Source organism: Phycodurus eques, chromosome 22 (genome assembly GCF_024500275.1).
Source record: "Phycodurus eques isolate BA_2022a chromosome 22, UOR_Pequ_1.1, whole genome shotgun sequence".
Lineage (NCBI taxonomy): Eukaryota > Metazoa > Chordata > Actinopteri > Syngnathiformes > Syngnathidae > Phycodurus > Phycodurus eques.
The window spans coordinates 512501-787500 of NC_084546.1; the positions used below are offsets into that span (position 1 = coordinate 512501).

General features: G+C 47.4%; 8 protein-coding genes across 32 annotated transcripts in view; 2 read left to right on the plus strand and 6 right to left on the minus strand.

The window, feature by feature from the left end:
* LOC133397436 (thyrotropin-releasing hormone-degrading ectoenzyme-like) overlaps window positions 1-19655 on the minus strand; it is a 24453-nt gene extending 4798 nt beyond the window's left edge. The window contains exons 1-13 of one of the 4 annotated variants that reach the window (XM_061668322.1): window positions 19016-19655; window positions 18413-18924; window positions 17388-17605; window positions 15673-15979; window positions 13888-14014; window positions 9010-9164; window positions 5286-5399; window positions 3398-3535; window positions 3007-3072; window positions 2130-2195; window positions 1632-1810; window positions 404-495; window positions 1-36 (exon numbers count right to left, since the gene is read on the minus strand). The exon at window positions 1-36 is cut by the window's left edge and continues 98 nt beyond it. In XM_061668322.1, coding sequence (XP_061524306.1) covers window positions 1-36; window positions 404-495; window positions 1632-1810; window positions 2130-2195; window positions 3007-3072; window positions 3398-3535; window positions 5286-5399; window positions 9010-9164; window positions 13888-14014; window positions 15673-15979; window positions 17388-17605; window positions 18413-18924; window positions 19016-19250 — 2245 coding nt within the window. In that variant the 5' untranslated portion in view covers window positions 19251-19655. The remainder of the gene's footprint in view (window positions 37-403; window positions 496-1631; window positions 1811-2129; window positions 2196-3006; window positions 3073-3397; window positions 3536-5285; window positions 5400-9009; window positions 9165-13887; window positions 14015-15672; window positions 15980-17387; window positions 17606-18412; window positions 18925-19015) is intronic. The other 3 variants (XM_061668321.1, XM_061668319.1, XM_061668323.1) reach the window with 3 other exon arrangements.
* A 7093-nt stretch (window positions 19656-26748) lies between these two features.
* Window positions 26749-35385, minus strand: LOC133397384 (23 kDa integral membrane protein-like). Of its 5 annotated transcripts, none has more exons than XM_061668204.1 (10): window positions 32956-33007; window positions 31605-31795; window positions 30158-30214; window positions 28851-28970; window positions 28700-28774; window positions 27975-28070; window positions 27750-27884; window positions 27640-27672; window positions 27208-27291; window positions 26749-27122 (listed from the first exon to the last, which is right to left on the minus strand). In XM_061668204.1, exons 2-10 carry the CDS (start codon window positions 31662-31664, stop codon window positions 27030-27032), a joined length of 753 nt encoding a protein of 250 aa, XP_061524188.1. In that variant the 5' UTR covers window positions 31665-31795; window positions 32956-33007; the 3' UTR covers window positions 26749-27029. The 5 variants fall into 5 exon arrangements, with proteins under 5 accessions (XP_061524188.1, XP_061524187.1, XP_061524186.1 ...); XM_061668203.1 differs by lacking the exon at window positions 32956-33007 and adding an exon at window positions 31978-32069; XM_061668202.1 differs by lacking the exon at window positions 32956-33007 and adding an exon at window positions 31880-31971.
* Window positions 35386-35429: 44 nt separating this feature from the next.
* Window positions 35430-41931, minus strand: LOC133397382 (tetraspanin-8-like). Of its 2 annotated transcripts, XM_061668201.1 has the most exons (10): window positions 40375-41931; window positions 40122-40198; window positions 39890-40060; window positions 37791-37853; window positions 37583-37702; window positions 36607-36681; window positions 36442-36537; window positions 36255-36365; window positions 35967-36050; window positions 35674-35833 (listed from the first exon to the last, which is right to left on the minus strand). In XM_061668201.1, the coding sequence occupies exons 3-10, from the start codon at window positions 39992-39994 to the stop codon at window positions 35762-35764; spliced, it is 726 nt and encodes a 241-aa protein (XP_061524185.1). In that variant the 5' UTR covers window positions 39995-40060; window positions 40122-40198; window positions 40375-41931; the 3' UTR covers window positions 35674-35761. The 2 variants fall into 2 exon arrangements, with proteins under 2 accessions (XP_061524184.1, XP_061524185.1); XM_061668200.1 differs by lacking the exons at window positions 40122-40198; window positions 40375-41931 and having other exon boundaries at window positions 35430-35833; window positions 39890-40020.
* On the plus strand, window positions 40489-65543 carry ptpro (protein tyrosine phosphatase receptor type O). 4 transcript variants are annotated; one of them, XM_061668196.1, is made up of 26 exons: window positions 40489-40752; window positions 44542-44803; window positions 44888-45043; window positions 45399-45551; window positions 45627-46064; window positions 46390-46551; window positions 46758-46954; window positions 47028-47148; window positions 48090-48283; window positions 48366-48477; window positions 49123-49286; window positions 49985-50105; window positions 50178-50311; window positions 50381-50519; window positions 50973-51093; window positions 51184-51252; window positions 53494-53577; window positions 55274-55309; window positions 55802-55883; window positions 55943-56033; window positions 57609-57685; window positions 59114-59248; window positions 59322-59444; window positions 60405-60559; window positions 61083-61360; window positions 62595-65543. In XM_061668196.1, exons 1-25 carry the CDS (start codon window positions 40702-40704, stop codon window positions 61327-61329), a joined length of 3624 nt encoding a protein of 1207 aa, XP_061524180.1. In that variant the 5' UTR covers window positions 40489-40701; the 3' UTR covers window positions 61330-61360; window positions 62595-65543. The 4 variants fall into 4 exon arrangements, with proteins under 4 accessions (XP_061524180.1, XP_061524178.1, XP_061524181.1 ...); XM_061668194.1 differs by lacking the exon at window positions 40489-40752 and adding an exon at window positions 43641-43871; XM_061668195.1 differs by lacking the exon at window positions 40489-40752 and adding an exon at window positions 43808-44378.
* LOC133397381 (F-box only protein 15-like) lies at window positions 58910-72100 on the minus strand. 3 transcript variants are annotated; one of them, XR_009767599.1, is made up of 11 exons: window positions 71946-72100; window positions 71743-71829; window positions 70352-70456; window positions 70042-70272; window positions 68937-69261; window positions 67967-68049; window positions 67574-67704; window positions 67380-67501; window positions 65981-66234; window positions 61107-61304; window positions 58910-60553 (listed from the first exon to the last, which is right to left on the minus strand). XR_009767599.1 is itself a non-coding variant. In XM_061668199.1 (10 exons), the coding sequence occupies exons 1-10, from the start codon at window positions 72059-72061 to the stop codon at window positions 61301-61303; spliced, it is 1458 nt and encodes a 485-aa protein (XP_061524183.1). In that variant the 5' UTR covers window positions 72062-72100; the 3' UTR covers window positions 58910-61300. The 3 variants fall into 3 exon arrangements, 2 of the variants coding, with proteins under 2 accessions (XP_061524183.1, XP_061524182.1); XM_061668199.1 differs by having other exon boundaries at window positions 58910-61304; XM_061668198.1 differs by lacking the exons at window positions 58910-60553; window positions 61107-61304 and having other exon boundaries at window positions 64657-66234.
* Window positions 72101-74157: 2057 nt separating this feature from the next.
* Window positions 74158-85209, plus strand: dyrk2 (dual-specificity tyrosine-(Y)-phosphorylation regulated kinase 2). Its single transcript, XM_061667795.1, has 7 exons — window positions 74158-74295; window positions 77240-77343; window positions 79245-79584; window positions 79656-79819; window positions 80142-80531; window positions 80849-80939; window positions 81006-85209. Exons 1-7 carry the CDS (start codon window positions 74256-74258, stop codon window positions 81626-81628), a joined length of 1752 nt encoding a protein of 583 aa, XP_061523779.1. The 5' UTR covers window positions 74158-74255; the 3' UTR covers window positions 81629-85209.
* Window positions 85210-89999: 4790 nt separating this feature from the next.
* usp6nl (USP6 N-terminal like) lies at window positions 90000-111140 on the minus strand. 3 transcript variants are annotated; one of them, XM_061667833.1, is made up of 16 exons: window positions 110991-111140; window positions 108875-108966; window positions 97418-97491; window positions 96316-96395; window positions 96188-96227; window positions 96028-96108; window positions 95841-95948; window positions 95639-95748; window positions 94750-94798; window positions 94560-94680; window positions 94391-94485; window positions 94224-94284; window positions 94042-94141; window positions 93771-93923; window positions 93050-93072; window positions 90000-92349 (listed from the first exon to the last, which is right to left on the minus strand). In XM_061667833.1, the coding sequence occupies exons 2-16, from the start codon at window positions 108876-108878 to the stop codon at window positions 91094-91096; spliced, it is 2355 nt and encodes a 784-aa protein (XP_061523817.1). In that variant the 5' UTR covers window positions 108879-108966; window positions 110991-111140; the 3' UTR covers window positions 90000-91093. The 3 variants fall into 3 exon arrangements, with proteins under 3 accessions (XP_061523817.1, XP_061523819.1, XP_061523818.1); XM_061667835.1 differs by lacking the exon at window positions 93050-93072 and having other exon boundaries at window positions 93877-93923; XM_061667834.1 differs by lacking the exon at window positions 93050-93072 and having other exon boundaries at window positions 94224-94289.
* A 1543-nt stretch (window positions 111141-112683) lies between these two features.
* Window positions 112684-206758, minus strand: celf2 (cugbp, Elav-like family member 2). Of its 10 annotated transcripts, none has more exons than XM_061668168.1 (15): window positions 206546-206758; window positions 190776-190811; window positions 156743-156939; window positions 150100-150182; window positions 140344-140392; window positions 135667-135801; window positions 132446-132525; window positions 128641-128802; window positions 125878-125941; window positions 124118-124252; window positions 122792-122905; window positions 119986-120195; window positions 118883-119026; window positions 118238-118410; window positions 112684-116014 (listed from the first exon to the last, which is right to left on the minus strand). In XM_061668168.1, exons 1-14 carry the CDS (start codon window positions 206596-206598, stop codon window positions 118283-118285), a joined length of 1590 nt encoding a protein of 529 aa, XP_061524152.1. In that variant the 5' UTR covers window positions 206599-206758; the 3' UTR covers window positions 112684-116014; window positions 118238-118282. The 10 variants fall into 10 exon arrangements, with proteins under 10 accessions (XP_061524152.1, XP_061524150.1, XP_061524149.1 ...); XM_061668166.1 differs by having other exon boundaries at window positions 112684-115201; window positions 122780-122905; XM_061668165.1 differs by having other exon boundaries at window positions 122780-122905.
* Between the last annotated feature and the right edge of the window lie 68242 nt (window positions 206759-275000).

The following is a 275000-nucleotide window of genomic DNA, read 5'->3' on the forward strand; positions in this document are numbered from 1 at the left end:
AGGTCTCGTCGTCCATCTCGCTCACCCTGTGAGTTTCTGGGACGCAACCCGGGATCCAATCGAACATTCAAAGACATTCTGCCACATCTCAGAGCATCTGTGGACATTTGCCTTCTGGGGGGAAACGTCCAATCCGCTCCGCGCGGAATGTCACGTGACCAAACCCAGAAAGCAGCTTTTTGGACTTCCTGCGTTCTGCTACGCTAACAAGCACGGCTACAGGTCGACGACATCATGGTTGGAAGCCCGACTTCTATTTAAAATATTCTCTCTGGCTGGTGGTGTCTTTGGACAAAATTAAATACTTGTTTGTATCTTATTTCTTGACAGTGTACAAATATGATATGATGCCACGTGCTAGCTAACGCTAACAGAAGACAATCACGTGTTTGTAGGCAAATACCGGTCTTGTTGTGGATCCAGATGAGCCTCTCGGAACACACCCAGGACCCGTTTCCCATGGCAACCGTCAACGGCACCTGCCACTGTAAACTGCTGACACACACACACAAACATATTGGCATCATCAGAATCAGAATCATCTTTATTCGCCAAGTATGTCCAAAAAAGACACAAGGAATTTGTGTCCGGTAGTCGGAGCCGCTCGAGTACGACAACAGAGAACACTTTGGAGACAGAAAGACGTTGACAAAAAAAAAAAAAACAGTCACTGAGGAATCAAGGGTTCATAGTTATCTGGCAATGCCGGTACATTTTGTGGGTTTTTGTTTTGACAATTGTGCAAATGGAGCAGATGCGACTCTGGCACGAGTGGCCAGTATTGGTCAACAACAGATATGCAAATAGTGCAGCGTGGCGAGACGACTACAGTGAGCGCACGAGTAAAATATCATTGGCCCCACAGAAACGGGACAACGAACTCAAGTCAAAAAATTGCCAGCATGTTGTCATGGAATCGTAGGTTAGGTGTTGAAGAGGTTGATGGCAAGCGGCTGGAATGTCACCTCATTCTTCCAGTCCAAATGAAATCAAACATGTTCACACAAAGGAAACATTCCACTGTGTGTGTGCGTGTGTCAGTCACGATGGGAATATCAGATGAATTATTGAGTTGCCAGGCGGCCATATCGATCCGCCGCCGCCTGCAGTGCTTGCGAAGATCATCTTTCTCCAGCCTAAATGCGCAATTGGGGTGCAACGGCCTCCGTCGAGTGCGTGCGCGTGCGTACGTCATGACAAGCATCCTCTGCAGCGCATGAAGGTGCGCAAGGTCATTGTGGAGCTCAGGTTCAAGCTCAATCCAGCACTTTTCTTGGTTGTGCAATATCACATCATATCTCAAATCACATGGCGGCAATCCTTGCACATGCAAAATGCCTTTTTCACGAAATCAAAATAAAAGCCATCTTGCTGGAGTTAGCAAACGCCGCATTGTTCACGATACCTTTGCGCACCAACATCCACCAAATGATGTCCGGGCGCTAATTTGACACGCTAAAAAGACAAGCTAACAATTATGAGCTTACCTTTGCGGCTGACCGGTTCCTTCCGTACTGAACCGTAGGGTTAGATGTCATAAAACGACAACTTGTCACGCCACGGCGAGACACGTCACACCGGAATGCGGGACATGTGACCTCGCGGTGCGTTCGTTCGATCGGTCGACGAACCTGCTGTTGCCCCTCCCGTCCTGCCCGTACAGGAAATGCTCCTGGCTGACGGTGATGTAACGCGTGGCGAAACGCTCCGATTGGTTCTTGCTGATGGTGACGACGGGGTATCCCATTTGCAGAGTCCACCTGTCCATCACGGCGCCGACGTCGATGCCCTGCCCCTCCGACCGCATGGCCTGCGCACAAGACGAAAGTCAAAGTGAAAATGAAATCGATCGCACTGTCGTGCGATTAAATGTCTTCACGGCGATTCGGAGATGAACGAGCTCGTCGCCTGACGTCTAATTGGCAGAACTAACGAAGGTAAAAAGTCCTCTGGGAGCGTTTTGGTCTTCTGTGAGGAAAACGACGGTGGTCCGGCGATCACGTTGCGATGGCGACACGCTTTCTCGTCTCGTCCGCACTGAGAAGCTTCGTTGGGGCTGCTTCGTTAAATAAAGGAGAGCGCTCTCGCTGCTCGCCTCCTGCCGCCGCCACAGACGCTCGGCGTCGTACCTCAGACAGTTTCCTCCACAGGTCGTCGCGCGCCGCGTTGCCGTACATGTGACTCAGCAGATAATCCTGCAGACAAGAGAAATGCCAATGTGGGTATTCTCACAAACAACAACAACAACAACAACATCCATCCATTTTCTGAGCCGCTTCCCCTCACGAGGGTCACGAGGGTCGCAGGGGCGTGCCGGAGCCTATCCCGGCTGTCGGCGGGCAGGAGGCGGGGTACGCCCCGAACCGGTCGCCGGCCAATCGCAGGGCACATGGACACAAACGACCATTCGCACTCACATTCACACCTACGGGCAATTTAGAGTTGTCAATTAACCTCGCACGCAATTCTGCAATCCACAAACGATCCGTCGAAACATTCTGTATCTCATCAAATAATCCTAATCAACTAATAATGACTCAAAACAATACTTGACTCCTGGAAACAGACTCATGAAGTACAGTGTTCCCTCGCCACTTCGCGCTTCACGTTTTGCGGCTTCAGTGCCTCGCGGGTTTTTCCAAAATATTGAGAAAACAAAAATGAACTCCAAAAGTACAGCCGTTATCGGGGACAAATCTGGTCCCCGTTGACCGCCAAAAACGAGGGAACACCGTCATCCCGTCATCTGCTTGTGACTCCTCAGATACAAACAAACGCATTCAAAAGTCAATTCTATCCGCTTGAAAAGCGGATTTGGCCATGTTGCGGAAGTACTCTTGGTCCGCGGCCGCGGGGGAGACGTTGGCGCTCGGCCGCCGTGAATAATGCGACAAAGTCAGGCTCGCTTTCGCGCGGTCGACATCCGAAGTCAACCGAGGTCCGCGATTCGCGATTCGCTTCTTTCTTCCCGCGCGGGTCGTCGACGCGCGTGACGAGGAGACTTACGTTCAGTCCTTTCCGGAAGAGTCTCTGTCCCATCACGTTGGCCAGCATCCGGATCAGCGCTGCCCCCTGCGGGACACGCAGACCTTTCAAAACACAACTATTGAAATCATCCATCCACCCGTTCTCTATACAGCGCGTCGAGTCCTCATTCGTCGCAGGCGTGCCGAGGAAAAAGCGAGGTACACCCGGGACAGGTCGCCAGCCGACAGCGCGGTACATCAAGACAAACCGTCGACTGGTCGCCACTCAGCGTCAGGGCACATATCACCTCGTCGCCTCAGAAAAGGGAGTCCCCGCAGGGTTCAATTTGAGGACCGCTTTTCTTTTCATCCGTAACTAATCATCAATCAAATGACAGGACGACAACAACAACAACGTTTTTTGGGTGTACTTTTTTGTATGCGATCCAGTCGAAAACGCGGTGGATGTCGGCGGCGTCCTTCACCTCCTGCGAGATGGCATGAGAGGAGCTCAGGCCATCCAGCAACATGACCTCGTGGAGGACGTCCGTCAGGAATCGTTGCTTCTCCTGCAAAGCACAAAATCAACGTCAGAAATAAGGGTTCACGACAAGCGCGCTCCCCCCCTCCCCCCCATCCCCTCCCAAACGAAGCCACCGATCTTTCATGAGCGAGCGCCGTCCGTCACAGACAAATCGGGCTAAATCCTGGCGCGCGCGGCCCCGGCTAATTAGCGGTTACAGTAGCGATTTCCTTCTCATGAATGTCCCACTTAATCAGCCACGCACAGTTTTTTACCATTTGGCTTTTGGTGTGTTTTTTTGCTGCTCATCAACTTAATGAAGAGCAACTTTTCTCGTTAAAAGCATCAGCTGGGATCAGACTAATTCAGGCCTTGCTGAGATTTACTGGATTTACTTCCATCAACCTACTGTGGTTATGTAAAACATAAAAGTTTCAATCTGTGTGCAACAAGCTGCTTGATTATTAATGCAACAATTCCAAAATAAAATCTGTGACAAGAAGTATCTGAACATGAAATGTATATTTCTTTTTGTTCCCGTCGACGGGCCGAGACGAACAGCTGGATGCGGCCTGCCAGCGCGCGCTCCACAATGAATTGGAATTAGCTGTTGTTAGTTGTACGCCGTGTTTGGATGAGAACGCTTGACGGAAAAAGAACACTCATGAGTCCGGACGCTAATTGAGCGGCAGAGCGTGGCAGATGGGTCCTCACGTGCGCGTGCGCGCGAACGCGTGCGGTCGCAGACGGACGGAGCAGCTGCGAAATAGCTGTCGGTCGCCCTCTTTGACCTTCACAAACACAAAGTGACAATAATTTGTTGATTGCTATGACTGATTTGGCTGTTTATTGATTTCAAAGGGACAATCCACATGAACGAACACCAGTACAATACCTGTGTCAATGCGCCGAAGTTAGCATCCAGATAATTTACATTCACGGTCGCTTGACAACCGAAATTGGAAGACAGTGCCGCCTTGAGATACAAGTGCCTTGACTTGCGGGTTTTGGAGATACGAGCCATCCCTCGGTGATTTTTTTTGTCTTGAGATAAGAGCCCCCCCCCCCCACTCCCACTGCTCGATGGCGTGAGGAAAACAAACAAACAAACAAACAAACACAAAAAACAACATCCGGCCACCATTCATTCACATTCGTTTCTTTGCATTGGAAGGACAATACATTAGGTACAGTGGGGTTTTCCATCTTTGCAGGTTATGCGCACAGCAAATATTCAATGCAGTACAATACTACCGTTGAATGCGAAATACATTTTCAAATGTGGGTGTTCTTTTGGGGGCCGGCACAGATGAATTGCATTTGCATTCATTTCAATACTGTTCCATTTTGCCGTCCTCCGATTGGTCGGTCAGCGCAAAACCGTTCGACTGGAGAAAAACGTGCGGCAAGTAAATGTCACGTAAGCGGTCCACTTCATCGCCATCCGTTCGTCATTGGACAAACACTTTGTCTCAATCTTGAGTGAAGCAGCCGCGCGGACAACGAACACACTCAAAGTCACTTTCGGAAAGGCGACCTTGCTTTCTGCGTGAGCGTGTGTGTGTGTGTGTGTTCTTAACGGCACTGGATGGAAGAAAGCTCAATATTGCGCTCGAATGTAAACTTGCGGCGCGTGAGTTTTGTTCCTATGAGGCCTGCGAACGCAGGAGGGGACGAAAGGAGGACGTTCTTGAGAAAAAGCTACGTGTGCATGTGCAAATCCACGGGCGATGTATGCCCCCGATACAGATGGTATGCGGATGAGATTGAACAGTCGCTTTCGAGAGGAGACTCACCATGTTCCACTTCGGGAAGAGGAAGTCGGTGCCGACGTACTCGAAGTAGTGAGCGAAGCCTTCCTTCAACCACACGTCTTCCCACCACACCGGCGTCACCAGGTCGCCGAACCACTAACGCACGCACAAATGACATCACGGGACACTTGTTACACATCAGCGACGTGCGGCGAGGTCGATGATTGCTGAGGCGCCGACGTCGTCACGTGACCGTCTGGCGCTCGATGAAGCTCGACTCAGCACACGTCCAGAAGGAAGACTAAATGTCACACACACGTTCACGAAATATATGAGACAGTCTGTTCGACGTCAGCGACTGCAGCACACGTGTGATAAAATGTATATTATCGGCGATGTCGTGAGGAAACACCAACGTCTCTCGTGTGAAGCCACGGATCGATCGCAGCCTGCCTGAACGGATGCGCGCGCGGTCTCTTGAAGCATCGACGTGACTCGTGGCTGGGCTTCCGATGCATTGGAACGGGAAATATGAAAACTCAGCTATTTTAATGAGGAAATCATCGAAATGGTTGGATTGAAAAAGAAAATCAATGTAAAGCACGGACCATCGAACGAAAACGGACGGAGGGAGGATAGTCATCGTAAGGGTTTTTTTTTCTTCCGTTTTTTTCACGCACGTCGCCGTTACACATCACGAGCTGCTTGTTCCGCTCGATGTGACGTGCGTTACAAAACAGGTAACGCTCGTTCAACGCGGAACCAATCATGTTAAACGTCCCGTGATGTCACACGTCAGTGTTGCACACCATGTAACTCTCACCGACGGCCAGTAACACTTTGAATGGAACAATGGTTGCATTTGCATGATGCACGATGTTACGCATCAGGTGATACTTATTTCGCATCCTGTTGCATGATATGTAACGAGGGTTACCCATGTCACAAAAGTTGCACGTAACAATAATTAAACATCACGTTACGGCTGATGCATTGTGTTATACGTGACAAGAAATGATTTGACATGCCATGTAACAGCGGTTTCCCATCCTGTGACGTTCATAATTGAGGTCTGGTGTGAATACGACAACACGTGGATTTGACTTCACTGAATTCATTATGCAGGCAAATGCAGGGAGATGAAAGGAGGAAGGCGGAGGTGGCGCCACCTTCCTCCTCCTCCTCCTCCTGCGCTTTCATTTCTTCCTCCTTCTCCAGCGACAAAAGAAATGTTGACGAAGGCCCTGGCGGCCGGCTGACCTCGTTCATATTCATGAGCGGCGCGTGCAGCCGGCAAACACTGGACGAACTTCAGCTGCCCCTCACACACAAAAACATCCTCCTCAGCAGCACTCCACACCGACAGGGGGCAGCACAGCACGAGAGTAGAAAACCGCCAAACGAACTTAGGATTCCATCTTTGAAATGCGTCCTTCAATCCGCTATATGGCAACCGACAACACGGGAAAAAGCGCTTCCTCCCGGTCGTTGTGAATGGCGAAGGGGAACGTGGGAACCGTTAACGTCGACAATGTCGTCTTTCAACACTCGATGTCACCGCAGAGACGGCGTTTAGGCTTCCTTCGTGTTTACACGCATCATATCATATCGAATTTGCTTCACCAAATCATGGTCATGTATTTCACTTTTGTCCAAAGAAAACAACCTTTTTGCAAGTTTGGCTTCAACGAATCATGTCATCAAACCGTAGTCACGATCGTTCGCGTAGCGTACGCAGGAAGTCGGCTCGCCCCGTTTTCCGCGTCGGTCGCGTGATGTTCCGCGTAAATGGCACGAGCGGAGCGCTTTTCTCCTTTGGAGACAAACTCAAGCGTCTGGAAGCAAGACAAGACAAAAAGGCGAAGAAGAAGGAGAAGAAGAAATCCAAAAATCAAGTCGGGTGGAAAGAACAATGAGGTGACTCGAGGCTGCTTGCTTCTCATCAACCTCTGGACACGTGTTTGTCACTTAAGAGTGTGAGTGTGTGTCTGCTTACGTGCGTGTGTACCTGTGAAAAGTGTGTGTCTGCTAAGCGGTGTCAATGTTAAGTGTGTATGTCTCTGCGCATGTACGTGTGCGCGCGCGCGCACAGCGAAGCCGGCGAATCCTAATGAGACTCGCATGAGCGACTCTCTCATATCGACACAACGGACAAGTTGTCTCTGTGCGCTCGTTGCTATGACAACCGGTCCAAAACAGATGCGAGACTTCCTCGGAGGTCGGCCGACGACACCTACGAGCAGACGCGTCTGTGCGCGCGTGAGTTTCAATGGAACCGACAGCCGCTGGAGCGAGAATCGGGAAGACAGATTGGCTGCCTTTACACGAAAACACACGCGCTTAGCAGAAAAAAATTATCACCCCGATGCCAGTGACATGATCAACCGGACCAGGTTCCAGAACACTTGTAAGAACCACTTTCAAAGCCAAAAGGTAAGGAGAGCTGCAGCGCTGACGCAGATTAGCATGAGCACTGGCTTCGGAGAAGAATGTTCTTACAGTGTTGGGCTGACATCCCAAAACATGTTGGCTTCAATCCAGAAGCCCTAAATTGTCCTGAGGTGTGACGTCGTCCGCACGTGCCGTGCGATTGGCCGGATGTCTCTTCAGATGCGCCGAGGCGAACGTGCGCACGGCAACAGAACCCAACTCAATTCTTTCGATGTCGCGGTCGCGCGCGCTCTCCCTCGGTCGTGTCTGCTCGACTTCCTGTAGCCACGCCCCCCGCCCCCGTCCTCCTCTGCCGCCATCTCGTTGTCGAATGTTCGCGTCGTTCGCCCGCACGCTTACGTCTCGCGCCGACATGCCGGCGTTTATCGTCTTTGGTATCAAAAAATGTCAAGAGATCTCATTGTTTTACTGATGGCAGTGACTCAAATTCAAGATTTGCGTACCAAACAAAACCAAAACCGCTCGACGTGGACAGTTCCTTTTCTGGAGCCGACACGTGTCCATCTGAAGCCTTTTATCCGTTGTGTCGAGCAGACGGCGAGGCAAATTCCATCGTGCGAGTTCTGTGTAACACATCCTGTCAACAGTCAGACCTTCCAAATAAAAGCACGCAGTACAATTCCATGACACAGGCTAATTTACCAGTTGCACTCACACGAGCACAAAATAGCTCCAGCGCAAGCCTGGGTCTAAATCACGTGCGGCCAAACACCATACTGGCGTGCTTTTATTTTGAAGGCCTGACTTCAAAATGACAGGATGCGTGCGCTCCACCGACGCGGCCCCGACTTGTCCAATTGTCGGCGAGCCCAGCGGGAGGCTCGTTATTGCCTCCGGTCCATACAACAAAAGCTCGCATTGCGGAATACGTCTCGCCGCCTGTTTTTAGGATGCGGCGCGGCACAACGATACGCCGTCAAGAGTCTTCGAAACACGTACAAGTGACGTGACACTTGTATTTATCAGCGATTTCTATCGATTTTATATTGTTTCCGTATTGTCAAGGTATCGCGATTCTCTGTCAAATGGGTTTCGTTTCCATATTTTGGGAATATTGCTTTGAATGTCACTGTCTGGAACAAGGTTCCACCGTGTTTGCAGATTTATGGACTTTTTCGAATCTATCCTCAGCTATTGACTGAAACGTCGGCGATTTGCTCTTTTTGCGTTCCTTTGGCACCGTCTCCGAAGGTGAACCGACGAGCTTCGTCTCGACGGAAAGCGATGCCTTTGCCGCCGTCTCGGCGCCACCCGAGAACAACGTCGAAGCGAGTCGAGGAGTTTCATTTCCGGTACCTGAATTGCGTGAGCTCACCTGGTGGCAGATCTCGTGGACGACCACCATGGTCAGCTCCATCCGGTAGGACGCCGACGACACTCGGGCGTCCAGCAGGATCTTCTGCTCCGCGAAAACGCTCAGGCCCCAGTTCTCCATGGCGGCGTACGGGTGCTTGGGCACCGCCAGCAAGTCTGAAGGCCGCAACAGACACAACAACGGGGTCACGCCGCCGGAGCCGCTTTTTTCGCGCGGGCCCGCCCGTCGACGGAGAAATGTCAAAAAGGGCAACTTGAACAAGGGGCGAGAAAAAGGCATTTTGAAAAGTGGTTTGAAAAAAGCCAAATAGTTCGACATGTTATGATATATTACAAGCGTTCGGCAAATGTTCAAGTGTTCAAAATGGTGACAAAAGTGTTCCGTGGACAAAAAATGATTCAGGGTTCCGTAAGTGTTCGAAAGTATTCAAAATGTTTCCAAAGGATTTCCTGCTCCAATCTTTGGCATTCGAAGCCACAATGCAAAAACAAATCCTTTTCTATTCTTTCGGGGGACCAATCATCAGGCACGGTGACGACGGCCACGAAGGGGAGGAAGAGGACATTGGCCCCCCCTCGCTTCCTCCTCGTCTTCATTCGACAGCCGTCGACCACGCGTCACGCGTCGCCGTCGAGCGACAAACGATTTGCCAACAAGTCGCTCGCTCGCATGGCAACAGACGTCCAAAAGTTCCCACGCGCGCGCCGAAGACGAGCAGCCAATCACGAGACGGCTAAACGGCGTCGGTTCGTTTTGCGCACGACTGAGCGCTCGCCGGCGGCTCATTGGCCGGCGCCCGCGATCACTGAAAGCGAAGATGCAAATGAGCTTTAAGGTGGAATATGCAAATGAGACATTAAAGGAATTACACGTTGAAATTGAAGCGAAACCAATTGCTTCATTTCAGCGCAGTGCCGCCTGCCCGCAAATGAGATTGAGCGCGGCTGCTTCGTCTCGTGCGATTCACCTGAATTGCGCCTGAGGCGCGCACACACACACGCACACACCGAAGATGTCCTGATGCTGAAAATAGCGTCCATGTTTATTTTTGCACAAGTGAGTTGTTTCTCTTTCTTTCTTTCTTCTCTTTTCTCATCTGTTGGTTTTCTCCTTCACATTTTCATCTTCCTCACACGTGACTTGCTTTCATCACGCTTTGCCTTTTTCCTCCTCGTCTTCCTCGTCCTCGTCACGGCCGGAGCGTTCGGGAGGCTGTCGCCGCGGCGACTGTCTGGCGTGACGACAACAATCGAGGACGGCGATCCTCTTATTGTCACCTCCATCTCGCACACATGCACGCACACATCCAGTCGCACGCTCTCCGTTCGTCAAGAAGTTTTCTTGTGGTGCACAAAAGGATTAAAGTTGACGAGCGTGCAACGAGTCGATTACGGCGTTAATGTGGGCGGGTGGCGCGGCGTCCTCAGGAGCTCGTCACGCGTAAGGCGGCTCGTTATACGAACGCGCGGTCCGCCGCCGGAGGCTCCGAAGCGGACTCGGGAAAGTCCGTTAAGAGGACCGCAATTAGTCCTCATCTCGTCAAGTGGCGACACCGAGCTCCCGGCGTGCATTGCATCGCATCGCTCTTTAGCGTGTCGCGTGCGGACCACGCGGAACGTGTGGTCGGTGGATGCGCACGTCCATCGGTTTGTTTGTTTGGCAGAAAGTCTTCTTCCAGCTTTTATCTGTGGCGCGTGTGCGCGTCGTGCTTGTTGTCTCGCGCACATCTCGCCCACCTGTGCCTCGTTGAGCCTCATCACCTCGTGTCTCATTCTTTGCGGTCGTCGGTTCGTTTTGGAGTCGCGCATTTCGGGTCCCGTCCTTTGTGCCGTTCACGACATCGTCAAAGAAGCTCAGTGTGACAACAAAACGGCTCGTTGGCTGGTCAGGAAGCTGACCAACACGCAAACGCGCAACGGCGATCGTAAAGCAGCGGCACTAAACAAATCAGATCCAATCGAGTGCGAACAGAAAAGCTCTTTGAGAGCTTTTCTGGACTGGCAAAGCCGTCCTAAATCCACCGGCGCACACGCACACGCACACGCTCTCATCTGGCCGACGAACGATCGGATCCATCGGAGCCGACGCGTCCCCGTCACGTCCGCCTTCGAGGAGAAAAGTTGCGGAACTTCGCCGGGTCGTCGCAAATGGCGAGGGAGACGTTTCCGTGGTAACAGACGGCGGGGCAACGACCGCCCCCGGATCCTAAGTGGACTTCTGTTGCTACATCCGTGTAGGTTGCCGTGGTAACTGCTCGATTCACTCACGAGTCACCATCGTAGCCACGGCGACGATTTCTACAACAACTTACAGCCGTTGCTATGGTCATCACCATAAGCGCCATATCCACTGATACGCGTCAGTATGGTCTCTATGGTAACTGCTACCCACTAACAGGTGTCGGCAAAGTAGCACACGCACAATCTTCGCATCATCACCACGGTTTCTACGGAAACCGTTCATCGGCCTTCTGACGGCAGAATTCGACTCCGAACTCGCATCACGCCAGGATGACGTCGTCACTTTCCCATAATGCGCCGCGTCTCTCGGTGCTTCCCGCTGCAGAACTGCAACAAAAACTTTTGCCGGACGTCCGTGAGGACGATGTCGTCCTCTTTCCGGAAGCTTCGTGAGAGTCAAAATATTAGGAACGGCAGAGCGGCAGGGAGCTCGTGTAACGTCTCCCGAAGTCAAGCGGACTCGTTGCGATGGGAGAGCAGCACGAAGACAGCTGCCTGGCCCGAAGCTCGTTTCGCTAAAGTCCATCTGCTGTCGACGCGCGAGGCCAACAGACAAAGACGGAAAAGCACACATGGTGTCGGCGCGCGCGTGCGTGCGTGAGCCCAGAGGCGGCGCCGCGTGTGCGCGGATCCCAGATGGAGGCAGAACTCCCCGGAACGCATCAGTCCGCACACGTCGCGTCCAATTGCGCGGGAGGGACGATCACCTGAGCCTCGACATTGCCGCTCGGGCGCAAAAACTCCCGCTGCTGCCGCTTCTTCCTTCTCACGCTAGAAACTTTGAAAGCGGGCCTCAGAACATTCCCGACATCCGAGCACCGTGAACATTATCGCCATCGACCGCGAGTGACGACCGGCGACACATGACAAAACGGACGGACGGCCGGCACGATCGACTCCCGCTGCGGGCGGGAGGGCCGGCCGACCGTACCAGACAGAGCCACCCGCGGGGCCCGCACCCGATCGGACTGCGACCAGATGACAGTTGGCGACTCCCCCCCGCGCATTGAGCGACCGCACGTGCGGTACATTTCTCTCGAGAGGACTTGAAGAGAAGCGTGGCAATAAAACGAAAGGCTCACTCGCTCCTACGATCCGTGACGTGGAAGCTCGTTTTGAACGGCCGCAAAACCGGGAAGCCGACGGATCGCTCGGTGTGCGAAAAACCAGCCGATTTCACCACGCCGAGAAATATGCCGGAGAATTCCACTTGTTGAACCCCCTGGGAACCCCTTGAAATTGGCCCCCCAAAAAATCTAACCAAAAACGCTGAATACATCTCCTTCGACATAACCGAGATAAAAACCGCCGCGTTTATTTTTAGGATTCGGCGGGACTCGGGGGACCCGCGCGGCCCGAACGACAACAGATGGCGCCCGGCGGCCCGGGGACCTCCAGGACGCTCGCTCGCTCGCACGCACCAATAAAGACGCGATTCCGACGTGTCGGCACGACCGGACGCCGCGGAGATGAGCGACGCCGGCGAAATGCAGCAGATGTTGGCCAGGCTCAGCTCACGAGAGACTTTATAGACGTCACTGAAATGTCTTTTGAAAAGAAAACAAAAGGAGCAGCTCAGTCATCGTAGCGAGGTTCGATATCGGGCGTGTCGTCGTGTTCGATTTCCACCGACACTTTGGACTTCAAAGGCATTCCGATATTTTGAGAAAGATGAAAGGCCTTTGCGAAGTGGATAAAAAAAACAAAAACAAAAAAAGTCGGGGCGACGATGATGGCGCTCAACCGTTTCGCCCGGTTGGCCGCCTGCCCGCGCGCCATCGAATCGAATTGGCAAACCGACCAAGTGAAAAGCGCATCGGAATACTCAACAAACAAAACAGAAAACTGAAAATCGCCATTGCGAGGCCACGACGGAACCTTTCCGGAAGAAGACCAAAAACCGAAAATGCCTTTTCCCCGCTTCTCGGCTGAATTTATCTTCCGAATATGAATCGTATGAAAACGAATTTGGAGATCATTTTGTCAACGTCGTCGCTCGCTCGCACGAGAGGTCACCTTCCTTCGTCTGCATTCATTGAATTGATCTGACATCGAATGATCATTCAGATGTATCGTCAGCGTGCAAATGCAAACTAATGACTTTGTGCCTGCGACGGTTCGCATCGTTGAGTATTTTGACGCTTTTTCCAAACACTCACGCAGTCGTGCTCGAAATTGGGATACCGAGGAACGCTTGGAAAAACACTCGCCACCGTCATCAGCGACATGAAGACACAGTAATGCAGTAGGCCTGTGTGTTCATCCCAAAAAAACAAGACATTTCATTTTGTCAAGAGTACATTCAATAATATCGTGCTCACGCTACACGTGAATACCGAGCTTAAACACGGCACATAGAAAATGACAATGAAACGAAACGGATTCAAGAAAAACGTTTCGGAAAATGACCGCGCACACGCACTTTTCCGAGCCGAGCCGTTCACCGCCCCTGCTTCCGTTTTGGCTTTGACGGTTGCTTGAAAGTGGCTTTGGACCTTCGGACCCAAATCAGGGGCGGAGAAAAGCAACCGGGGCTGGGGGTGGGATTATGTAAATGAGCCGAATTGCGAGCTCCAAAAGGTCGCCGCAGCTGCCGCTCGAGGGCAAAGTGACAAAAAAGGAAGTGAAGTGCGCTTACCCAGTTTGGGCAGCGAGTACTGGACCTGGAAGAAGTCCTGGTAGAAGCCCAGAAGCCTCTTGGCGATGTGAAGCGAGTAGTCGCCGGCGCCGTCGGCGACGGCGTCCGGTCGCGCGAACAAACGGATCTGCGGGCGGAAGAAAAAAAAAAAAAGACGGAATGAAAAACAAACAGCAACGCCGCCATCCGCACGTCCTCAAAGATGGCGCCCGTCCCGGGCGAGCGACGGGTTACGCCTTGGACTGGTCGCCGGTCAGACAAACGACAGAGCGGTGGACAAAACAAAACGATTCCACCCAACATCCGTACTTTCTGCTCACGATTGACACGTGGCCGATGTGAAACGCGCGTCGCTCGTCGACGGCATCAAACCTTGCCGGCGGCAGACTTCCGTCGCAGAACCGTCGTGTGCGCGCGCGCGTCCCTTCCTCTTTGTCAGTGACGTTCCGCTTGATTCAAACATTCCTTCTGTGTGTGCGTGTGAACGATGCACACGAACACACAATCTTTGTCAGCAAAAACGATCCAATGAGCCTTTTCATCTGCCGTCAAATTCGAATGTCTGAAAGAGGCCCGCTGGACAAAATCTGGAATTCGGTCACAAAATTGGCGGTTTCGAGGGACGGTTCTGTCTTTCGTCACCATGACAACCACGGGGCGGAGCTCGGCTGGCCGCTCGGTGCTGCCAAATCACTATGGCGAGTCACGTTTCTTTCGAGGCGATCATCTGATCAAAACGCGTCGTCGTTTGCACGATTCTCCGACGATCGATTTCCGCTCATTTGCAAAAACCGAAGCTGAAGCCGAGCTGCAGCACGCGCGTAGCGTTTGGCTTTGACAGGATAGCGTTTCACACAGCGGGGTCCGGCTGTCGCTTGAAAATGACGGATCTTCACTCAGCGTAGCTGCCGAATCAGACGAAGAAAAAGGGCGGCATGATGTGAATCAGGCCCGGTGCAACGTCACAATTGATCAAAATTGTCTCGAAAGACAAAGGAGAAAAGAGAAGCACAAAGTGGAGGCGGAGGAGATGAATCACACGCACGCCAACAAGTTAGCAAGCAGCTAATTTTAGCCTCCAGACCACACGCACGCACGCACACGTGCGTGCGTGCGTGTCAAATAAAAAGAGGTTTGCGGCAGCCTCGTTAGTTTCCGAAAGAGCGGACGCGCAAAGCCTGCTCCCTCCGCCGAGGACAACCTCCCACTCGCTTAGCATCGTGTTAACGCTAGCAATAGCGTCAATGTCCCCACACACACACACACACACACACACACATTGGGAGCTTGATGCAAGCGAATTTGTTACCTTCGCGACAACACGCGGAGCACCGAAGCTTGAACAAGTATGAGAACGTGCAAGTACGATTTGTGGCGTTTTCTTCCAGCTCCACTCAGAGTGCGAGCGTGCGTGCGTGTTGGAAAAGAAGCCAAAGTGGCACAAAAGCGTCCCTTCGGAGCGCCGCCGACGCGGCGCAGCTGGCGTCGCGCGGCGTGCGCTAACGCGGCGCAGCTGGCCAGAGCAGGAAGTGACCCGTTTCCACTTCCTGGAGTAGGAATTTGATGACATCATCCCTCCAGATAGTCAAAGTGCAGCTCACGGTCGAGACCTTTCGGTCTCGACCAAATCGGGGACATCGTGAGATACGGTCAGACGTGATGGGACGGAATATGGCTCCTTATGGGACAACGTTGGACAAGACGGCATCGTGGGACATAATCGGGGACACGACGGGCGCAACGCAAAAGGCAAGACTCCGGGACACGACGGGCGGCGTCACTCACCGCCACTCCGCCGTCGCCGCGCGTCTCTCTGGACGTGAAGTTGCACACGGCCCAGGCCAGGTAGTACGTGGACATGCGAGGCGTGCGTGCGAAGCGTCGGGTCGTCCAGCCGCCGCCGCCGCCGTCGTCGTCGTGGTCGTCGTCGCGGTCGCCGCCGCCGCCGCGCTCCACCGGCATGTTGGCCAGAGACGTGTACTGCGGGTCGTGACGCAGGCTCAGCGAGAAGGTGGCCTTGTACGCCGGCTCGTCGAAGCACGGGAACGCTTTGCGGGCGTGCGTCGGGCTGAACTGGGTCACCGCCAGGAAGCTGACCAACACAACGCAAGTTGCGCGTCACACACGCGAGACCCGTTGCGCAATTTCGGAGGAGTTGCATGTTCTTATTTGATCAATGACATCAGACTGAATCATTTGACGAGTCAAGAGATGATCCGATGAGTTATATATTTGCGGGATTATTTGAAAAATCGCACTCATGTTTTCTGATGACTGATTTTATTTATATTGGATTATGATGAGTCACATGTTTTTGTTTTGTTTTTTATATATAGTTTGTAGGATTACGTGCTGAGTCACATACTGATTGGAGGATTATTGGATGAGACTTTTTTTTTTTTTTTTAAACAGGGTTATATGACGAGTCAAATTGTTTGCAGGATAATCTGATGATCTATTTCCTTTAATTGGCAACGATCTTGCCTGGGGGTAGCGCACAGGAAGTACTCGCTAACCGCACGCAGGCGCGCTCGCCCGCACACAGAAGATCATGACTCAACGGTTTTGCTCCATCTTTGAATTCTATAGCGCGTATAATTTTACAGAGCAAGCGGATGAAGGCGGCGAGTCGTGACGTTTGGTGCAAAAATACGCAGCGAACGGGTCGGCTTTTGCAAAAAAGAAGACAAACGACAGGCGAGGTTTAACGACCGGTCGTTCGCACATTTGTCATCCATTTACACACACTCGCAAAGCCGACTGATTTTGTTTTTAAACCCCGACGTCGTCGTCTGCTTTCATGTGACTGTCAGGTCATGTGACACTTGTCTGACCGCGTGCGGCCATGAATTCGAGGACCTCCAAGCACTGACGCGTTTCAACTGTCCTGAGGTTCACAATCACGTTAGCTTGTGATTTTACTCGCATCGCTGCATCCTGCTAACCCTTACAACTAACACACACGCACATGCGTGTGTAACATGTACTTTATTTTTCTATATATATATATATACACACACGTATACACACACACACACACTAACGCTAAATCAGCGATTCCCGACCAGTGTGCCGTGAGCGTTCCAGAAAATGTTTCTTTTCCAAGAAATAATGTTTCTTTATTTGTGGCAGTGAGGCAAAGCGACAGACGGAACAAAGAAATGCGTTCCTATGAGATGCCAGGAAGAACGTGCCGTCGTGAACGGATCCACTTTTGTGACATTTTTCAATTGTAAAACATGTGCCTCGTCGCCGTCAAGGTTGGGAATCACTGCGCTAAATGAACCAATGACATCGCAGTAAACAAAGTGTGCGCGAGTGTATGAGAGGTATTATTCTGAATGACCTCTCACACACACACACACACACACACACGCGCGCGACTGAAACCATCTCAGGCGCCACTGCAACACGTGCATGAGAATAGAAGAGGGTTTCCGCAAATATGAAAAGGACTGTTTGACTTTGTGTGAGAACATTGCAGTTGCGTGCGTGCGTACCGCCTCTCCCCGTCGAGCGTGTAAGAGCTCCTGAAGAATCCGAGCAGCTCGTCCTCGATGGCGGCGTCGAAGGTGACGTTGACTCGATACGTCCGGGGAGCTTTGAGCTCTCGATGGAGGACCAACACCAGCATCTGATTGGGCGGGAACAGGAAGTGGCGCTGGACGCGGACGGCTCCGCCCCCCGGCCCGTCGGCCGTCACCGACACGCTCGACACCTGCGAACGCAAAGGACCGGACTCATTCTCTAGATCGGCGATTTCCAACCTCGATGGCGCCGAGGCACATGTTTTACAATTGAAAAATCTCAAAAATGTCACAAAAAGCGGATCCGTTCACGACGGCACGTACTTCCTGGCATCTCAGAGGAGCGCATCGATTTGTTCCGTCTGTCGCTATGCCCCACTGGCATCAACAAAGATCCATTATTTCTTGGAAATAATTCCTCTCTTCAGCAGTCCAGTCAAATGTGACACACCTGAGGAGCTCTCACGGCACACCGGTCGACAATCACCGGACGAGAACCTTCAGACACGAACGAAAACCTTCTCTTGGGGCTCGTACCTTCTTTCACATCTCAAGTCTTCTGTCGGGACTAAAACGCTTTCTGGGGACCAGAACCTTCTCCGGGGGCTAAAATCTTCCTTCAAGACGAGAATCTTCTTGACGACCGCCGCCGCCACCTCGGTGTCTGCGGGGCGCAACAGGAAGCCGCCGTCACGTTAGCCTGCCCGCGGGCACGCAAACGTCGACAGCAAAACCTAATGAAGCTGAAAGACTAAATTAGCCCCAACAAGGAAATGACCAGAATAAACCTGCGCACGCACGCACGCGCGCGCGCGCAAGGAAGTGGGCGGGCCTGTGCTGACAGACCGACCGCTGCTCATCAAGAGTCAACCTCGCGACCGACCAGGAAGCCGCGGACGTCTCTCGCGGCCAAAACGACGCGTGAAGCAAATATGGCGTCAAACGGGAAAGTGTGGCGTTCGAGGAAGGTCACGTCAACAGGCGGGGCGTGTGCGTACCTGGAGCGCGTGCGCGTGCAGCACGACGAATCTGGTGGCGTTGACGCACTCCACGTCGATGCTGACGTCGCCGGCGAAGGTGAAGTTGTCCATGCGGACGGCCACGCGGAGGTCGTAGTGGCGCGGCCTGAGCGAGCCCGGCAGCCGGCTCGCCCGCCACGGCGCCTCCTCCGCCGCCGCCCGCTCGCCGCCGCGACGGCGGGGCCGGGCCGTCGCGGCGGCGGCGGCGCCCTCCTCGGGGCCCCCGCACTCCTCGAAGCGGACCCCCAGCGCCACGGCCGCGGCGGTCACCGCGATGAGCGTCAGGACGGCCAGCGCGAAGGCCGGGACCAGACGCCCGCGGACGCTCGCCGCCCGCGGGCGCCCCCCGGGCGCGGCCGCCGCCCACTGCTCGGACGTCCCGCGCCCGCTGCGCATGGCGCCCGCCCGCCGGCTTCGACTTCGAACTTCGCTGGGATTGGAGGGGGGGGGGGTCACGGAAGGCCTCAAAGGAGGGAGAGGAGGAAGAGGAGCTTTGAGGCGAGAGTTTCAATATCAGCACATGTGAATATGCAAATGAGCCTCCGATACGCAAACGACCGCCTGCACGTGAACCAATGATACCTTGACACGTGATCCTCATTACAGTGCAACCGTTGACGACCTTCTTATGATTAGTTCGATGAGGAAATGTCGCTGTCGCTCGACTGAAACCAAAGAAGAAAATCCCCCAAAATGTTGTTGTTGCGCCTCGACGTGCATCGTCCGCTAATTGAGGATCGGAAGTCCAGCGAGAAGCAGCTGACGTTCTTCGCTTTTCAAATCGCTTCCTTCCACTCTCAAGTCCTGCGAGCGTCATCAAAAAGAAGAATTATTATTATTATTATTATTATTATTCCCCCCCCCAAAAAAAACAGGGAAAAAAAAGCGTCACGCAGGAAGCCTCGGTCGGAACCGACGAGTCATCCCGAACACGGCGGCGGCGGCGGCGGTTCCGCTGCTTCGTGTCCGCGCGGAACAAAGCCGAAGCATCCCGCGTGCGCCGTGGCGTGGCCGCGCCGTCCGAAGCGAGGAGGAGGAGGAGGAGGAAGAGGAAGAGGAGGCGGCGCGTGCACGCGGAGCCCGCCTGCTCGCCCACGCACGAGCACATCAGACTTTTCGCACGATTTATGGCAACTTGCTCGATTGCATTTTGATTTGAAACGAAAGCGGTTGTGACGTCACGTCACCGCCAAGCGCACCGGTCGGCCACGTGACAGGGGCCACCCGGTGTCCCATCGGGGAGGGACGAGGTCACGTGACAATTCGATAACAACGCACCGACTCACGTAGCCCTTAAACTCATTGACTCACGGCATAAGTCATCAACCGATGAACATAAAACAACTCATTAACTCACCAAGTGACTCATTTGCATATCAATGAAACGTTTACGACGAACAGATGAACCGACTCACTCGCAGAAGGCGACGACGGGCGGACGCCGAGCGCGCACAAACGTGAAGTTTGAAGGTCAGGTGACAAAGATGTGACGAATATACGCATTGTATATTCATCCGTGTTTCAGTGACGCGGGATGCGGCATTCCTTTGCATGGTGCGCCCCTCGCGCACAAAGTCTGTTGGCTTGGCATAGAGGCACAAGTACAGACGACAGCACTGAAAACTTCTGCGTTTCCTCCTCGCCCGTGCGGAGTAACCAGAACGGAATCGTAGGTTTGCACAAGGGAACGCTCTCGCCGGCGGTCGAGGCCCCGACGGCCGTAGGAAAAATAGTCGGCACCGCGGCCGGTTTCGCCCTCCGCCTCCGCGTCCGACGCTTTCCGCTGAGTCTTACTCGAAATCGGCACAGTTCGGAACGCTCGCTAGGCACCCGTAGCCGAGCGCGTTTCTTGCCCCGTCTGAACGCGTCGACGTGATCGGAAGTCATCGATGACGAAAAAAACTGAGAAGCGAGGTCAACGAGCGTGCGTGTGAATTTCAGTTTGTGTGCGCGCAATGGCGCCAGTGCGCCAGGCCAGGCGAAACGCATTGAGACAAAACGGCCGCTCGAGTGTGCGCGGTTGCCCGATAACGACTCAACACGACACCGAAACAATCTCTCTCCCGCACGACCAATCAATAGAAAACAAAGTCAGCGTGACTCGGGTTGCCGGATCATAAATAGCGAGGCCGGCGGCGGGCGCCAGGTCCTCAGTGAAGCTCTCGCTCTGCAAATTGCGCCGTAACTCAGCACAGCGCGCGTCCGCGTGCGCCGCGTGAAGTCAACTGGCCCCACGGTGCCCGCAATGCATCTTAGCCGTCCGTTGGAGCTAAACACGCACGCCTGCTTCATTGAGGACCCCCCCAAAACCCCACCGCTGCCGTTACTATGGCAACCGGCGTGATCGGACGGACGGGTGTGTCACCATGACGACGACGACGACGACAACAGCACAAAGCAAACCCGTCTGTTGAAAGTGGATTTGTATCGCGTGCTCGTGTGGGAGGTGACGCTATAATTTACGGACCGCCAACGCAGCACACGCGCACACAATTACACGCTTGTACACACGCGCTCGTTTGTTCCTCCACGTCACACGTCGGCAAAAGCGACGGATGCGGCAAATAACGTCAACTTCGACAGGACGCACACAAACTCACAGACGCTCGCGCACACACAGTCACAAACACACACACTTTCAAGCACTCTGTCAAGGTTTTCATTGTTTAGCCAGCATGCTGTTGTGGCCAGCGGGAGGATACCGGACGAGCGGGCGCAACGAGGCCGGCGTCCCCTGGGACGCGCACGGGCACGGGCACGGGCACGACTCCCTCCAGGGAAACCAAATCCAATGTTTTTATTCCAGCAGCCAGACAACAATCTCACTTTTAACTGCTTTATGTACACACCACTGTGTGTGTGTGTGTGTGTGTGTGTGTGTGTGTGTGTGTGTGTGTGTGTGTGTGCGTGCGTGCGTGCGTGTAGGTGTAGGCAGGGTATCGAGGGAGCGGCAGGCCGACTTTAGCGAAGTCAGCTAAATGCTAATCGCGCGTCTGAAGCTAAGCTAAAATCATTCATCCTTCTCTTGTTTTTTCACTTCCCGTGTGTGATGTCATCAGTCATTGTGCGACACTAACACAAAGTTGTTCAGATGCAAAAGAAACACTTTTTGTGTGTTTATGTTTTCTTTTTTGGGGCTCTGGCCACTTAACAAAATGGCTACCTCATTTGAACTACTTCATGTGCGTGTGCGTGTGCATCGTCCTTGATCAAAGTGACAAAGACTTTTGACTGCATGGCCTTATGCGACCCCTCTTAACCCTTTTGATGCCTGGTTGCGTGCGTGCGTGCGTGCGTGTCAATGGCTCGTGCTTGTGTTTTTCAATGTGTTTAAGTGTGCGTGTGCGGTTTCTGCACTAATTACTTGTCAACCACCACCACAAATGTGATAAACACACACACACACACGTTGAATTCACACATACACACAAACGTACATCGGTTTTGTTGACACACTTGCATTCCCATATATGCACACAAACGCACTTTTCTTCCACATTGACAGACACACACACACACACAAGCAACCAGCCACTGATTAAATATGTGTTAAAGAGTTCATCACACAATTTGTCGTGTAAAACTCGACGACATGCGCACGCTCATTTTTGGACGTGTTGAAATCGAGTTTGATGGGAGGAATCTGCCGCCTGCTTCAGCAGCGATCGATCCACAGCTGCGAGATCAATTCCGACCGCGTGCGCTGATTGTTGTGATTTTCTTCACAAATGGAGTTTTGAGTGCAAATGTTGAAGTGTTCTTTTCTTGTCTTTCTGGAACTTTCTTTGTTGAATTTGTCATATTTTGTTTGCCACGTCGCGTATGTATTCCTTGTGTATTTGTCCCGTTGTGCATGTGATATGTTGTGTTTTGGTCACGTGCGCGTTTGCCATGTTGCGTATTGTTCGTTTGTCAATCATGTATTTGCCATGTTTGTGTTAATTGTTTTGCGTGTTTGTCCTGTCGTGTGTGAGACGGGCTGGACACGTATGAGTCGTTTCCATGACAACCGACACAAAAGTGGATGATCATACTTCCAGGTTACACAACATGACGTTCGGTGACAACACGTCATACATGCATGCATGACTTTGATTGACAGCCGAGCTGTTGAATACTAAATGCAATCAAACATGTATGTATCAATCTGTGCGTGTGTGTGCGCGTGCAGGGATTAAGGATACATATGATGGGCCGTTCGGGACATTATTCAGGATTAGCTCTCACACTTCTTATTCAAATGCTTTTACACACACACACACAAACTACTGAAAGGCTCTCGTGAACACAACTCAAACCCTCTCGCACGCACAAGACTCGCTCTCATAAAGACTCCTCAAACGCGTTCATGCGAGCACGTCAATCACATTCTCGCACACGTCACTGGCATTCACGGGTTCATGTCAATCATGCTCACACGTCAATATTGTAAATCTTTTATTTGGTAGTGGTGTTTATGAGAGTGTTTGAGGAGTCTTTATGAGAGCCTTTCAGTAGTTTGTGTGTGTGTGTGTGTGTGAAAGCATTTGAATAATAAGTGTGAGAGCTAATCCTGAATAATGTCCCGAACGGCCCCTCATAGGTACACACACAAACACACAATTGTGCAAGGGCCATATCAAATTCAATATTTATAAATTGACTTTCACTTACTACACTTAGCATGAATGTACCTAAATTAATTCACAACACGTTTGATCGGTTATTATCAATCACCGTCATCCCTATTTTCATCTCGGTTCAAATTCGATCGATATTTAATAGCATACGTGACCCGCCACGCTCACGAGGAGTCGAGATATTTGAAAAAATACATCCAGAAAAATCAGTCTTTTGCAAGCTTCCCCATAGCCATGGAAACACACAGCTCACCACGTTTGACAGAAACCTGATTATTATGGGATGCTCCACTGAAAGAACAACATCAGCGATGTGCGCGAGTGTGTTTGGAAAGACCAGCCAGCAGTAAATCTCATTAGGAAGCGACGATGAGAGGAACCTGCCTCACACACACACAGCATGCTGCAAACTCTCCTTTTCATTGACTTCTCTTGAACAGTTCCATTTTCTTGTCTTTTTTCAGTTTTTTGGTATCTTAGCAGAAACTAAGCCAAGGTCAAGAGCTCCACAGCAAGACACACACACACACACAGCGGCGCTAAATCCTATGAGCCGTCACACAAAAACAAGTTGCCGTCGCAGCACATAATGACACACAAACAGTCTTTTACGCCTGACGAGCGCGTGTGAGACAGCTTGACGCGCGTGTGTGGCTCCCCACTCACGCACACAATGAATAATGGAGGATTTGTGAATGTTGAACATACGCGAGAGTAAAAAGTGAGACGAGCCTGCAGGGGAATGTCGTCTGATCCCAATCGCGCGCGCGTACCGTAATAAGTGCGTGTGTGTCTCAAAGGAGCCGTGCGCTGCTGTCCTTGCGCAATGTCATGCACGTAGTGCGCTCGCTTTATTGGGTTAGGAGACGGAAAGGGACGCGCACACGCACATCACGACAAGTGCGTCGCTTCTTTTGTCTCGCACACTCACACGGGTCGTGTTTAAACGGTGTGTGTTTGCACAGTGCTCAATTTACAAAATGTCACCACAAGGTCCTCATGAGACTCGATGCACACACGCGCGCAATTCTGGTGTCTGTGTGCCTTTCTGCCTGTTGGATCAGTTGGCCATCAACTTGGAAAAGGGGATGACGTTGTGTGTGTGTGTGTGTCATTGCCAACTTGCAAAGTCAGATGAGAAAAGCAGCGGAGGAGAACTAGTTTGTTGGTGATTGATATTTGAATTAAAGATCAGTGTCAAGTGGGATTAACGGGATTATAAAAGAGCGACTCGCACACCACAGAGGACACAAAACAGGCTCAGTCCAAAGGAGCTAACGTGATGCTAATACAGCCGCTAACGTTAACGTTCTGCCTCATTTGAGCGATGAAACATGGTCAGTAAACAAACAATTTGATTGATAGCTGCTATTTTCGGACAAAAACCTTGGCCTCTGTGTGTTTGTGGGCCTGCAGTCATCAAACAGCGTCAGGCCTCATTAAACACACACACACACACACACACACACACACACTGCTACTCCACCGTTCTCCTTTTTTCCACTTCCTGATCATTTTCTTCTTCTTTGGAGCAGAACATCAGCACACACACAACCACTACAGTGGACCGTTTGGTGTGCGTGCGTGCGTGTGTGTTGCACTGACTTCATGCAGGTCCTGCAGGATCCGCACGAGGCTTGTGGCTGCGCGGTCCTCAGATCACAAGCAGGTTGTTGTGGGCGGAAGGTTCTGCAGTTACACATGACAACAATATTCAACACACACGAAAACACAAATGGACAAATACACGGGCAGTCGCTCGCTCGCTCGCTTCAATATTGTTTTTCAAAGTGAAGGTGGCGCACGACGCGTGCCCAGAAGGACCCGAGGTCGCCTCGAGCAGCGAAACGGGATCGTCCGGAACCGGGTCACCGCCCGTCTTCTTCAATTTCTTTGTCACGTGCTGACCGGCTCCACTGGTTTGGGGTTTTGTTTTGTTTTTCTCTCCTTTTCAACCTGTCCTGCTCGGCTGTTCGCTTCTGCAGAACGGAGCATCCGTGAAGCGCTTGATGCCGCAGCAGGTTTTGGGTGTCACGGAGGACTTTTGTCTCCTGCCTCTGTGCTTATTTTGCGAAAGATTGCAGTCGTGCAGAACGAGGTTTAAGAGTGCGAGAGAGCAGACAGAAAGAAAAACAAACCGGGACACGAACTGCGAGAAGCAAACAAGACAAAACGTTATTTGACACCTCGTGAGTTCGGAAGAGGGCCGCAACACCACGACCAGAGCAGCAGCTGCAAAAACTGCATTTTGGCACCTGGTCTCTTGTTGCTCGTGGAGGATTTTTCCTCGATCACCCAACAAACGTTCGACGTGAATGAAGTGTTTCATTATCGTCATCGCGGTCATAATAATTGATAGCTGCCGGTTGGCGGTTGAGGTCCGTTTCGAGACGAAGAGATTGTGCTGTGCTGCCACCTGGTGGCTGACAGGGACAGCTGCAGCGCCACGCCCCAAAAAAAACCGCCTCATCTTTACCGAGTGAATGAATTCATCTTTTATCAAATGAAAACATCTGACCGTATTTGTTTAACGAGAGTTTTGACTTTGTTCAAAACAAAAGACTTGTTTCAAGAAACATTGTAAGAATCTTATCAAGTCAATTCATACGACTTCCATTGGCAGATTTTTCACTGAAGACAGTCTGTTCCTAAAATAGGTGAAAAAATCTGCTAATATAACTCGTTCCCACTGCCTGTATAAGATTCTTCAAATAAGATCTTGTTGTCTTGCTGAAAATGCAAAAAAAATGTGTGGAAGTACAGCAAGTTGTTTTCACTAGAAGCACAAATCAAAGCGACTGATATTTCCCTGCCACATTTTCAGCTCTCTGGAGCATTGTTCTGGATTCCACCTGATTTCGCGGCAGGACACGCTCCGCCGCACGATGATTGGCTGCCGCATCCCGGCGGGAAAAGCAGAAACCCGACTTCCGCTTTTTATTTCGTCCAAATGCGAGATGCATCCCGGGAAGGGTCATTTCTTCCTCCCAATCATCTCGCAGCGGGGCGTGTCCTGTCCGGAACGCGAGCGGGATTGATCATTGTGCTTTTGCTGTCATTTCCAAAGTACGTGAATTGTACGGAAGTGACGTCAGGAACGATCAGTAACGTTAACGTTCCACTGCCTTCCCCGAGGGACCAAAATCGACAAAGTAACCAGCACATATTGGGTTCATCATTTCGCGATATATATATATATATATATATATATATATAGATATATCTATATATATATCTATATATATATATATATAGATATATCTATATATATATCTATATATATATATATATCTATATATATATATATATATATATAAGATAGTCATACAAAAACATGCACGTGAGGTGCAGGTATTGTTTTTGTCCACTTGGGGTCGCCGGAACCGTGGCGCACTTTTGCCTTTTGACCCAACCTGCCCCCCCGCTGGAGGGATTACAACTCGCGGTGGTAGGCTAACGATGTTCTGCTTTACAGTCGACACGTTGCACTTGACCTTTTTTTCCTCACGCTAACGCTTTTACAAACTCTTCCTGGCTCACGCTTATTGCAACGCGAGTCTGCAAATTCCTGCGATGAGGCCAAAAATCAGTGATATCAAATTCCAACTTTACGATTTGCGCAACGAGCCTGCAAAAAGTGAACCGCGTCGTGGTGAGCGGCGAGCATATTGTCAAAAAGGCAAATATGACGTCAACTGATCAGACACACACAAAAAGACAATTTAATGTTGTCCATCTGACATCACAGACAAATAAATGGGCACGAAATAACAGTTCTATTTTTCAAAAATGTCATAATAGCAGTTTGTCTCCTTCACACTTCTATCGATATCTTTTGTTAAATGGTATAAAAAGGTATAAAAACTTTCAGCAAAAGCGGACTGTCAACGTCGAATCGTTCTAGTGCAGGTGGCTGAAGAGATTCTCGAATTTTTCGAGCATAAAAAATAGAATCCTCAAGCGCAGATCTCGCCGTCTCAGTAGCCCTTCATGGCCATGGACGAAGCGGCGCCGCGGTCATGATGTCGGACCTGGTGGATCATCAGGAGGGACACCAGCAGGCCCAGAAGCTACACGCACGCACGCACGCACGCACAAAGGTTACAACCTCGGCCGGACCGGCGCGACCGCACTCGCGACTTCGGCTCGACTCACGGCGGTGACGGCGAAGCCGAAGAGAAAGCCGATGGCGATGTTGAAGAAGAAGTCGGCGTAGGTGACGAGGACCTCGCCGCAGGGCTGCGAGGACGACAAGTGACCCCCGATGGTTAATTTTCCCTGGAAAGTGACTGCTTCAAAGCAAAATGGCTGACTTCCTGTTTGTTTTCAGACATGGGTCCTTGAGACCGATTTATGCGTGCAGTTATGTTACTGTAGATATCGCCACCAAATTTGGCGTAGATCGCTGAAACGGGTGACGAGGGACTCACTCCGCTTCAAAGCGAAACGACCGATTTACGGGCACGGCTCCTACGATGATAGACACGCCCCCCAGATTTGGTGTCGATCGGTGAAACGGGTGTCAGGGCCTGAATTTTTGTAACTTTTCCACGGACACTACGTGAGGGAGTTGAGTGACAATCTTACTTGTTGGTAGATCTGATCGGGGCCCGCGGTTCCCTGCGAACAAAACGGCGTCGGTCGGTCAGTCGCGCGTTAGCGAGCGAGGCGCTAAAAGCGGTCAGCGCGGCCGCTACCTGAGGTCGGGCTTTGCATCCGGGATGTCCGAAGAGTCCGTAACCTCCGAAGCCGTCCAATCCGGGTCGGCACCCGCACGAGGCGGGGATGTCGTCGCCCCAGTCGCCGGCGCTCACCAAGCCGCAGCAGTGAGCCTGAGAGAGAGAGAGACACGCGAGTCGGCTTTCAAAGCGGAGCGTCGACGTGTTGTCGTAATATCAAAAATGCAAACGATAACGTCTCACGCTCTCCTGCAGCTGCCGAAGCACGGCCCGGAAGCCTTCCTCCGCCATGAAGGGCTCGGCCACCTCGGCCGAGGTGCTGCGGAAGCCGTCTCTCACCTTCGCCGCCGACGCGGACGGCAAAAAGCCACACGACGGGTCACTCGACAAGCGCAAACGCCGGCTCCCCTCGAAAGGGATACGGTGTCCGAACATGCACGCCGACACGAAGCCCTTCCAAAAAGTCCCACGAAAACCAAATCGTGGCAATCGTGGAGATGCGCACCCGCACGGAAAAAGGGGGAGAAAAAGAGACCGCTTTCCATCATCATACATGCCATGAATATAACGCCATGATAGGTAGTCGTTGGGTTCCTGAGTAAAAACCGGCATTCGCCGGCGGTGCTCTTTGAACAGCGATTTTCCGCGCGGCCAATACACGACACGCTTCCGCTCGTGCACTCATCTAATGTGCCCGCCCACCTTTTTACCCAATGTGAGTGATGTGCCTGCCCCTTTTCGGGAATGGAAATTTCCATCAGCTCCCCGACGTCGACAACCCCAAAAGTTGTTCCGCCGCCGTTGAATTTGTGCACGTACGTTTTGACGTCGAAAAACATCACAATGAGTTTTATGAAACTTGCGGGGTTCACAACCTCCGACGACGTTGAGAACCACTGCGCTAAAAGAAACACAGAAATCATCACAAGCACTCAAGGTGCATTTCTGTCCAAACGCGACCGCCTGACCTTGTTCCTCATGACGACCACCACGATGCCGAAGATGAGCATGATGACCATCCCCGCCACCATGAAGCCGGCAAACTGGCAAGCAAACAAACAAACAAGTTGGCACCCCACGCACACGGCGCCGTCACCTGACTTCCGTGCGGCGACGTACGATCTTGAGGGCGAGCTCCTTCTCGGATATTCCCGCGTAGATTCCCAAACAGGAAATGCCGAGCACGCCGATGGCGAACACCCACGCCCATCCCAGGCCCGGGACGCCCACCGCCGACAGCTGATCAGCACGCGCGCCACAACACAATTAAAACGGCTCAAATCAAATGTGTTGATGATTTATACAACACAAAGAACAACAAACACAATTGTAATCATAAAATAATTCATTGTCATTGTTGATACAGTCATTCATTTATTTATTTGTTGTTAATGACCAATTATTCCATTTTTAAAAAGTTCATCGTAAAATGCTAAAATGGTTGATTGGAGCATTTTATATGCTTTTTGATTGGAATCTTTTTCAACATTTCATTTTTGATCTGTGGTTAGTTTTGGGGGTGTGACTTTTGGCGTCCTCCGCCGCCTCCTTGCCGTTTTCCTCCAAATGGAAGTCGTTGACTCTGGTGCCATCGGACCGCGATTTCAGTTGGAATGAATCCGCTTGTGTGGCGAGGGGCAATCGGGGGGGGGGGGGGGGGGGTCATTGAAGCAATCCAAACACATGCGGATTGTTTCCCATTTGGCACAGAGGCAGCGCAAATTGCCCCCCCCCCCCCACCCCCCCGCAAATGACGTTGTTTCCCGGCACGGCCTTCACGAGCATTCCAGGAAATACTACACCTTCACAACATTTGTGCGAGCGCAACGCTTCCCATGTCGCTTCAAGTTGTCCGAAACATTGTTGAGCGTTTCCTCAAATGAAGTGAAAAGACATCGGCAACACGTGTGCAGAACTTCACTCTTCTTCCACTTTTTCTTCTCGTAGTCGTTCGTGTCATTTGAAAGTACTCGTCATCGTAATTGTTGTTACAGTTTGCGTTGTAGTCGCAACAACTTGTACGACGACGAGTTGTTGTCGTCGTTGAATTTACAGTGGTTATTGTTTCAGTACTATAAGAGTTGTTTTTTTCCACCATTCATTTGGCGATCTTGTGGATTTTAATTTTAATTTGATTGATTTATTTGACAGAGGTCATATACGTTGTTGTTTTTGTAGTTTGTTTGATAGTAGTAGTTGTAGCTGTCGTCATTTTTACGGTTGAATTTTTTGCTCGCTGGTCGTCGTTACAGTTCCTTTGAAATAGTTTCATTTTATAACTTGTACTGTCTTACAAGAGTTGTTTTACAGCAGTAGTTGTTACACAGTAGTTTTCCAAGTTTGCTCGATAATAGTTGTATTCGAAGTAGTAGGTTTTTTTTTATAGCTTCAAAAGCCCTTTTCTTTTTATTGTTTGTGTCGTTTACCTGCGCACTGTAGACGCTGGCCTTCACCACCCCGAAGATCAGCAGACATCCCACGATCTGAAAAACAAACAAACACATAGCCTAACATGTGCTCCCTTTGTCACAAATGGCAACGTAATAGAACATCATCAACTGGAAGGTATGTGGAACAACGTAAGGAACAGTATTGGGATTGTAACATAATGCCACAACATCGCAATGTAACATGAGGTCATGGAACATAACATTACATAGCGTAGTCCAACGTAACATGACACAAAATGTCACGTAACACGAGGTAGTGTCATATAACGCGTCGTAACATAATGTAACACAGTCGTGTAACGTAACTTCAAAGCGTAAGCTAACAGAGGCGACAGTAACTTGGCGTAAGATAACGTCGTCGAAATGTGGCGTAACGACATCATGAGAGTTCTGGCGGCAGACTCCGAGAGGACGACGTCGTTCATCTCAAAAGTCCAACGACCTAACATCTCCTCCTGCTCGGTTCGGGATTTTTTTGCCCCCGAAAAAACTAAAGGACAACTGTCAAATGTGATGGAGAACCGGAAACATAGAAAGTGTGGTGTTGCCCCCCCCGCTGCAGTAAAGAAGAAAAGAAAGCAGAAGTGTTGCAGCTGTAAACGGAGAATGTGTTTGCCCCACTGTCATAAAAAGAAAAAAGAAAAAAGAAGAGTGCTGGCTGACTTGAAAGTGGGCGTGGGGGCGGTGGGCTTTGTGTTTCGGGAAAACAAAACGAGGCCAGATGGGGTTTTTGGAGGAGGAGTGGAAATGTACTTGGATGTTTTTTTTTTTGCATGTGTTGTTTGTTACACAATGACATCCATTCTTCTGGAAACTTGATTCCTTCAAAACATACAACTTCCAAAAAACAAATAACTGCTTACTTTTGTCCTTTTAAAAACATTCTTTCACAAATGACTTGCATTGTTATGTAATCACGTACATTTTGGATGACACTCTAAACTTTAGCACCTCATGATTAAATGTGCTTCCAAATCACAAATTGTTACTTTATCTTCCCCCCAGTTTCAATTTTTTTCTTTAAAAACAAGTTGTGTTCCTGCGCCGTGGGGTGTAAATGTTACCGCCGAAAAATAAATTCAATAAAATGAATACAAATGACTGTTTGTAACAGTCAAAACTTTTTTGTAATGATTCAAAATGGATTTTTACACCCCCATTTTCAAAACATTCCTTTACAATTTGTATTCCTATGTGCACTACACAGTCCTGATTTAAGTTGGAAACTTTAACACCACAAAATATCTTCAATGAAATAGCTTCAAACAACTTTTGCTTCCAATATAAAACAAAATACTTTGAAAAATGGAATGGATTATTTTTCATGTAAAAAGGTGACTTCAGAAACAAGTGTTCGTTTTTCTCGCCATGATACACACACGCGCTCTCGCGGGCGATCGCAAGAGCAAGCAGTCGTACTTACAGCAAAGACGACGTTGAAGAAGACAAAAAGACATTTGAGGCAGCCGTTAATTTTTCCCATTTTGAAGGTGAAGTCGGAGCTCGTGAGTGCGTGTGCGTCGCTTTGATGAGCGGAAGCTGGTCAGGGTGGTAGAAACGCGCGTCCGTGCCGGCGCGGCGCTACAATGGCGAGAGAGACCGCCCCCCTCCGCGCTGAAACAAAAACACACGCACAACTTAGGATCATTTAGCAACACGCTCACACATGCTTTGACGTCATTTTCAATAAAAGCTCACGAAGAAAAGTTGAGTTGAAAAGCCTCAAAAGTGTTTTTTGGCAGCACTTGGATGGAATTCTCAAAGTTCTAGCTGATGTACATCGACAATGTGTTTACCTCCTGGCTAACGAGGACGCGCCCACTCCGTGCGTGTGCTCCTGTGACTGTTTGTGTGCCTGTATGCATGTGTGTCAGTGAATGTTTGCACGAGTGTGTCAGCATCCGATCGTGTGTGCGTGCGTGCGTGCGTGGGCATGCCTACGCGTGTTTCATTGTATGTTTTTGTGTGTGTGTGTGTGTGTGTGTGTGTGTGTGTGCGTGCGTTTGACTGTGCGTGTGTACTGTGGCCAACACGGCCTACGGAAATGTCGCAACCGGGAAAATTGTTCCCGCCGCCTGATTGGCCGGCAGGGATCGCGTGACTGGCGTGTCTCGTTCGGTTCCCTCAGGAGGGAAATTCAGGAAAAGCAACCTTTTCCTGAATTTCAAAAGCAACCTTTTCCTGAATTTCCTGAAGGACGTTCTGGCTGTCGTCATGGCGATGTGCCAAGGACAATCATAGAGGATTGGAGGAATGAGAATTTTATCGTGAAAGCGCTTCGGACAGGAAATGATGTGTTGCGCTTTCGACGGCCGGCAGGATGCGGCACGGCCCAGGTGGAGTTGTGAGGTTGCGGGTTCAAATCCCGCCCCCGCCTGTGTGGAGTTTGCATGTTTTCCCCGTGCCTGCGTGGCTTTTCTCTGGGTACTCCGGTTTCCTCCCACATCCCAAAAACATGCACGCTAGGTTGGCGGATGAACAATTTTCCCGTAGGTGCGAATGTGAGTACAACGGTTGCTTGTTTCTATGTGCCCTGCGATTGGCTGGCGACCAGTTCAGGGTGCAACCCGCCTCTCGCTCAGAGTCAGCTGGGATGGGCGCCTGCACGCCCGCGACCCACGTGTGGAGAAGCGCTACGGAAGATGATTCCAGGTGGTGAAATTAATATTGAATTGAAATGAATAAAAAGTCATATGTCTGCCTTAAAGTGTTTTTCATGTTGGACAAAGTTTCGTGCGAAATGAGTGACTCGTTTGTTTAACGAGTAAACTTACCACGTGTAGGAGAAACGGGGAGCGAGCCGCGGCGACGTCGCCCCCTACGGGCCTGGAGGCAGAAGTCAGGCGTCCCTGCGGTGGAGAGGATCGTGTTAGCACGCGCGCGCAATCGGAAAAAGAAAAGGTCGGACTCGCGTCCGGCCTCGAGCGACATCGAGTGTTCATTCCTTACCCGTTCTAACTGGTCTTGGGTTTCCCGGATGAAAGCTCGCTTGCACAATATCGTCACAAGCAGTCACAAGTACACCATCGTACACCGACCGCAACTGGGGAGACAGAGACAAAAAGACAGCGAGAGAGACGAGTCAGTCGTGATTTTGGGCAACTTCAAAAATCTTTCACTCATTTTGTTGTGTTCATCGGTTGACAAATCGCTTGAAATAAAAACGCAAACAATTACAGCGTGGGTGTTTTACACGTTCAAAACATTGGCGACATTTAAACGAGCGACGTTTGCATTTCGGGATCACAAAAGTTGAAAATTGCTTTCATGTTTCAAGAGGCTTTCAAACATTTTTCAACAACAGTGTCAGAAAACAAAAACAGACAAGACAGGATGTGGACAAGGCAGTAACACACAGCAGGAAATCAACACAAACACACACACGCGTCCATAAAAACGCCGATTGGGACTCTCCGTCTCCCCCGTGTGGACCAAAGAAGGAGGAAAACTTTGGAACGGATTCGTGACATCAAAAAACAATTGCTGTCTCTCCTTCACAAATATGAAATGTATGAAAATTACGCTGCGATTGGCTGGCGACCGGTTCGGGGCGTACCCCGCCTCTCGCCCGAAGATAGCTGGGATAGGCTCCGGCACGCCCGCGACCCACGTGAGGAGAAGCGCTACGGAAACTGGATGGATGAAAATTAGGACACCTCACCCTGTGAAAGTTTGAGCAAGCGGGGTCGGTCGGGGTCGCGTTGCGATTTGGGCGGGTCGGGTCGCCGAGCGCCAACGCCACCTGCGATACACACACACACACACACACAGAGAAAATGAACACAATGTTCACACACATGAACAATGAAGACAAACCACATGCACACACCTAAACACACACACAAATAAAGAAAACGTACACAAAAACACCGAACATGGCACACACACACACACACCACACAAATACACAACCCAGACATAAATGAACACAAAAACACTGTCAGACACAGCCATAAGGCCAAACGCGGTACTTGATTGTGTTGCGGTTGGGTTGGGTTGCGTTGCGTTGAGTTACTTTGTGTTTATCTCGTGTTGCGTTCCGCTGCGGTTGTGTTGTGTTGATTGCGTGTCGGACACCTCGGAATGGAAAGCGTGTCCGGAGCGGTCGCCGGCGGGGCTGTGAGACAAACGTGACAAATGCTTGTCCTTCCCAAATTCACATTTGAAGTGGGCGGTCCCCAAGCAGCGGCCCACTCGGTCGAGCGCTGCGCTGCGTTGCGCTGAAAGAAAAACACACCAAAAAAGAAACATTTAATAACATTCAATGCTCAACAATTTCACATCAGAAAATCATCTGTTCGTGCGCAAATCACCACCGGCTCCCTCGCTCGCTTTTCTCATGCACGTACCTCGGGTCAAAAGTTTCGGACGGGTCCATAAACCACAACGGAAAAATGGACATCAAAGGATTACATTCAATCAAATTCAAAAGCAAAGTCATTCAGTCAAATGGCCAGTGAACATCCACCACATCAACAAACTGCACGCACACGCTCGCACTCAAAAGGTGCGCGCGCACCCACCTGTGTGGCGTGCACAGACAGGAAACGGGAAGCGGCGTCGCCCCAGTCTCGCGCGCCTTCCGAGTCGCGGCGAGCGTCCCCCTTTGGCCGTTAGAGGGCGCGGGGTCGTCGCCGTTACCCACCTGGGCCCGCAGCTCGTCCATCCGGTCCCGGACGTAAACGTCGGCGCCGGCGTCCATCTGGCGACACGGGGAAGGAAGAGAGGCGCTGTGGCGGCTCCCGGCCCGAGGGGGCGCCGGCGCGTTCCACCGACCTGCAACTCCGCCCGCATCACGCCGCTAAACTGCGACAACGCAAACAGACGCACGACACACACGTGCGCCTCACCGGCAGCGCAGACGCCGACGAGCGCCAAAAGAACGGCGACCGCTCCGACCGGACGCCTCGTCTGCGAAGGCGCCGCGAGTCAACAACAACTTTCCAATATTTGCAACTTGATGTCGTTGAAAAGATCCAGCAGCAAAAAAGAATTCAGTGACGACGTCACGGACCTCAAACGCTTTTGACGTCAGGCTCAAAATAACTCGAGTGCCGAGTGCCACCTCGGAACGAGCGGAACAAAGATGGTACCGACTTCAATGAAGCGGAACAGGGCAGCTTGTAGGTGGGGGCCGCTTGCGACCGACAGAACAAAAGTCTGAAGAAACAGAAGGTGAAATGGCGTCGTCGCAGCTGCAACGAGTGGAAAACAAGCAGAATAAGGAAACGAGATGCTGACACAGGAAGACGTGTTTGTAAATAAGTCTTTACTTGATTTGAGTCGTCGTGAAGTGGAATAAAAGTGTTCACAATCACGTGGAATGGACAATCACAAACATTTCACTCAAATTGAACAAAAAACAAAACAAAACTGAATTAAACGTTCGTCAACTGATGATTTAGAACGCGAACAATCTTTTTATTCCTCCAGCTGGATTATGATGCTGATTTTGTCCTTGGAATGTCACTCAATAAAAAACAAAAACCATAAAATCATCGGGAACCCTGTCCAGTCCAAAGAGTTCCTCCAATCTAAAAGTGTGCTCGGACGCCGGCGGCGTCCGTGTAGTTTCGGAGTTTAGGCTGCGGTGGCGCCGTCTCGCTTTCCGATCTGACAGTACAGGATCATCGAGAAAACCATCCCGGCGATCTGCGGACCGACACGCAAAACTCTTCAAGGCTGAGTCTGTGTGTGTGTGTGTGTGTGTGTGTGTGCGCGGGCACGTTTGAGACGCGTGTGTGCGCGTGTGTGTGTGTGTGTGTGTGTGCGTGTGTGTTCTGACCAGCAGGATGGCGATGGTGAATGCGATGCCGATGACCACTTCCATGTGTTTCTCCAGCAGACCGACGATCCGAACGGAGCACGGCTGCACAACACATATCGCTTGAACGCTCACTGACACGCATGCGCGCGCGCACACACTTTAACACATGCTAAAACAAACACACTAACACAGAAACTAAAACACACAATGGCACACACAAAACCACACAAACTAAAAACCTCCAAATACATACACACTAAAAAGCGCAGACAGACAGACACACGTGGCCAGATCGCGTGCAGTTACCGTGCTGTACAGGCCGGCGGCGCCGCATTCGGGCTCGCCGTGGGCACATCGGCACGAGTCGGGGACCGCGTCCCAGTCGGACGTGCCGTTCGCCAGGCCGCAACACTTCAGCTGGACGCCGGCAAACGGGCGGTTAGCACGTGCGCGCGCGTAGATGAGCAACGACGTGGAGTGAGCGAGGCGTCACCTCCTCCTGCAGCTTGTCCAGGTCCTTCCTGACGTTCTCGGGCTGACTCGACAGCGGCGTGAACTTCTGCAGACGCTCCTTCACCCACTCCTTCACCTACACGCGCGCCCGCACACGCACCTCACGTCTTCCGCTACGTCACAAACACTCGACGAGCGGCCGTACCTTCTTCTCGCCCACGGCGCCCAGAATTCCCGCTGCCAGGAGGAGGATGAAGATGAGGAGGAGGCTGGCGAAGAACTGGAGGAGAAGAAAGAAGAAAAACAAAGGAAAAAGTACAAAAAGGGCAAAAGAAAGAGAAAAAGAAGAATTAGTGGACTTTAGTGCAGTGTGGCAGTGAGCAGGTGACTCGTCCTGCCCCACTTGGATTTCAGATCTTTTATTGTCCAACTTTTGGCACATTTTTCTGTCGGACAAAAAGGAGCTGAACATCAAAATTGACCGCTGTGACAGCTGTTTTTCTTTTTTCTTTCCACTTTTGTGCCTTTCAGTGACTCTTCCAGACTCTCTGTTGCTACGCTTAGCGGCCGCTTCCTGCCGGGTGGCGAGGAGGAACTGTTGTGCAATCGTTACGCCGTCGCACACCGAGCGACGCGGCCTAACCCGACCGAGTTCTCGCACCGGTGCGCCGGTTTCAAAATGGCCTCTGTCGCCGACGTCCACGCTTTGTGTCAAGCCGCTTCCGTGACAATCGCGCCGTGTTTTATGGTTCGACAGTTCAACATAGTGAACACGGAGTCTCAAATCCCGATAAAGGACTGCAGTTACCGTCGCTCAATCACATCGCCCAATATACGGGTTTGAGTGGCCAACTGTCTTCTTTTTTTTTTTTTTTTTTTTTTGACGGCGGTCGGGTCGGCCGCGCGGCGCAGACTTCGCTGCCGTCTTGGTCTCGTGATGTCAAAACCGCAACACAAAACCACATTCAAACTCAAACACGACATTCTTGGCCCATTTGTGGATTTTGCCTTGTTTGAGAAGAGCAAGTGGTGCAAAAACTATGAAAATATTCAACAGTTAAACAGTCAAACGTTTCCACAGGCTCTAATGAAGTTGCTATAGCAACTATTATAACTGCTCCAATTCTCGTTATTAACAAGCAATTGTCAATGTTACAATTGTGCGTGCGTGCGCTTCTGACCAGGATGAGCAGGCATCGGTTCTCCTTGATGGCGCCGCAGCACCCCAGGAAGCCCAACACCATGATGATGACGCCCACGGCGATCAGGAGGTCGATGCCCGGGAGAGACTCGTCGGTGATCTGATCATTCGCGTCCGCAAAGCAAAGCAAAGCAACGGTCCGTAATCGATCGCGATCGGGAGGAAATTGCCGTCGAACGGTTTCTCACCAAGTTGCCGTCCTTGTTGACTTTCAGGTAGATGGACACGCCCAGGATGATGCAGCCGCTCAGCTGCGCACGCACACGCACGCAAGTCAGGTGTTTCCTCGCCAAAGTGGGCCGACCGCTCGGCTTTCGGGTTTGCCGCGCTGCCCCTCGTGCGATCGGCTGATCAATTTTTCATTAGCCGATCGGCCGCCGCTAATCAGCCCTCCTCAATATTTCATCGTTCCCATGGACACAGACTGCTTCCTGACAATGATGTCATGGAACGGGAATCGAACGACGGTCTTTGTTTTTTTTCCCTCTCTCGACGTTCTTTAAGTTGACCCGACGAGAATTCCCATCAAAGGAAGCCAGGAATATTTGTGGCATCATTTTTTTTGTTATTATTAAAATTGGTTGATGAATTTTCTTTTTTATTTCATATCATGAACAAACGTGCAGATTTTTTTGTAAATTAAAATAATAGATTTTTGTTATTATTATGACTTGTCATTAAAATTGCAATAAAAATGACAATGAATTTGTGTATTGAATTGACCTATTTTACACACAGTACACATTTTATTTGATTAAATCATTATAAAATTACAATTTCAGAAATAAATGAGTTTACAAAAATAAAAAAATACATGTACATACATAAATTAATTCTAATATATGAAGAGTTCAAATGCAAAAGCAGAAATCTGCCTATTTTTGTCAAAAGATGAAAATTATTATTTTTGAAATTCCTGGTACCAGTTTAAGGCTCATCATTTTTATTTGTCTTTTTGTCGAAATAATGCTTGACATTTTTTTTTTTTTTCCATTTTAGAAAAGGGCATCTTACTGAAATAAATTGGCTGGCCCTGCTGCCCGTTTAGAAAATCAACCTGGACCCTTTACTGCAAAAGTCTGCACACCCCTGCTACAAAATCAAAGGACTGACTGTATTAACTCATTCACTGCCATCGAAGGCTACTGAATTCAAAGATCCACGTTAACACGGAGGATCGGTGGTGATTAATCGGTGCGTTCATGTTTTGCCGTGACTCATGTGGCCTGTCGGTGGCGTCACGGAGAAACAAAGTTGCAGTGAGTATTGGTAGCATGGCTAACGCAGCTAATGCAGCACATTCCATACACTGCCACGCTGCAATTCAAATCGCTTGACTCTGTGTGTGTGTGTGTGTGTGTGAGAAACATACATTGTCTTACAATTATTATGATCATTTTTTTCAAAACATGTTCCACTTGCGTTGACACGTTTGTGCTGTGTGACAAAACCGGAGAACGCGCGCAATGACCACCGAAATGGAAGTCGGGGCGCATAGCAGGCCCACGCCCTGAAACCACGTGTGTGTGTGTGTGTGTGTGTGTGCGCGCGCGCGTTTACGCGTGTGTGTCTATATGAGGGAGGGCAAGGCAGCCGACAAACCCGTTTTGAACATAAAAGACCTTCGGGTCACATCACACTGCGCTACCAAACATTTGGAACACGCTAGCTAACACTTTCCATGATAGTCGACTAATAAATACTGAAAATTGAAAATAAACGTGAAAGTGAAGTACACTGGTCCAGGAAGTAGTCTCGTAAACATGTTATCAATAAAAAGTAGGCTGGTAAACGGTCAAAATAAAAAAGTAAGACGAGTGAACAATGTAAATGAAAAATAAGACCAAATTTAAAAAGTTGACTCGTAAACACTCAATACAAAAATAGAGTAGTAAACACGAAAAATAAAAACGTAGGCAAGTTAACAGTCTCTCTAAATAAAAATAGTAGACTGTAAGCATTAAAATAAAATAAAAGGAGACTTGTAAAGTGTCAAAATAAAAGGGTGCTCCATTTCCTGTGCAGTTTACTCGGTTCAGGGTCACGGAGATTTGAGGTGCACTGTCGCGACACGCTTGACTTGTCCCAATTGTAAACGCTCAAAATAAAAAACAGACGAGTAAACCCTCAAAATGGAATCGACACAAATGAAAAATGTTAAACACGAACACGAGAAGGGAAAGTTGACTAGCACACGTTGTGAATCGAAAACACACAAATGAATGTGTAAACTGTGACGGAACTTCTTTGCTTAACTTGCAATCGCTGTAGTTATGAGTTGTCTCACCCAGAAGAGAAGGTTGAAGAAGAAGAGCAAATATTTGATGCATTTGTTGACGGCCATGGCGTTGCGCTGCTCGTCCAGATCAAACTTCTTCGCTCGTTGGCTCATTCGCCGAGCCTGCTCGACCTGTTCCCACGGGCCACGCCCCTCCTCGCCCTCCTCCAATCGAACCACCTGAAAAAGGCACCTGACAGGTGATTGACTGTTCTCACAATGCCCGGTGCTGCCTACTCACGTCACGTGACAGCCATTGTCACTTCACCATCGCCGATTGATTTGTGAGGACCAACTTTATCCAGCAGATGGCGCCACCTGCACACAAAAACAACAATACATCAACTTCACCAACACAAGCCTTTTTGTTCATGTCCCCACTTGATTTATTTGCATTTGGCATAAATGACTTATTTCCAAAACATATATACTTTTTTTTTTGCAGTGGCCCATGAAAAATGCCCAAACTTTTTCTTGTGTGTACATCAACTCACTTTCGTCTTTTTTTTTTTTTTAAATCCCCTTCAGCATCAGCACACACGATGACGATGATGAAGATGGAGGCTGAAGATGAAGATGTAGGGGGGCGGGGGGTGCTTCCTGGGCGGGGCTTGGCGTCCGTCGCAGCATCTTCGGGTTCGGGTCCTCGTCGGCACCGAGAGACCCGCTTCCGGTCCGCTGCGTTCCGAACTCAGCCGTGCGTGAGTGAACGTGACGATGAAGATGAAGACTCGACGAGACTAAGAGCAGACAAAGACGCACAAACGCGAGCACGCGCACGGAGCACACGCCATTGTCTCGGATCACGCACGCGCACAACGATGCTCGCGTCTCGGCTCGTACTCGCGGCCCAGCTGCTCGGTTCGGTCCGGGTAAGTAAGGCGACCTTTGAACTTCGGACGTCTGCCTGCGTGCGCACGTAGAAGAAAGATGCGTGTGCGTGCGTGTCGTCAAAGTGGGTCAGTCGGCTGCAGCCCGGCCGTGCACGCGCGCGGCGCGATCAGCAGCTGGGCGCGCGCGTGCACGTGCGCACGTTCGCGTTGTTGATGAAACGGGCCACTTAGCTCGTGCTCGTGTGTTAGCTGTGGCTAGCTGGAGCTGGCTAACAAAATGCTTGTAAGGAAGACGGCATAGTGGCGAACATGGCTGCCTCGCAGTTCCGAGGTTCTGGGTTAGAGAGAAACGCACTCAAAGTGTCCATGACTTCTTTGCCAATATATGAGCTGACACCGACTAGCGACTGGTTTGTTTCTTTGTTTGTGCCCCGACATTGTCTCCTGCTTAATAAACGCATTACACCCAACAGATGCCGGGTACTTTCTACAGTTGAGTAGAGAAATGGCGTTTTTGAAAATAAACGCCTCCCCCCGAATAGACGAGGGCGTCAAGTAGGTATGAGCTGAGATTAGCATTAGCAACATTAGCATTCAAGCGGCCCCCCCGAGAGGGGGGAGGGGCGGTGTCGGTGTCGGTGTCCATGGTGATGCTGGAATCTGACACACTTACTGAGCATCTCCGTTCTCTCTGTTGCCATGGAGACAGCGCCGCACAGCAGCCCCGCTTGAAGACGTTCGTTTTTTTGGGAAGGAGGTCATCGCAACCCCAATGAGCTTTCAAACACGCGTCGTGTGCGAAAGCGGGGGTTCTCAAATCGCGGGTCGCAGGCAGAACCGTCGTGGTTCGGGAGGTGGCCCTGACTTTCCAAAATATTACACGGGAAATACATAAATATGAGGGGGAAAAAAGTGTATCAGTAGGAAATAGAAAAATGTCAGATGAAACATGCACAAAAATTATTTTGAAAAACAATAATCAACAAATAGAAAACAAATATTAGATGGAAAAAATACAAATACTCAAGTATTTGTATTTTTTTTGAAAAAACTCGTCAAAAAAACAACAACTGAAAAATAGATGAAACAAATATTGGAAAAAGTAGAAAACCATGAGAAAAAAATACACAAACACAGGGAAGTCCTCAGTTAATGATGGTCTAACATAATAGCGGCTGAAATAAGTATTGAACACGTCACCATTTTTCTCACTAAATAGATTTCCAAAGGTGCGATTGACCTGAAAATTTCACCAGATGTTGGGAACAACCCAAGTAATCCATCCATACAAAGACAGCAGCACAAATAAGATCAGAAATTAAGTTGTGTGTAAAAACGTGAAATCACACAGGGAAAAGGTATTGAACACATAAGGCATGGAATGCCAAGACAACATCGAAAATCTATCAATCAAACAGCAATCCAGGCCCCTGGTTCGGTCCTAATTGATGGCCTACAAAAAGGTCTCATTGCCAAGGTGTGAGGCAAGACACAATGAATGATGGGGAAGAGCAGAGAGCTGTCTCGAGACCATCGCAAACTCATTGTTGCAAAACATAACGGTGGCACTGGTTACAGCTTCTGAACGCTCCCGTGAGCGCGGCTGGGGCCATAAATCGTAAGTGGAAAGCCAATCGTACCACCATAAATTGGCCCCGATCAGGTCGCAAGATTTCTGACAGAGCAGTGCAAAGAATAATCAGAAGAGTTGTCCAAGAGCCAAGGACCACCTGTGGAGAGCTTCAAAAAGACCTGGAATTAGCAACGGTTATCACTCGACAAACAGTGAGTAATGCACTCCGCCGCCATGGCCTGTAGGCGCGCTCACCACGCAAGACCCCATTGCTGAAAAAAAATAAAAAAGCCATGTCAACGCTCGTTTAAAGTTTGCTGAACAACATTTGGACAAGCCAGTTAAATACTGGAAGAATATAGTCTGGTCGGATGAGAGCAAAACTGAACTGTTTGGATGCCATAATGCACACCACGTTTGGAGGAGAAATGGCACTGCTCATCACCCTAAAAACACCATACCGACAGTGAAGTTGGGAGGTGGGAACATGATGCTGTGGGGCTGCTTTTCAGCAAATGGGACTGGTAAACTTGACAAGGAAACTCTCAATTGGTTTCAAAGAAAAAAAAAATACAGCTGCGAGAATGGCCCAGCCAATCACCTGACTCGAATCCAATGGAAAATCTCTGGAAAGAACTGAAACTCAAGGTCCATAAAAGACGCCCACAGAACTTTCAAGATTTGAAGACTGCTTGTGTGGAGCAATGGGCCAAAATCACACCAGAGCAATGCACGCGACTAGTTTCTCTATGCAGGAGCCGTCTTGAAGCTGTCATTGCAAAAAAAAAAAGGCTTTTGTGCAAAGTATTAAATACCAGTTGGTGTGTTCAATACTTTGCCCCTGTGTCATTTCACATTATTACACACAACTTCATTTCTGATCTTATTTGTTCTACTTTATGGATTACTTGGGTTGTTCCCAACATCTGGTGAAAGTTTCATGTCAATAGCACCTTTGGAAATATATTTAGTGAGAAAAATGGTGCTGTTAAATACTTATTTCAGCTGCTGTATGTTTCGTAATCACATATTTGTCTTTCAGTGAAAACGAGAAGAGATGAAAAATACAATAGCATTAAACAAAATCCTCAATTCGGGGAAAAACTAATGATTTAGATGAACAATTAAAATATAGGAAATATTGAAAAAAATAAGCCCCCCCCCCCCCCCAAAGGAAAAGATTAGCACAGGTTTTCATGTCTCTACAAAGATTCCCATGTGATGTCTTGGAAATACGATATAGTGTAAGCACTGGATACTTTACATTTTCATGATTGTATTGAACTCGACTTGACGACAATCAGAAAAAGCGAGTCAACACTTGAGCAGCGCTGTGCTCAACTAAAGAACCGACCTCGTTTGACGCTGACGACGGACAGGAAGAGGCGGTCGGGGTCGATACGCTGTGGCTGTCGTCATGTGACGGCCGAGCTGCAGACACAAAACAAAGAAGAAATTGAGCGCCGCAGCGTGAATGAGCGCTTATGTGCTGGCCTTCCGTCGCGGTGGCCCCGACAACATCTGCGCTCAACTCGTGACTTTCTCCCGCTGCGTCGTCGTTTCCGTCTCTTGCTCGAGGCTGAAGGTCCACGCACGCTGACACATTTCATGATAGCGTCGCATCTCAAGGCTTTTGATAGGAAACCGGAGAAACGGCAGAACAAGCACATGAATGCTGAGGAGCTGAAGTGAAATGCTGTAAAATTACACAAGATGAAGGAAATGTAGTCAGTGTTCTTCCGCTTATCAGGAGTCGGGTCACGAAGCTAGCGGTTTTAAAAGGGAAGCCCAGACTTCCCTCTCCACAGACAGCTACTTTGTCCAGCTCTTGCTGGGGGATCCAGAGTCATTCCGAGGCCAGCCGGGTGTCTCTCCAGCTTGTGCTGGGTGGTCCCTGTGGCCACACCCGGTGGGATGTACCTGGAACACTTCACCAGGAAAGAGTCCAGAATGCATCCTAACCAGGTGCCGGAACCACGGGCTTCTCTCGATGCAGAGGAGCAGAAGCCCAAGGGAAGAAGTAGGACACGCTGCAGAGGCACCATATCTACAATATCTCCCGGTTGGACACTTCAGAATGCCCCTGGAAGAGGTGCAAGAAGTAGCTGGGGAGAGGGAAGTCTGGGACGATGGCTACATTGAGTAATCTCATTTGTTTGAGTTCACATTCCTCGTGAATATGAACGCGGGTCCCCCATCGGGCTTATGAAACAACTGCATTCTGCGAATGTGACGCCCCATCTTTTGTGTTGCAGGTGATCCCCGCTTTCCAGGTGAGTCTGAGTGATGCCGGCCAGATCGTGGCGACCCTGGAGACTTCCGACCTTCGGGAGAACATCTCCGCGTACGCGGCGCAGATCTCCGGGGAGCCTCGGCCCGTCGTGATCCGGTTCGGGGGGGCTGGCGAGCCCCTGCTGTTCAACGCCACCTTCCACGGCCTGTGCTACAGCGTGGGCCTGCTGCTTCAACGAGGAACGCTGTGGTCCGGACCCGTCAAGACCGTGTCCATCCTCACCAGTAAGCAGACCGCACGCATCTACCGAGTCCTGTAACAGTCTTGATCTTTAGACCTTGAAACCCCAGCTCTCCTGCCGCCCTCAGGGCCGCTTCCTGTGAGCAGAGTGCAGATTTCCGACTACAAAGATTCTCCAGAGACCGGCGTGGTGTTTGACATTGACACACCGACCGGAAACATTTTCAGCAGAGTCAACATCAGCTACAGCGAAGGAAGCGAGAGGCGCTCCATGCTCTACAAAGGTGGTCGCATTCGGACCAAAAATCAATCAATCCATCAACGACTTGCAGGCACTCAGCAACCAATGAAAATTAGTTGCGGAGTGTCGGCAAATAATGACAACTAGTCGCAGACTGTCTGCAACTAATGCAAACTAGTTGCACGCAGTTGGCAACGAATGAAAACTACTAGCAGGCGGTAGGCAAGTAGTCAAATCGAGTTACTGGTGGTCAGTAACTGATGAACTCATGAAAACTAGTTGCAAGTCATGAAAATCCCGCACACCGCACCGTGCAACTCAACTGTTCAGAGCTGTCCGGTCACCTCACTCAGTTTGCGGCTGGTTTTTAACCAAGCGTGTTTTGTTATATTCTTCAGATTTCTACAAGGGGAAGACAGTGTTTAAGCACTGGCTACCGGGGATGTGCTACCGCAACATCACCTTCCAGCCAATCTCGGAGGCCAGCGCCTACCAGATGGCCATGAGGACGCAGAGTGACATCACCCACATGCCTGTGCATCACAGGATGGGTATGACGACTACCTAATCCCCAGCTAGGGACTTTAAAACAGTAGAGCCAAGACCTCAAAGTTTCTTCTCTGCAGTGCCGTATCCCCCCCTTAACATCTCATGGAAGATCGTGGATTTGAGCCAAAGCCCGACACAGGAAAGCCAACGAGCCCACCGACATTCCCGCGATGCCCCACGGATGGAAGAGGAGGCGGCGAAGCCCTCTGAGGAGCCACCGGCGGCCTCCAATGAGGAACCGTCGCACAACCTGAGCTCCACCACCGAGACCACGGACGCCCAGAACCACCGGTTGGACTCCACCAACGAGACCTCCGCTGACAGGGAGGATGAGTTTGTCAACGGCGAGTTGCACGAGTATGAGGACTCCAACGACGCGGGGTCGGCGATGGGTCTCCCCGCAGAGTCTTCGGTGCTGCCAACTAAGATGCCACCCGTCCTGCTCGAGGTGCGCTGGCTGCCCCCCAGAGCGCCCACCAGCTACGACGGCTTCAACGTCTACGTTCGCAGAGATGGTACGAAAACACTCTCGATGGGATTTGTCCTTGATATGTGTCCGTGGCATTGGTCTCCAAAGGTGGGGGACTCAAGTTTTAGGACTTGGGATTTGCTTGGCTAAAAATGATAAACGGAGTGTGCAAACATATTTTGTGACTGAGCAAGAGTATAACTTGCTGAACCCAATGATAATGGCTTGATTCAATTTGCTTGAAATTTAGTAGGAACTTGACCCGCTTGATTCATGGAACAGTAACTTGGGACATGCTCGATACTTGAAGGTAAACCCTTGAGACTTGCTTATGAGTTGTATTTATGTGACTTCCTCCCACCCCGGTCCAGGTAACGCCACGCAAACAGCCAGCGTAGATGAAAGCACTCACGAGTTCTTCACCGAGCTGACCGAGGCGGGAACGTACGACGTAAGAGTCACCGCGCTCAGCACGGCGGGAGACTGCGAGGCCAGAGAGAGCGCCGCAGACGCCGGGTTCACCTTCTACCTCAGTATGTCACCGTGGACATTTTCTCTCTCAAGTCAAACGTGTCAAACTCGAGGCCTGCGAGCCTGAGCTGGCCCTTCGTGTAATTTTGTAAATTCCTTCTTGCCCCCCGGAGCTAACATAACCTGTGTTCCATAATCAAAACAAGTTTGAGACACCCGCTTTAAACATCAGCCACCATCTTCCCCTGACTTGCGTTTTGTCTCCCAGGTCCTGACGGTGAGCTTCTGGGTGAGCTGCGGCAGCGTCCGCGGGCCGTCACTGTGCGATTGCTGGACTCCAGCACGGCCGCCGTGTCCTGGGCGCCGTCCTCGGAGCCCCACAACGGCAGCGTGGTGTCGGTGGTGTCCACCACCTGCCTGAAGCCCAGCCTGAGCCAGAGGATGGAGAGCAACTACTGTGGCGAGGTAACACTGCACTGCCGCATCACTCACTTATTAGCGCACTCAGGAAGGCTCACGTGACTTCGTTTTTGCACAGGAAAACTCAACCAGCGACATCATCGGTAACCTGACGCCAGGGGCTCAGTACCGGGTGGTGATCTATCACACTAATGGACCCCTGATCAGTCCTCCCTCAGAACCGGTCATCATGGATATTGGTCAGTAGCATCGTGTTAATAATCCGCAAAAGTTGAATGGAGGCAGCTGGACTATTCTTGATTTTTGAAGACCTTGCACCTATCATACAAAAGGCTTCTTTAGTTCATGTCTCCAGTGGAGATGGTTACGAGGACGGCTGCTGAATTAGCATTTTTTTGGAAGACAACCGGCTAACCAACTAATCCAACCAACCGCAGCCACCAACGATAACTAACAGACAACTGATCCACAGCAAGACAGTAACAAACTGCAACGACCACCAATATTAACCAACTAACCAACAACAGCCAACCAACGGCAAAAACTGACACCCACAACGACAACAAACACAGACAACAACCAATCAACGACGACAGCCCCTCAGAGACACGCATAGGGTGACGACTACTACTTTACCTTCGGGCTTGTCCCGTACGGGGTGGCCACAGCGCGTCATCCTTTTCCATGTAAGCCTATCTCCTGCATCCTCCTCTCTATCACCAACTGCCCTCACGACATCTATCAACCTTCTCTTTGGTCTTCCTTGAGCAAGTCTCTTGCTTGGCAGCTCCATCCTCATCATCCTTCTACCAATATACCCACTCTCTCTCTCTCTCTCGTCTGAACGTGTCCAAACCATCTCACCTTGGCTGTCCATCCGATGAGCTCATTTCTAATCCTCTCCAACCTGCTCACTCCTTGAGAGAACCTCAACATCTTCATTTGCTCTGCTTCCTGTCGTCTCTTCAGTGCCACTGTCTCTAATCCGTACATCATAGCTGGCCCTTTGTCCTTCATCCTAGTTACTCATAACTGAAAAGCGTTCTGGATTCAAGGTGAAACGTTTTCAACAAACAGTACTCCAGTTGTCGCCATTCAAATCTTACAGACTACAAAGCTCCACAGACGTATGGTGTTTATAATGTAGTGTGATTATAACGAACCATCGTGGTTGCACCAGAGCCCACGGGCGTCCGAGAGCTAGCCGTGTACCCGCTGAGCCCCACGGCGGTCATCTTGAGCTGGCAACGTCCGTACCACGTGGCCTTCCGCAAGTACGTTCTCCAGACCTTCTTCTTCAACCCGGTCACCTTGGGCTCCGAGTGGACCACCTACTACGAGATCGCTGCCACCGCCTCTGTCATCGCATCAGTGGTAAAAAACACAAAAGAGCCACACATTACCATGACGTGAGGTTTTGGTGGTCTTTATCTCGCGGTGTTGGGCTCTTTTTCAGAGGGTAACCGATCTGCTGCCGGCTTGGTACTATAACTTCCGCGTTACCATGGTGACATGGGGTGACCCGCCGCTCAGTTGCTGCGATAGCTCCACCATCAGCTTTGTGACAGGTACCTAGACTTCCAGTGAACCAAAACCAAAAGAACTGGAAGAAAACCCTAATGCAGCGATGCCCAATCTTTTTTGCACCGCGGACCAAAATCTGGACTCCAGCCTTCCTGTGCATAGTTAGCATGTTCGCCGGAGTCCCTGGAGAAAACCTGTGCTATGGCTTTTTCCAAAAACCCTGCTCGTCATCTTATTGGAAGACTCTAAAATTGTCCATCGGTGATTGTGAACGGTTGTTTCTCCATACGTGCCTTGACATCGGCTTGCAAGCAGTCCAGGGTATAGCTCGCAACCAACAAGCCAGTGAAGGGAAAATGTACTGGAGATCCCGAGGGAACAGGTACAGTAGGTATATGTCCATCCATGTCTGACAGCCTGATGCGGTTTTCCATTTAATGCGAGCTCCCGCTTCAATCGACATCTGACGCCCGGACAGTAAGATAGAAATAGGAATAAGGCTATAGAACATCCCTGACCATCCACGTTATTGAAGAGGAATGATTTAAGTCTGCTCTGAAACAGTCAGAGAGAGAGAGCGAGTCGGCCTTCTGGACCAAATCAGGGCGAGGGTTTAGAACGGAATGGTCAATAAACTCTTTTTTGATTCAGTGTCTCCGCCCTAACGAGCGTCGGCTTGTGTCGTGCAGCTCCGGAGGCGCCTCACATCTCCTCAGTGGATTACTCGCACGGCGTCCTCTACGTTCGCTGGACATACGGCGAACTCTTCGTGGACCTGTCGCACTCCAGGATCACGCACTGGCAGGTGGTGGCGGTCGGCAAGAAAGGTCCCGAGAGGAGCTACTCTGTGGATGTGAGTCTTCTGTTGTTGCTATGGCGTCGCCGCGTAGTTGCCAAGCTGTTTTTGGCCGTGACTTTGGTGTTACTGATTATTAAAGGCTCTCTGTTTGGTTGCTTAGTGAGAAAATCCAAGTTGATCCAAACGGTTCTCATGCTGAGCCGTGGACTCTTGATAGGCATGTCCAAATTGATTGCGTTCTTGTGCTTGCTGTGGTGTTTGTATTTTTTTGTTTATTTGGTAGGGACCGTGGGCAAATGACAATCAGGAAAAACAATACATTATAGTTTGCACCAGAGTGGAACTCTGAACTCATTTCCCTTTACAAATGTTTTTCCCTCACTAGTTTGTCCTCTATTCTTCCCCCCAATAGCTTAGTTTATCGTATAGTATATATAGAATAGTTTTGCCTTCTAAAAAGATTGAAGTCCTCTATTTTTTATCCTATACTAAATATGTTTAGATTCAATTTTTTTTCCCTCTTCTAGTTTTTTGTCCTCTCCAAATGTTTCAGTAACACACACGAACTCCGTCTTGCTGCGACTGCCCTTCATTCATCGTCTCGACAGTGAGAACCTTCCCCTCTCAGCACCCTGCGCTCATTTATTTATCAATACATTTCCATCTGTCTTTAATCCCCCTACCTAAGTCCTTGTCGCCTTGGTTTGTGTCAAACGTTTTGTGCGCTTTGTCGTTTGTCACCAATTTGCCAGGTAACTCGAAATGTGATGCGGGCCAGCCTGCCTCTGCCGCCCGGCGACATCTACAACCTGACGGTGACTGCGTGCACTGAGCGCAACCGGAACACGTCCCTTCCCAGCATCATCAAACTGGGTCAGTTCATTTGATACGTAATGATCATCAAGGAGATTCTGACAAGCCACGTTCGCCGTGTTTTTGCTCCAGAACCGGCTCCCCCCAGGTCCGTGTACGCCGTCAACGCCACGCACTCGTCGGTGACTCTGCTATGGAGCGAGGACGGCGTAGTGGACCACTACCAGGTGCTCTGCAAACCCAGCTCGGGCGGGAAAGAGGGGAAGGTGAGCCACCGGGAGGCGTCTGAAGCTCCTCGAGGAACATTTGCTCAGCTTCTTCTCGGTCCTCTTAAGGTCCGAGAGCCTCAGCTGTCCAGCTCGCACGTGCTCACCGTTTCCGGCCTGGTGCCCTCGTCCAGCTACAACTGCAGCGTGGTCAGCTTCAGCTACAGCACGCCCAGCAAGCCCGCCCACGTCACCGTCACCACTGCTGGTAGGTGTTGCACAGAAGCCATTTTGAGATCACTTTGCAAGTTGTTAGCGCACGGCTGAGCAAACGTTTGTCCTCAAGTGCCACATTTTTTAAAACAGACAGATTGGGCCAGCTTCTTTATAGATGAAGTAAAAAATAAATAAGTAAATAAATAAATATTTTTTTTTTTTTTTAAACAGAAGTCATAAGTCATTTTTAAACTGCATTTCAAATGAATTCACCAGTTATTTAATCAAATGAAAATGTTAAATGCAAAAATGAAAGAAAGATATGTATATGTGAAAAATAATGAACAAATACAGTTTACTGAAGACATTTATGGAAAACAAATGACGGGACTCTTGACAATGTAAACGCTTGGTGTGCCGGATTCGAGAACGAAGTGGGCCATACTTTGCTCAGCCCGCAGTTCGCATGATGTTCACGTGTGCGTGCGTGCGTGCGTGCGCACAGCCAAAGAGATGAACCCCAGCGTGGCCGCCATCTCGGCCTTGGCCGTCCTGAGCGTCCTGCTGCTGGGCCTGCTGCTTCTCTTCCTGCTGCTTCTCCGCAAGAAGCACCTGCAGATGAGCAGGTAGCAAAACCACCGGCGAGTTTCACTTGCGATTTTGCGGGCGGAACTTCACAATCCTCTCATCTGGTGTCCTGCCATCTTGCATTTCAGGGAGTGCGGCGCCGAGACCTTTGTCAATTTTGCCTCGTTCGAAAGAGACGGGAAGCTGCCTTACAATTGGTACCGTGTTGCTCCTCTTCTTTTTCTTCTTCTTGATGTTTGTGGCTAACATCAGACATGCTGGAGGCTGAGCGGGTGTTCCATTGCAACCAATCTCATCTCAGGCGCTAACACATTTGAGTTTATCCGCGAAGCGAAAAGGCCGGTTCCGCCCAATTCCGCCCGGAAATGCCGTTCATCCGTTCCAGCCTCCCCCAAAAAACAATTGTTGTGTTTGTTTTTCAATAAGGGAAAATAATATTGCACTTTATGAGAATAGGGTCATAACATAATTACCTGAAAAGTAAAGATTTGCTGCAATCCAGTTGGTGGTGCTGCTCTTTCTGGTGTGCCAGCCTTAGCCACTGGGGGCAGTACAATACTGTACAGCCACGCAGACGAAGAAGAGTAGTACTTCTACTACTACTACTACTACTACTGAAAGAGACTCCGCAAGATTCTGTAATATTCATCATTTTTACAGATGATAAATATGTGCCCGTGAGTAGCTATTGTTATATTACGGGTCTAAATGTGTTAGTCCACCATTTGTGTTCAAATATTCGTTGCTCCTAAAACTGCAACTCCGGATGCTAAGCATTAGCATTTCAACGGGATGTTCCGTTGTATGTTCGCATTAAGCTCGCTGCGGCCATTCTTAGAGGTCCCGTATTTTTGTCATTTAGACCTCCGTTGAGTGACTCTCTACCATGGACTTAGTGTAAAAGTGTCAATTTCATTTTCAAAAACACCTTGGTTTTGTCATACGAGTGAAAAGGCCCCCCCTGACAGCTACTTCTGTTTGAGCCACTTTGTCCATATTTGGCTAAGCCCCCTCTGATTGGTTGCCTCCCACTTGTGAGAGTCCACGTGTTTGATGGCGCTGGCTCGGGAGGGGAGAACTTCGCTGGGGACCTGGATAAGCTCGAGAAATTCCAATGAGCTGATTTCAGGCCTCTCGGCAGAAAAACGTCTGGGATTCACGAATGCGTGGACGATTTTAATGAATATTTCACGTTTACTGAGGCACCATAGCGACAATATTACATCCCAAATACGATAAAACGTTGGGTTTTGCAAAATATGTCCCCTTTTAGGCAACGTAGTTTGGTTGTCTTACAAACTACTGATCATTCTCTTTGTGGTTGGTTTAGTTTCAGTAAACTTCAGCTGGCACAGCTTGCTTGAAGTTTCTTTTTGGAACAACTGTTCACTGTTTGCCAAAGTGCTGCTTATTACAAAGCGAGTTGAACTGACTTCAGTGCCACCATACAGTGCTCGTATCTCAATCTCGCTCAAACTCCTGTGTCGGCTCACTCGTATCTCAAAGGACTGCCAAGCGTAACAGAGCTCAATGAAACCGAGTGAAAGTTAGCTCTTCTTCTTCACAAAAACGCTCATGCAAAAGTCCAAAGTATTTGCATTCAATCTGCTCTCTGATAAAATGATTTGGATTTTGAACGGAGTCAGTGTAGCGCGTTACGACGCGCTACACTGACTAATATTTACATTTTGTAATATATATTATACAATATCAGTATTTGATGGGCACATTATACTTGATTTGTGGCCATAAATTATTATTATTATTATTATTATTATTATTATTTTTTTTTAAACAAATTGATGTTTTCTACGCATGCGATACCTAATTCATGACCACAAATTAGCATTTTGTTGGCACGTTATATTTACATCGTGGCCACAATGGAGTATTTCACGGCCACAAATTTGCGTTTTGTGCACACGTTATACCGAATTTGTGGCCAGAAAATCTGCATTTAATGCACACATTATATCTACATTGTGGCCCTGATTTCCTATTTCCTGGCCACAAATTATACAGTACTTTATGTGCATGCTATATGGAAATCGTGTCCTCGGTTGAATTTCTTGGTCTCTGTCGTTAATGGTTACTAAAAATTGAGATTTGTGATTAATATATAAGAGCTGAAAGACGGTCAGTCAGTCATCGCTAAACGCTTCCAGTGCGTGCATCTGAGAGCTTTCGCAGTTTGTGGCTTTTTGTGTTCATTGATTAATGCGCGCGGGAGCAAATGAAGACGGACGGCGTGGGCCAATTGTCGGCTACGTCATAGTCGGGACGGAGGCAGAGCGCCGTCGACAGACCGGCCGTTGTGCATGAGTCATCAAGTGTGTGTTCAGCACTAAATGTTCCTCTTTGATTTACTAATGCAGCAGCGTGTTGGCGTGTCTGTGTGTGTTTATTATTATTTTTGTGTTCTATTTGAACCCCCCCAGGCGAAGAAGCCTCTTTGCCTTCCTTACCCTACTGCCATCCTGCCTTTGGACTGACTATCTTTTGGCTTTTTATATTAATCCCTGGTAAGTAAGCAAGCGAGCGAGCGAGGGAGGGAGGGAGCGCCCGTGTTGCCCGGGAGGAAAGGTCTGGTGAGCGCTCGGTCCACTTCACCCAAACATCGGCAAACGGAAGTACTCACATTGGATTTTTATAGGGGACGACGGATGGGCTAGATATACGTTGGAGATAATGTTTTAACATTTTTTGAAAGTTACATGTTGATGTCAAAAAAATCTGCCATCTTAGCCTGCAAATGAGAACATCGTCTCCGTTGCCTTACCTGAATGACTAAAGGTTGAGCAAATTACATAAATACATTTGAATGAAAGAATTCACGCTCATTTTAAATTGTATTATAATTAAATGATAAACCAGTTATTAATAAACTACAATAAAAGTTCTTATTTTACAAATATTTTTTGTATTTTATGGAAATGTTTTATTTTAAATCATCCTCATTGAAAGTGATTTTTTTTTTTTTTATTATGTCTAATTAATTTCACTGTTATAAAGATAGCACTCCCGCGACCCTTGTGAGGATAAGCGGCTCAGAAAACGGATGGATCATTGAGGCAATTATTTCATCAAATAAAAAAAGCGCTTTTTAATAAGAAAATCATGCTCATTTTTTATTTTATTTACAACAGACAAAACTTTAGCTAAATATTGACATTGAAAATAATACCAAATTAACTTTTATATCTATTATTTCATTAGAAATATGAAATAAACAATCATCCATAAAATAGAAAACAGTCACTTTATAAATATTTCATTCATTGTCATGACAATTAATTTGCTTTAGTATCTATGAAACAAGGTCAAATGACTTATTTCACTAACATTTTTTGTATTTTATGAGAAATAGTTCATTTTATTGAAATATTTCCTGCTCATTTTTAAAAATTATTCACGATAATTCTAATCGCCAATGAATTAAAAAATGTCAACTTTACATCCAGTAAACACAACCAGTTAAAAGTTCATCAGAGAGTTTGTAGAAACATTTGACTGGGTGTGTACATGTTACTAGTATTTTTTACCATCTACAATAAATCACTGAACTAATTGTTTTATGAGATGAATATTAAGATGGAAACAAAAACATTTGAAAAAAAAAAAAAAAAAAAAAAAAAGGTTAAATGAAAGTCATAAATATTAAAGAATGTAAACGCCTGCGGGCCACACTTTGCCCATCCGAACCCAAAGGTTATTTTTGGGGGGGGCAACCACATGAAGCTCATCACCAGACTTTTCCGGAACAACTTTGAAGAATGTCAAACAAACATTTGTGAACGTCAAGTCTGTTTTAACTCAGCGGATGTAGCATGATGCTAACTGTAGCGTGTGCTGGTCTGCATGCCGCCCGCGTGCGTGCCCGCTGCTGCTTCCACACACGTCACACTTGCATGAGGCCGCTTCAACCATCTACAAATATTTGCAAGCAAAAATATCAACCAGATTTGACTGAAAATGAAACCACAAGTCAATAAAAAGAATGCATGTTGGAATTCAACGGCTTTCTTTCCATTTTTGATCTTTGTGGGCTTCGACCGATGGGCTGAATAATCAATTAGTCATAGCCAAACGAGTGCTTTTTTTTTGTCACATTAGCTGACGACCAGTTCAGAAAATGGCCACTTTTGATGGAAGATCGGTCGAGCCCGGACGTCGTCGAGTGCGTGAGGGTCGAGTTAACTAGTTGTGTTTGTCTCCCAGGGGCAAGACCGCCTTAAAGAAGCGCAAGCTGACAAGGTAACGCAACTACAACACAAGCGCGAGTGTGCGTTTATCGATGAGAAAACATCAGATGCACGCCGTCTGGAAACAATCTGACGTCCTTTGAACGACTGTCTCATCTGTTGGTTCTCAACTGCCGTTGCATTTTTCTGTCGTCAAGTTCGGAACAACAATAAAAACGTTCAAAAATAGGCTTTGGAAACAAATGAATAGCATGCTTAACGACTCAATCTTACATGTTCCAAGTGACTGAGAGCACCTCATTAGGAAATTGAGGATGAACATAAATGCATGCACAAAAGATATATCTTGGCACTGAGCTCTTCTTTTTAGGATTGTGCAGCATCAATAGTTGATGATCTTTTTAGGAAATGACCAAAGCAATTGTAACAGTTTTAACAGTCTGATCTATCCTGCTCTAAAGTTTGGACTACCTGTCCGCGACAAACCAGTTGAGAATCACTGTCGTAATCCATATTTGTGAACGATGACGGTTTGTGGTTGAAGCCCCGTGCAGCTGGACGACTTTGACGCCTACTTCAAGGAGATGAGCAAAGACTCGGCCTACAAGTTCTCTCTGCAGTTTGAGGTGGGACGAACGTGAGCAAGTGTCATCAAAACGACGATAATCAATGAAAATGCTTCCAGGAGCTGAAGAGCGTGGGACTGGACCTTTCCCACGATGCGGCCGACATGCCAATCAACAGGCCCAAGAACCGATACACCAACATCCTGCCCTGTGAGTAACTGCCAGCAAAAGGCCACACTCCCCAACATTTGACCAGTTGAACATTTGCCAGGATGACTTTTTTTCAATGCCAACAAAGAGGAGCTAGTTTTAAAAAAGCACAATGTGTATTGCCAACTTAGCCATTTGGTAGTATTTTTCACAAAAAAAGCTAAAAGAAACTCTCTCACCAGGTTGGTTCCCGCTAAGAAACAGACACAATAGCGGTATCATTTTCACAGTTTTATGTAGGACATTTCCCTTTTTTTTTTAAAAAAAAACAAATGGTATCGCTGATTAGGGTTGGTGAAAAATATCAATTATTCGGCATTAATACCATCCCCAATTCAATATCGATTCTTTTCCTGGCCAGTGAGCGGGGCTCTCGGTGTTACTTTTTTCCCCCCACTCTTTTTTTTAGTCTCTACTTTTTCCAGTGTTTATATAGAACTGTCTTGTATTTTTACATTTGCACTCCACATGCACAAATACGTTACTGTGCTATTTGTTATTTTCAGATGTTTTATTGCTTAAAAATATGAAATGACATACCACACACATATTTTCACATGGGCATAAAAATAAATTGCCCGATCCCTATCCCCTGCCACGCTGTTGTAACACGTGCCGAATGTGGTTTGGCATTGTCTTGCTGAAATAAGCAGGGGCGTCCATGAAAAAGACGTTGCTTGGATGGCAGCATATATTTCTCCGAAACCTGGATGTACCTTTCAGCATGAATGGTGCCTTCACAGATGTGTAAGTTACCCATCCCATTGGCACTAAGACAGCCCCATACCATCACAGATGCTGGCTTTTGAACTTTGCGCCCATAACAGTCCGGATGGTTCTTTTCCTCTTTGGCCCGGAGGACACGACGTCCACCATTTCCAAAAACTATTTAAAATGTGGACTCGTGAACCTCGCCCCATCTTTGCTTGTGAATGACGGAGCAATTCAGGGAAGCTCCTTTTCTACCCAATCGTGGCACCCACCCGTTCCCAATGAGCCTGTTCACCTGTGGGATGTTCCAAACAGGTGTTTGATGAGCATTCCTCAACTTTTTTGCTTTTTGGGAACATGTTGCAGCCATAAAATTCTAAGTTCATGATTATTTGCTAAAAACAATCAAGTTGATCAGTTGGAACATTAAATATCTTGTCTTTGTAATGTATTCAATTAAATATAGGGTGACCATGATTTGCAAATCATTGTATTGTGTTTTTATTCATGTTTAACACAACGTCGCAACTTCATTGTAATTGGGGTTGTCGAAGGGGAAAAATTTGTATTTAAAATATCTCAATTTAGTTTCAATTCGATTCACAACACAACACAGGTTTTACTCAACATTTGCCTTTTTAACCAAGAAAAGAATCCAAACTTACCAGGTAGCGTAAATAGCAGCAAGGATCCTAACATGGCTCCTTGTTGCACTCCACAAATCAGCAACAGGACGTCCCATCTGGGAGCTGAGTGTTTTGAAGGCAAATGAGTTGATTCCAAATAAAACCACGTCCAGGAAGAGATGTCAAGAAGTTGTGATTACCTGAAGCCAAGCTGATGAAATCCGATGTTTGTTGGCAGACGACTTCAGCCGCGTGCGGCTGATCTCCATGCACGACGACGAAGGCGCCGACTACATCAACGCCAACTACATTCCTGTAAGTACGTCTCGCTCGCTCGCGGAGGGCGGACAAGGGACACATTTGAGCTTTAATACAGACGGATGGGCCAGCGCCAATATGTATATAAAACGTCAAAAGAATCATTTTAAAAATACTGAAATTCAGTCTCGTTTTTACACTTTATTATTCATAATTCAATTATAACCAATTTTATGATTAGAAAAATCAATACATGTAAAATCTCATTTTGAGGTTTTCATTAATTTACAACTTTATTAACTAAAATGTTAAAGCTGTGATTTTTTTTCAACTATTTTTGGTAATCATAATTGAAATATAAACAAACGTTAAGTTTCATTTACTCATATATGTAGTGTACTGACTAAAATGTGTTGAACTGTATTTGTTTGAATTGCTGTTGTGAAAACTAGTTAAAAGTTTGTTTGGTTCTTTGTGTGGATGGATACTGGGGTGTCCTGCGTTCCGAGGGGTCTGTGAACATTTCAGGTTTTTTTTTTTTTTTTTTTTTTAATGGTTGATTGAAGGGGCGGTGCGTCCAATGGGATTCGAAGAAGGAGGTGGGTCGTGGAGAGAGAGAGCGAGAGATGCGACGGGAAGAGAGTTGTTGTTGTTTTTGGGGGGGGGGGGGTGGACCTGGGTTTTGAACGCGAAACGGATTGACTGTTTCCACGCGAACGGATTGACTGTTTCGACGCCACCGGGCTGCCGCTTCGACGCTACGGGATCCAGTCGCTGTGCCTACCGAAGCGTTTTGAAAATGGGTTTGGGTTTCTTTTCCCCAGTGAACTGAGGGTTCACCGGTTTTGGGAGTACTGCCAGTGAGGGCTACATCTAGTTAATTATAATTTAAAATTGGATTCATATTTTATATTACGTTTTACAAAATGAAAACAATTGTGTAAAATATTTTTCATAAAAATCATGCCCATTTTTTAAAATTGTATTTCTAGTACAACTGTAATTCGTGTTTCCATAAAACATAGACACACTATTTTTCACCAAGTTTTGTTCATTTAAATTACATTTCAACAAATAAACTCAATGAACCAAATCAGCCAACCTAATTCAAATAATAAAATAATTTTCATTTTAAGTTATAAATTTGTTGTAATTAAACAATTTATTTATCAAAAATGGTTTAATGTAGAAATAATTGACTTTGTTCATTAATTATAATACATTACAATAGTAACAAATCAAATAAATGTACATGAAATTTTTTTAAACTAAATTGTTCACATTATTGTGTGCCATTAATCAATTAACCAACTGCTTCAGAAGATAAATGAAATCAAAGTAAATCAAAGAAATAAATACATTGTAATGAACCAGTTTGTAGGACGGGGGAGGCGACGGACACACTTTGGACCTGGTGGACTCAAATGCACTTTTAGGTCAAAATAAATAAATCGAATCCAACTTTGTGGTGGTTTTGTTGTCCAGGGCTACAAACATCCCAAAGAGTACATCGCCACTCAAGGTCCGCTGCCGGAGACCCGCAACGACTTCTGGAAGATGGTCCTCCAGCAGAAGTCTCCCATCGTGGTCATGCTGACGCAGTGCAACGAGCGGCGAAGGGCGAGTGTCATTTCGTGCTCGGGAGCCGCTCGCTTCCTGTGCGCCTAAACGTGTTCGTTTGCTGCGTTTTCAGGTCAAGTGCGATCACTACTGGCCGTTCAGCGACGAGCCCGTCACGTACGGCGAAATCAGCGTGGAGATGCTCTCGGAAAACGAGTCGCCCGAGTGGACCATCAGGAAGTTCAGGCTGGGATACGTGAGTAATATTAAAAGGTTTTTTGATTGTTTGTTTTACTGCAAAAGGTATAAAGTAAAAAAAATTCCCGAGAACAAAAGGTGTGCTTTGGTGTGGAATATAGGCCTTTTTTTTTTTTAGAGCAGAGGATGGTGTCGTGACCAACATTAAAATATACTATTTCATATTAATGTAAGCCACTGTAACATTATGCACAATTTGAACATTAGAACTGCACATTAATATAGGAAACCTGTACTTGAATGATTCAATTACAAACAGTCAAATAAAAATTGTGCCTAAATAAATGTTTCAAAAGAAAGTTCTTAAAGATTAAGTGAAAACGTATGATACTTAAAAATTCAAAACAACTGTGCGGAGCCAGTGATTTATTCGCTTACCACACTTTGTTTTAGTTTTCCTCTGGAAATTCACTTTTTAAAACATCCCTCATTAAATTTTTGACTTGAATGTCGTTCTGATTTTTCTTGGAAAAATACAACTCATACTTGTGCTATAGCAGACCACACATTTATTCACGGTTTGCCATTCACGAATGTACTTTTTTTTTTTTTAACAATCCCTCATTATTGGCGGAACTCTCTGCTTCTTTGAGTTTTTTGTTTTTCCAAAAACTAAAATTTCATGCCAATTATGAGCATATTGAACATTCATTTTCACGACTTGCTGGTTGGTTAAGCCCGGTCCCCATCCCCTGCTGTTCCACTGTATTGCTACTTCTTACACTGACAAAAATACATCTTTGTTCTTGGAAAGATTAAAAAATAAAAATAAAAATGTTCATACGGAACAATTTTATCGCAACGGTTTTTCTCAAAAACAGCCAGGTTTTTCATCCCCAGGGCCTTTTGGGGTACAAACGGTAGTTATGTTTAATTGGCATTCGGATTACGAGGCGGCCCTTGGAAAAATGTTTGCGAACCCCTGGCGAACAGGTGCACTCCCCCCTTTCGCCTGCAGGCGGACGAGACCCGGGACATCCTCCACCTGAACTACACGTCGTGGCCAGACCACGGCGTTCCCACGGTAAACGCCATCGAGAGCATCCTGCAGTTCGTCCATATCGTGCGGCAGCAAGCCAACAGGACCAAGGACCCCATCGTGGTCCACTGCAGGTACAACACAATACCAGGTTTTTGTTTCAAAAGTAAAAAAGTTGTATAATTCTAAAAAAAGTTTGGTTTGGGAAAAAAAATTAATAAAATGCATTTCCCAGTCGTGCATTAAAAAAAAAAGTCATTTCTGAAATTAGTGACGTGTTTAATTATTATTATTATTATTTTTTTTTAAAGTGTGCATTTCTGAATAGTGTATAGCCCAGAAAATAGTCACTAAAATCACTGGGAATATAATTTTACGTAAACTTGTCAAATACAGTAGGACATCAAGTATTATGGAATCAGCTGCATTTTGTCATGTTCATTGTATTCTTCAGGTATTTTACTTTTCGTCGTAGAAATTGAACAAACAAGTGTGGTCTTACCATTTTTTCCATGACTTGTGTGTATTAAAATATCCATTTTAGTAAGATTTCATTTTATAATGAATGTAATGATGTAAATGCTATGCTGTAACCTGAGCACGTTTTGACTGTTGCAATGAGAATTTGTATGTGTGTGTGTGTGTGTGTGTGTGTAGCGCGGGCGTAGGCCGAACAGGCACCTTCATGGCTCTGGACCGTCTGATGCAGCACATCCGGGAGCACGGGTTCGCCGACATCTTGGGAATGGTGTCGGAGATGCGCTCGCACCGCCTGTCCATGGTCCAGACGGAGGAGCAGTACATCTTCATCCACCAGTGCGTCCTGCTCATGTGGCAGAAGAAGAAGCAGCAGCAGCAGTCGCTCGCCTCAGACGTCATCTACGAGAACGCCGGCAAGACATAATGACCCACCGCGTGCTTCCGCACGTGACTGAGTGAGTCACCGCACCCGATGCCACCGCCTCATCCTGGCGGCCCGCTCGGGTTTATGCCACACCCGTAGCCTGTCCCAGTTTGTGAACCACTGCTTTCAATCCTATTTTTCTGGCCGCACTCCAACTTCAATCATTAACCTCCCTGCCATTCCAAGGTCACCACGGGTGTGCCCCAAGGCTCTATCCCAGGGCCCCGCCTCTTCATCACAAAGCTCTATCTTTCACAAATACAACATCCACTTTCACTGCAAGGTGGATGACGCTCATCACTCCTTCTCCAGCAAACCCAACCCGACTAAACTCCAATGCTGGTTTCGTTCAAACATTCTCAAACTTAACAGCTTAACAGTTGAATTCTTTCTACTTGTAAATCTACACATGCCAAAACAAATAGTTTCTCTGTTACCGTAGACAGTTTACCCCAAATACCCTAACCCCGACCCCCAGTGTTCTTTTCAAGAAACATTTTGAGGTACAGCATTCTGTACTCTTATTTTTTATTGAACCGCACACAACAGCGCAATTGTCAAGGAAGAAGCAGCTTGCCACATGGCTATATTATAATACAAAGAGAGGAATTGGGCGAGAAATAAAAGTAGTGTGGATATTCCAGAGGCTGTTGGTGCACTTGTGAAAATAATGCTTATCATTGTAAAACAATCTATATACTGTATGTCAACATCATTTTGGTTATGAAAGCTCACGTGCATTTTGGCAACAGAGACTCTCCACACTGTTCTTTCATCCACAGGTCCATATGAAATATTGATATAAAATATGATGATGATAAATATTAATATTGTTGTAAAACTATATCTATAAATATATATATATATATATATATATATATATATTTACATGACATAGACTATATATTACACTATTAGTACGGCTTGGCAATGGAATCTCGCTTATACCCGGAAACATTTGTTTTTGTTGCAGAAGCTTACGTTGTACGACATGGCATTCGTGCATCTGCAACATTGTTCACTTGTGCACAGCAAAACTAACAGCAGGCGGTCGAACACTTATGAAAACTAGTTGCCGATTCTGCAAACTATGTGACACCTCAGTTTGATGTTTCCGGTTTTATTTTTTTCCCCCCTTGATTTTCTGTTTCTGTCATTTGTATGCTGTCCTCATTTGCTCTGAAAGGCGCCTTTAAATATAAGGCATTTCTATAATTACTGCGCATGAAGCCGAATTGACTGAATCCCTGCCCTTTTTCTTGCAGGCTTTGAACGTGCCTCCCATGCTTCATCGTCATCTTCAAACACAGAGAGAGCTTCACGGAGGATGGAGTTCTGCTATAAGGAGCCGTCACAAGCGCGCTGATTGGTGGATTACACGGCAGGGGCGGCGTCCTTGGGGGCGGACATGCCAATGGAGGACATTTTGTTTTGTTGTTTTGTTCCATTCCGGAGAAGCTTCACCAAGAACCCAGGCAAAAGAGGAGGCATGCCAACTCAAAGTAGCCAGCAAGCAGTGTGAAAGAAACAAGATGTGCAACTTCTCGCTGCTTCATGGTCAAAGGGAACTGAAGGAAGAAATGTTGAAAAAGAATCTTCTTCACCTTTGTGAGCCTCCAACACAACCCGACTTCTTTTTCCAGGTCTCTTTTTTTTTTCTCCTGTATTTCGCTTTTTGGATCACCCTTCTCCAATTTGAAGGCTCATTCCCTTTGAAGTTTTGGCAAAGGTTTTCCGGACTGATGCCCGTTTGTGACACCAAGCCTCCCAATTTGTCCGGGCTTGGAACAAATTCAGAGTTTGAGCTGGTTTGCTCCCCGGCACAGAGGTTAGGGTCTCCAACACAACCTGAGTGCTTATTTTATTTCCACACTCAAGTATCTTTGAAAATATCAAATCAAATTTGTTTTGCTCATTTTCCCATCTTTTTTTCCTCAACAAATGACTTGTAGAAGACCAAGAGGACTTTTGAAAGACCGCGGCCCGCCTTAGTCGACAGAATTCAGGATGTACGAGCCCATCGGAATAAGAACTTCAGCTAGAAAAACAGTATTGATGAGCAAGCATCTGTCAATGTGCATTAATGACGTTGTTCCATTGCGCTTATTTGAATACGTAAAGACGTACAGGAGTCTTTACGAGAACGTTTGAAGTCATTGTGCACTCAGTCGGGGTCGCTTGAGGTTCTGCCGCCATGAGTTGTATATTGTGTAACTACTGTTTTTACTTGTCATTACCGTAAGAGACACTTTTTTTTTTTTTTTTTTTTTTTTTTTTAAATGTTTTTATGTGGACCAGGGGTGGGCAAAGTATGGGCTGCAGGCCATGTAGGGTGCATAACCTTTTTCAATCTCACCCACTGAACAGGTAGATTAGCAAGCATCCTGGAATATTTGTTGCGTTGCAATTTAGCCATTCTTTTCAATTAAATTTTTTTTTTTGCTTATTCGTCTTTTTAAATGGGTTAATTATAAATAAATATATTCGTAAAAGTACAAAAATATACACATTTAACGATTTGATTGGATGATGAATTAATTGTAATGAAATATAAACTGGGGAACAGAAAAAAAAATTATGTTGTTAGATTTTTATGATGATTAAAACTAAAATTGGCTTGCTGATTCTAAAATTTCAGTTTTTTCCCCGAGCACGTCAAGTTTTTTCCTCCAGATAAGCAAAATTCCACTGCGTGCGCAGCTCCCGATCGGTCAGTCCGATCAGTATCAGCAAACAGAAAGCTAGCACAGTAGGAATTAAGAGGATTTGTGCTGGCTTTACTCTTAACCTTGTAACCATACCGTCGTAAATTCTACTTCGCTTTATGCTGGGTTTTTTTTTGTTTTCAAAGCTTGGAACTATCCCATCTTTTATTTACATAGATATATATTTCCTTTGTTCCACTTTGTTCAAAAACTTGACATGGAGAAAAACTGAGATCAGTTTTGGATTCTGCACCCAAAAATTAGTTAAAAACGGTTGTCAGACCTAATTCAACAAAAATTGTGTTCCCAAATGATCAATAACACAAAGTAGTTTACTAAAATCCACTTTAAATTATTTTTTACAAATAAAATGTGCTGCATAGGTACATTAAACAATTCTACATACACTTAAAAAACGTTTCTTACATAAAGTCATTGGTTAACCAACTATAAATCAAAATGAGACTGAATTATTTTATTGATATAAAATTCTAAGGGCGGCACGGTGGAAGACTGGTTAGCACATCTGCCTCACATTTCTGAGGTTGCGGGTTTAAACCCGGTCTCACCTGTGTGGAGTTTGCATGTTCTCCCCGTGCCTGTGTGGCTTTTTTCCGGGTACTCCGGTTTCCTCACACATCCCAAAAACAGGCATGCTAGGTTCATTGAAGACTCTAAATTCCCCATAGGTGTGAATGTGAGTTCGAATGGTTGTTTGCTTCGATGTGCCCTGCGTTTGGCTGGCGAGCAGTTCAGGGTGTACCCCGCCTCCTGCCCGATGATAGCGGGGATAGGCTCCAGCATACCTGCGACCCACGCGAGGATAAGCAGTGTCGTAAATGGATAGATGGATATAATATAATTTTTTTTCCCCCCATAACCTACATATTATATGTAAGATATTTGTTTTTTTATTATGGTTATATATCAAAATATATTTTACTCTACATAAAAGGTTGAATGTGTGTGTGTGTGTGTGTGTGTGTGTATATACACACACACACACACACACACACACACACACACACACACACACACACACACAAAAGTTACATTTAACATTTGACCAAATTTTTAAATGTTACATGCATATGTTTTGCGTTTATTACCATTTTCTGTTAATCATAATAAATTCGAAATACAATTTCAAAATGAGAATAAATAGGATTTGATGAAAAAAATTTTACTTTTCAGTTTTAATTTGACCAGTTTGAAAAATCAAACACCGCCCTTGAGCCAAAATGTTTGCCCACCCCTGACGTAGACGTTTATTTTGTGAGCCGTGTCGCTCAAAACGCACTTTGCTACGACTGAAGCTCAGCACGCTCCACTAGTGTTGTCATTGGTGCCATTCTTGTGATTGCGTCACTTTCAAGGACCATTCAAACTGTGTGTGTGTGTGTGTGTGTGTGTGTGTACACGAGGGAGTGAAAATAAAATCAAATGTTCTTCATCTGATTATGTATCATGTAGATTGTTATCCGGCCATGGTAAGCCACAAAAATTGAGTGGAGGCAACTGGGGTCTTCTTGGTTGTTGAACACGTTTTAATTTTAATCCAAAGTGCATTGGGACGTCACATCCGATGACGGCATTTGCTTCTGAGGTTTAAAACAATTCTAATCTCTTCGTTCATGGCCACTTAAGTCACGGCGTGAGATGAACTTTGGGAGAAAAGATGTCAGGACATTGTGATGGCACAAATCCAGTTGCCTCCCTTCAACTTTTACAGATTCATCTGATTGAGTTCACGCGGGTCAACTGTAGCTTCTTGCTCGGGTCCACACAAGTTCAAAGTGATCTTTTCAGAAACGGCACCGCTGATAAGCAAGCGGGACTTTTATTCCAAAACAGAAGTGTCAGAACACAACAAATGCTTGCTTCTTGCCAAAAAGAAATCACACCTCACCAAAGAAAACAGACAGACACGGGAGGGTATTTAGTACCTGGCGCCTTCGTTTTTGAACACACTGACCGCCAGGTCGACGACGAACACCTGCCTCTGCTCCTTCAGCCACACCAGCGTCATCTTCACCAGGCCGCGGGCGTCTTTGTGGACCAACAGGAAGTGCTCGCCGTCCGAGTAGTTGTCGGAGAAGCTTTTCTGAGGCTTGCCGGCTGTCCTGACGCACACGGGTACGCTGACGCACCACAGCGGCGTGTAGACCTCCAGCACCGTCAGCGTCATCACGCAGCAATTCTGCACACACATGCACGCTAGTCCGTGGGGATGGTGGATACATTTGTGTGCGCAATTGATGTGATCTTTAAAATGACAGATGCGCCAGCTTACTCAAAGATGAGGCCCAAAAAAAAAAAGAAAAAGAGCTACAAATAGCATGATAGTTTATTCTAATAAACTAATTCATCCTCATTTTGAACTTGTAGTGTTTAACCAATTTAATTATGAAGATCTTACAGCTGTAAGGGCAACTCTTGCTCAAAAAGTTCAAAAACATCAGCGTAGCTTTGAGGAGGAGGTTCACCAGCACTTCCATCCATCCATTTTCTGTATCGCTTATCCTCACGCGGGTCGCAGGCGTGCTGGAGCCTATCCCAGCTATCTTCGGGCGGGAGGCGGGGCACACCCTGAACCGGTCGCCAGCCAATCGCAGGGCACATACAAACAAACAACCACTCGCACCTGCGTGCAATTTAGAGTCCTCAATCAACCTGGGTGTTAACCGAGTCTTTAGTGGGTCCACACTCAGCTATTGAGGGCCTGACTGCTCGAACAGCAAATAAAAGCAAAATAAGTTTATCTACAATCATTGTAGATCCTACGTTGCCGTACAATTGAAATGATCATGAGCTTAATATTGGACAATTATGCAAAAATGAATACATAGAAACATTAGGCTCCAAAAATAGCTTTGTATTACCTTTTTGTTTTAAGATTTACAATAAGTCAATTATTGAATGAGGTAAATGAAAAAGTGCTAAATTAATGCAACAAATAAAGGATTCCGGATCATGTAATTGTAGTGGGCCCCGCTTTGGACAAAAAGCACAATACAAAATTAAAATCACAAATTAAAGCAAGACGGTAAGAAAAAAAAAACCAACAGTAAACAAAACAATGTCTTCAAGCCACATATTAATGTGGAAACAGAACGCTGCTTCACTTTGTTTGGATTCTGCTTCTGGAAACGTTCAAGAAGGCCGAGGCCTCTGGACGTCTCACGGGAATTCAAAGATTTTGAATACCAAGACCATTCCGAGCAGGAGAATTTGAAAATCGAATCTTTTAACTAACAGGTAGCCAGTGGAAAGCTCCTTGGGCCAGCGTGATGTGGTCCGGTTTGCGTTGCAAGAGTGGAAAAATGAACGGCTCCGGCGCCTTACCTCCAAGGAACCTTCCAGCGAGTCGCTCTTCCAAAGAAGCCGGATGTTCCCGGACAGCAGGCGGTGCTGGGAAACGTCGCCTCTGTCGATGGGCCGCAGCTCCGCCAGGCAGCGCCCCCCAACTGGACGTCACCATGACAACCCGTCAGCCGGTCACACGCAGCCGGCCGCACGTGAAAGCGCAAATCGACAACCTGGTCTGCAGTAGAGAGGATTGAAGTACGCCGACATGATGTCAGAGGTCGTGTCGTGCAGGCCGAAGTGCAGCGTGTACGTGCGCGTCCCCAAATCGGCACACCGGCGCTCCTCGGGCTGCCAGTAACAACTGTCGAGGGACACCACAGCCACATATTTTCAATTTATAGTTTGAGTTCGGTAACCACTTTTGGAACGCAAAACAGAAATGCCATTAATCAGTTCCAGCCCCCCAAAACAAAAGAAAAAGGAAAAACTATTCGGCCAAGGGACGGCTCATATCTCGACAAACTCTAAGGTGGAGGAAGCACTGTTTACTTTTTGACACATTTGTGTTTGGCTAAATGAAGGTTCGGAAGAGAGGAGTAGTTTTGGATTGAGTGACGGCGTACCAGACTGGAGATCCCAGCAGAGTCCTCTCCAGCAGTTTGTCCAAGTGCAGGCTGACCGTGACGAAGGCCACGCTTTTCTGACCCTGCACACCCACACGCACACGCACACGCATTTATTGCCGGGAAACCCAGACGAAGGCGAGCGGGCAAAATTTTGTGCTCGAGGGCTATTTTTCATTTTTGAAAGCCCACGGACTGGGCAACTTATTTAGAGATGAGGATAAAAAAAGAGAAAAAAAAAGAAAGAACATTTTTCATTAAAATGTCAAAAACTGTTTATTTTAATATGACAACACTCATTTTCTATGTTTTTATTTACAATTTAATTACAAGTAATTCACAAACTTAATAAATAAAATGTAGATTTAAAATGTTTAATAAAATAATTCATTATAATTTCTAATAATTATATAATTATATTACCATGTAATTCAATTGAAAATTTTACATTACATCTAAAATTGCTTTTTTTAAACAAAACAAAAATTTTATGACCTACAATTCAATTAACTTTTTTAAAAAAAGTTTTTTTTTAATAAAATGACTTGTCTTTGGTTTATTTACATTGAATTCAATTATTTTAACATTTATTTTGAAGATTAAATGTAGATGTAAAATTGTTTATTTTAACAAAATGCTCATGTTTTTATTTTACTTTTTTGAATTTATAATTAAATCACCAATTACTTAAAATTAAAAAACGTGTTTATGTACAAAATATTTTAACAATTTTGATTTTACAAATTTACTCGATAATGTGTATCATTTAATGAAATAAATAGATGTTAATTGTGCATGTAATTTTGCTAATTTACCATTTTTTTTAAATCGTATTACTATAATAAATCTATTGACCAAAGTTTGAATTACACTAATGTAGAAAAACAATTTTAGAAGGAAGGAGAATAACCCATCTCTCTCAATGATGTAAACGTTGAGTGGGCGGGATTCCAGAAGGATCCTCACTCACCCTCCAGAAGCCAACGATGAAACCCGGCGGGAAGAACATGATCTGGACCAGCCTGTCTTTGCCCAGGAAGTGGCCGCGCGGGCGTCCGTCGGCCTCCGCGTCCGTCCGGCAAATGAGCGAGCGCCAAGCCGTTTTGGGCTCGCCGTGCGCGTCCTTCCGCACGGCGCTCAGCCGGATGGCGCAGACGTGCGGGTGGCGCACGAGGAGACTTCCGCCCCAGGAGAAGGTGACAGACGTCTTGAAGATGGACACCGCGCTCAGCGGCGGAGTCGCCTCTCGGCCCAGGCCGTCCCGCAGCGTCACCTCCCACACCACATTGATGTTCCTGGCGAGACCGACATTTCAGAACCCTCCGACGCAAAAATATACGCCTTTTTGGAAATGTGTGTCTCCCCCCCCGCCCCGCCCACAAAAAAACCTTCGACAATATATACTACTTTTTGAAATGTACTATATTCCAAAACAAGAAAACAAAAAATACATGGTATAAACTCCTTTTTTGGAAATAAAACATTTCTGAAAACGGAAACATTTTTTTGCACTTTTTTTTCCAAAACTGTGACTTTTTGGAAATCCTACTTTATTTATTACAGAATTTGATTTTCAAAAATATGCTGTACATACTTTGTTTTTGGCAAATGTACTTTTCAGAAAAATAGTTTTGTTTGCCTTGGGAATTCTGAGAATTGCATATGATACTTGTTCTCTGTATGCTATTTTAAAGGGTAATTTTGTGAATTGCTATTAAAAAAAAGTTTGGGCTATTAATATAGTGTTAGCATAATTGCTCAAGTCATGTTTGACTTGCTGTCACAATATCAATCCAATTAAAAACCCACAGCGCTTGCTAAAATGTTTGTCTTTATGTCAGGTGATGGCAATCCGCAAATGGACTCGTTTGTGGAATTTGCTGAGATTTTTTTCTTGTATTCTGAAAACAAAAATGACAGGCATTCATGCTATTGGGCCAACGACCGTCAATTTTTAGGGCGGTGGTGTCCACTACGACTTGTAGCTTTTTGATGGCGCGTCTTGGTCCCGAACCCCTGCCAATAACGAGGTCCCACCGTGTATCAAACGGAATAATAATTTTGATTGCGTGCACCTGAGGATGCGGCCAAGGTGCTGAGGCAGCCCGGTTAAGGGGTCAAAGTTTCTGGTTTCCCTCTGCCACTTGCTGAGCTCCTGACCGCCCATCTTCCACAGGTACCTCTCCTTCCAGCCGCCCGGCGGGCGCTCCTGCGGTTCCGTCGCCCTGTCCGCGCCGTCCTCCGTGGCCTTGGGCCGCCACAATTCCCACGCGAAGTGGGCCATGTAAATCTTGTACCACGTGGCGCTGCGAGGACAAAAGGCTGACACGTAACGGACACGGGAGGATCGAAGCGCTCTCGCGACCGCGACAAGATGCGGCCTACTCGTCGTTGGCGAGGCGGCAGAAGAGCTTGTTGACCTGACAGAGGCTCAGCAACGAGGCGGCGTCCAGGTGGGACAGGATCTTCATCAGGATCTCAGGCGGCAGCCTCAACAAAATAAAAAAAACAGAATGATGATTTATTGGCTACAAATAATGTGTGCTTGTTCATCTATCCATGGCAGCGACCAACGGTGCCAGGCAGAACAATTAAATGATCTTCCAGTAGATGGCAGAAGATGCCTATTTAACCAGCCATTGCCATTCATACAAAACAATAATAGCCAATTGTTCAGTCACTCGGGGCCACATTTGTGAGTAAATTGATACAAGATCAACATTATTTTAGCATATTCACTTTTTAGGACATTTTCGCTCAGTCGTGTGTGAGATTTTGTAAAATACACTACGTGCCATGGCTCAATAAAGGTTGGGAAATTGCCAACCCAATTTATAAAATGTTAAAAAGGTACAATTTAAATGGTAAACTTAACACTCTCTGCAACTTTCGTGAAGAGTGCGTGTGCTTATGAGTGGCCCCTTGACTTTCGAATTTCACAATACGGTGCTATTTTTCTTCATTAAAACATTAAACAAAGCATAATGGTGGATAATTGTAATTTCAATTAGTTTCAATGGGAAAAATATTTTATACTCGAATCAATTATGTGCCAAGCAGACCAGGAGAAGCTCATCCATGCTTTTATCTCAAGTAGACTTGACTATTGTAATGGTCTTCTGACTGGCGTTATCAAGCTCTTGACACTGGACTCCCCAGAAAGAGCATTAAACATCTGCAGCTCGGGCTCGGACCAGAGCAAACAAGTCAGAGCATATGACTCCAATTCTAAAGTCTTTACACTGGCTCCCAGTCAGCTTCAGAATTGATTTAAAAGTTCTGCTACTGGTCAACGAATCACTAAATGCTTTAGGTTCTGGATACATGAAAGAAATGCTCATGGAAAATCAACCCCGTAGGGCTCTGAGATCAGACGCCAAAGCAAACATGGTGAAGCAGCATTTAGCCATGATGCTGCACACAAATGGAAGAAGTTGCCAACAGAAGTGACGTCAGCCCCAAGTGGGAATGTTTTGAAGTCCAGGTTAAACATCTTTTTGTCATGCTTTTTAGAGCATTTCCACATTTAAATGATATTTCTTCTTCTTGAGTTACCTTGTGTATGAAATGCGCTATATCAATACAATTGCCTTGCTAAATTGACTCGAACAAGCTTGGTCATGGAATGAATTGAACTTGGAAGTCATTTTATGCTTTGATATAAACTGAAAATTTGCTTTGACCAAGGTCCAAAAAATAGCCGAGAAGCTGGAAGAATGCAGCCCAGCCGATTGTGAATAGGGGACAATTAGCTAGTTAGCATTGAGCTAACGTACCTTTCCAGAGCAAGTTTCAACAATGTCTTGAAAGAATCGACTTGGGTTAAACATTCCCTGGCTTCATTTCTTCTTGTTTCTTGGTGTCTGCGACCCCCCACCCAAAAAAAAATCAAATAGAATTAAGGGCGAGCTTAAAATAAGATAAACTCCAGAAAACTAAGCCAAGGTATGCTCAGCTAAGGTAGAGGGAAAAGGTGAACCTGTCGTTAGCCCGGCCAATTGGCTGACTTATTGGACCCCCGGGGAGCCACCAGTCCGGTTCCGGCTGCTGACCCTCCAGCAATCTCGGCAAAAACTTCTCACGTCCGCTCGCCATTGACGCCTCGCGAAGACGCCGCAGCCGCCATTGTTCAAACGCTCCCGCCGCCGCCGCCGCTAAACTTTGCGGCCGCTAGATGGCAGCAGAGGGCCGCCTGACGTCAATGACTTTCCGAGGCATGTCCACTCGACTGGACTTTGGTTACATTATGTGACAGTCGTTCTGCAACACTTGGTTTTCCACATAATCTCACTCGGAAAATAGCTTTTGGATTCCATTCTTTTATCATTCCGCAGTTGTTTTTAAATGTCATAGCCTGATCAAACATATACTGATCCCGCATGGATGTGCACATCATTACATTATTTGAGCATTCACTCAACACACTCATTATCAACATTTTTTAACTTAACTCAAATATTAATGTTTTCAGAAACATACAACGTTTTATTCAAAAAATGCAACTCCCCCCTACGCCCCAGAAATATAAAACGTTTTTGAAACATACTTTTTAGGGGAAGTAAATGACAGATTTACCACTTTTTGGAGATATGCAACTTTCCCAAATATAACGATTTTCCCCTCAAAAATATACCACTTTTTTGGACATACAAAATTTTGGGGGATGAAAATATCCATCCATCCATTTTCTACCGCTGATCCAAGGTCGGGTTGCGCGGGCAGCAGCTTCAGCAGGGATGCCCAGACTTCCTCTCCCCAGCCACTTCATCCAGCTCTTCCGAGGCGCTCCCGGGCCAGCCGAAGAACATAGTCTCTCCGGCGTGTCCCGGGTCGCCCCCGGGGTCTCCTTCCGGTGGGACGTGCTCCTCACCGGGGAGGCATCCGCATCAGATGCCCGAGCCACCTCATCTGGCTCCTCTCGATGCGGAGGAGCAGCGGCTCTACTCTGAGCTCTTTCCGGATGCCCGAGCTTCTCGCCCTCTCTCTAAGGGAGAGCCCGGACACCCTGCGGAGGAAACTCATTTCGGCCGCTCGTATCCGGGATCTCGTTCTTTGGGTCACGACCCGCGGCTCGTGACCGTAGGTGAGGGGAGGAACGTCGATCGCCCGGTAAATCGAGAGCTTCGCCTTTCGGCTTAGCTCCTTCTTTACCACAACGGACCGATGCAAAGTCCGCATCACTGCAGACGCCGCACCGATCCGTTCCATTCTTCCCTCACTCGTGAACAAGACCCTGAGATACTTGAGCTCCTCCACTTGGGGCAGGATCTTATCCCTGACCCGGAGAGGAATAAAACAGAAAATGTCCTTTTATTTTTTAATTTAACTGAACTTTTTTTAATACTGTATATACAACTCTATACATATTTCCCAAAAAGGTTGTGTATTTCCAAAATTTGTAGTATATTTTATATTCAAGAGTTGTATTGTAAGTAAAGAGCTTTTCCCAGAAACATACATATTGTAATGTTCAACTTTTTTTCCTTGCCCGTAGCTGCCAGTAAAAAAATCAAAGAAAATTTACCAAGTCAGGACACAGAAAAATAATCGATTTATAATGAACTTATTCTGACCTAGTCAAATGTCACGTCATCCCAATTGGTTGTCATCTGGAGCAGCTCTGACTGTCTGTCTGTGAACACGACAAAAGAGGAAGAAAAAGAGGATTAGGATCATATGCGTGAAAATCAATTCACACACTTATTTGCAGTGACAAGATCACATGGTGGCAAGAAGTCTTTATCAGGGACAGAGCCTAAACCCTCAGCCGAAAATCAACAAAAATCAACACTGACTGTGCTTTTCTGCTCAACTCACGAGCTGCACGCAAAAATTGCCAGCCATGTTGTTAGTGTAAGCAGCTCACACCAGCACTTTGGACTACGGAATCCCTCCCCAAATGTTCAGAGATATGAACTGAAATTCATCACTCAAATGTTTGCTCTTCTTGCTCACAGGGATAGCAAATGTGCTATACAAGACTGCTGCGAAAGCCACCTGAAACCACACACACAGTAATATGTGAACGGGGTCATTTCGGGCTATTGGTCTTGTTGGGAATGAGTTTTACAATCATCATGACTCATCATCATCCTTCACAGCTTTTGTGCGACAAAGCACAACAAGTGTGTGGACTGACGACGACTACAGTAATTCATGAGATTCGATCAGGAGGAGAAGGAGGAGGAAGAGGAGGAGGAAGAGGAGGAGGCGTCGAGCGTGTGTGTGTGTGTGTGTGTGTTCCCGCGCACGCGCGCGGGCGGGCGTGCACAGGAGAGCAGCGGCCGCCATGTTAACCAAGAAGCCCGGAGCCTCGGTCCTCCCGACGGGTGAGCACAGCCCGCTGTAGCAAAGAGAAGCGCACCCGAGCGCGGCCGTGGCAGGCGGCTCGGTCCGGGGAGGGGGGCTTCACTCCGGTGCAGATCAAAAAAAAAAAAGAAAAAAAGAAAAAATCGAGCGAAACGAGAGAGAGAGAAAGAGAGATACGTGAAGGGGAGGGCTGCAAGATGCTAGCAGTTAGCTAGTTAGCATGCTAAGTGATCAAAATAGTCGCTTCTTAGCATTAGCGGCTAACGTTAGCAGTCGCCGGGCTGCTGCTGCTGCTGCTTTCCCCCCTTGTTTTGGGGCTGACAGGCGATGAAATGCAAATGATTTCCATTTCACGCGCAGCTCGACTCTTGTGTGACATCATGTGTACTTTATGTTGAGTTTTCTGGGGGGAGGAAATAAAGCCGTTCACTGCGGCTAGCTGCTTGCTAATGCTAATTCACGTTCATTTTGTTACGTGTAATAATCATAAAAATGAAGCTATAATAAGCTTGTGACGCTGTTTAACGACAAGAAAAAGCCACTGAGGCTGAGAATGCTTACTATCCTGTAAGCAGTGGTCAAAATAATCTCTTGTTAGGATGAGAAGCCATCTGAAACTCTTATTAGCACTTCAATACTTTCCATGTACTTTTTAGTGTCATCATTCTTCCTTTATGTTCAGGTTTTTGGGAAATCATGCAGTAGTTCATTCCTGCTCGCTAATGCAAATGTTATTTGGCCGCTGTGTATTTACTGTGTTATAGTTGTCAAGTGTCCCTAATAAACTCGTAATAGTCAACTGAATAACTTATTTCCTTTCAATTGCTGCTCTAATAATCTCGTTACCATTAGAAGCCATCTGAAAATCTATTAGCACTTCAATACTTTCCATGTACATTTTAGTGTCACCATTCGTACTTTATGTTGAGCTTTTGGGAGGAAATTAATCACCTGTAAACCCTTTTTGATTGACAAGTGACTGAAATCAAGTGAGATGTTTTAATGACATATGGATTGAAATACGTTAATTTGCTGGTGAAATGCAGTCCGCCATTGACAGCGATGTTCTTTTTTAAAAAAGTGTGTCTAATAAGCTTGTGACGCTCATTTCATGGCAGGAAGTCACTCAGGCTAAGAACGCTACTTGTTAGCACTCCTCACCCTCAGGCCTTTATTTTGGTTGTCATGTGACAGCTGCTGAGGCAAACGCTTGTTCTTTGCGAGCGTTGTTGTCGCGCATTTTAGAGTTGGACAGTTGTGCACGTCCTGTGTGCAGTTGCTCATATTGTGCACTCCAAGGACGACGCTGCGGGGCCCGGTGACGAGGAAAGTGGAGATTTTCTGCCCGTCTACGCGCGTAGGTTCATTTTCCCACTCGTCCTGTCCGGCAGCATGCCGAGCGTGCTCGCCGCCACTCTGGAATTTCCAGCACGGCGGTGTCGGGTTCACCAATGCGAACTTCGCGCTGCTCTTGCACTTGCGTGTAACGCAAGCACATACTGGGGCTGGGCGATTCATCAATTTTAGTCGATACATTTATTGCTCAGGTGTTGGGGTGAATTTATTTTTATTTTTTGTGGCTTCCGTGGGTCAAAGGGTCACATCCTTACTGGTGCTCTTTATAGAGGTGCAACAATTGCACCTCTAGAATTGACCACTCATCAATTAGCAAATTAATCCACAACTGTCCATCCATCCATTTTCTGAGTCGCTTCTCCTCACGAGGGTGAAGAAGGGCGTGCTGGATCCTATCCCAGCTATCATCGGGCAGGAGGCGGGGTACACCCTGAACTGGTTGCCAGCCAATCGCAGGGCACATACAAACAAATAACCATTGGCACTCAAATTCGCACCTACTGGCAATTTAGAGTCTCCAATTAATGCATGTTTTTGGGATGTGGGAGGAAACCGGAGTGCCCGGAGAAAAGCCACGCAGGCACGGGGAGAACCTGCAAACTCCACACAGGCGCAGTTGGGGATTGAACCCCGGTCCTCAGAACTGTGAGGCTGACGCTCTAACCAGTTGGCCACCGTGCTGCCTCATCCACAACTGATAATTGATAAATCATTTAGATACCTTCTTCAATTTAAAATTAGAATTTCACCCTGTCACCAGTAAATATTGTCCGATTTCTGTTGTCTTCCAAGAAAGACGACGGATTATCTTTGTGTTGGATCAAAATAAGACATTTGCAAACATCTGATTTGTGGAAAAGAATGATCAACATTTTCTGATGGATGTTACGGACGAAACCAGCAACTCAATCATCATCAATTTATGTTTATGTTTGAAATAATGTCCTGATTTTAAACAAAAGGGATGGAAAAGACAAACTTTTAAAAAATCTGACTAAAAAAAAAAAAAAGATGAATGGATTATTAAAATAATCGTTAGTTGTAGCCCTCGTGCACTTCGGACACTAACGACATGGCTGCGAACACAAGAGGAGCTAGTTGACAAAAAGCACGGTCAGTGTTTTGTGGGGGGGGGGGGTGGAAAAAAATGCACACACCATTATCGTTGATTGATGGCGTGATTCGCGGGAAGGTAACTTGTTGTCCTCATTAGCAGGATTATGTGCAGCCTTCAGATTAAAGCGGCACACACCATCTGGCGGGTTCAGTCGCGCACACAGTCAAGTGCATTGTGGTAAATACAGGAACGTGCAGACGATGGCGGATCAGGTTAAAGTAGTAATGTGAAAAAGCGTGGGATCGTGAAACACAAGGTGCAGGGTCCGCGATGAATAGGGGATCGGTCCCAGAACAAAAATCCAACTGAATCCGCAAATATGTGGGGGTCCACTGTAGAAGTTTTTTTGGGGGGCCAATCTGTCCGTTTTAAAAATCAAGTGACGTTTGCACTCCCCTGATGTCAAGTGCAGCTGTCTGCACTGGTGCCAAGCAAAGTTTTGTTAATTAATACGTGGCGGGGGGTTGTTTTGTTTCCTTTTTTCCTGGCAGGCAAACCGGGCGAGCCGGTCTTCTCTCCCGGTCACGTCGGCTCTCTGACGACGTCGCCCGTCACGCTGCCGCCTCTGCGTAACAACAACCTCAACCCGCTGACGGTGCGTACACAAAAAAGCGCCAGTTAGCATGTTAGCCTGACGTCAGCGCCGAGGAGCGACTGCCAGCTTTAGCCGCACTGCTAATAATAGCCCCAAACGCACAGAGAGGTGTTTGAAGTGCACACTGTTATCTAAGAGGAACCAGGTGTGCTGTCACCATGGCGACGAGGAGTGAAGCACAGACGCTCGATGAACACGGCGGTCGTGCGTTTGTGTACACGTGAGGCAGCTTTCCTGATCCAATTGAACCGCCGTTCTCAACTGTTAACCCACGTTTCCCCATTTTTGGCCAAGTCGTGACTCTGGCTGCACGATATTGGGGGAAAAAAATGACGAACATTTTTTGTCACCCTGCGATATATTGCTTTGTGGAGAAAATACAGGATAACATACTCGTGAAAACCAGCACATATTTTCCTTTTTCTCGCGACTTATTTTCTTAGGGACAGTTTATAATAGCGTCTGAAGAAAATAAAGGGCACAGCGCACAGGAGTATACGGAGTTATTTGTGAAGTCTACCTCTATTTAAATCCACAAAGGACGGAATTGTCCGGCCAGACATGAAGTTAAAATCATTTCTTTTCATGCCCAGTTATACTATTGTACTTCCATGAACACATTCCTAACAATATTCATTTAAACAATCTGTAATTTGACACAGCTGTTTAACATGATATGCATTCGGGTTTCTGTATTTGAGTGGAATAGATAACACACATTGCTGTGTACACCTCCTGCTTGGATCAGACTACAAGATTTTAGCTTCGTTATTGGCCCGATTTGTTTTTGTGGGTGATTTTCCAGATCAGGCCTGACATATTTTGTCAGAAAGGACAAAACTCTTTGTAGTGTGACGTAATCCACGAACATCGATTTGGCCCTACGATGGCAAAAATGAAAAGTCGAGCCATTTTGGATTTTTTTTCACCATGTAGTGTGACATGAACGGCAACCCCCCAACGTTGCACCCTTGAGGGCAACCAATCAGATTGCGTCTTGCAACCCGCGCCTCGCTTCCCTTACTGCACAATTTGATGACAGTAGTCTGACATCGTAAGAGACCACATTTGTCTTGTAGTCTGAGCCAGGCATTAGAAATGTAGAACATTTTAAAAAACCTGATCTTTTTCAGCTGAGATACGATGAGCTGAAAGTCACGTGGGCAAGGAGAGCCACAGTCAGATCACTTTCAGTCATTTCATAAACGAGATAAAAACAAATACATGGTAAATGGACTGCACTTCTATTGCGCTTTATCTACACCATCGCAGTGCCCAAAAGCGCTTTACGAAGCCTCACATTCAACCACATTCATACGCCAATGGGCGACTGCCGCCACGCAAAAGTGCTGCCAGGCCCACTGAGAGTAAATTAGGGTTCAGTGTCTTGCCCAAGGACAAGCGACGAGCGACACGCGGGCAGCCGGAGCCGGGATTCGAACCGGCTACCCTTCGGTCACCGGACGACCTGCTCCAACAACTGATCCACAGCCGCCAATTCCCACAAAATGAGAATACGCGCAAGGAGCTTCCATAGGCCACAACTCTCAGACTCAGACTAACGGCCAACTGGACTCCAGATCCTCACTCACTAGGCCACGCCCCTGAAATACACACATGCAACACACGAGTACTACAAGTTCATTTCGTAATTAATTGATAAAACAAGTGTATTTCTTGACACAGTTTTATTGTGTTCTATTTTTCTTTCCAAAAAAGACGGGACAACAAAAATTGTGGTCGTTTCTTGGGGGTTGGCTCGAACGGATGAATGGGATTGGAATTCATTTCATTGGGGAAAATTGATTTGATCCGAGTAAAGTGTGTTACAAGCTTAGTCGCGGAACAAATTGAACTTCAAGTCAAGGTACAGCTTTACTTTTCAAATTGTTTTCTGTCAGAGTGGCGCTAAAGCGGCCATGTCGGAGGGCGTGCAGCTGGCGTCTCAGTCTCAGGTGCACTTTACGCAGCTGTTCGACGACAACGGCGTCAAGCGTCCCCATCTGAGCGGGCAGCCCAACGGCCTGGCGCCGCTCGCCCCCGTCCGGCCGGGTCCGCCCTTGCCAGAGCGCCACGCCGCCGACGCCGCCTCCGCCCACCACGGCCGCCCGGGCGCCGCGGCGCACAAGTCGTCCGACGGCAAAGCCAAGACCGCCGCCTCCACGCCGGAGCAGGCCATGAAGCAGTTCATGTCCAAGATGTCCTCCTTTGAACACCACGAGGTTTTCAGCTTCCCTGAGGGTGAGCCGTCGCCGTCGCCCGAACGGTCAGCTCGCCGCGTCTCTCACGCTCGATGTCGTCTCCGTCTATAGTTTATTTTGTGGGGCCCAATGCGAAGAAGAGGTCGGGGGTCCTAGGGGGTGCCAACAACTGTGGCTACGACGACGACCAGGGTTCCTACATCCAAGTACCGCATGACCAAATCGCGTACCGGTACGAAGTCCTCAAGGTGATCGGCAAGGGCAGCTTCGGACAGGTACGAGCACATTTGGCACTTTTTTTTGTCTGTCGTGCCGCAACGCTATATCACACTGGCGCTATCGCTATGACGTCGCTACATCACGTTTTAGGAGGACACAATGCTGCGAAGTCAAGCTCATCACATCACATACAACGTCCAGCTACAGCGCCACGCAATGACATCACACTTTGACGTCACACTCTGTGACGATGCCACACTACGACATGACGCTATCGCGCCCCAAATAAGACATCAGGATCTCAACATCCAAACCTTCGGGGAGACTCGTTTGCTATCCTCGCACGATTAACCCCAACTGGACGCGCGCCCCCCGTAGGTGGTGAAGGCGTTCGACCACAAGACCCAGACGCACGTGGCGCTCAAGATGGTGCGTAACGAGAAGCGCTTCCACCGGCAGGCGGCCGAGGAGATCCGCATCCTGGAGCACCTGAGGAAGCAAGACAAGGACTCGAGCATGAATGTCATCCACATGCTGGAGAACTTCACCTTCCGCAACCACATCTGCATGACCTTCGAGCTCCTCAGCATGAACCTGTACGAGCTGATCAAGAAGAACAAGTTCCAAGGCTTCAGTCTGCCCCTGGTGCGCAAGTTCGCGCACTCCATCCTGCAGTGTCTGGACTCACTGCACAAGAACCGCATCATCCACTGCGACCTCAAGCCGGAGAACATTCTGCTCAAGCAGCAGGGACGCAGCGGGATCAAGGTGACCGGCGTGACCGACACTTGACATTACACCTGATTCGACTTTGTCATTTGACATGTATGGTGCCAGTGAACTCGACTCACTTGGCAATAAGTAGCAGTTTGGCAAATTCAGTCCCCTCCAAAAGTATTAGAACACGGCAAGGTCAATTCCTTTGTTTTTGTTGATGTTCTGAAGACATTTGGGTTTCAGATCAAGAGATCAATATGAGACAAAAGAGAACGATAACAGGCGCTCAGGCATACTCCGCGTCGTAAGGGCTTATCATCCGCCGTCCACTAGTGGGCGCTCATAACAAGTGTTTGTCTGTTTGTCAGGTGATCGACTTTGGCTCCAGCTGTTACGAACATCAGAGAGTCTACACGTACATCCAGTCCAGGTTCTACCGAGCACCGGAAGTCATCCTTGGTAAGATATCAAAACTGGCAAAGAATTCCCATCAGTGGCTGACACGCCACGGTCTGGCCGTTCCAGGTTCCAGGTACGGGATGCCCATCGACATGTGGTCCCTGGGCTGCATCCTGGCCGAGCTCCTGACGGGATGCCCGCTGCTTCCGGGTGAGGATGAAGGCGACCAGCTGGCGTGCATCATAGAGCTTCTGGGCATGCCCAGCCAGAAGCTCCTGGACGCCTCCAAGCGGGCTAAGAACTTCGTGTCGTCCAAAGGCTACCCGCGCTACTGCACCGTCGCCACGCTGGCTGACGGCACCGCGGCGCTCAACGGCGGGCGCTCGCGGCGCGGTAAGCTGCGAGGGCCGCCGTGCAGCAAGGACTGGAGCGCTGCTCTGAAGGGCTGCGACGACCCACTCTTCTTGGACTTCCTCAAACAGTGTCTGGAATGGGACCCCACCATCAGGATGACGCCCAGCCAGGCGCTGCGTCATCCCTGGCTGCGGAGGCGACTCCCCAAACCGCCCACCGGGACCGCCGCGGACAAGACGGCCTCGTCGAAACGGGCGCCCCCCGCCGAGGGCGCCGTCACCTCCATCTCCAAGCTCTCGGCGCCCTCGGCCAAAACCAGGACTAACCTGGCGCCCATCACGGACGCCAACGGGAACCTCCAACCGCGGACGGTCCTGCCCAAACTGGTAAGCTGAAAGTGAGCGCACCCCCGTCCGAACCAATGAGGAAGTCTTCACGAGCTCGCAGATGCAACGTCGCTTGACTCGAGACTGGCTGGGGTGCGTTCAGGACCGATGGGAAAGTGCAGCGCTATGAAGTGGTGTGTTCAGGCTCCTCCGGTAGAGTGACACAGACAATCATCACAACGGTGCTGACTGAGGGAACAAGGCTGTTTTCATCTTTTAGCACATTATTTATCGACCTGTAGACTCTCAAAAATGTTTTTTAACCATCAGGTCAACTTGTTTTTATCTGGGAGATGAAGCTCACAAACTGGCGCTCGCTAATTAGCCGTGCGCCTACAGTATGTAGCTATTGGCACACTAGTGCGCATTGGGAAGCGTTAGCCATAAGATAAAAATGGCATCAAGCTATTAGCGAGCTAACCTAGAAGAGAAGTCTTACATCGTGTTCAATTGCTTAGTTTTCAGTTAGCGCCTCGGTTAGCATTATGCTAAAAGACGCTTCTTTGTGTGCGCTTAGCATCATGAGGCCCCACGATGCCAACTCTGATCTGAGGTTAATTCGGTTCAGACGCTCTCGCACAAAAAGCGCACAATCGCTTCACTTTGCTAATCCTGCCAATGGACTATGCACGCAGCACTTGCGCATTTGGAGTAAGGTGGCGTACTAACTTTCGCGTTTGGGTTACGGCGGTGTGCTAACACGCGGTTGCCAGAAAAATGCATACCGAGAACAACAACAGCGTCAAACTCGCCGTCTATTGGAATTACATCAAGTTACCGTGAATGATGTATGAACTTCATAATTGCGACACTTTTCCAAGTGTCTGCGAAGTGATCAAAGGAAAGTGATTGGATTTAATGAGCCATTCGCAGTTTCACGGTCCGTACATGCGACGTACGCACGCGTGTGCTTAGGCATGCGCGGCTTCGTCTTTGAAACTCAACTTCCTTTCTCGAGCACGTGTAACAAAGTGCTGTCCATCAAGATTGAACATAGATCGAATAGAAAGCCTTTATTGCCCTTGTATGGTGCAGACACAGCAAAATTGGGGTTATGAAAACAAGTTAAAATAAAATGATTATGACGATGATTTTCTACTGGCAGGCATGCATTACTTCAAACACTTTCACAAATTTATACAAATTCGTCCTTACCTCTGAAATAACAGCATTTATTTTGCTGTCTGCTATTGTATGAATGCAAAATGGCTGCCTGACGACAGACCCCTCTGGTGCCTTGCGACAACATCATGAGGCAGCCTCCAGCGGCATTCGCAGAAAAGAACGACAAGAAAAAAGAGCTCTTTCCACACTAGGATGTTTGTTTTCGTTTTCATGGACGATGAAGCAAAAGGAGAAAAAGGCACAAATGTCTTGAGCAGCGTCACAGAACATTGTAAAACATCAAACTTCATTTCGGTCACCTCAAACTGAAGACATTTTCTCATCAAGTTTTTTTTTTTTTCTAGGAAACAATGATGACCTTTTGATGGATAACAACTGCCAATATTACAAATACGTACTCATTTCAGTCAAACGAATTGATTTTTCCTCAAGAAATTCAGTGGGCCACGTCTTGACCGTTATTGATCAAATGATAGTAATATCACACATTGACATAACGAGGTTGTTTTTCTGTCGGATGGCGTCGACACCGGAAACTCGTACGCCACCTGACCTTCTGCCCAGAAACGCTTTACGTGTTGCCGTGCGTACCGTCCATCCGAGTGCAAAAATGTTTTTCCTTCAGTTGGTGTTCGACTTCTTTTCTGCGGTTAGCATCATGCTAACTCTTAGCGGAGTCTAATTCAGGAATCCTCACATAAACAGCAGACAACGGCTTCATATTTTGCCAATACTGCCAACTCCACTCCAGCCGTTTACAGTACAAAAAAAAAGAAAAAGACAATTATGATGATGACGAAGAGTCCGTGTCAACACAGCGTTTTACACTCTGAGGGAGTCATCCATTTTAAGCCATTTTCTTTTTCTAACCTTGTGTGTGTGCGTGTGTCCACATGAAAAATCCCACCGCAAGCGAACGCCCGATGAAGACGCGCCCGGGATGTTATTTATGAATATTTATTAGCGACCTTTTTTTTTTTTTTGACCAGGATGTACAGCAAATACTTGAATGTGTGTGTGTGTGTGTGTGAGTGAGAGAGAGAGAGAGAGAGAGACAGCGACGTGGAACACACTATTTGCTTTGCAATAACCCCGAGTGAGACAGCGAAACTTTTTGTGCCTTCAAAGATCTCGACACCAAACAGAGACGACGATGCATTCAAGTACCATTGGAACTTTTCACAACAGGAAGTTAAACATGCGGACGCATCGGCCGGCTGACGTCACTTGTTGCCGATGACAATGCGGCAGGGCTAAGCTAACCCCAGCGACTCCGCTACTAGCGTCCAAATGCTAGTCGCTATACTGCAATGACGTTTGTTTTCTATTTACGCTAGCCCTGATGCTAACAGCGCTAGTTGCGTGGTTTGATGGGCACTCAAGCTAGCTGTTAGCATTAGCATTATTGTTTTGGTAGGGCTAATCTAACACTAGCCAATCAACTGCTAGCGTCCAAAATTGTAGCCACTGCACTGATGTTTTTTTATTAGTGACACTCAATGCTAACTGCTAACAGAGTAGTAGCAGCAGGTTTTAACCAGTGATAAAGCTAGCCGTTAGCACGAACATTACTGTTATGGTATGTCAAACTCAGCTTGGTTGTGATGAACATCCAGGACACTTGGTTGAATCTACCAAAGTGTATTCCTCTACAAGACTAGCGGTGAGCTAAGCTAACATTTGCCAATTGACCGCTAGTATCAAAATGCTAGCGGCAGCGCTGATGTTTATTAATGAAGCTAGCCCACTGCAGATAGAGCACTAGTAGCACGCAGCAGCATTGTGACCTAGCTGTGAGCGTTATTCATTATTCAATAGGGCTGAGCTAATACTAGCCCATTGACCATGAGCATCCAAATGCTAGCCTCCGCACTGACGTTTGTTTTCTATTCGTGACGTCGCTAGCACACACTGCCGAGGGAGTGCTAGTAACAGCTTTTGATGAGCACTTGAGCTAGTTGTTAGCATTACCATTAAGGTTCTTTGGTACCTCAAACTAAGCTCAGCTGTGACAATGAACACAACGTGACAAACACCAAGGGCAATTTGTCCACTTTACCAAAGTGCATTCCTTTACAACCAGGCAGGTAAGCTAGCAGCGAGCTAGCTGCCGAAAGGGATGACAGAACAAGTGGAGAAATAAATCCAACCTAACTTGCGAAAGGCGGCGGTTACACAGTACTGACCTCTTGCTAGCATGACAAACGCTACATGTTGAGCGCAGCTAGCGTGCTAGCCAATGACGATAGCTTGTTACGGACGGATGCTACTGTTAGCTGCGCTGTATTTTTGTAGCGTTTGTAATTTTCGACGTGTATGTATGATGTCGTGCGGACAAATTAATGCTGCGGCCAGTTTTACTATGTACTGTACACACACACACACACACACCTTTTTAGTGAGCTTTTGTTACTTTATATTGTGGTGGAATATGAATATTATTAATAAAAGTCTATTATTGGCCACATTAGACCATGTGTGCAATGAATAAATGAGTGACTTTTAGTCACAACAGGTGGCTGACTGTGGCGTTTTCGGAGCCTCCTGTTGCCTTGACGACGACGACGACTCACAGCCAATGACAACTGAGTTGCCGGGCAGGAAATCTGCAAGCCATTGAGTTTGTTGTCATGGTGACAACAGACCTGTCATTTGTTAAATTCACTGAGACGGGCGGGTTCCCCCTCACCCCCCTCAAAATGGTTAATTAAAATAAATTTATCGCAATCAACAATTAAAAATAATAATAATAATAATCAAGATCAACTAGTTTAACTTTAATTCCAACGATTAAAAAAAACCTCAAACTGTATGTAAAACCACTTATTTTAATGTAAATAAATGTTTAAAAGTATCTTATATTTAGATGAGCTTAAAAAATTATGGAGTATGTAAATTAATTTGGGTAAAATAAAATATATAATTCAATATTGTACAAATATAATTAACCAATTAAAATACAAAACAATGGTAAAATGATTCGTTACAGTAATATTTTGCTCAAACTAAATATACCAATCATTTCAGTTATTTAATTATATTATCACTAAGAATAAAATGATTCGACTGTTCAATAAAACATTTTACCTTTTTAAATTGGTAGTTACGTGAATATTGAACGAATTATTTCAGAAAACGTGTTAAATAATTTTTACATTAATAATATATTTTGTTATATGAAATCAATTAACAGAATTTGATAACATAAATGAATCAAAAATAAATACAAAATGAATAAATAGATGATGAAGAACCAGTTTTTGAAAAAACGGGCCAGATGAAAAAAAATGTAAAACTTCAATAATTATGAGTTTAGCGTTGAAGCTATTTCACATCGAGAGAAAAAAGACATTCCCACATTTTATTTGATTAAATAACTGTTGAAAGAGTTCAAACGACGTAAGTCAGTCAAGTACGACGCTCGAACACACAAGACAGTGAGCAACAATTGCAAACACAATCACGTCTTATTGACACCAACGACAACGAAGAAGTGGACAAAAAGACAATCGGAGGCTTTCGTGTTGGCACTCGGAAGTGCGAAAAAGACACACAACAACAGCCTGAGGCTGAGAATCAATTCTTTGCAATTCTTTCCTCCGAAAAAGAGCAATCATGAAATAATGTTGACTTGACTTGGACGAGCTGGATTGGCTTGATTTCCAGCAAGCGTCTTGTTCGGTCATGTTCAAACTGTGCGTTCACTCAACATGTGAATTCGTCTTGAAATAGATTTGCCGTCACTAATATCACTTTTGCACACAGGAACGCTAAGTGGCAATCTAGTCAGTGTTTGCTTCGTTTCTTGTGTGTTTTCTGAAAAAGTGAAGCATTTACTCACGCTATTATTTCTGGAAGGTGACGACATACCTTGCTGTATAGCCCCACAGTAAAATGGTGATTAATAGCATGACAGTTATATCGTTCAAATATTGGACACGAGGTCAAGGACTTGAGCGTATTTGCACTCACCGCCAAAAGTTGAGCTTGGAGGCACAGGAAGTGACGTGGGCGTCGAGTCTTCGAGCACATGCAGTCGATCAGGTGCTGCCACCTAGCGTACGAATGTGGCCCGGCAGCACCCCGCGAGGAAAACCTTTGCATTCACGTGACTGTGACACATTATTTGGGTCAACAGTCGAATTTATAGGAGGGCCTGACTGCTTTTGAACTTGCGTTCGAGTCCCAAGATACCGGCTTCTTCTTCTTCTTTGTTTGTTTGGCGGGGTTGTGGCTCAGTGCGGTCCGGTGCGTGTCCGCCATCACCTGTGCGACCAAAATTCATTTGAAACACTCAAGAAATATCAAAGTGAACACAATCCAAATCCACGGAGAATCATGTGTCAAATGCAAGTTGACTGCGGGGTACACAGTCACGCGGTCATGCTGAAGAGATTCCAAACGCTTGTGCTGGGAGGGTGGAGACGGTGCCTCGCTCAAAGGCTAACCTCCACTCCAGCCAGGAAGCGGACGAGCAAGCAAAAGTTGCTATTTTTACATTTGTCCGCAGCAGAAACCGTACCGTTATTTTCTCAAGAAATGGGCTCAAATCACCCGAGTTGCCGTCCCTACATTGCTATAGATACCTAGATATATCTTTTCCTTTGGGCTCGTCCCGTTAGGGGTGGCCACAGCGCGCCCTCCTTTTCCGTGTCAGCCTGTAATTCTCCTGCGTCCTCCTCTCCAACACCGACGGCCCTCCTGTCTTCCCTCACGACATCCATCCACCTTCTCTTTGGTCTTCCTCTCGCTCTCTTGCCTGGCAGCTCCATCATCATCATCATCGTCCTTCTACCAATATGTGTCCAAGCCATCCGAGGCTGCTCTCTCTAACTTTGTCTCCAAAACATCGAACCTCGGCCGTCCCTCTGATGAGCTCGTTTCTGATTTGATCCGACCTGAGCGAACCTCAACATCTTCATTTCATTTCCGCCACCTCCGGCTCTGCTTCCCGTCGTCTCTTCAGTGCCACTGTCTCGAATCTACTGTCACGCAACACACCTGACACCTTCCTCCACCCGTTCCGACCCGTTTCTTCACGTCCTGACCACACCCGCCGTTGCGGTGGACGGTTGACCCCGAGTATTTCAAGTCCTCCACCCTTGCTATCTCTTCCCCCACCAGCCCTCTCATTCATGCACATATATTCTGCCTTACTTCGGCTCAAGTAACCTTCAATTCGTCCGTCACACCTCCCCGCTGTTCCGCTGCCCTCGTACACGTCCTGTATTATTCCGACATCCTTCTCTGCCGCTCCTGACTCCCGCATGAAGTGCCGCAGTTCCTCTCCGGGTACTCTGTCATCGGCTTTCTCTCGATCCACAAAGACGCAACGTAGCTCCTTCTGACCTTCTCTGTACTCTTCCGTCCACATCCTCAAAGCAAATAATGCATCTGTGGTCCTCTTTCTAGGCCATGAAAGCACACCGTTGCTCTGACGTCGCCTGTCTCACCTCTTCCCGAAAAGCCACTCAACCCTCGTGCTGTCTCAGCTTCGACCACACGGTCCTCTGCTCTGCCTTTGTCTTCCTCATCTTCCTAACCCACCACCAGAGTCATCTTACACACCGGCATCCTGTGCTGTCTAGCCACACTCTCCGCTACCACAACCTTCCAGTCGGTAACCTCCTTCAGATAAGAAGTAATCCACCTGCGTGCTTCTACCTCCGCTCTTGTAGGTCAGCCTATGTTTGTGCCTCTTCTGGATAAGAGTGTTCACGACAGCCGTTTGCATCCTTTTTGCAAAGTCTCCCACCATCTGTCCCTCCAAGTTCCTTTCCTGGATGGCAATGTATCCATCACTTCTTCATCACCAACATGTCCGTGACAATCTGCACCAATCACGACTCTCTCTCTGTCCGGGATGCTCAGAACGACTTCGTCGAGCTCCTTCCACAATTCCCGGTCACACCCTACCTGTTTCGGCCTCATCACTCGATCTGATACTCTTTTCACCTCCGAGACATTCTGAGCCAACTCTTCTTTGAAAATAACCCCGACTCCATTTCTCTTCCCATCTCCACCGTGGTCAAATCATTTCAACCCTGCCCCTAAACTTCGAGCCTGGCTGCCTTTCCACCTGCTCTCCTGCACACACAATCTATCAACCTTTCTCCTCATCATCATGTCAACCAACTCCCGAGATTTTCCTGTCATAGTCCCCACATTCAGTTCTCGGCTCTCTGCTTTCCTCTTTCCACCTTCTTCTTCGACTTCGACCCACAGTAGCACATATTTGTTTGGCCAAGTTTTAAGCCGGATGCCCTTCCTGACGTGACCCTCTGCATTTATCCGGGCTTGTGCCCCCCCATAGGGCTGTATTATATATATATATATATATATATATATATAGAGATACATATAAAGTTCGATGTGGTCAGTGCTTCTCAACGTTTTTTGTGACTTTACCTTTGTCTATTCCCATAGGTGTCAAGTAACCAAGTACAAATACTTTGCTACCCTATTTAAGTCTACAGTTTGGGTAGCTCCACTTCACTGGAGTGTATTGGATGGTTTTTTTCAAGCAACTTGATTTGTCCTGCTTCCTTTTTTTACACTCAGCAGTCCACGCGTGCTACTGAATGTGATGACGTCATCAATGCAACCGCAACGCTCACTTTTGCTCGAGTTGATTCTTCAACTTCGACACAATTCGTCTTGTTATCCCTAATATGGATACTTCTTCTCGAGTAATGAACGAGAATACTTTCGACACCTCTGTGTATTTCAGGCTGTTGATGAACTAGGTTTGTTTTCACACCGATTGCTGAAAAAGACATTTTATGGGCTTCATTGATTTCCCCTTGTCAAAACGCCACTTCATAGTTTGACTTTTTTTTTTTTTTTTTTTTTTTTCCCCCACCTTAAGTCAAGCTTGTCGAGTGTGAAACTATCTTAGTGCCGTCGAAATGTGAATATAAGTTTCTCTCACAGATTCTTTTTTCCAATGGTAAAATTGAAATGATACAAATCTTCAGTGTTCCATCTTTTTCTATGGTAGAAAACTCCTCACGCGGCTCGCTGGCGTCCTGGAGCCTATCCCAGCTAGCTATCCTCGGGCGAGCACAAAGACTTGAAAAGGTTTCACAAAAACAAAAAACACAACAAAGAAACGTGTCAATTGACAAAGTGTCACTACTTCCAGCAACCCGCAGAGGGCGCAACTGTTTTATGCTCAACTTGGAACACGGAAAATACAAATTCAATCGCCAGCCGGTGAAATTCAAGCACAGGCAAAAAGACTCCAATGTTCATTTTCCACTTCAACTTTGTTTATTCATCCAAAATATCCAAATGCAATTGTGCAGTTAGTCGTCCAACAAATTAAGCTTTGTGAATGTAAAATGGGAGAGTGTAAAAGAAGACAAAAACAGTTCAACGCGCAAATGTGTCATACACATTTAGTGTTCAGGAACAGTAGTCCACTTGACAGTGTTGACAAAAAGAAAACGGAATTAGTTAACGCAAAGCTTCACTGCAACTCGGCCGAGCTCAAGATCAGTTATCTTTCAGACACACACAAACAAAAACAACAAAACATGGCGTCTAAAGTTACATTATACATGTATCGAAGCCATCAGACATACATAAAAAATTACAAATTACATTCGTGTTTGTAATACACCACAAAACAAAACAAACAAAACACTGGCCTCATGATACAGTACTCACTGTGTACATTTACACACATACATACATATATATATATATACATACATATATATATATATATATATAAATAAAAGAAAAAAGATTGCACTTCAGTTGATCAGAGATGAATACATCCCAGAAACCGAGTCATGATAATAATTAACACACACACACACACAAAGAGCACAATGGAGGTGCTTGAAAATGTAAATGATAAAAGTCCAGTGAGTCATTGCTTACTTTTGTTATTGCAAAAAACCAACAATAAAAAACAACATTCACAAGCATGAACTGAAATGGAGTGTCAACATCTACGAGTAACAAAAATAAAGATGGACAATCACTTTTTCTCTCTCTCTCCTCCAAATTATTAACAAAAACGCTGTACATATCCGACTCTAAGAGTTATATAGTTATACTCGTTTCCAATTTACATCCAAAAATAAAATAAAATCTTCGGCCTTTGTTTTGTAAATGTTAAATCCTTGTTTAAAGTGTTGAGTAGAAAGTTGAGCGGCCGGCGTGTCTCTGACTTCACCTCCGGACGGAAAGCGTTTCTTCTATCTCCTTGACAACCAAACTCGGTAGTGAAAAAGGTCCCTAGTAGGATACACTCCTTCTACTAGTGCACTGAAATGCACCAAGAGCGATCTAGTCCATGGACCTGAAGCTTCGTTTTTCGCATTGCTGCCGGTGGAGTCAGAGCAGCATGGACTCCTGCATGGCGAAGGCCTCCTGCGCGTGCCTGTAGTACGCGCCTCCGAACAGCTGTTGGCGCACGACGAGCCGCCGCGTCCTGTCGTCGTCGTCGTCCGGAAACTCAAACACCTCCACGGGAGACATCTGGGCTCTCTGGAAGCTGGTCGAGCGAGGCACCCGGCCCGGGGACTGCGGCGGCTCCTCCGGGCCCCGCCGGCATCCCGGGGGGCGCCCTTCCGGGAGGTGCCGGACGCGCCCCTGGAGCCTGTAGTCCGAAGGGGCGTGGACCTGTGCGGTGGAGGTGAGCTTTTGCAGGGAGATGGGGGTGGCGTGCCCCTGCAGCTCCAGCTGCAAGGGGGGCGGTCGGGGGCTGCTGAGGTTGCGCGGCGGATCCCCGCGGTGAGTTACATAGTAGTTCAGGAGAGCCCGCTCGGGGGAGACCTCGTCGGGCTGTCGCCCGGCGGTGGCGAAGGCTCGATCCCCGACCCCCGTGTCGTACTGCCTGTGCCCCGGGTGTAAAACGGGGACCTCGGTAGGGACCCGATGGTGGTTTTGGTTTGCGGAAAAGCGGGTCTGGTCTCCCACTGGCCGATGAGGAGGGTGCGAGGGCATCCTGGACCCGGACTGAGCCGAAAAGACATTCCCGCCGGGCGCCACGCCGTAGGAGGGCGTCTCGCCGCGAGGAGCCTGCATCCTGGTCGGGGGTCTCTCCAGCTCCAGGATCTCGAACTCCGGCTCTAGTCCCGGTACGTTGTCGTACTGGGAGGCGTCAGAACCGCGGTCGGCGCCCGGAACCAAACCTTTGGAGCGCGGGCGGGGCTCGGTCCGCCGGGCGTCATCCGGGCCGGAGGCCGCCGCCCCCGCCCGGCTCCGCCAGTCCTCCCGCGCCGCCGTGGCCTTGGCCGCTTCCAGTTTGGTCTCGGAGGGTTTGAACCAACGAGGCCCGACGTCCCGCTGGGGGCCGGGGGCGGCGTCGGAGACGCGGTCGGCGGGGCCCTGTGCGGCCGGCCCCGCCCCTTTTTCAGGCTGGCGTCGCCCGTCGGAGGCCGCCTGAACTTGACCGTCTCTGATGTCGGTTTTGCGCCGGCGTGCGGACTTGTCCAGAGAGTCCCGGCGTAACCGACTCGGGGGACGACCGTCCGGCACCGGAGCGGGCGGGTCGGCCGGCTCCGCGTGGCTCTGACCGTTGCCCACGTGGTTGGCAGCCAGCTCGGGAAGCTGCCCCAGCGGCTTCTTGGGGAACTCCTCATCTTTACCTGCGAGACAAACAAAGAGGGCAACTGAATGCGAAGTCCAAAGGGGAGTCTGAAGGGAAACGGGGGCGGTGCGGAGTCACATCACAACGGGGACACGCGGAGTCATGCAATACCGCTGCCAAAGGAGGACAGGCGCATTCAGGACGACACAACCAAACTCAAAGACACTTCGATAGGAATTCTTCAAAAGGTCGCCGGGGGGCTCGGAACCGCCGGATTCCGATCGGGAGTGGTCGCCGGCGGAAGACGTATCGATCACGACGACGACGTTTGTGTCAAACAATTTTCTAAACAATTCCGCTGCTTCAAACCAAATTGGCAGACTTTTCGGGCGGGGCTCCTTGACACTCTCGTCACGATTCGCACGGCTACCAAATGTCACGTTGCCAAGTCAAACTGAATTTTCAAAAACTGCGAACGTCGCGGCATCGATAGACCAAGATACGTTATGAGTAAATCAATCAATCTTTTTCAGACAAAAGCAAAACGAGATAATTGAAGTTTCTCAGCAGCTTTTCCGAAACGGGCGGCGTCGGCCGACGGAGGGTCGCCACACACAAGCGAGACAACTCAACGGGACGGTCCGAGCGCTGCCGGACAGACAAGCCACAGACGGGACGGACACGGAGAGAGGAAGAGAGAGACCAGTCAGGATATCCCACCGGTTACCGTCGGAGGAGCGAATGCGGCGCTCACTCACCGCCGGCGTTTTGTAGTGGTTGGCTAACGTTTGTTCGGAGGAAGAGGAAGAGGAGACAGGAAGGTTAGCCACAAGACCCAAATCACAAGCGCGACAGTGAACCCCCGCCCGCCGCGTCGCGCTTCGTTTGTCGCGGGCTTCGAAGCCGCCTGCCGCAGGACTTGGGAGTCGGACGTCTTCGCCGCAGTTGCGGGTTTTGCCGTAACGTGCCGGGCTGCGCCGAGCCCCGCTGGAAGACGTGCAGCGTAATTAACAGCAACAAGAAGAAGAAGAAGAAGAAGTTCAGAAGCTAACCGACGAAGCAGACACATTTTCTTGTTGCAATCAGGCTGCAATTGTTCAAAGCTTTCGTCTTACCCAAACATTTCTGCCAATTTCCATGAGCCCATCTCTGGCGTTTTTCATGGTTACTTTGGTCATGAGAGGATCCGGTTGAACATTTTGGTGTTTAAATATCCAAAGTTTGATTTTCTGAAGTTGTGCGTGTCCGTTTAACAGCAAAGGTCTTTTCCCTTTTTCTCAGCAAGCTAATTAGTACGCTCGTCTCCCGTTTCTTCGGACTCGGAGATGAAAGCGGGCATGACGGAATCGCTCGACAATGCCGAGTTGAAATGCGTTTCAAGCGTGCGGCTTATTTCCAGTTGGGGCGGGCGAGCCCGGAAGGGATTCCGCGCGGGGGTTCACTGCGCCGCGAGGGCTCAGCGGCGGCCAAAAGCCGTACCTGGAGCGGGCAGCTCCAGCTTGGCCCTTCGGAGCTCCGCCACGGAGGCTCGGAGCTGCTCCACCACAAAGTCGTCCTCGAAAAAGAAATTTGCGGACAACGTCACCTGCAGGAAGTCCGCCAGCTCCTCCATGGACAACTTCATCAGGTGCTCTGCCGACGAGGACACGCACGGATCATTAGCGTAGCTAGCCCACAACACCGCTTGGAAGTGATCCCAGCAAATGAGGATTTCTTTCCATTTCCAAACACGCGCGTTTCGTGGACTCACTCTTGTGCAGTTTGAGGACAGTGTAGGACATGGCCGGAAGAATCCTCTCGCCCTCCAGGATGTAGATGTCCCAGATCCTGAGCGTGAGGGTGAAGGGAGTCTGGGAGGACAAAACAAACGTGCAGATCTTGACACATCTCCACACCGCGCCTCTCTCGGTCGGCTCAGCTTGAAGCGCTCACTCTGTCCAGGAAGCACTGGAAGAACCACTTCATGGTGTACAGGCTGGTCAGCACCTCTTGGCTGTCCTACAGGAGACACGACCGCTGAGCAAGGCACGCGCGACGCAATTTTCTACCCCGGGAAACGGAGCCGCGAAGGCCCGCTTGTCAGCGTCTCGACGTCTCACCAGGTGTCGCTTGAGCTTGGGCATCATCTTCTTCAGGATGCGGTCGTGGTGCTCCTGGAAGCGCATCAGCTTGGGGAAGCCCGGGACGAAAAACCCTACGGAAAAGGCCCCGACGGAGATTAGGACCCTCGAACGGCCGGCCGACGCAGGCGAGGTTCGGGCTCCCCACCGTGCATGGCGTGCTCGTGACCCGACAGCAGCCTGACCAAAGCCCAGAAGGCGTCTTCTTCATTCATGTAGATGAGCAGCAGCGCCGTGATCTGACTCATGCCCTGGCAGTAGCCCACCTCCTGCACGCACGCACGCACGTCGCATGAGGAGCGCCCCGAGTTTCAGCGCCCGCCCCCCGCGAGACTCACCAGGTTGTACACGGAGTAGGCCGTGAGTACGTGGAAGAGAGCCTGCTGCCTGCGAAGCAAAACAAAAACAACCATTACCATTCGCGGCCGCCGCTCTCGGCGGACATGCCGGATTTCCCGGACTGAAAAAAAAATACAGATCCGATCGAAAAGCTGAAAACACGGCCGTCCCGTAATGCACCGGCGGGGGTTCGGGCATGCGCAGATGCGCGCGGAAGACGACGACGCTCGCTTTTGCCGCAAAACGCAGCACGACGCGCGCGCATTTTTCACACCCTCGTCACGGAAAGCACAAGAAGAAAAGCGTACGATGCGGCTTTTGAGTCGCAATTTCCAAAGGCTGGACGGACTGCTGCGTGAGGGGACCAGCGCAACTTCAGCGGCAGAGAGACCGAGAGGCTGCGTGACGGACACGTTGTGAGGTTGTTTCAGTGAGCGGGGTTACGATGAATACAAACAAGCTTTTTACTGCCAGGCGCTGTTTGAAACAATTTAGGTAAGGAAATAAACATGCGGCCAACATATGGAAAAGAACATTTTTCTGCAAATGTAGCGGGCGCGGCTCGTATTCCGACGCGCTCTTCTATAGTCCGGGAAATACGGTCATGGAAATTTGGTCGCAATGAGACGGACACTGGAAATGGCCAAAACGAGCCAAGAACGGCCGCTTCGGAGCAAATCGTTTTCCCCCAGGCACGGCTTCTTGAAACTTCTTTGTGGGTCTACTGACCAAATGTCACGTCGGGGGGCCGAATTATTTGTTCATTCCGACGGGCGCGACGAGCGAGCCGGTTTTTCGTGTCTCGCGCTCGTCGTCGAGATGCCCATTTCTCTTTTTTGGCAGCACGTGGAACGAAGAAGATGCATTTGCGTTGGGCGAGGAACCCACTTGACGTCGTAGCGATGCATGAACATGATGTGATCCCTGTAGGTGCGGTTGACGTCCAGGTCGATTTGGCGGACGTCTGGAGACGAGCGCTTGGCTCTGGCCTTCAGCTTCTGGAGGGCACGCAAGCAAGCGCCGCACAAGAGTCAGCCCGCGCCCGGAAAAACAAAAACCCCACGCGGGAATGAGGCAGCGGGCTTCCCACCTCATAGAAGTCCTTCTTCTCCTCCTTGATTTTGGGAACGTCCAGCAGCAGCGACCACACTTCCCCCCGGAGCTGCAGCGGGATTCCCTTGTAGATCCTCCGCACGAGCTGCGAGCGACAAAAAGCAAACGTTAGCCCGTCGGCTTTTGGAGGAGCGCGCGTAATCCTAATGTGAATAAGAAATCACCTTTTCGCTGTTCTTGTATTTGTCCCAACTCTTCAGCATCTTCAGCCACTTGGTTGTCCTCTCCAACTCCGTGTGCTTGTGCTGCGTATTTCAAAATGCCAAAAGAAATACAGAATGGCGATCTAACGAGCGCAAACGCCAGGCTAAAGAGATCGACTACCTTTTCCTCCACCGAGTCGTAGGACGGAAGCTCATTCTCGCTGAACAACAACAAGGATGAAAGACAGGAAAATGAGAAAGAAATACATCTCTCTTATCCGTCTGGAGACGCGTTGTGTGCATCCTTACTGCACGAAGCCGAAACGGTCGATGACCTTGTACAGGTGGAAGTCGGTGTCCTCCCAGGGCTCCACGGTGGCGTCTTTTCCCTGGAACGGGAGGAGAGCGATAGAAAGAAAGAAAGAAAGGTCAAAGTGGATGTAAAATACTTGATTTCATCCATCGTTATTATTCTAATTAATGATGGAATAAAACCAACAAAACCTTGGTTCACTGAAAAAAAAAAGTATGGAAAATAAGAGCAGTTTCAACATTTTTTGTACTTTTATTTACAAATATGCAATAAAAAAAACATTGCTCAATGCAAAAGGTAAAATGAGGTTATTTTCATCATAATTCATGATCATTTTGTATTATGTTTCATTAACAATAGAAAACGGTACAACGAAAGATTTGTGGATTTGTTAAGTTGATTATCTTACTATTTTCTTTACACCACTGACAATAAATCCATTATTTCATAAGATAAATGAATTAAAAACATTCATCCAGAATTAACCAATTAGAGGTTAAAATAAGTATGATATAAAAAGTTAAATGTGGATGTAAAATAGTACTTTGAATACTAATTCATTCAAATGTTTCATTACAATTACAAAATGTCAAATTGAAATCGTAAAATAATCGATTTTTTCAATAATTATTGATAATCAATAATAAAAGAAACACTTCATTTACTAATAACAACAAACCCGTTCCAGTATTCAATGAGATAAATCAATATAAAAATGAATAACTACATTAGAATGAAGCAATTTAGTGATGAAAAAAATATTTCAGGACTCTTGAAAATGTAAATTGTTGCGATAAATTGTCATTTTGGGAGCTGAAGTTGTTTTTGTGACGGACATATTGAATAATTGTCAAGCTTCCGAGCGGGAAGCGGAATAAAGTCTCCGCAGTCGGCCGCCGACGGCGTCTCGCTCGGCTCCCGCGTCCGCGTCCGCGCCCTCGAGTAAGCGTGTGCGCGCGCGCGCTGCGTGCGTGGCCATCCGCGGGTGTCGGATGAACATCCACGCTCCCGCCTGCGTCGCCTGACGAAGTCACGCCGCCCGTATCACAAATGTTTGGGAGTGCAGCTCATAAAGTGTCACAATTCAAGGATGCCCACCTTTTCATATTTGGCCACGATCTGCGCCCGTTCCTGCTCCAGTTTCACGGCGGCATCCCGATCGCTGTCAGAAGCTGCGGGAACGACACGCAGAACAAACATCGGAATTAACGCGACGTACAAACAAAAACGAGCTGAAATGATGCTCGAGCGCAGCATCAACAAAAGGGGCACTTTCAGAGAAACGATCACTTTATGAAGGTCAACAACCCAAATTAGGTTTGGAACCCTAACTAACATTTTCATACCTTAGTAACGCTTTCAAGCATTTCTTTGTTCTTTTTACAACGTCCCGTTTTGTGTTCGCGTCACTACGCAACAAGCAGACTTGGCAAACTTGGGGCGTTCCCATAGCGACCGCCACAAGAATTCCGCCTGACCTTTTGGACCACTTGAGTTCCGTTCGTACTGCGCACACTCCAGTCTTCATGTCACAAAAACTTTCTTCCAGGGTTCCACTCGCCGTCAACGGCACATTCAAATTGACGCTTACGAATAGCCCCCCCCCCCCCCCCCAAAACAATACCACTTTCAAATTAAGTAATTAAAAATCAAGCTTCAAAATAACACGATACAAATATGGCTTTTAAGAACATAACCCGAATACATAAAGCCATAAAAATGTAAAATAAATAAATAAATGCTTTAAAAAAATCAATATAAATCAATAATGTGTTGAAAAATATCACTTTCAAATAATGCCTTGAAAAATGACGCAAAAAAAGCAGCAAGTGTCCCACAAGCAAGTCCTTTGCATTATCGTCACGCCGATGAGCATCATTAGCATCGTAACAAGCTTTTGTGCCTTTAAGAGCGCTCACGTGTCTTCCGGCTGCACTCGGTAACGACTCGAGCAAAAAAAAGAGTCACGCCAGTGCGGCCGACGCACAAGATCTCATTTCCCGGCCGGCTCAGCTGTTGCGTTTCATCGAGTGGAGACGAAGTCCAACTGAAGTGTGACCCAAAACACACACACGCTTTCAACAACACAACTCCTTAGTAGTAAATGCGACAATTTCAAAAATATACATCACGGTACACAAACCAAGTGGATGTGCATTGGAAGAAAAAGAATACAAACTAAAAAAGAAATCCAGACATTTTCTCCATCGTACGGCTGCGAGAGCAACAGGTGCCGCCGAACCACCACGATGAAGCCGCTTGAACCAATCACAAGCCTGAACGAAAGTCGCTTCCGGAAAAGACACCAAGCGAATTTGGGAAAAAGGGCAATGACCAACTTTGAAATCTCACAATATTGACGCGGATATATTTCAGACACATCCGTGCTTTGGAGAGACCAGATTAAACATTTTTTTAAAATAAAATATGTTGATGAACAACCAATTCGAGACAGATTTGGGAAGTGAGGCAACATTCAAACCTTGCTCGGGTTTTCAAAACAGGAAATTCCGCCTTTGAACGCCACAACGTTCAACCAAACCAGATCATTCCGTCGTGAACGCCAATCGAGCTTAATGCTCACACAAAATACCAAACAGCATAGGCGCGCAGGAGAAATTAGCGTTGCCGTTACGGTAATTCTTAAACTTCAAACAACTGCTACTTGAACACACAGAGCAAACAACAATACTCACAGGCGTATATTGTCTCTGCGGCGGGGGAACAACAAATGTTCAAAGGGCAAGACCAGCGCACAACTCTCAATTTGGACTGGAAACAAACAATGGCTTCAAAATACAACCACGACACGCATGCCGGTGTTCGTTTGTTGTGCACGATGACGCCATCAGAACTGAACAACAATCTTTTGCCCTTTGTCGAACACAAGCGCGTGCTAGTAGCATGCTAACACGGCACGTCGTCTTCGCTTGAAAAGCTAACGGCGCCCGCTAACGTGAGGGGACGTGGCGCTTCGGCGGCTCTGAGGCTGACCAACCGGCAAAAATACCAGCAGTTAGCAACAACAATGGAATATTTCTTTCATTCTTTGGAGTTTTTCCTGAAATATCAATTGACTTATCTTTACATAATTGGTTCATTTATTTATTGCAGGATTTTCATGACTTATACCCAAAACACACGAGTAAAACAAACACTTGTATCGACAACAATCACGTAGACATGCCGTCATAAATAAATGGTAAAATCATTCATTATAAATCCTAGAATTAGAATCAATCATTTTAAAAATAAAATGATTCATGAATATATTTATTTTCTAAACACACGATCCTTTCAATAATTGATTGGTTGATTTACAGGAGATAAAATACAAAATCTTTGTCATATGAACAATTTTACACAAATGTATTTCAAGACCGGTTAAGTTATTTATTATAAATAATGCAATTTGACAATGAGAATGAATTCTTTTCCAAATCAAACGTGGCCAAGGAAGACGAACGCTTGGCCCTCGCTGCCTTCAGACGTGTCCTGGTTTTACCTTTTGCGCAGCCTTCCCGGGGACGACGCATTCCTGAAGCTCGCCCGCCCGCAGCGCCCGATGCGACCGCTCCCGTCAGCGCGCGGGTCGACCCTAGCGGGAACGGGATCGGCGACGCCGCCAACAGGCGCTCACAATGCGAGCGCTTGTTGGCGTCTGTCGTCATGCCCACTCGCGACATTCCCCCGCCCGAACAGTCACAACCACTGTCGGACGACGGGCCTTCGCAAACAACATTTCATTTCTTCTCGCTTCCCGCCCCGAGATGAAAAATGTCAAGACGGCGAGGTGATGGAGGGCGGCCATTAAAAACCCGTTACAACGTGGCGGCTTAAGAGCGCAGCGCTGCGGGATACGAGCTGCAAGACTAAAGGCAACTAAAATGTGACATTTCCGACACACTTAAAAACACAACGTACACGTCTTGCTGCAGAACAGCCTTACTGGCCTTATTTCGAGGTATCGGGTACATGTGGAGGCTGCCAATTGCAGCCACCGATACTTGAGGTGAAAAAAAATCTCACCTGGAGTAAGTCCTCCTCGCCAGCAGTTGGCGCTACACCGCCGCAGTTCGACACATCGGCGAATCGTCGTGTGTCACAAAGAAAGAAAGGTCTTGTTCAAAATGATCTGTCATTGTGTTCATTGAAATTGTATGTATTAAAAGTACACGTGGGATCGGTAAATCGGTGTCAGTGAGTACTGAGAGTGAATACTCGTACCGGTCCGAACAAAAAAAAAATGGTAGCCAACATCCGTACTAACAAAACATGCTAATATGACAAAAGACACGAAAGCAACACTCTAGTTAACAAAACATGCTCAGGTGATGCTTGAGCAAACAAAACACGCTGTCAAGTCAAGCTGCAGAATGGTGCTAACATAACAGGCTAAAGGAACCCTTGAGAACAGCCCGAATAAAATGAGCTAACCCTACCCTTTCTGCTCTTTTCTTCTTTGTGCTTATTTTCTCATCCCTTCCAAGACTCCATCTTACTGCACGAAGACACCCATGTAATGTTCTTTGAACCCCAGTTGGGGTTGAAGTTCAACACTGTGTTAATCAGTTCGAACTTGGAGGACAACAGCGGGGAAAAAAAACATGCATCTTCTTCCTGTCGGCAACCCTGGACACACAAGTGGCCGGTCAATGGGACGGTGCGCTCTGTTACCGCGGGCGACGTGTTTTATTCTTCATTGGTCAACACGCACATGAGCACATTTTTGAAGCCTGACTTTTTTTCAGCATTCTTTTTTGACAGCCTGATTTATTAAATGTTATTTATATTTTAAAGGCCATGCTCTTCCAAAAAATGCTCTTTCAATTCAATTTCGAAAAGATTTTTAGAGCATTTTTTTCAAAAAGTGCTATTTCTTAAAACGTCTTTTTTTTTTTAAAGCCAATTAATTTACTTATTTGTATGCATTACTTATTGTTTGGCAGCCCTAATTTTTTTACTTTTAAGCTTTAATTTAAAACAATTCTATTTGACAAACCTTTTTTAGTGCTACAAAGTTATTTTGAAAGATTTTTGAAAGTATATTTTTTAAATGGTAATTATTTTAAAGTCTATTGTTGAAAAAAACCTAAGCCTTGATAAAAAAAAAGTGCTATTTTTAAAAGCCTTATTTTTTGAAAGTGTTATCTTGTCTCCAAAAATGCCAGATTTTTAAAGCCTTCCTCAAAAAAAGTATTTTCTTCAGTGTTAGTGTATTGAAAGCATATTTTTTTTGGTTATACTTAATAAATTGAAATGAACAAATGAAAGCGTCCTGACCTGGCGGCAAATAACATTCAAAGGTCGCCGCTGCTCGTGTAGCAAACTTCCTCATGTCGGCGCGTGCAACTTTGGGAACATGCACAGGCTCACACACCTCCAAAGGCGGCGGCGGCGGCGGCGGCGGCCCTGCGCCTGGCCGGCGACACCAGCTCCTGAACCATGTGCAGCACGTGCATGCTCACAGCAGGGGACCCCGGCCTCTCGTCCTCGTCCTTTCCTCGCTCCTTCTCGCCGCGTCGGGCATCTCGCCGGCACCGGCGCGGTCCGCTCTGTCGCCGCCGCGTCCGGCGGCCACCGGCGTCCCGTTTCTTCTTCTGGTCACATGTTCCGCGCACGTCCTCGGATGCTCTCGGTCACGAATAAAAGAAAAGCGGCGGTCGGTCGGTCCTCAGCGAGAGCGCTGGGAAAGTGCCCTCCTCTTTCTTCCTCTCTTGGCTCACGTCTTTTAAATTCAAATTCACGTGCGCCTCCCTCCCTCCCTCCCTCCCTCTCTCTTCCCTCCCTCCCCAGGAACGCTGGAAGAAGAGATGGTCGCAGGAAGCACGCCCTCGCACTCGTTAACGAGCTCATTAGAATCAAAAGCGAAAAATTCAACTCGTCGGACACTTCATTTGGTACAGGCAACACAAATGTTTGCACTATGAAAGGTTGCAAAAAAAACTTGCTCAGCATAGAATCATATTTAGCCATTTTCTTAAACCATTTCCTTAAAATAAAAAATGAAATGATTTAAAGCGTCATTTTAAAGCATTATTTTTTAAGCATAATTTTATTTGAAGCATTATGTTACAATGTATATTTTAACATTACTTCTTAAATTGTTATTTGTAAGGCATAATTGTTTAGGTCATTTAAAAAAAATGTTAAATTTAAATTGTATTATGCATGTGTTATTAATTCTTTAAGGTATTTTTTAAAGAGTCATTTTTTTAAGTGTTCTTTTCAAGAATACATTTTGATAAGGCTTCCTTATTTCTTAAGTGTTATTTTCCAAGCAGTATTTTTTTTCAGTCCATGACTTTTTATGCATCATTATTTAAAGCAGCACTTTCTTTTTAAAAAGGGTTTGTATTTCGTTTCTCAAATGTTCCTACGTATTACACTTTGTTGGCCACCTCTCAGCATTCCTGTGAATTTTGGAACGGAATCGCCATTGCAAACTCCATGTCCCAGCGTCCTCGGCAGCACGAGGCCGGCGCGGCGTGGCGTGTCCTGGCGCCGTGTGACGGAGGGTCTAATTACCCGCGTTGCCATGCCTACCGCTCGCCAGTTGCTAGGATGTGGCGGACTCAGCAGCTCTCCAGCTGTGTCGGAAGTCACGCCCCACCGTCCTCCAGATCGCCACTTGGCGCCCCTCGATATATGTGCAACATACAGAGGGCCAACGTCGCTTTTCCAAGACGCCACTGTCCAAAAACTATATACTAATACTAAACTATAGTTGGGCTGTCATGAGGGAATCTTTTTCGAACCGATTACCCTGTCGATATTTTGTCAAGTACTCTCGTAATAGTAGAGTGTACTCTTCTCATTTATGACTTTAAACTGCATGTCGGTACCGAGTGGATGGTATTCACTCTGTACAGAATTTGAGACAACAAAATCAGTCTTTGCCAAACAGCTAGCGTTCGCACGCTAGCGATAGCCATTTTAGCCCCAAAACCAAAAACGCTAACTAGCATTCAGCTCACTCATACTCATCATGTCACATGTACATGACACATCTAATAGTGTCTTCAAAATATCGTAGACGCTCCTGTGTCTGTTCCGCAGTGGGCCAACACAGCGTCCGTCTGCAATAAATGTCCGTGTGAAACATCGGTGCCAGCGGAGGTTCGAGGCAGAAATACCGCGTCGACCTATTTTTGAACTCGACTTACCTGAGCGACTTGTTTGATTTTTTTCCCCCCTCAGTCCTAGTTTTTAGTGGACGCTCCAGTGATTACAAAGTATTAGTTAACTGTCGGGCTCAAACGATTCATCGAAAACAGTGAACACTGGCAACTTCGCGGTTTGACGATCGTGGAGTCACGACTTCGCGGGGTTTATATATATATATATATGGACATTATTTACAGTACAGTACCCATCTTTATTTTGTTATTTCATTTTCATTGTTACTGCTAAGTAGTGTGCAATAATGTGATATCCTATGAATAATATGACAGAGACCTTTTAAAAGGTCAAAATACACGTGAAATAATTCAATCAATATGGTGTCTTCACTTTGCGGAAATTTGCTGAACGCGCCCGGCCCTGGAACCGAACTCCAGCAATAAACGAGGGTTCACTGTACTCCCTCATCACTCAATCGGGATTTTGAGTGGACTTTTTAGCGAACTACTTAAACATCTCCACCGAGCGCTTCGGTAGTCTGGAATTAGGGAAGGATCGCGAAAGCAGCCTCCGGCGTGAAATTCAAGCGGACTTTCATCAAGTCGAGCGGAGACCGACGAGCGCCGAATCGTCTACCCGTAAATGTGAAATCGATCGACAGCCGGGCGACGACCTCCGAGGCGTGTTGGAAGAATGCCGTGGGTCACTTCATTAGGAACACCCACGCGCTCACGGCCGCGGCACAACAGGACGAATACGAGGGGCAGTCAAAAAGTAATCAGCCCAATTTCATTGAACCTACTCATCATTTATACGTTACATTTTCACTGTTTGCAGTTGAAATACCCGTTTGAAGATTGAATTTAAAAAAACGAAAGTTTTGTTTACGTCTGTCCTCTTCCTGTCAGCAATGTTGAATGAAAATGACATTGTTGGTGTGATTGAATTTCTTGCTTTGGAAACCTTTTCAAACGGTTTCAAAGCGTGTCCGGGCGAGCTTCTTCTTCTTCGACTTCGACCCACAGTCGCTGAATTGTTGTTGTCGGGCTAACAACGTCAGCCACCGGCGCCGTCAACCTGCGGGGCGCCGGTGGCCGACGTCGTTAGCCCGACCCACGACCGATCCGGTATGGAATTCTTTGGATGAACGCTCATATTTGTTTGGCAAAGTTTTAAGCCGGATGCCATTCCTGACGCAACCTTCTGCATTTATCCGGACTTGGGACCCGCCTACAGTTTGGACTGGCTTTGTGACCCCCCTAATAATAACAAGAATACAATTGAACTCAAGTTATATTTTCAATATCCTGGCTCGGAGGCATCATTACTTGCCATTCCTGTGGAATTTTCTGCCGTGAATTGACATTTTTATTTCCCTGCAAAACTTGTAAATGACATCACTAGAGTTGACGGTGTGCGCTTTTACATGCGGGAGTGCTCAGGTGTGACAACCGCGTCGCCGTGTGTGTGCGCGTGGTTGCGTGTGTAACACGGTCATTAACGCTCTCAGCCTCCATTTCCTCTCGCTGCCCTGTTGACCTCCAGATGGAATCATATTCCAGTGAGACTTCCTTCCTGTCATGAAACACCCAACATTCCCCCATCGCACGCACGCACAAACACTATATTGGGGTGTGACCGGACAAAACGCGGCAAATGTTGGTCAAAAAGTATAAAACGGGAGAACGCAAAGCTTCCCGGAACAACAGCCGCTATCCTCATCCGGAATTGCGTCGATGCATATGACAAGAAAGGTTTATGTTACCCCAAGAGACAAAAATGTCACACACAAATCGCAAACTTTTCAGCTGAGGATCATGTTTAGAATTCCAAGAAAAATCACTTATTTGCAAAGAAAAAATGGACTTTTCTTACAGTCCCCGACCAATGTCAATAATTGACATTGATTCGAATTGCCATGAAGTTTTCTTTTGAAAAATAAGCAGGGATTGGGACCAATTATCCCATCGATTCATCAAATAATTAGATTAAAATCAATGTGACCTTTTCCGTCCTCAAATTTGCATGTGAGCTGCAGTTATTATTTGTGTCCACTCGGGGTCGCCATCCTCACGTTCCACGCTATTATGTCCGTGATTGTGCCTTTAAAAGACGGGGCCGGCCCGGTGAGTGACGTGGGTGTCAGGTAATGAGCGTGAAATTGGCCAGTTTGGCGTGTTGAATGAAATCTGAATAATCCAGAATTTTAACATTTGTTAACCGCGAATATGTGGAAGTGCACCGCAAGGGATTGCTATAATATTTGGTGACGTATTAATTTGCGACAGTTTCTTGCTTTCTGTATTTTGTATGTGGGGATCCCTACGCTATGCTGTGATGCATTAACCAGCGTTCGAGTGGTTAATTCAATGAAATCTAAAGTTTGTGTACGTTCGTCAACTGGCTAACAAATGAGCGATAATCCATTTAAGGTGGCCTTCCAGTGGGGATTCTTCAAGTACTTGATGACATTTCAATTCATTTGGGGCGTCTTTGCAACCAAAATCTGATTTCTGTCCGTGACCTGTTCGGGTAACTAGACCGCACCCCGCGTGCGCTTTCATGTGCGGCGGCGGCGGGGGGGGGGGGGTAATTAATTAACCTAACGAGCTCCGGATATCGACATCGGCGAGCTTTTCCGGGCCCCAGACTGAGACTTCATCAAAAGGGCCGCATCAATTATTTAGTGACCAAAATAAAGATTTTTGTTTTGTCTTGTGCCACAGCGCCGACGTCTTCACTCGCTTCGCATGAAGACGGGAACGACTCTCGGTCGAGCATTTATAAGGTCATAACTCGAAGAGAGTATAATTATTTAGTCAAAAGATGTTCAATGTAATGACAGATGAGTGAAGCGTCAAGGCTTAACTTGCTCGTCTCGCACGAGTCTTTCTTCTTGGATGCCTTGGCCGCACACACGTTTGCATTGAGGGTGGCTAGCGTGCATGCCAGCATTTGACTTCAACGCCGCTCACTTAAGCCAAATCGCCCCGGCAACAGTGTCCCCGCCGCCGAAACGGCTTCGAGACTCCCGCGGGCGAGCGATCTTGCGTTCATGCCTCAGAGTTCTTCAACTGGCTTTTTTCTTGTGCGGATTCGACGGCAGTCAAAGCGGAGATCATCCTGGGTTTCAGCTCATTACCTCCACCGGGGAGGCCGGCCCGCCCGCCCGCCCGCCTGTCACCGTCGCAGCTGGTGAGTGCGGGTATGTGTTCTCCCATCATGCTTTGCAGCGCCAGCGATGAGGCTACCTTTACAGCGCATTTATTTGGCATCGCCGCTCAGGCCGAGATCAACGTGGGCGCCGACAGGACTTCATAATCCGGTGTGTGGCATCATTTAGACCTAACGCCTTATTCTGAACTTTTTTTGGCGGGAATTATTATTATTAGGAGTCGCACTTTTTTGACATGCCTCTTTCCAAATTTCTTATCTGATTCAAACTTGAAGATTCCCAAAATTCAGAACGTGGGGAATTACAATCCACACTGAAAAACGACCACGTCTAACCTCAATTCCACATATTCTGTACACACACACACACAAAACATTCGAACGAATAAGATATTCCCCATTTTTCCAATTCCAATTTCAAACGGTTCAGCTCATTCAGAATATTTTGGGAAGTATTGACGGCAACCACAGAATTCCCAAATCCGCACAATAAAATCCGCCATTTAAGATTCCGAATTGGTATTCTGACAGCACAACTGCTGATATTGATTTTCAACATTTTCGGAAAACAAGAACAAAAACAACGAATTCAATAAACAAGAAGACTCCTGGGGGCCTCATGTACAAAGACTTGCGTGGATTTCCTCCTAAAACATGGCGCACACTCCAATCCAGAAAACGTCGTACGCGCAAAAATATCCAGATGTATGAAACTGTGCGTGCGCAAGAATCCAAGCACATTTCCTTCGTACATTCCAATCAACGTGGAAACGAGCGGACATGCCGGAGGAGCCGACTCCTCCCTGTCCACGCCCACATTTAAATATGCAAATCATATTTAAATGAACCCTGCACCGGAGATCCCGATCTCTGCATGATCAGGAAAAAAGGACAATGAGCAAGGTCATGAAGAAAAATGAATTTTCTGAATGTGAAGTTGCTCAATGAAGTTGAGGTGCGCAAGAAAATCCTCTTTGGCACGCTGTGGCTCCACACGTGGCTCACTGTGATCACCCCACGAGGTGAACACCATGTCTTCTTCGAACTCACAACAAGTGCGTTCATACAGTCGACTCCACTCAGCCCTGTGAGATCTACCTTCATTCGTAAATGTTCTGTGGTTGGTATTTGGAATCAATCTTTTGAATTCAAATAGAAGCACATCAGCATATCAAAGACGATATCAAAAACTTTGAGTCCTTTTTGATGACTCCATTTATTATTTGAATACACAGGAGATGACACGCACACTGGGAAAAATGGTTGTTTTTAAGGAGAAGAGGGGTAAATGATGTCATTTCAACACGTTTTAATCATGTGCAACCGATCTACATGTTCAAATTAAGTAAATTCCAAGGACTTTTTTTTCAGTGCATGTGCTGGACTCACAAGAAGCGATGGTGGGGGCAATAGGCGGCATGTGTGGTCACCTTGATCAATTAATAGGTGTCCTCACAAATATCAGTGATTCATTAAATACACTGATAAACAAATGAATTCTGAGTCCTTGCCTCGATTACATTGTCGAAATCAAATGTTGCCGGGCATGAATTGTTCATCCGTGCAAATTGTTCATGTGTCTCTGATGCGCAGATTTATGATGACAGTTTCCCATCATCACCTTTAAGTGTCGCCAAAGCACCAAAAGCGGTAGAAACGTGCGTACGCACCTCTTGTACATGAGACCCTAGGTACCTTGATTCAACTTTTGCAAAATGATGATGACCTGGACGACTGAGAATCGACACAGATCAAGAATTTTATGATATATTTAGTACACTGGCATTTTTAGATTGATATTGTCACAGTAAATCAAGAGGATTAAGGCAATTGTACTATTAGGCTCACCAAATAATGATTTCTTATTCTTCGCATTTCAAAAATTCACCCCCCCCCCCCCCAAAAAAAAACAACTAATTACAATATCTTACATATTTGATGAGTAATAACAAATCAAATTTGTAAAGCTCCAACTTCATAATGTTGATCTCATTCAGGACATCTTGGGAACTATTTCTCACCTTCCCAAAATTTCCCCAAATTGAAATTCCTCAACAAAGAGACAAGTTCCATCTTGACGTCCTCTCTCCATTGCCCCGTTCACTTCAGTCAGCCTGTCCTTTACGCATCTTCAAGCCAGATACGCTATAATTTTTGATACCACGTCAGGCAATTCTTCAGAATTGTCCGAGGAAATGTCTTTTTGTGTGTGTATGCCGATGTACGCACAAAATCGAGTGAACAAAATGAAGAACTCACTCATGGCGGGATCCCGTGTTGGCCCGGGCTGGGCGACTGTGGGCTCGGGTGCGCTCGTTCTCCGTTGGCTCCTTCCTCGAGGCACTCATGACCTGCACGGAGAAACCATTGTTCCCTTGTCCAAAAATCCATACATGATGTCCTCTGGTAGAAAAACAAAAGCTAAAATGTTCAAGTGTTGACTCTCGAATTAAACCCGTTTTATCCAAATTGGATGATTTAATCCAGTCAATAACAAGGAATTTGAAAATGTACTTTTCACGGTTTCAAACGGTCAAAGGCGGCCGCCAAAGAGCCGAAAGGTACAACTTGAAGTCAAATGTAAAATCAGACAAAAATGCCCACCCTTGGGAAGATGATTTACATTTGCACCAACACAGTTAAAATGGTTTAAAAAAAAAAAAAAAGGAGCGGGGGAAGCCCACAGGGTTCAAACGCAGTCGCAAACCTTTTGCGGATTACGTCCAAACTCCTTTTAGAAAAGAATTTATTGAAAAGTCGCATTTGTGACTTTCAACGACACTGCACCAGGGATGCAGGTTTTTGGGGGACAAAGAAATCATTTGACCTGTCATTGTTTTCCACAAACACTGCATAGTGGGAGGGGGCTGCGAGCTGATCCCTGAAAAGATGACAAGGCAAATAGTCCGAGCCCGACACATCCCCCCGCTGTCGTCGCCATCACACACACCGACCGGGAAGGCCGGCGGAGGACAGCTGATGAGGACCACGGTTTGTGTTTGGTTACTGGTTCACCGGTCACACACACACAAACACGGTTTTCCAAGTGCAAAGCCTGCGACTGCAGCTAAGCCTCATTATCCTGAAGCGGGACAGCAGGGATGGAAATACACACCACTTGTCAAGCACATTACATCACTTCCTGTCATCCTTATCAAAGTAAACCTGAGGAGGGATGCATACTTCACAATAAGCTCATACTTTCATGGCTGTTACTGGGAACAGGACATATATTTGTTGAAAAGAAAGTCAAAGTTAGCAAGAATTCATTTCAGGCATGTGCCATGACATACAACTACATACAATGAACATAAGTAAACTCTTTGATTTATTTCAGACCCAGGGGGGTCCATATCACAGGGTGAGAAAAAATATTTCAAAGATAAGAAAGAAAATAACGATACAACAACGTTAATCAAGAAATAACAGCAAAAAGGAATAACTGACATACCAACATACCGATGTTTCCACTGTCTGTAATAAAAGTCTGACACAAGTGTCCAAAGGTGCTCAAACCTGACTCTTGACTATCATAACAGTAACGCCGACTTTCCTCAAAATCTGGCCAAAAGACGAGCTTCAGCACTCAGTGAAGCGTGTAGCACCTTTCAGGAGCTCGACTGCTATGAAATTCAAGTGCGTAAAATAAGCTATGTTGCTAGCATAGCATCCGTGAGTGACCACCACCAGCGCAGCCGAGTGATTTACTGGTGGTCTCGGCCAATCGGGAGCCCCCGGGCTCGCTGTGACAGCCAATGGGAGACCTCGAATGGTGCTCGGGGCTGCATTGATTCCGTTGCGGGAGGTTGTTGCAAGATGGGCGTAAATAACCACAAAACAGATTAATCTTAACCGGAACTACAGCGGCTCGCGTTTCAAATTACAACGTTTGTGTGTTCTATCTGACAGGTTTTACAGAGACAAACATGTTTAACTACAATGGTCTTCGTGCGTTTGCGTCATATATTACGAAACGAATTCGCCACATACGCCCGCGCGCTTTTCAAGAGATTAATTTTGGGAAAACAATTTATTTTGAAGGATGACACCGGAAGCGAGTCGTGCTATTCTGCTCGCTCCACAACGGTGGGGGTGGCGAGGTAGGCCTCTGTGAATACAAATAAACACAAAGTTTACAGTCCTAAAAACTTCAGGTGAGCTCTTTATAAACGGGGAAATAAGCCGATGAATTAAAATCGGCGCTCCGAAGAGTCGAATAAATCGTGTTTGAGTTGATTTTGCCAAGCTAGAACGGCGGTCCGCAGTCATTCACTCCGCCGTGCCGCTGCCGTGTTTTACCCGCTGACAGATGCCCCGAGCCGGGACGACAAGTTGAAAATCCACCGAACGCCCGTCGGCCACCAGCGAGACTCACCTTGCGTTCAACTCGACGGGGTCTCTCCTCTCGTCGATTACGCCGGCGGCGCGGCTCCCTCCCCGGCCGGCCATGTACCAGGAAGTCCGGGCCGTTTCTCAAACTCTGCCGCGGAGGAGGACGTTAGGCGGCCAGGTAGCGATGCGCCTCCCGCCGCGACCCCTCCGCGAGCCACTTCCGGGTTCACCTCAAGGCTCAGGACAAGCGTCCCCATTTGTTATTCGACACCGAAATTATTTTTTTGTTATTATTATTCGTGAGACTTTTCCCCACCACTGTACGTATCTAAACTGTCACACAAAAAAACGTTGCTAAAAAAATCCCACAATTCCACATTTTCCACCACCGCACGCACGCGCGCGCGCGCGCACACACACACACACACACACAAAGCATTCAAGTGAATAAGACCTTTAACAAAAGTGTTCCATCTTTCCCATTCCACACTCAAACTGTTCATTTAAATTCTAAATTGTAACCCGGGCCCTACACTTTCAATTTTACAGTGGAAAGTGGTCGTTAGTGCGCCCTCCAGTGGACACAGTGAACAACAAGTGTTATTTTCGTTGCATACTTAGTTGTGTTCTTTCCCCACGGGGCGGTTCTGATCGGCAGGCCGTACGTTTGACACCGATTTTCTAAATTTTACTTGGGACTTGGGAATTATTTGCCTAATTCCAAAAATTCCACCCTTTCTCAGTCGAATTCCCAAGCTCCAAAATCCAATTCAAGAGATTTTTCCTCCTGGTCCTCACATTTCAACAATTTGAATGAATTCCAGGCGGCACGGTGGACGACGAGTTAGCACATCCACTTCACAGTTCTGGGGACCGGAGTTCAAATCCCGACTCCGCCTGTGTGGAGTTTGCATGTTCTCCCCGTGCCTGCGTGGCTTTTCCTCTCACATCCCCAAAACACGCCTCGCAGATTGATTGAAGACTCTCAATCGCCTGTCGGTGTGAATCGTTGTTTGTTTCTACGCGCCCTGCGATTTGGAGAGCGACCAGTTCAGGGTGTACCCCGCTCTTGCCCGAAGATAGCTGGCATGGGCTCCGGCACGCCATCGACCCGCGTGAGGTGAAGATGAATGAATAAACATAGCAGACGCTAAAATACAACCAGGTACATATCAAAATAAAAATTGAATATACAGCCAATATTATACACAGTACAATAAAAATATATATTTTTAAAACCATGAAAATACACAAACAGAAAAGAAACAAAAATGTGTAAAATAAAGAAGAAAAAATATGACATCCATCCATTTTCCATACCGCTTATCTTACGGCGCCCGTCCCAGCCGACTTCGGGCGAGAGGTGGGTACACCCTGAACTGGTCGCTAGCCAAATCGCAGTTTGCAATTTAGAGTCTTCAATCAACCTAGCGTGCATGTTTTGGGATGCGGGAGGAATCCGGAGTGCCCGGAGAAAAGCCACGCAGGCACGGGGAGAACATGCAAACTCCACACAGGCGGGGCCGGGGATCGAAGCCCGCAACATCACAACTGCGAGGCAGACGCTCAAAATATTACCAATAAAAAAAACAATAAAACAATGAGTAAATGTAGCGCAAACGTCACAAAAACAAAGAGAAAGTCAAACGGGACCAATTTCCCAACGCGTCCAGCCGACAAACGTTTGGCCGACGCGGAGGGAAGGAAGGAGGCAGGCCAAAAGAAGGCGGCACCACGAGTTGCAAAAATGGTTTAATATAGGAGACAGAAGCAAAAAAACGGCATCACACCAGAACAAACCTTTCCAAAAAGAATGGTGGCACACTCAGTTCACAGAGAAGAAGAAGAAAAAGCAGACAGAAAAAGAAAACGTACTCCCATTAGTCGGAGTCTTCAGAAAACTAATACACACGCACAACAATAAGGATCCACTCAAGGTCAATAAATAGTTTGGAGACCCAACGAGCTCTTAATATGGCGGCCATGACCACACCATGAAAGGTCACGACCCTTAGAGAGGAGAGAAGAGAGAGAGAGAGAGAAAAAAAAAAGCAAAAGTAACTCAAAAATCAAATGTTGACCAGATCGGGCCACACAGACAGCGCTTGTTTTTCTCTCTTTTTTTGGGTTGTATCCTTTAATGTCCAGTATAAAAAGAATCACTGGTACAAAATGATGCGTAAGTACAATCAGTTGTAGAAATAGAAAGCCTGCATCATCATCATCATGGTCGTCGTCATGTTGTTGTTTTTTCCCCCACCGGCTTCGTCAAACAGACAAACATCACGCAAACTTCTCTTTAACAAAACAAAAAAAAACAAAAAAACAAAAACAAAAAAAAAACACCCAAGAAGAAAACCATTTTTTTGTTTTTTTTGTTTTTTGTTTTTTTAAAACTCTTTTAGTTTTGGAGAGGACTCAAAAAAAGAACATCATGTGAACAAGTGTCATTTGGCAAAAAACACACAAACATTTTTTGTTCTAAAACACTCAACACAAGTCAAAATGCAAAGAAATCACAAGCTCAGATTTTGTTTTCTTCCCACAAATAGCACTTCATTAATGACGTCATGAATTAAGGAAGGCCAACAGAGAAAACTGACGAGATCCAAAATTACGAGCAGCATGAGAGCCCCCCGGCAAATGGAGCCGCCGCCCACACAGGGACCGCGTTTGTGCTTGGACGCATCAAGTGAACGCCTCGCTTTACTTCCTGTTTGTCAGCCAATCGCACGCCTGCTTCCAAAAAATAGTCAAATACAAAGTTTACAAATGATGCTGTGCGTCGGTCACTCCAGAAACCAATTCAAAACTTGTTGGATTCTATAAACACGAGTCCAAGTTGAGAATCAGACACTTTCGTGAACAAAAATTGAAAACGCGTTTGGATGTCAAAGTTGCGCATCACACAGCTCCTGCTTTTCGATACCTGACTGATGCACAACTTGGACCGAGAACTAGAGAACAAAAGCGGATTCAGTGCGTGCGAAAGGGTTGCTTCAACCGAGTCGGACACAAAAACAAAAAGCTTTTTTTTGTCGTCGACGGAGCTGGCCGTTAAGTCGTGATCGTCCCTGCTTAAGGCGAGTGGTGAGTTTGTTGTGTAGAAAAGAGTGCTGCCATTGTTTTTTAGTTTTTGCAGACTCCCCCAAATAGGCGCGAAGGGAAGTTTTGGGGTCAGAGGTCGGGGGGGGGGAGAGGGGGGGTTGTCGACCGACACCGCCCGCCTGCGCTGTGCTTTGCATCGAAACGAACGCACCTGAGCTCCGACCCGCACCCGTGTGTGCACGTGTGTGTATGTGTGTTAAGGCTTGCGATTGTGTGTTTGTGTTAGTCAGAGTGTGTGCGTGTGGTCCCGGTGGAGGCGTTCACACTCGAGGGGCTCTCACGCACAACAACAACAACAACAATAACAATAATAATAATATCAATCATAACAACAACAACAAAGTGAGGTCTTGCACAAGTGTGTGCGTGCGTGCGCACATGTCTATAGATATATATAGATTTATATTTATATATATATGACACATGGGCACTTCTTTTTTTGTACATTTTTACAAAGATAAAAAAAAAAAAAACCCATCCAACTAAAAAGCAAACATGACGTTTTTCTCAGGCAACAAGACCACAAGTTAACAAAGTCTTTAGTCTTTTTTCTTTTGAAATCGAAAACTTCTTTTTAAATACGAAAACACTGAGAAGAAAATACACGTTATCAAATCATCAAGAGAAGACGACAACGACGACGACGACGACGGCGGCGGCGGCGGCGGCGGCGGCGGGAAGCGGCTCCTTCCCAATTTGGCACTAAACTTCACTTTTCTTTTTTAAAATCTCGGTTATAGGACAAAAAACACAAAACGCACGTCTAAATATTTGGACTTTCTTTCCCAACCACATAGACAAATCAAATCATGACATTGATGCTCCACAAGCTGACATGATAGATATATAGATTTATAGATTTATTTCGATTTATATAGCTTTGACTCATTTTTCTCGAGCTAATTAAACGACACCAAGTGAAGCAAATCCTCCAGAAAAAAAACAAATAACAACACAAATGTGGAAGGAAGGCTTCATCGATTCAAGTAAACTCCTTTTTTTCTTTCAAAACAAACCCCCAAAAAAGAAAACATGAGACAATTAAGCGCGTCTTGGACTTGTGATGATGGACTAAACTCACGAGAAGCGCTGACATTTCATTTGTTTCTTTGTTGTTGTTGTTGTCCTTTTCTTGGTGTTGTACGTCTATACATGGAAAGAGTAGAAAATATAGGTCATCTCATCATGTGCATTGAAACCACGGATTGTCTGTCTGGCTGGGAGTCAGTTCAGCACAAGGTCACACAAGTAGGTAGCATTTCTCCCCGCACCCCAAATGTCTTTTTACGTTCCCTTGTTGTTGTCGTCGTTCCCCTCGAAACTACTCTAGAAAAAGTGGTTCTATATATAGACTTTAATGAGAAACTCCTTATCAAAAAACTTTACACGGCCTGAAAAATGTAAAAACGTCTCGATGCGCAACAGCTTCCGAGTCCAAAGTGTGCGGAAGGAAGGAAGGAAGGAAGGAAGGAAGCAAAGGGAGGAAGGGAGGAAGGACGTAGTCTCAAGCCGGGCCACACGGGGGCGCCACCCTTCACTCGCCGAGATGTTTTCTCAAACGTCACGCAAAAGAAGAAGCGGCGGACGACAGAAAAAAAGACAAACACAAACGCTTCCAAAGGCACCAAAAAGAAAGAAAATGTTTTTGGGATGAGTGAATGCAGCTTTTGTGTCCGTTTTCACGGTGATTTGTGGTTCTGACCTCATCCAGACCTCCAGTTGAGGTCACATGCAAAAAAACAACAAAGAAAACAATCAAAAGGTGGATATCCCAAGAAGAAGTTCAGTAGGCGTCAGCATAGGGGGGCTCGGCTCAGATAAAACCTTCAGACTCTTTTTGTTTTTTGGACAGTGGGCGTGGTGAATTTTTACGTTTTTGTGGGTTTTTTTGGGGGGGGGGGGATGGGGGGGGTGGGTGCCAGCGAGACACGCTAGCGAGGCATGGCGACAGATGAAGTTCTAAAGGAGGGAAAGAGAAGACAAAAAGAGCAGAGTTACACACACCACCACCACGACGACACTTCCCGCTCGGCCCTTGTTGGATTTCACAAACGTTTCGGGACCAAAACAGATCGTTTTGGTTTCCGATCGTCGATGATGTTTTTAACGAACGACACTTCTTGTCATTCGTATAAAGAAGGTTGCTTGTCTATTTTTTAACCTTTCAAATTTCAGTTTGTTCGCAAAACGCACAGGTTGGAAAAACAATCTGAAAAATGACATTGTTTACAAATGGGCGAACGCTCAACTTTTCGACTTGTTCAATTGAAATGTAAATCCCGCCCATCGATAGCAGAGAGAATCTCGGCTTGTTGAAATCAAACTCTCATCTTTCACGTGTTCCGCTGGACTTTCGCAAACGAGCAAATAACGTGAAATCGATGACCGATGACGTCAGGGCGAAAACTTCACGTGTCGAGTCCGGAACGAAAACCAAATTGCACGATGAGGCCACGGCCGATGCATTTCAAAACTCCATTTCCATTTTCTGTCGCGCTTCTCCTCACGCGGGTCGCGGGCGTGCCGGAGCCCATCTCAGCTGTCGTCGGGCAGGAGGCGGGGTACGCCCTCAACTGCTTGCCAGCCAATCGCAGGGCACATCCAAACAAACAACCGGTCGCACTCACATTCACGCCGACGGGCAATTTAGAGTCGTCAATGAAGCTCGCGTGCATGTTTTTTTGGGGATGTGGGAGGAAACCGGAGCGCCCGGAGAAAAGCCACGCAGGCGCGGGGAGAACATGGGATTTGAGAACTGTGAGGCAGACGCTCTAGCCAGAACTCCACAATGCATAAAATCACTTGTTTTTGAGCCCGTAACTCACAATAATAAAAATTTACTGGCAGAACGTGTGACAATATTTTTTCCTTTCCTATTTGCTCAACTTCACGATCGAGAGAAAAACAAACTCAAATAATGTTTCTTTTCAATGTTAAGTTTCAGTTGATTTTTGTCCTATGTTGTGTGAATAATTTTGCCAACTTGAAAAAGGCTAACGTCGGCCGATTAATCGGTCGATCGACGGGTCGGGCCCAAATACGCGCAGAAGACGTCGTCGGACATGAAAACTGGAAACGTTCAAACGTTAGCACACGCATATTCCATCGCTAACCGGGATTTTTTTTTATCAGCATATTAAGAACCTAACCACAACGATCGAACATAACCACAACGTGAGGAAGAATATTGACTTCTACTTTCATACGGAAGAAGAGAGAATCCTCTGAAACCGTTTTCGAAATTGCCGCTCGGTGGGCAAATCCCGTAAACACGCCGTGCGCAACCGAGCGACATTTTCAAAGAGCCAAAAGTCGCCACGGTAGAGTTTGATGGCAAGCGTAGATTTTGGAATATCTTCAAAAAGCTCAAGTTGGAAATGACCAAATCAGAAAATAAGTCGCATCCACCGCCGAGAAATTTGCATTTGGAACGCAACTGACCAAACGTCCGACGTGGGGACCGGGGGGCGGGTCCATCGGAATCCACACAAACATCGTACACTCGCTTATCCTTCAGATTCCCGACAGATGCAAACACAGCGGACGGAAACGAGACAAACAAACGAGAAAATGACACGAAACGTCGCTCGACAACCAATCACACTTTCGTCCGATAACGAGGAGATGAAGAAAGGTCTTTTTTCCTCATTCATCTTCATTTGAGGCAGTAAAAATGTGGTAGAAAAATAGGGCTGCTTTTTGAAACCTCTGTTTTGTTGTAAACTCCACACAAGCACGTTCAGAAGAAAATGTCGTTTTTGAGCCTCACATTGCGATATTCAACGTGTGCTACTTAAAAAAAACAAAACAACAAAAACAAAAACAAAAACAAAAACAAAAACAAAAACAAAAACAAAAACAAAAACAAAAACAAATTCACTGAAGAATAAATGTGAGCATGTGGCAGCCTGGCAAATTTCCCGTTAAAATCATTTGGATTCTTTTGTCTTTGCTCCTCCAGTCCGAAAAGTGTTTTTTAGAAATAAAAAAAACAATGAGATATCGTAAGAAGAAAATGGCACAAAATAACGTCGGCTCCACAAACGTTCACGTGTCCCAAAATAAATAAAAGCACGTCACATGGCCCAAAAAAAAAAGGCACGTGTTTCTCCCTCAGGGTGGGCTTGGGTTTCTCCGCCTCCCTCCCACTGGTTTGGTCTTCGTCGGGGGGCGGGCACTTACCCTAGCAGTGCTAACGGGGCTGTTGTTAGCATGTGTAGGCTAGCATCAGTAGGGTTTGCTGTCGTTCTTGGAGCGCTTGAGCTGCACCTTCAGACGCTTCATGCCGATCTGGAAGCCGTTCATGGCCTGGATGGCCGCCTGCGCCGACACCGGATTGTCGTAGCTCACGAAGCCTGAAACAAACAACGAGCTACGCTTTTGACCGGGCGGGGTTGCAAAATCCCCCACGCGACATCCACGTTGGGTTCCGGCAGCCCCAAAAACCCCCCTCACAAAGGTTTTCTCATGATGAAAAATACAACTCCATGAGATCGGACTTGATAAAAACATTTCCGAAAATATCTAGAATGAAACGATTTTTGGCTCGAATTCACTGGAGACTGTGCTACCGCCGGGTGTGCGCGCCGCGGCCACCCGGGGGCAGGAGAAAGCACGCACGCAGCCATCCATTTTGCGGGTCCGCTGTATCTGCCCGCGAGCTCTGTTATCGGCGTGTTGCTCCACCGTTTGTGTTCAAACGTCAGCCGCGAAAAGTAGAAGCTAACGTTTGCCCGTCGATGACGTTTTGCGTGGCGAGTTAGCACGAAGCCAGCGGAATTTGGTCAGGCCAAGCGACACGGAGAACGTCGGGCGGCGTTTGCTCACCGAAACACTTGCTGAGGTTGGTCTGCTTGTCGATGAAGACTTTGGCCGAGACCACGTTCCCGAAAGGCATGAACATCTGCAGGATGTCCTGGTCGCCGAACTCCTGCGGCAGGTGGTAGATGAACAGGTTGGCGCCCTCGGGACCTGAGGCGGGCACAGCGGGCGTCACGGCAACACACGCACGTTCGGGATTCATTCGTCTTTTGGGGCTCATTGGAGTCGTTTTGAATCACGTTAGCCGTTACTACATCGGTTGCTCACAGCACATTTGTACGACTTCGTTTGGAAAATGCGCATTTGACTTGATGATCTTTCAATTTATTTTGAAGATTCCAAATTTCTTGGGTTAGCATGATTGGTTTTTTTTTTCCCCTTGACTTGCAATATTCTTAATTTCGTAATATTGATGATTGATTCATCGGAGTAGTTAATTAGTTCCTTGAGTCAAAATATATCTTCATTTACTTTTGATGAGTTTGAAAATTCAGCAGGATACAAGTATTTCATTTGTTAATATTATTAGTTGAGATTGTCTCCTGTGACAAGTTGTCAATGAATCAAATTCATCGTATTTATTGATTGAAACTGTCATATGGCAACTGTATTTACCTGTGTGTTATTGAACTACGCTAGTTATGATAACCTATTCAAATGAGAATTCAAGTTGTCATGCATTGCGCCTAACTCAGCACATTATGATTACCACTCTTAGTATTTGATTTATTTTGACTATTTTAATGTGAAATCCTTTTGATACAAATATTTTTAAATAGTATTGAGACAAATGGAAAAATATATTTTTTCATTTCTGCATTGGACTATTTATCCTACACGAAGTGCAGTATTAATATTCAGCATTTTCTCTCATCTACGTATTGCAGTTTCATCTTCCGCTACAATTGAACTCTGTAACAATGCCCATTTTAATTGAATTCGATATGGATTTCATCCAAAAATAATACATATTTTTTGATAAACGGAGGTCCATTGTACTACGACGACTACGATAGTTATGCTAAGAGCGTATATTCATTGATAAAGAGTGTAATCAAAGTGCACGAGCGGAGTGCGGTGTGTGGGTCGGGGGTCGGGGGTCGGCGTACCTTCTTTCTGGCTTCCGGCGGCGCCCTGCTGCTGGAGCAGCGACTGGCCGTAGAGCGTGGGCAGCGCGGCGGCGGCGTACTGCTGGATCCCTGAGTAGGCCTGCGTCAGCGCGTCCACGGTGCCCGCCGCCGCCGCGGCCGCCGCCGCGGCCGCCGCCGCGCCGTTGGCCAGCCCGGCGCCGCCCAGGCCGCTGTTGAGCGCCGCCATACCTGAGAGCATTTGAGCAACTTTACATCAAACCCAACGATAAAGAGAGAAGAGTGCACTTACTCATTCGCGCTTTTGCAAAAAAAAAATCTTCAAACACAAAGCGTGAGATGACGATGAGCGCACGCAAACACGCCGCAATCATAACAAGAAGCAAATGTTGCGGAATTGGCCAATTGTTGGAATGTTGGGTGAGAAATGAGGTCAAAATGGCAAATAACGCTCCCATTTTCAGGGGTTTTATTGCCAAAATTTGGGGAGGTGGCAGCTCTACAAATTCCATGATTATTTCTTCAACATCGAATCGCTCTTAATTGGGGATTTTTGGGATGAAAAGTGAGAATCAATATTTGGAAGTTGAAGGAGGACGATGTCGAAAAGAGCTCCTCCGTTGAACAGTTGAACAACTGTGCGAATTTGGCCTCAATCGCCAATCGGCTTATGATTTGGAATCGGGCAAGAAATGTGGAAGGAAGTTCAATTTCAAGGTGGGAATCGTTGAGGAGCGGCAAAAAGCTCCCAAGAAGCGGAACGGGAACGATGGGAACTATCCCTGCTCCCTTCGGGCAGGCGAAGCGGTCGCCAGCCGATCGCAGGGCACATAGAAACAAAACCAAAAACATTCCCAACCAAGAGCTTTGAACGAACCTATCACGCATGTTCTTAGGATGTGGGAGGAAAAACTAACTTCACACGGGCGGGGCCGGGATTTGAACCCGCAACCTCACAAGCGTGAGGCGGACGTGCTCACCGGTCGTCCACATCTCATTCAATAATTGTTAAATGTTGTGTTGCTCGGCATTCAAACTTAACGGCGTCCTCCTCCGTCGAGCGCTCGCTGTTATTTGCCGGCCTGGGGCGGGCATCGCGGGGGTTTGAGGTCACACGGCACGCGACGACCAGCGGGGGGGGTCTCCGAAAGCGAGCCGACGCGACGTCGGCACTCATTAGCATCGTGTGACGGCTCGATTTCACCGCCTGGTGCGGACGGGGGGCCGAGGGGTCGAGGGAGGTCGAGGGGGCCACGGGAGCGGCACGCCGTCTCGCCGTCAGACACGAGCAAATAAACGATCACTGCGGCACTCCGGATTATAGGTCGCTCATTTATTCTGGCGTAATTGCACCGCTGACCTTTGCAATTCAATTAAGGCTCAGATGTGTTTCAATGAGGGTGAGGGAGGGGGCACGCTGAAGCCCCCGCCCGGTTGGAGTCGGGGGGGATTACCACGGTGGAGGCGCTAAAGGTCAGCGGAGAATAATGTGGCGGAAGCTCGACTGTCACGAGATCTGACGAAGACTCCAGAAAGCGCTCGCTGGGGGCGGGGGTCGTTTGGGGAGGGCGGGGGGCATCTGCGCAGATGTACATCAGCCCACGGGAAAACAAGAACAACAAGTGTGCTTACTTGCAGCCGTTCACATTCGTTGATGCGACCGGGAGTGGGTGAAGCAGCGTGTGGCTCATTGGCCGGGGTTCCTTTTTTGGGCTTCGTTTCCTTGACTTTTTCGAGGAATGCGCCCGAAGATCCGTGCGCATATTACAAAAGTCTTTCACGTATGTCAACAAATGTGAGTTCAGTTTCCCCAAAAGCCTTTTCCGAGGCGTGACGTCGTACAATTTGGAGCAAAAAGTCATTTGGTCCACTTTGGATCCCTTGAATACTTTTTGACTGTTCACGTGACGAGCGGGTGAAGCAGCAAGTGGCTCGCTGGCCGAGGTTGGTTTGAGAGGAACGAGCCAAAGTGACCACATTTCGAATTTCAAATTTCATGGCTGGAATTGCCACGCACGATATTTATTTTCAATACAAAAAACAACAACAACAAAACAACGTTTGTCATTATGGGATGTTCTGTGTCGATGTTCTATTTTGAGGGGGGGGGGGGGGGGGGGGGGAAGAATGAATTTCCTTTTGGAGTAAGTCTGTCAAAGTGCAAACGGGAAGCAAAACGCGGCCAACGAGAGGTCGGCACGTGATCGGGGAGGGGCTACAGGCGGTGCACGGGAAGCCGTTTGAGCCTTTAGTCCAGAGCCTACTAGTGCACAGTCCATCCACTAGTACACTCTTTGTGTTCACTGGTAAGTCAAGGCTGTGTACTAGTAAAATGGTTCCATGTTACTAGTGAGTATGCACAAGTTGACAAATGTGTGCTAATAGTGACATTAAGAAATTCTACTAGACGACACTTCATTAGTAGTCCGAGTAGTGCACAGGTCAACCAGTGCTTAGTTTCGCCTTACCAGGAACATGGAGTTGTTCTACTAGTGCACTCTAGCTATTCTACTAGTGCGCAGAAATGTCAAAGTAGTCGAAGGAAGGAAGCAGTGGGGAAAAAAGTCACTACCAAGACAGTCATTCTACTAGTACACCCTCGTCATTATTCTCGTGCATCCTCATCTTTCTGCAAGTGTGCAGAAATGTCCGACAGTTGTGGAAAAAAGATCGATCGAGTCGGGCGCCGTCTTACTCGTGAGGACAAAGAGCGTACTGGTACTTGTAGAGTCGACGGAGCGCACTAGTAGGCAGCGGCGCGAAGGCTTGACAATGTTTCCATGGCGATGTGGCAGATGGCAGGATGAATACTCACTGTGGACGCTACCTGCTAGTGCATTAATGTTGTTGAGGCCCACGGTGGCGCCCGCCAGGCCCTGCAGGGTGCCCAGCGACGTCAGCGAGCTCACGGCGCCCGCGTTGGCGCCGGCGGGGGCGCCCGCTGCTGGGGACAAAGAGGAGAGCGACAACGGCGGCCGCGGTCAGGAAGGTTCCCGAGCGACAACGGCGGCCGCGCGAAACGCCGGAAGCTAAAAGCCGACCCGGCGAAACCACCGCAAATACAAAACGGCCTCCGTGCGGTGAGGGCGGGGTCGCGAGGGAGGCGGAGCCTTACCCTCAGGACAACAACAACGAGGAGGAGGAGGAGGAGGAGGAGAAGAATGAGGAGGAGGAGGAGCGCTCCATATTTGGAGTCCGCGCCGAAAAAGACGCTTGTGCGTCCACAAAATGCAACGACACCATCCGACGTTTTGATCGAAAGTCCCTTTTTCTTCCCGAAATTCAGGATCACGACTTTTGAGCTACGTGACATAATTCACAAAGAAAAGTCTTTGTCATCTACATTTACAGTCGTGTTTTGTTATTTATTGAATGAGATCACATTGTTTTTTCAATTCAAAACCTGTCGTCACATTTTTGTTACCTAAATTCACACTGAAAAGTACTTTTTAAAATCAAAATTCACACTTTTTTTCAACAAATTTGAAATTTGTCATCTAAAATCACAAACACATTTTTAAGATCTAAATTTAAAACAACCACGTTTTTTCCATCGAAACTCATGATCGAAATGTTGAGTGTTTGGAAACGAAATTCTTTCATACGAATTTTGTGGGCTATTTTTGGTTGTGAAAATACACCAACACATTTCGTTGCCTGGACTCGTTTTTTGTTGAATCTAAATTCACGCTCACGTTTTGATCCCCTAAAATCATGACGACAACCTTTTGGAATCGAAATTCACCTTCCCAAAAATTCGTTATCATGCTTTGTGAACACAATTTCTCGTTAAAATGATACATTTTTTTTTTTTACATGAATTCATAAAGATAAAAATCTGTTTGTCCTTCGACTTTTTGATTTCGTTTTTTGTCTGTCACCGCAGCGGTCATCGCGCCAACGAGGCGGCAAGTCAAGTCTTTATTTTTTGAAGGGGCTGAGCTGAAGGTGGCGCTGTTGAACCCAACAAAAAAGAAGCTAGCGCCACCGAGAAATAGCAGCAAAAAAACAAGTACGCACGCACGCGCGCGCGCGTACAAGGCGTGTCACACAAATGGCGGATGGGTGATCGGTGGAATTCGGTGGCGATGTCGGCGAATGATGGCGAGGAGCCCCGGTCGCCCCGGATACAGCCCGTGGGCCGCGGCGTTACCTGGGCTGGCCAGCGCTCCCAGGGAGGCGGCGCCGGACGACAGGGCGTTGGCGGTGGACGGGCTGGCGGAGTTTTGGGCCGCCGCCGCCGCCGCCGCCAGAGCGGCCAAGTTCTGCAACTGCAGCGCGCTCATACCTGCGGAGAGGGGGAGCCACAGAGTCTTCAGTCAAGTCTTCCCGGGCGGCGTCCGCTCCGCCGCCGCTGTGGCCCTCGCAACTGGCGAGCTCGGCGGCGGGGCGTAGACACGGCGCCGTCGATATACCGTTCCGTGGGAACGCGCGCTCGCACGCAAAACAAGACGGCACGCCGACGTCCGCGATGCGGTGCAAAAGTCCAGACGGACGGCGGGACCCCCGCGCCGACCGGGACGGTGGAATCCCGAATCCCGACCCACGTATCATTGGCGTTCCGGTCGCGGCCTTCGCGGGGACCCGTATCACCGTGACAAAAGCCCTTTGAGCATTTCGTCCGTATACTATACTAGCGCACTGAATTGCCCGTGCACTTGTACGCTCTTTGACGTCACCACGAAGACAACGATCGCTTGTCAAAGACTCCCGGGACGAAGACACGTCTTCCGAGATTTATGGGAGAAGGGACCTTGGGCAAAGAAATCGGCCCTCTTTGCAACCACGCGCAGCCCGCACGTGCGCCCTCCTGCAGTTTGTTTCCGACCTCCCGTGACTTCCTCTTGCGAGTTTCCTTCCTCTTCCTCTTGTTGCCCGCTTTTCCGCTTTTCTCGCTTCCTTCCCATTCCCGACGTGTCAAAAGCTACCGCGCCGGTTCGAGGCACTTTTCCAAGACAAAGGAAGTGGCAGATAACAAGCGCGGGTAGAGAAGGATAGAGCGGCGAAGACAAGTTGGGTTTTTTTACGAGGTCAACCGGTCGTGGAGGTGTGAGCGCCAGGCCTCGAACCGAGCGGTTTTTTAAGAGCGGACGCCGCCCGCCGAACCCGAGCGCAGATGGCTGGCCTTTTTGGCCGGCCAGAAAGGCTTTTTCTCCCCTTTGGAAAAAAGAAGAAAAAAAAAAAAGAGATGCAAAAGTCTGGCGCCGTGACATCTTTGCACACCAAAACACCTTTGAGAAGAAAAGAAAATGGATCTCACAGTGTGCGGCACGCGGGCTCCCTCCCTCCAAATATTGCCTTGGGTGTTCAAACTGCACGTTCCAGTAAATTGTGCGACGCGCCTTTTCCAGGGATTTCTGCGCCCGAGCAGCATTTGAAAAATGCGTGAGATTCGGTAGCGATGTCGATCGTGAGGAGACCCGCCAAAAAGTCTGAAGAAGCCACGCCTGAAAAGAGATGAGCACGTCCGCTATTTCGCGGCAGAGGGGCCGACGCCTCCTGCAGATTCGGTCTGATTGCTCGCAAATTTGAGAGCGGCCGAGCAAAACCCGGCTTCACGGGTTTCGAGCTCGCCCGGACATCTTCCCCCTTCCCGAGCGGCCCTTCTCTGTCCAACCGGCGACACGCGGCACCCCGAAAAGCTTCCGTTTCAAAAGCCAAAGAGAGTCGATTGCACGCAAGCGCGTCTTCCCTCCTCGCTGCCTCCGTCGCCCGCCGGCTCGCCTCATGACGAGATCGACACGGAACTTCGCGAGGCGTTCAAACTCATCGGGGGCGAAAGATGCGCGCGGCTTTTGCCTCGCTCCACGCCGCGACTTCATCTGCTATGCTCTTTGCTGACAAAAAGACAACAGGGAGGCGCTAGCTACAAAGGCGGCGCCGCCGCGGACGGGAGACGATCGGCGGCCTCACCCGCCATCTGCTGGATCCCGCTGAAGGCGCCCAGGTTGCCGGAGGAGGTGGCCTGTTGCAGCAACTGCGCGCAAAGACGAGAAAAGGAAGATTAGAAAACTGCCGGATATCGTCGGAACAGTTGTTACGGGAACATTCTCGGCCGGCCGGGCACGGAGAAAAGGAGCGTGACGCGAGCCTCAAAAGCCGAGCGAGGCGGCCCGACGGCGGCGCATTGTCGCTCCTCCGACAAGTCGAGCGACAAAGCTCTCGTCATCCGCCGACTAATTAGATTCCAAAACAAAAGGCGGCGAAACAAAAAGTCCGCCTTCATCGAAAATGAACATCTCGATGCCGCAGCCCAATTTGATTTCTGGTTATTTGTCGTTTCAACAAGCGTTCGTTGCGCTCACCAGCAAACGAACGTGACAGCGAACGATTCGGACAAATCTTTTTCTTCAAATTGACATATTTATTGCCAGCCTACGAAACCAAAAACAACAACAAAAAATGTCTCACCAAGGTGGCAATTTTGCTCCACATTTTTCAACATTTCCTCGATTGCTGTTTCTTTTCCACTAGTGACTTGTGATTGAAAAAAAAAACAAACAACATATATATATATATATATATATATATGGGAAATCCAAATACCTTCTTAGTCAATTTGAAAATATTCCTATCAATATGATAAATATTGATGTTAAATTGGTTATTAAAAAATCTGCAGCATCTTTTGTCTATTTTTTGGTCCTTTATCCTTCCATGCAATGATTTTTACATCACTTAAAACTTTCGGAAAACTCATTTCTTTGTTTTTAGTCAAATTATTTTTCATATTCATGATTTCCATCCTTTTCCTCCATCCACCTTCATTGTGTCTTTTCCACTTGTGACTTTCTTCTTCTTTCTCATTTAAAAAGAAATACACACACACACAAAAAGCACCTCTCCAAAGCCATTTTTAAAACATTTGATCAATATGATATATATTCATATTAAATAGAGCATGAAGAAAACAATTTCAACATCTGTTTTGGTCTTTTTAGCCAGACGTAAAATTATATTGATATTACTTCATACATCAGAAAATTTGAAACATTTCAGAAAATGTGTTTTATTTGAGTTACTTTTCATATTCAAATCTCTTTTCCACTCATGACAAGAACTACAAAATATATCCACAAAGCAATATTTAGACCTTCTTTGACTTCCAGAACCCACCCCCCCCAAAAAAAATCATCAGATCAAGACAAGAACTTATTTTACTTTTTGAAAAAAATAATGCACATTAAAAAGATGATACATCTAGACCAGGGGTGTCCAACTCATTTTTGTCGCGGGCCATATTGCCGTTACGGTTTCCCTCAGAGGGCCGCGTTCTGACTGTGAAACCAAAAAAAGTCTTTCATCGCCTCATCATATTTCCACACGAAATTTCTGAACTAGAATTCAAGGGTAATGGGTTTTTCAACTTTTGTTCATGTTTGGTCACAGAAAAATGCTTGCAGTATCTCAACATTATCATTTATGATATATGACTATTTGAAATTTCGGTGCAGATTGGAACAAGAATCACGGAAGTTGACACACATGATTTGCCTTCGCGGGCCACATCAAATCAAGTGGTGGGCCGGATCTGGCCCCCGGGCCTTGAGTTTGACACCTGCGATCTCGACAGTCATTTCAAAAAAAAAAACCAAAGTTTCACTTTCGGTCTTTCTGGCGACATCACCGAACCCTTCAGAAGAATTTCCCCCAAATTGGACTTCTTTCTGTCTTTGGTACTCGGGACTTGATTTTTGAAGCCGTCTTGCACTTGACAGCCTTTGAAAACGTTCGGTTTCCATGTGGACAGTGTTGTTTATTTTTGGGGGTGGGAGGTGGAACTCAAGAGTGGCGTAAATTGCTTTTGAAAGAACCTCAAGCTGCCATCTTCCAAAGTACGGCGCGAGCTTCGCTCGAAGTCGGACGGCCGGAACAAGTCGATTGTTTAATTGCGGCCAAAAGACGGACGAGCGCATCCGACGGAAATATTCAAAAGGTTAACGACGGCCCACCGAAAGCTCCTCAAATGACTCTCATTCATCTCGCGCCTTTTTTCTCCGCCTCCGCCTCCTCCTTCTCTTTATGTCTAATTTGGGAGCGCTTTGCGGTGGGGTTGTCATGGTAACACAGACGAGAAGACCTTTCAACTGCTCACCCTTTTGTTGGAAGCCACTTTGAAACAAAAGCTGAATTTAGTTCCTCGTCTCCACGAATAGCGGGACGGAGGTTCGCCCTCACGCCGACGGGAAGCGGGCGGACATTTTCAGAAGGCTGCCGCTAAATTCTGATAGGAATTTCAGACGGGGAGTCGAGCAAAACAAAAAAAAAAAAGTTTGCTCGCTCGTATCTCAAGGCGGAACTGTACAGCGAACCGTCGCACATTTGCGTTCAGCATTGGCAAACTGAACTATTTGCGCATTTCTGACTCACCCAGTTGCTGTTTTTTTTTTTGTAGCCACGTGTCATAAAAATATTGCTTTGGTGACAGGCAACTAAGTTGAACTGAGAGGAGGAACTTCATTTTGTCAGGACGTAGCCTTGTCTAGGAGAAAAAGAAGGGTTTTGTCATCATCTTTTTTTCAGTGGGTGCAACCTGCCGATTTTCGCTTTGAATTTGACATTTAAAAAGCAAATCAGAAAAACGGAACATTTTGTTTTTTTCCCTCTTCCAGAGCTGTATTTACGTTCCCCGTTTCACGGAAAGTTTCCAACTTGTTTTCCAATCCTGATCCTTACCGCCAAGTACTGCGGGGTGAGTCCGCCCAGGCCCGTCAGGCTCCCCCAGGTGGTGGCGCTGTTGAGCTGCTGCATTTGCTGGGCCAGCTGCTGCTGCAGACGCCGCTGCTCTTTGTCCTTCTGCGTGTCGGCAAACTTCACCACGATGGGGGACGAGCAGCCCTACGAGGGGGGAGGGGCCAAATGAAAGAAGACTAATGAAGGCACACGACGGGACACAAACGCCTCAAAATTATTTGTGTGGCGCTTGCCGGCAGGTAGAAAATACAAGAAAAGTAGGCGTTGTGTGCGTGTGCGCGTGTAGCATAGCGTTTTGCAAACCGGGGGCCCGCTAGCCGTCGCTTGGGGGCCGTAAAAGAATCTGCAATAAATGAATGTGGTTTCAGATCAAAACAAATTGCATACAATAGACGGCTGTTTTTTGTTTTGTTTTTTATTTCCCGCAATCGGGAAACACACTTGGATGTCACGTACAAGAGCAACCGGTGGCAGGAATAGAGCTTTTTTTTGGAGTTGATTTGTTTTGTTTTTTTTTTTGACATTTTTTGAACAAAAGCTCTATTACAGGAATATCGTCCTCTATATTCACGAATCATGCGTATTTTGAAGAATACGAAGTGTCATGTTTGAGCTGCGTCACTTCGAGAAATCCCACGTTAAACTTTCAAAGTTTAATATCATGTCACGATGTCATCTTGGGAAAAATCAAACTTTATTCTCACAACATTATCATTAGCTTTCTCCAAAATATGAATCTATTCGTGTAAAATGATGACTTTCTCAAAAATAAGCAACTTTGAAATTCACATGGCATTTAGGGGTGTACTTGGCAATGATTCTAAAATGGCGTGAGGGTGAGGACTTTTGGAAAAACATCTTCTCGGACCCCCAAAATTTGAGGAGAGATTTTGGTATTCAGTTTTGCTCTGCATCCCGTGCGGGAAAAAAACACACCAGGACACAAAATGACACGTCGACTCCAAAGCCACAAGGGCTCAGCGATCGCCGAGGCCACAAAGAGATTTCCCGACTCCTCCAACTATTTCATCAGCAGCGCACACCAGGCGGAGCAATTGGACGACGACGATAAGCGGAAAGAGCGAGAACGAGAGGGAACAGGTCCACAGGAAGATTGAGAGATTTCGACCATCAGGAAGTTTGTGTGTGTGTGTGAGAGAGAGGTTCCGCTTTGACTATTTTTTTGGAGGGGCGTTAGGGTACGTGCGGGACAAAGGGGTGCCGACATAAAATGTTTGGTAAATCATTTCTTTTCATGTTTGCCAGATTGACGATGCGCGAGCTTTGGCGTGTTTACGTCAACGCAAAAGATTTGGGAAAAGAAAGCCTTTTGATCGCGTTCGCATGGACGGGCTTCCCGTGCAATATCAAGCGCGGCTTTTGGAGACTTTTTGGAGGCTCTACTCATGATAGACGAGCCTACCAAAATTCACGGCGCAAAGTCCAACTCGCTGCCGGGCCGAATTTTCGGAATCTATTCCATGGCACAAAGAGCCCTCCGACCCCCTTAAATGCTGATCGCAAACCAAAATGGCAGCTGTCCAGTGCATTTTCAGGCTTGGCTTCCTGAGGCTTTTTTCTAGTTCCGCTCATCGCAGACATGCCAACCAAATTTCAGGTTCCCAAGTCAAACTGGCTTTCCATAAAATCCCACATGGGATCTGAGCTGCCTGACTGACACTGAATTCAGCCAATCCGATGTTGCAGATTAACCAGATGATATGATATGTTTTTCTAATTAGGTTTGCGGAGGCCTCATAAAAATTGGTCGGCAAATCACGTCACGTTAACAAACGCGTTCGGACCCGACCGGCTGAACGACGACGACGAGGCGCGAGGGAAGCCCGGAAAGCTCGGCGAAGGGCGCGCGAGGGTGCCGAGCCGCCTCCGCCCGTGAACCCATCGGCCGTCTCGCTGCCATCCGCTTTCATTAGGACGTGACATTCAGGCGCCGGCTGGCGCGTGGCGGCGCCCGCCTGAATGTCACGGCGTAATGAGACGCGGGATGCGACAGTGACAGGCCTGTCAACGCGCACGCACCTGAAACGCTCGCCGCGTGACATCATTTATGCTTTTCAGAAAAAAAGAAATCACTAAAAATCTTGAAAATACTCTAAATATTGATTTTCTTTAAAAAAAAAAAAAAAAAAATGCAAACTATGAATAAAGAAATACAAATACATTATCTTTTTTATTCAGAAATTGTTGGGGGGTAAAAAATATAACTTGACCGTCATGTGATTACGACCCCCCTCAAAAATACACACGCGCACGCTGAAACAGAGCCAAGACAATAACCCAACTCTATTGACCAGAAGTAATTAGTTTTAAATTGCAGAAGCGAAGCAAACCAAAGCGCCGAAGGCCGCGTGGCTTGTTTACCGCAGGAAGTGCGCACACGCCTGTGGCGTGGCGTGTCGTGTTCGTGTGTGCAGCGTCGGGTCATAGCAACCCTCTTTCCATCAGGACGAAAACATTTCAATTGAACACGTTGGACCTGACAGACTTTGCTGGCAAATGCTTGGACATCAAATAATAAAAGAATGTTGGAAAAAGGTCAAATCGATGAAAATGGTTGTTTATTTTAGTGCATGTTTAAGCGCATACCTGAAAACACTTTTTTAGCTGGAAATCGGGGGGAAAAAGGCTATTTTCAATTGTACATTTAAATTGTGATCGTTTCTCAATTCATCAATTTGGATTTCAGGATACAAACATGAATTGCGGTCATAATAATAATGACGAATTTTGGGGGTTCCCCCTCAATGCCGCCGCCACGAGCTGTGAAAGGTCCCCATCGAGCGACTCGCATTTGGGTCCTCGCACAACGCGAACTGACAAAGCATGACGAACGAACGCACCCCTGCTCGCGTGCCCGAGGGGGCGGAGCTCGATGATCACGACGGCGCCTAATGAGAGGGTTCCGGGAGGCGAATGGCGCGCGCACAAGCCCGTCATTATTGCCGACTCGCTCGTCTCATTCTCTCCCAACGGCAGCGGGCCCGTCATGCGTCCGGAAGAACCGGCACCCGGGACCCCCATTAAGGCGCAGCTGATGAGGGCCGCGGTAACCTCCTCCTCCTCGTTTTCAGCGCTTTTTCTTATTCCGGCAGGCGGGAGAAGCATCGCCAACGCAGGCTAACGCTTACACAACAAGCGTGCGCATCCCGATGCGCAAACACGACATTTTGACGCACTTCACTCCGGTCTAAATACGAAGAGATACGACGCGTCAGCCGCAACAATCGGCTCGGGAGCAACGTGAAATTTTGGCAGGCGTGTTGGTCGTGAGCAGATCCACCCAAAAGGTTCGGTGAAGCCAAGCCCCAAAAGAAACAGGACGTCTGCCACTTTGGAGATTTTCGGGCTATTTTCAAGGATTCTCAGCCCTTGGACTCGTTTTTCTAAATTCCGCCCCCAAAACCAGTTTGACTTCGCGACAGGAAATATGGTTGGCGTGTCCTTCGTGGGTCGACCCACAACCAAGTTAGCGAATTCTGCCATTTTGCCTCCAAATGTCAACGTTCAGGAAACTACTCCAACGAGCATTTTGAGTCAGTTTCACACCGAGGAACACGACATTTGGCAGGCGTGCCTATCGTGAGGCGACCCACGAAAAAGTCTCAAGAAACCACGCCCAGGAAGTCTGCCATTTTGTCGGGGGAAGTGGCGTCGCGTGCGTACCTCGTGAACGGCCTGCGTGTCGCGCGGTGTTTGATGGAAAATGGCTGAAACATGAAATGCATCTGACATTTGACAGCGTGTACAAGGTGAGAGGGTGCAGTACCTCCATAGTCTGAGACTGGTGCATGGCTTTGATCGCATTCTGTGCCATAGCTCGGGTGGAAAACGTGACAAAGGCACATCCTGTAGGGAGGGAGGGAAGAGGGGTGGGTGGGCGGAGGGAGGGAGGGAGGGAGGGAGGGAGGGAGGAGGGCAGGAAGAGGAGGAGGAGAAGGAGGAAAGACGAGAAAGAACAAAAACAAGACAAAAGGGTTGGACACGTCGTCGTTATAAAAAAAAACAAAAAACCCACAAGACCCAAAAACAGAGAACGGGACAACGAGTGTTGTCGGTCACTATAGCAACGACAGCTTGAAACGAGCACGGTGTCACGACAAGCACAGCCCCGCCCTCTTTCCGCGTGGCTCCACCTCCCCCTCATCCGAAGCATCTGATCGCGTCGCGTCTGCCGACCTTATCCCGAAGCAGATCAAACTCGGCGGCGATTGGGCGAATTGAGAAGCAAATGGCCCGATGGCACACTTCCTGTGACTTTTTGCCGTCGCGCGAGCTACTCACGAGGGACAGGCCTGCCAAATTTCTTGCTGCTCATAAGTCAAAGCGGCTTCAGGGGCGGAATTTCCCACCAAAATCTTTGAAGCTGCTCGACTGACATTGTTTTTCAGCCAATGTGGACGATTAACAGAACCACGAACGGTTTCCGAGTTGGCGAGCCGCGTGAGCTCAACCGGGCCCGAACACATCGCACAGTTCAGGCCCGACGAGCTGAACGACGGTCGGGGGTAAGGGATCGCTCAAGAAGCAGTTTCATGAGAGAGATCCTTGCCCCCTGGATTTTCGGGCTCAACTGAAATTTGGTAGGTCGACCCACAGGAAAGTCTCAAGAAGCCGTGACGCAAAAGACACAGGAAGTCGGCCATTTTGGTGCGAATTGTGGAATGACACGAAATCCACGACGCCTTCAAATTGGCTGCCACACAAATCCAAAACGATCTTTGCGATTGGAGGCAAACGGCGGCGTGAAAGCAGCGCCGGCGTCATCTCCGACTCCCGCCTCCCTCGAACCACTTTGACGAGCCATTTCGTTGACCTGATTTGAGGGACCATCGTTGGGCTTTCATTTGGGTTAACGCCTCCCTCCAGACGGACGATCGGGACTATTTTGAAGCCGTCGGCGGTTATCAGGCCATAACACTCGGCTCGACCCGTTCGGTGCTGCTAAATAAAGCGTCGACCTGGTTATTTATTTCACTTTTCTGCCACTAAAAATACCTCCGGGTGGCGGGGAAGCAAACAGTCCTTTCGCGAAAGTAGGCTAGCTCCCTGGGCCCGCCGGTCCGCCGGTGGTACGATCCATATTTTATTAATAGCGCGCCGGCTCGTCCGATTGATGCCGCGATTTTTAATAGCGGCGGGGCTCGCGGATCCCGGGACTCGCGGGGCCGCTTTTGGAGCTGTTTATTCGCCAACCGGGTCGGAGGGGGGGTTATTTACCGGCGGCACTTCCTCTTTTCACTCGCCGCTAAGTGCTCCGTGTAAGCGCCGAGACATCTAAAATATTGATCGGGACAAAAGAGCGGCGGCACTGGAGGGAAGGAGGGAGGCGGACGTTGGATGTCGGGAGGACAAAATGCTGTGGGAAAACGGAATTTCAGGACAGCCGGGCTGCTTCTTCGAGAATCGGGAGGGTGTGGAGCAAAGCGACGGTAAAACGCCCACAACAAGCACACAAGAACGACACGACAACAACAACACACAACTGACGAGATGACACTGAAGCTGGCGTGACGGGGGGAGGAAGAGGAAGAGGAGGAAGAAGAGGAAGACAAACGGGAAGCACAGGTGGTGGATTTTAGACCGAGGGGGGGTGGGGGGCGGGGGGGGGGGGGGGGATATGCATCGCCTGGAGCCAATTTGAGCCGGCAACGTGAAATTTGGGAGGCGTGTCTCTCGTGAGTTGACCCACGAAAAAGTCTCACGAAGCTCCGCCTGAGAAGACACAGGAAGTCTGCCGCTTCAGGGTCATCTTCCAGCGGTTTGTCGACGGCGAACTACTTCGAGAGATGTGGTCGGATTGCGACAAAATCTGGGGGCTAAATTTGCGGCCTCGCTTATTGCATGACCCCATCACTCACAAGGTCAGAAGTACACGGGTACTCGCCGCTGTAATTCTTCTTTTTTTTCTGTTTTCTTGTGAAAAAAATGTGACTTTGACGTGAACCTCAGCGAGCGGCGTGATGACGACGGGACGACAGTGAGTTCAGGCTGAAGGTGAAGCACATGTACACGAGTGTTGTGGTGGGAGAAGGGGGGTCGTGGTTTTGGGAGGAGAGGGGTGAGCGGGGTGGGTCAGGAAAAAGGGGTCGGGGGAGAGAGGGAAAGATGCTATATAGAGCCAAAATATTCCCAGCAGCCACAACAGCCCCAAGATGTCACTCAAAAGTCCACATTGAGCAGGACCAGAACCAGCGGTGGGAGGAAGTCACAAGTCAGTCTCAAGTCCCAAGTTCCATTATTTGCGGGAAGCAGTCATAAAAAGTCACCAAATCTTGCTCAGTCACAACATTTCACGGCTCATGACACAAAGAGGTATATTGACACCCATAAAAGTGAAATGAACAACAACTGAGAGTCGGAAATAAAATGTAGACTGAACTGGCCAAAGGAGAATGAAACCGAACAGTAAACATTATCCACGACATCTAAAGACAGAAAAAAATTCTAAATATGTGTTTTGCTATATCGTGGGAGAAACTGTTTGATGCCAAGACTGCGTCTTCAAAGTGGCTTGGACTGTAACGACACCGCAGTTCGGAGAAATGGCGTCAAGAGTTCTTTCAAACACATTCACTGCCATTGACGGCTTTAGAAGTCAAATAGCCACGTTAACTGGGACGGCTTCCGCCGGTCCGGAAGGCCGTGAGTGTGCGGCGTGCTCAATCCTCATCTGTGATTGGATGAGAGCGATACCTACAGTAGATGGATAGAGAGCAAATGGCGGACTACCGTATGTTGAAAATGCAGATGTGCAACTATAAACGGGAAAGACTCGTCAAGTCATGAAGTTCAAGTCCGAGTCGATTTGAGTCTTCAGCTTCAGTCAAGACGGTCCTAAAAGTGGCGACTGTCCCCCTCGTCCGAGCAGAACGTCCGGGGAGGGTTCTGGCGCCTTCCGTTGCGGGAGGCCACCGGAGGCTGTTGTGGCCATTTCGCCGCTCGGCGTCGGACGGAAGCGAGCGGCATCCGCTGCGGAACGCGACGCACCTCTGCTCAGCCCGTCGGGGCCCCGCAGGATCCGACACTCCTCGATCTGGCCGAACGCCGAGAACATGACCCGGATGTCGTTCTCGTTGCACTTCTTGGACACCATGCCGATGAACAACTTCCTGTCTTCCACCGCTGCAGTGGGAGCAGAAAGAGGAAGAAGGAAAAGCTTCCGTTGGCTCGTGCTCAAAATTCATTGATTGGATGAAAACCAGTACTCGAAAAAACCTTTCACCCCCCCGTCGACCTCAAACAATTTACAACCAGTGTTGGGAAGATGTGACTTTGGAAATGGAGTGAGTTACAATTACAAGAGTCGTGGAACTATTCCATTGCCTTTGGAAATGTGACACGACCGATTACATTTTGATGACTTTTCTGAATTTGGAACGACTGCATCAACGGGACACGAAAAAAGGGGCATTCGAAACCGTAGCTCATTATTTGGGAATTAACCACACATTGGGACAAATAATACATTGGTAACAAAACATGACGGAATGTAAATACAGAATAAAAAAAATGCGTTTGTTGCCTTGTACGCGCACAAACCCACCATGTCGTAACACGTTGACCTCGGGACAAATGTGCACAGGTTAGAGAATATCACTTGATATGACAAACCAGATAAGTGACTGTTCCTTCAAAACATTTTCCAACATTTTAACGATGAAACTGTTCAAAAGCCAAAGTTCTTTTATGACAAGTGGAAGAAAGAAGAAGAAGCGGAACTTTGAGCCGCACCTCGTCAAAATCTCAGACAAGCTAATAGATTGCACGACAAGGTGGCGCCGGGAGGAGGTCGTATTTGGAAAAATAGGTCACGTCTGAGACGACGGCAGAATGGCACGTGACCAGAGAGAGCCAATCGCAAGCGAGGAGGTGACATGAAAAAAAGAAAAACAAAACAAACGTCACTCAAATCGTCATCACGGAAATTTCCAAAAGCAACCGGAATTTAAGGACACATTTTCTCCCACTTCTATCATTGATGACAATCGCATACGTTTGATCACAAAACGTCACGGAACGAGTTCCCCCCAACACGGTTTCCAACTGACCTCAAACGAGAGAGGCACGAAATTCACGTCCGTGGACAACGGAGGATAGTTTCCAAAAAGAAATCTGCGGAAAGGCAAACTTGCAAATGGCGCGCGGCCCAAATGTGTGAATTTACTGCCGCTTGCGAGGAGATTCGAACCCAGTCCCTCTCAACGGCGGGGCGTCCACGTGCTAACCACAGAACGCCGCTTCCTCCGCGGAACGCCAGGCGACGGCGAGGAACTTCGCCGGCATTCCATCCATCCATCCATCGAGTGCGCGTGTGCGTTCGATGCTAATCCAATTCATTTTTAATGAGGCGAGTGTCAGTGGCGGGCGCGAGGCGAAGCAGATAAGCGCTCTGTTGCACTCGGGGAAATCAATAGCGCGCTTGTTTATTTTGCTCGGCGGATTGTTTGTGTGTTTAAAAAAAGAGAAAGAAGATAAGTGGCGCTTGGCTACGCTGACGCTCGTTTCCCACCCGTCTAGCGCGCGCCGTCGCCGACGGTCCGACGCGCTAATGAATTTATTGAGAGCGGATCACGCGACGAGCGAGATGCAGGCAGCTTCGCATCCTGAAGGGAACAAACAAATCCCCCCCCAAAAAAACAAGCATAAGGCAGCGGCCCGTTGAGTCAGCTGACTTGCCAGATCCACAAGGTCACATTTGCAACTCATCTGAAGCTCGGAGCTATTTTCAAAAGGTAGTCGTCTTTTCTCTCTCTTCGTTTCACGTATTACCGCAGCAAACGTATTACCAACGCAACGATGGCCGCCCGTGTCGGCAGCTTATTTGGGAACTAAATTCCGCTCGGCTGGATGGATGAGGTCAGTTCGTTGACCTGAAGCTCAGAGCTAATGTTAAACAAAGTTAAAGTTTGATTCCGCGCTAACTTCAGCAGCCTGGGGAACGCTTTCCTTGCCGTTGTGAAGTTTTGGCGCCCGCTTTGGCAGCGCACTCGCACCGCGGACAAAAATTCTCACCACTTCATTTCGACACGATCATGAACGAAGGCGGCGCGGCACGTCTCGTGTTGATTTCCTGGAAGAAAAATGCTGAATTTATTCTGCGGGATGAAAAGAAACGACGTCGGGAATGCACAATCAATTGCGCCGAGCGTATGTCGAGAAAGCAGGCGCGCGCGGCCACGGGGGAGAGGAGGAAGCGAGCGGTTCAACGCGGGGCCAAAACGCTTCAACTTCGATTGACCTCCCGCAGACGCGTCCCTCAATTATTCAGCGCCACGTACGTTGGCGACGCGACTCCGCAACGGATGATTTTCGCGCGCACACACGTAATCACGCCTGCAACGACAACACCGGCATCATTTCGCATTTGGATTGACAGTATGCGCGCGTGCGACGAGCTCAACGACTCATTGATTAGAAAGACTTGGATCTTGGAACATAATGACACAAAAAAGGTCCTTTCTCAGACTTTATTTCTAAATAATCCAACTTCATTCGAGTGAGATTATGACATCATGAACTCAAAACCAAAACTTTTTTTCAGAAAATGACGACTCGTTTCTCATTCATCAATATAAGATTATTCTTATGAGATTTTTTTGTTCCATTTTTCCTCATATAATTACTCTTCCGATTTCTAAAAACACATCGTTACTCTTGTGAGACTGCAACACTTTGTTTCTGAATTCTTTTCATGAAAAAAAAAACTCTTTCATGGAAATGTCTCTTGTTGTTGATCAATATGACTTTTTGAGTTGTAAAAACGGACTAATGCATAAAATAAACAAAAAATGACAACTAATCATAATTTCTTTGTAAAAAAAAGAACACAAAATCCAAAAATCTGCCTTTTTCTAAAGCAAAGCAAATGTGTTTAGATCGCGCATTTCATCCACACGGTAACTCCATGTGCCTCACATGACGAAAAGCATTTAAAAACAAAGAGAAAAAACAGAAAAGTACAATTCAAAGAGCGTACGGTGCAAGAAATATCCTTTCAAAGGGGAAACGCTCTCAAAAGCAGGAGAAAAAAGGAGTTTTTAGCCTGGACTAAAAACCATTCCCACTTGGGGCTGCCGTCACTTCTGTTGGCAAAACGTCTTCCGTTTGTGTGCAGCATCACGGCCAAATGCTGCTCCGCCATGTTCGCTATTTGACCCGAGTCTGTCGATCTCACAGCCCGACTGGGTTTACGTATCCCGTTAGCATTTCATTCATGTATTCGGCACCTAAACCCAAACCGTTGAGTGATTTAGAGAGCAGTAGCAGAACTTTAGAATCTATTCTCGAGCTGACTGGAAGCCAGTGTAAAGACTTTAGAATTGGAGTCGTACGCTGTGACCTCTTTGCTCCGGTCGGAACCCGAGCCGCGGCATTCGGAATGAGCTGCAGCCGTCGAACGCTCTTTTCGGGGAGTCCAGTCGGAAGACCACGACGACAGTCAAGTCTACTTGAGATAAAAGCATGGATGAGCTTCTCCTGGTCTGCTTGACACACGCAGGCCTTCACTCTGGATATTGTCTTCAGACGGTAGAAGGCAGTTTTTGTCATTGTTCTGATACGACTGTTGAAAGTCAGGCCGGAATCTGTCAGAACGCCAACGTTCCGGACTTGGTCTTTGGTTTTTAATGCGGGCGACGCCAGGTATTTACGAACAGCAATCCTCTTTTCTTTATTGCCCAAAACAATGACCTCAGTTTTATTGTGGTTTAATTGGAAGAAAACGTTGGCTCGTCCAGTTATTTATCTGTTTTCGACGGCGACACAACGGAACTTCAATTGAACCGTCGTCATCTGGAGACCGCTCGATATAACTGCGTGTCGTCCGCATCGCTGTGACAGTCAAAATTCAAGTTCGGAACAATTTGACCCAAGGGCAGCATAGACAGGCTAAACAATAAGAATCAAATCAAAACTATTTGGAAAATGACTCTTCTTGTGAAGGAAAAATAAGCAATTTGTGAGATTATGCTTTTATTTCTCATTCAATTATTTTCGTCTTATGAGATTTCAACTTTTTTTCTGGAATTTTCTCTGTCTCTCTCTTTTTATTCCCACAGACAACCAAAACTTCAAATAAACTTCCTCATCAAAATACATCCTATCAGCCCCAAAGATAGGATTTTCCCCCTCCGAAATACAAATGTATTCTTCTGTGATGATGACATTTTTGGGGGGAAAGAAACAAAACAAAACAGTTTCTATTAAAAGAACAAATGATTTTTTCAATGGAAAATCATATATTCTTTTTGTCGATGGATATGACTTTCCCCCCCTTAAAAGTTCAGACTTTGCATCGTTTTCTTCTTCTTCTTGTTGTCGCGTAAAGAAATGACCTGGATTTTCTTTGAGGGGAAAAAAAAGAACGCGCCTTTTTTTACTGAAATTAAATTGACTTCCCTGTCTGCCAAAAAGACAATTAAAAAAAAATAAATACAAATTGTGTGCGATTCTGACATGTTCCCCCCGTGGTATTATTGATGACAGGTGTGCCAACTTTTGCGCTTGAGGGCCACATTGGATTTTCCAAACGGACATGACACGTCAGATTTTCCTCTTTTTTCATCTTTGAAATGTTACATTCTGTCTATCGCGCCGGCAACAACACACACACACGGGCATTGATGCAAACACGCGATTGACGGCTGTGCGTGCGTGTGCGCTCACCGTTGGACTTCTCGCTGTCTGCGGGCTTCATCTGGATGGGGTGGTGCATCTGGAACAGCGCAGACGCACAAGAAAAGATCAATTCATTGCATTTACACGTCTATTATGTGCTAAAAAGATGTGGCCCCTGGCCCACCCCCACACTCTTGGACCAGTTCGTTTCAGGGCCTGGGTCTTCGAGACTTTTTCCATGCATTTTCCTTTTACGACAGACGTGTCCACCAACTTTGGCGTGGATTCGGTAAACGGGTGTCGGGGGATCATTTTTTTTTTCAATGAATGATGAATTCGGCAAAGTACGAACTCTGCAATTCGCCCCAAATCGCCGTTTCCAACCAAAATGCCGACCGACTTCCTGTTCGATTGCAGGCACGGACGGCTCCCTTGAGACTTTTTGGTGCCAACGAATTTCGTGTCCGTCAGTGAAACTTCCCAGGGGGCGCTGCTGAGTGAGTTCGGGGTGTTTGTGTTTGAGATGTCTCAAATAGATATTTTCGCACCGGGACACATGCGGCATGCTGACACCCCCAAAAGGCCACCAAATAATTGCGCTGGTTCACTGGCGAAGACAAAAAGTTCGGATTTGCTCAAACTCCGGCGGAGCTTTTCTGACCTGACGAGGACCCGAGTTCGCCCTATGTTTTCCATATCAAATATTTCATAAGTGACGGGATTTGGGGGGATGTCTAAGGGGGGCTGGGATCTCCAGATTTTGGGGTCTTTTCTTATTCTCGCCATGTCTGCTTCCTTGATGGGGGATTATGTCGCCGTTTGATCTGCACGGAGACGGATGGCGCCGATTCTCCCAATCGAGTGCGGAATCAATCACACTCAACCGCGAGCTGTGTGTGCGTGCGTGCGTGCGTGCGTGCGTGCCCCGAGGCTCCAGTCACACTGCCATAGAAGACTTTGATCATCCAATTCTAACACACACACACACACACCTTCATCCCAACTCTCCCTCCTCCTCATCCTCCCTGTCCGTGTCTATCTGTCAGTTCTCTCGTCTGCCTGAAGGGGGCAGACTCATGAAAAGCATGCAGTCGAGTCATTGCAGATCTCGAAGATCAATTCTGCTCTTAACAAAGAACACGAGGACCGCACTGAAAAGATGAAAAGGTATATACCGACAGACTAATGTCCTATTCTTAAATAAGAAAATAGGACTTTATTCTCTTCATACATCAAAACATAATACCTTTTCTCGAAAAATACAATGTTTAACCTGTCCAAAAAAGAAGGTATCGCTCGTAAGATTCTGGAAACAAAATCGAAAAATGATCGAAAAAACAAGGTGACTTTCAAATTAAAAACGTTACATGTATTGACTTAGTTTTATTTAAAAAAAAAAAAAAAAAAAAATCTTTCAGGAAAAGACAATTCAAGGCATCTTTCTCAAATATGCATCTTTTTTCTTGAAAAATATCTTACTGGAAAAATGGTTCAACATTTTCCCCAAAATATTCTTTTTTTGTTGCAGAGAAAAATTGTAAAAAGAACTAAATCATATTTCTCAAATATACAACTTTTTTCTTGAAAAACAAATTACCTTACAACTGGAAACATACAATGATAATACAATAATAATCAAATCTCTAAAATAATGTAGAATAAGTCCAACTTTATGATTGTAGGAAATCTTTTCCTCAAAACAATTTCACAAGACCTCAGAATATTCTCATTCCTCATAATGTCGTTCCAAGTGTGGCCACGAGAGCCAAGGAAGAAGACGAAGAAGAAGAAGACGAGCACGTTCTCTTTTTCTTGGCGGGGCACAGCAAAAGGGTTCGAGCGTCTTCAGTTGCTCGGCGCCGTTAATCCGTCTCGCCGGCGAAGAAAAACGAAACAAAGGGAGCAAAAAAATAATAAACGGGGGCGTCGAGAAGCGCTTTGCCGACCCGGAAGGCGTTTCATCCCCTCGATCGCTCCATCGCGACCCCAAGCGCCGGCCGACATTCGTGACGCGCTACGCAGGGCGCCAAAACGATTCCCAAAAAGCAGAAGGGAAACCCTGAGCGGCCGCGGGGGGTCAGGGGTGAGCGTGTCCGCCGTTCGTCATCGTAGCAGCGTTGAGCGCTTTTTTCTTTTTTTCGTAAGCGCGGCAGGTCGACGACGACGACGACGTCGTCTGCGAACGAGAGGGGCGGCGACGGAGCGCGGCCGCGTGGGCCGGCTGAAAATGATCTCACGCGCTCCTGAAACACTCTCACGCGCAACTCAAATGCTCTCATACACACGACTGAAACTTTCATCACTCGCACACTGAAGGTTTTTCCACTCTCAGCAATACTGAAACACTCCATTTTTTGGGGGGTTTATGAAGACTCGTCCTTTTTTTTTTGTTTTTTTTTTGCTCATATGCACGACTGAAATGCTCTCGCATGCGACGGAATTTGTTTTTAATTCTAAAATTGATGACTTGTCGAGTGAGATTGCACCTTTTCCTCCCCAAAACCTTAATACATTTCCGCCCTCCCAAAACTCATGAAAAAAAACCCCTTTTTATTCCCATGAGACTTTTCTCAAAAATGTGTCTTTATTCCCCTAAATTTAAACTTTTTTTTTTTAAAACAAAAAACAATATGAATTACCGATAAAGTGCTTTGATTCTATGATTGCATTTTTTTCTGAAAAAAATGTAAGATTCACTTTTTTTCTTGGAAAAACAAAAGACAATAAAATAAAAAATAAAAAAAACAGCCTTATTGTGACAATTTACAAAATCCAATGTATATGTAGCAAATGTGTCACGACGGCAGAATAAGATGCCGACGAAAGCTTTGGCGGTGAAAGGACGAGGCCGACATTCCGCTCGACGTTCCCGCCGACGGACGGGACGACGCGTTTGACGAGCGCGCTTCCGCCCCGTTAATCTCCGCCAAATGCGGCGCCGATGAAACGGTGCCCTCGAAAGGTCACTTTTGACCTTGCCAAGCATGGCTGCGGCGCGGCCTTGCAGCTTTTTGGGTGTCACGCACGCCGCGCCGTCGGATGCCGGCGACCGACTCGCACGCGCGCGCACACACCTGAGAAGCTTTTTAGCGTCTTCACATTTGTTCTGACTGCAACTTAATGTCCCCCCAAAAAACGTATTTTATTTTTGTGAGGTTACATTCGTTTCACAGAAAATAATGAACATAATTAATTTAAAAAAAAACATTGTAAAATCTAAAAATACCATTTATTTTCATGAAATTATATCTATTTTCTTGAAAAGAAATAGGACTCACTTTCCACAAAAATATTTTCATTCCATTTCATTTTTCCTGAGTTGAACCAGGTCAAGCAATTAGGGTTCAGCATCTTGCTCAAAGGCACTTCGGCAGCGGAGAGTCGCAGCCGGGATTCGAACCGTCCACAATCAACTCGACATGAAAACGCTCAAACTTTGGGGGCGACTGCCTTGATGAAAAAAATACATTTTATATTGTGCATCGTTCGAATGTCCGTGCTAAGCGAATATTTTGAGAAGTTTGTAATTGATTTCTTCCTCGTGTGCAATTGCAATGCCTTGATTTTTCTGAGGTTATGACACAGTCATAGTCATGAATGCAATTGTACTAATCATTTCTAAAAGGGGCTTAAATAATAGGGTCAAGACGCTAAATACGAAACAATCCCTAAAACTATCACGAAGATATGCTTCTGCAATGGCCGCCACACAAAATGGCGCAATGTTGCTGTGAGAGCTCAAAAAGAACATTTTGCCATTTTTGGGTCAAACGTCGGACTTTTTATCTCAGAAAAAAACAACAACTTCATTGTCAAGCGATGACAAAAACCACGAAAACGTGTGCTCATTCACAATTGGATGAATAAAGAATAATTGCTCACGCGCGATCATGAAATTCATTTCAAATCATAAAAACGGATACAATGAGATTTGTTTTTTCCTTCAATGATTGATAATTTGCTTCGAAAATCGAAATGAAAGACATTTTTTTCCCCTTCATTGTGGTTTTCCAAATGAAAAGCAAGCCTCGAGGACCAAAGTTTACTGCTGAAATCGTCCTCAGCACATTTGAATCAATGCGTGATTTGAAACCAGTCTGAATATTTCTTGACTTCAATAAAAGCAAACGCATGCACGCACTCGTTAGGGGGCTTTTAGGGTTAGCGTGCCGTTTCTATTTGGGCTTTCACGCCGGCAATTAGCGCCTTGAACTGAAGGCGATAACCCGATAACGAGGCTGCGCGATGACGAGCGTGCGGGAATGCGATGCACACGCGCTCTAATGGCCGGCCTTTCTGCGTGTTGCGTAATGGCCTCCGGGAACATGAAAGTTTGATGATCCGACAACACTCTCGCTTCTTTTTTCCGCCTCCTTGCACATCCTCGGGCAACAACCGCGACCGCGTAACCTCCGCCATCAGCGCAAAAATGATCAAATATGGAATATACCGGTGGCCGGGATGAAAACAGGCTGCAAATACGCAACATAAGGTCGAATAGAAATCAAAAAAGAGAAATTACATTACATACCGCATTCACCCCCCCCCCCAAAAAAGTCAATAGTGCGCATTATACATGGGTACAGGGGTAAATGGAAAACAAATTCACATTTTATGAATGTATGCCGCCATCTAGAGGTTATGAAAAAGCTGTACACTTTCATTCCAAAATGCCGCCGCCACCTAGTGGTTACAAAAAAGGTGTTTGCCCACACTTTCATTCCAATATGACAAGGGTACGTATGACTGCACATATGTACAGTTGTGCTCCTAAGTTTACATACCCTGGCAGAATTTGTGAAATATTGTTTTTCTTTTTTTTTTTTTATAAATATGACTGAACAACAACCTTCATTAATTTATTTTGTGTTATGTTTTGTTGAATGATAATGCTTTTCTGAAACGCCTGACCGTTTAATTTGAATCCCATTAAAATAAAATGTAATGTGTTTGGCCTGGTCTTTTGTGTTTTCTTTAAAGAATTGTACCCATCTTACAAATTCTGAAAATTTTGTCATCAAACTTGAGCACAACTGTGTGTTTTCTGATTTACGAAATAAAAGTAGGGCTCTGAATTTCAAAATAAGAGCAAGTAAATAAAAAAAAAGGATTACGTGTTCAAATTCAGAATAATTCTTTGAATGTTTATTTTTTTTTTTTTTTTTTACAAAATACAAATAATACTACATGTTTTGATCATATGGGTATACGCAAAATCATGCATGGTAAAAAGGCATTATACATAGGTAGAAGGGTTTTCCAGAATTTTGAGGTCAACTTCGGGGGTGCGTATTATACATGGCTGCGCATTATATAAGAGAAATGACGGTACATTAAATATGATGTAAATTTGCTACATAAGGTGTTTCGTACACTATTAGAAATAATTGCGACATTACATGTGTATAAAACATGAAATATAAATATTCTGAATTACAGAAACTACTTTAAATGTGATGAAACTTTGCCACCATGTAAAGTAGGCTTTTAAAAATTAAATATGATGTAAACCTTTCACATTAGAGGTGTTTAGAATGTTAATTTTGGTATAAATATGTCACTTTTAACACACCATATGTAAATGTTTGCATCACTAAATATACAGTCATACGGTCATTCTGGCAAAATGTGCTCGATTGTTTGTTCTGTAAATAACAGTGAGTGCCTTTTGATAATTGTGTGCTTGTATTTCTCTTTAAATTTGTCCAAATTTTTCACATCTTGTATATTACTGTTGCAATGTTACAAAAATGTTCCCTCAAAAAGACATTTTACGATGTATAATTTCTCTCAAAAAAACGACATTACTCAAAATATGCGCTTTCTTCCAATTATATCTATATTTCTTCAACTTAATTGAAAGAAGGATTTTTTTAGAAATCTTATTCTCAAAAACGATGACAATATTCTTGTAAACATGATTTTTTTTCTCTCTAAAACAAGAGTATTCTTGTAAAGTTATGGCTTTTTTTCTGAAAAAAATGAATGAGACTATTGATGATCGGGTTTTGTCTGGAAAATTCCAAATTCAACAGATTTCTTCGAAAGCCGTGATTAGTTTTGTTTTCCTCTCATGTGAAAAGATACGAAATGAACGACCCTGTTTTTCTCAGCACTCTCCTGCGCAACCTGTTCGCCGCGCGTCCTCTGCACTCCGGCCTCCAAACATCCTTGAGAGGAAACCAATCGAAGGAGGCCTTTCATCCGAAGACGGAGAAAGGAAGCGCTCCGGAACCAAGGACGCGTGCTCCGTTCCCTGATGTCCTTCCCTTCATCCCTCCGCGTTGGGGGAGGGGGAGGGGCAGGGCGAGCGCACCGTCGCCGCCGCCGCAATTTCGACATCTGTCACACACTAATCAAAGAGTTCAATTTGCCGGAAAACGTCCCGACGAGCTCGTCAGACGGACACGGAGCGCTTCAAATGAAACGGTATGAACGCGCCGCCGGTTGCGGATCGATAACGTTTGCGCCCTTGCATTCTTCGGCACGTTGGAAACGCGCAACGTGTCGTGACATCCATCGAACATCTGACAGAACGGCAATTGTTGTTTCAGGTTTGAGCATCGCATTCGGACGACGGCGGCTTTCAGTTGGTCTTCAATCGGAGACACGGTACGACATGGCAATATTTGGAGATAACATCGCGGATTTGGCAATTGTTTTTTATGTCTTTATAAATACAACGGAAAGCCAAATAAAAAAAAAAAAACATACTCATTTAGGTCCTCAGGCGACGACAGTATCGAAACTGAATTATGAGATATCGATACTGTTGTGACAGCGATGCAGTGGATTGAAAAAGTCTACACACCCCTGTGATGTAAATCAATAAATGACTGGCAAGTACTGGCTGTTTCACGGATGTGACAACAATCTGCCGTCAGCTGGGCAGCAATTATTATGAGCACGTTCAAACAGTGTTCGAACAAAACAATTGAATGAGTTCGCGTTGTTTGAAACACAGCGACATCTCTGTGACAAGAGGGTGTGCACACTTTGGCAACCACAGTATCCCATTTGGTTGTTTTCACTTCCCCTTTAGCAATGGTTTGTATTTTTTGTCAGTTGAGTTGTACAGGTTAGAGGTACCATTAGTGGTAAAAAAAAAAAAAAAAAAAAAAAAAGTGTTGAAAAGATTTACAGTGTCTATTTTTTACATCACTAACAGGGGTGTGTAGACTTTGTACAATCACCGGAGAGCTGCGCTTCTTTTTGAGCGAGTCCTGTTTATTGCTTTGCCCTCCACCGCCGTCTGCACTTTACCTCCGTCTGGCGCCGTTCAATTGCGGTGTGGGCGTCGACTTTTAGCGCTCCTCGCCTCGCCTTTTCGTCGGCCTTTCGCGCATCCGCGGCGAGGAGGAAAAAGCGAGACGTGTCGCTCGCTGTCGAGTCGCCACTTAAGCTGTCAGCGGAGACCTCTGTGCAACCTCAATAGACACACGCGCACACACACGCTAACAACCCACAAACTAACCAGCCAGTCAACTAACTGGTCACCGAGCTCGCTCAATATTTCAAGTCGCCACATGCATCCTGTTCTCGCAAAAGAAGACATATTCCAAGAAGAATGTATCACTTTTGGGAGGAAGAAAAAAAGCATTCAATATCAACTGTAAATTCATAATATGACAACTTCTGGAAAGATGAAATTATTCTCGTAAGATTTGAACTTTTTTCCCTCCAAAGATATGAAATTTTGTAAGCTTCCCATTTTGTTCCTGGAATAAAAGTTGTTTTGATAATATTGCATTAAAAAATGGAAATTATTCTGAGAAGATTCTGACTTTTTTTGTAATTATAATCACAATGTGCTTGTGATGTGACGGTTTTTTTGCGAAATATAGGACAATATTTTCATACAAAAACAGACATTTTTTCCCCCCTCCCACCAAAATAAATTTGACATTTATGTCATATTCAGACCCTTTTAAAAAATATATATATTTTTTCGAAATAAAAATCAGATGACTTTTCTGCAATTATTCCTATTTCTCTCTCTCAAAATAATCTGACATTCCTGAAAAATAGGATATTTTGAGTTTCATAGGGAAAATGAAATTACGATTTTGTCTTTAAAACAATGACATTACAAACACTATTCTGATAATGTTGCCTCTTTTTTCTGACAATAAATCTGAATTGATTCTTTGAAGATTTGGATTTATTTTCTCAATATATACGACAATATGCTTGGAGCATTTCCCATTATTTGTCCCAGAAAAATCTGACATTTACATCACATTCTGACTTTTAAAAAAATATACATCAAAATAATATGATATTCCAATTTCTTTTCTGAATAAAAACAAGGCATTATTGTGGAAATTTGTCTTGACATAATCTGACATTCCCCAAAAATACAAAACTCACACACTGGAATAGAAATTACATTCTTGTAATATTATGACGAACATGATACTCAGATTTACAAGTCCTTTTTTTCCCGAAGAAAAGACATTATTCTGTAAAACATATGACTTTTTTCAAATGAATACACTCTATTGTACTTTACTTTCTTATATTTGTCAATTTTTTCCTCGCCGAGTGTGTCCCGAACGTTCCTTGATGTGCAAGTGAGCCCGATTGTGCGTCTCCTATTTGCAAAGAAGCAAAGGGGGCAAAATTGCAAATATAATACCAAGCATTTTTCTCCTATTCCGTGTGCTGTTGCAGTAAAAAAAAAAAAAAAAAAAAGCATGTGAAGGGACACGTAGCCGGCAGGATGAGCGCGTCTCCCGCCGTCCGGATTACTGGCCGCGACCTGAAGTGAAAAGGCCAAAAGATGACGAAGATGTATCCGAGGAGGAGGAGGAGGAGGAGGAAGGAGGAGGAGGAGGAAGAAGAAGAAGAAGAAGAAGAAGAAGAAGAAGAAGAAGAAGAAGAAGAAGCAGCAGCAGCAGCAGCAGCAGCAGCAGCAGCGTCCATTTGATGTTGCTGTAATGTGCCAAGTGCTGCGCCGTGCGTTGGTGGCGGTCCTCCGGGGCTTTTTCACCCCTCCACACGCGGAGATAAGCGTGTGGCGCTCCCGCGAGCCGGGCTCCAACTGAAGGCGCTTACCCCCGGAGCCTTTTACACGGTGACTCGGGGAAAAACAACACGGCGCAAAATCTGGCCGAATTGGCGGCGGACGCCCGCAGCCTGCGGATTTGGACGTCGGGGACGCCGATCGGGCCGATTCGCAATATCGCTCAGAAAAACGAGCAATATACTCCGATAATTTTATCAGAGAAGACAGTTGACATTTCTAAAAAAATATATAAACATTTATGAATTCATTAATTTGACAGAAAAAGGCACTTTTACTCGAAATTTCTTTTTTTTCTTTCTTCCACAAAAATTCATGTGATCAAGTTTCATAAATGTGTATTTTTCTCAGTCGAAACTTGAGAATCATTCAATTGTGAGAAATTACATTGAATGAGAAAAATCTTACATTTCCAAGGAATCAAATTTCCATTCAATCAAACAGTCCAAGAAGAACAATTCATGATAACCACCACCTTGCACGGTAGAAATAAACATGAAAACGAGAAATAATCGGCGGAGTAAAAAAAAAAAAAAAAAAGGCTTCATGTGTGTTCACTCGCCACGAAAAAGCCCATATGAAAGCATACATCTGATGTGAGTCAATCATTTTGGACTCGATTAGCAAGTGAGTCCAACGCTACGGTTTTTCCCCCCCTCCTCTTGCAGGTCACGTTTGCAGCCGCACGTCAAACCGGGGGGGTTGCGGGGCCCCCCCCACCGCGGGGTGAAAATACGCAGCTGGAAGCGTGCGATTAGAAAAAGAGGCTGAACGCTCACCCCTGTTAAGGTCTTGATGTTGTGCAGTGCATTCTGGGCTTCCAGGGCGGCTTTCCGTGTGTAAAACGTCACAAAACAGCAGCCTGGAACACACACACACACACACACACACACACCATTATATATACATCGAAATACATATTCATATTTTTTTGTTTGATTCAAGTATCAAAAAGCTCATAACTTTTTAGTCGTTGCCAAATTTTGGCACAAAATATCAACACAAAACAGGCTTGTAGCCAATCAAGGCGTCCTGCTAAATATTTTTACAATGACATAAATGAGCCATCATCATCAATACATACATACAGTATATAAATTGTATTATAATAATACAATTGATAATATACAAGTGATAAAAAATAATTTCACGTCATTCATGTCATCATTGATTAAATAATTAATAATGTGATTAGTTTAATAATTAATAAAATTAATTAATAATTAAATAATCGAGTCAAAAAAGATGTTTTTTATCAAACAAAACAAAAAAAAAGCCCCCCGAATGTTGAACGATGGGATCGGAAAGCTATTTTAACAATTAATCTGACGCAGGGTTGGGAATTCTTGTCCCAGATTCATTTATTTAATAATGTACAGTCAAAAAAAAGCCATGCGTTTAAAAAAAGAGACAAATATGAAACGAGCATACGAGTCCCTTTTCATCTGAATCGCCGTCCCAGATTCGTTGCAGTCTTTGGAATTTCGTCTGGGATTTTGTTCCTCGCTCCCGTTCGCGGCCGTTAGTCGGCGCGACCGATGCGTTTAGGACGCGCGCCTTCGCGGACACGCGTTCGGCCCGAATCCGACGGCGAGCGTCTGGAGGGGATTCCGCCTCCTCGCTCGCAGAGTCTCTTTGACGAGGCCCGAGGCGCAACGAATGCCACTTCCACGGCGGCCGGCGTCGCGACCGAGCGCCGGTGTCGTCTGCTTTGCACAAATTCATTCTTGTTTTGAAACGCAAGCGAATACGACTTACGAGCCTGGTCCGACGGTGGTTTGTTTGCGTTGAAGACAGTTATTTATGTAACATGGGCTCATGATTGGGTACGTGCTTAGACGCATGCTGTTGATGCTAACGCTAACCCGAGGACATCACATGGTTTGATAGTAGATGTTAAACTGAGATATCGCCAAAAGAAAATCATGAATCATCCATTTATTGATGTCCGACAGGCTGGTAACGCATTTGAAAAAGATCTCGAGTCGATAATGTGATGTCAACAAGTATTCGGAGGATACTGTTGGCGCGGGCCATCGTCCGTGTGCATGAAAAATGAAGGGTACGCGAGGGTTAAGATAAGAGAAGCGAGCGCCCGCCGCTGACAGCGAGTCAAACGCGCGCTATTTATTCCACATGTAGGTCAGCAGTCACGCGGCGCATCCGCAATTCCACGCACGGCAGCTCCCGGGCTCACTTTTCCATGCTCAACCAGGGGGTGTGCGCACTTTTGGGATCGAGTCTGAGAAGAGACATGTGGGCCAGTTCATTTGTAGATGGACAATATGTCAAAGAGTAACAGTCCTCCGTTATATATTCTTTGTCTTGAGCAAAACGAACATTAGTGCCGCACCGATGAGCTAAACGGGGAGCTGAGACGCGAATGTGAATCCCACTTCTGGGCTTCCGGCCAGGACGCGCCCCGCCGCAATATGGTTGGCTGCTGGAAAGAGGATAAGCCTGCCGAGAGCTCAAGTGGGATTCACAATAATGCGGTATGCCTTATAGTGCCCCCCCCCCCCCCCCCCCCGTGGCCAAGGCGGGCACAACACAAGGAGCCACATTCAATTCTTTTTAATTGGACTGAATTATGTCATGACTAGGTTTTGATAAAGTCCAACATTACGGAAGACTATTTGACAACATGACAGCAATTGTTTTTCAGGGGGACGGCGAGAACGCATTCACGGAATTTTTAGATTCACCTCGATGGCAAAGGAGGATTTGAGACGCGAGTGTTTCGAGTTCATAGCGTGGTCACCGAACAAATTGAACTGCTGTATTTTAAGTCGAATTAATTGACCACTATGTGTGTAATTCTTGACTTTACCAATTCATTTTTCATTGGATTAGTTTCCAAAAAATCAACGTAGCAACGATTACATTTTTGTTGACAGATGCAAATGAGCTACGACCGAACTCGGGCCCAATTTCTTTGAACCCTTTAAAAATCAAATACATGAGGGAATGTGTTTCTTTGACTCATTGTCTCGTCTTGGATTATTTACAATGACTCAATGAGCCAAGTATTTAACCAGATAAAACAATCATCATCATCATCATCATCAAAAATAAAAACAATTGAAAGAAATGCAACAAATCAATGCGTTTTAGGAAAACAATCAAAATGGAAGCAAGCGACCACGTCGAGCTCCGGGAGGTGGTCAAGCTATTAGGAACGGCCGCACAACAGCAATTCGACGGTTAGCATCGCGAGGCTAAAGCGCTACACGAGCGATTTGCGCATTCCGTCGTGGTTCATGCGCGCGCGTTGCGATGGCCGCGCGGAATGTGCCGGGTGCTCCCAGGCGGTGGGCTGTCAAGGAGAGGGTCAAAGAGCGGCGGAACGGACCTCGCGCCCGCCCGCTCGCTCGCGTACCGCGGAAGCGCCAGGGCCGTTTCAGAGTCGCCAGCTCGCGCGTGTGCATCCAGCATGAAGAGCTGCCGTTCGCACGAAGCCAAAAGTTGGCAGAAAACGAGCTGGGATTCCAACCCCGAGGCAGAAGACGTCCCTCTCTATTCGCGCTGCAGCGATCGAATATTTTGACAATCGAGTTTCCTGTCGATGATTCCGATCCCAATTGTTTTTGCACGACGAAACGCAATCCAACGCGGTCCGTGTGAAGTGCAGCGGGCCGGCTTCTTTTCTGCCTCAACGGGCGGCCGTGGAGAAGGAAACGGCGACTATCGAGTCAAAGCCGCACGGTAAGCAAAGCTGCATCGATGCGGATTTGAAGGCCCGCGATTTTGGGCGATATGTTTGAGTTTGCCGACGCGCCCTCCGCATGCACGGATCTGCGTACGACTTGACCAGTGTAATTGTAATTTCAACGAGACCGCAAACAGTGTGCAAAGTGTACTGAAGTCACCCGGGACCGGTCTGAAATTGTGAACAAAAAGCGTAAAATGACTGCTTTCAAGCTATCGGGAGGCTAACGCGAGGCAGAACGCCAGCGGGCGGAACCAAACGCGGGCGACGTGCGTTCGACGCGTCGGGCCTGAATGCCGCTCGCACTTTTGTGGATGACAAATCGGCGCCGATTTCCACAAGGGGCTCGACGTGTCCCCCGCCGACACACGCACGCACGCACGCTAGCCAGCGAGCCAGCGAGCCGGCCGCTTGGTGTTTACCCCTCTGGCTCCCTTTGTCTCGCTCGCTCGCTCGCCGTCTCCTCCTTCACCCCCAGCTTTCTCCCTGCGCACGCACGCAAAATTAATAAATACATGAAAAAACACTTCCCAAAAACAACAAATGAGTCCATTTCTCACTCGCCCCGCCGCCTCATCTGGTTATTAACTCCGAACACATTAAACTAACAGCGGTGCCGCGCTATTCCCCGACCACCGCAGTCAGCATAAACACACGCATACGTTTCTACAAGCCCGATTCCACCGTGGCGTTCGACATAAATACAAAAAGAATGCAATGATTTGCACATCATGTTCAAGCTATATTTCATTGAATGCACGACAAAGACAAGAGATTCAATGTTCAAACGGATCAACTCGATTGTTTTTAGCAAATAATCACGAACTTGCAATTTGCTGGCTGCGACACGTTCCCAAAAAGCTGGGACAGGCCCGCCTGGGCCTCGGTGTTACGTCACCGTTTCTTTGAACGACATTCAATCTACTGTTCCCGATGTTCATGATTATTTGGCAGGCAGTTGTCAACAAGTGCAAATGTTTTGCCTTACTTGTAACGTCGTCGTCCTCCTCCTATTGCGCTGAATTGCCCTACCAGTGAGGACAAAGCGGGTACTAGTACACACACACAGGTAAAGGCACACGCGCACAACAACAAGGAGCGATGAGCGCAAAGCGAGCGGCGTGGCAAATAATCTTGCGACACCGGGTACGTAAACACGGCGCCCGGCTCGCGGGAGGGTTTGCCGCGCGTGGATTTTTCACCGAGCTCCTTTACGCTCGGCAAAGCAAACTCGCGCGTCGCTGACCGAGACGGAATGGAAACAGACGGGTGAACTTTGACCTTTGAAGAGTCCAAAAATGAATTCGAACACGTTGGAGGTGGACTGAGCATATTCTTACGCTCAGCGAACACACGCCGTGAAATATGAACGATTGTCGGACATGTCCATTTACCAAGCGCTTCCTCGAGGTCCAACTCGTTTGCCGCCTCAACGGGATGCCCGCGAGAACGACGACGATGGCGAGAGCGAGGTCGAGCTTGGAAAACAACATTTGCTGTGCGCTTTGGCAGCCGTGGATTTGACCGTCGTCGTTTTCCGCCTAAACGGGCTGCCGGAGAGAAGGATGTAAACGTGGCAAGCGCAAGATAAAGCTTTTTCGATGAATATCAATTCATGTCCACGTCGCCGAGCAGCACATTCGCTGCCAAATAAGCGGCACGTAAACGTGAGCATTTTGAAATGTCCCTTCTTTGCGGGGTTTCTTCTTCCTCGTCAAAGGCGACAGTTTGTGATGATTTGCCAGGTATTAGCCGCCGCGTTGTTTTGTCTTGCGGAGGAATCCAACCGCCTCGTTTGCTTCCCGTCTAGCCGCCTCGCCTTTTTGATTTCCTGTCGTCGCTTGAGAAGTTTGCTCGAAATGTGCTCTTCCGCCACGATGGAGCGGCGGCTTCCCGCTCGCTCTTTTGGCTCCTCGCCTTCCCGTCTCATCAGGACCGTCGCCCGCCTCCCTTCTACTCGGCTGAATACGCGTTAATATGGCAGCGCGATTGTAGCCCGCCGCCGCCGCCGCGCTTGACGAGCTCGTCAAAGGGGAAGAGGAAGGCGGCGGCACAAAACGGAGACGACGTTTGAAACGGTGGAAATGCTCGTTTGCGTCAAACGGCGCAGGAGACGCTCGCTTTGCTTTGACGCGGTGATCTTCGTCGCGCGATTAAACGGACGCCGCGACGCACTCGGCCGGAACGTTCCGATGTTAGACCTTGTCGTCTTCAAACGTGCGGCCTCGTCGAACGAGGCCAGGAACAAGTGAAATTGTTGCACGTTGGCTCCCTCGAACGATACACGAAAGAATCGCCGCCTCGTTTTAGGGTATGATTCGCATTTCATCTTAAGAAGGGTTTGTCTTTCTCCAGTTATTTCATCCCCCCCCCCCCCCCCCCCCCAATCTTCCTACATTTCAGTGCAACACATTTGAATTGAATCATTCTTTTAAGTACGGTATTTCTGAGCATTTTTGCTGGATTTAAGCGCAGCTGTGATGTTTAAAAAAACTGTTTATGATGTTTCGAAACCAGTAGATTACATTTGTTAAGTATTTCACTTTCACAACGACAGCGGACGCCGGCATATGCGGGGGTTCGCCTATTCGCAGATTTTGGTCCAGTTGAAAATACCAAATGACCAAACGCATCCGCCTGCCCGCGGGACTCGAGCGCCCGTGCAAAAGCATGGCGCGCGTGTGCGTTCGTAAACACGAGTGAGTGCTTCGTGTTCATCAAAAGTCGTTTTTTACGCGTATTTATTGAGCGCGACTGTTCAATAAGCCACCAAAGAAAGTTCCCTTTGACAAAAATAAGACATGACAAAAATCCAAGGAAGAACAAAAATGTACGACAATTCCGAACAACCTCTCGTCCTCCCGCTTCCGTCGACGCCATATATGCCAAAGTCAGGCCCGGGGGCCAAATTTTGGCCCACGATGTCATTATATTTGGCCCGCAAGACCATATCAAATGTGTACTAGAGCCGGCGCGCCACTAATATTCCAAATCCCAGAATGCTTTGCGAGCGCGCCGGCCCATCAGTCGTCGTTCTGTTGCAGTCGCTAGCAACTATGCTACCGGTCTCCCCGGGCAAATTTACACTCCCCCTCCCCGAAAACGGTTGACTTCCAAGACAGCTGAGAGGCAGATTGTCTGTTCGCGACAGGAAAAGACAGACCTGCTTGTCGAGTGCGGAGCAACGTGGCTGGAACAGAGAACGTAACATCGTTGGATTCAGGTTTTTTTTTTAACGCCCTTTATCAACTCCTAGACAGGGATTGTTATTAGCTTGAAGTTTGGATGTTTACTGAAGGACATTCTTATTTTGGGGGGTTGTTTTGTGGTTGGCCTTTGAAAAAAGATTTACATCAAAAAGAGACCAAGTTGGCGATAGATAGATAGAAGATGGAGAGACGGATGAATTCGTGTTATCTATTTCAATGCGAAACAGCCAACAAACACCGCTGATGTCTTTTTCTTGCAAATAGGATTTCTCGTGTTTATAAATATTCAAGTTTGTTTCTTCCAGATTCAGTGTTGAAGCAATGTTAAGGTTCCAATTTCACTTCATGTTACAGCGGCTGACAATCCTATGAAATATAATATCATATCATATAACATAATAATCCGGCCTTTGCGTTCTGACGTCGGTCTCGACGGAGCATTCGTGAAGGTGCCGCGATTCGACAGGCGATACGAGTGGATTTGTTTGAGGTGATCGCGGGTACCTTTGCTCTGCGGCGGGTTCTGGCTGCGGTCCCGCAGGATGTTGATCTGGTAGACGGCGCCGTAGGGCTCGAACAGCTCCTTCAGCTCCTTCTCCGACCAGGAGCGCGGGATCTGGCCCACGAACATCTTGATGGCGTCCGGGTCGGGCTGGTCCGAATGCTCTAGCGCGCCGTTCATCTTGCCGGCCGTGCCGTTACTGTCGGGAGAAGAGAAGAAAAAAGACGGTTCAAGGGCGGATCGATTTCCGCTCGGAGGACGGTTAGCGCTCGTTAGGCCGGAGGAAACACTTCGCTCGCTGAAAATAAATTGGAACTTTGAAAGAAGGAAAATCATCACATCCTGAGAAATGAATAACCTTGTACAGGAAAAAAAAATACAAAAGAAACATTTTCAACAGTGGGAAAAAAAAAAAGGTCCATCTACAATCAACGGATTATTTGACGAGAAGTGTTTTGAGAATCTTTTTTTTTTTTCTCTTCTCAACAGTAATTCGTTGCGCGACAACATGTTTTGCTTTGCAATAAAAGAGCTAATATGGCGAGAAAAAGAAAAAAAAAATCTCTAATTTCTTCCACTTTTCTGTAAAGATTCTTTTTGGGGTGAAACTCATCCAAGCGCGCAAAAGTTAACCAACAACGCGCGCGTGCAAATGGCTCGCAGATGTCTCGGCTCGTGAAAATAAATACATTTAGAAAATAGCGTGGTACTCTGCCAGGCTCTTCAGGCGGACCCAAAGCAATAATAAATATCATTACTCGTCCTTCACTTCCTAAAAAAGCTGACAAACTATCGATCATACTTTTGGAAGAATACATGATTTCAGATTCTGAATCATTTCAAATATTCAATCAGCAGTGCATGACTGCACCCCAAAAGCAATGAAACACCAAAATGTTCAGTCATGTCATCAGAGCAAAGCTGCAAAACGCCATAGAAGGGCTAAGGGAACTCAGCATAACCACATTTATTCTTTGTGTGATGCGGGAACAACAAATCTTCAAACGCCAAAATGCGGTCCAGTGAATCCCGTAATTGGCGGCGTATAGGGCCTAAGCCCCGCCTCAAATGGTGAAAATTGGCAAATAATGGACGCCTTCCCCCATCAAAGGACTTCATAATGACGTATCGATGCCAAAAGATAGTTCGAAAGCAGGATCATAACGTATCGACATCATGCGGCTAACATGTACACAATCACAAACGCGTGCTACGGAAACGACAGAATTCAGTCGCGAAACGACCGACACAAACAAACAACATTCGCATGAAGCTCATCGGCGCTCGCGTACTCGCCTCAACAACACAAACAAACACTGGATCAAGCGGCAACGTCGTCGAGGGAACCCCGATTTTTGAAAATGGGGAAAAAGACACGCCGACCTTTCAGCTCGGGTCATCCATCTCTTGCAGAAGGAGCCCAGCCGCTCGGCAGAAACGCCAAATTCCTTCAACGACCTCAAGGACATGTCGGTGGCTCGGGCCCGCGCGACTGACGCTGCGTTAGCGTCGGGCCCGCGCGACTGACGCGTACAATCCCCCGTTGTTGTCACCGCAGCGTCACGGCTCCGCGCCGCCACTCGCTCGCCACGCTGACACAATGAAGAGCTTCACCGCTGCAAGGTGACTGCTGGCTCTGTGTGAGCGCGCGCGCTCGTACGTGTGTCCCGAGGCCACGGATGAAGTGAGAGCGGACGTCACGGCTTGGCCATCTTGGCCATCTTGCTCCATTTCAGGCCATTGTTTGCCGTTCGTCGACGCCTCCTCGCCCTTTTCCAGCATTTTGACAGATCTCCCGGGACCCACGCGATCCAAATTGTCTTCTCGGGCAATACAAGCGCCGACCCCGCCGAGGGGAAGAAGGTTTGTTTCGAAGCGTTTTCCGCTCTCTCGTGATCGGCAGCAGATACGGGTCGGGTTCACCAGAAACACCGCTTTCTCGGCAAAAGGTGAAGAAAACAAGCTTTTTGTGAACACAAATGGGCAGAACACCGCAAACTCCAGAACAACAAAAAGTGAGAAAGGGCTCCGAGGGGCAAAATCCTTCTTTTACGGATCTCCAGCTGAGAAACGCGCGGCGAGAGACACCAACTCGGTGACGTGCAAGCGCCTGCGACACATGCTCTGTTTCATATCATACATCGACGTACTCTGTCGGAGTGAGGTGCCTTCACTTGTCTGACTTCCAACGCGCTGCCATCGTCTCTCTCATAATTGACGTGACAAGCAGAGATTTCCCGCCTCCTCTTTCTCTTCGACTCAAAAGCTGCGCTGGTTTCGAGGCCAAAGAGATGCACCGCTGCCATCTACAGGTGTCTCTTCGTAATTACAGTAACGGAGAAGCTCGAATTTGCCCGGGCGAGACACGGAGCCCTTGAAAAACGGACGTGATGAATATATTCGTCAGTGGCGGCGAAACATCCACAGGGAACGGAAATATTGTACGCTTAAGGAAAATACCTTTCAGCGTAACCCTTCGACAAGCAGAGTTCACGCCGGTAAATTCTCTTCGATCACCATTTTCTCCTTTGAAATATTGTTCTGCTCAAACGCCGAACATTTCAAGCATCGTAAACGCGAGCTGCAGCGGAGGCCGGCTGCGCTTCGTTATCCTCCCGCCGCTTGCACCTTCTGCTCCAAATGACGCATCGCCGCCAACCTCGCACGCACGCGCAGGCGAGTTCGTGGAAGGGCCGAGCTGTCGCACTGGCGCGCGTCCTCTGACCGGCGACGTGTGCGCCGCGCGCCCGCAGGGGGAGCTAATCTTGCTGACGAGCGCGCTTCCAAACTTCGCTTTTTCCGCGCGGGAAGTTGAGCAAGGTCTCTGAAACACGTTCACGCACGCACCATCTACGACGACTACCCAATAATAGCTGGATTCTTTTCAAAGTTTATTTTTATGAATGGAATGATTTTTTTTTTTTTTTTTTTTTAAAAAAAAACAGTTTTTTCTCTTCCCAGTGCACAAAGAAATAAAAGGCATGTTTGGATGAGTTTGCTGTGGAAGAATAACAGTAAGACAGGCATACTCCAAAATCTCAGTATTTTTCCTTCATTTGCATTTTTTTCCCCTCTCAAAAACAACCACATTTTCCTCCTAAAACAACGATTTTGTCCTTGTACAATGACCATCTTATTCCTTATTTCCCTTGAAAGTAATTCATTCATTCATTTTCCGTCCCGCTTATCCTCACTCGGCTCGCGATTGTACTGATTACTCTTACAAAATATATAAATGTGTGTCCTTTTTCGACAATATTTTTCCTTGTAAATTTTTTGTAAACGTTTTTTTACAATACAATCGTGCGTGTGTGAGAACGTGTGGTTGCCATGGTAACGCGGCGGTACACACGACACGCGCGCCACGCCGAGAGAGGAAAACATCAGATAAATGTCACAGTGGCTAATGAAGCTGCACCGGTGCCCCGGCGCTCGGCTAGCGGTGCGCTAACGAGCCGCCGCGCGCTAATGAGGATGCACGCGCGCGCACACACAGACACACACGTAAACACACACATGACAGCACACTGATGTGTGACAAGTGCCAAGGTTATGTTTTCCTGCACAAAAACACGACGTTTTAGCATAAACGACACTAACGACAGTTAGCGTGGCTTCATTCGTACGGCGCATTCTGGCGTCGTCTTAATCCGTCTTGTTGCCACGGCAACAGCGGGAAGCGCTCGGCAACGGAACAGTTCACCCTTGACGCTTTTACACACACTAATCGTGCAGCTTAAGTGCTCCGGATGTGTCGAGAGATTCCGAGAGAATTCCGCAGCCTCTAGTGGGGGGGGGGTGAGCTTCCCAAAATGGCGCTTCCCAGGCCGCGCCATTTAAAATGCTGCAAATGAGTGCAGCCGGACAGAGGAAAAGTCAGGAAGAGAGAACACCCGGCGCGGCAGGGCCTGAAGACCCGGCGCGGCAGGGCAGGGGAGCGGCGGAGATTGGGCGATAACATTCACGGATATTAGGGCGGGCGGGGTGCTCGTTTTCATTAGGCTTTATGGCTCGCAAAAACATTGTCACGCGGAGCAATTAGCCACGCGACAGATGGCTCAATATGCTGGAAATGGGTGTGCTTGAAAGCGCGCGCCTTCAAAGGAATCTGTTCCCACCTCTCCTTTGCCGTTTTGACTCATCCCCTCATTCCGATTGCGCTCTTTTCCCGACCGGGAAGCTGGGCGGAGCAAAACCAACAGTCTCGTGTTCAAAAGTGTCCGTCCGTATGTTGGCGCGTGCCGACGGAGTGGGACTCGTTACACGACCGCATGCGGAATCCCAGATGTGGGCGCACGCACGTAAAATAGCTTCACCGACGAGCGGCTCGTTGGCACGTTTCAAAGTACTGCTGGTAACAATCGATCACATTGACACATTACAGTGAGTTGCGAGGGCGTGCTGGTGTCACATTGACAAGCGTCGGTTCAAAGTCATCATGGTTGGGTGTAACAATGTGTCACGTTAACATGGTCAGAAAAGTCAATCTTTCACATGGGAGTTAGTCACGTGCGTCACAGCGGTCAGGAGAGTTCGTTGGGAGTAACCGCGTGCCACGTTGACACGGTCAGGAGAGCGCGTGCGTCCGCGCCGCTCCTTGGCGCTCGACCGAGCGTCTCCCTTCCGTCACGCGCTGTTTGGGCGTCCGACGAGGAGGACGGAGGCACGCCGGCATCCCCTTCTCTCATGTTTGCAATTGGCATCCCCCTCTTCGCTCCCCCCGACAGGTACGCTGGCTCCTCCGGACCCGATCTGGCAGCCCGTTTCGCTCCCACGACGCCTTTTTCCGCCGTTTACTGTTAAACGGTCGCTCGCTTCGATCGGATCTCATCGGCGCTTGCCCCCGATGGGAACGCAGCTCCCCATTAATGATCGATTTGTTTTTTCGGCTTGAAAATCACAATCACGTGCCTGATCGACATAGTCACGAGAGTTAGTTGGGAGCGTCGCACCGACATAGCAATGAGTTAATCGCGTCTCATCACGTGCCAGATTGATATGGCCGATAGCTATTTGGAAGTAACGATGCGTCGCGTGGTCAGTCAGGCGTTTCACATCGACTCAGCAAGTAGTTATTTAGGAGCGATCGTGTGCCACGCTGACATGGTCAGTCGAGCTAGTCATGACGAACAACGTAACACGTTGCCACAGTCAGCGGAGATCGTGGGGAGTATAAATGTGTCATGATGGCATAGTGAGTAGAGTGAGTGAAAAATAAAAATGGGTCACATGCTCGATAGAGTTAAGCATGAGAGTCACATTGACAGTCAGATTTGGTCGAGATCAACGACGACTTGACATGGTTGTTGAAGTTAGTTGAGAGGAACAATGTGTCACTTTGACAGTCATGAAAGTTAGTCAGGAGTAACAATTTATCACGTCGACCTGGTTCGTATTTAGTCGTGAGCAGCCATGATATTGGTCAGTTGAGTCATTCGGGAGTCCCAATGTGCTACGTTGACACGATCAGCGGAGTTAGTTGCGAGTCACAAGGGCCTGGTCAGTCGAGCTAGTAAGCAGTGTCCGGAATAACTGCTGTCTTTTTGTCTTGAAAATGACAAAAGTGACAAATGAACCTCAGATTACAATTCTGTAATTTCAGCAGCAGTTTTCTTTACGACATGAAGACTGACCGTTTTTTTTTTTTTTTTTATCCTCCAATGACCGTTTGAAATCTTGGTCCAGCTTTAATCGACTGCCCGAATCCCAGGAAACGAGGAAGCGAGGAGCGCGCCTTAATGAGAGATCCCGCTCTAATTGGCCGGCCAGGAATAGACGAGTCAAGGTTATACCACCCGGGCGGGCGGCCATGTTCCGTCATGTGACGCGCGTGTGTGTTCTCGGAGCAATTAGAGAGCGCCTGAATCACGGTCGATGGTTCCGTCACAGCGCAACGAGCTGCCAGCGTTATCGTTTATGATGCTTTCATTATTTCTCTAATTACGAGTCACTCATGAGTCGACGCGGTGACGCCGGTTAGTCCTCAAGTTGTTTCTTTTATTTTCAAGGCGCAACCTTTTTCTAAGTGGATGTGATGAAGTGGCAACAAGCACAAATATTTCAATGTGTCATAATTATGGTCCCGTGGGTTCTTTGTGTCACATTGACACGGTCACTGGTCAGCAGTAAGGGGTCTCACATTTTCATTGCAGATGGTCATGAACAACTACCGCGTGGTCGATAGTTACAATAGTCGGGAGTCACGGCACATCCCGACGTGGTCGACAGCATTGTCGCTTCGCGAGCTCCGCCACTTTGGCAAAGACCAAGTCCGCGCCGTCTTTCGCGGGTCGACCCGCGGTCCCGAACCGACTTCCTGTCAGCCAGGCGCTTTCGCGGCGGCGCTTTAACAGAAAGCGGCATCCGTTCTGCTTTGTTAGCAGTAATAGGCATGGAATTTCCCAGAGGGGAGGCGCGAGACCGACCGCCTCCATTCTGTCACCTGAGTAACGATTCCTTTTGAGCGCGCCGCTGAATTACGCCGCCAAACACGCTCGCAGCGACGTTTGGTAGCATGTGTCGCAAACTCTCTCCCGCTAAAAAAACGCACACACAGGCACTCTCGCACAGATACCAGCTCGAACAGGATCTGCCACTCATTCATTCACTCTCTCACTCGCACCCACACCCGATGATGAGATTGATGATGTGTAATGAAGTAGCAGAAGAAGGACGAGACAAGAGAGACGGGAGATATCGGAGGCCATTACTCACTTTCTCTCGCACACAGACAGACAAATTCACACACACTCGCACTAACATGCACGCGCGCGCACGAATGTCACCCAAGGGTGCCCTGGCTGGCTGGCGGGCGAGCGAGCGAGCGTCTCGCACCCGCCACCTGACGTTCCCTTCTCATCCCACCCTCCTCCCGGGAGCTCTCGGGCAAACGGCATTGGCCGTTCAAAAAGTGACACCCTCCTCCTCCCGCTCGGTGTCCTTTCAACAAGACAATGGCGGCGCCCACACCAAAACACTGGAACAGACAAAAACAATTCTGATATTCTTCTTGTTGGCTGCCTCAACGGGCTGCGGTAGAAACATTTCCTTGGCCTCCCTCTTAACTACTTCAGGGACAATGAATATTTGTTGTTATAGTCGCTACATCTTCAACATAATGGGTGCTAGCAGCGGGCGCAATTAGTTGTTCGCCGCCTAAACGGGCCGCAGTACAAACACTCAAGTAGCCTCCGTCGTTAATACTTCAGGGACGATTCATTGTTTGTTCGTTTGTTGTCACTCCATCTTGAGCATAATGGGGCAACTCGCTGCAAGTGCAATTCATTGAAATGTTCCCCGCCTAAATGGGCTGCCGTAGGAAGTAGTTTGCTGCCGAAACGGGCTGCAGCAGAAAGATGAGATATCATTGAGAAATTCAAAATGCACTTGTGCTCCTTCCAAAACTGCGTTTCGTAAACAGCCCAACACACAGACAAACACACATTGCATGACGTGCGTGTGTCTGTGTGTGCGTCGCCCCGGCTAGCGCCGCATGCTAATCCTCAGCAGATGAAGGCGCTAAGCTAAGCGCTAAGGCCGACAGCCGCGTTCTGCGGCGGAAATGGCGGAAGCGAACGCTAGCTGCCGTGTCACTGTTTGCAGTCAGTGTGTGTGCGTGCGTTCATGTGCGCGTGTGCAGCCTGAAAGCTTTCGGTCCGACCGGCTGAGATTTGATGTGGCTCACGGCATCTGTGCGCGCGTGTGCGCCTCAGGCGCTGCGAGTTCGTGACGCTTGTATGAACACCGCCGGCACACACACACACACACACACACAGTGTGTTGCAATTGCTCTAGTTTTCAAAAAGTGAACTAAAAACCTCCAACACTTGTGTGTGTTTGTGCACGTCTCTCTCTCTCTCTCTCTCTCTCTCTTTGGCAGCGGCCACAAGGGGAAGACGGCCAGTCATTCTTGGCAGCCCACAACGGCCGTCGGCCGCCACTCACGGCTCGCGGCCGCTTTTGCCGCTCGCCGAGCGGCAAAAGCGGCGTCACGCTCCCCTCGACGATCCGCGCGACTAGCTAGGCGGCGCGCCTCATAGTTCATTTAATCCCCTGAAGCCTAAACGGGCCGCGGCTGTCGCTCACAACCCGCTCCTTCAAACTGGCCGTCCGCAACGCCGGGCCTCCCGTTGAGTCGGCGCGGCGTTGGCGAGGCGAAGGCGCTAATAGGTAGCGCGCTAATTTGCCCTCCGAAGCCGCTTTGATTCGGCGACAAAGTTAACGAGCAAACAAAACACGCGCCGCTAAATGGCGGCGGGGGCAATACAAGACGGGATGGGGCGCCGTCATTAGGGCGGCGCAGGTGAGGCGGCCGGCCGCCCTAATGAGGCGCCGCTTGATTGAAGGCGCCTCGCAGCGAGCGGCAAGCAAAATGAGAGCAAAATGAAGGAAAGCCGAGCTTCCGGAGGGAATACTTGGGGGATGCGAGGCGAAGTCAATCCTTTCCGGATTGACTTCATTGTGTCCTAAAAAAGTCTCGGGCTCCATTCCAGAACCTTCCGAGTGCCAGATGAAGAATATTTGCTGCCGCGTCGCGTTCTACTGGATGCCTCCTTTGAAGGAGGAACAAAGGCAGAACAAAGTCCGGCGACAGACGGGATCAGCGAGAGTTGAAGCAAACTTTGCAAAGGAACCACGACAATTTGGTCTCCCAGTTATGAGTCGATATCCGACTTGTTTTCTGCCTCAACAGAAAGCCACCTATGGGGCCTCGGTATTGACTATCTTAGGGAGGAATACGATGAATCGTGTGTTGTGCTGGTTGCAACCGAAGTTATTAATTTGATTGTACTTGGCGCCTCAGCAGAATCTCCGATTATTCGCCATTCTTCACAGCGGAACGGGAAGAGATCCGTGTGAGGGGAGCACGCGGCGTTATTACCTCTTCCCACCAACCCGCCGCCGCCTGCTCGGATCTGTTCCCACTTGACATGAGCGGCAGAAGATGACACGCTGTTAGAGGGTTACGTCTATCCGTCTGCTTCCTGACAATATTCCACGTTCGAGGCAGTCTCGCTAACGTGATGTCGGGTCTGCCTGCTCATGGGAAGACGACCTTCAGGGAAAAAAACCCCACTGTCGTCGGTTCGAGTGGTTTCCTGCCGGAAGCGGCAGCAGGACACATCCACACTTCCGTTTCACGCGTTCGGGCTGATTCTGATTATTTGAAACATAAAGCGGGAGCAATTCATTCCCTGCCTAAAAGGGGCTGCAGTAGAAATGAAATCACGTGGCCTCTGTCTTGATGATTGCAGGTATGATCACAACTTCATTGTTTCTTACACCGAGCCTCCATCTCGACTCTTTTGGCGATGGTCCAAGCTCAGTTAGCCAGCGAAGGCCGCGAAAACCTCAGGGCCATCTCGTTTCTTGCAGGAGAAATTCATACACGGAGCCTCCAGTTTCACGTTTTAAGGATGCGTGCAACTCTGTTAGTCGCAACATTCCGGGGTCACGGAAACACCAGCAGAAGTTGCACTCGGTTCACGTTTCCTGCCGAGAGAGGCTCCAGTAAAACGTGAAGCCGTGAGGCGGTTGTTACTCACACAGGCGTGCACACGGAGCACGTTGCGACACAATGGGCAACGCGGATTTGAAAAGAAATCCAACTCGTGAAGCAGCAGCCCGGCGAGGCGCGTGCACACGGCTCGCCTCCATCCCATCCCATCATTGGCGATGTGAAGATAAACGAGCACATGAACGCAACATAAAGCAATTAGCGTGGCGGCGGCGCGTACCGACACGCGCTCGCTTCCTCGCACTTGCTCCCTTGGAGGCCTCGCTGGAAACTAGCAAGTGACGATTTTAGGGAGGATCGAAGTTGATCATTTGTACTTTTCATGTCCCGACAAGCCAACGAAATCAGGCCCAACTCGTTTGCTGACTAAACGGGCTGCCGTGGAAATGGAATAAAACAACATCCGCACAATAAAAGGCAAATAAAAAAGGATGACACATTTGAAAAAAAACCACAAAACGGTTTTTGGAAATAACAAAGGAAAACATGCCAAAAACATAAACCATTTTTATTAAAGCATAAATATATGTGAAATAAGACAAACGAAATGGCGAAAATTCATCGAGCCATCCGTTTTCTGAGCCGCTGACCCTCACAAGGGTCGCGGGAGCGCCGGGAGCCCATCCCGGCTATCATCGGGCAGGAGGCGGGCTACGCCCTGAACCGGTCGCCGGCCAATCGCAGGGCACATTACAAACAAACAACCGTTCGCACTCCCATTCACACCTACGGGCGAATTTAGAGTCTTCAATCAACCGAGCGTGCACGTTTTGGGGATGTGGGAGGGAACCTGCGTGCCCACGCAGGCGCGGCCGGGGATTGAACCCCGGTCCTCAGAACTGTGAGGCGGACGCTCTCACCAGTCGCCCGCCGTGCCGCTGGCGAAAATACAAAGAATTATAATATGCTGTATATTATATATGATAAAGTACAAATATAACAAAATACAAAATGAATCATCAAATGAATCAAAAGCGATCAAATGAAAATAAAATATCAAAAATTAAACAACAATTAGAAGAGATTATCAAACAGAAGGATTCATTGATGAAATAAAAAAATGAAAATAAATATGAAAATAAAACGCCCAAAAATAAAAACAATTCAAATAAATATAATATTACCAGAGAACATTAAAGTCAAAAAAATAAATACAACCCGCATGTACGCGCTCACTGGTGATCAGATTCCCGTCTGCTGCCCACAAACACGCTGCCGCGCGCGCACACGTTTCTGTCCCAACCCGTCTTTGCGTCACAGCTCACATGACACAAGAACGGAGTTGAACGCGCCACCCGACACGTATCGTGTTTGTTGCACCGGTTAAAAATAGCGCCGACGTGCGCGGCGGCCATGAATCAACAAACGACATTTTTGCATTTGAGCAAAGCTGGCGGCGACGACGAAATGCGTGCGCCAACTCTTCAAGCGCTCCCTTAAGTGTCGTATCGCGCCGCCGATCAACATCCGGTCCCTCCCCGCAAATGAGCCGCTCGGATCGCGCGTCGGGATCAAACGCCGCTAATCTGCAAAATCCCGCCGCAACACAGAATGACGCAACCCGCCCCGGACGCGCTGATCCTCCGCCGGGTCCACTCGAGGAACAAATTGGACCGGCGGCGGGATCGCGAGCTTGCGTTTTGGTGCGCCCGCAGGCGTCCCTCTGAGCGCCGTTATTGACCCGCGTCGACGGGGATGTCAGAATGAGGGCGCTGGGCCAAAACGGGGTCGTGATGCTTCTCCTCACGCGGGAGAAGCACGGAGCCCATCCCGGCTATCATCGGGCAGGAGGCGGGGTACACCCAGAACTGGTGCCCAGCCAATCGCAGGGCACATACAAACAAACAACCGTTCGCACTCACAGTCACACCTACGGGCAATTTAGAGTTGTCAATCAACCTAACATGCACGTTTTGGGGACGTGGGAGGAAAGCCACGCAGGCACGGGGAGAACATGCAAACTTTTCTGTTGAGTTCGATTTTTATGCCGATTAAAGCTAAAATCGGCACGCTGATTCCAAAACAGCAGTCGGCTTTTTCCCGAGCACGTCAGGTTTTTTTCTCCACAGTTTACCCTCCAGATAAGCAAAATTCCACTGACTCGCTGTCGTCCGACTTGCCAGCTAATTCCGATTGGACTCATCTCGAGCTACGTGGCAACTTGTTTGTGCAGTCACAATTGAGACAACTGAGTGCAGCTCCCGCTCGGTCAGTCCGATCAGTATCAGCAAACAGAAAGCTAGCACAGTAGGAATTAAGAGGATTTGTGCTGGCTTTTCTCTTAACCTTGTAACCATGGGCCTACCGTCGTAAATTCTACTTCGTTTCATGCTGTTTGTTTTAGTTTCCAAAGCTTGGAACTATTCCACCCTCGTCTTTTATTTACATCGATACATACATTTTTTGAAGAAAACGGGGATCCTATCGTTCAAAAACTTGACGTGATAGAGAAAAACCCAGATCAGTTTTGGATTCCGCACCCAAAAATGAGTTAAAAACACAATACAATTAAAAAAAACACAAACGTATCGAAAACATGACAAATATCAAAATTAAATATCATCAAAAGCAACAAATACCATGGGCTGCTATTTTAAAAACAATTCTTTTGGTTTCCTTGCTTTGTCCTCTAGTCGCGCAACGACAATTTCGGTTTGTGTATGCATCGGAACGGAGGACGAAAATCCGTTTGGACGCGTCGATAGATGAACCACAATGATTTTTATTTATCATTTTGAAAAAATCTTGAACACAATTCCAACGAAGCCATCCGACGACGAGGGACTGAAACAAAGATGGCGCCCTCGCTTCGGATTAGCATTCACACCCGCCGGTTGCGGTCAAGGTTACACCTGACGGGACCACGGCCGCCGCTCGCGGTTTATGCGCGCTCACGTCGCGCCGCCGCAACGTCCATACTAAGCAGACCCGATTACGAGACGGGGATTTACGAGACCTTCGCGACGTTCACCCGACGCTCTGGCCGCGGGTTTGATTCCCAATAAGTCATTTGAATCTGTGCTGGCTTCGATAACACGACGCAACGTGGGAATTTTCTCCTTCACGCCACACGCACAAAAGTATCGAGACACCTCGCGGGCTGCAAAAGGGGTGGACATTTTCCAGTAAATTTCCTTGGGAAGTCGAGTTCGGGAATTTCGGTGGCGGTGCCTTGTGATCCAGTGACACGGCGCACAGGTTTTTCGCGATACAAGCTGTCGTTCGTTCCATAAAAGCGTTGAATGACGGCGGTGAACTCAACCCACTTCACAGCAAACAGCAGTTTGGCAAACGGTCCGCAATCCTTCAAAAAGTCTCAAATTTCAGGTTTACTGTCAAACGACAGAAACACAAATTATTTTAGTATTTCAAACAACCACAAAACTTGAAGTCCACTAGCTTCATGCTAACACTTAATGTCAAACACCACAGACAGGCTAACGAAATTAGCATTGAAATCGTGGTAGCATTCAAACAACTGATTCTTAAACACAAACAGTGCGGCAACACGTGTCGCCAGATCATAACAATGACAGGAACGTATTCTTTATCTTCTGTGAAGAACGACTTTTACTGTAGCTTATTGAGTCGCAGCAGTTGCGAAAGTCGTTTTCGTCGTCCGCGTGACTATCGTACTGCTGCCCGGTGGCTGAATAGCGCACACCACGAGGACTCTCAATTACATTCTATGTCATTATGTTCATGCATAATAATATCATCACATATGACATACAGTATATTATTACAGATCGGGGGTTCACACTTCGCGGTCCCGCTTTAGCGCAGATTTTTTTGCATTTCTGTTATCCATTGCGCTTGCTCTCTTTCATTGTGTTTAAACGTATATATTTACGTATATTAAACATGAACAACAACCGCTGTGCAAGAGTCCGCCGCCGCCAGCGATAATGGTTCGTTCGCGACACCAACAAGTCGATACTTTTGCCCTTAACATGACAGCGTCACACATTCCACTTGTGTCCATCAACCAGCATTTTTTCTCTCGTGAATTTTAGCCTCAAATGCAAAACTGTGGAGATGTGTCGATCCCTCTCAGCTATTCCGACGTCTCTCTCTCTCTCCGGGCCCTAATCCGGAATTCCTTTCCTCCGGTGCCGTAATGAGCCGCTCTCAGACTGGATGGAAGCTTGACGGCAGGAATCGTTTTGCATGCTTCGATGGCCACGGACGGAGAGAGAGAGAGAGAGCGAGAGAGCGCAAAAGAGGAGAGGAGATGAAGAGGAAAAAAACTGAGTGGGTAAGCTTTCCCCGCGGTGGACTATTGATGATCCCTGGGAGGAAGAGGACGATACGTGAGGAAGAGAGGGTTCATTGTGCATTTGCATTTTCCGGAAGCCCGGGAACACGAAGAACGTCAAGAGGAGCGCACGCGCTGCTAAAAAGCACGCCACTTCTCTCGAGGCTGCCCGATAAACACTCTCGGAAGAAAAACATTCAGCGCATCTTACTCACACGCTTCGTGAGAGAGGGAACACGGAGTCACACTTTAACGCACGATAAACAAGCCGCCAAAGTTCAAACGCTAACGTTCAGCGAACCGTGATGCAGCTAACCCCCATAAGTTACACCGTCGTGATGATGTCACAAGAGGATAGTGATGTCACAACACCACGAGCGATCAACGCTAACCCGCAGCTAGCCCCAATGTAGCGCACACAAAAAAACAACCGCATGGTGGTGATGTCACAAAACGGTATCCACGTAGCAGCAAGCTGTCACAAACAAATGCTAAGCTAGCCACGACAACACGCTGATGTCACAAAATGGCGACCAGTGCGCAAAACACAACTTGACCTATTTGAGCTTGACGAGCGGCAGGACAGCGGGAAACGTGGCGCGATTGCGTGTTGACCGCTCGTGGTTCTTGTTGTTGGAAGTGGAGTATTCCCGAAAGGAGGAACGTCGCCGCTGGGAAGAGTCGAGAGACGGCAGCCTGCCCGCATTGTGCAATTCAAATTCAAGGAGTTCGCTTGATGGACAGTAAACAATTCAACACGCAGTTTTTCCAGACGCGTTTAGGTAGTTCACATCCCAGAAATAATTACAATAGCGCCCCCGACGTGAACAAAAAGGTTAAAGACGGCTTAAAAACAGCAGCGTGTCGTGCCTCAACGGGTCCGGTACGGCTCGTTAAGAATTCGCGTCGGCAAGTAACGCTACGCCGCGGCGAATAAGGCCCGTGGAAGACCTCCGTGCCCCACCGCCGAGTTTCCTCGCGCTGTGTTTGGACCGCGAGGAAGCTCGACGGGAGATCTGCGGCATCGGGGAGGTAGCGAGGGGGAACGCGGGTCACGTCTTTCCCAGAGAAGAGCTGAAATCCCGGGATTGACAGTCGGCGCGCGAGGGGGCAGAGGTGGCGCTCTTCCGCTTGAGCTCCCCGTCACGTTGGCGCTGCCCGCCGGAACGAAGCGGCGCTAATGTGACGCCAGCTCACGTCCGTCCGGGCCCACGTCGGGAGCGCTCGGCCGGAACGAGATCTCGGGCGTGCCGAATGAAGACGGGAAGCGCATCAGGAGGATCCGGAAGAGCCTACGAGTGCGCCAGAAACGTTACATGAGCACAAACATGTTACATAGCAACCAAGATGAGATTCAAACCAACTGTCATAACAAAAGCTGTGAATACCTTCATAAAAATCATTCAGAAAAGCGTTACAAATGTCTCATTTATGACAAATGTCACATTAAGGCAAGAATGCGAAAAAGATGACATTACGTCCACCTTCAAATAGGAGAGAAACCACAAAATGCTCCATTGATTGCGACACTGCGAGAATTCCGCAACATGCCACAAAAGAAAACGCCGTGACGTGAAGACAAAACGTTCACAAACGTCTTTTCGACAACAGATTTCACATTACCGCAACAACATGAAATAGATTACATATAAGCTACGTTACAATAGCAGAAAAGTCACATCACGTGACATGAATGAATACACTGCAGCAAAACTGCGACGTTTCCACGTAAGAAAGCTCTGGTGACAATGTAACGGGGACAAGAAAAGCTACAATGTGGCAAGAAAAAGGTTACGGCATGAAAAAGAAATGCAAAGACGAGGCTACGGAACATGGACATGAATTGCTACACTGTGACAATACCGCAACGTTACACGTAGCAAGAAAATCATCATTCAAATGCTACGTAACAAGAAACCTGCAACATTACGAGAAAGGCAACAAAAAGTTACATGACACACATTTGATCCTTTTGACGTATGACACAACGACACAACTGTGTTCTAATCGGAGGGGAAAAAACAACTGTTACATAGCGAGAAAAAGAACATCGGAATGTGACGCAACAACGTCGCAAAGTTCCGAGAAGGTCACGTTGAATCGATACTTTGTGCGACACAAAGTTACATAAGCGCATGTTACATTGCAGAAAAGATGCACCGTAACTAGCACAGCGACGTTCGTTCGTACGTTGGTAAAACAAACGCCAAACAACGACTTCGGCGAGCTTTAAAGTGATAATAAAAGATATAACTTAAGAATCTATGATTTTTTTTTTTTTTAAATCAGGTTACAAGAAACATCGCAAGGTGGGAATCAGGCAGGAGTACAAGTCGGCGAGCGCGGTGAACATCGCGAGTGGGGCGGTGTGTCGGGGTAAATCGGGCTTCGCGCTATCTGCGCCGAGCCGTCCGCCTCCTCGGCGTCGCGCATTCGCATGACGGGCACCGGGAGGCGAGCGCCGGCCTCCAGCTGACACCAGGAAGATGCGACGTGCCATAAGAAGGCTACTCAATTTTATATGACGACACACACGCAATTTGTCACAAGATGCTACATGTTACCTTGTACGGAAAGACGCTCATTTGGGTGACGAAAAAAGATAACGTGACAAGACGGCTGATTCATTTCACGTTAAGTCAAACGTACAATTTGTTGCGTGAGGAGAAAACCGCTGAAGTAACAAGAAGCGACAAAACGACAAAGCCAATACAACTGGAGAACGATGGTAGCTTTTGTTTCGAAAATCGGTTGTACGACAGCTGCTCAATTTTACATTGCAACAAAAGACAATTTGCTACAAAAGCTGCAAAATGTTAACGTCATGTTGCCGCACCAGAGAGGAAGACATTTACATTGCGGGAAACATCGTGAGAAAGCCAAGACGCCGCACGTGACGACAAATATTGTTCGATTCAAAGATGACACTGGAACATAACAGTCGAAGAAAGACGCTACGATACAACATCGCCACTAAACGTTACATGACCAGAAGCAAGCTAACGATGTTACATACTGTGACTTAAACCTGCAAAACGTGACACCGAGTTGTGTGAGGAGACCATATATACACACGTATATATAATATACATATATATATATGTATATATACACCCACACACACACATATATATATATAGATATATGATAAATGGTATGCTGCGAATAAAACACAATATCGCAATAAAGATGCTTCATGCTCCATTCAATAGCGACCACGAAATGTTGCATTCCGAGAAGGGCTCTTCGTGTTCCAGATAGCAAATCCGACGGTTCTGTGCATTTATCTGCAAATATGCTCTCACTGTGTGCGGCCTTGCAGAACATTCTGCTACACTTGTACTGTCTTTGTGTGCTGTTGTGCGTGTGTGCGTGTTGTTGTCGAACAAGTTAATGTGTGAATGCACGACACACACTTAGTGGAACACTCACACTTGCATCTGAACGCACCACATAGCGGCCAAACAACATCACAGCTGAGCCGAGGGGACGGAAGTGGGACATGTACGGGACGGGGTGGAAACACGTGGGACAAACAAATGTCCCCCCCCCCCCCCGCGGAAAAAAACAAAAACCAAATCACGTGTCGCACACACACTCGGGCGGGACCAACTTCAAGCGAGCAGCACAGACACACTCCGCGATGCATTCAAGGACACATTGATGGCTTGAAAGCAATAAAAGATGCCACACACACAAAAAAGGAAGCAAAACTCACATTCGGTCGGGGGGGACGAGCAGGTGGCTGTCGTGCACCATCATGTCAGGAAGGAAGTCCAGATTGTACGCAGAAGTCATGTTGCTCCAAAATTGGGACAAAACGGATTTGGGTGGAATATATTTTTTTTTTTTTTTTTTTTTTTTTTTTTGGGTGTTGAGGGGACAGGCGCAGGCTGATTAATAGACGGGCGTCCTCCCCACGGACGACTATCCGGCACATTCGCGCATCACATCCTCCTCTTCCTCCTGGTGATGTGTTTTATCCTCTTGATTTCCCCCCCAAAATTTGGACGATTTCTTTTTCCTTCTCGTCTTTCGTGTCCGTTCGCCGCTCCGCGTAGGGAGCGCACACGCGTGTCCGCTCGCTTCGAGAGCAAGGTGCGGAGTGGTGAAGGGGCGGGGGCTCGGAGGGCGCTCTTCAAGCGCCCGCCCCCTCCTCTCCATTGCGCGTGCACGTGGCAGAAGCGCGCACGGTCTGAATCATTGACTGGCACAAACAAACTCCATCATTCCACTTCTTCGGGGATTCCGGATTTTTTCCCCAAAACAGCAAACTTCGCTTCTTTGAAGACCCAAAAAAGAGTTGACCTGCGAATGGCAGTGATTGACTGGCGACCGGTCAACGATTGGTCGCCGCGCCCCGAGAGCGGCGGGTGACCAATCCATCGTTTGTCTCTCGCCTGGCGAACGGTCTCGGGTGCGCCCCGCTACTCTCACCAAAGTCCACCGCGACACAACTGAGGATCTAGAAAACGGATGTGTGTCTTTTCCTGACTTAACCGCACTCCCCGCACGCCTGGCAGGTTGTCCCACTTCTTCCCCGGTCGGAGCGAAAAACGAAGCGGGGGGGGGCTGCGTAACGGAACGAGCGGCCTCCCTGAGGGAGGAAGACCGTCTTTACTGGGAGTTCAACCATTTTGCGTTTTGGGAATTTTCAGAGTGCAAAAATGATCAAGCTCAATCAGACAGATGCCTTTTCATTGTTACCTCCGTCAAGGAAGATTTGTTTCTTCGCAGGATTGCGCCCTCCCCCCCAAAAAGCCTCTGAGCTCAACGGAAATCCACAAAACCTTTGAAGCGACGTGAGAAAGGTGACGCGGCTTTCAACACGCAATTAGGGCGCCGTCGCTTTAATTGGCCGTGAAATATGAGGTGCCGTCGCGTTTTGGGAAATAACGAGGAGAGAAAAAGCTGTAAATAGGGAGCCAGACGTCAGGGTTTCGTGGCGCCGATTGTTTCTTTTCTGGATGAATTGATTGCGTTGCATCGCGATACCGGATGATCACGAAACACAAACGACGACAGTACGATCTTGTGGAAATATGACGACAGTAAAACCTCGCTATTGTTGGAAGTTAGGTCTCAAAAGTATACAAAATAAAAAAACAAATTCAAAAATAAAAATCACCAAGAGTAGCTACGCCCCTTAAAAATGATTAAAATGGCAAAAACGCAAAGTTAAATGTACCCCAAACTCATTGGAATTCTGCATGAGTTGACGAGCTCCTACAAGGTTTGTAATTGCCGAGTGATGCTACAAGACTGCGGCAAAACACTACTTTTGTCAAAGTGAAACTCCTCGACTCACTTCAAACTGCTTTCTTGGCACCAAGTTGCCACCAGATAGCGTCAAGGCAGGACAGGGCAGATTTTCAGTTCTCCCTCTGCTCCCCAGAAATCGTCCGCAAATTGGCAACTCGGCAAACGCTGAACAGCGAATATGCGGAGGGTTACTGGTTTTTCCGATGCGTTGATGATGATGAGCAAGTCGAAAGCATCAAAGCTAAAATCCTCGCCGAGGATTTGGGGTATCTTTTCTTTTCACGCGTAAATATTTCACGAGGCGCGCATCCGTAATCGAGCGCGGCAAGCGGCTGCGTTTGAGCCGAAGCGGAAGCAGACGTTCGCAGATGCTCGCGCTCAGACACCGCCGCGGCCCCTCGTCGTGCCCACGCTCGTGGAGCGTGCTGGTGGGAACGCGGTTAGCCATCGCGTGCCGACTCCGCCTGCGGCTCTCGCTGACCCGTCCGACGTCTGCTGGCTGGCATTTGTCACCGTGCCTTTGACTGTATGTTCGGCGCTCACGGTGTTGGATTTAGCATGCGTTCTTGTGGGAAGATTCATTCCGCCTGATTTTGGGTTTGCTTGAGTGAAGCGCAAAATTACGAGGCACACGCGCTCACCACTAACGCCTGCCTGCCTGAAGAAAGCCTTTTGTGGAAAAGACATCATTCGTGTGTTGCTTTTCTCTGCACACAGGAAGGTTTTGAACTCAGAACCTCGGAACTGCGAGCCATACAAGAATACCTCTGCGCCGCCGTGCCGCCCGGACCTGTTCCATCGAGGCAAATGGAGCGCATAATGGAGCGTTCCGCCCCGACACGGATCACAATGAGGCCCCCCGAATGCCAAGTGATTTCTCCTCTCCATGCAAATGTCGGGGGTGTCGAGTGTGGGGTGGGGTGGTGGTGGGGGGCTCTGGCTTCTCCACCTGGGGCGCATCAGAGCGCTCCCCAACTGTAATTGGCCGCCACCGCCCGTTCTGAAGAGCCCCGCCATTCATCACGCCGCCCTCGGCCGTCGCCAATTCGGACCGATCTCTCGCGCCCCCCTGCCCCCACCCCTCGCTGCTCCTTTTCCTCATTAAAGTGGGACCCAGGCAGAGGCGGTCACTGCCTCTCATTTATTTTCATTTGAAAGCAGCGCAGCTTCACTGATCCTGTGGGGCAACAACAACGCGGGCGCGCACACACACAGCCGCAAAAGGGAGGACACGACATCTGCCTGCAAATTCCTGGATACACGTGATACATATTGCAGACGCATAGTCAATATGATGCATTTTAACATGCATACTGTGATATTATTAGCCATATGTATAGCTCTTCATTTGCATTTATTGCTGACATATGACTTCGATGGGAGATTATGATTGTAATGTGTAATTTCATGACGTAGTCTTTTATAATTCACTGCCAGAAATATCATACTCCCTACTAATTGTACACATGACATATTTACGGCTTCCCCTACACCCTTCAACATCTCACGCAACTCAGTCTTCAGTTCTTCCCCTGTTTGGAGAAGATTTCAAGGTTTGAACTCATGATCCAAAGCATACCACATCAACTATCTCCATATAGATGCATTTTTTTGCACCGGTTTTAATTTCACGCAACTCATATTGCTACCTAAACCCCCCTCCCTCCCGCCCTCATTCACCGTCACCTTTATGACAGCGCGTATCGATCACCCCGCCGCCTCCCCCCCCGCCCGACCTCCCAGTGTGGCCATGCGTTGTATGAGAGTTGCGGTCCCGCCTGACACCCGCTGAGTGAAAAGGTGCTCGGGCAGATTAAATCCTTGTCGCGGGCCCCTTCGACGGGGAAGGGGGCGGTCCCCGTGACGGCTGCTTGAGTAAAAATGCTTCAGGGAGGCCATATTTGAAGAGTGAGCGGGTCAGGGCGGCGCCGCTAAACCAACAAGCGTATCATCAGAGTATTAAACAAGTCTAATAGTCCCTGGCCCATTAGCTAGACACACTGAGCGGGTCGGGGCGGGGCAGCGGTCAAGAAACGATCTCTATCTGTCCGATGACGGGTCCCTAATTTCCATATTTTTGCTGTCAAAGAGGCTCATAAAGCTGACTAAACGGGCCATAAATCCAATCCTGTAAAACGGAGCAACTGGCACCCACGAGTGAGACAAAGAACATGACAAGACCAAGGTTTTATTCCCAAAAAGTAGATTTAAACCTGGACGGCGTTGAGTGACGGAAAGCCTGTCAAATTGCAAATGAAGAGCGGGCCTCAGAAGCCTTTTCATTGGCCGGCTCTTCAGACGCCGACGCGTCGAGTCTGCACTAAATTAGCAGCTGCAAACATCAATAATATTTGTTTAACGAGACCCCGCTTTGTAGCCGGCACGTTGTCATCCCCGTTCCGATGTCGCGGCCGGGGGGCCGCCGCCAGAACCCGCCTGTCGGGACATTTTGGAAACGAGATGGGTAGCGGCTTTTTCCGAGTTTTCTTCATTCCGCTCTCGTACCAAATGAGAGGAGAAATGAAAAGGTGGAAAATGAAATAAAGATGCAAATTCAACCTCTGCTTAGAAGAACAAGACACGACCAAGACCAGCACAAGACAAACATTAGGGCGAGACTAGTTGAACACCAGAAAGAGGACAGGACCAAAATTAGACCAAGACCAGGACGAGACTGAGATAGGACCTCGACTCAAACAAGAGGAAGATGAGACACAGATTAAGTGTAGACTGAGATAAAACACACATGACTGGGTCAAGACCGGGACATGACGAGGACAAGATGCAAATAAGACCCAGATGAAGTCAGGAACCTGACTGTGATAAGTCTCAGTCAAGATCAAGATCAAAACCAATCCCAAGACTAAGAATAAGATGGGAAGTGAGTCAAGACCAAGACAAGGAATAACTGAGACAAGACACCCACTTGATCAAGGACCAGGACAAGAGTGAGAAAGACTAGGTCAGAGACAGAACGAGGACAAGACTGAAATAAGAAGCACGTGGTGTCAAGACCGAGATACTGTCAGACCAAGGCAAAGAGACAGAGTAGGCCAAGACCAAGACACGCAACTCAATCAAGGACCAGGACAAGACTGAAATAAGACCCACATAACGTCCAGACCGAGATAAGACTAAGACTGGGTCAGGACTAATACTGGAAAACCTCTCAGGAGATTTGTGAAACAAGACGGGATGCTGCGAGGATGAAACATTTCTTCTTTTTTCCTCATTTCTTCATTGGACCATCATCTCAAATGAGAGCAGGCCAAAAGCCAAAGTGCTGGAAAGAAACACATCACCAGGACGCAAATGCAGCCTCAGTCGGTTGGCTGGGAAAATGTCAAATCCCGCTCCGCATGGTTGGACGCCTCTGTCCTTAAATCCCGCCGTCTCACTGCCTTTTATATTCCTTAACGCTTTTAGTCCCAAACTACAATGAAAGGTTTGAAGAAGCTATTTTTGGGGAGGGTCTATGTGGGGGGGGGCTTCAATCAATGACTTGAATTCAATGTGAGCTGGACGACAAGAAGGACTCACGTATGAATCAAACCTCCACAAAAGGAGTCATAAAATCCTAAATACAGACGCGATTAACACACTTCACCACCAGGCGGCAAACATAATTCCGATTTTTTTTGAGCCACTGAAAGGCTGAAAAGGCTCCCAGTGGGTGACACCGAGGAGAAGAATACAAATGATACATATTCATTCGCATGTGGGTGGAATAATACAAAAAATGCAAATGAGCTAAAGGGCAAAGCGGCGCTGTAGCGGCTGCGAGCGCTCCGATGCAAAGAAAAAGGTGCCGAAAACACGCAGAGCAACGCACCAACATTCCGATAAGTCTCATAACCAGAAGTCTGCCAACCAAACGGGAATCAATCCAATTTTTGGACAAGCTTCCAACTCTGTAGGAATGTCTTTGAGAAGGCCCCACCCGCACCCCTATTCTTTAAATGTAGAGGTGCTTACATGAACCAAGACAGGGCAAAGACCCATACTGAGATATGACCCAGACCAGGTCCAAGAGTAAGTCAAGACAGGACCAAGATAAGAGCCAGACGAGGTCCAACACTGAGTTACAAGCTTCCAACTTTACTGGAAGATGTTTGGGAAGGCCCTTTTACACCTTCGACTAGTTCAACACCAAGTTAAAGACGCGGACAAGGTCTTGGGTTCTTGCGCTAACAAGTTCGGGTGGAGACAGGAGAAAGATGATAGCCAGAGCAGATCAAGCCCATGACCGGACCAGGATAAGATCCAGACTTAATCAAGATTAGGACAAGACTGAGTTACACGCTTCCAACTTCGTGGGAATGTTTTTTCTGCGTTCCGAAAATATAGCGTGGTGCTTCCACGAGCGAAGACAGGACCGAGATAAGAGCCAGACTGTATTCTGAAACGAGAAACAGAATCCAGGTTTCCAATTTGGCATGAATGTCATTGGGAATGGGAAGTCTGTTCTTCAGCTTCCACTAACACGACAACATCCGAGGAATAAGGTCTGCTACCCCCCTCTGGCCGCCCCCCATCGGAGGGACCGCCCGGCCGGCTCTCGCTAGCCTCTTTGCTTCCTGCTGGTCCACCGCGCTGAAGTAATCCCATGTGACAGCCCGACTCTCGCTTTTATGTTTGCGGGCCTGCGGGAGTCCACGTCCGAGTACCCTGCCCCCTCCTGCCACCTTTGTCCCAACCACATCATCATCATCATCATCATCATCGTCGTGAGGATGTTTTTTCGGAATGAAAAAGCAGGAGATGAAAATGAAGGGTATAAAGCCGGCTCATGCACTTTTCACGAGGCGCATCGATGACGGATATCACAGCAAACTACTGGAAGAAAGCCCGGTCAACACCGAGTCGACGTCGCCGTAGCACTCGAGCCCGCATCATTCCGAGCCGCACTTGAACCGAAGCACATATTTTACCTTGGAAAAATGTCACGTCAAATCAATTTTCTTCAACTGAAATGAACTCATACCATTAATCTGTTCCAGCCTCCCCCAATTTTGGGGGGCCTGACATGTTTTTAATAAAGACAAATAGCACTGTTTAGTGATATTCGCGGTTCAGCATTCACAAATTCACCGACTGGCAGATTTTTGGGTGGGGAACCTATCCTCCATTATTCGCCCATGGCAAAACCATATGTGTAAAATGTTGCTTTGGAGCCATCTGATGGCATCGTGATGCCAAAGCAACTACATTGAACTGAGGGAAGAAGCTTCATTTCGTCAGGCCATCGCTTTCGAGTAGAAAAAGTGCCACACCGCCATCTTGTGGCAACTACGTACCTTATTGTGTTGGCCGATGACGGCGACTGTTCTCATTTCGTATTTGTGTGTTTGGTGCTATGAACAAAGTTTGCTTGGATCTGAATTTCAATATTCGGAAACAAAAATTGGTGCTTTGATGTCGTCTGCTGCCCCTTACAGGTCTGGAGTGTGAAATACATTTTGCTTGATTGTTCAAATGTGAAAAAAAAATGATGCTGATGTTGGGAAATGATTCCCAAGTCGACTCCACACACCTGGCAGGTCGCTGGCCTCCACCGACGCCCTCGTCCGATAGGAAGCGGCGCTCGGAGGTGTGGAATTAAAAATTCATGTTTGTGTTTATTATGATTTATGCATGTTTTGCTGAGCCAGGAGGAAGACACAGCTTCATTAGTGTGTTACGGAATCTGGCGTCGTTAGAGCGTTTGGCAACGCGGGACAAAATCGTCAATCTTTGCACAACACCTGCGCTTCCCCTGAAGGAGGCGCCGTACGCTGGCACAATTTGTTGACGCTGGGAACGACAAAACGTGCATTCAGAAAGTTTCCACATTTATATATATATATATGTATATATATATATATATACATATACATATACTTCTATATATGTATATATATATATATATACATATACATATACATATATACATATATATATATATACATCATGTAATATAATGTAAAATAATACATCAAAATGTGGGAAAAGCACTGTGAATACTTTATATTATCATATATGTACACTTATTTTCTTAATTTTTGATAAATTTGCACTACGATTGCCTTGGAATTCCGCCGTTGAAGCGGCGATTTGTTGTTCCCGGCTAGCTCTCAGCTTCCCCTCTCGCACTCCCTAACACACTTCGACAGGGAAAGGTCAGCGCCCACCGGGTTCCTGCGGCGTGGGTTGCGGGAGGCGGGGCCGGCGGTAAATGAAAGGGCGTCGTCATGGTAACGCGCAGGCTGGTCGCGGATGCCGGATGCGTCGCGTTGAACGGGATCAAAGGATTTTCCAGCAGGCGGAAAAGAGCGGTGAACAAGTGGGTGACTGGGGGGGCAAAGGTTCGGAAGTTGGCGGGTTATGCTACCGCACCGAACTTCACATTAATAAAAGAGGGACTGCCGGAGATCCAAGCTCGAAACTTTGGATCAAACACCAATTTTGCAGCGGTAGGGTTAGCAGTTAGCCTGCTCGCTGACGTCAGAGTTGAAAGGACATTCATCTTTTTCAGCCTCCCCCCAAAAATGTGGAATGTGTTTTTCAATTCCAAAAAAAAAAAAAATACCACTGTATCACATTGAACTTTATCAGAATGTGTGTACAGTCATGACATCATGAAACAGCATGGGAAGAAATGAAACAATTTTGGACGCATATTTTGCTTCAATTCAATGGACATTGTGCTGCTGCTTCTGGCCGCCTGGGGGAAGAAGTTTGCAAATGCTTATTTTGATTCGATAATCGGTCTGCTTTCATGGAGGACGACAGAAATCCATTTTATTGCATAATTTTTAGTTAAATAAGGCATGTAAACACTGAATCAACGACCGAAACGATTAATTTAATAACCGATTAGTTGTCGATTAATCGATGACTTGCTGTACCTCCAGCACTAGCAAAATATGCAAATCTATTGTTCAATATGTGTTTGGGGGTGCGCACAGCGAGCTGACGGCTATAAGAAAATATCAATGTCATCGATTAATCGACCAATGGTGAAAAAACGTAGAAGGTTTTGTTTACTCGTGGGAAGGTCCGTCTTCCGCCACCCGGACGTCCGTGTGACACGGTAAAAAGGTCTGTGGAAAACGATGCCGACCAAAGTGTGCCGGCGCCTCTCCGGTGCCCCCCCCTTGCGTCCCGCCATCCTTCACCCGCCCGCTCTCCATTCCGCTCACGTTCAAGCCATTCATGAAAAGAAAAAGAAAAAAAAAAATCCCCTCATGTTGTTCTCCTCGTTCCCATTCTTCTGGCTGGGAGTACAGCGGCTGGAAAAAGCACCAAAACACGGCTGAATTATTTAGACTTTCCCGCGCAGCACGCCAGAAAATGCTTGACTCGGCACTTTGGAAGAAAGCAGGGCGGGGCGGGATAAAAACTGCATTAGATACAAGATTCCGCAATCGGGCGGCGATATGAAGAATTCATCTTATCTCGTGCGCCGCACGCACACTGGAAAGGTGGGCGGGAACCCAGTGACGGCGGGACAAATTCGCCTTCCCATTAACGCCGCCATTCAGCCTTTGTGGCCGTGACGCCGCGCGATAAGCGGCGGCATTGTCGGGCCCGACCGTGTCATTACGGCACGGTAAACAAGCGGCGGGGCGGGCGGCGAGCGAGCGTGGGCGGGCCAGAAGGTCAGCCAGACAAACTGGAAGCAGAGGATGGCGGTCCCCCCGCGGGACAGATAACACAACGCTTTTCTTCTCCCGCCATCCGAAGCCAAGGACGTACGGCTGAAACAAAAGCCCGCCGGCTAATCGACTGGTGTGCGCGCCGCGCGATCTTCCCTGGAGGTCGTACGCGGCCAGAGGCTTAGCGTCGGGAACGGCTGGCGGATAGCGGCCGATTAGGACGGCAAAACGGGACGACAACGTTCCTGCCCGATGGAAAAACGGTTCGGGAACACCAGGCCGACCCAGATGTAAATAACCTCGATGGAAAAGAGGATCAAATGCTAAAAAGAACGGTGAAAACATGGAAAAAAAATCCTGAATGTGTACCAAATTGGACAAGTTTCTGGGCGAAGAATTCTGCGTTAGTCCTGTACCTGCAGCAAACTTCCCACCGACACCCTCCAAGATTTGGTGTTAAAAGATGAGAAACAGGAGGCGTGACCGACGAGGTGTCAAACATTTGCCGGGCACACGTGGGGAATTTTAACATCAAAATTCCGACAAAATTGAGGAGAAGTTCAGAATCTTTTATGTGAAAGTTGATAACCTGAATGCTGCTCGATTTGCTTACAACTTTGAATGACGTCATTGTGATTTGCCTTTGTCCCGAAAGGGGTTGGGAACTCATCAAAAATCAGAATCGAAAAAAAAACATGTATTTTATTTCAAGGCCATATCGCCCAGTCCTGAACATAAAAAATTCCTGCATTTTTATCGACAAAATTGAAGAGAAGTCTTTCTGCGGATTTACATCCACCAAATGTTCACGTTTCCGGGCCAAAATTCCAATGCCACCCTCAAACATGTTAAATCCAAACAGAACTCCCATCCGGTGTGCCGTTAAAAAAGCGACTGCGCTTTCCCACAAAAACCAACTTTTAGTCCCCCGGATAACAAAGTGAAGATAATAGCGATAACGGGAAGGCGGCGTGCAGCTTACATCAACGTGACGGGCATGGCGGGGGAGCGCCGGCGCCGATCTATTTGGCGACATTAGCGCAGGTACTTTAATTGGTCGCCTTCCATTAGCGGCAAAAGCGGCCTTCGGCGCTCGATTAGCCGTCAGAAAAAGAGAGAGGCGGCGGCGCAAACAATAGGCGGCGTCGGAGAGCTCATTAACGTCACACTCGGCCCGACTTGTACATCTGACGCCGCGCGGAGGCGGAAGGGAAGAGGGCGGGGGGGCGGTTGATGTCGCCGCTCCCGCCTCTTTTGTGAACGTTCCGACTTCATTAGAATCGTAATGAATGTCGGCGAGGCGCGACGGAATATTTTGGGGGCCTTCTTGCGAGTAAATAACGCACAAACAAATCAACTGCAACACGCACACAGCTTGCGCTGTCGACGACGACGACACGACGACGACGACGACGACACAACACGCTACATTAAACCAGCGCTTGTCGGCAAAACATCCAAATTGCCTTCAGGAGAATTCTGCTCACAAACTGGAGGTTTCCGTTCCAAGATTCCAACAACAACATCGCAAATGTCCAAAGTCCGTGTGAATCCACAGGAGAGATTCTGTGGAATTCTTTGAAAAGATGTTTTTTTATTTTTTAAAACAGATGAATATAAATGGAGCATTTTTGCTGTTGTTGTTGCAATCTTGGAATGAAACCTCTGTTCCAATTTGTCAGCGGAATTCTGCAAAATCTTTATTTGAGAATCCCAGAATCCTGCTAACAGACTGGATGACATAACAAATTCCAACAACAATTGACTTTGGAGTTTCTCTTGGGGAATTTGTGCCTATTCGCCCAAATGGTGGGTGTTGGAACCTTGGAATCTTTTCCAAATTCTGCAAAATCTCCCGAATCACGCCAAGATTCCAACAACACTACCACAAATGCTCCATTTGATGAATCGGAAAACAAAAAGAGACGAAAGAGACGAGGTCGCAAATTCCAACACTAACTCAGACTCGGAATTCTTTGCCGATTCATCGAATAACGCGTTCGTTGTTGGAACCTTGGGATCGAGCCTGAATTTCTAGCAAAATGTCTTTTACTGAATCCGTAGAAATCGGTTGGAGATTTTACAGAATCCCGCTACCAAATTGGACGATGTAACAACAACACTACAAATGCGCCATTGGACGAATGGCCGCCAATTCCAACGGCACACCAAAATCTCTTTTTTTTTTTTTTTTGCAGACCTCCGCCAAGGCCGTCGGAATCATTGGGAATCTGCCCAACAACCCAACACGCGACATGACACTGTCGCTTGCTCGCCGGCCTGCTGGCAGACTGACACACGCGGCCAACATCACGGCGGCCGTGCCACGCGCCAGCGCCAAGTGTTGGAATGCGTGTGTGCGTGCGTGTGTGTGTGTCGCGCTCCGCCGGTGTGATGATGTCGCCGTGCGTCGTGAGACTCGTTAATTGGCTCACCTGTCTCTCAGCCAAAATATAGAAAAAAATGATACATACAACACACGCGTGTGTGGTGACAAAAGTGTGTCAATGAGAATGAAAAGTCAACGGCAAGATATTTTTTCCACATTATGCTTTGGTTGTGCTTGCAGCTGTCGTGTCATAAGCAACAACAACAACAAACTCGATGGGAATTTGGGGAATTTCGTCACAGTCAACATCACCCGCACGACATTCACACGCACACGCACTGAATACAAATTGATAGATTCATAGATTCTTAAAGTTATACTTGTACAAAAATACATCCAATTTGAAGTCACATTTTGAGAAAAAAAATCATTTGATGAGATTAATTCATATTTCTTTCCGATTTTGCTTTGAGGAGAAAAAAAAGCGACGCTATCCTGCCTGTATGTATTCTTTTTTTTTCCGAGATAAAAGTTGCAATCGTACAAGAATAAAGTCAAATGATTATTTATTCGGATTATTATTCAGTTCATCCAATTAGAATTATATTTTTGACAAAATCTTTTTTGAGTTAAAATGTTTTTTTTCGAAAACGCATACATTTATTCTTTTCAAAGTTGGAGTCTCACAACAGTATGTCAAAACTGTCGCTTATTTTATTCATTTTGTTTGTTGTTAGTGGGGGGCAAGGACACACACACGCACGCACACACACACACACACACACACACACACACACACAAGGCGGTGGCAGTCGAGCGCTCAGGAACGTGAGGGGCTCACTTCAGCGTGCATTGCGGACCGCTGACCCGGAACTCATTGGGTGATGGGAGAATGAAAACTATTACACGCTCTCTACACACACACGCATACGCACAAAGCGCAGGCCTCCGAAGCTTGTTATTATTTAAAATGGTCAATAATTCTGACGCGCTTCTTCATTCTTCCATCCCGTACTTGGCAGGACAACAGGTAAAGGTTGTCGCCACGGTGACGAGCTGCTGTGACCTCAACGCGGGATCGGGAAATACACGACACAAACGCACACGCATCATCGGCCCTGGTGAAAGCGGCCACACAGACACAACGGGAACGCCGGTGCTCGCTTTTCCAGCCGATGCGCTGCCTGCGCGTGCGAACGAAGGGTTAACCACTGTCCAGAATTCAGACACGGATGCAAAATACACGAACGACATCAGCCGATTAAAAAGCCGACAAGAATCGCAATCCGGAATTCCTCCGAGCCGACGGTTTGTGCTGACCGGCAGCCTTATTTATTTGACTTTTGTTTTTTTCTTGATGATGAACAGATTACAAACATCCCAAAAAAGTCTTCTGGGAAGTGTGGAAGCGCTCCTGGATTTCCTTGCAGGAGATTCCCGTGAAAATCAGGCGGAAGAAACAAAACCAACAGCGTTCCAGCTTTTCAGCTCTTCGTGTGAAAATCCCTCAATCTGCACCATTTGTACTGCTGAGGCGTTTGTGAGGTGGCACGAGTTTCCTCTTCGGCACGTTCGTTTTTTGATGCCACTTTGGTTTTCTACGGTAAACGTCTCCCATGCTGCAACGGCCGACTCACCGTCCCAAACGGTGATGGCCCACTGAAATCAACTCCTTTAACGACTCATTCGCTTGTCTTTATGCAATCGTAGTAAATGGAAAGACGAAATAGTTGGCACACTTTCATAAAATTCCTACATAGTCATTCATGTCTGCGAAATAACAGCATTTATTTTGCTGTCTGGTATTGTGTGAATGCAAAATGGCCGCCTCATCCCAGATCCCTCCGGTGCATTGCAACTGGACTTCACACCGACTTGATCGGGCCGATCGGTATCGGCCGATATTCAGCATTTTACGCAGATCGGCTGATCGGCTTTAATGTCATAATTGGCCGATCCGATCAAGGACGTCATCGATCGTGCACAGTGCAGTTTATTTTTAGCCTTGTCGCGTCTTTTGACGTAGTTCTGTAAATATCTGACGGCCAAAGAAGTTATTTCCAAAAACATGTCGGCGGTGTGGAACGGACAACACGTCATGCCGGATCCGACTACAAGGCAAATTGGCTCTTTCACCGTTGCACGATGTCAGACGACTGCAATCAAACCTTGTATTCCGATACCACCGCATCCCGTCTTTCACGATCATCGGGCTCGATCTTGTCAACTCAAATGCGACCGGATAGACTCGTTACCGTGGCGACGGCAACAAGAGCGGAGCGCGGCGACTTTATATTATACAGGACAAAATGGGGAAAAACGTGTGTTGGCGGTCACCGGTGCTCAGGAGAGGACGTCGGTTTCAGGCTCGCTTGAGGTACGTTCGCGTACTTTGAACGCGATACGGCTCGCAAGCAGCCAACAAAACGTTCTGCGCGGTAGCACGAACGGTTGGACGTAAACATGCCGCCGTTCTGTCGGATCACGCTCTCAAGGTTCGGTGTGGGTGAAGTCATTGAATTCAAATTAAAGTAATTTAATTACTATTACACACTTAGGTAGCACCCGTTATTTCTGTCATGTAATGTCGCTTTGTCCTGACTGACCAAAGCGGTGATTTCCAACCTTAATGGAGCCAAGGAACATATTTTACAATTGAAAAATCAAACAGAAATGTCACAAACGGTGGAGACATGAACGATCGGATCGGTGATGGGTTATCGTTTTTTTCAACTCTCTGATCGTGATCGGCCCTAAAAATACTGATCGTGTAAAGCCCGATTGCAACAACATCGCGACGCTGCCTCCGGTGGCGTTTTAACGCAAATGACGGTTTGAGTGACATTTGAAAACGAGCAAAGGAACAAAAAAAGGAACTCTTTGGACACTACGATGCGTGACTAATACGATAGATCCAAAAATGTCATTTGGCACCTTCAGAAGCAAATGAAGTGATTTTCAAAAAGGAAACTTGTATGAAAATGATCCACAAAACCGTGGATTGACTTCAACTGAGGCGGAATAGCTCCGATATCAATCGGGATTGTCTCCGTTTTCGGACGTTTGCCTGCTGCCCAGCAAGCCTTGCTTTTTGTCTTCCTCTTCGCTGCGGGGGAAATTCGAAGCGAGGAAGGAGCCTTTTACCACCGATAAGTGTCACCGCCGGCCGGGCCCGATTCCCCCGCTCGCTGGCGTCCTCGTGAATATTCAAAAGCGGGAATACTGGGGAGGGGGGACAAGGGGGGTAGCAGCGCTGAGAACGTCGCTTGTCACACGAGGCAATAAGGGACGCGGCGTACCGGGACGCCACATTGTGCGCGTCCCGGTAATTATGCTCTCGGCTGTCGGTAAACAGGAAGTGTGTGTGTGTGTGTGTGTGTGAGAGAGAGAGACACATGCACACACCTGCTCCCAAAGAGGAACTTGAGGCCTTCAGAGCGCCGTTGCATCGGTTCCACTCGTGCGCTCGCGCTATTCATACGCTAATCAACACAACTGTGAGCGCGTGCGTGTGTGTGTTACCGTTTTTATGTGCGAGTGTTTGCGCGTGAGACATCACATGCAGCTTTGCCGCGACCGCCAATTATCAGCTGTGCGGCTTCAAAGCACATTATCTGCACAATGACATGCAGTTACATGCGCACGCACGACACACAGACACACAAACACACACAGCTGCGCACACATGGAAACTCTCCCTCGCAGTCTGTTCCCCTTGGTTGCTCTTTACTTTTCTACTTCCCGTTTACTTCCCGCTTAAGAACCGCCTCCTCCCCCGGCTCGGCCTCACGGCGTCCGATCATGCGGAACGTAGTGTGGTGCGGAAGAATCGGAACCTTTCTGACGGCAAAAATCACAATTGTCATCACGATGACCGTAATCGTCATCACGACGATCCCGATCGTGGTCACGATGATCATCGTGACGACGATCGTAATCGTCACGATGACGATTCAGATCGTCGTCACCTCGATCATAATTGTCATCACGATGATCACGATGATGATAATCACCTTGATGTCCGCGTGCGCGGTCTTGTCAACGAGGAATGGGTCGCTTCTATTTCCAGTCGCGTATTGCGTTGATTGAAAGGCCGCTGCTGATTGGCCGGTCGGCTCGTTAGCGGCGGGCTCCATCTTAACGACCTCGTCTCCCGTCACATCTTTCCCTCCATCCGACTTTTTCCTCTTTCACGACATCCGCCATCCCTTTTTCCGATTTTGCCTTCCTTTTCCGAATTTCCCTTTGTTTCTCGTCCTCTCCCCCCCCCCCCCCCCCATATATTATCCTTATCCCTTCCCTGCTTTGTTTTTTCCTCCCACCTTTTCCATATTGTATTTTTTGCAGTCTTGTTTTCCCGATCCCCTTTTGCCCCTAACCTCCTTTCCCAGCGCTTCCTTCTTCTTTGTTTCCCAATCCTTTCCCTACCCCATTTTCTCTATGTATTCCCTTCTTGTGCCATATCCTGATTTTTCTTTTTCTTTTCCTATTCCTTTTTTTTTTTTTTTTTTTAACCATACTCTCCTTTCCCTCTTTTTTTCCTCACGCTGAATGGACATGTATATCAGTTGCAAATAATTAAAACGTGATTTTTACGATCCTTTCTTTGAGCAAAAGCCCACATGTCCAAATATGGTCAATGTCCTGTTTTGTCACAAATCTTTACGCATTATTAACTCATTTGAAGTGTTGAAAATAGCCTGACAAAAACATCTACTCTGGCTCTCGAAGGCTCAAGTGTCTGAGAAGTGCCGTCAAACTCCGCCTCCTCCTTGCGGCGCGGGAACCCTGTGACATTATGTCGCCTCGAGATTGAAAGTCTGGATGTTTTGAAGTTGCTGAGATACATTTGCCTCATTTCCACCGAGGCTTTTTTCCCCTTCGTCCTTTTACCCGTCTTCTGTTCCCTTTCCTCCTTTTCAGCCATGTCAGCGCCAGTGCACGAAAACGCGCCTACTTGTCGTCGGGGTCGATACACGTCTGCAGCCAATGAGCACTCGGGGAGTGAAAAAGACCGGGAGGGCCTGCCTACCTTTGTATCGGTCCGCCGAGGTCGCCGGCGTCCTGCCTGCAACACAAACCAACGGAAAAATGACATTTAGTCAACTAAACAAAAAAAATCAACACTGGATGCATATTGAACAGCCACACTCACCGGACACTTCATTAGGTACACACATAGACAGTGGTGCCTTGTGACACGAGTTGAAAAAAAACAAACTTTTGTGTTTTTTAAAGAGGGAAATTCGCACTCTAATATTGCTTTATATCAAAACATTTTGGAATCACAAACAGAATGCAAAGAATTCCAAAGTTTGTGCATCAAGATTTAATGCCGCAATCCAATTCACTGTGCGACACTCCTACAGCCACGGAGACACAAAATGGACAACAGTACTACGACGACTACTTCTTCTTAGCCACAGTGTGATTTGTTGTTTTTTGCAGAGGCTGGAGAATCTACGCCTGTGAGTATTGTTTCATTATCCGTCGACGTGTTGCGCCAACATTTGTGTTCAAATATGCATCGCTTCGAAAACCGTGACTATTCGCTACTATTCACCGTTAGCATGTCTTTTTTCTTTTTGAATTCCTATTTTTTCCTTCTTTTGACATTTCATGTCACAATTTTGCTTCTCTTCATCCAAGGAAATTATCCAGGCGGTGGCTAGCTTAGCACGACGAGCCTCGGCTCGCTCCGTCACTACGAGAACGCACGAGATTCTCTCCTTTTATTTAATGTCAGAGTCGCGGGTTCGACTGTTTCAAAATATGCAAATCGTGTCGGCAAAGACAACACAACAATGACTTTTGTTCAGCGAATGAGTGAGAAGTCGGACGAAGCGTTTCTGGAAAATTGATGCCACGACACACACGCGCACACTCGGGAATGGTAAATTGGTCTTGTTTGTCCTTGGTAAGCGTAGAGAAGAAGCGCCTTCGATCCGGCGGATTTCTCTCCATAATGTCCAGCTCTTCCCTCCTTTTATCCGCACGTCCTCTTCTTCTTCTTGTGGAGCATGTAAATAAATTGGTCCCCTGGCGCGCACACACGCACGCACGCACACACACCTCTAGTGCTGCACCAAATTAGCACAGGTTCTATGTCACCCCGGTAAATAAAATAATAAATGAACAATGTGCTCATTAATAAGCCATGTGTTCGAGTGCGCGTGTGCGCCTCCTCGACACGGCAGCCAATCACAGGGCGCTTTGCATTTCAAAGTCACGCGCTTGTCCGTTTCATCTGTGGCCACCGAAACGCTCGTCTTGTTATCTCGACACGCGCGCACACTCTCTTTATTCCCAAATTCCATGAATTATGAAAAAGTGGAAATGGAACGCATTTTTTTTTTTTTTAATATAGCACGCGCACACGCGCACGCACACACACTCATTTGAACAACATTTGGTGCGCACACAAACACCCAACCACACTCACACACAGGCACACAACACACGCACTGAGACACACACACACACACACACACACACAAATATATGCAGGAAGACACACCACTCACCCAGACACACACAAACGCATGCACACACAACAAAACCTCCAACACACATAAACCTCCAACACACATACACTGACACACAAATAAAAAAAACAAACGCGCACACAGACAAACACATACGAGACACACACAAACACATGCACACGCAACAAAAGCCACAACACACACGTGCACAAACACACAAAAGTGTCAAGAGAGCTCTTCCTTCTTTTTTTTTTTTTTTTTTTTACACTTCACTCAATTTCGACAACATTTAGCTTCTTCAGTTTGCGAGTTCACCACGAGGCGGCGCTAAATCTTCATCAGACGTCACGCGCGCGCACACACCTAAACGTTAGCGCTAAACGGAGGGGAAGCGGCAGCATCGCAGCTGTCACTGCTCTGGCGAGAGAATTCCCGAGACGGAGACGCTAACCCTATCACGGCTGCGATGCGGCGAACACAACGGCCGAGTTGCTGAAACCTCGCGGGAACGCAGCTAACCGGTTAGCCGCTAACAGCATAACGAGCACAGAAGGCAGACGCACTCCGGCGCGAATTGTGAAAAAAACGCAAGCAATTGACGCCCAAAAAGCTCATAATTGCCTCCAGTATATCAGTGCTAATCCTAATGTGGAATGCAGGCTCCCCCTAGTGGCCTGTAAAAGAATCTCTGAAATAAATGTTCAAACTGTGGATAATGTGATAAAAAATGTTTTTTTATTCCAGTACATTTGTTAAGTACAGTTCAGTTGTATTTAACTGAGGTACAATCTCGTTTGTCTTGAAACCCTAACGTTTATGCTTATTTTAATTGAATCATGATTGATGAAAAACGAGCATCGTTGAATTTGTCAATAGGCGGGTTTGACTGTACTTTTAATTTAATAATTTATTGCTGATGCAAAAAAAATCAAAATTAACCTTCAGAGTTGTCCAGTTTTTTTGAAGGATCCTTTTTTTTTTTGCTGAAATTCACGATGAAAGCGCCCGAGTGCGTCTGCATGCAGCCCATCTGTGTGCAACGCTGCTTATAACACCGTTTCAACACCCCTCCCATTTGACACGTTCGCGCGCGCGCACGCACACACACACACACACACACACTACCCACAATCCCCTGACCAATCGACACACACGTTTAAAGCACTTTCACACGTTCAACTTTCACACCCTCGGAGGACTTCCCACCTCGTCGTGGACGTCTCAATCTCATCTCCATTTTGAGGTGTGTGAGTGCGTGTTCACGCATGTGTGAGTGCACACATGTATACGTGTCACAGCGCTTGTATTCGAACACGTGACAGAATGTTTCACGAACAAGGATGCCCGCATAAGTTTCCCGGTGGACGGCGAGCAACACGAGTGGCTCTGTTGTCCAATCACAGAGCTTTTTCCTGCCAAGATAGGGCCAATCACTGAGCTGACAACGGCCAACATTCGTCCAATCACTGAGCTTCCTTCGACCAAAATGCATCCAATCGGTGAGCTGCCTCTTCCACAAGTTCGTCCAATTACTGACCTCCTTCGAGCAAAGTGCGCCCAATTACTGAGCTTCCTGTGACCAAAATTCGTCCAATTACTGTGCTCCCTTCTACGAAGTTCCACCAGTCGATGAGCTACATTCAACATTTCCCTCCAAACTTTTAACAATGTGAAAAGTGTTGCGTCGTGTGGTCAAAGCGAGCTAATAAAAGGAAACCGCTGGCTAATAAATCAATATTATGACTGACGGCTCATCAGATCGCGGGCCCAGACATCAAAATGTCAGCCTAATCCCTTCCAAAGCGCGATATTCCGTTTTAATCCCGGCGCCAGGAGAGGCGGCCGTATTGAGTCTGGGATTTACAGCGGCACTTTGATGGACCGCGAGCGGCGAGGCAATAAAGTCATGCGGACGGGCGCCAAATGGATATGATCGCAACTCGTCACGTTAAAGAGCGGCGCGCCATCCATCAGCGTGACAAAACGCCTCTCCGGCGTGGCGCGATGTTGGTCTCAACGCTTCACTTCGCCGCCGCGCGCTAACCGCCCGCGTACGCCATCATTATCCCGCCCTCCCGTCCGCTGCGTTTGTTGCGGGAGGGAAATGAGGTATAAAACGGCGGCCTCCGTTTGTCTCCGCTGCTTTGTCAAACGAAGTGATTCAAGTTCGCCACGGCAAAGGAGAGGAAACATTAGCGGCAAACGCGCACGTAAATTAGCCCGTGGCGCATCGGTTCATCAATAGCAATTAAGGACGCCCAGCGCCCCGTCGGGCCGCTGGATTTATTTTGAATGATGAAGTGAACACGTGCAAGAAACACTTTGTTGAGCGCCTTCAAGATGCCACTTTTGAATTTGTTCCAATCAATTCGTCCGTCTCCCCGACCAAAACAACCAACATTTTACACTTGGTTTCAATAAAGTTTCATCCATTCGCAAAGATTCATTCTATCAAGATGGAGTGAACTGCTAAACTTGACTGAAATGACCAAAATTAGCCGATTGGTCTCACAACCCTTTTTCTCGCACTTCTCTCAAGATGGACAGGACATGAAAATGGACACCAAGGCACATCCGGTGTTGCTTTACCGCGACCAAGTTCAATTTCCCCGTTGAAATGAATTGAAATGTCAGGAAAAATGTTGTTTTTTTTTTTAAATTCTTCCTGAAGAAAGCTTCCTTCCTTCGTTCATTGAGTTTCATTCTGCCAAGATTCATCTCATCGAACATTTTGGGACATTTGGGTCTGAAAAATATAAATAATTCTGTTAAAACATGGAGAGAATGTCAAGAATGTATTTATAGTGTACTACTATGCTGCAGTCTTCATGTGTTGGATCTGTGCCTTCAAGGGGCGTGGCCTAATGAGTGACGTTGGCCAGTAAGAAGTGCAATGATTGGACAAATCGTGGTAGAATGAAGCTCAACGATTGGCTGAGATAACATGGGTGGTCGAAGACACAAAATATTGAGGATTTAATATTTATTTGACATTAGAATCAATTTACCAACTGTTTAATAAAATACATTCATGTATTTTTTCACTTTATGAATTACACTCAATCGATTTAACAGTTATTGAATGAGATAAACGAATGAAATTAAAGACAAAATGAGGAAATACATTTAACTAACCAAATTTGGGAGGGAAAAAAACAGCTCAATGAATGCACCAAATATTTCTGGACACTTTAATATTACTGCGCTTCATGCGAGGGGCAACATATTAGGAAGCCGTCCCAGTAGCTTAACAGACATCAGTTTAGGATGAGCGTCAAATCAAATCAACGATGAGCATTGTCGTCTTTGGAAAAGCCCAATTTTGGAATTCCATCATGCGGATAACGAGAAAACACGGCCGAGCTCGCCATTCCAACCCCCGGAATGAGATCGCTCACAGCAATCTCATCGTTTCAAACCCTAACCCGGATGGGGTGGGGGTTTGAATCCGAGGAGAGGTGGACGGACGATACGGGATTCCTTCAGGATTTTATTTGTCATCTTCGGGAGCGCATCAGGACGACGTCAAAACGTTTGCCACGATCAGCGCATCACGTGCGTGTACGTCCACGTGTGTGTGTGATGAGTCGGGTGTGCAAGTCCCAAACGCACATTCATCTTGTCAAAATCTTCCCAAAAGCCGAAGACGTGACCTCCTTTCCTTCTCTTTGTGTCTGTAACTCATTCACTGTCAGCCTTCCCAGTTAACATGGATATCGGAATCCTCTTTATTTGCCAAGTATGTCCAAAAAACACACAAGGAATTTGTCTCCGGTCGTCGGAGCCGCTCGAGTACGACAACAGACGGTCGATTGACAGAGAACACTTTTCAGCCATAAAGACATTGACAAAAAACAGTCACTATTTGACTTCTAAAGCCGTCAATGGCAGCGAATGTGAAGTTGATGATTTAGTCAAGTGCCGATGTGAAGCTAAACATCTTTTTCATTTCTTTTGCTTCTCTTTAAACTTGCGTCTGATCACAACCCCCCGCACACAAGAAAAAAAACAACCAGTCCTCTGATCCCACTTTCAGTCCATGTGAACAAGACACAAAACAGCGACACCTGAGAGCAGAGCTACATCACAGTAAAGTACAGCCGCACACGAGCGCACTCTGGTTCTCGTCGCATGCGAAGGCGAAACGGCGAAACTCGCAGTCCGTTGGCTGTGTTCTGACATGAATATTTCATGCTGTTGATGTTTAAAGCATCATTTGTGATGCGTGTGTGATCCATAATGCACGTTTTGATCATTGGACTGGTGATATGTTGGGTTTCATGCCGCTTTCACCGCACGGTTAAGTCATCAATGTGCGGCGGACACAGACGCGCGCACGCACGCGCGATGTCCACCCAACGACACGCACACATCGAGCTTGCGTTTATTACTCACTCGTCATCGTTTGCCTCGATTTAGCAAAAGGTAAGTATCATATCATAAAGTATACTATGGTAAAGTAGAGTAAATGTATCATCTATTATATAGCATAGTGTAGTATACAGTGTAACATACTACAGTATAGCACAATAATGAAGACCATAGAATGGTGTAGTGTCAGATAATAAAGCAGAGTATAGTATACAATGGTGTATTGTCACGGAGAGCATTTTATATGACCGGACAGTATCTATCGTATCGTACAGGCCGGCACGGTGGACGACTGGTTAGCACATCTGCCTCACAGTTGTGAGGACCGGGGTTCAAATCCCGGCCCCGCCTGTGTGGAGTTTCTCCGGGCACTCCGGTTTCCTTCCGCATCCCAAAAACATGCGTGCTAGGTTAATTGACAACTCTAAATTGCCCGTAGGTGTGCATGTGAGTGCGAATGGTTGTTCGTTTATATGTGCCCTGCGATTGGCCGGCGACCGGTCGGGAGTGTACCCCGCCTCCCGCCCGAAGATAGCTGGGATAGGCGCCAACATGCCCGCGACCCCTGTGAGGATAAGCGGTAAAAAAAAATGGATGGATGGTATAGTGCAGTGCAATATACAAGAGTCAATTGTGGTCATCTCAAAAATACAGAATAGTGTGTGTGTGTGTGTGTGTTTGTTTGTGTTTGAGTGTGTGTCTGCGTGTGTGTGAGATAAGAGCAATCTGCCAGGTGTTACGGTTGGCGATAAAGGAAGAGAGCTCGGAGGAGAAGGAGATAGCGAGCGAGGAGAGGAGGAGGAGGAGGAGGAGGAAGAGGAGTCGGCCTCCTCGGGAGGGTTCCGAGGTGGCACCGCGCTCAATTTCTTTCATACTATAAAATTAGAACCCCTTATGTCCTTACATGGGTTGTCATATTTCCGTGCGGGTGCATGAATGTGTGTCAGTGTCCAGGTGTGTGTGTGTGTGTATTCATTGTTGCGGGTGTGTCTGTGTGCGTGTTTTCTGTGTGTGTGTATTCTTGTGTGTCTGTGCGCGTGTGTGTGTGTACAAATCCCCAAAGCAAAGGCCACTCGCGTAATTGAAGGACGTAGCGACACCGTGATAGATACAAGTCGACAACTCTGTGTGTGTGCGTGCGTGTATGTGTGTGTTTGTGCGGTGTAATGACCCCCCAAGGGAGAAGAAGGGCCCGGGGCCGGGCTGAGAAGACCCCCATCAACTAAGAGGACGGATGAAGGAGGAGGAAGAGGAAGCTGGAAGGAGCGAAGGTGGCAGCTGTCGCCTCCTCGGGAAAGTAATTGGCCGAGCGCGCGGCCCCGAAACTGAGACGGTCATTAGCGGCGGCGTCCCACCTGGCGCGAGCACGCCCCCCCCCCCCTTTGAAGGGATGTCGGGGGGCTTCCTGGGGTGTGTCAGTCACAAGATGAGGAGGAAGAGGAGGCCGGCATCTGAGTGTCATCTCCAAATCACGTTTGACAGCTTGACTGACAGCTGCGTACGGCAGAGTCGCGCATGGAAATATGAAAAATAATAAGCGGCCACGTTGGACCGGCTTGACTGACAGGCGGGAAAAAGGAGGCGAGCGCACGCCTCCTCTTTTAGAGGGACTGACGGGTACTGGAGGGGACCAATCATGTGACTCGGACCGTTTCATGTCATGTGACCAGTCCAGTGTCCACTCATGTGACTTAGCCAGACACGTGACCTGTCATACAACTCACGACACAGAACGTCAAATGTTTCGGGACGTGTGCCACTTCCTGAGAGTCTGTTTTTTTTGGGGGGGGACCAATCCTCCCGACCATCGTTGACGGGCTCATTCTTCCACACCAAATTCACCCAATCATTCATTTTTCTCTCCACAGAGTTTTGTGAAGAGAGAGAAAGCGAACAAGAGGGCCGAGAACAAAGGAGGCGACTGGCGGAGGAAAGCGTGAGGGGGAGGATTCAATATATTTTTAATCTCGCAGATGTAATCGGATTACACGTCCGTCAGGAGCGACGTATTTCATAAGGAATAAGTAGTTCGGTGGCGGGAAAGAGGGGATCGGTGGGGGGCGGGGTACGAATGCGGACGAGGCACTTTGGCGCTGCGATGTACATCCACGCTGACACATTGTAATAAATGCACTGGGAGGCGCTGGCAGAAACACAATGCCGTGTAATCATTTTACGGTGACAAACCGGAATTCCAATGCTGTCCCGTGTGAGTCCGGTCACGGGAAAATTGAATTAAGTGCCAAGTGCGCACATGCTTGAGGAGGACGAGGAGGAGCAGTAGGAGGAAGAATAGAATAGCCAATTGGAGCGCTTTGGTTCTGGCACAGCTTGCTCGTCTCGCAGGACGGCTCGCTTACCGCGCTAACGCACGGGAACACAAACGTCGGCGTTACAAAATGTTCACACGCATCAGCTCACACGTGTTCCACCTGATCGCTGAATAACATTGAAGGAGAAAAAACTATACAATGGAAAATGATGCGTTCCATGAAAATGATCAGTTACATGCTCGGAGCTAAAAACTAGGAGGTATAAGCAAGAAGCTATGAGCTCCAATCTAAAAACTGACAAAAAAGGGATGAGCTACATGCTACAGCAACAAGGTATATGCTAAAAAAGGATGTATTTTTAATGACTCCTGAATTCAGTTGACTGTTTTAATGTCCTACTTATAACAAAATATACCACATTTACTCATGTAGCAGCTTATTAAAACAATATAATGAATATTTTAAATGAATACATTAAATGAATAAGGAACACTATTGAGGTTAGCATATTGCCGTGTCCCTCGGCCACCGTTCCACTTCCTCACATGACCCCTTTGGAAAATTAATAGCCCACCCCTGAGCTATATGCTAAACACTTGAAGCTACAGGCTAAAACCTAAGCGCAACAAGCTCCATATGAGCTACAAGAAACGTGCGACTAGCCTAAAACGATGTGTAGAAATCTATGAGCATGAGCTACAAGAGCCGGAAGATAAAAACGATACGTTACAAGCGATGAGCGACAAGATAGAAGCTAAAAACTATTGAGCAAAAGGCTGTTAGCTCCAAGCTAAAAGGTATATGCTACACGTTTTCAGCTATAAACTAGAAACTACAGGCACTAGAGGCAAGGAGCTACAAGCTAATAACTGTCTCAAAGCACACGTAAGGCTACAAGCCAAACGTTAAATGTACAAACAAGTTACCAGCAGAAAGCTAACATGTCACAGGTGCAAAAACGTGTTAATCACAAGTGTTTTCTGATTGTGGATATTTCTACAATTTTGGCACCCGTCGGAAGTCTTTCATCCCAAATTCCTTCCAGGGGTTTCGGCCGAAAGTCCACTCAATCTAGCCAGCGGGACGAAGTCGCTTAATCTTTTTATCTCGGTCGAAGCAGTTGGCCATCGAGTCAGAAAGATCACACGCGCACAATGGTCTCAGTCTTTGATTTAAGATTAGCGCCCGGCGGGGTTTCCGGGGTGGCTGCCAGACGGAAGCGGGAAGAAGGCCACCGCTGCCAGATAAAGGGCCCCATTGTTCATCGCAGTCCACGGAGACGGGCATACGAACGTCCGACGTGTCCGCCGCGGTCGTGTCCCCGGCCGACGACTCGCCGCCGTCAATAATTCGCGAGACGACGCTGACGAGGAGGAAGGGGAAATCTGCATCGTTATCAAGTGACGAGCGGCGCAGGAGGGCCGGCCGCCGCGGTTGACAAACGAAGGAAGGCAATTGTGTGGGAAGAATTCACAATGTCCACAACAATTCTTGGATTCGCACCATTAGGACTTTTGGAGATCTCAGTCTTACAAAAACAAATCTCAGTTTATTGTCATTGTGTTAAAATCTTGTTAAAAAAAAAAAAACTTTGGAGGAGATCTTGTTGCATTTAACATTTTTTTAAATCGTCTAAAATCTTGGAACATTCAACTTTTGTTGGTTTTATTTTTAATTTCATAAACTACTGTGGTATTCTTCAGCATTTAGTTGCGATTTTAAAAGAAAAATCATGTGCCAAATGTTCAAACGTTTTGTTGTTTCCAAGTCCTCCGGACTGTGAGGCAGACGCACTGACCGGTCGCCCACAGTGCCGCTTCGTCTTGTTACATTTGAATTTCAATTTGAAAGAATAGTGTGCTATTGTTCAACACAGTTTGAAACAAAGAAAAAAGTCTGACAAATATTCACTAAACAAGTGTGATATTGTGACGTTTAACTTTTGATACATTTTTATTTTTGATTAAAAAAAAAGTGTGCTATATCAGTCAACATTTTTAAATGAAAACTCATGTGGAAAAAAATACATTTTTTGAAAAGTAAAAGTAAAAAGTTAACTATCTTCAAATGTCACATTCAAGTTGTGTTTCTTTTTTTTCCATTCAGCACTGACAAATATTCATGAAACCTTTTTACATCCAAAAAAAAAAATCTAAATCGAACGTGGGATATCTTGTGAGATGACATTGAATTTTGTGAACATTTAGATTTCTTTTGCGGACATCGCTGAAGTCAAAATGTATAAAGGTTTAATCCATGCTAATATATCCACCTTCCTGGGATAATCCTTCATCTGCAAGCTCTGCATTGCTATGGCAACCAGGATCTTTTTTTCTCGTCTCCCATTTAACAACGGTAAAGTCCTCCGCGGAAGCCGATGATGGCACGTCTCAAGAAGTCGAGGAATGGGGTGGGTGGGGGAAAACCCCCCCGAAAAACGGGGGGTTAGAATTCTGAGACGGGAGTGCGGTGAAACGCGAGACTCACATTAGGATGATCTCGTTTCGCGTCGTCCTCATTCAGCGGCAGCGTGACGGCTGAGAAGGGGCGGGGGGTGGGGGGATCTTTCCAAGTAGGACACGGAACCTTGGGGGAGGCAATCCGAGGGATCTGTACTTCACTGGAGGATTGATTTGTCGGACAACGATAACTCTGGTGGGAGTTTTATATCGTGGACTTTTTGTTGACTCCAGGGCTGAAACGTTTCATTGAATAAACCCTCATCGCTATAGAGCAATTTTAACTGTATATAGAGGACTATAGATCTGACTCTTGGTCTGAAACAATCGAATTATGCCTCATCCTTTACATAGTAGACTATATTGTTGATTCAAGGGTTGAAATGATTAATATGCGAATAATAATCACAAATCACTAAAACCTAAAATAGCGATGAGGGATTATTCAAATAATCGTTTCAACTGTAGAGACATATAGTCCGCTCCAGTGTATAAAAAATCTTTATACAGTCAGTAGGGAATGAGTTGATGCGGTAAAAGAAGCAAAAACATCGTATCTGTACTCGGACTGAAGTCCAGCGGGAATGTTTTGGGCTAAAAACGCTGATTTACGACGGTCCCCGCGGCGTCTCGTGTGGATGGCAAAAAGTCAGAGGCGACACCTGCGAGGATCGTTCACGCGATGATGATTTGGTGACATGAGGAAAAATCGATCGGAAATAACGAGTCAAAAGCAACCGTGGAATGCTGCTCAAAAATAGCAAACCTGGACGGGTGCAACTTGGGCGGCGCTAGCTTTAGCCTAGCATCTTGTCATACCGCTGACCTATTGACTGTGACAGCAAAATGACATTGACTCACCACTTTAACGTTGGGAATTTTTCAAGTTACCAAAAGTGTAGTACAACGTTGTACCACCAGACTCGGGGCCAGCACTGAGCGCGACTGGATGTACATGCGGCGCTGCGATAACAAAAACAGAGAGAGAAGGAAATGCGAACGAACCGAAAATGTTAAAAAATATTCTGTGAATAATCTCGGGAAAGTTTATGCGCAATATGTTAGTATCAAGCAAGCAATTTTTTTGTATTATATGGTTTGGTTGAAAATGTTGCTATTTAAATTAAAACAATTATTATTTTATTTTTTTAAAAAGCCACATCACGGGAGACCCGCAAAAAAAAAAAAAACAACAAAATGTCACTGGCTCATTTTAATACCACAAGACTGAATGAGCAAATAAACTCTTGATTTTGTACACAAGACAACAGGGGTCGTAGGTGAGATTTCACTTTGGTATTTTTTTAAGGGGGCCTAAAATATCCTTACAGTTAAACTGCAGTGCCCCCCCCCCCCCCCCCCGACTGCTTTGACATGCACACGACACGTCGAAAATATTCGAAGGAAGCGAGACAAGACGAAGTGGGGCGCTTGACTCAAAAGGAGCTCGTTTTTTGGGTTCCCCCCCCCGCGCCACTTAACGGGTGTCGCACTCCTCACAGCGCAGGTCTTCCGGAATGTTCGGCGCCGGCCGAGGAGCGGGGCGAACGGCGGACGCTTATCGAGCGAGGCGACGCCCGGGGGACGGCGGGGCGTGCCGAGCGGCCTCCCGCGGGACTCGTGTCCAATTACAGCTGACAATGAGGGTCCAGAAAAGCGGCGTGATGATGGAATAAATGGGATGGATGGAAGGGGGAGGGGACGGGGGCGGGTTAGGAGGCTCCGAGGACACGAGGAGCACTTGGAATCGATGGGCCGGGACGATGGAGCGCGATTCCCGGGGGTGTGCGAGAGTTCCCGGCCGATTGCCGCGACCGGGAGCTAACGTCACCGTCGCCGGGACGGAACTCGAAGGCTTGAGGACATTTTCTCATCGTCGGATCTGAATTTGCAGGACAGCGAGGTTTGTCCAAGTCCTGGTAGAGTCCAGTCCGAAGTCCAAAGCTAGTCTGAAGTTTAGTCGGGTCTGAATTTGGAGGAGAAGTGTTGAGTCCATGTTTGTTTGGGTATCATTTTGTAGTCTGGTGAGGTCTGCCCGTTGAGTCCAACGGGGACACTTCAAGTCGAGTCTCGCCGTGGCTCAGTTGTTCATGTTTGCCTTCTTCGGACTCCTATTGTTACGAGTGAAAAACCGACGTGCGCCCTCGAGCCACTCCACCGCACTGCTAGATGGCAGCAGCCGACTTCACAACATCAGACAACATCTGAATAACGTCAGAGTCGTTTGCTTTTTCACTAAGTGACGATTAAAAGGATAAAAAAGACATTTTCGTCGGAAACGTGATTTTTGTTCTTTCAACGGCCCTTTTTCCAGTTGTCCAACTCATTTGGGGAAGTTGGACGACTTTTACAAAGAAGTTTGACAGAAGAAGTCGAGCCGTCACATGGTGTCTCATGACCAAGGCCACCTGTGTGCTGATTGGCTGCCGGCTGGTCATGTGACGTGTGAATCAAAATGTGTTGTCATTCCTCGTGCGCGCGTGCGTGTCAGCACACAAAGTGCTAACTGTGTCGTGTCGCCCGCGTGATTCGCTGGAGCCTCAACAGGAAGTGAAAAGCCGGCAACAAACTCACCCAAAAGTGAATTCGTAGGCTGTTTTTTGGAAAACAAAAAAAAACCTCAAAGTGACGAATGTTCTGTTTTTAAATTAAACAACAACAACAACTCAACTCAAAGTGAATTGTTTTTTCTGTGTTTTTAAAGAAAACCTTAAAAAAAAATTCGATTAAAAGTGGTGATTTGAATTTGTATGTTCTGTTTTTAAAGATAACAAAAAAATGGAAAATGAATGATGGTCTGTGTTTCGAAATGAAACGTAATAAAAAAAAAACTCATCAAAAAGCTCCAAATCAGCATCGCCAAAATCATACGAGTGCCATTCAAAAGTAAAGAAATACAAGTGAGACTTCGGGAGGCGTCCGTTGATCCCACATTTAATTGGTCGGCAGGCCGGTGTCCAGCTCTGCTGACTTTGGCCAAAAGGCGGGCTACGCCCGGGACTGGTCGCCATTGTGTCAGGGCGCAGGTAGACATACAAACAGCGGTCGCCAGGCAGACGATTGGACGCCGGCCCGTCAGAACTGCCGCTCGCTCGCCAAGTGAAGTCCGTCATCGTCTTCCCGTACTAACTCGCCAGCGCTGCTAGCATTTAGCGCTTCTAGCAGTTAGCGCTGCTAGCAACGTCGACAAGTTGCAATAAAGTTCCAAACTGCAAACGTCGTCGCGTTCGAGTTTGCCAGGCGATTGTTTTGCTTTGATGGTTTTTTTTGGGTGCAGCGTCGGCTTTTCTTCCCGTTTCACGCGCAGCGTCCGTCGCTCACAAACACATTTCGACGCACGCGCACACGCTGCGCTTCACCCGGCCGGGCCTTGCGCCAAGTTTGTCTTCACTTTGCTGACTCTTACAACATCGCAACACCGCCACGACCCCCCCACACACGTGCTCACAATTACGCACACATAAACACAGAGTGAGATTGAAGGTTTCCATATGCACGCCGCCTTTTGAGAATAAGCTCAGCGACAGCCATAGGGCATGATTAGTGTGCGTGTTTGTGTGCGTGCGCGCCAGAGAGATGAAGACGGAGCGCCGTCCGCCTGGTGCTGTATTATTGAACACATTTGTCACTTTGTGCCAAACGCGCTACACTCGATGTGTGCGTGCGTGAGTGCAGAGGGGGGAAAATCGACTCTTCAAAGAAACGACGAAAAAGCCTTTCAGCTGGTTTGATTGACAGGTTGATGTCATGCATTCTTGGTCTGATTACACAGTGACAGCACACACACTCAAAAACACACACGCACGCACGCGATCTTACACATGGGATGCATTTGAAATCCTTCCTACTGAGGAGATATTAAACAATAATTTATATCATAAAAAAGGAATCAAAGAGGCCAAATGTGCGCGCACACACGTGCAGTGCAGTGTGTCAAGCCAACATGAACACACACACTTTCGCTGTTCAATGAAGTCAATGAAGCGCATACATCAACACGTACAGACAGACAAGTACACGGTCCACGCAAATGAGCCTCGCCATCCCATAACAACAACATGACTTGTAACCGTGATGTCACCGTGTGAGCATTACGTTACAGTGTGTGTGTGTGTGTGTGTGTGTGTGCGTGCGTGACATTACAGGTGAGCGTGTTCCCCTTTTTTGCATGTGTGTGCGCGCACGCGCGTATGCATAAAAGTGTGCGTGGATGCGCTCGTCCCTGAAAAAAAGTGTCAACAACAAAGCTTTCGTGAGGACAGACGGGGTCTTCGGTGCGCACGCGTGCGTGTCGTACACACGAGTACACGCGCACCCTCCCGCTCTCAACGGGGGCTCGCAAATGTTCTGAAGAAATGATAAAGTAGGAGCGCAGCACCTGCGTACGAATGAGGACTTACGATAATAAAAGGCCTTTTTCTGTTTCGGTTTGTGTTACATGATGGTGTGACATTTCAGTCAGAAAGTGTTATGTTACAGTGGCTGAGCGTTACATTGCAATGTGTGTGTGTGTAACAGAGTGTGTATGCACTGTTACAGTACGTGTGTTGCATTAGATTGTGCAGGTTGCATTTCAGTGTTTGTTACATTCCATCGTGTTGTGTACATTACAGCATGCGTTACAGTGTGACTGTTACATTACACCGGGTGGGCGTGTGTTTGTGTGGGCGAGAGTAACGTGAGTGTTACAGTGTGCGTGTTACATGAGTGCGTGAGCAATGCATTCCAGTGTGTGTGTGTGTTGTTACAGTTTGTGTGATAAACTACAATGTGTGTGTGTGTTACATTCCAGTAAGCGTATGCATTATGTTCCAGTGTGTGACCGTTACGTTACACCCCCCCCCCCCCGCCCCCCGCCCGTCGCTCGAAATGACGACGAGCGCCTGTCGGTAGCAACCCGTTCCGTGGAAATCGTAAAGTAGGAGTGCAGAACAGTCGTAAAAACGGCAACTTGGGAGAAACGCTCTTTTGTGCGCAAATCAGCCAAGATGCTCAACTGCTGCTGTGAGCCGTGTGGGAATATCTCCAGAGAAAATTCCTGAAGGGGAGTCATGATGGGGGAAGGGGGGTGGGGGGGGGCGCATGGGGCGGACAGTTATGTGTTGTCACACTCAAGTTTGAGGCGGGTCGACGAGGACGCACGGCGGTCCGGGTGCCGGCGTGCGCTGACTTGCCGCCCTCCCCGCGACGGACCCCAGAGGGGGCGAGGCTTACCTTAAGACGTTCCAGCTCTTGAGGGGGTCCAGGTCTGAAATGATAGAAACCATGATGGCAGGAAGGAAACAAAAAAGGGGGAGGGCGCAGGGCGGGCGCGGCGTGGGGGTGGGGGGGGGGGGGGGGGAGAATGAAAAAGAGGAAGGGGCGTCGCGGAAGAAGACGTTTTAAAGTCCGTCGGCCGCGAGATGCGAGGCGATGCGATGCGAGCCGTCCTGCTGCTGCTGCTGCCTGACGAGAAGTGGCGGCGGCGGGAGGCGCTCTCGCTCTCGCTCTCGCTCGCTCTCCTCTCTCTCGCTCTCTCGCCCCCCGCCCCCCCCCCACTTCCGCTGCTTTCGTCCCAACATCCGAACGCAACTGAAAGCACACGACAACACGTTTGGGAAATGTTGTCTCTGAAAAGGGCAGCACGGCGGAAAGTGGTTCGCACGGCGCTTCGCAGTTCTGGGCTCCGGGGTTCGAATCTGCAGCTTGAATGCTGCTTGGTTTGTGACCGCTTCTTGACTTGGTTTTCGATTGATCGTTTTCCAACTTGGATTTCTTGTTTTTTGTCCCCCTTCGCCCCCAAACCGGGTGAGAGCGATGAGAGGCGAAACGACTTCTAAGACGAGCGGAACAGTCCGCTTGCCGTCCATTGCAATGAATGAGAATATTTACAAGCATTTTTTTTTTTTAAATCTCACCATGGCATCATTTCTTTCCCCTTTCCTCTTTTAGACTGACTGTACATTTGAAGAAAAACAACCACAGGGCTCCCATCAATTAAATCAACTCCATTCAGCGGAACGGTGGGATGTATTTTGAATAATTTGAAATGGTGGTACATGGCATTACATCACGCCGCTTTTAACTGGAAATGTTTTTTTTTTTTGACTCACAAACGGGTGTCAAAGTGGAAGCTAAAGAGTTTGCGTCAACACAGAAAACCGTTAAGGGGGGGGGGGGGGGGAGAAGCGCAGCCCCAAAAGCAGAGAACGGCGCCCACTTCCTGTCTGACACGCCGCCACATCCTGTTGACGTTCTTCACTCCTCTCCTAATCGGGTTCACGCCAGGTTAACTTTCGGCTTGAAATTGGTGAGGAAGAAGCTAATGGCGAGCTAGCTAGCGCGTAGCGTCCTCCGCATCTCCCGCCGCGTTGCGTACGCCGAGCTTGAAATAGCCGCTGGACATCTGCTTGGCTGAGGAAGAGGAGGACGGAGAGACTTGACAGCCTCTCGCTCTTCTTCCTCACTCGCTATTTCGGTCTCTCGCCCTCACACACACACACACACACACACACACATCACGGTGGTTGACAATGTTAATTTGAGCGAAATAATCACGATGGCATTGCCAGGCACACGTGTTTGCACCATGACCGTCGCTGGCATGAATATTATATCGAATATATTTTTGTTGCGCTCGGCCTCAAAGCGGGCGACTGTCCCTTTAAGAGGCGCCCCGACCTCATTCACGCGTACAGGAAGTATAGCGACGACGTCATAGCGTGGTAACACGCCATAGCTTCTTAGTATGACATCATAGCATGACATCATCCATTTTTCGGGCTTGTGAGCATTTCCTGTCCACCAATCGGCACACCGCAGCGTTTCTGGACCGAACCGATCGACCGTTTGATCATTTTGGCAGAAAATGTACTGGCGCACATTGCAAATCGAGTCGCAAAGGAAATGCTGCGTTAGAACACCAGTGTCAAACTCGAGGCCCGGGGGCCTGATCCGGCCGATCACATCACTTCATGTGGCCCGCGAAAGCAAATCATGGGTGTCAAATTGCAGATGTTCAGAAGTGCAGGCCTTTTTTGTTACCAGTCCCACAACATCGAACAACAGTTCATTAGCGTCTGATCTCGGTTATCCACCAGTAATATGAGGCAATGATACATTTATGTAGTTTCACAATCATATTGCCATCTGACAAAAATCAGAACTCCTCCAAAACGTGGCCCGCGACAAAAATTTCCTCCTCTCAAAAATGCTTTGACAATAAAAAGCCTCACCGACTTTGGTAACTTACACAAGGTGCGATAAGAGAAACAGCTTGTGACAAAAGCGGTGACGTCTTCCCGGCGGCAGGAAGAACTCGGGCGATCGACCGCACGTGTGATTACGGCGGCAGCCATCAGCTCATCGATTGGCTCGCGCACGCACGCGCTGATTTGTCGCCAGCGTGCGTGCGCTCACATTAATTGCACAGTCGACGTGTTGGGGAACGATATCGCGTGGGTTTCCTCTCACGCAACGACCCGATTTGAATGGATTTTTCCCCTTTCGCTTGTATAAAAAGCAAACGACAAGTCAAATCAACTGCATGTTGAAGTCTTCAATTGACGAGGGTTGATTCCAAACCGAGAAAGCGAAGCGAGCTCGAAGCCGTCGCGACGATTAACGCGCCTCGGACGAGCACGTGCTCGAGCGCGCTAGCATGTGCGTGAAATACGCGCGGCGGGATTATTTCATAAACGACATTTGATCCCGTCAAACACGCCCGGAGCCAAACGCCCACGCGTTGCATGTCTCAAAGTGGCCCCCGCACCGCACCGCACCGTCACCCCGACAGGCATTCAAGTAAACAATTGGATGCTTTTAAATCTGCACTTTTATTACCATTCATTATTTGTAAACAGAAACTTGCATGGCAAAAGGCGCCATGTTTACAACACCCACGCACTACGCACAAAATGGATGCCTTCACTTTATGGATGGCAGCTATTTGTATGCATCCAGATTGGGGTGGGGGGGGGGGCAGAAGAACCCAAAAAAAAAAAAAAACTACTCCAAAATCCAACGTTTCTTGACGGCAACTACATTTCACAGTTTTTTCACTTTTTAATAATTTGGCAAAAATGTAAGTTTTTTTTCCATGCTGTCCTGATGGGGCGGCGGCGTGTGTAGAATTTTGAGGGAAAACAATTATTTCATCCATTTTAGAATAAGGCCGTATCATTGATAAAGTGAGTAATCCTTCATACATTGATGTGATTTCTTATTTTTATTTGTGACAATTCAGCAAATCTTAATGTGGGAATTCTGAGGAAAAAAAGAATTAAACCCATTTTAAAAATAGAACCAAATGTGAAGCGCTGTGAATACTTTTGGGATGCACTTTTCATGGAAAATTTGAAAAGTTGGTTAAATTGGACCACGTGAGAAGTGACCCCAGTCTGCGTGCTGAAGAACAATCGCAAAAGTTGGCGGTGCGAAACCGACCGCGTGCGCGTTTCCACCAGTTGCTCGAGTGCTTGAGAAAGTTGATTTGAGGCTACGAGTATTTGTTACGAGCGTTCTCTACCGGAGTCAGTCAGTTTTTCTACAACACACTGTATATGTGTATATATATATAAATATAAATAAATAAAATCGACGATTTTGTGCGTTGTGCGTGTAAAATAGCCCTTCAGTAAAAGATAACACGCTTTACACACGCCGTTAGCAGTTAGCCGCAGAAGCTCAGCCGACGACCTCATTTTCGGTCAACGTCACCGAGGGGGAAAAAGCAGGACGGGAAACGAAAGCGCCGCTCGGTCGGGCCTGGCGGGAGGAAAAAAAGAGGCGGCTGGAACACAACGCAGCGGCGTGGGCGGGCGAGTGGGCGGCCGAGCGAGGGGAAGAGGAAGAGGTGGAGGCTAAATTTAGAGCCGCTCCTAATCAACCGTCAGCGTGCATGCGGAAGGGTTCGAAATCGATGCGTGCGGCCCACTCGCTCGCCGAGCGAGGAAGAGGAAGGCGGCGCGAGGGCGCCCGAGTGAAGCCGTGGGCGTCCGCCGACATCGTGGCCAACTTCTCCTCCAATCAACACGCGTCTATTTATGCCCATCGCTCAGAAACGCGTCGATACGGCGTGGGCTCTAATGACGACGGCGATCGCAGCCTGGATGCGGGCCCCCCTCCGGTCCCCCCCGCACCCTACGAGCACAACGCAACCGCCCCGACATCTCTCATTAGCTGCCGATCGATCGGCCGCACGGAGAGAAAACGCAATTAGAGCATCGCGCAAACGATTGCGCCGACCGATGATCGATAGCTAATCATCACCTCGGGGAGGGGGCAGGTTCAAGGGTTAAGTGTTCCAGAGAAACAATGACTTTAATGACGGCTACACCGTGAGCGTAGCGCAGTGAGTTACAATTACAAGCTAGCCTGTTGAAAATGTTCCGGCAGAGGAACTATTTCGATGACTTTCTCAATGTAATACAACTCATTACATTTGATGACATTTGAGTTACTTTTCTTCATTTGGGAGCAAAAAAAACCATAGATCGTTATTTTGGAATCAACCACATATTTGTTCTTCACACATCATAAAGTGACAGCAAAGCACGGTCAAATCTAAATTACGTCATGAAAAAATATATATCTTTCTTGCATGATGTGCGCAGCGCGTGGAAAACACGATAGCATGTTGACCTCATGACAAATGTGCACAATTTAGACATCACAATCCAGATAAGTGAAGGTACTGTACTTTAAAAAGTGTGTTTAAAGCGCGCAGGGAGGGTAAAAGTTTATCGAACAGATTGTTTTGGCACGGTCTCCCTCTATCGTGGATGTTCACGGGTCGGTCGGTCGGGAACGTAACGGCGCCTCAGAGACGTCTCGATGTAACAAACCCGCGCTTCCCAAAAGAATTGTTTCCATTTCCAAACAGGCGCTGAGCCCATCGTGGCTCAGAGGTCAAAGGTCCTATTGAGCGGCACCCAATTATAGTTGACGCTCGGGTGCCCCTCGAAGTCCCACGACCCCGCCCTCGCCCCGTAATAACGTGTGTGTGTGTGGAGCCTTCAATCATTGACATTTTCTGCCACGCGGCACAAACACACTGCAAAACTGTTTATTTGTGTGTGTTAGTGTGCTCTCTCACACACACATCGACGTTGTCAGCTCGCCACGGGTTCAAAGGTTAGCGCGAGCGAGCGTACTTCCATTTGTGAAGGTGCCGATGGCTTGATGAAACATGTCTAGCTCGCCCTGCGTGCGTGCGTGTGTGTGTTTCGGGCGGGGGTTGAGAAGGTCACCTCGATGGAGGTGAACGTGTGCGCGTATTCCTTTTGGCCCTCGTAGTGCGCGGCAGTCAAAATGTGATCTGGCGGCCTGACATTTGTGTGTCGTGAAAGGGGGGGGGGGGGGGAACGCCCAAAAATAGCACAAACAAAGAGTCCACACAAGTGGCTTAGGATGGGTTCGCACTCGGATGAGTGTACGGGTACTCTGGTACTGGACTAAGGGAAAAATACATATGCAGTGATACTTTGGTTTTTGCTTTGTGATGTTAAAATAACAGCGTCTCGGGTCCGTGTCTTCGTCCACGTATTTAGTCTGTGTCTCGGATCCGTCTCTTTGATTCTCGTCTTGGGTCCGTGTCAAGGGTCAATATATTCGGTCCCGGTCTGCGGTCCACGTTTGACTACGGCGTCTTCGGTCGAAGCGCTTCGCAGGCCCGCAGTTCACAATGATCAGCAACATCCCCTGGTCTAAATCCATTCTGGGGAGAAAAGGAAGAAACCTTGAGAAGGGCTCACAGAAGAAGGGATCCCACTTCCAGGACTTGAAGGATCGCTCCATCCATCTCGAGCCGCCATCTGGCTGGGACCCTGCGGTCTACCCAGTGGGCGCATTCTGTCATGTAACGCTGTGTGACCCAATAACACACACTTGACACAATCATCTGTTTCTCATCCTCTTGGAATCTTTTGGAGCCCACCCTCCACACACCCCTCCGCCCCTCTCCTCTCTCTTTCGCTCCAGGACTCAAACGTAAACACGCAACGTCGCCAACTTAAGCTGACATCATCCGTCTTCACTCAATTATCCAAACGTTTACGAGTGAACGCCTCCGTCGTCCCCTCGCTCACTCGCCCCGAAGGGTCCAGATGTGCTTTAAAGGCAGCCCGGAGGCGTCTACGCTAACTTCCTTAGCGAGAGCGTTGTCATGGGAAAGAGGAGTAGGAAGACGCGGAGCGGGGAGGGGGTACACGAAGGGTCCGGCTCACAGTCACAGAACCCTCGGAGCCACGATCCGAAGTGCTGAGTCGGCGCCGGCTTGGCGTGACTGCGTCCCTGAGCCGTCAATCAGGACGCATTTCACGAATCAGCGGTTTGTTCTCCCTCAAAACATCACGTCGCTCTATTTTATTTATTTTTTTTAATGGTAGAAGGCATGTCAAGAGCGTTCCCATGTGGAGGTCCAAATCCCGATGGGAAGAGGCTGACGTGCCGCGATTGGAACGGTGAGACGTTCTTCTCGGCAAATCAAGACAAATGAAAGACAGAACAAATTCGATGAGTTTTGCTGGTCAATATTTGCCATTTGGATTTGTCATTTTAACACCGATCCATGTCACCGGTCTGCATCTCGAGTCCATGGTCTCAGGTCTGTGTCTTCAGTCCGTTTATTCGGTCTGTGTCTTCTTCAACGTGCGCCTTGAGTCCATGTCTTCGGCTCGAGTCTTTTTTCTGTATCTTTGTTCAGTGTCTCGGGGCTCTGTGTCACTGGTCCGCATCTTTGGTCGTTATTTTCGCGTGCCCTTCGTTTGTTCTGAAAGGTCACATGACCAAAGCGCTACCAGGAGTTTATTTATTATTATGATTTATTTTTTTTAAAAAACCTTTTCCAATCCCGAGGTCCCTCGTAGCCGCCACGGTGATCACACGGCGCTCCGTTTCTGCATCGTATTAGCCGGGGAAACGTGTGCGTGGGGTCGGGGGGGATGAAAAGAATATCGCCGGGAAACAAAAGCGTGGCCCGATAAGCGCAGTGGCTTCATCAAATATGGATGGCGCACGCGGCGTTCCTGGGAGCGCAGCCCGACCCCAAAACAATTACAAGCAATAAAGCCACGCTCCACTTTAATCACTGGAGCAACGTTTACACGAGTAATGCAATAAGGTGCACGCTCATATCGGCGTTACGAGCTCACGCCGACCTGGTCGTTATGCACACGATTATGTTTATGTCCCGTATTAGAGCTTTTCATTTGCCCGCTGTGTGGACGCCGCTCGCAAACGCGACTGTCGAGATGATGATTTATTGCTTTCAGCGGCATCTTTTTGTCTTTTCTTTTTTCCCCTCTTAAAGCAGCGGTAGCATCAGGTAACCAGGTTGTTCGTAGAAGAAGATACGGCAACCAACGCTCGGATCCAAAAAGTACGAAAACATTCCCGATTTTGTGGTTGTTCTAAACATAAGCAAACCCGCCAAAATAGCCGAGCTCGGCTGTCATGTTTTTAACCTTTAATCTTTTGTTCCAGAACGTGAACGAGCCAAACAGACTACCGAGGACACTTTGTCACGGAGATACGTTAATGATTCCCAAGGACGTTCTGGACGTTTTTGTTTTTCTACTTCACGTACAGCAGTAAAAATCAGCACGTCGACATTTACCAGTCTTTTTGTCTCACAGAAGCAAGTGTACTTGTCGTATTTTTTATCAGCTCTGTTTGGAAGATGCGTTCATAGTTGAGAGGAATGATTTTCATTTGGGATTGGTTGTAGCACCAGCAATCCTTCTAATCATTCCACGGTGGTAAAAGTTTGGAGTCAGAAGTCTTTTTAGTCGTTTGGCTTTTGGTAGATGTTTGCGCTAGCATCTCGAAGCTACGACGCGGAACTTTTTTTTTCTTCAGACGAGCGTCCGACGCAATGCGGTTCGATCGAGCGTTTCCAGGAGGTCTTTATGAGAGTCTGCCGCACGCCGGGAAACTTTGACATTTACCGGCCGGCGAGGAGAGAGACATTTCCGGAACGCCGTCAAATGTAAATCAAGACACCGAGCCAGAAGCAGGAGGGGGCGGGGTGTCTGACGGAAGGTTCAAGAAGGAGGCTGATTAGGCCACCGGTGCCGCTGATTAGGCGAGATCGCGAATCAGCGTGATTACGGGCGGCGGCGGAGAAAGGTGCGAAGGCAACTTGACTCGCGGTCACAGACACCATCAACGCCAGGAACACCAAAGCAAATGCAAGCGCGACTAAACGTGAGGCCCTTGAAGGCGGCGCTTCGGAAACCTCGGAATCCCAACGCCAATTAACCCTTGTTGGATTTGCCAAACCTTTCAGCTTGTGCCTGCCCGTCGTCTGTGATTCCGAAGTCAGTTCTTGTCATGAGAATCAAATATTCATTCTTTTTTTTTTTTCTTCTTCTTTTAACCCCTTCAAATTCCAACCTGCGCACAAGCTCAAAAATGACATTTTTATACCTTTGAGTTCCTGCCTTTTTTCCCCTCCTATTTGATAAGCTTTCACTTCTCAAAATGCAAATATTGCTCCAGTGGCGTGCAGTCAACCATTGACCCGCCTTTTTATGCTTGCGTTTTGATTTATGCATGGTTTCTGTGTTGGGTTTTGTCCCGTTTTTATTTACAAAAAGGTTTTACTTTGTTTGTCTTCATAAATGTTTTGTTTAGTTGTTGGTATTGTACCCGTTTACTTGCTCTATTGTCCAAAAATTGATAAGTGATGTCATGTGGTCCAAAGAATTCACGTTCAAGTCTTGAGTTTACAATGAAACACATTTCTGCCCAAATCAAATTCAATATAGACAATAGGAACTAACAAACGCACTTTTCATGTGTCAATCGGCCAAAAGTGTCCACGATGGAGCCATAATGGTCAAATTAGATGGAAAGACGTTCTTACCAATAGATTTAAAGAACTGACGTTTTGTTGAAATGACAAAATGCGACAAAAATTCTCATCTTGGGGAGGCTTTGCACATTCGCATGAACAAAATGGTCAAAAAGGAAGAGAGGTGGACACAAATTCAAAACAACGATGTGTGTGTAGCCCTGAAGGCCAAAGAAATTCAGAAGTTGTCTGTTTTCGACGAAAGAAATGGTGGTTTTGAAAACAAATTGATATTTTATAAAATGTGATGAGAAGTCTTATAAAATTTTTTTTTTTTTTTTCTTTTTTTTTTTTTTTTCTTTTTTTTTTTTTAAAAGTTGCAATCCTGGCAACAAAGACACATTTTGTCGTCATCTTACAGCCATAATATTATGATAGTAAGGTCAAAGTTTCACAAAGGAAGAAAGTCATTTTAACAACTGCAATTCAAAAGATATTTACTCTCGGAACATTACACATCGAGCACGGAAAAGAAGCTTTTATGCTCGAGAAAAAAATGGACGAGAAGATCAGAAAAATAAGACCTTTGCTCTCCAAAAAAAGAGAGATTATTCTTGTTGTAATTTGCCGTTCATACGGAAAAGGCCCAATAACAACATTAGAGGATGAAGGAAAGGGGAATCAGGACTTGCGAACGAACGTATGAAATGATCGGAACGGAGCAAATTTGATCACAGGCAGTTCCCGACTGCACCTGAGCAGCTTTCATCTCGAGAATGATGATGATGATGATTTTCTTTTTTTCTTTCTTTTTTCTTTTTTTGAAATGTGGACCTGCTCCACCTTACCTGCCAAAGCGTAACTCTGAAGCCCGTCCGCCTGGGCCGCCCCCTACGCCGCGTCCATATTCAGTCCTGATCCTCTTCACATCTTCTATTTGTGGAATTGAACATCTTCGCCTACATCCTGCTCGCTGGCGAGCTAAGAGTCGGCGACTTGGCGGTAAGCCACCTCGCCATCCCGTCCGTCGATAAGCCCGCGTTGCTTTCGCAGTCGTCGGAAAAAGTCAAACGCACAAACTCCGATCTGTCTTGTCCCGCCCCCCCGTCACTCCATTGACCTTCGACCCTTCCTTGCGAAACCTAACGAAAACGTTACATGATAAACATGCTAAAAACGAGCACCGTCGATGTTGTGTCATGAGACCAAGTCATCTGACTTTGGGCGAGAGGCGTGGTGCACCCTGAACCGGTCGCCAGCCATTCGCAGGGCACATTTCAACAAACCAAGAATTTACACCTATGGACTATTTCGAGCACATTAGCGTCTTCACTTTTCGCATTTTTTCCCCCCACCAAATCCCTTTTCAACATGAATGGAACACGAGCCCAAGCGTGACGAGTGAAAATCCACAAGCGAAGGATTGCAATTGCCTATTGAGGTCACAAGATGGCAGCAAAGCACAATTTTTGTCCAACTGAAGCTCCTCAACTGACTGCAAAATAGTTTCTTGACACTAAGATGCCAGAAAATGGTACAAAGCAGCAAATTCATTCTTATCGTGAATTGAACATGAGTTGGATCCGAAAGTATTTTCTCGTCACTATTTCCTCCGATTTCTGCGTTACGTTACCTTCCCAAACTCTTTCACGAAGATCAGGGAGCCGTGACCGATGCAAAAAATTAAACGCTTAGCAGTTTAATAAGCGGAAACGAATCGGAACGCAAACGTAGCGTTGCGGCTGACCAGTTTGTTGTGTACCGAAGCATTACAACGATCAATTTTAACGAAACAGAAGAACTAAGAAAGAGGAAATTTACCATATTTGGACAGCTGCAAAACAGTGACATGATGCAATGACATGATGAGGTAATTTTACATTGGTATAATTTTCACAGTCAAAACCAGAACAAGGACGAAAATGAGTCTGACAGCCCTGTAAATTAGAGTTTCAATGAAGCTAACGCGGGAGGAAGAACTTGCAGGAAAAGCACTTTTGCGGGGACGAGGCGCACACTTTGTACAAACACGTTTGCATCTAAAGTCGAGGGTTGGACGTGACGGGCTGGATCTAAAAACAGCAGCAAACAAAACGGCAGAGACGAGCTGCGGGTGGCGGAGTAAACACAGTCGCGCGGACAATTGCGGCGACCGAGAGTGTGTCCTTATTTGATGATTTGGTTTGAAGTGCTAATTTGCTTGCGGTGCGCCTTTATGTGGCGATGAGCGCGCCGCCGTCGGCGCCGTTGAGCTTCCACTTCACACCGGAGGGACCCGCACGCTCCCCGGTGGACTTTTTGCTTTTTTTGGCGACAACACAACAGCACTCGGTGACGAACAATCAACGCACAATGGAGTCTTTTAACCCTTTCGTCCTTGTTTTTTTCCCACTTCGAATGTTCATGGCCGAGGATATCCTCGTTAGAATCAAATTATTAATCGCAGATCTTTTCAAAATGTATTAATAGCGTGTCTGACATGAATAAATGGATGATTCATCTGTTGTTCCAGACATAGTTCAGAGTATTATTTTGTTTTTCGTGACTCGTTTATTTTTAGAGATCCGGGCCACAAGTGGGGGCACAAGCATCTTGGTATCACTCTCCAGTACAGATACCTGGAAAATCGACTAAAGTACAGTAACAAAGCATCTGTACTCGGTGACCTCCCACCACTGGCGAACAGGTCTGGTTGATTTACGACCTAACGGCGGCAAAAGATGCAAAATTCGACGGAGCAGGTGCATGACATCAGCTTACGTCGATTCGATCGGCGATCATCGGGACAAAGCCCGGAAAGTATCTACTCAGCCGCAAGCGAACAGGTGACCCAGAAAAAGACGGCAGGAAGGAAGGAAGCTACGAAAGGGGAACAAAAACCTGAAGATGTATTTTTAGATATGAGGATAACGATTGCGGCCAGCCGAGAAGAGCCGAGGCGATGCTAAAAGCTGCCGGCTCGCAGATAACACTTGTACGCCGTCGATATCTGTCCTCCGCTTTTCCCACATAACAATTTCCTGCTTTTGTGCCTTCTCATGCTTGCACCAGTTCAAAGCGTTGAGCAGATAAGGAAGTCTGTCGCAACCAACCGGTTCGTTGTTTTACAGCTCGAAAAAATGCCTCAAAAAAATGAGGGTAGCGACCAAGACATCGCACCCCTAAAGGCTCATCCTGTCACGGGCGAGTGTGGTTTCGGACCCGAGTGCGGGACACTCGACCGCCGGACGAGCGCGGAACGCCTGTCGCATCAACCGCGACAGGTTCCGTGACATTTCACTTCCGTGTCCTGAAACTTGTCACGAAAAGCGACTTCGTCGTCGTGGTAGCGAAACCCCAAACAAGCGCAGGGACGGGCAAATGTGCCAAGGTAGAACTCGTGGTCCGGGTCAGAAGGCTGAGGCTGATTCCCAGTCGTCAACCGGAGTGACGCTTCGTAATGGCCAGGACGTAGCGCACCACCGACCGATCGGTGAGGCCCTGCTGTGTAAAGGGGGCAGAGTCCAATCGAGGCTTTTTTTTTTTTTTTTTTTAATTCTCGTTGGGGTTATTTTGTTGAACAATTACAACCCTCGATTCCAAAAGAGTGGGATATGATTGCAGTTGATATTCTCCTCCAAAAACTCTTTGGTTGTTTTTTGAGGGAAGGACTGCGGTCCGGCTCCAAATGACAACACTCGGCGATTGTGGCTTACGCCCCTTTGGAGGTGGGACGTGTGGTCACGGTCGGTAAACCGGCGAACTACCAGGACCACGGCGACATCGTGCGATGCGGTTCGAACCTGAGCTTGTGTTTCCTTACTGCATGTCACCGCATCTGGTTTTCCCCCGCCGTTAATCATCTCCATACGCGAGGAGGAGGGCTGAGGAATCCTCAAACATGTGGAGCTCATAAATCCTCCCGAGCGAGCTCAGGGCCAACCGGCGGTGGCAGGGAAGAAAAATGCAGCAAAAAATAGCCGAAATGTTCAACACTTCTCTGGGCTCTTTGCTAAAGTTTTTTCTTTAAGCTTTCTTAACTGCGTTACTTACTGCAAATGGCACGACAATTCCCAAAGGAGTGTTTTTTTGGTTTTGTTTTTCAACACGTTGAAACTTTTGGCTGTATTGCGGCCACATTTGGCAAATTGAAATCCGTAGAAACGGCACTTTTTAATTCCTACTGGTTTCCTGATTTGCGGGTGAACGTACATAACTATAATGGCTGACTTCCCGTTTGATTTTGGGCTTGGGTGCTCGGGACTTTTCTGTGCGTCCTTTCACCGTAGACATGTCCACCGAATCTCACGTTGCTCGATGAAAGTGGTGCGGGGGGCAGATGATTTATGATTATAATTTGATTTAAACGTGCGTTTTCTTGTCATTTCTCGTCAACGAGGAGCAGGATTGTGTTTGTGCTCTACACGACGCGATCGTTGAAATATGCGCAGCTGCGCTGACGAGTGCTCGGAAAAGTGATCTCCAAAGTACTCGAAAAAAGGTCTACGCGCGCACATTTGCACTCGCGCACGCGCACGCGGGTGCAAACAAAGCGCTCGGCCGGGTGGCCTCGGGCCAGCGTGGGAGGCGAGACAGGTGGACGCTGCGTACTCTTCACCTGCGCTCGAGGGTCCTCAGAAAGCGAGGCCAGACTGAAGGGGGGCGGGGGGGGGGGGGGGGGGTGGGGGGGCATTGGGGATTCAAGTGGGAGGACCAGCGACCGCCTCAGGGTCCTAAAAGCGACCGTTCGCATGACGAGCGGCAACTATGAAAACAGAAAACCCCACAAGTCCAAATTTAGAGTTGCGCGTCTTCAGTGTTGTACCACAACACGACGGGCAGCACTGAGCTCTACTGGATGTACAAGCGATATAATTCAGAGAAGAAGACGCAGCAGCAGCAACTTTCCGGTGCTTCGATATACGATTTTGAATTCTCTCTCTCTATGTGTTGCCGCTCTGTGCGTGTTGTTTGAAGAATTGTAATTACCGTCACATCAATTTCCAGTAGCCCCTCGATGGGATTTTGCTTTGTATGCTAGCATTAAGCTAGCGGGTTTTTGCTCATACATTTGGGTGATTAAATGCACAGTTTTAAATCTCTTTTATTTTAAGTGTCCGTTTTAGAAAGAAATTCAACTGCCAGTGACAAGTTTCCATTTCTCATTTATATTTATCTGATTGTCGTTGCTTTGTTTGAATGAACCACTGCAAGTATCCCATTTTTCAGAAACATACCAATCTAATCGTCATTACATTTGTTGTTGTGGAGCGAGATGTTCTCCCGAGATGTTTACGCTCATATTTATCCGCTAATCAGGCTCAGCTACCATTACTGTTAAAGACATGCGCTTTATTTAATCTTTATTGTTTTGGTATCATTTATTTATTCCTTTTTTTACGAGCCAACGACCGTTTCGAGCAGGTGTGGGAGACGCTTTTTTTCTTTCTCCATCTGTTTTGTCCTCGCAATGACAAGCGTATCGCACACACGCATTGAGACACACAAACACATGCACACCGCGCACACAAACACACACACACTACACCGAGATACACACAGAAGACACGCTAACATACATTGCGACTGCATACACACAAATACAAAGACACAGGTATGCACACATAGACAGACACACACACACGCATACACTTAGGCTCACAGACAAACACACAAGCACTGAGGCACACAAACAACACACGTAACATTGAGGTACACTTGCATTCACAAATGTGATACACATACATGCGTACATAAACACGCACGCATACTTACACACAAAATCACACACACAGAGGCGCATACTCACATTCGCACACAACACACACACGGACGGACACAAACGCACCCACACGTACAAGTGTCGTGCCAAAGCGGATCAGCCAGCGGAGCGGAACCCAGCTCGGTCCGGCCGGCGACCGACGAGAGCGAGACGAGGGGCGAGGGGGCGAGGGGGCGAGGGGGCGAGGGGGCGCGTACGCCGACCGGGGAGGCAGGGAGGGAAGCCTCCTGACGAGCGCCAGGAAAAAGGAGTCGAGAGGCGGACGCCAGAAGATTCCACGAAACAACCTCGACGCCGTCCACGGACGAAGCCGAACCGGAAAGTAAGCTCGCAGACGACAAGAATGGAGTCAACTCCATTTTTCCAAACAAAGTAACGCCGATCGTGTCGACGACCCGCAATGGATAAAGGAAAACACGTGCGAAAAAAGAATTTGTTCAAACATAGTCACAACTTCAAAACACTTCGTATATCAAAATGAAGTAACCTGATTGATCCGATTGATGCATGTAACTCCAATTACAGTAGAAGGGAAGACTTGGCTCATGAACACAAAGTCATCGTGTTTTTTGTACAAGTGTATCTTCCTCTGTGAAATACATTCCAGTTGCTACTTTGTTTGAATAAACCTTTTTTTTTTTTTTCCTGCCAAGATGATCTTCATCAGTTACTGTTCAAACATTGATCTCATCCAAGTGACTTTGTTGGACGATACCAAATGTGTCCACAAGTTGTCCCCTTAAAACTTACATTGATCCAATCGCTAATATCTTGTTCGAATAACCCGAGTGTGTCTCGAGGTCCCATTTTCCGACGACACAGATTGATGCGATGTGACCGCGGCTTGACTTTGTTTTTGTGCAGGATGGCACATTCCAGCGGATTGCAGTTACCAGCTTTTAATAAATGACGTCTTGCATCAAGCGTTCCCTTCTCCTGGTTCCCTACATCGTCATCACGTTGCTTTCATCAACCAGTCGGTATCTCGAAATGTTTTTTACTGAAATACACAAATCTTTCTTCTCATAGTCCATGTTTATTCTCAAACATCGTTCCCAATTCAATATATCGATCTGATCAATACGAGTGTTCCTTTCCGCTTACTTATACCGATACAACTGCCTTTACTTTGCTCGGAGGAGTGTTCTCCTCTTTCACTGACACAAAAGGAGGAAAAGGATCGAAGAAGACGACCGTTTCAAATTCAAGCGCGCCCCGAAACAAGCTCGACGCCGGCCGTCGATGAAGCGGAGCCGGAATGTCAAATGCACACTTCCCAGCTGCACGCCGCAAGCAGATTCCGATGCCGTGAGTGCGCGTCGGAGATTTGCGTCCGGCGTGTCGAACTTTGACAGACGCGGCGAGCGCGTGCTTGTGTGTGTGCGTGGGCTGCCGCTAACGGGGAACTAAAATAACAAATTCTCGGACTCGGTAGAGAGTGTCGCTTTCTGTTCCGAAGAAGTCAAATAAAGTTTTGCCGCAACTCTGAACTCGCTGGCAAGATGCTAATGCTAAGGGCCGCACACAAAGAGCAGCTGGAAGAGCTGGATGAAGTGGCCGGGGAGAGGGAAGTCTGGGCCTCCCCGCTAAAGATGCTGCCCCCGCGACCCGACCTCGGATAAGCGGTAGAAAATGGAACAAACTGTTTCAGATACAAATTTCAAATGGGTTGTATTTCTTTTATTAAATGATTGATGAGGCATACGAGTTCTCACACGCACGTACACACAAACATTCACACAGTCACACACCAACACTCCCACATGCGCATCAGCGTCAGAGGTCAGGGGTCAAATGGGGACAGCGTGGCGTTCAGTGTACGTGGGCAACGCCTGCGCCGCCTCATCCATATTGCATGCGGAGCTGGGAACAAAAGCGAGATAAAGAGCTTCTGTGAGGGCCCCGCAAAGAAGCGGCTTGACGGGGCCCGTCATCGCGTGGGCGGCAGATTCGCCGGGCGCCCGAGGAGGCTATTAACACGCACACGCACACACACAGGATGAGCCGCAACGCAACAACAAGCAAGTGTTGCCGTTCTCGTCCTGGTGCCCATCCGTCCATTTTTACATTCCCGCCAGCTAATGTCGGAACAAGTCGAGACACAATATCAAGGCACACACAGTGTCACGGTCTGCCACGGCGGCCGATCTGTCGGCCGATCGCGGTCTGCCACGACGGCCGATCTGTCGGCCGATCGCGGTCTGTCAGCCGCAGTCAACAGCGTGATGATGATGCGATCTCTGTCTGAGGTTTCGACAGCCATCCACGCGAGATGCTCCAGTGCCCCCGTGAAGTTGGGCCGTGTCAAGTTTGCCTTATGGGGATTCGCTACAAAGACAACAAAGCGTGCCTTTCCTCATCCTGTGCTCTGTGAATTTGGAATGAAGAAGCGTGAGCCTTCCTGCCCTGCTATTTGTCAATTACGGAGTATCACATGACTTTGGCCCAAGACAATTTCCCAATGTTGAAGGCCCCACAATCTGGACTCTAAAAGTTGACTGCTCTGTATCCTTGTGTCGGAGCCCAAATTGAAACCACGAACCTTCGAAGTGCGAGGCAGACGCGCTGACCGCGAGAGCGCCGTGCCGCCACCGTATGCGAGCTAGCATCGCGCAGCAATTAAGAAACGAGGCCTTTTAATTCCTCAAGCAACCGAGATGGCGCAGGTTGCCGGCATGACATTAAAAGGTGACCCTTTAATGGAAACGACCTTTTCCGCTTCACCGAGCCTGCGTTCGTCAATCCGTTTATCTTGTCCAGCTCGTCCGTGTCAGCGTGACAGAAAAAAGCCCAGCAAACGCTCTGGATGACAGCGGCGGCTTGCGACCAATTTATTGCCATTGGTCACGGCTGACTGCTGAGCGTGTGACATCATCGTTTACACACACGCTCAGCAGCACAAGAAACACAACAGGACGTCAGCGGTCTCTTGAGATACGTCCCCTCAAATCCACCTTTCCCATTGAGATGAATGGAAACGCAATCAATCCGTTCCAGCCAGGCCAAAAACAACAAAAACGGCAACATTCTTTTTTTTTTTTCTCCCTCGAAAAACTTGGACGTCAAGGCACTCGTATGTCAAGGCACTATTATTATTATTACGGTTTGGGCCACCTACCTTTGTGTTCACTGTGATGGGTCAAATTTTGCAAGCGTGCATGTTCATGACAATAAAGGTCTTCTTTTTCGTGACAGCATGTGTGTAGCTCCCGTCAAAAAAGATTGACAAATGAGTGATTTATGGCCCCCAGCACTCACTTCTAAAGGTTGAATAATTAATCAGCATCATTAATTCATAACAATGCACACATAAAGAATAAACGTCGACATATGGAGGACCTAAGACGTTTTATGACCTTCTGCTGTTCAAGGATCCAATGTCAAACTGTCGCCTAATAACAATACGCAATAAAACATTTCTGGTCAAGATTTATGACCTCCATCATTTCCGGCTAAAACGCGGCGCATTTTGATTATGTTTTATGCCTCTTGACTGCTTTGATCTTTGACTTTAGAAATCGTGCATACACTGTACAAACGTGTGGAAATGTGCCTTTTCCATGAATGACATTTTCCAGGCTTCTGATTGGCTAAAAGGGCTACACGCTCAGACGCTATCGTGACACAGACAGACACCAGTTGTAAAAATAATGACAGCGAATATAAAGAAATGGAAAAAGAAAAATCCAAAGTCGCTCCACTTCACTTGAACTGAACTTCACCTTCGCCGTTTTGTCGGGGCGGGTGAATGTCACGGTGTTGCCACATTCAGGTCCTGGCGCGCACGTATCAAGACGTGACGACATCCCGCGCTGAATTTCACCGCGTGATATCCGTCAGGCGGCCGCCGCGGGCTGATGGGAATCCGCTGGGGTCAAATTCCACAATTTCCCATTCGTTTGCGGCCAATTGCGCAATGCTAAATGAAAGCGACGGAGGACACGGCGTGTGCATTACCGCGGCGCAATGAGCTCTATATGCACTGATGTTCTGGATGTACGAATGTGTGTGTGGTGTTATTCATCAATGCCAGAGGGGAGAAAAAAGACAGAAAAGTGTGGAGGACCGTGTGTGTGTGTGTCGTCGACAGCTGCCTGATGATAAATGGACTGATCGGCCATCTCGCTGAGCTTACACCCTCTAATTACTTTTTAATTGAGAGCCATTAACGACGCTCGCTCCCATTCCCGAGTACGCGTGGCTACTGATGCTCTACCGGCGCTTTAGGAAGGCCCACATCGCTTTTTAGGATCAACTCGAGCGGTACGAGAGGATCGCGAGAAAAATGAGAAGGATCAGTTGGAAAATAAAGGAATGCGAGGAGAACGAGGGATGAGGGCCATGAGAAAGATGAGAGGAAGAATATCGCAGAGGATCGTGCAAAGAAGGACGAGAAGAAAAAACAATGAGAGGGACATGAAAAGAACACGAAAGAAAAAGTGTGGCGAGTTCATTGATGAACTCTTTTGGACACTCGAACTGTCTGAGAAGTGTCGTAAAGCTCCGCCTCTTCCTCACAATGCGGGAGCCGTGCGGCGTTTTTTGGGACAAGAACGCCTGAAAATAGTTCGGTTAGATACATTTGAGTAAGCTTCTCTGCTGTACTGCTTGGACATTTTCAGGCATTAAATTAGCTTTAGCATCGCATGCAGCGTTCCTATATTTGAAGTGCTCTCCCCTTTGAATGTTTCATTGACACCGATTGGCTGGACTTCATTGGTAGGGAAGTCGTTTAAAGGTACCGCATTTGCTGTCGTTCCGAAAAGCCTTCTCGTAAATTAAGATGCCGTTCAACGAGGTCTTACGAGTCCTCCCCTCCTCTGGTCTTAGTTTGTAGTATCTCTCGGTTCGCGCCGACCATCTTCTCGTCCTGAGACATTTGTTTGTTTTCCCCAAAAGAGGGCAATATATTGGAGAAATGGAGAAAAACCTCTTGACACGAGTGGATCCTTTTAAGGGATGAGCTCACCTCAGGGGTTAGACGAGAGCGTGCTCACGATCCCAAAGAATCGGGGTGGGCTTCAGCGTGTATAAAATTCGCGACCCACAACCTGTCCGTGTCAGTTGTGGAGCATTTTCCATTTGTCACCTGTGTGAGCAAAATGTTTCCATGTCTCGCTCCTTTTTCACCGTCCTCGTTGCGCGAACGTTTGCGGCCGTTCCTCTCTCTGTCACTCTTGAAATACCAGGAGGGAAAACGCGGTACTGCTTCATTTCTAAAAGCGAGCCACTGCGGTACTTTTGGAGTACCGGTATACCGTGCAACCGTGAGAAAAACGAGGGATGAGGATCATTAGATGGATGAGGAAGGGCAGAGAGAGGATCATGAGGAGGAAAAAAAGATGAGAAACAAGAGGAGCATGAAAGACACGAGAAGAGTGCGAGAAGAACATAGTTGGAACAAAAGGAGTAAAAAGAGAAAAACTGAGAAATGAGGACCATGAAAGGTACCCACACTGCATTTAGTACGAATTGGAAGTCAAACAAACAAAAACGAAACTCAACAAAAAAACACCAAGTCTTTGCATGTTGGTGATGTTGCAAACGTTTTGGATTCTTCAATGAGCGTGGAAAGCGCCATCCATCAGACAGCCGCCGCCGCCGCCGCCGCTAATCCGCAGGATTACACGCTTCCTGACAGAATATGAGGCGGCAAAAGTAATATTCCGCACAGGGCGCACGCCATCCATCAAGAGAAGAACATTGTTTCAAAAACAAACAAGATGAGGAAAACCACAACACATTTCTGCTCTGAGCAACAATAACGAGAGACTGAAAAGATCAAATTCTCACTCGCCGACGTTACAAATGGGAGCCTCCGCCAAGGAGCCAAAAGGACATCTGAGTTTGAATGGCCGCATTTTACTTTTTACAATTTCTTCGACAAATTAATCAATAAAAAAAAAATCAACATCTGAAATAATTCACTGCAAAAATAATTCTGCATCTCAAAAAGTACAGTGGAAGAAAATTAGATTGCATCTTCAACGCAGTAAAATATTATTATTATTTTTTATATCTCAAAATATAAAGTGAAAAAAAATGTATATTGAATTTTGTGTGAAAAAAAAATCAAAGATTCAGTTCAAAGAAAAATCATCTTGAATTCTGTGTCAAACATTTCAGTGTAAAGAGTCTCTTTATTCAAATTTAAAATGATGTATATTAAAAAAATAAATGAAAAAAAAGAAATGAAAAAATCAACAATCTTCAAAAATCTAATTTATTGTAAAAGAAATTCTCCATTGAAAAAAAATTGGCAAAAATAATCAACATCTTCAATTGCGTTAGAAAAAATCAACATCTCGAAAAAACAATTCAGCATCTTAAATTATTTGAAGAAAAATATTTTTCTCCAAAAATCGGTGTGAAAAAAAAAAGGTTCGACATCCAGACAACCAGGCAGGAGCCAGAGAAACACAATCGAACCTTTTTCAAATCACCCAACGTCCGGCCAATCGAGTTACGCTCCAGTGGTCATGTGACACGGAAGGATCGGGAGCCTGTGAAAGGATTTCCTGATGGAAATTCAAATTCCGCAGTTGGCAAAGATAAACTTCCACAGATTCCCTTCGACCTAAAACAGCCGGCGGCACATTTGAACTCATGTCGTTCCCCTTGGTGCCTTTGGGGGGCGCCAGTGGGAAAACCAAGATTTGAATGCGCACTCAAGGCAGAGGAAAAAGAAATTTGGGGCGTGAGTTTGATGTTGCAGGTTGACACCAGAGGTGGCGCCGTGCTCAATAAAACATGAACCTCAATTATTCAACAAGACGCTAAATCCTCCCCAGAGGACATTTTCTCAGCGTGTGGATACACACGCACACACACGAGAAATTGAGTGTGAGAGTGCGCGCGTGTGTGTCGAGGTGTTCACACCACACACGCCCGCACGCAGACGCACGCACACGTCACTGTCAATCACTCACACGCACGCACATGAACTCTCCATCATCACAACAGGAATGAAATCAGTGTTGCCAATGAAACCGAGATGGCAGAGCAACACTTCCGCACCAATCGCACACCTCGGAGGCCCAAAACGGTTCGGACTTGAACGTTCGATCCCTCTTCTTTAGCCTCCGCAGTCTGGCCGGCTTGCGCGCACACTTTTATTCTCTGTAACCTGGCCCTTGATCACTGTAATCAAACAGAGGCAGCGTCGGCTTGAAGTGCCCGTAATTACGATATTGCACACGCGCGCACCGCACACACTCAAGCGCGCACCGCGAGCCAGCGTAAAGGGCGCTAATGAGTCCGACGAGACGGAGGAGGAAAACGGAGCTGAAATCTTCGCAGCAACAGAAGAGGCGGCGGTGAGATGGGCGTCAGAGGAAGCGGGGCGGGCAGAGCGGCCGAGTGACGCCGGCGACGGGTTGCCGGGCCCCCGCCGGAGATGTTGGCAGCTGTAGCCATGGCAACAAGCTCCCGCGGCCGCCGGCCCGCCGTGCCAGCCGGCGTTCTCGCCCGCTCCCTCCTGACGACTTTTACATTTGCACGTGTGCGCATCCCGCTTTGGAAAACCATCTCAGGTGGGAATTTGTGAAGGGTACCAAAATGCGATGTTTTTGCCACCCCTGCAGTGTGGCCGAGCGGAAGACTTGCGGTGCGCTTTCAGGCAGACGTTTTTGTGGGTGTACGCCTGATAGACACGCGTACCAAATTTCACATTCCTAAGTCAAACGAGGTGTGGAGACTGAATTTTCAAAAAGGATTCCACAGTCCAAAGCTCCCTGGAAAAGAGCCCCGGAATGTTTGTTTCCAACCGCGATGGCAGTCTTGCTGTGTCGTTTCGTGCATTGCGTCTTGAAACTTTGTCGTGCATCGACTCTTGACTGACATGCCAACCAAAAATTCATGTTGCTCATTCAAACTGGCTGTGGGAGCTGAATTTTGGAAAACAATTCCAGGGGGCAAAGCGTATTAAATGCTGTCCAAGGCGCTAAAACCCATTTTGTGATATTTGGAGAAGGTTTGTTTCGAATCCACACACACGCACACAATCTCTCTCTCTCTCACACACACACTCACTCACTCACTCACTCACTCACTCACTCACTCGCTCACTCCAAGAAGGACAACGTGGCGAAATGCGGGAATGTCGTCGGGATGCAAAGATTGCGTCCGGAGAGCATGGCGCTGGAAACAATGAGGGCGGGGGTGGGGGGCGGGGGACAAAGCAGGTGGTCCTGGTAATTGCCTGGGGAATATAATGAATGAGCCAAAGTGCGTCTGACGGAATAGGAAATCGTCTCTATCTCCTCATTCCCTCCCTCCCTCCCTCCCTCGCTCGCTCGCTCACCTCCTCCATCCTCTCATTATCTCCCGCTCGCTCTCATCCCGCAACCCCCCCGCCGCTCTTATCCGTGCACCATTTTAAACGTATCTCATAACCCCATCTTTTTCTTTTTTCTCTCTCTTTCCGGCAACATTTTCTCTGCCGCCTTGGTAAAAAGTGAGCGACACTCCGTGAGCACAATACAAGCTACATGCTACTCGCCACACCACATCATCATTCGTGCAGCGCTGACTCGCTCCATTCTGTTCATCAGTTACGGATTTAACCGGGCGGATGTCGCGTTTTTGGGGGGGTGCCCCATCAATGGAAACCCAGCAGCCCTCAAATTGGAGAGATTATTATTTTATTTTTCACGGTGTGTCTTTTTTTAAACAAGCTAGAAAAGTGGCAACCACGCAGTACTTGGTTGAAACGTAAACATACAGCATCCCGCCTTGCCTCCCAAATGATGGCTTCGTCACAGACTCTCCCGAAAAGGGCTATGCTTCTCTTTCATTAATTTGGGACTGAACTTGCGTTAAAATGTACGAAACTGTCAAATTATTTTTTTGCCTGGCCGGGAGATCTGCACCCCGAAATGTCATCTCCTAGAATCACCTAGAAGTAGTTGAGACAATGTTGGTCTCTCAGCATTTAAGAAAATTGCATGAGTGTGAAATGTTTGTTTTTTTTGCATTCGCTAAAGAAAAATAGCAAAAATAAATCCATAAATGACTGGTGACACGTCTCTCTCAGCATTCACACGGCAAAAGGAGCAGAAACCAGTCTGATGCAGTCGTCTGAACGTTCTCTCAGTATTCACACGATAAAACCAGTAAAAATCCATTTCACTCAGAATGGCATGAGTGCAACTCTCTCGGCCTTTACACGTCAAATAAATGAAACAAAAACTGACATGAAATGCATCAAGAATGTGGACGCTCGTCTCTCAGCATTCACAGAAAAAGAGTCAAAGCAGTCCGACACAAAATACAGCATTCGTGTGAATGCTCGTCTCTCAGCATTCACACTATCATTTCTAGGAAACGCGAATTGCATAAGTGTCAAAAGTCGCTTCTCAGCGTTCACACGACAATAATGGTAACAGGTTGATGAACAATTGCGTAAGTGTGAACACTCATCTCTTCGCATTCACATGACAAAAACAGTAAAAAACATTCTGATTCAGACAATGCTCATCTCTGAGCATTCGCACTGTAATGGGTGAATCCTCGTTTGATGCACAATTACAAAAGTGTCACGACTCACCTTTCTTCCGTCAGATGACAAAAACAGTAAAAACAACAACAAAAAAACAGTCTGACACCAAACATCGCATGAGTACAAACGTGCATCTCTCAGCATTTCAGCAGTGCTAAAAATGAAAAGACTTTTTTGAAGCATAAAATACTCGAGTGTAAGCATCCACACACTCATAATGTTTTTGTTTTTTTTTAAACCACAATAGCATTCATTATGAATGGAGTTAAGCACCATCTTCATTTCCCGCACATGAAATAACTCAAGTGTCATGACTCGTACATATTGGGAGTAAATTTTAACACTTTCCGTGTTTCCACTGACCTTTTTGGCAATCTGGATCCGACGTGGACTCATTCCCGTTTCCCGCTGCGCGTCGGCTCACAGCTCGCTCCGCTTACGCGCCGCGCTTGTCCTTGAACGGAGCACGAGAAAACGAGAATCGCAAGTGGACTCACTCAGCAGTCTTCAAGTCATTGCATTAGCGCCACCTCCAGTACTGGAGTGGACCTGCTGCATCTCCAGCAACTGACACGTGACATGAGAACTGCAATTCCTCATCGCCGTGCCGTGGAAAATGATCCAAGTTCACTTCATTTGTGTGAAAATGAATGGAGCGAGTTAGGGACGGAGTTCTGCCAGGACCAGCAAGAATCTGCATCGAAGTGACTAAAAAGCTTGGTCATCACCCGCGGATGGCACAAGATGGCGGCAGAGGACTACTTATGGCTAAATGAAACGCCTCAACTCACTTCAACATCCTTGACAAAGAGGTGTTTTTTAGCGAATAAAGGATGCCAAAACGCAAATATGCACTGCATTTATTTCCTTTCAATAATCTATCTTTGGTCATCTATGCATCTATGCCAGCGACGTGTCGTGACAGGCAGAACGATGAAATGCTTTTCCACGAGTTGGCAGAAGGTGCATCATTGGAATGCGTCGTCACGTGTTGCTATTCGTACAACAGACTAATTGCTTTGTCATCAACTAAACAGGCCCACATTCCACAAATTGCGTCGTCGTCGTCATCATCATCATCATCATCATCATCATCATGTCACGTTATTTCCTTCTTGTGATATTTTGGTTTGCTAGTGGGCCCTGAACTTTTTCTCAAGTCAAATGCGCGCCTTGGTTCCAGTCGGGAAATACTACATTGGAAAACTCACTTGCTGGCCTCGGCGGAGGTCTGCTGAGTCTCATTACAACGAACACATGAGCATGCTGAAGTCAAGGTGCTCAAAAATGTTTTAGTGATGCCAGAACATTTATGATGTCTGATATTTCAGAAGCTGTTAATTCAGGAAGTCCAGTAAGGGCAAAAGTTATTTCATCAAAAAATGTTTATTTATTTGGGGGATTTTGCAGCTCATTATTTTGCATCGTTTTAGGAGACAGACACGAAGAAGCCTGCAGCTACACAACGCAACAGACGCGAAACAACAAAACACAAACCACGCAACGTGGTGCAAGTTTGTCAACAAGTTCTATCCAGTTGTCGCTAATCAAAGCAAACTGGGGTCGGTCCCGCAGGGGTCGGTCTGGAGTGTAGGAACGTCAGGAACATGTAGGGACGTTGCCCTGGTAACAAGACGTTATGACTGCACGTAGCTGGTAAAACGCAAGCTTGCAAGCCACCCCGCCGGGGGGGCGAAGCAGCAGTTCAAGGTGAAGATCTGGCTTTTAATAAATCGCATCTCTGCTGCCGATTTATCAGCTCACGTGTGACGCGCACGCCGCGAAAGGCGAACTCATTAGTGTGCCCTGTCACAGCGGGAGCGGGAGGGTGTTTGGGCAGGTGCCTCTCCGTGAACATTTCCTAACAGACATTTCTCTCCCCCCCGTCTTCAGCCTGGGATTTAATTAAAGCAGTTGGAATGTCCGCGGGGTGATTCTCATCATGTCACCTCGTCTCTTTCTCTCGTCCTCTGGAGGTTAATATCCAACTAATCCAAACCGCCGTGACACCCACCAGCCCCCGCAACCGCCGTCCAAAGTCCTCTCTCAACAATGCAAGGATCGCTCGTGGACATCGATGATGTTCAGCGCCCGCATAGCTCAGCTTTTACGACAGTCGTGGTTCAACACCAAAGTCAAATCGTGTTGTCCACTGGTGAAAACGAGTGAACATTGGGTTGTTTTGACCAATGTTCACTCGTTTTCACCAGTTTTTACCAGTGGACTGGCGTCTACTGGTAAAAACTGTTGTACACTGATGAGCACTGGTGTCCAGTGGCGATCATCCGTGTCCACTGGCAATGACTGGCGTGCAGTGTTGAGCACCGGTGTCAAGTGGAGAACCCTGGTGCGTTGTGGAAAATACTGGGGTCGACGAGTGAGCACTGGTAAACACTGGTCTCCGCTGGTATCCAATGGGAACCATCGGTGTCCACCGGTGAATGCAGGTGTCCACTGTCGAGCACGAACGGTGTCCACGGTGTCCGGTGGGGAAAAACCGGCGAACACTGGTCTCCACAGGTGAACATTAGTCCAATCTTTGCACCAATAATGAAGATGGGGACATGGATGTCGACAAGTAGCGAGTGGCTTTAATCGTCCGCGAGTGGCAGCGTTCACTTTGCCGACTAGAGCAAATACAGGATTGGTGGGCGTGGTCGTGCTCAAACGACCTCGTGCTTTTCTCTCCATTGTGTATGTGTGGACCGATTGAAGGCGTACTTCAGCGACGACAAAGCACGGCGGCATTTAGCGGAGGTTAAAAATCTTGCTTCTGCCGAGAATCTTCTTCTCTGATGACGATAACAAAACATTCACACTTTTTTTTTTATTTTTCCTAAGTGTCTTGAATTTTAGGAGCGCCGCAGACAAGTAAAATGAGAATCATAACGACGTCACGCGCAGGAAGCCTGCCGCTCCTCAACACCTCTTCCATTAAAAGCTGCAGGAAATTAAGAGAGAAAAAAACCCCATAACTTACATGTTTATGACGCTCATTTCCCAAATCACGCAGTCTGGTAATGGAGACGGAGTGAAAAAGTGAAAAACATTTGAGCGGGGATGAATGAGAAGCATTTGGGTCAGGTGAAGGGAGGAAAAGTGAGAGAAGAGGATGAAAGGAAGAGAAGATGACGACGACGAAGAAGAAATAAATCAAGAAGTAAAGACGGGATGCCGAGTCAAGATGAAAGCCGAGTCTTTTGGGAACCAAATAATGGTGACCAATGCATTTCCTCTCCCACTCTTCACCCTTCCTTTGAAGTTTTTGAGACACCCGCACTAAAATCATGCCTATAATTATCCCAAGCAGTTAGTTCCTCTCCGGTCCTGCACATCGGGTTAGTGCACTTTGTCTGGCAAAACAATCGGCAGCTCAATTTAAATAATGCAAACGCAGACAACGGCACTCGCCGGGTGGCCGTAACGTTGTCGCACCGCCCCTGCTGGCCAGAGGGGAAAGTGAGGGCAGGCGCCTCAAACGGGGATACTGACTGGTGGTCAAAAGAGGAAGCCAATTTCATTGAAGATAGCAACTTTTTTCATGAGGTACAGTGGTGGTTCCTTTGTGATGAAGGGCTATACAAATAAACTTGACTTGACCTAGTGTCCATTGGTGAACCGTGGTGGCCACCGGTGAACATCAACCGGTGAACGTAAACTGGAGAACCCTGGGTAACGTCCACCAGTGAACCCTGGCGAACATTCACTGGTGAGAGCACTGGTGTCGAACGGTGACCATGAGCTAATACTGGCGAACACCGGGCCCCAGTGGTGTTCACCACTGGTGAAACCTGATCATCACTGAATGGAGATGGACAATTCCCGCTCACGCGGGATCGGGCAAGTGTGTCTTCATCAGATCAAACACCATCCTTCAGGGACAATCAGAACAATGGTGGCAGCATGTGGTTCTCTCATGGTGCCGGTGAGGGTGGGGCTGCAGTGGCGGGGCAGAAGATGGGTGGGGGGGGAGTGTGGGCCACTCAGGCTAAACGGCACCAATCAAAAGGGGATGTGGCGGTAATGAAGACTAAGGCGCTGAGAGGCCAGGAGCTTTCAGGAGCGCTGAGCACTTCCGAACCAGCTCACTCCGTCTTCCAGCGCTCGCCAGATTAACCTGCCTCGTCTCTATGGAAACACTCGCCAGCCCTCAACACTTTTTATTTCCTCCACTTACAAAAATGAATCATTCAAGTGCTACTTGTCATTTCCTAGACTTAGGGTTAGCACCTGGTGTAAGGTGTGTCCACTTTTAAATACCGATTTCCATTGATTAACACTGGTATCCATTGGTCGTCAACTCCTTAACCCCTGGTGGAAAGTGGCAAGCAACTGCGTCCACTGGCGAACTGATAAACTGGTGAACAAAAACAAACGTCAGTGTACACTGGTGTCCGCTGGTGAACATTGACGTTCACTCGTTAAAACTGGTGAAAATTGTTGTCCACCTGTGGCCACCGGTTCATACCAGTGAACATTTGTGTCCGCTGGTTAACACCGGTGAACACGAGCGAATGTCGGTGTTCACTGGTTTTCGCTAGTGAACACTGATGACAAAATTGTCCACCTGTGAATTTCTCATCATTTCCTGGATTTTGTCCACCGAGTGTAAGGTGCGATGTTACACTGTGAATTAGGAATGCATAGCGGTGCGGCCGACGGCGGCGCTCCAGGAGAACTCCGGGAGAGGAGCTGCTTAGGAGGTAACCGTCAGAGGGATCGGAGGCAGCCAATCAGAACGTCTCCACGCATGAAGGATCAGCGTCATCTGGCCGCTCGCACAAGTGTCCGGGCTGCTCCCGCTAATGCCGGACCCTCCATCCCGATCCCACTAAAGCTCTCCCCGTCTACTCCTTTTTTGCCCCTCTCCTATTTCATCAGTGGCTATCTCTTCTCATTTTTCCACCTCTGCGCTTTTTGCACTTATTGGCTACGCCTTGGCAAGGCGCGAGATAGGCCTCGGTGGCGGTGCAGAAATGGACTCGCTCGCACGGCTGCCCTGTGCCGAATGCTAATGCGTGAATGTGTGCGTGCGTATGTGTGTCTGCGTGTCGCGTGATACACAACATAGGCCAGGCGACGGAGCAAATTAGACGTGCAGCAACATCGAGCGTTTATGATGCGGCGCACGGTGACAACGAGTCACATCACGGAACACTTTTTTCCTCCATTTGTAAGAGCAAGTCAAAAATAAAAAGACAAGACGACATCCAGAAAAGCAAAATCATCAGGCCTTTTTTTTTTTTTTTTTTTTTTTTTAATACAGTGTTAAACCGTGTGAGTTTAATTCGTATCGTACCGCTTGCATCACAAAATCTTAAATCAACTCTCCCCATTAAAATGAATGGAAACGTTGTGCTCTCCCCAAAAAACCTTTTTACAAATATTTTTGGAACGAGAACTATAGCCCCATGCAAAATTGTATTGTATAAAAACATACAGTAATGCAACATGAACTAAGAATGTCAAGAATTAAACGTATTTTTGCATTGTTTTTGTTCCCCCCACTTCACATGAAAGGGCTACATGCAGCGTTAAAGGGTTTGGAAGTAGCCTTACTTCACCAATCCCGCTGCCCCAAGTCTCTGACCATACCCTTGTCCAGCTTCAACAAAACAGCAGCTAATGTTAAGCTAGCATTAGCTCTGTAAACAAACAAGCCGACTTTAGCCTCTGCTGCTACGTTGGTAGCATGCCTTATTCGTAATCAGAATCATCTTTATTTGCCAAGTATGTCCAACAAACACACAAGGACACTGCCTAATGGAGTGTTTTTAAAACAAACATTGGTTTGAAGTTATATTTTTGGAATGTACAAATATAAATGATAAATGATAAACATACCTGTTGAGCAGAAATGTTGCTAACTCTGCATCACTGCTGAATCCTCTCTACTTCTGTTTGGCTAGTCTTATGCAGCAGTTGGAAAAGAGGTGGGTGTTCCAAAATAGTCAAAGCTCCCGAAGACCAAGCTAACAACAGATCAGCGCAAGGCTTCTTGGAACTTAACGTTCCTGTTTTGCGCGGCACTCTTTCTTGTGAACGATACCAACCGGGAATCGGGCGTTGAAGTCAATACGCAAATTTCCCAAAACAAATCCCGTCACATAGGTGAGACAACAGGCGATAGCGGCACTCACTTCTCTCGCCGTGTTGTGTGGAAAGCAATTTTCAGACAACTCTGCGTGAAAGTGCATACTGAAAAAGCAACGTCCTACTTTCACAGTGTTCTGCATCAAAGCCACAGGCTGATAAACTCAAAGAAAGTCTTGTGTTTGTTGTTGAAGCAGATATGTTGATGTGACAACATCAGAGGGATCATTCCGCCACCGGCGGGTCAAGTTGTGTCACAAACGCTCCATTTAGCCGTCAGCGCTTTGCCTTGAGACGCGCTTAAATCCACAACGCTTCTTTCTTCTCGTGCCGCAAATTGCTTTTCCAAATGGTGGTGGCTCCTTCACCACCCTCCGCGGTAAATACCATGTCAGTGGCGCGGTTAATAATCCTTTTGTTGTCTTGACCATGAGCTCTGCGACGCCGCCTGTTCTCTTGATTCAATTACAGCGCTTGGGGGAGGGCGAGGGATGTTAATGGCATTCAAATTGATCATCGCTACATGTTGGTGAGCCGATGCGGTTCGCCGGAGAGTGTCGCTGGCGAACAGATGAGCTCGGCCCAAACGCCGCAACAAGGCCGCCGGACCTACTCCGAGGCACCGCCGCCGCCGCCACAACATTGTCACCACGTAAAGCCCGCCGCGACAACGGTGCGAGAATAAGGCCAGGGCAACAATGCCGCAGCAACTGTGGCGGCGTAACAACACTGTCGCAAAAACTCAGCCGCAAAGTGTTCACCGTGAAAAAGCAGACACAACAACGCTGCTTGACCAACAACACTGATGCGCCACCGTAACAACGCCGCCCGATGCTGTTCCAACAAAACCGCCATGACGACACTGACTGCCACTGCAAAAACGCCAAAGATGCCAGAACACCGTTGCCATATAAATGTTCCCGGAACAATACTGCTCAAAGAAATACACTGCAACAACATCGTAACAATGGCGTCGCAACAACACAGTCAAGAAGAAACTTTAGCCGCACCAACAACATCGCCACAAAAATGGCGTTAGAACAATGCCACCACGACATTATCACTGCAACAACGTGGCCGGAACACCGCCAGCGCAACTCCGCTACGACATCGTAGCCTCGAAAACGCCGCCGGAACAGATACGCCACAACAATGCAGCCAGAAATACGGTGACGGGAAATGTCGCCGCAACAGCGCAGCGCAAAAAAAGCCTGCCACCACAATTTCTTTCCAACAACCCTGCAGCAACAAAGCAGCTGCAAAGACTCTGGCACAGTATTACTGCCACACCAACGCCGCACAAAAGGAACAACAAACATGCTGCAACGAGACCACTAGCTTGTCAAAATGCCAGCGTGCAACTTACCTGCGGAGGCCAAACTTTCCCGCAGCTGTTAGCAAGGAAGCGTCGGGAATCTCCAAGTAAGCAACTCCGGTGGCTTTCATTAGCGCTAATGGCCCTCTGCTTCCCCCGCAGGACGCCTCCATAAAACCAAACTGTTGCCAAACTCAATTCCCGCCTAGCACTCTGGCGCTAACTCTTAATCAGCACAGCGCCCGTTAAGCTGACTGAACCCGTGACGTGAGTGGACCTTTAAATGAGCTAAATGAGCTTAGCGGGGCTCAAATCCCGGCAGCCTATTCAGGACACTTTTTGTATTCCATGCAGAAATTGTACAGCAGATTCACGGAATGCAGCATATAAGGTCAAAAGTAGTCGCTGTCACATTCAACATTGAGTTGATCACAAATGTACAATTGTGGGGTGCCGTGACAGGGAGCATTCCATGCGCTGTTACTGTCGGCGTTCCGGGTGACGTTACAGCCCAGGGGGCATTACGGAAGCTGTTGCCTGCATTTTGGGTGGCATTACGGCCAGCGTCACGGCCTTCGTTACAAGCGCCGTTGCGGCCTGCGCGCCACACGGGAGCCTTTCGGGCAGCGTTGCCGTGTCACCACGTTTGGCATGACCGGCGCTGTCACGGGTGGCGCTGTGAGGGTGTACAGGAGGATTTATGGGGGTGTTACAGGGGGCATTACGGGCAGCATACGGGCGGCGTGACAGGTGGCACGAATGAGCCAGCGTTACAGGTGACGTTACGGACAGCCCGGCTAATCATGTGACATGAGCGATGGCGCGGCTGTCTCATAAAGCGCTTTTACGCGCCGCTCGATGATAGCAATATTGCGGCGTTTATGAGAAAATAATGATTTCTTTTCACGCAATTTATGAGAGGCAGGCAGGAGGAGGGAAGGAAGGAAGGAAGAGGGGCCGCAGGGAGCGGGAGGGGGGGTTAATGCGAGCGACATCAGCATGAGAGAAGAAGAAAAAGAAAATGAAGAAAAAGAAGTGGAAAAGCTGACTTTAATTTGTTTTCTCCTCCGGGGAGCAACACACATCTGCCATATTAGGCCACGTAGTCCATCTTGTGAGAAGAGAATGGACCAATTAGCGCAGCCGCAGCAAAGCCAAACAAAAGAATCGCACATTCACTCGCACAGAGGCGCAGATCAATGGCGGAAGGACGCTACGGGAGTCCGGGGGCCCACCGGGCAAAGTGAAGCCGCACATGCCGGTGCACGACTCCGACGGAAGCGATGCTAACGGAGCTCACGTTGAGCGCTATCAAATATGCTCGCCTGACTCAAGGGGTTCCATTCAAGACTTGCCGTCCCTGTGACCTCTCTCTAGTCCACTGATATCCTGGTTCTGGGCCACGCGCCATTGCTAAGTCTTCCTGTTCTTATGATAAGAAATAAATCATTGCTACTAATAATCATCATGTATTCCACCGATAGAGGGCTTTTCTAGGCATTAAAAGACGCTTTACAATTTCACGCATTGTTCGTTCACACGCTGGTGGTGGTAAGCTACTTGTGCGGACACAGCTGCCCCGCAGGGGGCAGCCTGACAGGAGCGTGGCTGCCATTCTGTGCCTACGGCTCCTCAGACCACCACCCACATGAATTCACAGGCAATGTGGGTGAAGTGTCTCGCCCGGGAACACGACGACGACATGCGGGGATACGGACCAGCGACCCTCAGGTCGCAGGGCGTACACTTACTCTCTGGGCAATGACTTCCTGGTTCCATGAGACATACTTCCTGTATTTTGTTGTTGTTGTCATTTTCTGATGATATTGTGAATCAAAAGCTCATGTAGTACCTGATAATAATAATAATAATAATAATAATAATAATGATAGTCATGATAACAATCATGACTTAAAATGATCACTTAGCCGCCGTCATCAGTAACATCAATCAAGCTTGGCGGTGACAACGCAGCGACACATCCGGGCACCGTTCTCATTAATCAACGACGGCGCGGGGAGAGCGAGTGATCCGCGCCTGTCCGACATGGTCCGGGGGCCGGGGTGCCTCTCCGGGGGTCCCGACTCTGCGCATGAATCCATAAGTGGCGTATTCCCCTGCGGCCGACAGGAAAAACACAATAAAGTGTGCTCATCTTTTATGCATGACTCTCCCTCGCTCTCCGCACGCTTTATCAATCATCGCGGCGACACTGCGGGGCAGCACGACGGGCGGGAAATAGACACGGTTGTGCAACAAAGCAGAATGAAGACCCCCTCTCTCGTTTTTTTCCCCTCCCACTTACTTAGGTTTCAATTGTCTGTCCTCTTGAGCGCCTTCTACTGGCAGGAAAGCACAAACAAACACCAGTCAAAGTATGTTAGCAACGCGGGTCAAGACAAGGTCAGCCGCAAAACAATTCCAGTAAGACGAAAAAGTTCCAGCGGGGCAAGGATCGCCGAAAATGGCCGTTTCAAAACAAAATGGCAGACGACTTCCTGTGTCTTTTCGGGCCTTTTTTGTGGGTCTATTCATCAGAGACATGCCTACTGAATAGCTTGTTGCCGAGTCAAACTGGTAGCGGGGGCTACATTTTCAAAACAATTCCGGGGGCAAGAATCCTTGGCCGCGCAATCACTCAATCCAATAAATGCTCTGAAATCACTTGCCACCTTTCAGTGGGAAAAACACAAGCGTGGCGTTTGAAAGCGGGGAGGCCGGGGTCCACTTTGTCCCCGAGGTAATAACAGAGCAATGAGCGTGACATTTTCAGACTTGTCCAAAAGGGAAGACGCAGAGGCTGGAAAGCAAGCGGAAGCCAACGGCGGCCAAGAAGAAATAACCTGGGAATCATGTGACCGCTTACCTGGCTGCTCTGGCTCCCAGCATACATTATATCATCAAACAAAAACAACACATTTCAAATGGTTTTCAAGCAAGCGTATTAGGTGATATAACTTGTCTCGGTTGTCATTAATGTGTGTGCATTTTCTCATTAAATTCATGAAAAACGGACCGTAAGAGAAAATGTTCTTGAAATATTGATGTATTTCAATGACACCATCTGAAAAGGATCTCATTTTCTTGCGCTTTTTGTGGTTCAAAACTCTCTCAAAAAGTCAGTAAAGCACAAAAAAAAATATGACCCAAACTGCATTCTCCCCCCCCCCCCCCCCCATCTTGGCAATATCGCTAAGATACGGCCCATCCTATCCGCGAGTGACGCAACGCACGCACGCGTTAATGTCTCGCCCCGACTATTGTAACAGGCTGCTTCTGGTCTTCCCATGTCTCGTCTTAAAAGCCTGCAATTAGCACAAAACCTTTGACGAGGACGAGAAAGTTCAATCATATGACCTCAACTTGAGATGTGATTTTCAGGTCCTGTTACTGACTCATAAAATATTACACGGATTAGCACCCTCTCAGCTCACCGACTTCGTTTGTTCCGTATGTTCCGTCCCGAAACCTTCGCTCGCAAAACGCCAGAAAGAAGTCCGCAGGCTCTCGAGCATTTTCCGTTCGGGATCCACGACTCTGAACGCCAAAATGAATGCAACTGAATGAAGGAATAAATTCAACCTGTATGTTGGATCATTTTAATGAGGTTGCCTGCAAATGATGCACTTCTGTTGAGTGAGGTTTTTGTGGTTAAAAAGTGGTGATTAAAAAAATGGAAATGAATCCGTTTTGTTCAAGAGTCTCCGATTTCAATAACATTCTCTCAATGTCGTCATTTTGTTCAGCTTTTGATATAAAATACAAGATTGTCGAGTAACACTGTCTCTTTACTTTATTAAACTCATTACATAACAAATGGAAAATCAATCGTTTTGCTCAAAATTTGTATATTTTCCGATCCGACTAACATTCTCTGAATTTTGTTGTTTTTATTGTTTCAAAAAGGTTTGTGAATTCCTGAAAAGAATCATGAAATGGAAAAATAAATCAATCAATCAAGGTTCTGTTGAAGACATTTCAAGGCTAAAAGTATTTCATTGACATTGGCTGAAAATTGTCATTTTGCTGAGCTTTTGAGGTGAAAAAATGTTTTCACGAGCCATGTCTGTTTCTTATTTCAGTCAAGGCGAAAAAGTGAACATTTCAGTTTCTCAATGACATTCTCGGGAAATATTATATTGCTGAGATTGTTTGGCTCAAATTTCATCAGTAAATATTGATTATTATGAACGAAGAAGCAAATCCCAAACAATTATTCAAATGCGATCTGAAAATCGGAAAAAACGGTCTTGCGATCCGGACAAACGTGTTCGGAAAGTCATATCAACTTCTCCGATGCAGCTCATGAAAAAATGTTTGTTTTCTTTTCATGTTGTTTTTATCTTCCTTTCTGTATGAAACCCTCCATATGAGTTATAACTTCCTACTTTTAACTGCGTATTCCAATCAAACACATTGATGGCGTGATTAAGCACATGTTCATGTTTGCTCGTCTTTGTCTTCTATTTCCACTTGCTATTTTTTGGCATCAATTGCTCATCATGCCGTCTCATTCCTCCTCTCCCTGGAACGCCTTCCTCCGTTCTCCCCCACTGGAACAAAAAGAAGGCGGGAGAAGCAAATGTCACGGTGGCGCGACGCTAATAAAGCTATGCAAATAGCAATTAGCTCAACCAATAAGCTGCGAGTCAATAGGAGATCCCCGGCGGGAGTACGCCAGCTGCGAACCCTCCGGAGTGCAAAGTTCGCGCCGTGAATAGAGATCGCAGCCAATAAGGGGCCGCGATTAAGGCGCAGTCATGGATTTTGTAATTAAACTTGGTCAATTTCTTGCTGCAGACGGGCTAAAAATAGAACGGAACGGGGAAATTCCACGAAAATTAGCACCAGCTCACAGCAGGTGAGGTGCGTCGGAAGTCGAGGCTCCACTCAGCGGGGGGACGCCCATGCCTACGGATGAAACAGGTGTTTTACATCTTTTGACGATACATTATGGAGATCTTTCATGACACTTTCTCTGAGAAAGAGATTGCAAACCACATCGAGATGAAATTATTTTCATTTTTCATGAGGAGAATGAGGAAACGATGATAAATCAGGGGCGTGCAAACCTTTGCAATACGATTTCTAAATCAGAACGATGGGCCAGGTCATGTGGATCGGGACGGGAATCGATAAAGGATTCTTTTTGACAACTGATTCTCTGTAATCCGATTCCTCGGAATCGTTTGTTCGCTTGTCTCCCGATTTCGCTTATCGATTCGTTCATCATCCTTGGGCATCTAAAAAAAAACCAAAACAAAAGAGGACGTTTAATAATATAAATTACGGGGAGTGGATATTTCCCGGGAAATGTTCCAGGCTCTCGATTGAATGACGCGAAAAGACAATTGTGCCTTTTTTTTGGTCTGTTTTCACCTCCAACCAAATGTGAGCCGTCATGGCAGATTGTTCCAAAGTGACACACGGCGTCCGGGTTGCGCCATCACCTGTCTGCTTGCACAATAACACTCCCCCTCCTCATCTTGCCTTGTCCTTTTGGGCTCCATTCAGCTGCCAGCCTCTGCCTCGTCCTCATTTATTCCGACTTGACACGTCGCCGCCCTCCTCGCCCGTCTCCTGCACCTCTTCATTTGGCGACAAAAGCGCTTTTCCACATTTTTGGAGGGAAATCCCACGCGAGGCCAACCAGCGGAATTCCAAAATTGATTGTCACCATCAACTCAAAAATGTCAATAAATTCCAAGAGGAGCGCGACTGAAACAATGTCACACACCACCGAGATGTCTCATAGACGTATGGAAAATGTTTGCCCTCACACACACGGCTGGAACACGCACAACTAAAATGCTTTCACAAATGCTGTCAAAAGCATGGAAAGGCTCTCACACACACACAACTGAAAGACTCACACAAAACGGATACACTCTCACACAACGACCACAATGCTCTCACATGCTACTTAAAACGATGTCCCTCACACACGACTGAAATAATCTCACACAAACAACTGAAACGTTCTCTCAAAAGCACACGACTGAAACGTGATTTGCAGCACACCATACGAGAGCATTGTGGGATCGCATCCTGAACGAGACCTCCGACATTCCAGCCACCTGGCGGGAAAGACGCTAATCGGCAGCGACGGGCCGTCACCGGCCCAGCTACAACCCGTCGACGACGGGCGTCCGATCGGATCACCCGGCGCCGACGTGAAGGCGAACCGAGCGGCGGAGCCAGCGGGAAGCGGCGTCGGGGTTATTGCCGATTGCTCTTTTCCGTCGCCGCCGAAGCGACGAGCCGCTTGTCGCCTGTCCGGGCTCCTTTGCGGCTCAAAGGGACTAACTTGGAGCGCCGCAAAGTGGCAAAGACCATTTTCACAAATGCACACAAATTTCAATGAGCCCAAATATCGGAGCCGTAATTCAATATGGTGACCATAGATCACAGCGAGTACCGTGCAGATCCATAAAATGTGTTCTTATTTTTCCCCCTTCTTCTCGATCTCTTGGTAAATGTCACCCCGATTGCCACAAAGATGAAGAATGTGCGACGGCCATTACGACGCGACGCCATCGACTGCGTGGGCCGTGTCGAGGACCCTCGGAGGGCCGTTAAGCGCCTGAAAATAATTGATTGCGTCGCGCTGCACTTTTACCTTTTTTTGCGCATCCAATCCATACTCCTAAGTGGCCTCGCAGTTCCGCAGTTTCACCTCCCGCACCGGGAAAAACACTCCCGTCTCATTACGGCGGCCATCCATGGATGCCAACCATCCGCGGAGGCAACGGCGCAGCGCAAGGACACTTCATCTGAGACATCCTGAGAGCCACTTTCTTTGAGAAGTGAAGCTGGTCTCAGGCAGTGATTCTCATCTGGTGGGCCGGGATCCAAACGTGGTGGTAAGGTAGGAAATAAATGAGAGGTCCATGGTTTACGAGGTTACAAAGTTGTTCGTGCGGCAAGCGGAAGAATATGTTGTTGTTTTTTTCCCCCATTGGATTCTTTCATATTTATGGCCTTGATTTGTGTTTTCATCAAAAAATGTATGACTTGACTGTGCTAGCTAAGGTTAGTGATGAGGAGGAACATCATTTTTACAAATGCGCAAATGTTGCCGAGCGATGTGCGTCGTGGAGTTCCCCACGGAAACGTTCGAGTTCCACTAGTTTTCTTCAAAGGTGGGAAATCCTCCTCCATTAGTGTAATGACAAACGCCAGTGTGATTCTTTTTTCTTTTTTTTGCGACTGTAGCCAACCAGTCCCAATGCCTTTAAAGGACCCCCGACACAGGACTTTTTTATGGATGTTCAGTGTTCAAATGCAAAAGCAGACATCTGTATTTTGTATGAATTGAGTTTAAAAAAATATATATATGGTTCATATATGGCTCCAAAAGATAGTTATTTAGGGTGTTCCAAATTAAAATATAAAGAAATGAAGACACTAATTAAAAAAAATACAAAATAAAATAAAAAAGACTGAAATGGTAATATTTTGCTCCATGAATAAAAATTCACAACAGGTGAGTGGACTACAACTGCACTCTCAAAGTAACGCTTCATCTTTTGCGACCAAATTTCCTGACATCGTCTCTCTCGGATGTTTCACGTAATCGTCATATTTTACGTTGACTTTTGAGCACAATCGAAGCACAATATTAGCAGCGAGTTAGCGTGAAATGACGGCCGCAGACATGTTTGAGGAGCGACGAGGCTGTCACGATGTTAAATCCGTCCAGACTCGTGACTGGTTTCAATGAAGATGACAGTAACTGCTGTAAAGCGGGTATTGCACAAGTCTGGTTGTGTAATAAAACCTATTTTTTGGTTTTGCAGGGTTAGGAAATGCAACATCCAACGATGCCGTGATCGGCATTCTGCTTGTAGGTGTGGCTCAATTGTCTCATTGGCACTTGTCAGATTTTCATAGAAATATTTTCTGCGGAGTAAAGTCATTTTTACAAACACGCGGATCTGTCGCTGAGTGATGCGCTGTGAAGCGATTCCCGCTTTGTCTCCGAAGCTGCGAATGAAAAAGCCTGAAGAGGAATATTCCACTCATCAGGCGGACGTCGACGTCGTACCTCTCCCGGGGAGAAATATGGATTTGATAAGGCCGCCGCGAGAAACCACATTTCCCCGCGGACCGATCCGAGCACATCCTTCCATCCTCCCTCCCGCCGCCGCCGCCGGAAGGATTACAAAGCGGACCTCGGTCGGAGAGTTTCCTCGGCGCTTTTGTCGCCATCCTGTCCGTCAGTCGGCTGGCGGCTTGTGATGACACCTGTCTGCCGCCTCCTGTATAATTCATTCTTCTTCCCAATGAGCCTCGTGACTCACTGCGCCGGGAATAGCCGCGCTCAAAAGACGCTTTGTCACCCAGTGAATAAGAATATCTTTATTGCCATCGTAACAGGGGCAACAAAATTCAAGTATCAAAGTATATCACGCAATAATCTTAAAAAAAATCAATAAATTGAGACCGACTATATAGTTCATTAAACAGTCTACTAAAAATCCCGTGATAGGGATTTGAGAGGAGGGAATGAGGAATTAATTCTCTTGCCATCAACATCTTAAGCAGCTAACCTCCAATTCCAGTGCAACATGCTGCCAATTTCTTGTCTTGAGTTTGTCGTCGCATTTCTGTCGGGCCAATTATACATCACTCGTGCACCCACTGTGGTCGTCCCGCCACGCTGTGCTATTTGCATATCTGTTGTCGTTGACCAACACTGGCCACTCATGCTAGAGTAGCATCGACACCACCGAGGACTATCTGCAACATTTGCACAATCGACATTGTCCCAGATTATCACCTGAAACCGCATACACTCCTTGAAGGCTCGGCTCCCTTTGCACAATGGTCACGGCACCGAACTCTTGCTCTATTAGTCATTCAAACTGCCTGAGGTGCTAGAGGACAATTGTCCAAAAACAAAAACTCAAATTTCTGTATTTTGGTCACAATGATTTTTACATTCCAAATTTAAATGAGTTACAATCAGACATAATTTGGAGTTCCTCAGGGAAACGTTTGAGGTCCCTTAGTTTTTCATAAAAGTCGAAGAAACCTACCGGTACTTGTCCCGAGGCAGGACAAGAAGACTTGAAGAAATTCTTCCCAAAAGACTGCAGTGGCAAACTCTTCCTTTCTGTAGCTGTCCCAAGAGTAGCATTGGAGATCCTCAGGTCCACTCGATGTCCATAAAAAGTGGAAGGAACCTTCTTCTCCAAGATCATTCCTGGAAGAGTGGAAGCTGCAACAAAAAGATAGGAAAAGGTAGGAAAAACTCTTCACTTCCTTTATGTCCAGGAAGTTATCCACAGAGTTTCTGAAGCGTCATTTGTGTCATGACAAATGCTAATGTGTTGAATTTCTTTGCCAGCCAACGATGAAGTCTTAAAAGCCCCTCCGATTCAAGTGACAGCCACTTAGCTCGCTGCAATTAACTCGCAGCTCATTGGCGAGTGTTTCGCGTGATTATAGTGTGCGGTGTGTACCTAATGTACTGTCCGGAGAGAGCGCGGCCATGATGAGCATCGGAAGGTTTTCCGAGGCTCTTGAGCGGCAAAGCGTTTGTACCTTGAAGCCCTTTCACTCGGCCGAGCAGATAATTTGATTTCAGAGCTGGCGAGCGGAAGCAGGAATACGCCGCTAATGCACTCACTCGCTGCGCCGGCTCAGCTAATAAACCTCCAACCTCAACACTACATTAGATGACGTGGGGGAAGGCAAAAACAACGAAAAGCTATTTGTATGTGTTACAGTCTGTACTCTGTACTGTAAACACTTGGAAAGACTGACAAGTTTTGGTTTGGGAAGAAACCTTCGCTTAATTTACGGTTCAGCATTTGCTGATTTTCTTTTTTTTTTTTTTTACCCATTTTCTATTATTTGCTGAGAAACTCTTATTTGGGTTTTTTTGTGCTCAGGGCAAAGTTATAAAAGTACCGGAAGTCCTCGGGTTACGACGTACTCGACCTACGACGTTTCGACTTTACGACGTGAAGGCGGCTTTCGCCTCGAGTTGCCGACCTATTACCGTAATGCCGACTAGGAACAAAATTCGGGGCGGCTGGCTTGACTGCTACTTTACGAGCGGAGGCTGGCTTGACCGCAGTCGAAAACGGCACCTACGAAGAGACACGCTTACGAAGCGCAGTTTCAACCAGTTACGCGGAGGAACATGGGACTCGAGCAGCCGCGACAGAATTCAAGATCAACGAATCCACGGTTCGCAAGTGGAGGAAGCAGGAAAACGAGCTTCGCCAAGTCAAGAAGACCAAGCCGGGTTTCCGCGGAAACGAGGCGAGGTTATGCATCAGTTTTACTGGAAACTTCAACAGGGAGTGACAAAAACGGCCTGAAGCAAGCATGGGAGAGTCTTCTTTTCTTTTCCTGAAAGTGATGTTATAGGTGTCTGCGACTATTTTCATTGTTCAATGATAGTTTCACATTTCTTGACAGCGAGAGAGTGAGAATGTTCGAGGGAATATTTGAAAGGTTCTTTTTAAAAATAAATGTGTTTATAGCACGTGGGAGAGGTACAAGGACCAGCTGTACACCCTCGGCAGGGTCCTCGAGGGTGCATGGGAGTTCGCCCAACCAGTCTCCATGTGTTTTGTGGACTCGGAGAAGGCGTTCGACCGTGTCCCTCGGGGGAACTCCTCGGGATCCCCCCGGAAGACATGGATGAAGTGGCTGGGGAGAGGGAAGTCTGGGCGTCCCTGCTAAAGCGACTGCCCCCGCGACCCGACCTCTGATAAGCGGTAGAAAATGGATGGATGGATGGAGAGGTAAAAGTATTGAAAAATCTTCGATTTCCCAGATTCTCACCAATCGTGGATGGATCTGGAATGTATCTCAGAGTAAACAGAGGTTCACTGTATCGGATTCCATGTGTTTATTTTTTTTCCGCAATTCTGACACAAAAATAAAAAAGGTTAATTGTGTCACTTGAAGCATAAATCCAGCCTTATGTTGAATGTTTGATATGGTTGGCAGCGTATACAGATATTCCCCATACATCCTATTCCAAACATTTACCTTGGGCTCCAGTAGGGACTTGATTAGTTCCCCCCCCACCACCACCACACACACACACACACACACACAGCCATGCACGCGCACGCACACACACGTGCGAATGTTTCCAAGCTGCCTCCATCTTGCTTAGTACGGAGGCTAACATGACAGGCCTAACCAGGTTAGCGGGGAAGATGATCCAATTAGAGCGCCGCAATAAACAACCCGAGAACCCCCGGTGGGCCCGTCGTCGCCTCGCCCCGGTCGCCGGCTGCGAAACCTGACCCGTCCAATCAGCATCCATAAAGCGAGTGTGGTGGACCGTTAGCCGCCGCCGCTAAAGCTAATATTCCCACGCTAATGGCGGCGGCGAAGATGAGACGGAAGGAAGCGGTAATGAGAAGCTCCGGATGAATTTCCCCGTTGCCGAGAGTCGGAGACGGCGTAATCCGGTTTGAGCTCGGGGGCCCTCATCCATCGGGTTGTAGCGCCGCCATTATCGCGAAGACGTATTAGCGCATTAGCATGAATAGGCCACGATGTGTTGGACGTGGGCTAAGTGGGCCATTATGGTCGTTATGCTGATGGTTCGCGTGTCTGTGCGACGTTTGTTAGTTAGCAAAAAAGGATTGGCAGAAAATTGGAAGGCGGGATATGAAACTGGCCGAGAAGAGACGACGAGAAATGTCGCGAGGGATCTGCCGAGAGGTGTTAAACGCTTAAGTGGTTTCATTTCGACGCTTGCCTTCAAAAAAAAAATTGGTGAACATTCAGAGTATGTAGGAAACTTGTCTTCATAGTTTGTTCCTTGCAAGAGGTGAAAGGATTATTGAAATCATCAATTCATCTGTCGATTATTTTTTCAATTCATCGATGAATCGGATTAAAAACATTTTTTTAACTTCCATCCCTTTGTTCAAAAATGGGACATTTCAAATTGACAGTGGCGAAAATGCACCAACATGATTATGAATGAGATGATCATGAACATGATGATGATTCAAACATCCATCAAAATGGTGTTCAAAGTAAAAGCAGATGTTTACAAATGTCTTATTTTGATTCAGCAAAGTCAGCAAACATGGAGCATGACAAGAATATTGACTGTTGACACGCTACAAACGGACAATTTGAAATTTGAGGTCTCTAAATGATGAAGCCATTCTCAAAATAGTTGCCGATTAATTTGATGATCGATTCGTTTTGGATTAATACTTGTGCGTTTTTTTCATAGAGTAGTCGGAATGGAATTTCTGCGCTCTTTCTGTCGGAGTTGGCAAAAAAAAATGATTTTTACAAAACTTTAAGAAGGGGAAAACTTCCGAGAGGGTGGCGCTGCCTTCCGATCACGCTAATCAATGCTAATCAATGCGTTCATCGTGCTAATCAGGTGCCGGACGTTTGAAGTGGACTCTCTTGAGTTGTGAGCCTGAAAATGTTCAGAATTCTCGAATCTGTGAATGGACTGGTCCAACAAGCAACTGTTTGCCAGCCAATGTATATTTCTGTTATTTCCACACAATATGGACCTTTCAGCCATGTACAGTATTTTCCTGAATGACATTCCTTTAATTCTAATCAAATCACATGATAATAAATAGGTATTTTGGGAGAAATACTTTGAAATAACCCAAATCAAGACGTCATGATAATGAATGATGAGAATAAAGTCCGGCGGGGCCACAAAAGGACTCCCGGCATGCGTGCCGATTGCAACGCAGTGCACTTTTCCCCCACAATTAGCCAAACTTTTGGTTGTTTTCCAGGGCAGCGCTCTTTACACCAAAACAATAACAAGCCTTTGCTGAGTCGGCACATTTGAGCAACGTCTTGAAAGGTTTGCGTTTTCCAAATTTTGCCTTTCATCTCGCAAAGAATTGTTCGCAAAGTGCGTGCGTGTGTATAACTTCTCCTCACACGCCAAGCGCCCTTTTTTCCTAGTTCTTATTTTCTATATTCGACATACGTTTGCACTGGAGAAGGAGCTGCTTTCGGTCTCAATGTACATGCGGATGAGGACAATAAAAGGCAATCTATTCTATTCTCTTCTATTCTATCGGGGGTTGTGTGTCACGCGAAAATGTTTTGGTATCTGACGTGGCGCACGTGTCACCTGAGTGGCGAGCTTTTGTCAGGCGCTTAAACACGCGTGTCGTCGGCGAAATGGGAAACGTTAATTCACTTGGTTAAATCCCCCGCAACACCTTAGCGTTCTCGGGATCGATGGCACTCTCTCCGTAATTTACTACATCAAATGGCAGGCGTCCATTTCTAATTTTTATTTTTTTTATTCCTCGGATAGTCATCTCCATAAGAGCGGAGGAGGCGGCTTTGGCGTCAAAAGGCTGGCCAACGGGTCCGCGGAGCACGGATTAGCAGGGAAAGTGGATTAGCGAGGGGGAGGTGTCGGGATTCACCGAGGAGGTCTTTCGAAAAGATGGACAACATCCGGAGGGGCTCGGCGTTCCCCACGGCCTCGGCCGAGGTCGGACAGTCGCTGGCGGAACGTGACCACGTGCCTCGGACCGCCGCGTGGGTTCGGATATGTGGCCAAGCTACGCGTGCTAGCTAATTCGGTACATCTCGGAGGCGGCTGTGACGCATATTTTGAGTGACGAAAAAACCCAGAACGTTTTATTGTAAAGTTAGATCACCATAATCTGCTAATTTAGACTGACATACCAAAAACAAATCAACTAAAATAAAAACACAAATCAGAGGGATGAAAGAGCCGCATGCTGCTGTGGAGCCACGGGTTGCAGACCCCTGCTTGAAGCTCCTAATTTAGTTGAGTTAACACTGTTGTCCGCTGCCCCCTGTTGGTTTGGAGTGTGACGTACATTCACGGGTTGCAGACCCCTGCTTGAAGCTCCTCATTTAGTTGAGTTAACACTGTTGTCCGCTGCCCCCTGTTGGTTTGGAGTGTGACGTACATTCACGCTTTTACCTCTCAGTCCTCACGTCGCACAGCAACGCCAACGCAGTGTTTGACAGTTGGACGTGACCGACGTGACAGGTGGTGACGGGAGAACGGCGGCGGCGGCGCTAAGCCCGAGAGACAGATGGACGACGGAGCTCTCGACGGCGAGACAAACAGTCGACTTGACGCTGGCCGCCAATTGTAAACAAACCGAAGACAACGATGTGGCACTTTTATGCGAACTTCAAACGTTCTGCTGGGAAAGATTCTGAGCAACAAAAACACTGCACTTTTATGATACTAAACCAAAAAAAAAGATCCTTTTTGTGTCAAAAGTCAACGGGCTGTGGATGCAAAAAGGATTACGACTGGAGCAAGAAACATTTGTTTTTCCAGTTGTGGTGCTACTTTCAAGGGAACAAACTGCGAGCGCGTCACAGCGACATTTGGCCTGAACAAAAACGTCACTGGCGCTCTCCTTTCAATAGCCATGTAGCTTAGCATGAAGGCATCTGCCAGTAAAAGCAAAAAGCGTAACCCCCAGAGGACCGTCAGACCCGAGTAGCCGATCCCCGAGTCACGAGGTTCTGGGGGGTGCGGCGCGAAGAGGGCTTAGCGAGGCAATAAAAGTATTGATCGCCGTTTAATACGACAAGCGCTCGCGCGATCGGTGTCGATGTTCAGACAAGCAACAAACGCAACTGGCACAAAAACACGAGGGGCGCTTCTTTTGTTCACCCGCCTGCCCGTCCCACCCGGTACAGCACATTCGTGTCCCAGGTGGGCAATATTATATTGTTATCATTCAAAATGATATTAGCTCATTAGTCTTTTGTCCCAGCCAAACATCAAATAAAAATCATGGGAATCACCCAAGAAAGCCTCCTGAACGTTATATATCCATCCATCCATCCATCCATCCATTTTCTGTTGCGCTTCTCCGCACGCGGGCCGCGGGCGTGCTGGAGCCCGTCCCAGCCATCTTCGGGTGGGAGGCGGGGCACACCCTGCACTCGTCGCCAGCCAATCGCAGGGCACATCGAAACAAACAACCATTCGCACCTGTGGGCAAGTCTTCAATCAACCGAGCAAGCGTGTTTTTGGGAGGAATTGCCCATAGGTGCGAATGGTTGTTTATTTAGATGTGCCCTGCGATTGGCTGGCGATCAGTACCGCCTCTCGCCCGAAGATAGCTGGGATAGGCTCCGGCACGCCCGCGACCCGCATGAGGAGAAGCGGAACAGAAAATGAATGAACGAACGAATACTGTTTTTAGTTTAATATTGAATCATTCATAATGACAAAGCGTAATCGCTTCATCGCTCAACTATTTTTAATCAACTGTTTTTTCAATAGCACTCATCCCGCTGAGGGCGGCGGGGCGCCGGAGCCTATCCCAGACGACTTCGACTACACCCCGAACTGGTCGCCAGTCAGTCACATTATTATTATTATTATTATTATTATTCTATTTTTGATTGTAATTAGTTATTTATGATTCATTTGAATGACCTACTTTTGGTCTTTTTAATCAACCACTCCGAGATTGGTACCGGTGAAATTCCCCCAAACAAACGTGACATAAGGCGAGTTGAGAGTGCGGCAAAGATGCTCAAAATGCAAAAAACAACAACAACAAAAACAAAGGGATTCCCTGGCGACGTTCCAGAAACGCCGAGGGGAGGACAGAAGCAAACAGCCGGACGGAAGGCGGCGGTGTCCGTGGGTTGCGTGGAAACAATAAAAAGTCATCGGAGACGAAAGGCGTGGGAATGTTAATTAAAGGGGAAATGTCATTCATTAGCAAACAGGCCCGGCTGCAGCGCTCTTTAAAGCCTGGCCGCATCAAATATGGATGACGCGCGCACGCACACACACACACACCCCAGAATCACACAGATCTCATTAACGCCGTGGATGCGAGACCCCCGCGCCCCCGTCCAATTGCCACTTGGCGGGTAACCCGGCCGCAAGTGACAAAATAGGGAAAGGAGAACAAAAAACAACAACAAGCAGGAGGCAAACAAACGGAAAATTCAAGATTACGCCATCGCCGGAAGGAAAACTTCGAGACAAAACGTTAAGACTGCCGGACGGTTACCGCGGGAACGACGCAGGCCACGGCAGCTTGCCTTTAATTGCCAAACAATTAAATATAAACAGATATCCCAACGATATTGTTTTTTGCGCTGTTTGTATGCGTTGCTGCTCCGTGCATGTTAAGTAGCAGTGGATTGAAGGTTTAATGCTAACTGATAATGCAAAATGCCATAGAGAGGCTAACAAATATGTATATGTGGCAGGAACAGACATTTGAATGTAAACCAAGAAGCAAAACATTCAGACTGACAAACAATCCATGCGTGTATTGTTTATCGTCTGCAAAAAACGAATGCAGCTTCTTGAGTCACAGTCGTCGTGAAAATCTTCTCCGTTCGTCTCTGCACATCTCAATTATACTGCCTCCCGGTGGCCAAGTCGCACACACCAGAAGGAGCTGCAATTCATTAAATGCAACTGTTTAATGATTTACATTCTATTTCAATATGTTACTACTTTGTTGTTAGAAAGTACAATATCGAATGCGATTTTCCTTATCACAAAACTATGAGATACGAGTTTAATTAATTCTGTGACCACGCTGGTAACGCAAAACACTCAAATAACTTTTCCTACTGAATTGCCAGTAATCCTCCCACCCTCCCCAACAACAACAACAACAACAAAAACAATCAGGGAAATAGTACACTATGATATTGTACTTCATAGAAACATTTAGTAATGACATAATTAATTCGAATTAAATTAATGTAACAGTTTTGGTCACACTTTCGCCAATGCCCATTTGGCTGCTCATTCTGGTGTGTCTCACTCCTAACAGCTCATCAGTGCGGCACTAATATCAGTCGTTCTTCGCAGATGATAAAGAATTTACGCACGCGAGTATCGTGATATTATCTGTCGACATGTTCTGCCAAACTGCTGCTTGTTGTCAAGCGAGTCCGCCGCCCGTACAGTGCTCCTATCTCAAATGTTTACTCACACATCAAAGCACAAAATTGTCCCAATGAAAAAAAGTCGGGTGACGGGTCTGTCGAGGCCCCACGAGATGTTCGTGGGCCTCGTCGCTCCAGCGAGGCCAAAGCACTCCTAATTTGGCCGTAACACAACAATCCATGAGCCAGAGCGAGCGTGGTGTTTATTGACGTTCTCTCTCGGCGGCGCTTCCTGTTCAGCGCGGCGTAGCGACGGCCGGAGGTGTTGCGGGAGCCCCGGTGCATCATGGGAAAGGCTTTTGTCTCCGTTCCTGTTTTGGCCAGCCCATCGATCTTCAGCCCCCGCTCTGGGCCCCTTCCTCCTCCTCGCCGCCGTGTGCATGCGTGCGTGGGAGACGCACTTTGCGTTTGCCGCTATTCAACCAAAGCAGAAAGGTTTTTTTCCCTCCCACAGTGCAACAAATGGAAATTAAAAAAAAAAGAGTGGCGCACATCACAGTGCAGACAAATCCATTAGGGTGCACTTGTTTTGTTCGCCTCGTCCCGCCCGGACGTCGCACTCGTGTCACAGGTGCACGCGAGGGCGGCAAAAGTGGACAATATTAAAACATTATTATTAAAGAGTGAATTGTGAAGGGTTTCAACGAGTGGGAGCGTTCTTCATTCTTTAATCCGACCCACTGAACATTTACATTCGAAAGAGGCAGATAATATTTGGAAAATCAGATCATTCACTCTTTTTTTTTTTCCATCTCATTTCTTTTGTTGAATACAATGTAAAATGTTCGTAAAATGAAATAAATTTACATTTACTGCTATTTTTGTTTGAACTACGGTTTAAATATTTACATTCAATTTAAATATGAATAGAATTATTTTGTGAAAGATCTATCATTTTTGAAATATTTCATCATGATTGATTTCATGATGACTGGTTTCTTTTTCCATTGTAAATAATACAATAAAATTTGTTTTTGATCAGTGTCATTTATTTAATAGATGTTTTATGACAAAATATTTATCGGCAAAAAATGTTGTTTTTGGTGAAAGCGACCGACATTCTCCTGCTGATTAGAGGAGAAAGGAAAACAAACTTTTTTTTTGGAGGGGTCTTTTTTCTTTTTCTTTGGGGGGGCGGGGGGTTGGTTTCTATGTTGTCACAGAAAACAATATTCTGTGGCTATTCAAAGATCAGTCGAAATGCTCTAAAATGACCTGCAAAATGGGGAACTGCTTGGAAACCAACGTTCATTTTTGTTGAATTCCAAGCTTATTCCCATTAATTGCCATCAGGTGAAAAGAAATGACAACACGAGTTTGAAAAAGTAAGGGTCAGAAAGTACAGGTGTCCATTTTCAAGTGAGCAAATGTAAAAACATTGTTGGAAAAATAAATACCCAAGTGGAGAACCCAGAACAAGTATTCAAACTTTGTCATGTCAAGTGTCGCGAAAGCTCGCTCGCGCGTGTCGGGCAGAAGGAGACAATTGGCTCTGTACGGTCCGCACACAAAAGGCCGCAACCACGCCGGCGCATCGAGCCGGCGGCTAATCCGGCTCATTTGATAAGAAATCTCATTCCGGCCGACGACGCATCGGACAGATCTGACTCCGCTCCGCCGAGACCTGTCAATGCTATCGCCGTCGCTCTGGAAATAAATCCTCCACGGACGGAGGAGGGGGTCGGGTCGTGGGTGGCTACGCTGGACACTGCGTCGGCCCTTCCGGGAAACAAAAACAATTTGGACGGACGGACGGGAGCGCGTCCGAGGCACCCCGAGCCGATCGATTCTTATCGGAAAGAGGAGGTAATTACATTTCATTAGCTCCTCGCGCTAATCCGCAGGGCCTGATGGGAATGGCGAGCCCGAGACAAAAGACGGTGAGAGACGGGAGGATGGAACACCGAAGCCTTCTTTTTCGAGACCCGAATCAAAGGCCGCCCATCACACGCTACGGATAACAAGCAAGGCGAGGACTTAGGAAGTATTCTGAAGCATTTAACATTTTCCACGGCTTTTTGGGAGGAAACATCTGTTGACTGTGGAGGCAATTTCTACTCGTTTGAGGTCAGAAACCGTTCAAAATGACAAGAAACAAAAAGGCCAGTTGATGCTGTTCCTCTTCAGGCCTGTGGGTGGCAGTAATGTTGAATATTAGGGAACCAAGTAAAACGCAAAAAAATTAAAGACACATTTGTGAGTTTTTACCTCAGGAAATGTTAACAACAAAAAAATGGACAAGCCGGGTCATAACCTGCCAATACTGTTCCCCTGCAGTCCTGCGAGGGGCAGCACTGCCCCTTAAGAAGGGCCAACTAAATCCAAACCTTTTGTCGCAATGAAACTCCTCAACTCATTTTAACATCGTTCCTTGGCACCAAGATGCCACAAGATGGCAGAACACTTTTATAATACACCGATCCTCAAAGTGAGTGAGTGCAGTCTCCCTCTAGTGGTTTGCCAACGAATCACAGAATCAAATGTTCAAACTGTGCACACTGTTACAGTGGCTTGAACTTTTTTTCATTGCAGTACAACGCAATTGTCCAGTACAGTTCAGTTGTATTGACCTTTAAAATTCAATACATTTGAATTTAGCCTCTAAGAACAGTTTGTTTTGAAAAAAAATATTTTGATATGATTTGAATTCAACTTTTACATTTAGTTTCCCTTTTTAAGAAGGGGGACCAGAGGGTGTGAGCAGTGTGGTTTTCGTCCTGGCCGTGGAACAGCGGACCAGCACTACACCCTCGCCAGGGTCGTCGAGGGTGCGTGGGGGTTCGCCCGACCTGTCTACATGTGCTTTGTGGACTTGGAGAAGGCGTTCGACCGTGTCCCTCGGGGAGTCCAGCGGGGTGTGCTTCGGGAGTATGGGGTACCGAACCCCCTGATACGGGCAGGGCATATCCGGCAGTAAGTCGGACTCGTTTCCGGTGAGGGTTGGACTCCGCCTCGGCTGCCCTTTGTCACCGATTCTGTTCATAACTTTGATGGACAGAATTTCTCGGCGTAGAGGGGGTCCGGATTGGTGGCTTCAGTAGTGCATCTCTGCTTTTTGAAGATGATGTGGTTCTGGTGGCTGTGATCTCCAACTCTCACTGGAGTGTGAAGCGGCCGGGGTGAGAATCGGCACCTCCAAATCTGAGACCGTGGTCCTCAGTCGGAAAAGGGTGGCGTGCCCTCTCCGGGTCGGGGATGAGAGTGGAGTGGAGGAGTTCAAGTATCTCGGGGTCTTGTTCACGAGCGAGTGATCGACAGGCGGATCGGTGCGGCGTCTGCAGTGATGCGGACTTTGCATCGGTCGTTGTGGTAAAGAAGGAGCTAAGCCGAAAAGCGAAGCTCTCAATTTACCAGTCGGTCTACGTTCCCCACACATGGTCACGAGCTGTGGGTCGTGACCCAAAGAACGAGATCCCGGATATAAGCGGCCGAAATGAGTTTCCTCCCTTAGAGAACGGGTGAGAACCTCGGTCATCCGGGAGGATCTCAGAGTAGAGCCGCTGCTCCTCCGCATCGAGAGGAGCCAGACGAGGTGGCTGGGGCTTCTGGTTCGGATGCCTCCTGGCCAACTCCCTGGTGAGGTGTTCAGGGCACGTCCCACCGGGAGGAGACCCCGGGGACGACCCAGGACAGCTGGAGAGACTACGTCTCTCGGCCGGCCCGGGAACGCCTCGGGATCCCCTCGGAAGAGCTCGAGGAAGTGGCTGGGGAGAGGGCAGTCTTGGGCGTCCCCGCTAAAGCTACTGACCCCGCGACCCGACCCGGATAAGCGGTAGAAAATGGATGGATGGATGTTTAGTTTTCCCAAACACCACACGTGTTCTCGCAGTCCTTGGTCCGGTGGCTGGCGTCAGATAACGAGCGACATCGGCTCGCCAAAAAGCAAAACGTTGGCCGCTCAGGACGCGCTCGCCGATGATCTGGAGTGCCGTCGAGTTCCCGATGACTCGCGCCGGGCTCCCGGTGGACTCCGGGCCGTCCGGCCGCGGGGCCGATTCCCGACCGGCGCTTCTTCCGTGCGATTAGCCTGGCCGAGGCTTCCCGGCCGACGGCGAGCGTTTGACCCGGGCCCACTTAACCCCGCACGCAAGACGCCATTCATACGGAATTAAAAACTCGTTCGTCTCTCCTCGCTGTGCTCGGCCCCGGAGGACCGTGTCAAAATGTTCATTTGGGCTAAACGACCCGCCCTCACCGACACACTACGCCGGGCGGCCGGCCGGCAGGCCAAGGAAGCTACGAGCGAGGAGGAAGCTGTTTTTTGTTTTGATGCTGTGAAGCATGCCAGCATCAGGCTAACACACATGCACTCGCACACACATGGACACGTGCACACTCACTCACACAAATGTGCTCATTTCACTCTCACTCATTTACACACACACGCACGCACCCACACGGACGCTCACTAACTCACACCAACTCGCTCACTAACCTGCGCACACACACACGCACACACTCAAAGTGGATCTTTCTTTTCTCCGTCCATATAAGGGAGGCTAACATTAGCTTAGCATAGAAGCACAACATTTTCCGCTCCCTCGCAGCCAACAGTGGCCCACGGCGACCGCTCGCGTGTGATTGGCGGCCGGCTGGAGGCGGGATTGGGGATATCGGAAACAAATTAGCTCCACATGACAAATGACGCAAGATTTCCCCGCCAGAGGGAAAGTGTTGCAGCTGGCATGAGGACGGGCGACAGCGCGAGGGCGGAAACGCGGAGGAGGCGGCAAAGCGAGAAACGTGACGCCGTCCGGCGTGAAGCGGACGACCGCGCTCGATGAGTTCGGGGGTCGGCGCGCCTTCCGGTGACGGCTCGTCTTCGGCTGGGTTACCACGTTTGTATTCAAAACAAATATGCTCGTACGGTCATGGTCCCCGATGTAAAAAGACCAAACGACACAATGCTAAAAAAAAAAAAACTCTAATAATAAAATCCAAAAACTATAAATTAACGCATGTGGATTTATTTTTGTGGGGTCATAAATCAATGACCAACTAAACTGAATCATTTCCGAGATGACTTTGGATCGATTTTAACGCTCCCTGAAGTTAAAAAGAATGACAGCGAGTGAATAATGTCTCGGTGTGATTTTTGATTGCTATCGGGGAGTCATAAACCATTTTTTCCTTTGATCTTTCAACACCGGGGGTCATAAACTCATCACCACATGAACGGAAGATGATTTTCGATGGATTTGTAATTGTTCATTGGAGTTAAAAATGCCGTTGACCTTGGATGGTTTGACATCGTGGCTCATAAATCAATCACTGCCTTCCTTTTTGACAAAAGGCGAAGGAATCCTTTGACTCTCCGAGCTTCAAATTGGCAATAAATCTCGCACACAGTCGGCGGAGAACGATGGGGAAACGCGCGGCCGCTTGTTAGGACGTGTCAAAGCGTCGGAACGTTTTCTTTCCCGGTCAGCGCGTCCGCTTCACGACGTCACATTTGAGGTTTTTTTGTTTTTTTGTTTTCCCTCCCCACGTCCATTCCGCCTGTCAGGTGGAAGCGGACGTCGGAGGCCATTACCGGGACAAACGCTTCCCGCGGACAAACCCCCCCGCCCCCCCGACGTTCACTTCCCGTTAGCGGCGGATATCGCGGAGCCTGGCAGGTAAAGAACATTCCGCACATGGCCAGCAACACCTCTGAATAAACATTTGGCAGAGGCTTTTTTTGCAACAAACAAAACGTAACCACGGCGAGGAATCAAGAGGCGGCCGAGACGAGGCGTCGGAACGCGTTCAAACAAAAACGCTCGACGTATGACGAGGAAAGACGGAGTACTCGAAGGAAGAAACATTTAAAAACAGATGGACACACAAACAACAAAGTTGACGGCACAGGCAACGTCTCCCTTCCGCTTGTCAATTTGCACACTCAAGACTTTATATCGAAAATGGACAGGCGTGGTGTACACAAATTCAATACAAAATATTCAAGAAAACAAACTAAGTCTTAGAGGAATCAAATATAAAATACAAAACAAATTGCAAGAAACAAATAAAAAAATACAACTATTTAAATCTGAACGCAAAATAACATTTAATACAAAACTAAAAAAGGTGAAGTAATTCAATTTTAAATCACTTAAAAACTAAATACAAAATAATCTTGAATGAAAATGTAAACCTATATATTTATATATATATTTGTATAAATATTTGTTAGTCTTGTTTTGTTTTTTTATTTTTCTGAAATAAGATATCCATCCAATCCATACTTAAGATAAAACAAAATGACAAAATACTTCAACAGAAAGTACAATATAAAAAATTAACATACATTTAAAATAATAAAAAATGACTAAATAAATGAATTTAAAAAAACACTGAACCCAAAATTTCAAATAATAATTTGCAAAAAGTTCTGCTGCGGTAACGAGCACATTCAAGTACAACATTTTCTTCCATTATCTCACGTGAGTGTGCTCCATAAATCCACTGCAGTACATTTTTTAAGTACAGTCCACTTTTATGAAACTTTTACGTACAATGTATTTGGATTTCATCTTTTTTTTAAACATTTATTTGGATACAATTTGATCATTTCAACGGAGTTTCTGCTCTAAACACAATGGTGTATTTTAACTTTGCGGTGGAACTTGAAGAGCCAAGTATTTCTTTTCGGTGGGACTCGCCGTCAAAGGTTTGCGCAGCACTGCGCCAGACACGAAGCCAGCAGGATTTTTTGTATACTTTTCCCCCCCGCGAGCTGTGTGACGGCTGCTGGATTTCTTTTTTAGCGAGCTGTGACACGCTGCACGGCGCCCCCCTCAGCGACGGGTGTGTCAGCGCAGGAGACAAAGCCCCACCCCCACCACCACCAAGACACGCTCTGCACGAGGGCTTCCTCAAGTGTCTCTCTCTCTCTCTCTCTCACACACACACACACACACACACAGACACACACACACACACACACACACACACACACACACACAGTAGTTTTTTTTTGTTGTTGTCAGAAGTGCTGAATAATCGTGCTGCGCTCAGCCGGCTCAGCCAATTAGGCCCGCTGGGACACGGTTGCGGCGCCATTGCCGTGTGCGTGTGCGTGCGTGCGTGTGCGTGTGTGTGTGTGTGTGTGTGTGACAGCTGGACCGAAAGCGCTAATGTTGTCAGGAGGATTGCGAATGTTTGGGAAGCGTAAACACGGTACGCTACAAGAACAAAGACGGCAGGAGAACGTTCCACCTGCGCTTTGGTTGACGCGTGCGTGCGTCACATGATCTGACAAAGATGTTCTATTGGTCGGAGTTACGAAAACACTGGTATTTGTTCATTAGAATTCACTGTGTGACAAAAGAAGCACAAATCGCGGTTTCACTGTCAACCTTCAATGTCCCACGTCGTAATCGATTTACGAGAGTCAAGCAATATGGAACGAGTTCGCCAGTTAACAGGCAGCCAACGCGACGCTCTCCGTGACCGACGCCCACATCACTCACCGGGCCGGGCTCCGCCTTCGAAAGCCACACGCGCGACAGGAAACCAGGAGGGTGGCGACCCCAAGTGGACAATATGTTACTTGCAATAACATTTTGCTCTGATGACTGGAAGAATTGATGAGGTCATGGATAGTCAATTATTTGACAGCTGATTTCATACTTTGGTTTTATTTCTGTATTTTTCATGTTTTTGTAGCGTTTCTTGAAATGAGCTGCTATGATCCTTTTACACCGTAAAAGACAACGGAGCAAGCGGCATTTTGGGTCTTGTTTTCCTTCAAATTGTTTGTTTGATAAATATGACATTTGCAAGAGGAAACGCGTGAATCATTCAAAGATCTTCTCTTGACGAGAGACTCTCGCGCACGGCACGAAAACGCACTCCTTTTCGTACTCAATTCATCGTTCAGTCCAAAACAAAAGTCGATTTTCAACCTTTTTAGCCAGGCACCCCTTCGACATCCCGGCAGTGTCGGCGCATCCGAAAAATAGTCCAAACAAAGGCCCGCTTGTCAACCTCAAATGCATTTGGTAGGTTGACTCATGCAAACGGGACCAAATTGTGACAAATCAAAGCGAGAGAATACGCCCGTCAGTCTCGGTTTGTATGCGTTGCTGCTCCGTGTGTTCAAGTCGAAGTTGTTCTCGGGTTTCTCTCAATTACCTTGACATCCATGCTCATTTGTTTGAGCCCGTCGATGGTGTTCTGAAAAATGACTTAGCATCAAGCTCGCTGACTTTTGCTCATCTACGGTTGGGTTCAAAATGTGGCTGTTTTTCTATCCAATGATGAATTCTGTTTTGTTTGATGGGTCACCGTCAGAGGAAACCTCCGCCGAGAGTCGTCTTTTCCTTTCCTCCAAGTGATGTTACCAGTTACCAGATGACTAGCAACCTTTTATTTCTCAACGCGTCTATGTCTGAAAAGCGTCGTCTGTCAATTGAGCGTCCGTCGGCGTACTCGAGCGGCTCCGACGACCGCGGACAACCCCCTCGTGTGTTTTTTGACATGCTTGGCAAAATAAAGATTCCGATTCTGAGGTTATACGATCGTCTCCCATTTCTTGACAGCGGAAAAGTGAGAACGGGCGCTTAGAAATATTTTTAAAAATCGCCATTAAGTGTGTTTTGACAAGTTTAAGTGTGTTGAAAGCATGCAGACGGTCAAACTATGTGAAAACTATATGATGGCTCTATATTGCGCGTGGATCGGGAACGCAAACACAAAACATTCAATTCAATAAGAGAATCTTTACTTGAAAACAAGAAAGAAGAAAAAAAAGCATCCCCCGCCAAGACTCCAGAAGGATCCAGCCGCCTACACAAGACACGCACGCACGCACACACATTTTGAAGGCAGCGGTCCCGGGGGGGGGGGGGGGGGGGGGGGACTGCATGTTCTTTCACACGTTTGGTGTGGTTGTGAAGCGCAGCTGCTTGTCTGTGACAAGCTGCTACGCTGCATGCATACATGCATGCGTCACACCTTTTCTTGCATTGTCTTGCGTTTGGCCAATGCGTGACAAATATTCAATATCATAGTTGACGTCGTCGAACAAGAAAACATTTGACAGGAAAGAAGACAAAAAGTCAGAATCTGATGAGAATTGGCTGTCTTTTTCAAGTCGTAATCATGGAGAATACTGTCACACTTTGAAAGGATGAACATGTGGAAGGTTTGGAGGAGCAGTCAGAATATGAGAATACAAGAGTTTTTGGGGGGTTTTTTGGAAAAGACAGCATATTCTGAGAATGACCTTAGGAAAGTAAAGTTGTATTCGTTTTAGAAAGGAGTCAGAATATTATGAGAATTAAATCGATAATATAAAAAAATTAATTCAAGTCCTTGTGTTATGAGAACAAAATTGTATTTTTGCAAGGAAAGACGTTGTGACATGGATGTGGAGTTTAGGGTTCTTTTAGGAAGTCCTACGATGAGAATAAAGTTGAGTTTCTTCAAGATGGCATATTTATGAAAATCAAGGTGCATTTTCTTCAATGAAAATGAGTCGCAATATTATGGAAAGAAAATCAGAACGTTCCGAAAATAAAGTTGTTTATTTTGTAAAACATAAATACAATTTGCAATGAGAATAGTTTTTTGGTTTGTGTTTTTTTTTTTACACAGGTCATAGCATGAGAGTGAAGTTGCAATTTTTTACGGAAAAGTCAGAATATTGCAAAATAAATTCTCGCCTCTAAAATAATTTTTGGGAAGAATATTACTTTGCCATGCTTTTTCAAAGCAAACACAAAAAAAAAAAAAAAAATCACAATATTCAATAATGTGCATTTTCCAAGAAAAGAAATGTGCTACATAAGAATAAAGTTGTAACACAAAGAAAATCCATGATTTAAAAAAATATGATTTAATATGAGGAGAATATTTTAAGCTTAATATTCTACTTTAACCCCTGAAGAGCACAATTTATTCTTCTAAGGTTCTGACTTTATTCTCACACGAGAATCATTTTTGTTGTCTTTGTATGAAACGTTCACGCTTGCATGTTGCTCGGAACTAATTCGCCGTTAGCGGCAGTCACGAGTTCACGAAGTAAAAATGGAACGACCGATCAACACGGCCGCTCTCTGGTGTGGCGTCCAGTCAGACGCGTGTTCCTCGGGAAGCTCGGGCGTGGATCATTTAAAGCGGGGGGCGGGAACGCCGAAGAAGCGGGAGAACGCCGCCGCGGGTGCGCGAGTGCGGCACACCTGCGCACGCCCACGCGGGACACCTCGACGGCCTCGTGTCCGGGTCATCATTTGGTTGACTAATACCGAATTATACTTCCTCACAAAAATGTTTCATCATCATTTTCATGTCCGTTTGTCATTTTCACGTCGTCGTTTTTCCAGAGGAAAATATTATACTTAAGAAAAAAGGGTATCATGTTAAGAGAAAAATTCGTACTTTTCAAAGAAAACGGTTGTATTGTTTAGATTTTTTGTTTGTTTTTTTTGGGTCCTATATTCGGTCACGGTCACCGAGGTTGGATGCACAATCGAATGTTTGTCAACTATCATCGTAAATATTTGAAGGAATAACCTCTCGGCCTGCCTTAAAGATGATTGATTGGCGCTTTAATGGGATCTCAATTGTTAATTATGGACATGATATGGCTGCCACACACGTAGATATGAATTTATTCAAGCACTTAAGAAGAGTCAACAGACTCTTAATGCGAGTCTCCTGATTTGCTGCATGAGCAAAAACCCCGTCAGGGGAGATGAGAAGAAATAGATGAGCTGGAAATAGCGCTCGTCTGCGTTCCATTTTTATGTCCATTGGAAAAGATTTTCCGTTTGACATCATTTGCAACGACGCGACCAACGCGCGGCCTGTCACGCGGACCTCGCCGCCGATCGCAAGCGCGCCCATCAAAGCCGTCTTTCTTCCTCGCTGGCGTCGGGTTCGCTTGCGAAGCGGTCGAGTGGGCGGAGGGCTCGTTAAAACGGCCGAATCGAAGATGAAAAGATGCCCCGCGGTCACGTTTGGAGACATCGATCAGCTTTTAAGCGATGGCTCAAATCACACTACATTTCCAGGAAGCAATGAGGCCGGCCACACCCACACGCGTGGAAATGTGCAACGTGTTTCCATGGCAACCTGCTAGAAATGCAACAAACGGTACCGCTTTGCTCCCGAACAGGTTTTGCAGCAGTCACAGCACGGCGGTCGGTCGACCGGGACGTCGTTGAACTGAGCCGAGGTTAACGACGACTTCTTTCTCCAAATAATTCCCCCGAATCACCAAGCTGGTGTTCATGCGTGTAAGGTTGCAAAATTCCGGGAATTTTCAAAGTTGCTCACTTTCTAATGGGAATTCATGGAAATAAAAGTGTCATGAGCAAAATTGAAGGTTGGCCCTTAGCTCTTTGACCGGCAGCGCTTTTCTCAGCAGCTCCCATCTTGCCTTTCATGAGCACTAAGGTTCATTTATGCACTTATATCCACAGACTATGGAAACTGTGCAACTCATGATTTTTATGACGCTGTTTTTGTCTTTAGCCTTATAAAAAGTACATTTCAGCGGGCCACCGCCCTTTGCTCTGTCGAGAAGGATTGTCTTTCCTATGAACGCCTAAAATTTGAAATCCTCAATAAAATAGGACTTAAGGTGTGGCTGTTTCAGCTTGAGACACATTTACCCAGAAAGAAAAAAAACGAGGCAACATAGAACATTTGTTAAATTAGATTTTTTGGGGTCTTGATGTACGGGTAAATTTAGTTCCAAGCTCGGTCATGGAACAAATCAAACTGCTAAGGCAAGGTGGCACAGTTCACGATGTCCTCGGGGGCCGCCGTCTTCCCGCCCCGGTGGGGATGTAAACGCTAATGAACGATCCGGCCGCCGGCTAGCCCGCTTCCACCTGCGCCTTCTTCTGAAAGACCAGAAGAAAGAAAGAAATGTTCCCTTCGTAGCACGGGAACGCGTCGGAGGAAGGCTGCCGGAGCGGAGGGGGCGTCGCCGCAGCCGACGAAAGTAACGAGGCCGGCGTCGCGGGGGACGCGGCTAACGCGGGCGCATCAAAGCGCGCGCTCTTGTCGGAACACGCCAGCCGCGATCGCGACGCTCAGATGTGACACCCCGCCGGCTCGGTGACACTCGCAGACGGACACAAGCCGCGCATTGGCGGCTCAAACACGCGCACGATGCCGCTAACGAATGCCAGGCGCCGCTAACTTCGCTCCTGCGAGCACAAACATGACAAGTTGGTGTCTTCCACACAAACCTCCACAACGGTCACAATACACGGCAAAGACGCAAATCTTACCAAGTGACTTTATCTTATCAGATCAATATTCCCCATTGAAATGAACTGAAATGCCGTTTATCCATTCCAGTACCCTAAAAAACAAAAACATTTTGTTACATGTTTTCAAGAAAAATAGTGTATTTTTAAAAAAGAGCTGCAGTGTTACATGTGCGCCTTTAAGGGGAGTGGCCGAGGGAATGACAGCAGAAACATGGCCGGTCTTCATGTGACCATCCGGACATGGCTTCCTGCAGCCCCTAGTGAGTGTTTTCATTTTCTATTGGCATGTTTGACTGTTTATCCCAATGACATCGCGCTTTTTTTTTTTTTATCGGCTTTTGTCGTTCAAGACCTCGCTTATGTGCACTGCTGACACTCACAATGTGGCTGTGAAAAGATTGGAGCTACCTTTGGAAAGCACAGTGAGTGTTGCCAACTTTACGACTTTTCTGTACCTTTTAGCAACTCTTTATGAAAAATAGCGACGAATTTACGTCAAGCGACAGATTACTTATCTTCACATTGTTTGTATAAAAACAAATATTTATGTCTGTTATTTCTGTCGAAGATGATTGGAGTTCATTCGGGATCAAAATAGTTTTTAAGCCTGTTTGGTATCCGGAGAAATCAAGCAATTCTCAGAAGGGAGAAATATAAACAAAATCAATATCATGCTAATAACAAGCTAAATGCTAATCCTAAGGTCAATTGAATTTGTCTTTTTTAAAATCGTCTCTGCTTTATCACCACAACCCATAACCATCGCTTGTATCACGGAATGTTTAACAAAGCTGTCGTTATTATGCCGGTGATGTGTACAAAGGTGCTGCTTCCTCCCTTCCTGGCGTGAACTCACCGCTATCAGTTGTGATTCCCAAACATGAGCCTGAGAGAGACCGTGTTTATCCTCTCTCTCCGTCTGACAGCCTCGCCGTTGCGCTAATTAGCATTTGCGCCGCGCCGCCGGGGTTAAATTAAAATGCACGGGGGAGGTCAAGGTCAATCGCTCTGCAAAGACAGGAGCTGTGCATATATACCGTATATCTATATAAAATACACCGTTTAGAAACATAAAATGTATATTGGCTCTGTGATGGTTTGACACCTTGTGAAGTTTATTTTTAAAGAGGACAAGTAATCAGCGTGCTAGGAAAAGAGAAAGCTTGCGGTTTGTGGAAAAGGAAGCAAGCGTCACAGTCAGAAAAAGTTCCCGTGGCTCAAAGACGATTTGGTGGCTCGAGTGTAATAGTTGGAAAAGGTCCTGGTAGTTGGACAAGTCCAACGGGCAGAAAGATGTGGTGCTTAGGAAAGGTCTGGAAATGAGCCAAAAACTTGGGCGTGGTTTGAAACTCGCTATATTTCTTGGAAAAGGTACGAGGAGAAGTTCCAGCGCTAAAATCAATGAACAAATTAAAACGTCCGGTCGTTGGAAAAGACATTGGTCGTAGAGAAAGTTCAATGGCCAGAATACGGTTAGGTCTGGAAACTGTTCCAAATGGTAGCAAATCTTCCCGTCATTAGAAAAGGTCTAACGATGAGATCTGGTGGCTGGAAAAGATCTGATCGATGAAAAAGGTTTTGGTACAAGAAAAGTTCAACGGGCTGAAAATATGTGGTACCTTGGAAAGAGTTCCAAACAGTTGGTAATGGTCCCGGTATGAGGAAAGTTCTGGTTTTTGGAAAAAAGTTCCAGTGGCTAAGAATATGTTTCACTATGGCTGGAGAACATTTGGTTGTTGGTTGAAGGTCTTTGGTCCTCTGAAAAGTCCAATTAAGGAACAGATGTGGCGCTTTGGAAATGTCTGAAAATGGTCCAAACAGTTGCGAATGGTCTCGGTACTGGGAACATTTGTTCATTAGAAACTCATTTGGCAAAGGTCTCTCTATTAGGAAATGTTTCAGTAGCTAAAAATGTTGTCTGGTCGTCGGGAAAGGTCTACTAAAAAAAGTTTAATGGCTAGAAAATATTTGGAAACTGCTCCAAACGCGAGCGATAGTAGTGCAAAGGCCAGAACAGATGCATTTCCTTCCTTTCCTTGTCACCACGGTAACACCTCGAAAAGTCAGCCAAATGCCAGGTCGCGACACTCGAGCGTCAAACCTCAGCGACGACAAAACACGAAGACGACAAGAAGAAGAAGAGGAAGAAGAAGGAAAGAAAGCGAAGGACAGCACGCCTGACCTGCTTTGTTATTGTGATGGGGGGGCCCAGCGACCTCCCGAGCGTCGCTTTGTGAGGCGTAAACTGGTGCCTTCCGGAGCGTTCTCTTCGGTAAACATCTGCATCACGGAAACCTCTTTCAAAGTGAAGTGACGTAGAACTGGGCTGAGAGGTCCCAAGGAGAAACACGCTCCTTCTCAGACTTGGAAAGGTTCCGCTGTTCATGTTCCGATTTTTCAACGTCAGTGATGGAAATTTGGCCAATGAGGGCAGTTGGTGTTGGAGAGGAGGATGCAGGAGATAGGCTCACATGGAAAAGGATGACGCGCTGTGGCCACCCCTAACGGGACAAGCCCAAAGGAAAAGAAGAAGTAGTAGTCGTGATGGAAATAATAAACAAAGCTGATATCTTGAATCTGAGAATAGCTCCCTTGGCAAGTGGAACAAGGTCATTTCTTTGCGCTGATAAAAAGATATATGTTACATGCTTCACTGTACTCTGTTCTGATCTTGGAACTGCGATTGTGGTCATTCATACACATTTTTCACACAGTGTCTGATGGTACCAATCTGCAAATAAAGTAGAGGGCCCGTCTTAAAACGTCTCGCCTGTTCGTCGAGCTGAAGGACAGCAAAAAGGAACGTTACTCTCCGGAAGAACATTCTCCACCATGAGAAAATGCTCTGAATCGAAGCTAGAAATGCCAAACAGTCGTAGTCACTGTTCCTACTCATGGGGGCAAAGAGTTTACTAGGACGTGGACCTTAATCTGGATATCCAGGATCTGGAATAAACGCGCCAAAGACTTGCCACCGTCTGGCCCTCTCGCGTCTGCGTGGACCGAGCAGCATTGTTGTTGTTGCTATGGCTGCTCGGCGAGGATGTTCGCTGCGGGCTCGTTCCGCAATAAAAGTGTGACCGCCCTCCTGAGTGAGCGCAGGTGTCAAGACGTGAAGGCTGCTTTTAACACGAGTCGTCTGGCAAAAGCTTTGTTTTTATTTTGCTCCTCGGTTAAAGGAGTTTGTCAGGAAATTTGCGAGCGAGGGCGGATTGATGGAAGAGGAAGAAGAGATACGCCCGGAGCCTCTCGGCAGCACAGTCATTAGAGGAGATCTGTCACGTTAACAAAAGGAGGAAGAATGGGATAAAAGAGAAGAGACACGGGCGGGGCGGCGGGGAGGAGAACAGGACGTGAAAGACGCACAAGGCTTTCTCTTGTCTTTCGCGTGACAGCATCAAGATGACAAACGTCAGCTTGACAGAGACAAAGTTTGGACTGCTTTCAGACATGAGGCGACGAGACGGGTTAGGGAGGCGTAATCACATGCACGGTTCTCCTTATTTGTCAGGAAAAAAAACATCATTGAAAAAGTCTCCTGAAATGTGCTGGCATGTTACTATATTCCAAATAAAAGGTGAGAAACTCCCTGAGAACCCAATGCCTCTAAGAAAGAATGTAAGGTCCCAAAAGGGGGGCCACAATGTCTCCAAAGGAGGACACAATTTCCTAGATGGAAGCTGAACAGAACGTAATAGCTAAAGATTCCAAATGGAGAACCTCCAGGAGAACACAATGTCTCTTAAAAGAGAACAAAATATCCTGGATGAAAGTTGGATTCCTGAATGGAGAACCTCCCAGGAAACCCAATGTCCCTTTCTTTGCAGCATTTACTACTAAATTCCAGTGATGTGACATGGAGGTGTTTTTCCACATCATTCTTCCTATCGGGAAGCAAAATGAGTCGTCGCCACCTGTCGACAGCCGACATACAAAGGGGAATCTCCTGGCAGCCAGCAGCTCAGAATGGAACTCAATCACGTGGTTTTCCCAATTGCGATTTGCCCGCCCGCCGCCTCTCTGCCGTCTTCCGGCTTTCCGCCTTCTACGCCTCAAACGAGCCTCGGAGTGCTTTTCTCTGCCTCTTAAGATGTTAAACAGTCTCCGCTTGGGCGCTCTGATCCTTTGACGATCCGGTCACGCTGGGGGGAAAAAAAACGACAGAGAAGGCGAATGCAAAGCGAGGCGCACTCAAGAGGAGAGGATAAGGACGGGGTGTCAAATAATACTCCTCGGCAGATGGATCGGATGCGAGCCCCTGGCTGAGCTCAGGTGCATTGTGAAATGAATCTGGTGGCTGACGGGCCAAACACACGGAGGATTCCCGAGGCTTATCGCGCACTCTGCCTGATTATGGCGCAGGAAACTTGTTTCTCTGGGTGAGATCGCCCTAACGGCAGAATTGATGGAGCCTTCTGTGGCCCCTGGGCAACTTTAGATAAACACCTCACACTAACTCCTCGCAGCCTCGTACACACCTCAGGATTTACTTCCTGAAACATCTAAATCTCGACGTCAGTATCAGTACTGCACATCTTCTCTAGAGGTGGCCTGTAAGGCCCCAGCCAAGAGAATGTGCTGAATAACGAACACACGATCCCTTACAGTAGTTAGCGCATCGGTAAAGGAAGTCACAGAAACCTTCACGGAAGCTGAAGGTCTCCCTGAATGGAGAAAATCAAAAGAGGTAGCAATGTCGCTAAAGGAATGTCGTAGCTGAGTGAAGAACATAGCACCTCAACCAAAGAAGCTAAAGTCTCTGAAGGGTTTAAAATGTCTCTATCAGACTACACAATATCCCTAAAGGAGGTCACAGTGTTCCTCATTGAGCTAACAATGGCGGCTGAAGGTCACAATGTCCCTGATGGAGAAGACAACATCCTTCATGGAGCTTACAATGTCCCAAACAGAGAAAACCTGTCCTGACTGGATGTGACAATGTCCCAAATGGAGGCCAAAACAACCTCAATGGAAGATGACGGTCCAAGCGTGTCCCGAATGGAGGGGACGTCGACGATCAGGCCCGCCGCACACCACGCGACAGGGCTGAGGCCAACCGAATAGAGCACCGCAAAAAAAATGTGGCCGCATTGCTCGGTGTGCAACGGGCTTCGAACTGCTCCTGCAGACTGTGTTCGTGTTCTCCACGTCGTCCAAAATCTTCACCATTCAATTCGAAAACCACATTTCGTACAGTGACAAAAGTCCTGACGCTAATTTTATGCGACAATCCAACCGCTCCACTGGATGTTTTTTGTGTTGTTACAATTTGTCTTGCTGAGTGTTTATGCACCAGATAGTCGAGTAACGTCTCTCCATTGTGTTACCGGTGCACTTGAACACACACGAACACACGTTCTTCACAATCACAATGAAAGTGGACGTTAGTTGGCCTGAATGGAAACGTCCGACTGAGGAATCCTCCTTTGTGTGCGAGCTGATTGCACTTATTAGCATTTCTTAATGAATATAGATTCAAAAGCATAGCAATGTGGACGTTAAATTCCGAAGGGCTCATTCGGGATCCCGGGAAGAACGTTAATAACCTTTTCGTGGACGCCAAATGATTCTCCCGGCCCTGGAGCCGTACGACGGGATTTGGTTCCTGAATAGCGCTGCGTTTGAAAGTCTAATGACACATCACAAGACGCCGACGCTCTTTGTTCCCGTGACCCACTTTGCCGAGATGGCGGCTCGATTATTACTATAGGTGCGGGTGTGTGCGTGTGCACTTTAATTAAAGCGTGCAGAGAATGTGACGCACACGCACGCTTCGCAAGTTCACCTGCATTATTAAAGCATCTCCTGCCAAGCACAAACACTCCACAATATTGCACTTCACCTTCATATTTTGTGTTTACCGACACAACTGCGCACTTTCACATCCTTATACTGAAAGGCACTTTATTTTGGAGTCAGCCAGTCCGCCCTTAAACGTCTCCAGTTGCCCCCGAAATGCTGCTGCTCGCCGCCGTACTGGAGTACGTAAGCGGGAGTACAGAACTCCAAATCTGGCCTCCTGCCATTGGGTCGGTTGAACCTTTCGCAGGTTAAAAAGACAAGTGTTTAATTGTCTTTTTGTGTGTGCCAGTTTTACAGTAAACTTCAACTGTGAGTGATAAATAAACTCAAAGCTCAAAGCAAGCAAGGGTAAAATTATTTTGATGCGGTCTCGCTATATCGCGGGCGGGTCACTGCAAATCTTTCCAAGATAGAAAGCCGAAAGGAAGACATTTCAATCAGGTCCTGGCACCTCGGCGATGCTAATAATTAAAGCGAGAACATCCGCGTGGAAGCCGTGCCACCCGCCTCGCGCGAGGGAGAAAACGTGATCAAATGCGTCTGAGGGGGCGTTTTCCTCTTTTTTTGTGGGATGAAAGTCCAAGTCCTCCCCCGGGGACGGCGCGACGGGTGCCGAGAGGGTCGACATGATGAAAAGGTGCGATGGAGTGAGGATGCAGATGAAGACGACGAAAGAAAAAGAAGCAGCGAGATAATCAGAGCGGAAAAAGACCTCAAAGACGGCGGAGGCGTGAAGGGTAATTTTCTTTTTTTTTTTCCCCAGGAACCCGCTGGTGGCGCAATGCACCTTTATCCCGTTGTTTTTATTTGCCGCCTCTCACAGGGCTTTTTTATTATATGCCGGGCAAAGCTTATGGAGGCTGCCAGTCAAACGCTGCCAATAACGTCGCCGCCGCCGCCCCTTGCCCGTGAATTCGTTCCCCTCCGCATGTTGCTATTCATATTGAAAGAAACACGCTCATAATATTAAAGTCGTATGCGGTGCAGCCATCTTGTTTTTATTAAAGAGGGACCAGAGCTGGCACCTGCGCAGCGAGGAAGGAAGCCCTCCACCAAAGATGGACTAACCAAACTGTGTCCCAACCGATTTTACGTTGCATATATATATATATATATATATACATACACACACACACACACACACACACACACGAGTATACTATCAGTCACTTGAAATTATTTTGACACGTGGTCTTTAGACTGAATTAAATGTTATTGTCACTGGGAAAAAAAATGTTTCTATTTAAAAAATAAAACCAAAACCTCAGTGACAGCAAATTTTTTGAATGGTAGTCCAATCAATCCTAAACAGCAGGTGAAAAATCCACAAATCAGAGACCATACATTATTTTTGAAATCGTTTCAGCGCTAAAATCCCACATGCTCGAAACACATTTAAAGTTATTAAAGCAGATTTTAAACATGTAAATGTATTTCAACAGACACCGCTAAAACATCGCAAGCATGAAATGGATAGAAAATACATAATACAAGTGGAACCTCGGTTTTCATGCTGAATCCGGCTGTACCGTTTATCATACAGCAGTAACTTGATTTGTGTATGCCCTCGCATGCGGGCAAGGAGAGCCGCAGTCGCTGATGCGCTTTCAGATGATAATGTCTTTTTCTTACGGGTGACTTCAAATCAAAATCCCGCCACACAATCTCGCTCGAGCAGGCGTCTTCCTCCTGACTTGTTCGCAGTGCACCCCACTTTTCGCCATCAATCGCCCCCCCCGCTACAGAAAAAACAAACACGCACATTCCCCGATTGATGCGCTCAATCCCTTAATCCGCTTCATCTAACGCCTCCCTTTCCTCCGCCACTGTCCTGCATGAACAAATACGGTGTAAAAACATTTACCCAGCTGGTTAAAAATAAACTGAACATGCTGTCTGGTGCATGTCAGAGCAACAGGTGGCGCTATAACCCCTAATTTCACCCTCTGGCTCTATGCTGGACATTTGTGTCGACCAATCCGGGCTCCGGCCTTTCTGTGTGGCCTTGGCATGTTTGCCGGAGTACCCGGAGAAAACCTACGCAAGCATGGCGACCTCCCACAATCTGAAAACTTGGGCACTGACGCCCGGGGACTCAATGCGCAGACTGGCTCACAACAAGCAGCTGCAATCTCATTCGCTGCCACCCACGGCACTCACTGGGATTGGCCAAAATTACAGATACTACTGTGTCGATTATGAGAATGGTGACCCCAAGTGGACAAAAACAATAACTACACTCCACATGCATATTTTGTGTTGGTATTGGGATTTAATCATGCAAAATCTTTTTTTTTTTTTTTTT

Coding starts and splice junctions, on each gene's coding strand:
- LOC133397384 (XM_061668204.1), bottom strand. CDS start 31,664: ATGGGAAAAATTAACGGCTGCCTCAAATGTCTTTTTGTCTTCTTCAAC. Junction 28,071..28,699: donor TGGTCGTCATGAGGAACAAG/GTCAGGCGGTCG, acceptor TCGGCGGCGAAG/GTGAGAGACGGCTTCCGCAG. Junction 27,673..27,749: donor GATGCAAAGCCCGACCTCAG/GTAGCGGCCGCG, acceptor TTTTGTTCGCAG/GGAACCGCGGGCCCCGATCA.
- LOC133397382 (XM_061668200.1), bottom strand. CDS start 39,932: ATGCATCAAATATTTGCTCTTCTTCTTCAACCTTCTCTTCTGG. Junction 37,854..39,889: donor TCTTCAACCTTCTCTTCTGG/GTGAGACAACTC, acceptor GTGCGTGCGCAG/CTGAGCGGCTGCATCATCCT. Junction 37,703..37,790: donor TCAACAAGGACGGCAACTTG/GTGAGAAACCGT, acceptor GCGAATGATCAG/ATCACCGACGAGTCTCTCCC.
- ptpro (XM_061668194.1), top strand. CDS start 43,761: ATGAGCGCTTATGTGCTGGCCTTCCGTCGCGGTGGCCCCGACAACATC. Junction 49,287..49,984: donor AGAGGAGCTACTCTGTGGAT/GTGAGTCTTCTG, acceptor CCAATTTGCCAG/GTAACTCGAAATGTGATGCG. Junction 55,884..55,942: donor AGTTCTCTCTGCAGTTTGAG/GTGGGACGAACG, acceptor AAATGCTTCCAG/GAGCTGAAGAGCGTGGGACT.
- LOC133397381 (XM_061668198.1), bottom strand. CDS start 72,061: ATGGCGAGCGGACGTGAGAAGTTTTTGCCGAGATTGCTGGAGGGTCAG. Junction 69,262..70,041: donor CACCTTGGCCGCATCCTCAG/GTGCACGCAATC, acceptor CGGTCTCGCCAG/GAACATCAATGTGGTGTGGG. Junction 66,235..67,379: donor CGCTGGAAGGTTCCTTGGAG/GTAAGGCGCCGG, acceptor ATGTGTGTGCAG/AATTGCTGCGTGATGACGCT.
- dyrk2 (XM_061667795.1), top strand. CDS start 74,256: ATGTTAACCAAGAAGCCCGGAGCCTCGGTCCTCCCGACGG. Junction 77,344..79,244: donor ACAACCTCAACCCGCTGACG/GTGCGTACACAA, acceptor GTTTTCTGTCAG/AGTGGCGCTAAAGCGGCCAT. Junction 79,820..80,141: donor GCAAGGGCAGCTTCGGACAG/GTACGAGCACAT, acceptor CGCCCCCCGTAG/GTGGTGAAGGCGTTCGACCA.
- usp6nl (XM_061667833.1), bottom strand. Junction 94,486..94,559: donor TCACGAGCACGCCATGCACG/GTGGGGAGCCCG, acceptor CCTTTTCCGTAG/GGTTTTTCGTCCCGGGCTTC. Junction 94,142..94,223: donor TCCAGTGCTTCCTGGACAGA/GTGAGCGCTTCA, acceptor TTGTCCTCCCAG/ACTCCCTTCACCCTCACGCT.
- celf2 (XM_061668166.1), bottom strand. CDS start 206,598: ATGGTTTCTATCATTTCAGACCTGGACCCCCTCAAGAGCTGGAACGTC. Junction 190,812..206,545: donor AAGAGCTGGAACGTCTTAAG/GTAAGCCTCGCC, acceptor TTTGTGTTGCAG/GCAGGACGCCGGCGACCTCG. Junction 124,253..125,877: donor CGGGATCCAGCAGATGGCGG/GTGAGGCCGCCG, acceptor CCCTCTCCGCAG/GTATGAGCGCGCTGCAGTTG.